This window comes from Mus caroli, unplaced genomic scaffold (assembly GCF_978045245.1).
Source record: "Mus caroli unplaced genomic scaffold, Mus_caroli_1 scaffold_1, whole genome shotgun sequence".
Classification (NCBI taxonomy): domain Eukaryota; kingdom Metazoa; phylum Chordata; class Mammalia; order Rodentia; family Muridae; genus Mus; species Mus caroli.
Window position 1 is genome coordinate 158,557,983 of NW_028227256.1, and position 281,608 is coordinate 158,839,590.

Genomic DNA, 281,608 nt, shown 5'->3' on the forward strand with positions numbered 1-281,608 from the left:
GGAAGGCTGAGGCAGGCAAATAAATCTGAGTTCAAGGCTAGCCTGGCCTACAGAGTGAGTTCCAGGACAGCCAGAGCTACACAGAGAAACCAAGAAAATAAAAAAAATTAAAAATGAGGTGGGAGACTAGCCCGTGAAAGTGCTCCAGGCCAGCCTGGGCTACAAAGCAAGAGCCTGTCTCAAGAACCAAAGCCTAGCCGGTATGGCTAGGTGGCATATACCTATAATCTGAGCTCTCAGGAAGCAGAGGTTCAGAACTTCCAGGTCATCTAGGTTCCAGGAATAAAACAAACCCAGCCAAACCAAAACAACAACAAACAAACAAACAAACACCCACTTGGAAAAAACCAAACCAAACCAAAGCCCAAACAAGCCCAACAGCCACCCAGTAATTGTTTATTGTGAGATGTAGAAGTAATCTGTTTGTTTATTTGTTTTAAATCGATGTTGGTGAGTTTACGGTGAAGAAAGGACAGTCTGGGCATGGGGCCCATGACTTTATTTCCTACACTTGGAAGACAGAGACAGATGGAACTCTTGTGAGTTCAAAGTCAGCCTGGTCTACAGAAGAATTTCTAGGATAGCCAAGGCTACATTAATAGAGAGACCCTGTCTCAAAAACAGAACAAAAAAAAAAAAAAAGAAAAGAAAAGAAAGGACAGAACAACAAATTCTCTGCTTTCACAGCCAAAGCAGGAAGCAGGAGAGTGGGGAGCATTTTATGGTGTTGACTTGAGGACAGTTTAATGTGAAAATTAGAATATAAATTTAATACTATATAGTATTAGAATTCCGTTTCTTTCGGTTCTCCAAAGTTTGGCTAAACCGAATTATGTCGAAGATGTGTGCATACACACCCCACAACACAGGGTACTGGGAGGGGTGGGATGCAAAACAGATGTAAGAGGAAGAGTCCAGAGCTTAAGAGAAACGCCATCACACACACACACACACACACACACACACACACAAGCGCGAGTGAGGCTGGGGAGAGGTAGCATATAAGAAAAAAGATGCTAGAGTCGAGGAAGAAAGAGTCCAGACCTCAGAAAGTGACAAGCTCAGAGGCAGCGCGAGACTCCATGGGAGTGAGCTTACGGGAACCGCCTGGCCTCTTGCCTGCCAGCACCGAAGGCACTGTGGCCACAGGCCAGGCGGGTGGCCGGGGAGGAGGTGGGACAAGTTTCTCCACTCGGGGCGCGACAGCGCTCGAGACACGGGCGGGGCGCGTCGCCCGCTCCCGGCAGGGCGTTGGGGCCGGTGACTCAGAGCTTTCCTCCCGGCCCCGCCCTCAGACGACCACGCCCCGCCTCGTTAGCCACGCCCCACCCCGTTGGTCCCGCCCCATGAGGAGGAGCCTCGCCTTCATCTCCGCCCCAGTCTCGGGGCGGGCCGGAGTCTGAGGAAGAGGAAGGGGACGAGGACAACGAGCGACGGGCGGCGGAGGACGCGGAGGAGGAAGGGGAGGCCGACCAACAAGATGGCCCCTGCTGCAGGAGCAGCCTCAGCAGCAGCAGGTGGGGGGCTGGAGGCGGCGCTGGCGGTGGCGGCTACGGCCGTGGTCCGGCGGCCTGGGACAGAGTCAGAGTCGATGGTGGCAGCGGCGGCGGCGGCGGCTGCCGCGACGGTGGCGACGGCCGCAGGGACTCGGAGCTGAGAGGAGCTGCTGCTCGGACCAGCGCGGTGAGCAAGTGGCGGTCGGCAGTGTGGGGAGCGGGGCTGCCGCGGCCGAGAACAATAGGCAGCGGCTGCGGGGATGGGGTTGTCCTCACCCGCCCTGCGCCTGGGACCGGCCCCAGGGCTTGTCAGTGGCCGGCGTCCTTTAGGCCTCAGGCCTCCGCGTGCCTCCCGGAGGGCCTGCCGGGGTAGGTAGGCCGAGGGGCGGTGCGGACGCCGCCCTGGACGCCGGGAAGGCTGGGGAGGCTGGGGCGGGAGGAGGGGGGTGGTCCGAGGCTGGCTGGTTCCGAGGTCCCTCGGAGGACAGCGGGCGGGCGGAGAGTTTGCTCGCAGGAAATGTTGTTTGGACCCCTGTCTGTGCGGTGGGGGAGGGAGTAGGCGCCTGTAAACAGCCGCCGCTCCTGCCTAGCTGCCAGGCGTGGCTGCTCCCTCCCCAGCCCCCTTCCTCCCTTGGCCAAGTGGGTTTTAGGGTGTCGGTTTCCCAGGAGTTCCTGGAGATAAACCCTATTGGCCAAGACGAAACCATGTGCAGGTGCCTTTTTCAAAAAGACTATAAGTGTACAACAACAAAAACACACAAAATGTGGTTGTTGGTAAAGGATGGAGTAGTAAGGGGTGGACCTTTCCTAACATGGTTCTAAACATCAGGTCTCTGTAAACACCACAGTACTCACATCCCAGGTCCGAGGGAGCGAGCCGAAACAAGGGCTCTTTTGAAGCAGCAATAATGTAACTCTTGACATCCCAGAATAGTCCGTGAAACTGGAAACAAAGCCACTTATTGGCAGCACTGAGACAGATTGTTAAGGTTTGAGCGGAACTTTTCTAACTAGCCATTTTGAATTGTGTACAGCAGAGGCGATATCATTAACCTCTTTGGTATCTGCTGGAAGCACTTAGGACAGAGAAGTGGTTCATCTGTCTCCCTTAGGATTTCATGTGTCTGTCTCATATTCTAATCATTTTTTTTTCCAATTTGTCCCAAAATTTGGAGAAGATCCTTTTTTCTCTGTTTGAAATTTCATATTTAAAGTCTACGTTCTAAGATTTCCAATACTTTTAGCCTGCCGTTATGCTTGCCTGTGAATCCTAGCACTCAGGAGGCTGAGGCAGAGTATCCTGATTTGACAAGACTAGTATCAAAAAACTAATTCAGCCAACAAAATGCCAGACAATAGAAACTTTTACTGATAGTTTTCAAAAACAAAAAACAGTTGTGGTTCTGTTTTAAGTGGCTAGGCTTAGGATGAGACACCTCATTTTATGTTAGTATGCTATACTGCAATAATATCTTTACACTTAAAAGTTAGATGTTTCTCCTAAATGTAATTTTTCAAGGCATTTACCACATACAATTTCAAATGGAGGGGGAAGAGGTAAATTTTATTCCATTTTCTACGTGTGTATGCAGAAAAATGTATTAAAAAGCTTGAAAGCATTCAAGAAGACTGCTTAATATTCACTTTCAGGATCTATCTAGGGGTCTTTGTGTTTCTTCCTTTCCTTTTATTGTTTTGGAGACGTGGTCTTGGTGTAGCCCAGGTTGGGCAGGAATTAACAGTCTTCCTGTCTTAGCATCCTGAATGTTGGGCTGAGTTAATATTAAAAGGAAGGTTGACTTGTACAAAGAAGTTGCTTGATAGCTTTTGCCAATTTCTAAGGTAATTTCCTAATGAAAATCTATCTCTGACTGTTAAAAGTATTGTTCAGTAATATGAAATTTAATTAGCAGTACTAGTTTCTAATTCTATTGAGGAGTTGATAGTGAATAATTATATAGAACGTAAAGTGAGTATAGTAGTATCATAGATTAATATCTGCAAACTTATTTTATGCCTAGTATAATATTGTCATGGATGCTTTGATCCTTTGAATCATGGAGAGACAATTTTTATATTATATATCTCCTGCTAATTTGGCTTTGGGGAGGGGAGATGGCCAAGAATTTCAGAACACTTTGTTTTTGTTTTTGAAGAACTCAGGTTGGTAGGTTTTCTTTTCCTAGTGAATTTTATTAGACACAAAGAATCATGTGTATTGATGTATCATGTATAATGATTCTGAAATTCATTTGTGGCCCTAAACATATTAGAAAAAGTACAAACTCATTTATGAGTTTGTAAATTTTAAGTTATAAAAAAACCTTCATTGCTTCATCAATGACTTGTTAATCTAATTTTTCTGAAAACAAAAGCCTTCAACTAAGAAACCAGGGAGAAATGGCACATGTCAGTGGGTAAGAGTGCTTGCTAAGTAGATATAAAGACTTAAGTTCGAATTCCCAGCGCTCCTGTAAAAACAAAACAAAACAAAACAGGGGGTGTGGCTGTGCCAGAGCTACACAGAGAAACCCTGTCTCGAAAAACCAAAAAAATAAAATAAAATAAAAATTACAGGGTTAAGGAGTATATGGCTATGGTAAAGTGCTTGCCTAGCATTCATGAGGGCCTGGGTTCTATCCCTAGCACATAAACCATTATCATCAACAACAAAAAACCAAAGCTGTGGCTAGTGACTCTTAGTACTGTAGAAGTAGAAGCAGGAGAATCACTGCAAGTTTGATGCTAATTTGGGATACAGAGTAAGGTCCAGATGAGTCTAGACTAGAATGAGGCCCTGCCTCAAGGAAACAAACAAAAAAACATATGTATGTATGTATGTGTGTGTGTGTATGTATGTGTGTCTGTGTATAGTGTTCGAGAGCATATTCCTTAAAACTGTTTATCTACTCCTTCTCCTCCTGTTGCATTGTTAATCCTTACTTCACATATACAGAATATAGAGTTAGAAACAGCTAAGTCAATAGCAAAAAGGTCACATACTTAGTAGATAAGAGTGTACTCATACCTACATCTTCTGACACAAAGTAGCTGCTTTACAGCTACTACGTGTGTCATTATTAAACCTAGAAGCATCATTCTGTATTGACAGTTTTCTTTTCCTGCTGTGAATGTTTTATAGAATTGTACTTGACCCCTATTTCTGTTACTTGTACACTGCCGAATACTTATATGGTCAAGAAGGTATAAATCTGAATCCTTAAAAAAATGCTTTTTTTTAAAAAGCAGGTTCAAATGCAATGACCTATGAACATTCATACTTTTTATCTTCAGTTTTTTATTTTATGTATATGAGTGTATGTGTGTATACCATTCTGATCCTGCAGAAGTCAGAAAAGTCTGTCAGATCCTCCGTATGGTTGTGAGCCACCATAAGGGTCCTGGGAACCAGACTTAGGTTCTCTGCAAGAGCAACAGGTGCTCTTAACCTCTAAGCCATCTCTTCAACCCCTAGAAATTGATACTTTTAGCAAGACAGATTTTTGGCATTGCTACAGTTTGCTATCTAATTACTAAATTGTGCCTTTGAATTACTTCATGAAAAATTTAAAACTAACTTTAATAATATTTAATGTTGTTAAAGCTAGGTCATATGATACTTGAGCTTCTTCATGATAAGTCCCCCCACCCCCCTTTATGCTATAGATAATTTAGAACTCTGCCATGTCTTCAAGAACTTAGGGGCTTAATATGGAACTTGATGGGATCTAATTAGTCTATTTTTCATATATCTATAAAGGGGTCAGTCTCTCACAAAGTGAAGAATAAACTGTTAAGTGATCCCTGTCTGGTGACTGTCTCAGGTCAGGATGTTCCTTGGCAGGGTTTTCTGACCTGGTTTAGCTTTGGCTCTGGCTATATTTATGCTCAGGGGTTAGATATTCTTCAGGATTGAGTTTAGAAAGATTTCTCAGATTGGCCTAAACCAGAAGATTTGGATTTTAAAAACAGTATGCTTCCTAGGATGTGGTTTAATACCTCCTGGTGAAGGCTGGAATCTCTTATTCTGTTTGGAGGTTAGAGTATAAGAATAGTGCTACCTGTCTCATGTCACCAGCACATGTATGTACCACATGCCACTGTGTCCTCAGGTTCTTGGGATTTGAACTCAGGTTCTCATGTTTGTATGGCACTGAGTCATTTCCTCAAGCCCCTAGTCTGTCTGTCTGCCTGCCCACCTATCTTTTTTAAAGATAAAGTATCTGTGTATCTCTATCTCTCTCCCTCTCCTGTATGTGTGTGTGTGTGTGTGTGTGTGTGTGTGTGTAAAATGCAGGTGTTCACAGAGTCCAGAAGAGGGTGTCATATCCTCTGGAATTGGAGTTGCCCAGTATGGATGAGTATTGGTAACTGAACTCAGATTATCTGGAAGAACAAGGAGCTGAGCCATCTCTGCAGCCCCTTCCATTGTTTCTTAATTCATACAGAAATCTTGAGATGTGAACAGAGGAGCCAGACTTGGTGGTATAGTCATAATCCTAGTACTGGAGAGCATGAGTCAGAAGGATGACAAGTTCGAGGTCAGTCTAAGGTATATAGATAGTGCTAGGCCAGTTTGGACCAAAGGAATTATTGAGCTTCTTTGAAAAAGGTCTTATTCATAATTATGTGAAATTTGACTACTTTTAGTGTAGTTCTAAAGTAGAAAAAAGTTATAAATTAAATGTGAGAGTAGAAGAACTATAATTAAGATATTTAACAAGGAGAGTAGTAAAATAAATTATCCACAACCACCACACATTATCCTAGAGCAGCAGCTAACTGCCTAGTACCTATAGACTCTTAAGAGTATCATTAAGGGCTGGTGAGATGGCTCAGTGGGTAAGGGCACCCGACTGCTCTTCCAAAGGTCCAGAGTTCAAATCCCAGCAACCACATGGTGGCTCACAACCATCCGTAACGAGATCTGGCTCCCTCTTCTGGAGTGTCTGAAGACAGCTACAGTGTACTTACATATAATCAATAAATAAATCTTTAAAAAAAAAAAAAAAAAAAAAAGAGAGACTTAAAAAAAAAAAAAAAAAAAAAAAAAAAAAAAAAAAAAAGAGTATCATTAAATGCCACATATCAGTCCTGATGATAAATTCACTGTGTAAATTTTAAAATATATTTGTAATTTTGAAAAATCATAAAATTGTAGGAATGTATAGTAGAGCAGACAGTAGTAGTTGGCTTTCTTTTGTTTTGTTTGAGGTAGTCTCCTGTAGTCAAGGCTGACTTCAAGCCTGCTTCGTAGCCTACTTCTCCTCCTACCTTCATCTGATCCACCTCCCAAGTCCTGGGATTTCAGGTGTGCTCTACCACACCTGGTGTTCTTCTAGTTCTGGAGTCCCAGGCTTTCGGCATGTAGGGCAAGTGTGCTAGCCACAGCCCCAACTTAAGTAGACAGAAACTGTTAGAACATAAACTTTCAAGTAAAAACTATCCAAGTGCTCTTTTCTTTTCCACTTATTTTGAAATGTTTTATGTGTCCACGTGCCTGTGGAGTCCCCAGGAAGCCATTGGATCCCCTGGAGCTGAAGTTAATGAAAACTGGGGTGTGGGTTTGGGACACTAAACCTGGGTTTTCTGCAAACCCTTAACCCCAGAATCACTCTAGATCCAGTGCTCACCCTCTAACTTACATTTTATCATTCCTATCCTTAAGCAGAAATGATAATATAATTTTTAAAGATTATTTAGAAGTTTAGATGACATAAGTATGTCTTTAGAACATACCTGACACCAAATCCCACTCCATAAATGTCATATTCTCTTCTTCACTCTGACAACAGAATAATTTTAGATATACTTATCTAGACTATTTGAGAAAGTTCTTTAAACATTAATGTTCAAACTACATTTTAAAAATCATTGTACAAGGGGCTGGAGAGATGGCTCAGTGAGTGGTTAAGAATACTGGGAGGCAGAGACAGGCAGATCTGGGTGAGGCCAGCCTGGTGAAATAGCATCAGGCCCTGTCTCAAAAATCAAATAAAATGCGTACTACTCTTGCAAAGGACATGAGTTCTCTGCACCCATATCGAATGACCTACAACTACCTGTAATTTAAACTCCAGGGGATCTGACACCCTCTTCTGATCTCTGCAGGCTCTGCACTCATATGTATGTACTCACACAGAGATACATATATACACAGTCTTTAAAAATTAAGTTTAAAAAAAGTCTTTGTATATAGTTTAGGATTAACTGGGTGAGTGATGGTCAGAAATGTTGTAATTTTTAATATTGCCATTGTCTTTTTTTCCCCCATTTTCAGTTTTTTATTTTTGTTGTTGGTTGGTTGGTTAGTTGGATTTTTGTTTTTGTTTTTGTCTTGAGACAGGGATTCTCTATGTAGCATTGGTGGTTCTGGCATTCACTCTGTAGACTGGGCTGGCCTCCAACTTACAGGGATCCACCTCCCTCTGCCTCTGCCTCTGCCTCTCTGCCTCTCTGCCTCTCTGCCTCTCTGCCTCTCTGCCTCTCTGCCTCTCTGCCTCTCTGCCTCTCTGCCTCTCTGCCTCTCTGCCTCTGCCTCTCTGCCTCTCTGCCTCTGCCTCTGCCTCTTGAGTGCTGGGATTAAAGGTGTTGAACCACCACTGCTGGCTTTTCTTTTTTGTTGTTGTTTTTCATGTGTAAGAACTACTTGCTTAGTGTCCTTGGAGGCTATTAAGAGAATGTCAGATCCTTTGGAGCTAGAGTTAGAGAAAGTTGTGACATCTCTCCAGCTCCCAGTCTTTGAGTTTTATTTTGGAATTTATTGTTTGATATCAGCTGTTATATGAAATTTGGGGGTGCTGGTGCAAGGTATGTGATGTCTGTGATGCGTGTACCCTACAGAATGTGTGGCCAGAAGAGGATGTTGGGTGTTTTTTGGATGTTCTTGAAAAAGAATCTCTCAGTGAACCCAACTGGCTGCTTTGTGCTGGTGAGCTGGCCAACAAGCAGGCTCCTAAGAGCCTCCAGTTTGTACTGGGAATTCTGGGCTTATAGGCAGGTGCAGGCAATGCTCAGTTTTCCTTTTTTTGGTTTTTGTTTTTTAATGTTGGAACTGGGGATTTAAACTCAAGTCCTCAGTGTCACAGCAAAATGTTCATTCATACCCACTAAACCATCTTTCCAGCACCTTGAACTTAAGCTCTTTAAGTAGATTTTAATTAATTATTTTTTTTTTTTGAGATAGGGTCTCACTGTGTAGCTCTGGCTGTCCTAGAACTCATTATGTAGACCATACTAGCCTCAAACTCAGAGAGATCCACCTGTTTTCGCTTGCCTACTGCTGAATGTTGTGAGGTGCGCCACTACACCTGAAATAGATTTTATTTGTAAAAATTATTTTATATTTTTATGTAAGTTCTGGTTAAATAAAATTTACAATTTAGTTTCTCAATTGCATCAGTATATTTCAGAGTATTGGTAGCCATAGCTAGCTAGCTAACACATGTTTTTAGTCTCAGCACTCCAGAGCATATGTCACAGCAGACATGTGAGTTCAAGACCAGTCTAGTCTACATGGAAAGTTCAGGCCAACTAGGACCACATAGTGAGACTCTTGTGTCCAAAACTGAAAGGCTAAGGATTTGGAAATGCTATTTTATTTTGTAGCTCTCCTATTGATAAAAGTCTGCTCACAGGGGCTAGAGAGATGGCTCAGTGGTTAAAAATGAGTACTGCTTTTTCAGAGGACCCCAGTTTGGATCCCAGGACCCGGATTGGTGCTCAGACCTGCCTGTAACTACAATTCCAGCGGCTCTGATATACCTTCTAGCCTCCTTGAGAACCTACACACATGTGTGATACATATAGAAAAATTTTAAAAATAAAAATGAATCTTCTAAAAAACCAACTTGCTCATAAGAGCATAAAAAACACCTTTTAAATCACTTTCTACCAGTAGAAATAAAATTTGATACATTTTGGTGTATGAAAGTCAATAATGCAGTGTTTAAATCTTCTTAAATACATATAAGAACAACTTTCAATGTCATAGAGCCTAGAATAGGTAATCCTTTATATGTATACACACACACAAATATACATTTATTTATTTTAAATGTCATTATAGTAACAAATTTAAAAAAAATCACACCAAAATTAACTAGACCCAAAGACTATAAAGCTCTGAATTTCTACACAGAGTGGCCTTTTAGAAAGGAAACTGGAACTTCCCATTGGATTTTATTCTTTAACTAGTGAATATATTTTATGTGCTTATCCACTAGCAAAGCAACAGAAAAATCCATGACAAAGAACTAGAAAAACAATTAGCTTTGTATCTTCTTTCATAATTCATACTCATTACCTATATTAATCCTTCCTCATTACTTAATATTTAGCCTTTCTTATTCTTTTTTCTACATGTTGTACTGTACCCACATATATATTTATTTACATATATAATTTAATAATATGTTAATATAATAATACATACAAAACATATTATTGGCTAGATTCTACATAAGGGAGAACATGAGTTATTTTTCTTTCTGAGATTATGTGGTCTTGTTTAATATTAAATATCCTAAGTCTATCCGTTTTCCTTCAGTTTTGGGAGAGTGTTGAGACAGGGTTTCTCTGTATAGCCCTGGCTGTCTTGGAACTCACTCTGTAGACCAGACTGGCCTCAAACTCAGAAGAGACCCATCTATCTCTTAGCCCTTGAAGTGCTGGAATTAAAGTTGTGCTTCACTGTCTGGCTTTTCCTGAAATTTTTGTGATTACATTTTTCTTTAGAGCTGAATGGTATCCCATTTATATTTATACCAAATTTTTATTGTCTGTTTTTGTGTTGGTAGACAACTAGGTTCATTCCAATTCTTTTTTTTTTTAAGATTTATTTATTTATGAGTACACACCAGAAGAGGGCATCAGATTCCATTACAGATGGTTGTGGGAATTGTGGTTGCTGGGAATTGAACTCAGCACCTGGAAGAGCAGTCAGTGCTCTTACCTCTCTCTCCAGTCATCTCTCCAGCCCTCATTCCAATTCTTTACTTTAGTAAATAGAGTAATACATATGGGGATGCAGCTATTTCTTTTATAGAATATAGAGTTTTCTGAGTATGTACCCAAGAGTGAAATAGCAGGTAGTCCTATTTTTAATTATTTGAGAAATTTCCAAGCTAATTTCCACAATGGCTGTATTAATATATACTTCCACCAACAGTGAATAATCAGCCCTTCCTCACCACAGCCTCTTCAATTGTGCCAAATGTATAGGTGACAGCCATTCTGATTGAGGTGAGGTCGTATATCAAAGTAGTTTTAATTTCCTTTTCCCTGATGGCTAGGGATTTTGAACTTTTTTGTTTGTTTGTTTGTTTGTTTGTTTGTTTGTTTTTCGAGACAGGGTTTCTCTGTGTAGCCCTGGCTGTCCTGGCACTCAATTTGTAGACCAGGATGGCCTCGAACTCAGAAATCCGCTTGCCTCTGCCTCCCGAGTGCTGGGATTAAAGGCGTGCACCACCATGCCCAGTTTTTGAACATTTTTAAAAATAGTTATTGGCTATTTGTATTTCTTTTCCTTTTTATTTTTTTAAGTGTCTATTCAGTTCATTTGCCTCTTTGTTGGCTGGCAATTTTGTTTCCTTGGTATTTAATTTTTGCAGTTCTTTGTAAATGCTGTATATTTAGTCCCTTGTCTAAAGTATAGCTGGTAAAGATTTTCTCCCATAGGCTAGTTTGCTGTGTCAGTTGTTGACTTTGCTGAATAAGAAACTTTGTTTTTGAGACTGCTTCCTTTGCAGCAAAGCTCTGCTGTTTTAGAGCTAGCTCTGTAGACCAAGGCCCAGTGATCCTCCTGCCTCTGCTTCCCAAATGCTGGAATTAAAGGTGTGTGCCTTGAAGCCTGGCAAATTTTGAGTTGAAATTTTTGTACAGGGTAAAAGAGGAGAATCTAATTTCATTCGTGTGAAGGCAGAAAACCCAGTGTTGCTAGCCCCATTTGTTGAACAGGCTCTTTTCCAGTGAATGATTTTTCCTCTTTTGTCTAAAATTAAGTGGGCATGGCTTTGTTGTTTTATTTCAGGGTAGTCTGTCATATTCCATTAATCTTCCTTTTTTCACATCCTCGCCAGGTTGTCTTTATGACTGACTACAGCCCTATAGCATAATTTGAAGTTAGTGTTAAGTTATAATGCCTTTAGTATTCTTGTTCCTTTTTACTTATTCATGGCCTTTTATGGTTCTATGTGTATTCTTGTATTGTTTTTTGCTAAACTTGTGAAATACATCAGAATTTTGATAGGTATTATATTAACTCTAAATTAATTTTGGTAGTATAGCCTTTCCACAATATTAATTCTGCCAAACCAGGAGCATGGAATGTCTTTCTGTTGTCTGGTATCTTCTGTAATTTTCTTTCTTAGTGTCTTGAAGTTTGTTTTGAGGGTTTTTTCATCTCTTTGGTTAAATATATTCCCAAATACTTAAATTAGGCATTTGTGTTTGCATGTGTTTAGTGGAACATTCGTGAAGTTCATAGGACAACTTAAACTCTCCTTCCTGTGGGTTCTAGGTTGAGCTCAGGTTGTCAAACTTGAAGATAAGTGCTTTTAATTTGATGAGCCATTGTGCTGGCTCTGGAACTCATTTGGAGCTCATGTTGGGTAGAGGATCACAAGTTTGAGGCCAGCACATTCTACAAAGCAAGTACCAGGCTACCTTGTACTACAGAGTAAGACCCTGTCTCAGAAAACAAGCTTGCAGCTAGAGCATTATTGGCAGTTAAGAGAACTGGCTGTTCTAGAATACCTGGGTTCAATTCTCAACATCCTCTTATAGGCTCACAACCCTCTGTAACTCTAGTTTCAGGGTCTCTGGTTCTAGGCACACACATGGTACACTTAGATACATGCAGGCAAAACCTTACATATAAAAATAACCAAATCCAATCTTGATGAGTGGCCATCCTGCCCACCATCCTCCTACAGCCATGTGGGACACCACAGTTGGGCTGCATCAATGAGTTACACAATGTTTGAAGGGAACAGTGTTGGAGATTCTGTCCATGGGAAGCCCTCAGTGGTGGACACATTTTTCACATGGCTTGAACAGATTTATCAGTCCTGACTGGACAGTTCTTCACAGTTATCTAGTGGGTTGTGGCACTGAGCCTGAGTTTTGACTACAAAGAGTTTACCTGTTACAGGATTGGTACTTTATGACCTATGCCTTGGGAACTTACCACCTAAACCTTTTCATAACATTCTTTTCTCGAAAAGTGTATCCTTCCTTGGACAGGATTTTGAGTAAAAGCCAGAAATAGACAGCATTTGTAGAGGAACAGAAAGAGTTAAAGAAAGAATTGGAGTTGTAGTAGTTGAATTTCATTTAAACAAAAAAAGTCCTTTCTATGTTTAAGAGTTGTTACATGCTGGGCAGTGGTGGCGCACGCCTTTAATCCCAGCACTTGGGAGGCAGAGGCAGGTGGATTTCTGAGTTCGAGGCCAGCCTGGTCTACAGAGTGAGTTCCAGGACAGCCAGGACTACACAGAGAAACCCTGTCTCAAAAAAACAAAAAACAAAAAAGAAGTAGCATGGTTCTGGAGAGAATAGTTAGCTATTAAAAGTCAACTAGGCAGGCAGGGAGATCAACCTGGTCTACAAAGTGAGTTCCTGGATAGTCAGGGCTACATAGAAAAATCTTGTCTTGAAAATAAAGAGTTGGGGCTGGAGAGATGGCTCAGTGGTTAAGAGCACTGACTGCTCTTCCAGAGGTCCTGAGTTCAATTTCCAGCAACCACATGGCAGCTTACAACCATCTGTAATGGGATCCGATGCCCTCTTCTGGTGTGTCTGAAGACAGCTACAGTATACTCATATAAATAAAATAAATAAATCTTAAAAAAAAAAAAAGAAAAGAAAGAGTTTATGTTGCTTTGCATAGGACTCAAGTTCAGTTTCTAGCATCTGTGTCTGGTATTTCATGGCCACCTGGAATTCCAGCACCCTCTTCTGGCCTCAGTATGCACTAGCAGCTCATGTGTACATACCCCAACAGATACACAAGACATAATTTAAAAATAAATTTCTTTAAAAATTAAAAAGGTGGCAACAGCTATCACAAAGAAAAACAATTTTAAGAATTCATGTTTTAGGGTTGGAGAGATGGCTCAGTGGTTTTAAGAGCACTAATGCTTTTCCAGAGATCCTGAGTTCAATTCCCAGCAACCACAAGATAGCTCACAACTATCTGTAATGGGATCTGATGCCTTCTTCTGGTGTGTCTGAAGAGAGCAATGTGTGTACTCATATACATAAAATAAATAAATAAATCTTTTAAAAAAGAATTCATGTTTTATTAAAAAGTGAAAATATTATGAATAAATTAAAATGCATAGTGAATGTGTATCAAAATAATACTCATTTTAGTAATTAGTTCTCAACTGGCTTAACATTAAATGTAGAGAACATAGCTTTTATGTGTTTGCATGTCTAGTATAGGTAAATTTTAATAGAGTATTAACATAAAGGACTTAAAATAACTTTGCAATTTTGATATAAGTGTAAATTCCTTTTAAGATGATGTTTTTTAGTCTGGCTGTTTCATTCTATCACTTCTGTGGTGACTGCTGTTATCTTTTTCATTGTGGCACATTTTACAGTATATATTACAAATTGAATCTATAAAAATATAAAGTTAGATGCTGCTGCTAGACACTTTCTTGGGTACCATTCTTCAGTTTCTGCTTGGGCACCTTCCTTAGGTTTTTACCCCTCATCACTGGGTTTCTTTCTTGTGTGACACTGTGTTGGACCTAAAAATGACTCCTTCTCTGAACACAGTAAAAGTAAGCCACTTAGTCAGCTGGAGGCAGAGACAGGCAGATGGCTCTGAGTTCGAGGCTAGCCTAGTTTACTTAGGGCAGTGATTTTCAACCTTCCTAATGTTGAAACTCTTTAATACAGTTCCTTATGTTGTGATGACCCCAAACATAAAATTATTTTCATTACTACTTCATAACTAATTTTGCTACTGTTAGGAATCATAGTGTAAGTATATGATATGCAGGATATCTAATATATGACCCCCTGGGAAAAGTCATTTGACACACACCAGCAAAGGAATCACCACTGCCAGGTTGAGAACTTTGGCCTAGGGAGTTCTGGGTAGCCAAGGCACATGTAGAGACCCTTTCTCAAAGACAAAAACTTCAGGGCTGGTAAGATGATGGCTCAGCCACTAAGAACACTGGCTACTCTTCCAGAGGTCCGGAGTTCAAGTCCTAGGAGCCACATGGTGGCTCAGGACTATCTATAAAGGGATTGATGCACACTTCTGGCATGTAGGTATACATGAAGACAGCATTCCTACATTAGAAACAAAAACCCATTTAAATTAGCCCCTTTAGCTTCCCCCCCTAGAGGGGATGATAAATGAAGCTCCAGTTTTTACCCTCTAACTCAGTAGCCTTTCTCTTTGTGTATGTCTTAGGGTGTGTGTGTGTGTGTGTGTGTGTGTGTGTTTGTGTTGTGTGCTATAAGGTTAGATAGAACTCAATCCAAGTATTTTATGAAGAGATATTTTTACAATTAAAATTGTTTTTCCTCAAAGGGGTGTCATTACTAAAACTTCTAGTCTTCAAATCTTAGACTATAATTTCCTCTGTAAATTACTGATGCCTCACTGGGAATTACAACACTTAAGTGTAATAATAAGCCTTTGTTTTTCTTTGTGTTATTGCTTACTTAGCGTCAGTTTTCAGGATAGTTATAAATTTTCTCTTCTCTGATGTGGTCCCTTCATGCTGGTTGCCATAGAAATATTCCAGAGAAGTGGCAAACTAGGTTAAGGTCAAGAATAATGATTCTTAAGAAGTTACCATGTGGGATAGAATGAGAAGTGATCCAAGAATTTTTTTTCTTTACATATAATAAAGTTTTGTTTGATTTGATAGTTTTCTCAAAGGCAGCCTAAACCTAACCTAAACTAGAACCTTAGTTTTAGTCCAATTCAACAGTTAGCCATTGGCTGAAAAAATGATGCTTGCCATCAAAGGTTTATTATCTATAAACAGGTATACTTCTGTCAGGAGAAGAACTTGCTTACAGCAGATACAGTGAGTTGTAGTTCCTGTTTTTCTCTGAATTAGGGACAAATAAAATAAACCTGTAATTTTATGCTAAGAGATGGTTGTGATGTACTTAACATTTCACAGCAGTATAATTTAGTGGTTCAGTACAGCTATTGCTGTGCTCATAGAAAAATCTGACCAGTGGACATTTTAAAATTATAAACATTTGAGAAACAAAGCTATAAAAAGACAGGCCTTTAATGATTTTAGCAGGTTTATTGATTGAAATTTTACAGAAAATATAGTTCACTTAAGTATAGAATTCACCTACTTTAATTTATAGAGCTATGCAACTGTCAGAATTATCTTCTTTTAGATTTCCTGTCACTTAACAAACATTTCCTAATATCAACCACTATTAACTACATAATAGGTTTAAAAGTAACCGCTTAGGAGTTTGGTCTCCTTGAGACATAGTCCTGCCATTTGCTTTGACTACCTCTTTGTTTGAAGCCTTTTAAATTTTAAAATTGGGTAATAACTGTATTGCAGCATTGATAACATTTCATCACAATGCCTAATCCTTAGGGGATACTTTTCAAGACCTCCAACAGATACCTTAGATCATAGGTAGAGCAGAGTACACAGTCTGTCCTATGTGGTTCATGCCCTGATCCCTCTTTTACATAACTGATTTTGTACCTTAGTGCCATTTATTGAGAGGTTACTCAACACAAATGAATACGTAATGAGTTCTAGGCCAGTGAGGGCTACATAGGTCAGACCCTGGGTTTTAGCATCAAGAGTTTATCATCTATACATAGCTATAATGATGCCTCAGAAGAAGAACTAACTTAATTTAGAACAGGTATTTGATCAATTTTAAGTTTGATCTTCCTGTGAATTAGGGATCTGACAACCAAGGTGGCTGTTAAAGTTAGCATATGCAGTATAAATCAGCAGTGGCTCAAAATATATTGAACAAGAATTCCAGAAATAAGTCATAAATTTTAAATTATACTCTATTCTGAGTAACATGATGAAGTCTTGTGCCATCTGAGAGATGAGTCATCCCTTTGTCCGAGAATCAGGATGTTGTTATTTTAATAATTGTATTTCATGTGTTTACTGTTGCTTAGCCCAAGTAGAAGAATGTTTATCACATTCATTAAACCATATATCCCATGGTGTGTGTGTGTTAAACATGATGTAAACAACAATATTTGATAAGCTTGAATATTTGAAAATGAAGTTAGAGAAAGAAACTTAAAAGAATGAAGTAGAAATTCTTGGATCAGTTTCTAGCATTAAGTCAGACTTCTCCAAAAACATGTGTGCTTTGTAGTTTATCATTCCTGAAATACAATGTTTAAGAGTGACTTAAGGAGTTTTTTAATTAACCTTAAATTTAATTAGGGAGAGGGAATACAAGTGGATATAGCTTATGAGTATGGATACATGTGCATTTGAACTTTGAGGCCACAAGAGGACTTAAGGTAGCCTGCTCTATCACTTGCTGCCTTATTATTTGAGGTAGGGTCTCTTGTTGAGCCTGGAGGGTTACCAGCAAGCATATCTCTGTCTCCACTTTATTTATGTGTGTGTGTGTATATATGAGCACACATGTGTAGAGTGTGTGTGTATGTATGTATATATATATAAGCACACATGTGTAGAGTTGCCCAGAGAGGCCAGAAGAGGATGTCAGGTCCCTTAAATTGGAATTACTGGTTGTTGTGAGCCTCCCTACTTGAGTACTGAGAATCAAATTCAGATCCTCTGGAAGAGCAGCAATAGCTCTTAACCACTGAACTATCTCCCAGGCACACCCTCAGAGCTTTTTGATTCATGTAATCCAGTATCTATTTTTATTTTTGTTTCCTGAACGTTTTAGGGTGTTTATAAACAATAACAAAAAACAAGCCTATTTCAATATCCTGACATGTCTCCTCTGTGCTTTCTTCCGGCAGTTTCAGATCTTACATAAGTCCATAATACATTTTTACTTGGTTCTTGTAACTGATGAGAAAGAGGGATATATTTTCATTCTTCATGTGGATGTTCAATTGTCTCAGCACCATTTGTTGAAAAGATTGTCCTTTCTTCCAGTGGTATTTTTAACATGTTTGTCAGAAGTCAATTGGCTGTAGATTGATGAAATCCTTCCACTCCTTACAACATAGCAAATACCCTGAGCTTAGGTCTTGTGTTATTTGATCTTAATTATTTAGAGTGACCACTCTCTTTTTAAATTAAAAAAATATTTTTATGTATGTGGGTGTTTTGCCTTCATTTATGACTGTGCCCCAGGTGCATGTCTGGTGCTGGTGGGGACCAAAAGAGGACGTTGAATTCCCTGGATCTAGAATTACAGCCTGTTGTGAGCTCCCATGTGGTTGTGGTCTTCTGGAAGAACAGCAGGTGCTCTCAGTAGTTTCTGCAGCCCCCCCCCTTTTTTTTTAAGCATGTAGAGTGCATGCCATGGTGCACTGAAAAGGCAAGAGAACAACTTGTAGAAATTCTCTCCTTCCACAGTGTGGGTTCCGGGGGCTGAACTCAGGTTCCCAAATCTTGGTAGTAAGCACCAGTACTTACTGAACCCTCTCACCAGTCTTTGTGTCATCTTTTAACCTTTCTTGTTGTCTACTATTGTCACAGGATATCTGATCACTTTGTGAACCCTGAGATTGTGTTATTTGCTGAAAATACCTGTTTGTAGTTGTGTGGCTCTGCCCTTAAGACACATGTCTAATCCCTTTGTCTGGAATACAGATACTCCCTTAGTATACGCCTTTAATTTCTCCCCCGCCCCCCAAATGAAGGTAAAGTTTGTTTGTAGAAGGAAGCACCCATATTTGAAAGTGATGTCTAATTGAGTAGCAGACAAAGTGATGAATCTGAAAGATTTGACAGAATAGGTTCTGCCCAAAAAAGGAAAGGGAAGCTACTTAAGAGAGAACAGTGCAGAGGGGCAGAGTGGAGTTTTACCAGGACAGCTGTACAGAGGCAGGTTTCAGAGAGAACAAGCTAGACACAAGTGAAGACAGAATGAGAAGGAATCAGAGTAGAACAAATGGCCAAAATTACTATGATGCCTATGATGCCAAGCAGAGCAATCCAGGAGAAGCTGGGAGAAACCAGAGTGAATCAATCAGCTTGGAGAGGAGTTTGATCCAGAACAGCCAAGTTGAACCATTCAGAGTTCAGAAAGAACTAGGGAAGGGATTTTACAGAATTAAATCTCAGAGGCTGAAAACATTCTAGGCCTAGATAAGATTATACAGAGTCTAGAAGCTTCCAGGACTAGGCCCAGGTTTAGCAGCTACAGTAAGCCTCTGAGACGACAATACAGGAAAATAAAGGATACTTTCACACCTCTGTATTTTGGTCTTTTTTTTCCCCCTGGCCTTTCACTAATCTATTTAGTCTCATAAATCACAAATCTGTGGTTATGCATTTTCTTTACCCTAATTTTTAGGAATTGTTTTTAATCATATGTTTTAACTTTCATTATAAATATTAGTACTTTAGTACATAATATCCCACACATCCTTTTCTGAATTTAGAATAGTTCCATCTTATACATATGCCATCCATGTATAGATGTGCTACAATTTATAGCCATCAGTTTAACTTTACGATTGTTGTTTAATCTATAGCAGAAGGAGATATATAGATATAAGACTTGCTTGCCACTGTAATCCTTAGCACTGGACATAGCAAAAAATAAAAGAGCTAAAATAAAAATGCCTCTTTTTAAAAAGGAAAAGAAAGAAAGACCAGGTCTCCTTGTATAATCTTGGCTGGCCTCAAACTTAGAGAGATTTACCTACCTCTTGCCTGTCTGGTGATGAGATTAAAGATGTTAGCCACCTTGCCAATATCTTTCCGTCCTATACACCTCCAACACTTCCTCCTACTTAACCACTTCTCCAACACATATCCTTTCCTTCTTTACATCTTGTTTTCTGAAGTCCAGTTCGTTAGTGCTTTCCTGCGTGCACATGGGTGTGGGTGGACAACCTAATAGAGGTCATGCTTGCAGAGAAAACTGACATGTCTCTCCCCACACACACACACACATACACACACACTTTGCAGCCATCATTTGCACTTGCCAATAGTGATAGAAGCACAGGAGCCCGTCTTCCATCCATGCTGTGTTGTTGACTTACTTGTTCTGCTGGTCAGTCTTGTACAGGTAACTACAGCTGCTGTGAGTTTATGAGTGTAGCACCCATGCTTTGACCAAAAGACAGTGTTTTACAGTACTCCTCTCTACCCTCTGGCTCTTAGGTTCTTTCCACTTACTCTTCCGCAGTGTACCTTAAGGCTTAAGGAGTTGATATAAATATTTACTTAGGGTTGCACCTGAAAGTCATTTATTCTGTCTAGCTATACTTTCTGAGGGGGAAAAAAAACTGATTTAGTTAAGAGACAGGAGAATTGTAAATAACAGCATATAAAATTCTCTCCATTTAATATATTGTATATTTACATGCATAAGGAAACAATGGGAAATGAGGTGTAATGAGAATTGGAAAGATAACTAATAGGGTAAGAAGGAGATTATTTTACTATAAACATTTTAAAAACATTTGACTGGCTTGTTACTTGGAAAAATTTTTTAAGAGTATTGATTGATGGCATACTTGCCTAGCATACACAGGTCCTAGGTTCTATCTCCAGTACCATACAGAGAAAAACTGTTGTTTGTTGTTAGGGTGGGACTTGTTACTGTCAGAATAGTTACTTCAAGACCATCCTGAATTATGTACACTGGTGGAGGAGGGAAGATTAAAAGAGTATTAATTTCCTCTCTTTAAACTAGAACTTAGGCCTGACAGTTCGATTTGTTAACACAAAATAGCTATGAGGCTTATCACTTTCTTTTTTTTTTAATTTTTAATATTTTTTATTACATATTTTCCTCAATTACATTTCCAATGCTATCCCAAAAGTGCCCCATACCCCCCCCACACTTCCCTACCCACCCATTCCCATTCTTTTGGCCCTGGCATTCCCCTATATTGGGGCATATAAAGTTTGCAAGTCCAATGGGCCTCTCTTTCCAGTGATGGCCGACTAGGCCATCTTTCGATACATATGCAGCTAGAGACAAGAGCTCCGGGGTTCTGGTTAGTACATCATGTTGTTCCAACAATAGGGTTGCAGATCCCTTTAGCTCCTTGGGTACTTTCTCTAGCTTCTCCATTGGGAGCCCTGTGATACATCCAATAGCTGACTGTGAGCATCCACTTCTGTGTTTGCTAGGCCCCGGCAGAGTCTCACAAGAGACAGCTATATTTGGGTCCTTTCAGCAAAATCTTGCTAGTGTATGCAATGGTGTCAGCGTTTAGAAGCTGATTATGGGATGGATCCCTGGATATGGCAGTCTCTAGATGGTCCATCCTTTCATCACAGCTCAAAACTTTGTCTCTGTAACTCCTTACCTGGGTGTTTTGTTCCCAATTCTAAGAAGGGGCATATTGTCCACACTTTGGTCTTCATTCTTCTTGAGTTTTATGCGTTTAGCAAATTGTATCTTATATCTTGGGTATCCTAAGTTTTGGGCTAATATCCACTTATCAGTGAATACATATTGTGTGAGTTCCTTTGTGATTGTGTTACCTCACTCAAGATGATGCCCTCCAGGTCCATCCATTTGGCTAGGAATTTCATAAATTCATTCTTTTTAATAGCTGAGTAGTACTCCATTGTGTAAATGTACCATAATTTCTGTATCCATTCCTCTGTTGAGGGGCATCTGGGTTCTTTCCAGCTTCTGGCTATTATAAATAAGGCTGCTATGAACATAGTGGAACATATGTCCTTCTTACCGGTTGGGACATCTTCTGGATATATGCCTAGAAGAGGTATTGCTGGATCCTCCGGTAGTACTATGTCCAATTTTCTGAGGAACTACCAGACTGATTTCCAGAGTGGTTGTACAAGCTTGCAATCCCACCAACAATGGAGGAGTGTTCCTCTTTCTCCACATCCTCGCCAGCATCTGCTGTCACCTGAATTTTTGATCTTAGCCATTCTGACTGGTGTGAGGTGGAATCTCAGGGTTGTTTTGATTTGCATTTCCCTGATGATTAAGGATGTTGAACATTTTTTCAGGTGCTTCTCTGCCATTCAGTATTCCTCAGGTGAGAAGGCTTATCACTTTCGAGAATACAAACTGGGGTGCTGGATCGCCAACTTTGTCTGTTATATAGCTTTTGAAATGAAGTTACAAGTCAAACTCCCTGTCTCTTTAATCTCCTCTGTGTCTATAATGATAAGGATAAGATGGTAAGAAGATTAAGATTTGAGCTACTATCTTGCTTAATCTCTCATAATTAATTCTCTCTCTCTCTGTCTCTGTGTCTGTCAGTCTGTCTGTCTTTAAGAGAATGGGGATCTAATTCCATCCTCCTACAGACTTTAAAGGTCACACCTTTATACAAGTTAATTCATTCTTCTGGGAAATATGTCCTCCTTTAAAATAGAAGATGGAACTGATTATTTTATCATAGCTTTGAGTTTATAAAAATGTACAAAGATATAATTTGTAACATTAAAATGATAAGGAAGGCTGGGTACTTCTTTTCAACAGTTTAATTGAAATTAAAAACAGATTATTCTAATTTTTTTTCCTTTTTCTGTTTTCCAGGTTATATTTCACACTATGTGCTGACTGTATCTACAGAAGATATTTAAAAAAAAAGATAAACTTTTTTCCAAGATTTTGATTCCAGTGGAATCTTTGCTTTAGATTTTTTTGTGTGTGTGTGTGCGTGTTAGTGAATTGTAACTCCAGAAGCAATGCCTGTACAAGCTCCACAATGGACGGATTTCCTTTCCTGCCCAATTTGCACTCAGACTTTCGACGAAACAATTCGAAAGCCCATCAGCTTGGGCTGTGGCCATACTGTCTGCAAAATGTGCCTGAATAAACTCCACCGTAAGGCTTGCCCATTTGACCAGACCACTATCAATACGGACATTGAGCTCCTTCCTGTGAACTCAGCATTACTGCAGCTAGTGGGTGCTCAGGTAATTTAATACTGGTTATTGTCTGTAATCGACTGATTTTAGTTATATGTGTCTTTGTGTGGGCATGCTTATTTTAATGTAGATATAGATGGTTGCGTACAGCAATATTTATAAATATGTATATACTTGGATTATTAGATTTGGATATTTCCTTACCTCATTAGCCAAGATAATCTTAAGGACATCATAGTCCCAATAGCAGCATACATGCCTTTTGTTTAAATATTGGTTTTTAATACAATATTTAATAAAAGGAACCAGAACTCTTGGGAGGGATGGTCAATTCAAGGGCTAGGATAGCAAGTCCTTAAAATGAGCATGGAGTGTCTTGTGCAAGTATTCTAACAAAGTGGGACTATGTCAAAAGCATACTAGAGCTGGTTGAAAGAGCTCCCAGTGGCCAGAGCTAGAAGGATTTGAGCAAAATAAATGGATATGTTACTGAATTATAACAGTAGGAAAAGAAGTCAAAGGCTCTATGTAGATAAAATGGAAATGGAGAACACAAAGATACAGCTATAGTTTTTAAGTTTTCATAGTTCTATTTTATTTCTTGCACCTCTGATTTTATTTTATTTAGGAAATTTAAAGTCATTGTCCTAGAGCCCATTATGTTTATGCCAGTCTTTGAACCCAGGTTTCTTCTAAGTTTGAGTCAGTTTGCATAGTCTATAGAGAAAGAAAGGCAAAGAGCACTGAGGGGAGTCATTACTTACTGATTTTTTTCCTTTCTTAGCTTTTAAAAGGTTTTATTTTCACTGGATATTGTGGTGTGTGCCTTTATTAACAGCACTGGGTAGAGGACAGGCAGACATTTCTTGAGTTCAGGCCAGCAGTGTTACAGTAGTGAGACCTTGTCTCAAAAAAGAAGAAAAAGAAGGGCATTTTTTTAAAATGTAACTGTGTACCCCATGTGTCCAGGTACCCTTGGAAGCCAGAAGAGGGTATTGGATGCCCTGAAATCAGAGTTAAAGGCAGTTGTGAGCTACCTGATATGGGTGCAGGGGAATTGAGCTTGTGTCTTCCAGAAGAGCAACAAGTGCTCTTAACTGCTGAGCCATCTCCCTAACCCTTAAGAAGTTATTAAATACATCTTAATGTATTTGGGAAGTGGATGCCCATGTAACAACCATTTTGATATAACTACAACAACTGTTATCTAAAGCAGAGACTGCATAGCATGTTCACAAGTACAGTGGTGTTTGAAAAATAGGGGAGGAAGCAGGAAATAAAACATGGTAAAAGATGATGAAGAAGGATGAAGAAGAGGAGGAAGAAGAAAAGGAGGAGAAGGAAGAAGAGGAGGAAGAGGAAGAGAAGGAGGAAGAAGAAGAACAACATCAACAACAACAGTTTTTTTCCCAACTGCATGTGCACAATTCAGGCATGATAAAGACTCAAGGAACAGCCATAACCAATAGAATTCTGAAATTAAATTTTAAATCATGTATTTTAAATTTAAAAAGGGAAGAAAACTAATCATACAAGAAGGAAGAATAAATTAGAGACTCTTCAGGTTTTCTGTAAGTGTAAAATTACCCCCCACCCCCAATCAGTGTGATTTTTCAATCAACAACTGCTGTATTAAACTCTGGAATTGTGGTTTTTACCTGTGTGATAATGTGCTGAATGATTCTTGTGGGCTTTTTGTTTTGTTTTGAGTGTGTTTTCTTTTTGATTACACCTCTTCTTACTATTATATTTTTGTTTGTTTATTGAATGATTGTTGGGGAGGAGGGCACAGAGAGGACAGAGACAAAGAATCACTTTCTCCTTCCACCATGTGGGTCCTGGAGATTGTGCTCAGGTCAGACTTGGTGAGTGGCAAGCACTCGACCTTTGGTCCATCTCGATGCCTCTCAAATTATATCTTTGAACTTTATCACTGAAAGTGATATCATCTGAAAAAATATTTAATCTCCAGCTTCACCACCTGTTCATTTAAGTACCACGTGTGTTCATTTCTTATGATTGAAGAGCAGTTATGATGGATAACCTACACCAAATACACATATTTATGTTAGAGAAATCCAGCAAATGCTTTTGCAGTCAGGTGAACTGGATTAATGTGACCAGAAATAAGTCATATTGATATGGAATCTTTAGCATGCTGTGATGAAAAGGGCATTTTTTTTTTCTCCCTGGACTTACTGTCAAAAATATCTAACTCCAGTCTCCTTGTGAGAAAAATGAGATCCCATCAAAAGTCAGTATACAACACGTATCCCCAGGAGTCCTTAAAACCTCCAGTCATCAAAACACAGAAAGAACCTTATAAAGAGTGATACACAGTCAAATATTCTGGATGAGCTTCTGGAACACGGGAAGGCTGTTAGGCAAAAGTAAGGCATTCTGAGTAAAATCAGAGTTTTTAACTATAATGCGCTAAATTATTATAGCCATATTGGCATATTAATATCAAAGAGAACATTATAATGAGAATGAGGTGTGGGATAGTAGGAATTCTCTGAACTGCCTTTGTCATTTTCTGTAAATTTAAAATGCTTCTGTGAAACTGCTTTTGTTCTGTTTGTTTGTTTGTTTTGTTTTGTTTTGTTTTTAACCAGGAAAAAATGATTATTCCTACCGCTAATCAGGAAAATAGAGATTTAGATAACAGCAGGGTTTGTTTTTGTTTCTGTTTTTTTTTTGTTTTGTTTTTTTGTTTTTGTTTTTTGATCTTCCCACAAGCCATTGTCTGAATGGTGGTCCCATGTGGTCATACAGGGCTCTTGCATGTGCTAGGGAGAGTGCAATCTGTCAGGCTCTGGAAAATATAAAATGGAAAATGCGTACAACTCTGTAGCTATAGTGGCTGCACTTACAGGTTATCAAACCAGATAGTTTTAACACATACATACAGGGGACGCCTGCAGAGGAATATCACTACAGTCTCTAAAAGCAACAAGTTAAAAATAGCCTAAACATCAGAACTGATTCACTGTGTTGTCTATACCAGAGAGTTATTAGACATTTACAGATATCACCACAAATATATTGCAAAAACAAAGATTTTTTTCTTTCCTTTTTTTTTTTTTTTTCAAGACAGGGTTTATCTGTGTAGCCCTGGCTGTCCTGGAACTCACTCTGTAGACCAGGCTGGCCTCGAACTCAGAAATCTGCCTGCCTCTGCCTCCCAAGTGCTGGGATTAAAGGCATGTGCCACCACCACCACCTGGCAAAGATTTTTTTTCTTAAAACAGGATCTTATGTATCCCAAGCTGGTCTCAAACTCACTGTGTAACCGAGAATGGCCTTGAACTCTTGATCCTTTTGGTTATGGGCTTGTGCCACCATGCCTGGCTTATGTGGTGCTAAGGATTAAATCTGTGTCTGTGCATATGAAGAAAATACTCTTATCAACTGAGCCATCCCAGCCCTCAGATCAGTTTTAATAGCCAATGACAGTTTGGGAGGCAGAGTCTGTATGTTTGAGGCCAGCATGGCCTACATAGTTCCAGAACAACCAGAATTACATAGTGAAACTTGTCTCAAAAACAAAACAAACAACTAAAAATTCCAGTGACAAAGTCTAGCATCCCAGTAATTTCTGTAAATTAGCACACACGATTGACTAGTCAAGGATATGTTACTATGTGTTCAGAAAATAGGAAGAATCCAGGGTAACTCACAATATCACCTCCAGAAGGCACTTAGCAAGAAACACATAGACAAAATGACATCCTTTCTACCAAACTATCTTAAGTTCATACTGATAATGTTTTCATTAGAACACCCTCCCACAGGGCATTGTGGTTGAGGAGAACATTTCCTAGGCTTCAACCTTTTATAAAAATATCTTTCCAGCCGGGCGTGGTGGCGCACGCCTTTAGTCCCAGCACTTGGGAGGCAGAGGCAGGCAGATTTCTGAGTTCGAGGCCAGCCTGGTCTACAAAGTGAGTTCCAGGACAGCCAGGACTATACAGAGAAACCCTGTCTCGAAAAACCAAAATATATATATATATCTTTCCAGGTGTAAATGTTTTAACTCAAACTACTCAATCTTGAGTTTACCTTTATATTTGAATAATACATTTGGCTCTGAAAACACAGGTTTTCCTTAGAAAATGCTGATTTGGATGACAATTTGAGGGTCTATTGGCTGTTCTATTTCTATGTTCAAGCTCCCTCTAGTGGCCCAAAATAATCCCTACCCCTTAAATTATTAAATTTCTTTCTCCTACTTTGTACCACACACAACACACACACACACACACATGCTTCTTGAAAAGCAAAGGCTTGCAAGCAATCTATTAAGTTTTACAGATTAGGACTGGAGAGTGCTTGCTGCTGAACTGATTTCCCAGCTCCCACACCAGGCAGCTCTTTTCACAGTCACCAGTAATTCCAGTTACAAAGGGCCCAGTGCCCCATCTGGCATGCATACTCACATGCAGTCACATACGCGAAAGGAAAAACAAAATTTAAGTCTTTAAAAAAATTAACTTGTTCATTTCTGTGTGTAATGCTTGTTTGTTCTTTAGCTTTAAAAGTTTAAATTACATACAGTTTAATCTAAGATACTTAGCTTTGGTATTGTGTACAATATCAAGTGTTTTTAGCTTTGCTTTTGCCAACTGCATGCCTCAGTTTGAGTAGTCTGCATTCTATTTCATCAGTGATTCTAACCTGATCCTGTATGCCATCTCTAAGATTAGGTTGGGTTGTCAAAGAATTAAGTGCATCTACCCTTAGCCTATCTTAAAACATTTCTCTTTTCCTTTTTTGGGGAATGGGGTAGGGTATTGTTTTGAGACCGGGTTTCTCTGCATAGTCTTGGCTGTCCTGGAACTCACTCTGTAGACCAGGCTGGCCTCGAACTCAGAGATTCTACTGCCTTTGCCTCCCAGCTGCTCGAGTTAAAGTTGTGTGATACCACACCCCAGTTCAAACTTTTCTTATATACATACACACTTTTATTATTAGTTAAACAGGGCTGGAGAAATGGCTTGGTGGTTAAGAGAACTTGCTACTTCTGCAGAGGACCCAGAGTTAGTTCTGAGCGCTCATATAAGTCACTTAAAACCTTCTACAGCCAGGCCGTGGTGGAGCACGCCTTTAATCCCAGCACTTGGGAGGCAGAGACAGGCAGATTTCTCAGGAGGCCTGCCTGGTCTACAGAGTTCATTCCAGGACAGCCGGGGCTATACAGAGAAAACCTGTCTAGAAACACCACCCCCCCCCCTCAAAAAAAAAATCCTTCTACAACTGTATTTCCTAGAGATCCTACACCGGCATCTGGCTTCCTTGGACACTATGCTAATAGTGCACTTTCCATGCATGGAGGCAAAACACTCATACAGATAAAATAAATCAATCTGTGTTGGAGAGATGGCTCTTTAAATTTTTAAGCATTTATGTAAGTGCCTCCAAATTCTAGAAGAGGGTGTGCAGTAACGTGCCTCCCCACCCCCCACTCTCGCGCCAGCCTCCTGCACACAGTTTGCATGCTTAGTATTAGCTTTTAATTTTTTAAAAAGATTTATTTTATTTATATGAGTACACCAGAAGATGGCATCAGATCCCATTGCAGATGGTTGTGAGCCACCATGTGGTTGCTGGGAATTGAATTCAGGACCTCTGGAAGAGCAGTCAGTGCTCTTAACTACTAAGCCATCGCTCCAGCCCCCAGCTGTTAAATTTTTATTCTTTAACTGTCTTTCAGAAGATGGGGTTGGGGTGTATATTGAGTGGATGAGAACAGAATAAGTTCTTTGCATTGACTCTGAACCAGATAGGAAGTAGCAAATTATATGTACAAGATATTGAAAATATTACTATTAATAACACAAAATGTAAAAGTTCTGGACTAGATAATCACAAGTCTAATGGGGAACTGTTTAAGAACTAGAAAATCTTTTTTTGTGACATAAAGTTGAAAATGCTGAGCCTTTGGTTCTTTAGAATCATAGTTGAGTGAGCAGCAGGTATGACAAATGTGTGGCTCCTACCTTCAACTAGACTTGTCCTCTGACCCAAACAGGAAAGCCCAGAAATAGTGCAGGAAGCCTTGGCCACGAAGGGCAGAAGCACATCAAAATTCCACAGATAGAACGGAGAAAACCTTTCCATGAAACATGACTCTCTTTTCTAATTCCACTCGTGACTAGCCTAAAATTTGGTTTCTTGTTTATATACCTCTGGCTGTTGCCACAATTCCATAACAACTTTTTTCTTAACTATTGTTTGCTCCTGCCAGCCTTGGTGGCACACATCCCTTTAGTCCTAGCACTATGTGAATTTATGACAGAACAACCTTAGTCTTCTAGGAAGTTCAAATATAAACCAGAGTGAGGTGGCAGGAGGGAGCAAATGGCAGAAAGAGGGGTGTTGTAAAATATTTTTACCACAAAGTATCCGAAATGATAATTTTCTTAATTAGCCTAGATTACTATTGCAAATTATAAGCTTATATCATCAGGGATTCACATTGTACTTAATAAACATATATGGCCAACACTAAAACATTTCATTGTGCTCGCATCGGCAGTACATATACTAAAACATTTCATTAATTTTGAAAAATCTACATTGAGGCACTACTTTCTACCCAATACCATGGTTCTATAAGAAAGGGAAAGCAGGGCATGGTGGCATACACCTGTAATCCAACCACGTGAAAGGCTGAGGCTCAAGGATCTTTGTGAGTTCCCAAGTTGTTTAGACCCTACCTCAAAATCAAAAAGTGGGTGATATGTGGTAAGTATATTAAATGGTATGTAAGCAGGTTACCTGTTGGAGCCCACATAAGTACCATGAGTTATATTCAAATAATGAAATCATAATTAGCAATAAAAATAAATGAAATATTGAGGACTAAGAAAGTAGCTCAGCTGGTCAAGCATTTTCCTTACAAGCATGGAATCTTTAATCCCCAGAATCCAGATAGAAGTGGGTATGGAAGCTAGAGATATGACCCCATGATTAAAAGCACTAACTGATCTCCCTGAGAACCCAAGTTTGAGTCCCAGCACCCACATGGCAGCTCACAACCTCCTGTAACTTACATGTGTGGTACACAGACATGTGCAGGCAAAACACCAATTCATATCAAATAAATATTACAAAGAGATGTGTGTTGGCATACTTATATTGTCAAGGCTGAGGATCCCTGGGATCTCCAAGATCCTAGGTTAGGCAAGCCAGCCTAGCCTACTTGGCAAGTTCTAGGCCAGTGAAAACCCTGTCTCTAGGTATGTGAAAAACAAGCACTGAAATTTTCCTCTAGTTTCTGTACATACCCACCAAAAAGAAAGAAGAAAGTATGGGTACATACCACACTTTTAATCCCTATACTTCAAATTTGAACAGCCAGCGGGGTCTGGCATCGTAAGTTCCAAGTCAGCCAGGGCTGCACAGTTGAGCGAGACCCTGTCTCGGGGCAATAAAGGGATAAGGTTCTTTTTTTGGGGGGCGGGGGGCAGAGTGATGAGGAAATTTTTCAATTTAGTTGCTATAGTTATTCAACTGTAAATTTACTAATACTGTAGATCATTGAATTATATATGCAATCTAGTTAATTATATAGTATTTGAATTCTTTTATAAGACTTTTATGGAAATAATAATGGATAATATATGCAAGTAAAAGTTTGAAAACATTTAGCAAATTTAGTAGTTTTTTTTTTTAAGCCACACCTCTTTTTTTTTTTTTTTTAAGATTTATTTATTTATTACATGTAAGTACACTGTAGCTGTCTTCACACACTCCAGAAGAGGGCGCCAGATCTCGTTACGGATGGTTGTGAGCCACCATGTGGTTGCTGGGATTTGAACTCTGGACCTTCGGAAGAGCAGTCGGGTGCTCTTACCCACTAAGCCATCTCACCAGCCCCCAAATTTAGTAGTTTTAATGTTGTAAGCACCCATACTATAAGTGGGTAAGTTGTACTCAGCAAAATGTTTAATATAAATAAATGGAACATTCAAATATTTCTTTTGTTCTCCAGATCCCTGAGCAACAGCCCATTACTTTGTGTAGTGGGGTTGAAGATACAAAGCATTATGAGGAAGCCAAGAAATGTGTAGAAGAATTAGCATTGTACCTGAAGCCACTCAGCAGTGCGAGAGGTAAATGTAGTTATAAAACCCATGCTAAACAAGCAGCTGTTTGCTAATTTGTTTGTTTTTTGAGACAGGATTTCACTGTGTAGCCCTGGTTGGCCCAGAACTCTATGTAGACCAGGCTGGCCTCATTCACAGAGATCTACCTGCCTCTTCTTTCAAGTGCTAGAATTAAAGGTGTGCCTCATTCATACTTGGCCAAATACCTGTTATAGATACTTGTATTACCAAAATAATTGAGCTACAAATGAATACAAATGTTTGAAACCTTTTTCTCTATCACGTCCCTTTCTCACTCTCTCTTCTCTTCCATTTCTACTTTTTCCCCTACTTAGTTTTCAGTGCTAGGCAAGTGTTCTACTACTATACAGTAGTAGATTTAAGATTTATATAGTACTACTATCTATGCAGCTAGTCCTAGTGAATGCTAATAGAATTTATTCATTATAAGCTGCACTGGCTGGTTTTGTGTCAACTTGACACAGACTGAGTTATCACAGAGAAAGGAGTTTCAGTTGGGGAAATGCCTCCATGAGATCCAGCTGTAAGGCATTTTCTCAATTAGTGATCAAGGCGGGAGGTCCCTTTGTGGGTGGTGCCATCTCTGGGCTGGTAGTCTTGGGTTCTATAAGAAAGCAAGCTGAGCAAGCCAGGGGAAGCAAGCCAGTAAGAAACACCCCTCCATAGCCTCTGCTTCATCTCCTGCTTCCTGACCTGCTTAAGTTCCAGTCCTGACTTTCTTTGGTGATAATAGCTATGTGGAAATGTAAACTGAATAAGCCCTTTCCTCCCCAACTTGCTTCTTGGTTATGATGTTTGTGCAGGAATAGAAACCCTGACTAAGACATAAGCCAAACCACATGCTCCATGCTAGATAATATTATAAACCACATCATATAAAGTAATACTAAATCCAGAGTTTGTGTGGTGTTGGAAATATGAATAGCTATAGAAATGAATACAACATGATTTAGAAGGACTTTCCTTTTTTTTTTGTTTTTTGTTTTTTGACAGTTTTGGTTTTGTTTTGTTTTTTTCCTTTGAAGACAGGGTTTCATTTAGCCCAGGTTGGCTTTAAAGTTGCTTTATGGCCAAGGATAGCTTTGAACTTCTGATCATCCTGTCTCTACAAGGTAGAGACGTTTGGGGAGTGTTGGGAATTAAGCCCAGGGGTTATGCATTCTAGCAGCTATATCCCCCCCGCTCTTATTTGATAAATTCTGATTCTTTGTCTAGTTTTAGTTGTATTTGTAGAAAACGATAAGAAAATGGAAGTTGTTGTTACCGTCCAGAAAAAGCCTGCTATTAACTATTAGTAAGATAAACCAGTAACAATATGCCAGATTAATTGCTGTTTTCTGTCAGTTTTTCTTCTATGATTAAAATGAGTAATAGTATTCTGAATGCCATAATGAGTGCTATCTATCTATATATGTTTGCTTTACTTTCTAAATGTTATTGTTATATGGTTTTATTTACCTAATTACTTGTTTGTTTATTTTGATGTTTTGAGACAAGGTTTCTCTGTGTTGCTCTGGCTACCCTGGAACTCACTCTGTAGACCAGGCTGGCCTTAAACTCAGAGATCTAGCTACCCTTGCCTCTCAAGTGCTAGGTGTGGATATCCAAACTGTTGGTTTATTATTTACTTTAAATATGCTAATGAGAACGAGAACTAGCCCACAAAGAAGCCACTCCAGAGGAAGTGCTCCTGGATCGTAAAATTGCACTGTAAACCTAGAAATAGCTTCCTTGTTCTCCCCTCCAGGTGTGGGTCTGAATAGCACTACTCAGAGTGTTCTGAGTCGCCCAATGCAGAGGAAACTTGTGACTCTGGTTCATTGCCAGCTAGTGGAAGAAGAAGGCAGGATCCGTGCTATGAGGGCTGCTCGATCTTTAGGTGAACGCACAGTTACAGAGCTCATTCTCCAGCACCAGAATCCTCAGCAACTCTCTTCTAATCTCTGGGCAGCAGTCAGAGCTAGGGGCTGCCAGTTCCTTGGACCAGGTATGTAATTAAAGTTTGTTGCTTTGGCTGCTTACTTACTCTTACTAGGTATTCTAAAAGTATAGAGTAAAAATCCGTAGAAATGTACAAACCCTCATCTTTTGTTAAATTCTGTTTCAAGCATTGTTCTACTTGACAATCCTGGCTTCATACTTTTTCAGAGAATTCACAGTCTTTTCTCTTAATAACAAAAGTTTATTCATTTTATTAGTCATTAAAAGTGTTTTTCTCTGTATTAATCACTTATCAACTTAATATAATATGACAGAATTGCCCACAAATATGGCTTTAAAATGTAATTATAAATATGTTATATTGTTTGGGGTTTTGTTGTTATTGTTGATTTGGTTTTGGTTTGTTTGTCTGTCTGTCTGTTTTTGAAACAGGGTTTTGTTGTGTAGCCCTGGCTATCCTGGAATTCAATCTGTACATCAGGCTGGCCTCTAGTTCAGAGTACTGGGATTAAAGATGTGCACTACCATGTCCGGTTCATTGTATTGCTTGTTAATGGCATAGTATCATGTTGCTCTTCAGACAATGTGTTTAGTTCATCTTTATTCACCATACATTTTGATTGTACTATTTTTCCTAGCGATGCAGGAGGAAGCTCTGAAGCTGGTCTTGCTGGCCTTGGAAGATGGTTCTGCATTGTCTCGGAAAGTGTTGGTTCTCTTTGTGGTGCAAAGACTGGAGCCACGTTTTCCTCAAGCCTCTAAAACCAGCATTGGGCATGTTGTTCAGCTCCTCTACAGAGCCTCCTGCTTCAAGGTATAAACCTAAACTCTAGATCAGCTTAAAACATGTCTAGTTAAGTTTGCCATGTCTCCAAACTTAAGCATTAAATTTGGACCTTAAAAAAATTGCCTGTACTTTTCAGGAAATACCAGCACTTTTTTTTTCTTAAAGAAGGCAAAGTGTATATGCTCTAGTTACATCCTGGGTTTGGTTTGTTCGGTTTTGGTTTTGACCTGTCTGTTTGCACTGGAGGGACTGAACCCAGAGCCTTGCACATGGTAGACAAGTACTATATTGCTGAAATACAGTCTCACCCTTTAAATTTATATGAAGAGATTACTCATCTTGTTATTCCCTCTGTCTTAGTAAGGATTTCTACTTAGTTAGGGTTTCTGTTACTGTGATAAAACACCATGACCAAAAGCAGTTTGGGGAAGAATTTATTTTGCATTCGCATTCATGTGCCACAGTCCATTATTGGCAGAGTTCAAGACAGGAACTGAAGCACTCCATAGAAGAGCGCTGCTCACTCAGACTGCTGTTTTAGCACCATGACCACCAGCCCAGGGTGACACTGCCCACAATGGGCTGGACCCTCCCATATCAGTTATTGATCAAGAGAATGTATCACAGGCTTGCTTGTGCACCAGTCTAGTGGAAGCATTTTCACACAAAACTAGCCAACATACTCACCAAGACTGTAAGCAAAATTAGCCCAGAGTCACTGAAGCAGTAATAAGATTTTTAAAAGTTTCTTCCTTATGCAATTGTACAGTCCTAGATTTCTTTTTTTGGTGGTGGTGGGAGGGGGGGTTGGCCATTTTTTTTTTTTTATTACGTATTTTCCTCAATTACATTTCCAATGCTATCCCAAAAGCCCCCCATACCCTCCCCCTACTTCCCATTTTTTGGCCCTGGTGTTCCCCTGTACTGGGGCATATAAAGTTTGCATGTCCAATGGGCCTCTCTTTCTAGTGATGGCCGACTAGGCCATCTTTTGATACATATGCAGCTAGAGTCAAGAGCTCCGGGGTACTGGTTAGTTCATCCTGTTGTTGCACCTACAGGGTTGCAGATCTCTTTAGCTCCTTGGATACTTTCTCTAGCTCCTCCATTGGGGGCCCTGTGATCCATCCAATAGCTGACTGTGAGCATCCACTTCTGTGTTTGCTAGGCCCCAGCCTAGTCTCACAAGAGACAGCTATATCAGGGTCCTTTCAAGCAAACTCTTGCTAGTGTAGGCAATGGTGTCATCGTTTGGAGGCTAATTATGGGATCACCATCTGGCTTCAATGTAAATGATAGTGCTGGACATACTCTTCATATGCCAGCTTGAATTAATCAGCACTGCCTCAGACATTGATACCCATCAGGTCTCTCTTACTGTTTATCTGCTTTACTTTCCTGTCTTCTTAAAATAAAATTTTCTTTCTTTTGATATATCCTATAATCAATACTTCTATTCCTGAAATCACTATAATTCTTCAACTAATACTGTACTGAACGGGGATTTCAGTTTTTTTGTATTGACTAGTAACCAAAATTACTCTCTCCAGTTCTGAGTTTTTCTAAATATAGTATTTCACATTTATTGTAATGGTTAGAAAGAATAAAGTAATTCCTCACTGAATATAATTTAGAATATTCAGAATATCTGTATGCTTTCCATGTTATATGTTCTCTACTAACAGAAACAGATACAAATTATAAGAAGTTCTCCTAGGTAGAGTCCTTTCCTAGTGTGTGACACCTGAGTGAGTTCCTAGTACCACAGTCAGCCAATAAAGCATAAGCAAGTTTTGTAATGGAACTTTGTTGTTACTGTTGTTGAGACAGACTCACTTTGTAATTTGGCTGGCCTAGATAACCATCTTTCTGCCTCAGTTATAGTTGTATGCCACAGTGTCTAGGATTAAAAATTTATTATTAAATTTTGCTTTATAAGTATAATAAATTATTATGTTATAAAATTTGATTTATTTTGTATAATGTGGGGGATCCGTGGTAGATGGGTATGCCTGTGTCACTGTGTATATATGGAGGTAAGAGGACAGCTTGTGGGTGTTGGTTCTCTCCTTTCACCATATGGATCCCAGGAATTGAACTTGAGTCAATCAGGTTTGGCAGCAGGTAACTTTACCCACTGACCCATATTGATGGCTCTAGAAAAAAATTTAAATTGTGATGTTAAGTCATTCACTAGTCACTTTGTTTAGTTATTACTTTATGTATATATGTGAGTATATGTCGTGAGTGTGTGTGTGATATTCTCTGAAGCTGAAGTTACAGGTGTTTATAAGCCCCCTGACAAGAATGCTGGGAACCTAACTTGGGTTCTCTAAAAGACTAGCTCCTGCTCTTAAGCTCTGAGCCATCTCTCAAGCCTCTAACCAATTGTGTGTGTGTGTGTGTGTGTGTGTGTGTGTACGTACATATGTGCACATCCATGCCATGGCACACATAGCAGATACAACACAATTTTGTAGACTTGGTTTTCTCCTTCCACTTTTATGTGGGTTGTGGGAATTGAATTTGGGTTGTCAGGCTTATGGAGCACATGTCTTTACCTGCTGAGCCATCTGCTTCCTGGGAGTTCTCCTCTGTGTATGCCTGCTATATATGGTACACATCAAACCAAGACACACAAAATAACTTCGATTTTTTTTTTAATCATAATTTTTTTGTCTATATGTGTTTATATAAAGTATGAGGCTTTTGTCAGTTACTAGATTTTTGTGTGTATGTGTCATTTTAGGTCACCAAACGCGATGAAGACTCTTCTTTGATGCAACTGAAAGAAGAATTTAGGACTTATGAAGCTCTGAGGCGAGAACATGACTCCCAGATAGTGCAAATTGCTATGGAAGCTGGCTTAAGGATTGCACCAGACCAGTGGTCCTCTTTGCTTTATGGGGATCAGTCTCACAAATCTCATATGCAGTCTATTATTGACAAGGTAGTGTCTTTATTGTCCCTTACTTCATAACTGATTTTGGAATCTTGATAATTATTATTTTGTAGTTATTTTATTTAACAAATGAATATTATCGTAAATAGTGTATGTCAGAGTTCTGTAAACGAGATTCAGTGTGGCCAGATGATATGTCATAGCTAGTCCTATCAGAATGACAATAGTGTTACAGTGCTTCAACCAGCGCTCTCATGGTCCTTCTCATCACCTCTCTTCCTTTATTGCCCAAAGAATCTTGAGGGCTTTGTGTTTCTTGGAACTGGAGTTACAGATACTTGCGAGCTACCATGTGGGTGCTGGGAATCAAACCGTATCTAGGAGAGCAGCCAGTGCTCTAAACCACTGAGCCATCTCTCCAGCCCCTAACCCTGCTTCCAAATGCCTTTTAATTTTATATAGGAGCTTTTAATGCATGATCTTCCAGATGTGTACCTTGTGGCTTTATGATTCTCACTCAGAATAATTTTACATAAAGTAAATATTACCTCTCATGATGAGTTTGATAAAATTTTCAGTAACCATGTTTTTATTTTATCACCTGTCTGTTTTGATATAAAGACCACTATAATAAATATCCCAAAACATGACAGTTTTTGAAAAACTGGTAGATTGAGAATTGAGAAATTAGTTTTATTTTGTTTTCTGCTTTTTACTGCTTATAACTCTTCCTTGAATACCTTCATACTAGTCATGGTTCTCTAGAGTAACAGAACTTATAGAATGAATATATATATAGGGGATTTACTAGAACAAGCTTTTTATTGTGTGAGTGTATGTCTCACTACATTTTTTTATTGTTTTATTTTTTTGGTTTTTTTTAATTGGTTATTTATTTACATTTCAAATGTTGTCCCCTTTCCTAGTCTCCCCTCTGAAATTCTCATTAAGTTTTAGAGAAATACTTAACCTTCAAGAATCCCAAACTAAATCAGAATATTTTAAAAATATTCTTTGACAAGTTCATCTTGATCATATCTATTTCAGCTGCACTTTCTCATTTTTCCTACTCAGAATGATACATTCTTCCTATCCTTCATAATCTCTTTGTTTTTCACAATAATCTTCCAAGTCCAGTTAGTGACATCAGCATACACACGAGCTTGGGGCCATCCACTGGAACAAGGTACCAGGGGTACGAGCATCCCTAAAGACACTTAACACTTTCTTTTCTGGAAACCATCAACTGCCAGTAACTTCTCAGCTAGGGGTGGAGCCTCATAGTCTGTCTCTCATAAGCTGGAATGATGGCTGGCTTGATCTTGTACAGGTAACTATAGCTGCTTTGAGTTCAGGAGGACAACTGTGTCATGTCTAGAAGACAGTTCACAGCACTTCTTCCCATTCTCCAGCTTTTACTTTTTTTTTTTTTTTTTAAGATTTCTTTATTTATTTTATGTAAGTACACTGTAGCTGTCTTTCGACACTCCAGAAGAAGGTGTCAAATCTCATTATGGATGGTTGTGAGCCACCATGTGGTTGCTGGGATTTGAACTCAGGACTTTTGGAAGAGCAGTCAGTGCTCTTAACCGCTGAGCCATCTCTCCAGCCCCAGCTTTTACATTCTTTACATCCCTTTTTTTGTATTGTTTGGTGGTGGTAGTGGTGATGTGATAAGATGCCCTACTTAAGTCTGACTATTCAACAGTCATTTATTCTCAGAACTTTTACAAGTTATGAGTCTGTAACTCCTGTCCACGAGTAAAGAAACATCTCAAAGCAGGGTTGAGAAAAGTATTGATCTATAAGCATAAACAAAAATATTGAGGCAGTTTGATGACATGTCCATCTAACAAAACAAGCAGATTCACCCATAGGGCCTGTAACCTACTTGGTCATTGGCTTTTAACAGGTTTAAAATGCCAGATATGAACACCAGATGTAGAAGAGCCCAGATCCCAGTTTTAAAAGCTTCTTGGTCACCCCAGTAACTTCCATGCTGCATTACCTTGATGAGCAGCTTTTGCCTGCCTGGGCAGGTCAGCTGATGGGCGGGACCATTATTGACTTATCTCCCCAGCACCCTGCATAGAGCCATATAGCACCATGAAAGCTAGTCAAGAGGGAGGAAGACTCCACATCTTTTTCCAGTTTGATCTCTCTGTGTCCTGCAATCAAATCATAATAGGATTTTTTTCAACTATACTAGACATTTGAAATTATTTAGACTTTAATATATGAAATTTAGTTTGTACAGTTTATAGATTTAGTGTTCTGATATTTGGTTTAAGAACGTGAACTCATTCAGTATGACTATTCAGTGGCATTATTCTTACTATTATCTGACATTATCTCTCTATTATACTTGTAAATTTCAGGGATATGGAAGGACTACCAAGAACCTAACTAATACAGTGATATGGGGAGAAAGACCTCCTATTTGACGAGTTTCATAACACACAGAACATAGTATTGTGCACAATGTACCAAACTGGATGGAAAGAAAGATCTTTAGATAGCAGGTGTTTCAGTCTGGCCACAGCAGAGGTTAGGTAGATAGATACAAAGTAAATTTAATAAACTACGAAAATGAAGGTGTAAATAAACTGGTTTAAAAGGGTTATTTGAACTTTTGGAAAATTAATGTTTACTTTTCTTTTAAGTTACAGACCCCTGCCTCATTTGCACAGAGTGTTCAGGAGCTAACAATTGCTCTCCAGCGGACTGGAGACCCAGCAAATTTGAACCGACTAAGACCCCATTTGGAGCTACTCGCAAACATTGACCCTAGTCCAGGTAAAGCTAGGAGAAGTTAGTGGACTGTTATGTGTCCCTCAGTACTGCTTGGTTCTTCAGTTATCTTTTGTTACGTTCCTCTGAAGTTTCCCAAAGTAGCTTTTTCAGCTTTGCTTTGGCTGCATTTCCATTATCCCATCTTCTCGTAATACTTGTTCTATTCAGTATTCTCTTTCTTAGCCTTTACTTCGGCATTTCTTTCTCACCCCTTCTTGACCTGAAAATATACCTAATGACCTGTTACTTGAACAGTAGTTCAGCCGCTATCCTCTCAGAGTTCACTCCTACTATGGAACTGAATCTACATACTGCTTACTATAGTTTCCTAGCCACATAGGCTTCTGAGTCCTCAAACTACTTGAAATGACTGTTTCCAACAGTCATTAATACTGTATACCTCTTCTTTGATACATAAAAACTTCTGCTTTGTTTTTATTTGCACCACTCCACCCCACCCCATCCACACAGTGCTGTCTGTGTCCTTGATTCTTAGCCTCAAGTAATACCTCTGTATAAAGTAGATTCCCCAAGACCTCTGCCAATGCTCCTGTCACAGCAGACCATTTCCCCAGTGCTTCCTGATACTCAGCATCATCTGTCTGTTTCAAAGTGAGTTCATCTTTGATGCCTGCTCTTCCAGCTATGTTTCTTTTGTCTTTTTTGCATGTTCTTTCACCTGTCCTACATACCTTTTGAGAAATGGGATTTATCTGTTTTTCTTTTGTAATTTCCTGTGACCCACTTCCTGTTTATTCCTAAATGATAGCTTTAGTCCTGTCCTCTGAGACTTAATGTTTTCAATTTTCTCTACTCTGATGCTGTCAGTTCAGGTTACCTATTACTTCAGAGTAAATCAAATTTCACATATGCCTTTTTAGTAATGTGTCATTGCTTATAGAATGACTCTGTCTTTCAGACCCTCTTAAAGTTTCATCACTCCATGTTTACAGATCTGGTCCCAAAATGGCTTAATCAAATCATACCTTTCCATGTGTGTGTGGGGAGGGGGTAGAAATTATTTTCCCCATTTTTATTAATTAGCATTCTGAATAATTAAAAAAATGCTTGCCACCATATTAGTGTATTTCCTACAGCTGGCTGGTAGATGCTTTTACATAACACTTTGACATGCTTTGTACAAACACTCTGTCCCTGGACAATGTCTCCAGTTCTATAGCACTGTCTTAAATTCACTCTGATCAGTCATTTGTCTCCACCATTCTAGTCAAACCTATTTTGTCAAGTTTACCAGTTCACCTCCCCACAACCTGTGTGTGTGTGTGTGTGTGTGTGTGTGTGTAAGCAATTTAAGAGAAAAGGGTTATTTCAGCTCATAGTACAGTCTATTATAGCAGGCAAGTCAAGGCAGCAAAAGCTTGAAGCAGCTTACATATCACATGCTTAATCAGGAAACAGAAAGGGATGAATGATACAGGTAAGTTAGATGTTTCTGTAAAAGTTAACATAATCTAGATTATCTGCCACAGGTGCATACCTAGAGACCTGTCTCTCTGCTGACTCTAGGGCCTTTTAAGTAAGCATCACTAATCATCACAGATGAAAAAGTATCTGAAAGCTACAAAACAATTAACTTGATTACACTAGTTTAGTATTGGATAAAACTCTGCATAAGATTATAGGTTTTGTTTAATTTTTAATTTTATAGATGCTCCTCCTCCAACATGGGAACAGCTAGAAAATGGACTGGTTGCTGTACGTACGGTAGTACATGGATTGGTTGATTATATCCAGAACCACAGCAAAAAAGGAGCAGATCAACAACAGGTAAGGGGTTACTATTTAAAATCTTCAGGTAAGCAACTTTGGGTATACCTAGAAACTGGCTACTGTAGGTAGAGATACAAAGCAAAAAAAAAAAAAAGTTATGACCATTTTAAGACTGACTATAGTGGCTGGAGAGAGGCTCCACGGTTAAGAGAACTGGCTGCTTTTTTTGAGAGAACCCAGTTCAAGTCCAAGCACCAACATAGTGTGGTTCACAACCTCCTGTAACTCCAGTTCCAAGGGAATCAGATGCCCTGTTCTGGCCTCTGGTAAACACCCATCCTTATAAAAGAATTTTTAAAATTTCTTTGCTTTAAAAAAAAAAAGATTCTGACTATAGATACTGTAAGTTTGCATAGGTAGCAGTTAGTGTTTTAATTTTTCTTAAGTAATTTTATGTTACATTTCAGCTTGATAATGTCACTTTTTGATACCAATGATGAATCACTAGTACTTTTCAAATATTTGTAGATTTTTTTTTCTGTGTTAGTATTTTAAAGAATTTCACTAATAATATTTATTATACTATGTGCCAAACCATCTTCTAATTTTAAAAAAAGTATTGTTTTCCACTTATTTGTGTATATACGTAGAGGTGAGAGCTTTATAGGTCCTGGAGGCTTGGCAGCGTCACTCACTAAACCATCTGGTTGGCCCAAATTTTGTGGTTTTTCTTAGGAGCCAGATTTATGTTATATGAACACTAACCAAATATTAGAAGAGTATACATTTCAAAAGTCTTTTTGGTTTTGTTTTTTGTAAGAGACAAGGTCTCACATAATCCTCTGGTAATCCTACTGAATGAGCATAAAGACCATTACCCAAATTTGTTGGTCAAATTATGCAAGCATTATTTTCTATCCGACAGGACTAGCTTCCTAAAGCATGGTTTGAGAAAATAGTATCAAACACAGGGAATTTTATTATTTGGGGTTTATATTAGCCCCAAAATTGCAAGGCTAGGGGGTTTTCAAGGATTTTGAGTTATGTAGGAACTTGGCAGAAAGAACATCTCATAGAGATCAAGGTCTAGGGTACTGACTCCTGCTGAGAGTTTCTGAGTATATCTGTCTAGTCTAGAAGACACTGTTGTGCTCTGGTCCTCCCTGACCTCTGGCTTCTACAGTCTTTCTGCCAGACCTCTCATCCATGAGAGTCTAAGCCTTGGTGAAAGTGTATGTGTGCATGTGAGAGATATGTCCTGTTTGTAACTGAGCATTCCACAGTCACCTGCACTGTGACCAAGTGTGAGTTTCTGTGTTATTCCTACCACTACCCTGAGAAACTTCTCTGATGTGGTCTATGTAGTGTGTGTGGATGTTTTATCTGCATGTACATACATATGCTTGGTTCTGTGGAGGCCAGAAGAAGGTGTCTTATTTCCTGGAACTGGAGTTCTAGATGGTTGTGAGCTGCCATGTAGGCCCTGGGAATTGAGTCCAGGTTTGGAAGAGCAGCCAGTGCTCTTAACCTTGAGCCCCTGTTAGAATTACTTTTACATTTTAATTTTGGACCTGGAAAGGTCTCTCAGTAGGCAGAAGTTTTTTGCAAGGTAGGCATTCTCTGTTCAATCCTAGAACCTAGGTAAAAGTCTAAGGAAAGAACCAACTCTACAAAATTGTCCTCTAACAACCTCCAAACTAATAATGAATAATTAAAATTTAATTTTGAACTCTGATTTTTCCCCCTCAATAGTATTGTTCTGAGTGGTTTAGATAAATGTGTGAATTAGCTTAAATTCTTCTGTGCTGTAAGAATCCTAAATGGAAAACATAAAATTTACATTTGTTACTGTATGTTTTGTTTTATGTCTGATGTTTTGATCTTGGCCTTAGCCTCCACAGCATAGCAAATACAAAACATACATGTGTCGAGATATGAAGCAAAGGGGAGGATGCCCTCGTGGTGCCAGCTGTACGTTTGCACATTCACAGGAAGAACTGGAAAAGTAAGTATGAAAACCATGAAACACAGACTTGGGAATAGGGAATGATTTGTTGGCTTTAAGAAACACAGTAAGAGGGGCTGGTGATGGAGAGATGGCTCAGTGATTAAGAGCACTGGCTGTTCTTCCAGAAATCCGAGTTCAATTCCCAGCAAGTGCATGGTGGCTCACAACCATCTGAATTGGGATCTGATGCCCTCTTCTGGTGTGTTGGGAGACAGAAATAGCAATAGCGTATTCACATACATAAAATAAATCTTTAAAGAAATATATAAAAGGAATAATTGAATTCAACACTTAGGAAATATTTATGAATTAGTACATTTCTTAAAAGGTTTTTTTTTTTAGTTTTCATTATATTGTTCTTATAAATGGGAAGCTATATTTTATCAACTAGATGACATTAGTTATTTCCACACACACACAAAAAGTTCTAGTTCTTTTTAACAATTTTAATTGCTTCTTACCAATTGTGTGCTGTATTTGTAGTTGAAACATTTGCTTTTCATACAGATTTCGCAAAATGAACAAACGTCTGGTTCCCAGAAGACCCTTGAGTGCCTCTTTGGGTCAACTTAATGAGGTGGGCCTGCCTTCAGCACCTATACTTTCCGATGAAAGTGCAGTGGACTTGTCCAACAGAAAACCTCCTGCACTCCCAAATGGAATTGCATCATCAGGGAGCACAGTGACACAACTGATTCCACGTGGGACAGACCCCAGCTTTGATTCTTCTCTGAAACCAGTAAAGCTAGACCACCTGAGCAGCAGTGCTCCAGGGTCCCCTCCTGACCTGTACGTCTTCAAGTTTCTTCCTTGTAAACTGAGTAGAGAGAAAGAAGAGTTTGCTTCTAGCCCCAGTGGCTCCTTGGTGTTATTGTTTGTTCTTCTGTTTTGAGTCAAAGTCTGTCCTTTAACTTATTACTTCATAGCCAAAGATGACTTTGAACATCCAGCTGCCTGCCTGCACCTCCAGGTACTGGAATGGCAGACCAGCAGCACCATGCCTAGTTATGTTGTGCTAGGGATTAAAACCACCAACTGAGCTACATCCTGGCCCAGAAAATAAAATGTTTGCCTTTGTTTTATTGGCTTTTACCTACTTTTTCTGCACTGATGATTTTTTTAAAGGAAGATTAATTCCTTTAAATTTGTAGAAGAGATTGACATTCAAATATATCGATTTTCCAAGTACTGGCCGTCTTTTTATATGAAACATTTAATGTATATTAAAAGTATATTTTAGAGACTTTAAACTTGTCTTGTATAATTTTGCTCCCTTAGGCTGGAATCTGCCCCTAAGAGTATTTCTGCCTTACCTGTGAATCCACATCCTGTACCTCCAAGGGGACCAACAGATCTGCCTCCCATGCCTGTCACCAAACCAATTCAGATGGTACCTCGAGGTTCTCAGCTATATCCAGCACAACAAGCAGATGTTTATTATCAGGATCCTCGAGGAAGTGCCCCAGCTTTTGAGACAGCACCTTACCAGCAGGGTACTGATCTTTCATTTATATTTATATTTATATATTTATATTTATTTCCTTATTCTGCGGTGAGTGATTATTTACACAGGAGCTTCCTTTAGATAAGAGAATATTTTTAATATTTGGAAGACTGTGGTTTTCATGATAAACTAAATTTCTTTGCCTGCTTAAAGTTGTATAATAAATGTATTTTAGTCACTCAAATTTATCATATGGATAAAAAAAGGATAAAATTTATTTATTTTATAGAAGGATTAACATTTATGGAGCAAATATACTGAGTAAGGCTAACCTAACTCTTTTCAAGAATGAAAAAAAAAAGAAAGTAGTGGATGCAAACTAAATTTACAGTATGATTTCCTTCCTTTTAATTATTGATATTGGCCTTGAAAAGGTGCTGCATACAAGTCTTTAGAGCAGTGGTTCTCGATCTGTTCATTGTGACCCCTCTAGAAAAGCTATTTCCAAAAACATTACAATTCGTGACAGTAGCAAATTAAATAGTTATGAAGTAGCAACAAAAATAATGTTCTGGTTGAGTCACCACACCATGAGGAACTGTATTAAAGGTTTGCAGCATTAGGAAGGTTGAGAAGCACTGCTTTAGGGGTTCTGTAGTATAGGGTCAGCTTAATAGTAAAGTGTGTGTGCTTAGACATGCCTTTGATCCCAGCACTCAGGAGGCAGAGGCAGAAGCCTCATCTACATAATTCCAGGATAGGCAGGACAACTTAGTAAGACTCTGTCTTACAATCAAATAAAGCAAAACAAAAGATTAAAGGGAATACTGATATTTATTTCAAACTAAAGTATTGAATCTCATCAAAATTAGAGGCTATTTTTGTTTTTTTTGTTGTTGCTGTTGTTTGTTTTTAATGGTAATAGATTAAAGTATCTTTTATTTCCTTCCCTCCCCCCCTTTAGGTTACATATGTCATCTCTGCATTCAAAAGTAGTTCATTTTTATTGTTTTGTTATTGTTATTTATTGGTTGGTTAGTTGGTTTTCTGAGACAGAGTTGCTTGCAATATATATTCCAGGCTTGCCTTGAACTCACTGTAGCTCAGACTGGCCTTGAATGAGGATGATCCTCCTGCCTCACCCTCCTGAGTGCTGAAATTGCAGGCATCTAGCATAAGAATAGATTTTGATGACTGATAGTGGTTATAAAAGAATCTGACTTGATTTTTTTTAATCTCTCAATATATATATATATATATATATATATATGTTTTTGTTCAGGCAGCCAATGTGTAGCTTTATACTCTGTGAGGAAGAGTTCAGTTACAAAAGCAAAAATCTTTGTAGCTATATTAAGCATGAAAAGATTTAGTGGAGAAATGGGTTCTTTCCATGTTGATGGAAATACTAGGGATGCAGACTTAAACTAAGTGTGTAGGAAATGTGTCCTAGAAAAGCACTACTTTGCTAGATGTAGAAAGCAGAGATAAAACCTTCTGCCTTAACTGGAGGTTTCTGGGAAATGTACTGCTAGAACTCTTGTCTCAAGAACTCTAGAGCCAGAGAAGTCACTAGATGTATAGAGCAAAGTGCTGAGCATTTCATGCAGTATACTTGAACACATTTCTAGCACTGCCTCCCCTTACCGTCTCCCATCCCTTTCTACACAAGTTGGAGGCTGATTGTTGTTATTTCTTTTTCTCCATCAAGTTCAGTTTTATGTTGCCCAGCTAATCTTGGGAGTGGGACCTGCTCTGGTCAGCCCACAGGGGTCACATCAGTAAGAGAAATTGACTCTTCCTCTCCCAACAGTTATCAAATGCTAATAGTTTCTCAGCTAGTGGTAGGATTGCATATTCCCATTTCCTCCTCTATGGTAGGATTTTTTTTTCCTGGCTGGAACTTGTGCATACTGTCATAATTGCTATGAAAAGTGGCTCTTTGGCATATCATATCTTCCAGCTCATAATAGTTTTGAAGTTGAAACTCTATAGTGGCCGGGCCTGGAAGAGTAAGTCTGTAATTCCAGCTACTGAGGAACCTGAGGCAGGAGGATCTCAAGTTCTGGGCATGCCTGGGCTACAGAGTGAGTTCAAGGATAGTAGTCTTCAGAAGACCCTATTTCAAAATGAACTATTTTAAAGGGGCTAAGAGGGGGCTGGCAAGATGGCCCAGTTGTTAAGAGCGCCAACTGCTCTTCCAAAGGTCCCGAGTTCAAATCCCAGAAACCACATGGGGCTCACAACCATCCATAATGAAATCTGATGCCCTCTTCTGTAGTATCTGAGGACAGCTACAGTGTACTTACATATAATAAATAAATAAATCTTTTAAAAGGGGGGGGCGCTCTAAGAATCTAGCCGAGTAGTAGAGTGCTTGTTTAGTATGCATGCAATCTTGGATATGAAAATCTACAGAGTTAAAACTAAAGTAGAACCTGAGTTTCAAGGATGCTTGTGAAATTTAATTTTTAATTTCCAGTAACTGCATTATATTAAGACAAACTAGAAGAAAGGATCAGTCTACTATTTTTGACTATATGTATATTGATCCTTTCCATTTATTTTCAATAATTATTTGTTAATTGGTAGAAAAAGAGGTTTTCCCTGGGATTGAATTTCAGGACCTTGCCAATTCCAGGCAAACACTGAGCCTCACTCCAGGCCCTAAGGAAAATATTTGCTTTCTAATTGTCACAAAGCTATTGTAACTATACAAGTAGTGCGAAAGTTTATCAGAATTAAGTAGATTATTAATACTAAAGTGTCTTAATGTTTTTGGGTTTGATTTTTGGTTTCTTTGTGTATCCTGGCTATTCTGGAACTTGCTATGTAGACCAGGCTTGCCTCAAACTCTGGTATTTGCCTGGCTCTGCCTCCTGAGTGCTGGGATTAAAGATGTATGCCACCATCGCCCAGCTGTGTTTTAATGTTTTAAAAGGAAAAAAAAGCTTCTATAGAAAAATAGAAGAGCTCATTATTGTTTTGGGTTCTTCTGTTGTATTGCACAGGTATGTACTATACTCCACCACCGTGTGTGTCCCGCTTTGTCCGACCTCCACCATCTGCTCCTGAACCTGGTCCTCCATACTTGGATCATTATTCACCCTACCTCCAAGATCGTGTCATAAACTCTCAGTATGGCACACAGCCACAACAGTACCCACCTATGTACCCAACTCACTACGATGGCCGCCGTGTATACCCTGCTCAGTCTTATACAAGAGAGGAGGTGTTCCGGGAAAGCCCTATACCCATTGACATTCCATCTGCAGCAGTGCCATCCTATGTACCTGAGTCCAGAGAGCGATACCAACAGGTAGAGGGCTACTACCCAGTGGCTCCTCATCCAGCTCAGATCAGACCTCCATACCCCAGGGTAAGCTGGATTTTTTTTTTTCTTACATAGATTTAATTTACTTTTTGTATATGTATGTGTAATTGGTGTGTGAGAGAGAGCATAGGTACATGTATACCACAGCACACTTAGGTCAGAGGAAAGCTCTTGAGGATAAGTTTACTTTCCACGCTGCTAGCTGGAATCTTTCTTGTTGCTACTGCTCAGAATATTCCAGGTAAACTTGTCTGTAAGCTTCCAGCATCTGTTTATTCCTCCCATCCCATAGCCATCCTGGGATTACATGTGTGCCCCATGGTTTCCAGAGATCAGCCTTGGGTTGTCAGGCTTGAAAGCAAGACAGTGCTTTTGCCTGTTGTGCCATCTTCTTGGTCCTGAAATTTGAAGTTATTTTAAAAAACAAAAATACAAGTCTAAACATTCTTCATTTGTATACTAAGACTTGATGAGTTAGTAAATTTGGAAGATCTTGAGAGAGTTTGGGTTGACCTTTTTTTTTTTTCTCTTTAATATTGATATTTCTAGATGTTATGATGGGTATATATTCTGAATTCTTTCTATTTATCTATCTATAAATAATATGGTTAATTAATGTGCTTTGGGATTCTTTGTCAATTTTAAATAATCTTCCAATTACCAGGATCCTCCTTATAGTCGGCTTCCTCCTCCCCAACCCCATCCTAGTCTGGATGAGCTACATCGAAGGCGGAAGGAAATAATGGCCCAGCTAGAGGAAAGAAAAGTCATCTCTCCACCTCCTTTTGCACCTTCACCAACATTGCCTCCTGCGTTCCATCCAGAGGAAGTAAGCATATTATTTTTAATGCTGCTTATAGTTTACCATTATCACTTTTTGTAGCCTGTTTAATAAATTATGAGAGCCAGGCAGAGGTAGCACACACCTTTAGTCCCAGGAAGCAGAGACAGGTAGATCTCTGAGTTTGAGGCCTGTCTGGTCTACAGAGTGAGTTCTAGAACAGCCAGAGCTACACAGAGAAACCCTGAGCGAGAGAAAGAAAGGAAGGAAGAATGAAAGAAGGAAATCTGTTCCCAAGAAGATGGTTATCAAATTTCAAAATTATGAGGCTATTTTCTGGTTTTCTCTGAGAGAGTTGTTGTTTTATTACACATTTAGATTCATAAGCCATTTAAAATTGAGTTATTAAATGAACTGTTAGAATCAAAATCCATTTTTCCTCGGCAGGGATGGCTCATTGGCCTTATACCAAGTACTGATTTGAGCATCCCTTTTTCAGTGTCCCACAGACAGCTTTCCTATAACTGGTTAATTAGTGTAGGTGTGGTGACCTGTGCTTCGATACTGAAGCAGAAGCAAGCCTTCACTGCATATAGAGCCCTGTCTCGAGAAAGTGATAGATAGCCAACTGTGATTCTGAAATCTCTCGTTTCATTGGTCTATTTGTCTTTATACCAGTACTGCATGCATTTATTTATTTATTTTTTCTTTCTTTCTTTCTTTCTTTCTTTCTTTCTTTCTTTCTTTCTTTCTTTCTTTTTGTGTGTCTTGGGGGGTGAGGCGTGGGCATATGTGGAGGTGAGAGGATGGCTGGTAGGATAGGAGTCGGTTGTTTGGTTTCAAGGATCCAAACTTAGGTTGTCAGATTTGCACAGCACATACTTCACTTGAGCTGTCTGACTGATCCCTCACTCAATAGAATGTTCTACTTAAGTCGGACTCGTTGGTATAGGTTCTCCTAGTATTCAATTCAAAAATAAATAAACATGTTGGGATCTGGGAGTTTAGTTCCTTAAATTTTTAAATAATTGAGACATAAATTAAGATGTATTTTTAATCTAGCAATGGAGAAACCAGTAGTGTGGTTTTTAAAAGGTAGAAAAGATACACAAATGGGTAGATGGTAAAAGTTAAAGGGAATGTTTGGTTTATGTACCATAGTGCTATAATTTTGACCATTACATTTATGTTTGTATAAAATAGTGCTAATAGATTTGTTTTGGTTTGGGGTTTTGTGAAACAGAATCTCACATTCTAGACTAGGTTTACCTTGAATTCACTCAAGCTGGCCTCAGATTCAGTGTCTCCTGCCTTAGCCTTCCAAGTGCTTGGATTACAGGTATGGACAACAGTGCTCAGCAAAATATTGCTTATAGCTATCATGAATGTTAGTTGTCTTCATTTTTTTCATTTCTGGCACTAGTATTTTTCACTGGTTAGTTTTTCGAGGGATTTACCAGTTATATTTGGTTTTAATTAGACAGCCTGAGCTGAGACTGTAGGTCACTTGGAAGAGTAATTGGGTAGCATGCACAAATCTCTAAGTTCAATCAATAATGCTTTGTAAATTGAGCAAGGAGGCAGGAGGATCAAAAGTTCTAGGTCAGCCTTGGCTACATAACAAGTTTGAGGCCAACCTGGGATACATGAAACCTTGTCTCATACTTTATTCATTAGTTATACATAATGAATCTTTTTGTTTGTTTGTTTGTTTGTTTGTTTTTTGTTTTTCGAGACAGGGTTTCTCTGAGTAGCCCTGGCTGTCCTGGAACTCACTTTGTAGACCAGGCTGGCCTCGAACTCAGAAATCCTCCTGCCTCTGCCTCCCAAGTGCTGGGATTAAAGGCGTGCACCACCACGCCCGGCTCTACATAATGAATCTAATTGGAGTATAGAGTTTGTTTTTTAAATCAAATGATATGTGTAAGAATATGTGTAACAGCTGGGCAATGGTGGTGCATGCCTTTAATCACAGCACTTGTGAGGCAGAGGCAGGTAGATGGATCTCTGAGTTCAAGGCCAGTCTGGTCTATAAACGGAATTCTAGAATAGCCAGGCATATACACAGAAACCCTGTCTTGAGGTGGGGGGAAGAAAATTATGAGTAAACAACATTGCCAACTGACTACATATGATAAACAATGAAAACTGGGAAGTGAAAGCTAGGTGTGGTGATACTCTTGAGCTACCATTTCAAGACACCATTTCAGAAATACAATAAAGTTGCTGGGCATTGGTGGTGCATGCTTTTAATCCCAGCACTTGGGAGGCAGAGGCAGGCAGATCTCTGAGTTTGAGGCCAGTCTGATCTACAGAGTGAGTTCCGGGACAGCCAGGGCTATACAGAGAAACCCTGTCTCGAAAAAAACCAAATAAAAAAAAAATACAATAAAGTGAAGATTATTATACACAATAAATAGTAACTTGTTTAATGTATGAAGGTAATCTAAACAGAAGTTCATAGTACCTCTGTCTCTTAGAGTGCTGGGATTAATGTTGTTCACCACCACACCTGGCAAGCTCTACATTTAAGCTTCCATTCTGATTATAAGCAGCCTATATATAGTTGCCCTAAATTCATACATTACAGGAATACGTGACATAGAAATAATACTTTCTTCAAATTCCCATTTTCTATAACAGCCAACAGTTTTGTTGTGTATTTCAACTTTTTTATGTGCATGAACACATTTGCTGGAGTGGGGTGGAGTTGTGGGTTGGTTTTGGTTTTGGGATATCTATGTTGAAGTGAATTTATTCTTTTTTGTAGCTGCATAATATATAACACTCAGGTAGAAGAACCTACTTGCTAGATATTAATATATTCTAAAAGTTAGCTGTTCTACATGAGCTAAGACTTTTAAAGTGTTTGGCATTATAAAAGTATATGAATATTACAATTTAACTAAAAATAATTGGCATTGGAATGAAATATTGTTATTGGATAACCACAGAACTTTAGTCAAGAAGATAAAAATGAGGCCTTTTATTCTTTTACTTAATTGAATCAACCTTGGGCCAGACTGTCTTTAGGACAGGGAATACTGCCGCTAAAGAAGCATCAGCAGAGTTGCTGCATCATTCCCTACCTCATAAAGCGCACGAGATGCAAAGATGCTCTCAGTTACTGTAGGTGTTACTAAAGCACATTGAGGGCCTAGCAAATGTACGTACAGCGTGATACAGATTTACTGAAGCGTTGACTTTTTTATCTAAGACAGCGGAGGAAATAGTGAGCAGACTTTTAAGATCCTAGCTTGATTCGCTGAAGGAAGGTGAAACCCAACCTATCTTTCTCGCTCCCTCCCTACTTCCCTCCCTTCCTTTTTTTTTTTAGCTGCCAATAACAAATATGAAGGCTAAAATAATCTTCACATTTTTCAGTCTATAAAACATGTTCTGAAACTTAATAATCAAATAACTATCACTATATTGTTTTAAGTTGGTATTCTAGACATTCCATACTTTTTCTGCTTTGTTAACTCATAGACCCATTTCCTATTTTCCCCCTCTATAGTTTTTGGATGAAGACTTGAAGGTAGCCGGAAAATACAAAGCAAATGATTATAGCCAATATTCTCCTTGGTCATGTGATACCATCGGCTCCTACATTGGAACCAAAGATGCAAAACCCAAAGATGTTGTGGCAGCGGGGAGTGTGGAAATGATGGTATGTGTAATGGCTAAGCATAATTAATACAAATCTAGATACATAAATTCTCATCTATTAAATTATAGGGACAGAGCCAGGCGTGGTGGCGCACGCCTTTAATCCCAACACTTGGGAGGCAGAGGCAGGCGGATTTCTGAGTTCGAAGCTAGCCTGGTCTACAAGTGAGTTCCAGGACAGCCAGGACTACACAGAGAAACCCTGTCTCGGAAAAAAAAAAAAAAAAAGAAGAAGAAGAAAAAAAATTATAGGGACAACTAATTGAGCTTTGCTTTTGTTTCATTTAAATATAAAGTATATTATTATCTTGACAAAGAAGAATTTTTATTATATATCATTTTAGGTAACAATTTCCCAACAATTAGTTGTTCAGAACCCAAGTTAAATTATTTTAAGTATTTAATCAAGATCCTAGATTTCAGGGCTGGAGAGATGGCTCAGTGTTTAAGAGAGCATATTGCTATTGCAGAGGAGTTGAGTTTTGTTCCCTGTTTCCGTGTTGGGCAGTTCACAACTACCTATAATTCTGGCTCCAGATGATCCAGTGCCTTCCTGGCTTCCATGGGCACCTACTCAGTGCATATACCCACACTGATGTACAAAGACACATCAGTAAAATAATGTGTCCAGCAGTGGTACTTCTAGACTTTAATCCCGGCACCTGGGTACCAAATACATTAAAACTCTTCTTACAAGTCATAAGTTTAAACAACCAACTTGGTTAATTTATTTGGTAAAGAAATCTAAAATCTTTTTTTTTTATGAGTATTTTTTATTATTTTAAATGAGAATATGATAGTTGTGTAGCTTCCAAGTTAAGGTTTATTAATGTTTCTGTATTTATATATCAGTACTTTACATATTAATTTTCCCCCATAGCATTAAAATTTTGCAAAAGTAGTTAACCTCACTAATCTCATTTTTCTCCTTCACTCCTCCCTGTCAGTAAGTAACCTCTTCCCTGAGTTTAGATGTTATTACTTAGATACCCACACACACACTGCCTTTTTCTTTTTCTTTTTCTTTTTTTAAGCAAAAAAACCCACTGGGTTTTCCTGTATTGTCCAGGATGACCTTGCATAAAGTATTCTTTTGTCTCACCCCATGGAGTAGCTGAGACTCTAGGCAAGTGCTACTGCACTCAGCTTCTGCTCTTTCCTTTTTGAGACAGCATCTCACTAAGTTTTGGGTTGGCTTTGAAATCACTCTGCATCGCACAGCTAATCTCAGGCTTATGGTGCTCTTGTCTTAGCCTTACTAATAGCTACAGCTATAGATTCGTGTTAACTGATCTTTTGCCATTATGTATAATTTTTCACTTCATTTTTTTAAAGATATTTTTTTAGATTTGCTTATATTTATATGTATGAGTGTTTTGCTCACATGTATATCAGTGTTTCACATATGTGTCTGGTGTCCTCAGAAGTTAGAGAGCATTAGATAGATATCCTGGAATTAGAGTTAGGGATGGTCATGAGCTACCATGAGGGTGCTGGGATTCAAACCTGGTCCTTTGCAAGAACAAGCTCTCTTAACTTCTGAGCTCTCTCTCTAGCCCCTGTGTAGAGTCTCCTTGTGCACATCCATGAAAGTTTTGCTTAGACATGTATTCCTGGCCAAATGGATGATAAGCTTGAACTATATATTTTTTTAAAAAGGCTGGATGTGGTGGTGCATACCTTTAATCTCAGCAGCACCGGGGTGTGGAGAGGGGTCACAGAGATGGTAAGTGACAGAGTGAGACTCTGTCTCGAAAGAAAGAAAGAAAGAAAGAAAGAAAGAAAGAAAGAAAGAAAGAAAGAAAGAAAGAAAGAAAGAGAGAGAAAAGAAAAGAAAAGAAAAAAGGAAGGAAGGAAGAAAGAAAGAAAGAAAGAAAGAAAGAAAGAAAGAAAGAAAGAAAGAAAGAAAGAAGAAAGAAAAGGAAGAAAGGAAGGAAGAAAAGAAAGAGAAAGAGGAAGGGAGGAAGGGAGGGAAGAGGGAGGGAGGGAGGACAGGACAGACAGACAGATTTGTGTAGGTTTTCATAGGTGATGTTTACCTAGCTGTTTCAAGACAAAACTAGTTCAAGTAGATGACAGTTCAGAGTAAGAAAGAGTAATTAAATGAAAAACAAACCTGCAAGGGGACTGGGAGTATGACAGAGCAAGGTCCTGGGCTCTGTTCCCAGCATCAAGTAAGGTAAAATTAAGTTGAAACAAAACTTTTGATGTGCTTCAATGGGCAAATGTGTGCTTCTACATCACAGGAAGTCTTTCAGCAGAATGAGTTGAAATAGAATAATAATGTAAGATGCTTTCAAAAGGGGTATCACACTGAAGTAACGTTACCAAAGAAATGTTAATTTCCTTAAATTAGGAAAAATAAAATAAAACTACTAACCTACTATAGATGCCATTAAAAGTTTTTCCAGATACATGAAAGAAGTCTTAACTCAGTGCCTCTCAAGCATTGACATATAGCTCAGTGGTAAAGTGCTTGCCTGACAAGTTAATGTTCATACATATTACTTAGGAATGGGTAGATTTATCATCTACTATCATCTGTCTGTAATTGTTGGTCATATAATTCTTTTTTTTTTTTTTTTAAGATTTATTTATTTATTATATGTAAGTACACCGTAGCTGTCTTCAGACACACCAGAAGAGGGAGTCAGATCTCATTACAGATGGTTGTGAGCCACCATGTGGTTGCTGGGATTTGAACTCTGGACCTTCGGAAGAGCAGTCGGGTGTTCTTACCCACTGAGCCATCTCACCAGCCCCATATAATTCTTACTGTGATCTAAAACCAATGTTTTATATGACATCCAAAGACAGCTAAAGACTTATTCTTACTAATAAGAACATCATACTCTTATTAATAACCCCTTTACAGAGCTGGTAGAAATTATGCTAAACATACTCTCATTTTTGCTTTTTGTTAGAATGTAGAAAGTAAAGGAATGAGAGACCAGAGGTTGGATCTTCAGAGAAGAGCAGTGGAAACGAGTGATGATGACCTCATCCCATTTGGAGACCGACCAACAGTATCTCGATTTGGTGCCATCTCTCGAACATCCAAAACACTGTATCAGGGTGCTGGCCCAATGCAAGCTATAGCACCTCAGGGAGCACCCACAAAATCTATTAACATTTCCGGTAAGAATCCTAGAGTAGTAATTATGATTCTCAATGTAATTCTATCAGTACTTTTAAGACTCTTAAACGCAATTATTAAACTTTTCCCTATAAGAAAGCAATTGCACTTCGGGCAATTTTAGGTGTATAAACTAAAATTAACTCTTTATATATTAAGACTGCTTGAGGGCTAAGGTGTAGCTCAGTTGATAGAGTGTATTCCTAATATATATGAAACCCTGGATTCAATACCCCAAACCACATAAACCAGATATGGCACATGCCAGTAATCCTAGCACTGGAGAGATGGAGGTAGGGAGATCAGAATGTTCAAGTGCAGCTTTGGGTGCATAGGGATTTCAAGGCTATTCTGGGCTAATGATCCTGTCTCAAGGGGTGAGGGGGGGATAGCTTGTGACTTTTATCTTAAATAACTTCATTGTTTATTAAAATAAGATTCTTGGAGTCTGAGGAGGTGACTGGCTGGATAAAGAAGATCTGAGTTTGGATCCCCAGTACCCACATAAAATGTAGGCGCGCACGTGTGTGTGTGTGTGTGTGTGTGTGTGTGTGTGTGTGTGATCCCAGTGCTTTGGGAAGATAATCTGACACCAACCCTCACCCCTAAATTCAAACACTTGTGCACACAGTGAAAAGAAAGTATGTAAACCCTGAAGGTTCAATGGGGAAGAAACAAATGCCTTGTCATTTTGGCAGACAGCTTTCTGCAGAGACAGATCCAGTGCGCCGCTGCCTTCTGGATGATAGTACCTTAGATGAATCAAACTGGTAAATGACATCATAAACCACAGTACTGTTCCTTTACAGATTACAGTGCATATGGAGCTCATGGTGGCTGGGGAGATTCTCCATACTCACCTCATGCAAACATACCTCCTCAGGGACACTTCATTGAGAGGTACAGCCATTCTTGTTCACTTGTTATAAATATTTGAAGCATTTCGCTTTCCTTGCTTTGTTTTCTAGTCAGTAGTGTTTTCACAAAATAAAACTTTATACAAAATTTACCTAATGGTTTCTTTATTTTTTACCAAAGGGAGAAAATGTCCATGGCAGAAGTGGCCAGTCATGGAAAACCCCTTCTATCTGCTGAAAGAGAACAATTACGGCTAGAGTTGCAGCAGCTGAACCATCAGATCCAGCAGACCCAGCTACGAGGACTAGAGGTACAGATCTACAGTTACGTTTTTCTTGTGTCAGGAATTTTGATGTAGAGTACTACTGTGTAGCCCACATGGCTTCAGACTCAGGATCCTCCTGTGTGGCCACATGGGTACTTACATCGAGCTTTCAGTGTTCAGCACTGCGCCCGTTTTGTGCTCTAGTTCTGAAGAGCTCCCAAGAATGTTAAGTTGGATATAATTTTCTTTCATCATGTATATGTATTTTGTGGGGTGGTATGTGCACATGAATACAGATGTTGTAGGATCTGCCTAGAGCTGGAATTATAGCAGTTGTTGTAGGCCTCCTGAGAACAAAACCCAGGGCATCAACAAGAGCGGTATCTGATCCTAACCATCAAAACACCTCTCCAATCTCCTTAAATAGTAAGTTTTGAGATACAGTAAAGCAGCACACAATTTTAAAGCCTTTGCCTAAATGTTAGTATAGATATCCATTCTTCAGAGAAGTCAGAGCTAGATTTAGTTCTTGGCTAATAGAAAAAGAATATTGTCTGAGAATAAATAGTACTGGAGGAAAAAGGAAAAAAATCCTGCCTCAAGAACATTGAGTTTTTATAGAAAAAAAATATAGGATTTACATCATGGAAAATAGCAATGAGAAAGAAAGATACACATTTATAATCGATTTCTCTTTGAAATAGGAAAAAAGATTAAATTATTTTTGGTGCTGGAAATATGTCTTACCATTCTTACAGAGGATACAAGTTTGGTTCCTGTTTTACAACTGCCTGTTACTCCTGGGGATCCAGCTCTCCTTCTGGCAGCCATAGGCATTTGCACTTCTGTGTAATGTGTGCGTCCCAACATTCACACACTCCATCTCTCTCTGTCTCTGTCTCTGTCTCTCTCTCTTGAAAATAAAACACATCTTTTAAAACTCTCCCTTAAAAATAAATACATCTTTTAAAATTAAAACCATGTTTCTCAAGTGCTATTAAAACAAAATGTGTTTATAGTTGGGTTGTTTTTACTGCAAACTTGTGGCTAGTTTAGTGGTAAAATACTTTGGGTAAAGTGTTTTCTATGTGGCATGAGGTGCGCTGAGTTATGTGTGTGCTTGGCTTTGTGCACTAGGCTGTTAGTAACCGGCTGGTGTTACAGAGGGAGGTGAACACCCTGGCAAGCCAGCCACAGCCCCCTCCACTGCCTCCAAAATGGCCTGCAATGATTTCAAGTGAGCAGCTCAGCTTGGAACTGCATCAGGTGGAAAGAGAAATTGGGAAGAGGACCCGGGAATTGAGTATGGTGAGTGCTGATGGTGGGGAAGGTGGAATGAACTCTGTGACTGTAGAGCTGATTCCAGGTACCTTGAGGAATAAGTAATGTTTAGAGTGATTCTAATAAAGATGAGTTGTCATCTGGTGGTATTATTATTTTAGGTGTGTCTTTTGTCAAAGACTTTGGGGAAAACAAGGGAATTAATTGGAAATTTTAAAGTTTCTGTTTAATGTACTCATTAGGGAAGCAGATGGGATGATTGATCTTTTGGACTCTGTAATATTAAGATATGTTTACACAATAAAATGTTACTTTTCATGGTCTTTTATAAAAGAGATATATAGTCTGTACACTATTCTCTGCACTGCTTTTTCATGCTAGTTTGCAGCATTTTCAAAAGTAAGTGAGAAAAGGTGGGTTGAACTGTTATACTTTAGTGTGTACTCTCTCATCTACCTGTTTTTTATTGTTAATTCTTAGTGAAGTAGGAATGACTTTTTATTTTTTTAATCCGTGTTGTGTGAATTTGGTCTAACCCATTACACCACAGATTACGGACTTTATTTCCTCTTCTTTTAAGGAGAACCAGTGTTCTGTAGACATGAAAAGCAAACTGGGTACAAGCAAGCAAGCAGAAAATGGCCAGCCCGAGCCACAAAACAAGATCCCCACTGAGGACCTTACGTTGACATTCAGGTAAAGAAAGGAACACTTCTATAGACTTTAACCATAGAGAGAGAAATAACTTTATTATCTGACTGTACACAAAGTATGAATGCTTTGATTCTTAAAAGATCTATTTTTTAAAATAAGAGAATATGAATATATTCATTGGTTTTTTTCAAGACAGGGTTTCTCTGTGAAGCCCTGGCTATCTTGGAACTTGCTCTGTAGACCTGGCTGACCTTTAATTCAAGGCATATATCACCACTGCTCAGCAGGAGAAAAGAATATATTTTTACTAAATCTAGAATTAAAATTTTACTTTAGGAGTTAGAGTAGGATATAGCTATGGGCACTGGAGAGGCTGAGGTAGGAAAAGAGGAATTTGAGGTTAGTCTGGGCTACAAAGTGAGACTATCAAAACACATGTATACACAAAACTTAGCACTTTACTGGGGCTCAATACATTTTCTGATTACATTTTCTTCTTCTCATTGTTTTAAGTGTGGTCTTATGCTTTTGACTTATAAAATATATAGCTCATTTATGGGGCTGGTGAGATGGCTCAGTGGGTAAGAGCACCCGACTGCTCTTCTGAAGGTCCAGAGTTCAAATCCCAGCAACCACATGGTGGCTCACAACCATCCGTAACGAGATCTGGCGCCCTCTTCTGGAGTTTCTGAATACAGCTACAGTGTACTTACATATAATGAATAAATAAATCTTTAAAAAATATATATATATGTATATAGCTCATTTAATCATTTAAAAATGATTAAAAGCCAACCTACTGCCCATTTTATTGTTACTGTTTTTGTTTCATTTTCATGCTGGCTATTGAGCTCAGACCCTCACAAATTAGCACATATTTTTTACCACTAAGCTGTATTCCAGGGTTATGTTCCCCCTTTCAGTTATGTACAAAACACTTAACCTTGCTAGTCTTGTAGGGTTAGATTAGGGTTTGTTGGTCTTTTGAGACAGGGTGGGATTAGGCCATCCCCAGTCACGTTTTTATTTGATCTCTCCCATAATACAGTAATTAATTCATTTGTATATCCTTATTTATTCTCTTTGGCATATTTGAAGATTTGAATCCTTAGTCCTGTGTTGATCTCTTCATTACCTAGAACAAGAATTTATAATATAACCTGACATAGTGGCACATGCCTTTATTCCTAGCACTTACTGTTTGAGTTTGAAGTCAGCCTGGTCTACGTTGTGAGTTTCAGGATAGCCAGGACTATGTAGAAATACCCTATCTCAAAAACAAAATCAAACAGAAAAAAATTCTAATTGTCCTGTTGCTGTCTTCTTGGGTTTTGGCTTGTTTGTTTGTTTGTTTGTTTGTTTGTTTGTTTGTTTGTTTGTTTTTTGAGACAGGGTTTCTCTGTGTAGCCCCGGCTGTCCTAGAACTCACTCTGTAGACCAGGCTGGCCTCGAACTCAGAAATCCGCCTGCCTCTGCCTCCCAAATGCTGGGATTAAAGGTGTGCGCCACCATGCCCAGTGGCTATTTTGAATTTATACCCTTGCCTAGGTTCAAAATAAACTTGGTAAATAGGAGGTTGGCACTTTTTCTTAAATGCCAGCCAGCAAATATTTTAAGCTACCGGTCTTTTGGGATGTTAGGGGCTGTGGGGGGAGGAGTCTCACCACCTGTCCCTGCCTCCCAAGTGCTTGTCTCTACCATGCCTGTTTGTTTTAACTCTTAGTTCAGTTTTCTAATATGTATATGCAGGCTGTGTTCTGGATATAACCTATACGTATAGAGTAGGAAGCTTGTCAGTTTTAGTTTATCAACTATATGCTACAATGTGGATGATGAGTTATAATCAATATTTGGAAGCTATTTATGTAGTTCTTTTTATTTTGGCTGTTTGAGACAGTCTCATTGTGTAGCTAGCCTTGGTTGGCCTGGAACCAAGCTAACCTAAAACTGATAAAGACCAGCTGCTTCTGCCCTCTGCTTGAACTAAAGGCATGTGCTCTACTCCAGCCTCATGTTTTTCTACAGTGCTAAATAATAAGCCCTATTGATTGGATTTTATTTAGAGTAATTGCTTTTCTCTTTCTATAAATTCCAACTGTTTTTTTCATGTAATTTACAGTGATGTACCAAATGGATCAGCCTTGACACAAGAGAATCTCAGCCTCCTATCAAACAAGACCAGCTCTCTGAACCTGTCAGAAGACTCTGAGGGAGGAGGAGATAACAATGATTCCCAGAGATCAGGAGTTGTTTCCAATTCTGCTCCCTAGAATATGGGCGCCTGCTTCTACCTTCTGCTCCTAATCAGTTCATGGGGCATAGGGATAGAAAAATGGATAACTTCTAAACTTTTTCTCTGAGTGGTCAGTGAAGTCCAGGAAAAGCACCGGAGGCAATGTGCACAAACACCACTACTAAACAAACCTGCACATAGTTCACATTGATGCATTTTTTTAATTTTAAGAAAAAAAAAATTAGCAGTATCTGCAAGCAATTCAGATTAAATTTGTTTTTGTTCTGTGAATGAACTTTATTTTAATAACTTTGGACGCCTTGGATCCGGGGCTTTAAAAAAAAAGAAGATATTATATATACACTCTGTTTGATTAATTGTATGATCTTAATGAAGTAGGTTTTTCTTGTATTTTGGTATTATTACATACCCAGTGTATAATTCCTCTTTCCCAGTCCTTTCCAACTCTCACAACCCTGTAAACTAAAATAGACAAAAAATGCACCGTTTCCAAGAATTCTGTGGTAATAGATTGGGTTATTAGAAACTGTGCAGCAAACTAATTTTATTAGAGCTATTCTTTACCCCCAGCCCTGTTTCTGGATCACTAGCTCTGTGGATAGATACTTGTTTTTTACAACATTAAAAGTTTATTTGAGTGGATATGGTTTTAGTTTCAACTTTTCAGAGATGTCAACATGCAGTTGATTGTTTGAGCCACATTTTGGTGTCAAGCATTCCTTGCATTCTCTCCATAAAATCTGAAAGCCTATTTAGTGTTTACAATGTTTAGTTAGATTTAAATGAAGATTATTTTATTTTAAGAATGAACTCTAAATTGGATATAATGTCTCATTTCTGTAATCCCTGGCCTCAAGATGTTGAGGCAGGAAAAAAACAGAATAAGAAGAAAAGAAATGAACTTCAACTTGTTAATAGTGAAAATAGGTATTTCCTGTTCTCCTATGTGGAACTCATGTTGGAAAATTCGAGCTGTGTTTACAAATTAAACTTGTATTGAAACCCTAGAATGGAAAAAGCAGGACAGTGAACCATATTCTAAAGCTGAGAGCCAGCTCAGCAGAAGAGCACCGGCTGCTCTCTCAGGTTCTTGCCAGCACCCGCAGGGTGGCTCCCAGTTCCACTTTCAGGGACCTGACACCCTTTTCTGGCCCTTGTGGACACCAGACACAATGAAGAAAAATTTTTAATTAAAATAAAACTTAACACTCGATATGAGCTTCAGTAAACAAGGACATATTATTTCAATGGAATTTTTGTTTTACTTTCAAAAGCTTTAAAGATTTGGCAGATAGAAACTGACTGAGTCTTCAGGGTAGTTCATGCTTTGGTCACTTGTCAGTAATCAGAATTACTAGCATAACTATAAATAAGTTGAAGTGAGTTTTTATAGACCTGGCTTTCTGACATTAAAAACGTTTATGAAAAAGTTGAAGAGTGAGGAAGAATTTTTATTTAGTTCTGCTGCACATATTCTAATGCTAACCACTGTTTGCTTAATTTACTAAGCCCCTCTAACATGAGTTCAGCGGGGCACTGTTTCGTAGAATCACTCCATCCCTCTGATTGCTTGACGTCAGTTTCCCTTTCTAGATGATACTACAAAACAAGAAAGCACTGGTTATGTAATAAGTTACTGCATTGCTTTGGTTGGGTAAAAGCAAACGTTTATATTTTTCTTATTTCTTATATCCTGAACTCTTAACTCTGCTGAGGTCCCAGTCACCTCAGTCTAAGCTCTGTGTCCATCATCTTGTTAATTGAAACAAGTGGGTGGGGGTGGGATAAGAGTGGGATGGGGTGGGAAGGGAAAAATAGTCCTGCCATTGCCTACCAGTAGGAAATCCAAACAGAACACTCATTTGAGTAGCGATTATTTAATTTGCCCAGTCAAGGCACCGTGTTTATATACTATTTCACATTGAATTTGATTATGCCCTACAGACCTGGCTGGTCAAGGATTTGATATACACATATTGGCTTGGGATTCGAGCTTTCTTTTTTATTTAAATAAAAATTTATATATATATTATATATATATACATATATACATGGCTATATCTGTATATATATTGGGTATATTTTAAAGATTTCTTCGCATGAGCGCAGCTGTTGCAATAAGATGACTGATTGGGAGGTAGAGGCACCGAATGACGGTGAGGCATTTCTCAGTTGATGCATACATTTTCCTTTTAATTTTAAATACACATTTGTACATTTGCTTTTTTTGGACTTTTTTTTTTAAGATAAAATGACTCTTACATTTATACTTTACTCATTATTTATTGAGATGAGGAGAGAAATGTTATGCCTGATAGGATTTTTACTTTTCTGCATATCTGTAAAACGCCACATTATTGGCCTCTTGCCTTCAGTAGACAGATTTGGGTGGGTCTTACCTCCTTTGGACATTTCAAGATAATTCCTAAGTCTTAGAAGCAGATGGGTTGTTGTTGTTGTTGTTGTTTTTAAAATTGGAATAACTAGGGGAAAATCTGCATATTGGTTTTCTTGGAGTTAAGAATAAAAGTAAATTTCCATTGTAGTGTGTATGAGACCCCCAAAATGTACTCTGCTGCGGTGCACTAGTATCCTTTTATGTGTATTTTTATTTAGGGAGAAAATTAGTCTTTTAAATGGTAGTATGAGTTCCCCAAGCCCCTCTCTATAGCCAGTCTGGGTTGGGTAGAAAATGAAAGACTATGCCTACAATTTGCTATGTAGTCATTTTCCCTTACCAATTTTTAGGTGGGGTTTTTGGGGGAGCAAGGGGGTAGGCAGTATTGTTTGTGCCCACTGGCAGGTTTAGGGATTCAATAAAAACTCTCATAACTTTGAGGGGTTTTTCTCCCCTTAACAAACTCAATGTTATGAGGCAACAATAAATTGAAGCATAACTTCATGACTCTTAACTGCTGTTTTTATTAAAATATGAAAACCATTGATTTTTATTTGTGTCTTTAGAGACATTAAAAAAAAATGAAGTCCATCAAATAGGAAGCAGAGCTTCTGCACCACCAGCCCTGCCCTTTTAAGACACTTAGCAGATAGCCCACACTGGTTCTGACTCAAGCCCCTGCGCCAGCCTTGTGAGTGAGCACTGGGAGAATGTCAGGCATGTGCCACCATGCTCAGCATGCTCAGCAGTGGGTATGGCTTTTCACTTAAATGGTTTCCTCTGAAGGTGATTACTTTTTACTGTATCCAAGAGCAAGAATCATCTCAGATGAACACAGACAATTCTGGAAGGGTTATGCAGCATTATATTCATACTTGTTCAGAAACAACGCCAGTATGTTAACTGTCGTGAACAAAAAGTACTTAGGCTCAGTCTGTTGTCAGTGAGTCTCTGGAACATGATGAAGGAGCTGAGAATGGGGTATCTAGACTCAGTTTCCTATTGATAGTCGGAGTCTGAATGTGACCAAAGAGCCATTCCTTACTACTTTTCTAGTTAAACAGAACTTGTACCATAGGTTTCTGGTAGTGATGTTCAAATGACATCAATGTTTAAGACACTATTATTAGTAATTACAAATATTCACCTACTCAGAATGTGTAAGAGCTTGTTTGGCACGTACGGCATTAATGTGGGTCATTCCTTCTCTCATCTTCCTTCCCTTGTGGTTTTCCCATGTATTTATTCTTTTGCCTAACAGCAGAAGATGGATACAATTCTCACGTGCTACTTGGATACATGATCCCATCAGACTCCCATGAGCTTGAGTGTGGGAGCTTGAAATTTAATTCCTAAGTTTCCCATGATTGTCTTTTTTCTTTTCTTCCTGACCCCTTGCCATTCTGCAGTTTCCCCTTGACTTACCCAATCTGTAACAGTGACAGTTTGCTGCTTCTAAACAGAGCATTCAAATGAATTCGCTTAGCCAATGACTTCTGTGAAGTTGCCTTTTCTAATGGCGTTATTACTCAGTGATGCACAGATGTGGTATTTGCCCTACTGGCAGGCAAGCAAAGGTCTGGCAAAGAATGATAACCTGCTATTTCTTTAAGGAGCGCCAAAGACTTGTGCTTTACTCTGTTTTGGTTTTAGGGGAAATAGTAGCCATTTTGATTATGAAATCTGGTAGTATTTGTAAGTTGATTGTACTGTGTAAATGTCTAAAGTTAACTGTTAAGGTTAGCTGGCCTTACAAAATGTAAAAGTAATGAAAATTTATCAGTTTCTCTAAACCAGTAAATATCATCCTTGACAATATTTGTTTAAGCCACTCACTCTCCCTTTGGGGGTTACCTTGATGCTCTACTCTCTTCTGTGCGTCTCTGTACTTTTACTTGTGCCTACAGGACAATGTACTTTGACTATGGTCAAGTCCTGGGTCTGGGGATTCTTCTTGAACTTGACGCTTGTGAGAAACAGTTAACTGTAGTTACTTAGTACCTGTTTGACTTATGTTCAGGGACAGCTTATTTTTACTAAATGGGATTCCTTTGCTATTGTTTTTATGTACAAATGGTGGTAGAATGAAATTTCAGTATATTTTTCATTTGGGCTTTTAAAGAATCAAGTAAAGAGTTCAATATGTAAAATCTTTGTGTAAAAACCATCCGTAATGATTTATTACATCCTAATTAGTTCTCAAGAGGAAGTAATGACCTTGCAAATTAACTGCAGTATTACACTATTGCCCTATAAAAGGCTCAAGTGTGTTAAACTCTTAATTGTTAATATATGCTTATAGTGTTGCAAAGGGTTACCATCCCTGAAAATAGAACTCAGATCAGACAGCCTCACTGACACAGCAAGCAGTCTGCTACTGACACCATTTTATCTGCCTGCTTGTTTTGCAGAAACATATCGAAGTCTACCTTGGACAGCTATGGCTTTTTTTTTTTTTTTAAATAGCTCAGCTTTTTAAAATTTCCTGCTGAAATGACTGGCTGGGAGTTTTTGGTAAATTGTGCTAACATTATTTTTAACGTTCTCAATCAGCTTTCCTGAGCCACTTCAAAGAGCTGGTTTTGTTTTGTTTTGTTTTTTTCAAAAGATACAGGAAATAACATTTGAGATTTTAAGATTCTATTTCTGTAATTGCTAAAGGTGTTTCCACAAGTAACAGATTTTAATTAATTAGTAATTCTAGTCACACTAATAAAGAATAGGAGGAAACTGCTACCCCCAGGAGCAAATGACACCTAATAAGTGTTCTCAGTAGGTAGGTTTCAATACTACACTGAATACGTGGGTAAAGAGCCCTTGGAATCCCATTGTGATAAAGGGACTTCCCTTAGCACTGGAATTGTTCTTAGAGCCTCTGGATCAGACAAACACTGAATTTCCCTGAACTTAACCTTGAGCATAATAACCTTCATTTTCACAAGAAAGTAAGGCATTGTAACCCAAGGTGGAAAACTTAAACTTTAAGACAATACTGTGTCAGAAAAATGTGTATTTAGAAGAGTGAAACCCTGTGGAGTCTGTTGTCCTAGTGTATATTATATTATATAGTAGATAAGGTGGCTTTTTTTTTTTTTTTATTGAAGACTCATTCTGGTTAGTTCTTCATTTGGTTTTGTGTTTTGTCTTTTAATGCTACATATGTAGACAGAGCTCACAAGTCTTTGGCTCCCATATTAGGTTGTACACTCAGAGTCATCTTATAACTGGAAACTGTCAGGTGGTCCCAGCTCCAGTGAACACAGGAAAGGTCAAGGAAAGGATGCAAGACTGGGTGGATAGTGCTCTGGGGTTTTGGTTTGGTTTTGGTCCTCCTTTTAAAAATTGTCATTTTTATAATTTATTGGTGTAGCCTCTCTCTGTTCATTGGCTGGCATTTCACAGTAATATCCAAACCACCCCATAAAATTGTATTCTTCTTACAAGCCTTTAAAGCTATGATTCCTGTTTAGCTAAGACAGTCCTGAGAGGTTTTGGGTTGGGTTTGGTTTGGTTTTGTTTTTTTCTTTGCCTCACTTTCCCCTTACCCTTTTTTATCCTTTGTCTTCCCAACTTTCTGGATGTAAAGGAAAAAAAAAAAAAAAACTTCACTGGTCTTAGGCCTCAGTAATGAGTCTGACTTTCCAGGAGTAATGCAGAAAGTGAACTAAGGGAATGAGCAAACTTCTCACCCACCTAACCGCTTTCCAGTTGTGAGGTTCCTCTTCGTGTGTGGTCTTTTCCCTTTTACCCCTGAAACCCTTTTCTGCCTATGGTCAGTTGGTCTCACGGCTCACACCAGTCTCCTGAGACATTCTGCACTCATTATCACCTTTTTGGGTGGATTTTTCTTAGTTTTTTTGTTTTGTTTTTAAAAAATAACTTTAACATTGATTCATATTTGCTTGGGATAGAGCTTATGTAATTTACCAATCGTATTGATTGTATGTGATTGTGCCCTGCAGAGGTATACTTAACATGAGTAATCTTAAGTTAGTAAAGGAGCTATGAGATTTGAGTCAGAATAGAGATGGCTTTATGGGTAGTGTGAAGTCCCTTCTCAGAATCAGTGCTACGGAAGACCCCGTTTGAAAGGTTTTCCTCCATTCCTGTGTTTTTCCATTGCCTCGGCTCCCTATTGTTTTCTGACATTTTCTCCCCACCTGCTCACAAGGTTTTTTAAATTGAGTCTTAAAATAAGAGATAACTTTTAACTGAATGAATTTTGTGAAATTTTACATTTTCCAAATGTTTTCAATTGAGGACAAAGGATGGGCTGGACTTGGCCAGCCTGTGACCAACTCCTTCCCATCTGGCCTGGCCAACAGTGAGATTTGCATTTAGAGGCATTATCTTCTGAAAGTTGTTTTTGTGTAGGAAAAAAAGAACCTTGCTTGAAATGGAACATTCCCTTTCTTTAATCTGTTTAATATTTCCGCTTTTAAACAGCTTTCAAAACAAATGAGGTGGGGAAAGAAGAACTAGGAGTGTGTTTAGGGCCGCCGACCTCTGGATGTGAACGAGTCCATGGACCATGTGTTGCATATTCTTGAGAAGGTTAAGGCCTTCTCTCTTGATTTTGTACTCTTTGTGTGCATGTTGTTTATATTAAAGACGGCACATTTTGTTAAATGCTATTTCCTTTATTACCTTGGAAACTGACTCAGCCTCTTGTTGCTCCTAATTAGGGTTTAAGGCTCTTGTAAGTTGCAGATAAAAGGATTCATTTTAACAAATAGAAGGAGGTGATTCACCTTTTGGATTGTAAATATATGAAAGTGTCTAAAGGTCTTTATCTGCTTTCTGTCAGCATTTATATTAAATGATAAATTAATGAGGAGGAACAGTGTGTAGTCTTTTTCTTGTCAATGAGTCTGCCATCTCGTTCTCGTCTTGGGATTGTTGATAAAAAAAAAAAAAAAAACTTCTAAAAGCTAATTTATGCAAGTAAGCACACTGGACGTCAGTTTTCCCTACCCAGAATTGTTGTAGACTTGAGTATGCTGCAATTGAGAGGCAGGCCTGGTTCAGAGGCTGCGAGACCCATAGTCAGTGAGCTGTCACATTATTTTATGACGTCTCATCAAGCCAAGAGCATCTTTCTGCCCAAACAAAATGGTCTTCCTTCCTCAAACAAAATACTTGTCTTTTTATTTACCAACTGGCTCCCAATTCTTCTGAAGTCTTTTAAATATAATATAAAATCATTAAATATAATCTAAAGTAACTTTATATTATCTCTTATAGACCATGCTCTAGTTAACATGAAGGGAGGTGATGGCTGAGTAGTTGAAAGTGCTGTTTTCTTTTGCAGGGGGGCCAGAATTTAGTTCCTAGCACCCCCATCAGGCAGCTCAGGACTACCGGTAACTCTAAATCCAGGGACCCAACCACTGCTTTCTGTCCTCAGGTACATAGACACACTTACGGTCTTAAAAGCGAGGTGAGTTACTACACAAGACATGAAGTAAACTCAAGTGTAGCAAGTTGTAACAGTAACATACTTTTATGTAATTAAGAATGTTTGGGGCTGGGCAGTAGTGGCGCACACCTTTAATCCCAGCACTTGGGAGGCACAGGTAGGTGGATTTCTGAGTTCGAGGCCATCCTGGACTACAGAGTGAGTTCCAGGACAGCCAAGGATACACAGAGAAACCCTGTCTCGAAAAACCAAAAAAAAAAAAAAAAAGATTGTTTGACTACATGTTGGATATTAAATGGTAAGACGGAGGGGATGTTCAATTCACAGTATATATAGGTCTGGATCCTATATACATGCTGTGCCTGTAGAGGCCAAAAAAGACATCAGGTTTCCTGAAATTTGAGTTACAGTAACTAGGGCTAGAACCAGGATCCTCTGGAAGAACAGCTTGAGCTCTTAACTGCTGAGCCATCCTTCCAGCCCCATATTTTTAAAAGATACATATATTAATCATAGTTGGAATTTATTCTAAAATACTTTCCAATGAAAATTGATAGGGATTGCCAGCAAAGGGTTATAACATTACCAATAATTACCAGTGGTGCCATGACTGACCTCAACAGAAGGAGTCATGGTAAGGGAGCTCAGAAGGTATAAGATAGTTAAGTGCTTGTAGCCATCCTTGAAAAATGATGACATCTAAAAAGGAAATTCCAAAACCAAGCCTGTCTGCCACTTAACCTAAGCTTGTCCTGCTTAGACTATAAGCAGGAACTGTCTGACCTGTTAGGCTGACACACGCTCACACTAAAGTGAATGTGTTATATGTGCATCAGTGTTTTGTCCCAGTGATCAGTGAATCTCAAATGATCAGCTAGTTAAATCATGCTTTCCAACCTGTTTGGCTATTAAGAGAAAAAATACCTACCTCCTTTTTTTGTTTTGAGCACCTAACCTTAAGAAAGGATAGATGGAAGAGTGGGAGGAAAAGTAGGAGCCAGAGGGGTCAAGGACAGCACAGAAACCTGATAGAATCTACTAACCTGAGCTCAGAGGGCCTCATAGAGACTGAACCAAGAGGCATGCAAGGAACTGACCCTCTCCACATCTGTAACATTTGTGTACCTTGCTCTTCATGTGGGACTCCTAGCAGCAGGAGCAGGAGCTGTCTCTGACTCTTGCCGCCTGCTTTTGGGACTCTTTCCCCTTACTGAGCTGCCTCAATAGAAGATGCACCTAGTTTTACAGCAACATGATCCGCCAAAGCTGGTTGATATCTGTGGGAGGCCTACCCTCTTCTGAAGAGAAGTGGGGTGGGGTGACTGGGTGGGAGGGAGTTAGAGGGAAAACTTTGGTCAGTATGTAAGTAAATCAAAATAAAACGGGCTGGTGAGATGGCTCAGTGGGTAAGAGCACCCGACTGCTCTTCCGAAGGTCAGGAGTTCAAATCCCAGCAACCACATGGTGGCTCACAACCATCTCGATTCCCTCTGACTCCCTCTTCTGGAGTGTCTGAGGATAGCTACACTGTACTTACATATAATAAATTAAAAAATAAAACACTGGGAAGAAAGAGGTTAGGCATGATGTCCTACCTTTAATCCCAGTACTTAGAGGCAGAGGCAGATGGACCTCTGAGCTCAAGGTCAAGACTGATCTACATAGCAAGTTCCAGGACAGCCCTGTCTCGCCTACATACACCCCCACACTCCAAAACAGTAGTCAGCAGGAGATGGAGATGGTGGCGGCCCATAAATGAAGCACCCTAGTGAACAAGAGTTGGAAGCCAACTTATATTTCATAGTAAATTCCAGGCCAGGCTGGGCTATACCATATCCCAAAACAAAAAGTGAATTTATCAACTACTAAACTTCCATATGCTTAACAAAACAGAAGACAAAAGTACTTTCTGCCATCAATGAGCTCTAATTATGGAACTTTGCACAGGCTTTTTAGATACCTTAATCTTGCTGGCTATGGTAGCTTCATTCCCAGAGGTTAGGAGACAGGGGCAGGCGAGTCTCAAGGCCAGCCTGGTATGAGGAGTTCAATGCCAGGCTAGTCAGGGGTGCATAGTGAGCCTTTGACTCAATAAGATGATGACATTAAACAGAATTATCAACGAATTGTCATCTTCAGAACAAGAAGCTGTGAGACTGGACAAGACTTAACTTCATTGTACAAGGCCCTAAGTTTGATCTCTAGCACCATCCCCAAAGAAAAGTGTGTGTGTGTGTGTGTATATTTAACTTTGTTTGGCTGGTGAAGTTCTCCCGAGGAAACCACAGTGAAGGTAAGACATGAGCGAGCTGAAGTATGGAGAGGGGACTAGGATGTTAGTCCTAAGCCGTCCTAGTAAGGGAAGATAGGGTATATGAATTCTGAGGGAAGGGACTGAGTTGAAATGGGGACCTTCATTACAACTTACTATAGACAGGCAGCTGAAGAGGTGTTGCTTGTAGCTTTCACTACCCCACTAAAGCTCCAGGAACAGGCCATGCTACCAGCCCCCACCCAGCTTCCCTTGAATCCATGGATAAAAGAGGAGGTAGGATCAGATGGCAAGGGCTGTAGACCATGCCAAAGTGTGGTGGCACTAGTCTCTAGTTCCAGGTTAGATCAAGTTCAAGGCCTGCCAGCTTCAGCTACACTGGCAAGTTCAAGGCCCTGAGTTACATGTGACCTGTCTCAAAACTAAAAATAAAATGGCCTTGTACTGATAGTAAAGAAAACATAAGCAGAAGGTAGTATGCAGGGAAGTACAAAAATCTAGATGTGTGCCTCTTTATTCACAATTATTGAAAAAATTACGCATGGCTCTCCCATGTGCATGGCGTTCACTGGAGCCCTTGGTAAGGTGCAGTCACTTTCAGCTGGTCTGGGGTGGGGCTTGGAGGCATATGATCCCAGATGATACCGCGTTCAGTGTGGCCAAAGAGCACACTTGCGTAAGACTCACCATAATAGGTAATTTAAGAAATAGATCTGATTTGTATCTGAGACATTTTAGTGAAGTGGTGAGATATAAGACATAACCAGAAGACACACATCTACCTGAAGACTTTAAGGGGAGAGGTGAGTGGCGTGATGCTTAGCTGGGTTCACATCAGAAGAAGCAGGGACATTAAGTGGAAGTCAGGGTTCCTGTGCAGCGTGAGCAGGTACAAAAGGAAGGAGTCTCAATGAGGCCTGCAGGAGTCTAGGTTGCTGTTTGTTTGTTTGTTTGTTTGGGGACTTGTTTTTTTTTTCTATTTGAAGATTATTGTATGTATGTGCACCATGTGTGTGCCTGGTGTCTGTAGAAGTCAATATTGAATCCCCTGGAACTGGAGTTAAGCATGGTTGTAGCCCACCATGTCGGTGGTGAGAATCAAACCTGGATTCCCCGCAAGAAAAATGGACCTAGCTGCTGAGCAGCTTTATATTTATCAGTTCAATACCAACACCAATACAGATGTCAAGCTAGACATGGACATGCTGAATCTGTTTAAAGTGAGGCTAGGTTTCCAATTGCAATCAGCTTACAAGAAATTAGGGCCTGAACCAGCCCAGTGGTTGAAGTAGGAGAGGGGTTGAGCAATAGACTGGTTCTGTGTGGTGACTTGAAGACAGGTGACAGAACTCCTTAGTCCCCTTCTGTTTGGTCATCCTTTTCATGGCATCAAAGCCCTTGCGGATAGTTGAAAGGAAAACCTATAGTGATTTTAGTCTGTCACACATACTCCTAACCTCCCAAGCCCTGTTAGGACCTAAAGGTGCTCTCTTGTACCTCTTTGTCTCTGTGTCATATGTCTAAACTAAACCTTTTACTCCCTGGATACTTAGGGTACACCTAGACTCAAGGCATGGCATGCCTGTTTCCACCATGGTGGAAGGGCCTCTGGTAGTTTGGGGTTTTATATTTTAATCTGTATTAGGCTTTTTTGTTTGTTTTTGTTTTTTTGTTTTTTTGTTTTTTTGTTTTTTTGAGACAGGGTTTCTTTGTGTAGTCCTGGCTGTCCTGGAACTCACTCTGTAGACCAGGCTGGCCTCAAACTCAGAAATCTGCCTGCCTCTGCCTCCCAAGTGCTGGGATTAAAGGTGTGCGCCATCGATGCCTGGAGGCTTTTGTTTTGTTGTTGTGGGTTTTGTTTGTTTGTTTTTGCATACACGTGTCATGTCTGAAGCACATGCATGCAGTACCCAGTGATGCTAGGAAAAAACATCATCACTTCTGGAAGTGAAGTTAGAGAGGGGAGCTGCTATGTGGGTGCTGGGAATTGAACCTGGGTACTCTGGAAGAGTTGTCAGTGGTCCTGCTGACATCTCTACTGCTGAGCCATTTCTGGCCTGGACTCTTTAACTGAGTTCTGATGGTTACCATGATACAGTCATTCCCATACCCTCATGCCCTCCTTGTCCCTTAAATGAACTTGTAAGGGTTTTCTAAAGCAAGGCTTGGAAGATGTGTGAAAGGCGAAGTAGTCTATAACTCAGCTGTGGTCATCACAGCACACACCTTCGTCCTACCTTTAGCCACGTTTCTTCCTGCTGCTTCCAGGTCAGACTGTCATCCCCGTGTCACTGGGAATTCTGCCACTCTCCCTGACTTTGCGCTCTGCTTTTCTTCTGTGGTTTTCTCTAACCTCCTACAACTTCTGAGCTAATTTACATGCAGTGAGCTTTTCCCCCAAGCCACTCTTGTACTACCTCCCAACCTTGATTAATATTTATTTCTTTATTTATGTGCCCTAGGCATGAAACAGCTTTGGCCATCAAGCCAGGCATTAATCTAGGATGAATAACTGCCATCCACTCTGCCCCTGACTGATACAAGAATACCACTACCATAGGTGTCTCTTTGCCCATTGCCAGGGGGTATTTCTGTCCTCAAGAATCAGTAATGCCTATTTTTTAAAAAGTCTCAATAATCTCTCCATTAAGGAAGTATCAACTGCTAAATCAGAAAAAAAAATCTGTACCTCTTCAAACATAAATGTTTATTGAGTCCTATCTCATTCGGAGCCCACAGCTGTGTGCACTGAGCATGTTCAATAAATATTTGCTCTTGTGGTTTGATTTCACTGAAACCCAAACTGAACTTTCTAGCTGTACTGAGGACCGGGGCAAATTCCAGTAAGATGCTTCAAGACCCTGGGAAAAGCAGCCAACATGATAATGCCGGGCTTGCTCTTGATAAGCTTCATCCCACCTTAATTACCACCCGAAGATGCTGTTATCACCCTAAGATCCTTCTTCGACAATCCAGAGGAGCTAGGCATGCCCTTGCTTTGAGGCTCTGTGTTTTGCCAAAGCTCTATGGAAAGGAGTTACTCAGTAACCACAGGAGGATCTGAGCTACCAAAGACAAGAACACCACAGCCTAGGGCATGAGGGCAGCAGGCAAAGGCCAGTTAATGACCTGCTCACAGTGATTTATGTAGACTGGAGGCTGCTGTAGAAAGGAATTAATGACCTGAAGGAGGTCCCAAAAATTAGAGGGGAAGTAAACGTTGATAGTCTTTCCTGTCAATGTCACTGGAAGACCCGATGTGTGCTTTCCAATCTTGTTTCCACTCAGAATGGAGAGAAGTGGTTCAACAGTTAAGTAGGGAAATTCTCTGACACGAGTATATCAGAAGGCAGGAAGATAATTCAGTGGGTCAGAGTGGCAACCTGAATTCATTCCAGGAACCTCATGAAAAGCCAATTGCAGTGGTACCCATCTGAAATGCCACAACTCCAGTAGTGAGACGAGGGGCAGAGACTGAGTTGCCCAGAGGCTTCAGGGCCAGCTAGTCCGGATTCTACTGCACAGTGAAACCATCAAAGGCGAAGGGGAGGACCAACTCTGTAAACGTCCTCGGGTCGTACACGTGCTGTGCTATGTACACAGCTGCACACATCACACACACACACACACAGAGAATGTTTTTAAAGTTTCATTTTTAGTGCTGATTAGTCAACCTGTGTCTTGCTTACTCTTACAGAGCACGCACTCCACCTCTGAACTACATCCCTGGCCCCTCATAAATAGTTTGCCTCCAGCTCTGGATATAACTAAAGTCTCAAAAAAAATTAGAACATTTTTCTTTTTTAAAGATTATTTACTTATTATATGTGAGTACACTGTAGCTGTCCTCAGACACCCCAGAAGAGGGCATCAGATCTCATTACGGATGGTTGTAAGCAACCATGTGGTTGCTGGGATTTGAACTCAGGACCTTCGGAAGAGCAGTTAGTACTCTTAACCGCTGAGCCATCTCTCCAGCCCTAGAACATTTTTCTTATATCTTATACAACTAATTAAATATTTTATGGAGTATGCAAAGGGGAGTACAGTCACAAATCAATTTGCCTGGAAATAGTCTCTTTTTTTTTTTTTCTTTCCTTTCTCAACACAATCTAAGATGAACCAAAAGAGAAGAGCTTTGGGATCATTCAAGCCAGTGAAAGCCAAGGGGAGCTGTATGTGTGAGAAGCTGAGGCCAGGCTGGTAGTGAGGACTCTAAGGAGGCCTGCTGCAGCACACGGTGTTGGGGAAAACAGCCAGGGGCAGTGCAGCTCAGCTCAGCAGGACTGTCTTTTGACCTTGTTGTCTTTCTGATGGCAATGTTGGATATCGTAGAGTAAGACAGGTGTTTGCTTCTTAGCCAAAAATCACAGTCAGGTGCTTTTCTTTCAGGAATGGAATCCCCATAGCATATCCCAAAAATGATGGGTTCCACAGCTGAGAGTCAGGAAATGCTTGGGCTGGTAACCTGCAGGCCTTTGGAACAGTTACAGCTTTATCATGCAACACGGAAACTGAGCTGCTAAAAAGAGCTGGCCACATGATATAGAAGCTATGTGGTGGGTGTGCTCATCTGGGATGCATATCAGACACATGTACACTAATACAATATCTGTAGCCAATGAGAAAGCCTCTAAGGTCATTTCTGGGACCTGGATTTTTGAGAGCATTATGAACAAACTTGAGACTATCCAGAGGAAAAGAACCAGGTGGTGGGAGAAGTTACAAGCTTCACATGGGGGAAAACAAAAGCAAAAGGATTTAGTAAGAGCTACATAGTAAGAAAGAACTTGTCTCAAAAACCAGGGTGGGAGGGGGAAAAAAAAAAAAACAAGCAGGTGCTGAGTTGTAGCCAGAGAACATGGACAATTCCTTAACAACACATAGAAGACCTGTAAAACAAGGCTGGAGAGGTGGTGCAGGGGTTCAGAGCTCAGGTCAAGACCTGTGAAACAGCTATCAAAGGAGGGGCTTGAACCTCATCTCCCCTAATTTTGTGATGGGGACAAGTACTCAAGCCAAGGAAACAGACGTTTGTTTTCCCCATCTGTAAGCGTGGCACAGCAACATCCCGGTAGAGCACATGAAGCAATGTCTGGAAGGCAGCCAGCATAGCTTCTGGGATATAGTGTTTTGAAATCACACTTCATCTTTGGGTATTTGGCTTATTGGATACAATCCAATAGCTAACAGCAAGATAATGGTGAAATTACAGACAATAGAACATTCTTAGCCAACCCAGATTATTTTGCTAGGCAGGCACCTAAACACTACTACTCTGCCAGCAGACACTGAAGTGGGCTTCCTCCATCTCCCCTCCCCACACCTGCTCGGGGATCAGGTGCTGCCACCCTCAGCCTGTACTAGGACCTCTCTTCCCACGCCTCCCTGTGACGCGGCATTGCCACCATTGTTGCTCATCAAGTCGAGACCTTTTGCCTAAGTGGCATATTGATGGGTTAAAAAAAAAATTAGAAAACTCAGACATGGTGGAATATATCATCCCAGCACTCAAAAGGCTAAGGCTGACAGGTTCTAAAGCCAAGCGTAGATTGAACCGTGTAAGAGACTGTCTCAAAAACAAATGGATATTGTGCTGGCCTCTTTTACGTCAACTTGTCACAAACTACTATTTTGCAAGAGGGAACCAAAATTCAGAAGATTGCCCTGTGGGATTTTCTTGACTGGTGGTTGATGTGGGAGGGGGCCCACCTCACTGTGGGCAGTAGCCACCCCTGGGCTGGTGGTTGCAGGTGTTCTAAGGTGGCAGGTGTAGCAAGCCTGTAAGCAGCATCCCTCTATGGCCTCTGCCTTAGTCTCTGCCTCCAGGTTCCTACTTTGAGTTCTCATACTGACTTCTGCGGAAAAAGGACTATGACTGGGACATGTGAGAGGAAATTAGTCCTTTCCTCCTCAAGTTGCTTTTATGGTGTTTTATCACAGCACTAGACCCTAACTAAGACAAACATCAACAAAAATAGAACCTGGGTAGTGATGGCACAGGCCTGTAATGCCAGCACTTAGGAGGTAGGGGCCGGCAGATTTCTGAGTTGGAGGCTAGCCTAGTCTACAAAGTGATTTTCTGGACAGCCAAAGCTACACAGAGAAACCCTATCGATGGGGGGGGGTGTTGAACCCAGTTGGTAGACTGCTTCCATAGCAGCAGGAAACCCTGGGGTAGAGGATAGCCTCAGCGCCCTATAAACTGGACATGGCAGAGGCAGTGAGATCAGCACTTCAAGAGCCTTGGTTATGCACCGAGGCCAACCTGAGACAGGACAGACCCTGTCTCAAGAAAATAGGGGTGCTTACGTGTTGTTGGGCCTTACACCCTTTTCTGCCCACCCATCTGCATCCTCCTTTTACAAAAGGCACAACACCATAATACTCTGCAGTCGCCTTCTTCCCACTTAGATGCTCTAGGGAATCCTTCCCTCAGTCACAGGGCTGTTGGTGGTGGCCGAGATTATACGTATGCAAGTGGACCTTAGCTTGGATTCCTAAAGTGGAATGGCAGCCCAGAGAGCAACTTCCCTATCAGGGAGTTCAGTCATTTGCATTCCCTAATGTACTGGCTGGTTTTATGTGTCAACTGGGGTTATCACAGAGAAAGGAGCTTCAGTTGGGGAAGTACCTTCATGAGATCCAGCTGTGGGGTCTTTTCTCAATTAGTGATCAAGGGGGAAAGGCCCCTTGTGGGTGGAACCATCTCTGGGCTGGCAGTCTTGGGTTCTATAAGAAAGCAGACTGAGCAAGCTAGGGGAAGCAAGCCAGTAAAGAACATCCCTCCATGGCCTCTACATCAGCTCCTGCTTTCTGACATGCTTGAGTTCCAGTCCTGACCTCCTTGGTGATGAACAACAGTATGGAGATGTAAGCTGAATAAACCCTTTCCTCCCCAACTTGCTTCTTGGTCAAGATGTTTGTGCAGGAATAGAAGCCCTGACTAAGATACCCAAAGTGAAGGTAGGAGTGCCTGCTTCCCCATGGCTTTAGCAACATGTGTAGTCTAGCACAAATCTCTCAACTCTTTCCTTTCTCTTTTGAAGACAAGATGGCCACAAATTCATTGTGCAGCCTAGGCAGGCCTCCCAACCCTCAAATCCTCACTTTTCTGAGTATACTACTCTCTCTCTCTCTCTCTCTCTCTCTCTCTCTCTCTCTCTCACACACACACACACACACACACACACACACACAGAGGGAGGTAGAGAGAGGAAGAGAGAGACACCATGAAAACCGACTAAATTAGCAGGTGAAAATGTCATTTCATAAAAAGGGGAAAACTAACTTTGCAGGTGAGGCTTTGCTGGCAGCAGTTTCAACCAAGTAATGAAGGCCAGATTTTCTCAAATTAACTGGCCTATGCACTCAAAAATACCAAGCCTGCTAGACAGAGCAAGCTGGAAGGTCAGGAAGATAACTGGAAGGTGATCCTTAGTGGCCACATAGAGGTGAGGAGAGAACCGAGTCAGCAGCGTTGTCCTCTGCCCTCACACATGCCGTTGCTAGGGTTACCTGTAATCACACGCATGTATCATACACACACAAACATCCCTAAGTGTTTGTTTGTTTGTTGTGTATGCCACAGTGCAGATGGAGGTCAGAGGACATTTGTGGGAGTCAGATTTCTTCTTCTACCACGTGTGTCCCAGGGACCAATCTCAGGTCATTGGGTTGGTAGCAGATGCCTTTACCCACTGAGGCGGCGTGCTGTCCCTATCCTCACTTTATGTATGTTGGTTACATACATGGCTGCTTTCTAACCCTGAGGAGAACCTCACCTGCATGCCTGCAGCTCAGATCATATCCCTCTATTGGCTAAACAGGCGATGTTTGTCTTTAGTCAAGAGTGATGATGGGCCTTTGAGCAACAAATTCTGGCATCCGTCCTTGAAATGTCCTGCTCAGTCAGGCAAGACCTTTGCAGTGACTTCAGACCCGATGAGTTCCTATCTAGATAGTGAAGCATTCCCCACAATTCCTCACACAGAATGCTGAACACAGAGCAATCCTAGTGAGGAAAACTGAGATAAAGGAGCCTCCTATCTCCACTTAGCTCGAATTTACTTAATCCCCCCAAGAACTACTAAAATATTAATAATAATATGTACAGACATAATTTGGCTTGTTTGTTCTTCAAGAAATATTTCGAGCCAGGAGTTGGTGGTAAATGCCTATAATCTCAGCAGTCTGGAGCAGAGGCAGGCAGATCTCTTGAGTTCAGTGCCAGCCTGATCTACAGAATGAGTTCCAGGACAGCCAGGGCTGCACAGAGAAACCCTGTCTCAAAAAGACCTTAAAAAAAAAAAAAAAAGGTGTTTTGGGTTGTGCAGAATTGCCACCATGAGAAAGGCCCTCCTGAATTGAACTGAAGAACTGAATGGACAAGAAGTTCTTAAGTGAAATGGTGGCAGACATGTCCAAGGGATGAATGGCGAATGATGAGTGTGGAGAGCAGAAGCAACACTGAGCAACAGAGCAACCTTGCAATGGTGGTCGCCAAGGAAACAGCATCATCAGGCAGAAGCCTTGGAGAGAGTCTAAACAATGGCTCTTCACCTTCAGCAGAGAAGTGCACCCCCCACACACACATTAGAACTGGATCATGGACATTTTCATAAGAAACGTTTTGTTTTGTTTTGTTTTTCGAGACAGGGTTTCTCTGTGAAGCCCTGGCTGTCCTGGAACTCACTTTGTAGACCAGGCTGGTCTCGAACTCAGAAATCTGCCTGCCTCTGCCTCCCAAGTGCTGGGATTAAAGGCGTGCGCCACCACTGCCCGGCAAGAAACTTATTTCTAAATAAACTTCTGTGATACTTCAATATTAAAAAAAGAAAAAATAGGGGGCTGGAGAGATGGCTCAGCAGGTAAGAGCACCCGACTGCTCTTCCAAAGGTCCTTAGTTCAAATCCCAGCAACCACATGGTGGCTCACAACCATCCGTAACAAGATCTGACTCCCTCTTCTGGTGTGTCTGAAGACAGCTACAGTGTACTTACATATAATAAATAAATAAATCTTAAAAAAAAAAAAAAAGGAAAGGAAAGGAAACGATTCAATAGTATGATTTCTTGCGCACAGTAGGAGAAGCAGATGCCGAGGCTCACACTTGTAATCCCAGCCCTTGGCAGGTAGAGACAGGGAGAGCAGATGTCCAAGGTCAGCCTTAGATACATAACAAACCTGAGGCTAGCCCATCAGAGGCAGGCAGGGAGCAGAACAAGCAGGTGTTCCCAGTCATCACCCTCCGAGTCTGCTCTCTCCTGACTTGAGGCACCAGGGCTTTTCCCCACAGAGCCCTCTTGAGTCGGGAACCCCCTCAGTGGATCTGAGTCCTCCATGTGCCCCCGTTTCCTTACAAAGAAGAGAGAAGACTGGAGGGCTGCAGGCAAGAAGAGGGGGCCACACCTTCCCTAGGCCTAACTGAACTTTAACTTGTCTACTAATTAAACAACACGGAGTTCTGTGCTTTGCTTAACCCTGGGAACTGGTCATCAGCCTTTGACCTCAGCCCTCCTCTCCTGATCAGCTCCCTCCCCCACCTGGCCTCTGGACCTCTCAGATTTAGGGGAAAGAACCAGTTTTCAGAGTGATTGTCTCAGTCAGCACCATCTCTGTAGGAGCATCGGCCATGTATTCCACGGGGGTAGGAAGTGGGGCTGCTGGTGAGAGGTAAGCAGTGGGCTTCCCTCTGTCAGCTCTGGCTGGGTTTTCTGACCTCTGAAGGACTCTCAAGGATGACCTCTGACATTTTTTAGATGACCAGGCCCTCTCCTTGGTAGTTAGTCAAAGACCTTTTGGAAGCCATCACTTCAGCTAAGCCACACCTGAGGTTCTTAGCTCCTTCAGGAGCCAAGGGTGCTTCCCTTGGGAAGAGATGGGCAAGCCAGAGCACACTTCCAGGGCAGCCTCCTAATCTGCTTTCTGCTCCTCTTCCTACTCAGCTGCCCCCCACCTGCCGCTGTGGCCTCCGACTACCTCCCAAAGCCTCCTTCCCCTTTCTCCCTCCTTGGTGTAGGTTGCTAAAAATTGAGAGGTGGCCTGACCATTATGGTTCCTGATTATGCACAGCAGAGCTTAGGGCCTCTCCAGCTGCTATTCACATTTCCAGATATGCCCAAGAACAAAATGGGAAAGACAAGACAACAGCCATGGCTCTCTCCCCCCCTCCTCACCCCTCACCTCCCTCTTTCTCCCCTCTCTCTCCTCTCTCCCCTCCCTTATCCCTCTCCCCTCTTGTCACTCTACCTGTTGGTATCAGACCACACAAAAATCCACGCATCCTTTGGTTGCCCTTACCCCCCAGTTAGACCATCTGCCACTGAGCAGCCTACCTGCCTGACTTTTTCTTCCAGAAGGGACTGGAAAGCCGCAATGCTTAGATACAGACTCCCTCCCCTCACCCAGGCACCCCAGAGCACCTGGAGGGAGAGCATTTACTTCTTGGTTATTACTTTATTGAGTATCCATATTCTCTTGCCAATCTCACTACTTCATGTTTTTAACTGAGGTATAATGTAGCCCAGGCTGCCCTCGTGCCTATTACCTTAGCCTCCCAAATGCTGAGATTAACCCTCAGCACACCTGGCTACTAGCTCAGTTGTTTAGGATGAGATACCAAGCTGGGCATGGTAGTGCATGCCTATAATCCCAGCGTTTGGGAGCTGGAGGGAGGAAAGTCGAAGTTTAAGGTCATCCTCAGCTACATAGTAAGAATGGGGCAGCCTGGGCTATCCCTGACACCCTCAAAGTGAGATTACCTTTACTTTTAGTGACCCTTGTTAGAAGCTATTAAAACATTTCAGGAGACAGAAAATAACGAGGGCAGAACTAAGGAGGGGGCAGTAGAGGTCAGAGGGTAAGGAAGGAGAATTCATTGAATCTGGGATCTGACTTAACCAGGAGGGGGAGGGGAGGGATCTGGATGACTTCTAGGTTTCTGGACTGGTGTCAGGATCCACTGGGTTGAAGGATAGAAGAGCAGGTGTGTGGGGGAGGTGACAGCTCAGCAAGTCACATCTCACTATGGAAGTCACCCGCCTTCCAGACCGAACTGTCCGGCCAATAGTAAGTCTGGCCGTCTGCGTGCAGGCTGGAGCTGCGGATCTGGGGCCTTCCGTACTCAGCTGCTCCGTTGCGTTCACGTTCTCTTACCCATCTTCGCCAAAGCCAGTCCTGCAAGATTCAGGCTAAAGTCCGTCCTTGTCTGGGGTTTCCTGCCCCCTTCAGGTGGCTCCCTTCACACTCTCGACTCTCTCTACTGGGCTCATGTGGGCGTTCCATTCATCAAAGGCAACGTTGCGTTCTTCTTTAGCCTAGCATGGACACACACACACACACACACACACACACACACACACACACACACACGTGTCCAGGCAAGGAGCCTAGGACTGGTTTTGTCCTAGATGGACAAGGATGCTTAGCTCAAACGTTAAGGCTGGAATCCTACACTTTCAGGAATAAGACTGTCGTGGTCAGTGGGGATGGGGAGTCATGGTTCTGTCCCTTGTAGGAAGCTTTGTCTCTTCTCTCTGCTCCTCATTGGTGCCTTGGGCTGTGCTGTCTGTCACGGAAACCCTGTGGATGACATCTGCATAGCGAAGCCCCGAGACATCCCCGTGAATCCCTTGTGCATTTACCGCTCCCCTGGGAAGAAGGCCACCGAGGAGGATGGCTCAGAGCAGAAGGTTCCAGAAGCCACCAACCGGCGGGTCTGGGAACTGTCCAAGGCCAATTCGCGATTTGCCACTAACTTCTACCAGCACCTGGCAGACTCCAAGAATGACAACGACAACATTTTCCTGTCACCCTTGAGCATCTCCACGGCTTTTGCTATGACCAAGCTGGGTGCCTGTAACGACACTCTCAAGCAGCTGATGGAGGTACAGTGTAAAGCCCTCTTCCTCTTTCCTTGTGGGGAGTGTCTCTTGGATCTCCTTATGTCGCACATCCGCTTGTCTAGGGGATCTCACTGTGGGTTATGATTTTCTTTGAATCAGTACTTCATGTGTTAGGATAATTTTTCTTTTTTTAATGATTTTTTTTATGTGCACTGGTGTTTTGCCTGCATGTGGAAGTGGGGTTAGAGACAGTTGTGAGCTGTCAATGTGGGTGCTGGGAATTGAAGCCTGGTCCTCCGGAAAGGCACCCAGTGATCTTAATTGCTCAGCCATCTCTCCAGTCCAGGATTCTTTTTCTTTCTTTCTTTCTTTCTTTCTTTCTTTCTTTCTTTCTTTCTTTCTTTCTTTCTTTCTTTCTTAAATAACTCTAGTTTTTTTAGAGTTTTGAGGTTTTTTTTTTTCTGTGTAGCCCAGGGTGACCCCAAACTTACTCTATATAGCTCTAGTTGGTCTTGAACTTGTGATGATCACCTGGCCTCAGCTTCATGAAGAGAAGAATTACAAGTGTTAGCTATCATGTGGCTAACTAGGCAAGGAGTTATTACCTGAATGTCTTCCTCATAAATGTTTCCTATTCTCTCCCATAAAAAATGGTTTTACTTATTATTATTTGAGAGGAGCACACACGGAGTCAGAGAACAACTTTCAGGGGTCAGTTTCCTTCTCCTCCTTCCTTATTGATGAAGGTCCCTCATTTCTGCACACCGCATGGTCCAGGCTGCCCTGCAAGCTTCCAGGAGACCTGTATTCCATATTGCTAAAGGGGTGTTGGGATTATAGATGCAAGCCTATATGTGGCTTTTTTTGTGGGTTCCAGGGACCAAGCACAGATTGTCAAGCTTGATAAGCAATGCTTTTATCTGCTAATTTATCTTGCTAGCTCATATTGTGTGCTATTCATAAACAGGAGAAGGCTGGGATTACCACTCCCTTTTCAGTCATAGTTTCTCTCTCTCTCCCTCCTCCTCTTCCTCCTTCATCCTCTTCTTCCTCTCTTCTTCCTCCTCCTCTTCCTCCCCCTCCTCCTCTTCTTCTTCCTCCTCCTCCTCCTTCTCTCTCTCTCTTTCTGTCATTCATTTTTGAGACAATGTCTCACAATGCTTCACTCACATTGTTCTTGAACTTGGGGTCCTCTTGCCTCTACTCCTCAAGTGCTGGGATTGCAGGTATGTACTATGTCCAGTTAATTGTATATTCGTTCATTTGGCCATTTGTATGTTTTTTATTTATTTATTTATTTATTTATTTATTTTGAGACAGGGTTTCTCTGTGTAGCCCTGGCTGTCCTGGAACTCATTTTGTAGCCCAGGCTGGCCTCGAACTCAGAAATTCACCTGCCTCTGTTTCCAAAGTGCTGGGATTAAAGGCGTGCGCCACCACCGCCCAGCTTTTTTTTTTTTTTTTAAATCCAGCACTATCTCTATGCTGGGGCCATCCATATGCTGGGTGAATATCCTAGGCCCTGCCCTGGTAGGGAAAGACAATTTGCCATCCAGTGAACTGAAGCAGATTGGCTCTTGGGGTCGATTCTAGGGCTCTATATCTCTATGTAGTGAGACCTGGATCCCAGGAAGCTGAGAAGCCTCAAAGAAACAGACTGTTTTGGAGCTATGGGCAGTAATGATCACTTCAGTACTGCCACCCGTTTTTGGCAGGTCAGGGAAGAAGAGGTTGGCCCTGGTATCACCCTAAACTGTGTCTGGAAACATGAGATCCTTACTCTGCCCTTGGCTTTCTTCAGGTCGGATCTCACTCTGGAAACAAAGATAAGTGGCAGGGAGGCAGAAGCCCCTGCAGCATGTCATACAGTGTCCTCAGAACCCAAGACATAGACGTCTGGGAGTTAGGAAGGTTTCCTTTCCTCTCCTCAAGAGGTCAGTTCCACTGAACACCACTCATGTGTTCAGACTCAGGCATGCGGCTCTATACTGCATCTGCTGTCCCCAGCACAGCACACAAGAGCCTGTCCTTGCTGCATTCTGTGTTCCTGAAGCTCTTGTGAATGAATGGCGGATGGCAGCACATTAGAACCCACCCCCCCCCCCCAGGCATTCGTACACACAGGCATCAGTCTCAAGCATCTCCTTATAGTCTGTCTCTGTTCCCTGAATGTGAGCTTAAACATGACCTTCCCTATAAAAACCAACGGGAGCTGGAGACGTGGCTCAGTGGTAGAGCACTTGGCCAGTAATATGCAGAACTCGGGGGTTACTCTCTATTGGTGCAAAATAAAACCAGAAAGAAAAACCCACCAGAGGCAGAACAACATTGCTAATCCACACACGTCCTCTGAGTCCCTTCTACATATCTTACAATTTATTATGTCAAATATAGAAAAATGGATATGATTTTCTTTCTCTAGAGCAAAGAGAAACTTATAGAGTTTTTAGTCACAGATAAAAGGAGACCCGGGAGAAGGCCAATTGGTAAAGTGCTTTGCCTTGCATGTACCAAGTCCTGAGTTTGAGCTCCAGAACCTATATACACAGGCATGGTGCACATGTGTTAGCTCCAGGGAGGTAGAGATAGGCAGATAGATCCCTTGCCGGCCAGCCATCTTACCCTAGTCAGCTAGCTCTAGACCAGTGAGAGTCCCTGACTTACAAAGTGGGAAGGTGGGTCTGGAGAGACAGCTCAGAGGTTAAAAGAGCTCCCCTCTCTTCCAGAGGACCCAGATTAGGTGCCCATCACCCACGTCTGGCAGCTTATAGCCTCTTGCAACCCCAGCTCCACAAAGTCCAGTGCCGTCTTCTGGCCCCTTGAGGCACTCACATCTATGAGGCACTCTTTCACCACCCCAAAATAAATACAGTATTTTAAAAAAGGAAAAGAAGAAGGTGGGTGGTACCTGAGTAACAATATTTGAGCTTGTCCTCTGACCTCTCTGAGCATGTGCACACATGCCCACGTGCTCATGGGCACACACACAAGCACAGAGTGCTTATCAGGACACCAGGAAAACTTCAGAGAATAAATAAAACCAAAAGGCCTTTTCCACCTGAGGAGTGAGCGCTAGGTCTATGGCAGCTTCTATGGCTCTGACTGGCATGTGTGTGGTTCCTAAGCCCCTTCTAATCCTGAGACTCTGATTCTGGGTTCATTTATTCCCTTCTGACACAATCTTTTCTTCTCTTAGCCCTTCTACAACCTGTATTCCAGAGCCCCCAAGAATGCTGACCCAAGCAAATGCTGTGAGAATGAGTGTTACAAGGAGATGCACTACCTTGGTTCCTTTAGATATCTGTAATTACCAAGAGGACGTCTCCCTTCACAGTGAGAAAGCACCCTGCATTGGTCTATAGTTCCTTAAAGATCCAGTGGCGTTCCTGTCTCTTGTTCCTTCCCAATTATGTTTCCTGTCTTTTATTCTTTTTTCTTGCATATTTGTTTTTAGAACATGAGCTGAGTGTCTATGCTGTGCCAGGCACTGTGCTGGAGTGAGCTAACAGCTGAGATGGCCCTTGGACCAGCACTGTATTCTGCACCCATGGTAACTGACTGTCCAACCACACCACCACCATTTTCTTTTTGTCATCTATAGGTTTTTAAATTTGATACCATCTCTGAGAAGACATCCGACCAGATCCACTTCTTCTTTGCCAAACTGAACTGCCGACTCTATCGAAAAGCCAACAAGTCCTCTGACTTGGTATCAGCCAACCGCCTTTTTGGAGACAAATCCCTCACCTTCAACGAGAGCTATCAAGATGTTAGTGAGGTTGTCTATGGAGCCAAGCTCCAGCCCCTGGACTTCAAGGTGAGTTGTAGGTGACAGAGTCCCTGCCACTCGCACTAAGAAGGGAGAGGAACAGGATCCAGAGGGACACGACACTGCTTGCCAATGGTTGGTGGAGGTTGAGGACAAATCAGAAGCCACGGAACACACCCTTGGTTAAGGCTTCACAGAGCCACGGTCCTCAAGCCTTCAGATATAGAGGCTACTCTTTAGATGTTGTACAAGGGATTACTTTTTCATTTCATCTACCAAGTTCAGCTATGTCATGGTCAAATAAAATAGGTGCATAATGCGTGTTCCATGCCCCCTCGGAGATTCAGGAAGCACACGAGCCTAGTAAGTGTTTTGAGGAAGTAATACAGCAAAGAAATTCCTTGATTTCTGTTGTAGTGACTGTTCTATTGCTGTGAAGAGCAAGAAAACTCCTCTAAAAGGAAGCATTTCATTGGGGGGCTTAATTACAATCTCAGAGCGTTAGTCATTTCCTTTCTGGCAGGAAGCCTGGTGGCAGGAAGCGTGGTGGCGGGAAGTGTGGTGGCGGGGAGCAGGGTGGCGGGAAGCAGGGTGGCGGACAGGCAGGCATGGGCTTCAGAACTTACTTCCTAATTCATAGGAGGACAGAGAAGTTGAGAGATGCTAGGACTGGCAAAGCCCATTCCCAGTTATGCATCTAATCCTCTTAATCCTTTTCAGAAATCCTTAATCAAAGGGGGATTAAGCGGGCACATTTATGAGCCTCTGGGGCTGTTTTCATTCAAATCTCCACAGCATCTTTCTGTCAGCATTTTCTTTTCTTTTCTTTCTACCCCATCCCCCATGTCCAAGCCCCCGGACAGGGTTTTACTATGTATCCCTGACTGACTTGGAACTCACTCTGTAGACCAGGCTGGCCTCCGACTCTCAGAGATATGCCTCCCGAGTGCTGGAATTAGAGGTGTGAGCCACCGCTAGCTGGTCAGAGTTGTCTACATTTCTTTGACTACAGGGCGCTGGCCCCTCCCATCCTCTTAACCTGATTTCCTCCCACAGACTGGAGATGATGCTTCTCTATGAGTTTAGGGTTTCCGGGGTCAGAGTAGGTACCATCATTACCTTCCGTCTGCCAGCCTGTCTGCCCCTTTCGTCTGCCCTGTGTCTCCTCCTCTTTCTTCTGCTGCTTATAACATTTATTGATGGGCTGGGCTCTGAGTGTGAGCCCTGTCATGACAAAGGATTAAGTGGATGAAAACAAAACAAAAGCTGGTGACATATCGGATGACTGAGGGCTCCTCGGTGTGGGTTAAAGCGATGGCTTCCTTTTTTTGGTTGTTTTGTTTGTTTGTTTGTTTGCTTTTCAAGACAGGGTTTCTCTGTGTAGCCCTGGCTGTCCTGGAACTCACTCTGTGAGGCCTCAAACTCAGAAATTCTCCTGCCTCTGCCTCCCAAGTGCTGGGATTAAAGGCATGCACCACCACTGCCTGGCAAAGTGATGGCTTCTTAACCCATCATGGGAAAAGAACAAGCAAATGGCGAGCAACAGAAATGCTGCATTGAGAACTTGACAGTCAGAGCTAATGAGTCGAATAGGTGGGTAGGATTATTTTCTGTTTTCCTTAGGAAAATCCGGAGCAATCCAGAGTGACCATCAACAACTGGGTAGCTAATAAGACTGAAGGCCGCATCAAAGATGTCATCCCACAAGGCGCCATTAACGAGCTCACTGCCCTAGTGCTGGTTAACACCATTTACTTCAAGGTATGTCAGCTGGTCCTGGAGAGATGACAGGGATTTCTTCTCACTATTACTCTATTAAGCATGTGTAGTCAAATCCCTCCTGAAATGGTCCATGCATGGTCTAGGCAACCATATAAATTTGCTGAAAGCCCAGAGGTCCAGAGGCTTAGTAGTGTCCCCAGGCTGGGGCAGACTATGTGAACGTACTAACTGAGCATTCTTCAAGATGTGGCAAATTTTCACACTTGTGTGACAATTTCTGCCATTCAATTAATGTTTTCTTTTCTTTTTTAAATTTCGAGACTGGGTATTATGTAGTCCTGGCTGTCCTGGAACTTGCTAAGTAGACCTGGCCTCGTGCTCACAGAGATTCACCTGCCTCTGTCTCCCCAGTGCTGGGATTAGAGGCAGGTCCGTTAATGTATTTAAAATCAGAAAATAAATGATTTTGCTGACAATCATCAGTGATGGAGTTCCCCACTGCCAAGAACAATTTCTATTGAACATGTCCCCTAGGGGTTCGGAAGCTCCCAGTGCTGGGCTACCCAGAATAAGAAGGGGCCTGGGACAGTACTATGTTATGGCTTGTTTTCCTCACAGAGCCCAGGGTTCTGAGGACTGCTTCAGTCTGATTTCAATTGAAACAGAGCAGGGGGAGGATATTGGAACAAACGCCATCAGCACTCTGGAGGACTGTCCCTTTAGAGCAGCAACTGTGACATGTTCTTTATCCTCAGACATGCGCTGTTTGCATTCCTCCTTTCTCCATGTGGCCTGGAGACTTAGCCAGCCATGGCTACTGTCAGTCACTGCCTCTTGGAGCCTCCCACTCCCCAGAACAGAGTAGACTGCATTTCCATAGTGTGTTGTTTGATACCCCTTACAGTTTATGCGGCAACTTGCTATTAATTAATATCCTAGATTGTCATACCACTGAGAGTGAGACCGTGGGCTGTTTGTGCCATATGATTTCTTTATTTTAAAGATTGGCTCCTCATTTCTAAGTGTATGAAGTCATGTGAATTACTGGGGAGTCACTGGGAACTTTCCTATGGCCTATTTCTGCATGTATAAAATGGTAATGAGGATTCACCTACTTTATAGGTATACCAAAAGGTTCGAGTAGGTAACACAAGTGAAATACTTAGGTGTTATACATGCTTAGAGCACACAGTTAACATTGTAAAGTCATTGGCTCTTTCTAGTACTTAACTTGTGGGTGAGAAACCACCTCTCAGAAGGGTTAACTGACTTATCTCAAAGAGCCAGAAAACCATAAGGAATGAGGTGGGAAGCCAGCCAGGAGCCATTCCCCTCCTGGCAGGACTTCCAGACAAATCTCAGGGATTGCTGTCTGAGTCTGGCCTCTTAACTCAGCAGGGACAGAGCACAGAGTTCTGGAGGTTGGCTCTGGCAAAGAGGCTGATAGAGAGCAGACAACACGAGACAGAATGAACTTGCAAAGGAGAGTGTAGGTTATTCTAAGGGTTAGACTCTCCTGACTTAAAAAAACAACCAAACAACAACAATAACAGCAGCAGCAGCAGCAGCAGCAACAACAACAACAACAACACAATACCAGGCTGGCAAGATGGCTCAGCTGGTAAAGGTGCTATCACCATACCTGGCAACCTGAGTCCCATCGTGGAGCCCACATGGTAGGAAGGAAGAACCGTTTCCTGAATGCTGATAAATTGTCCTTTGATGTCCACACACTCACAGTGGCACACCCCTCCTCTCAAATGTTAAAAAAAAAGGTAATATTGATGGAAATACAGAAATGTAAAAAAAAAAAAACACACACACACAGAATGAGACACACATAAATAACTGCACCACTCAGATATAGACATTAGCCTTTTAATGCTTATCTACTTTTTTCTAATAACTACATTTATATGTTGATGCAATTAGATAATATAGTTATGTCCCATATCAATAAGTATCCTGCTAGGATATTTTTGTTCTTGCTTTATGATTCTCCCACTTGACATCTTTCAGGGCCTGTGGAAGTCAAAGTTCAGCCCTGAGAACACAAGGAAGGAACTGTTCTATAAGGTTGATGGGCAGTCATGCCCAGTGCCTATGATGTACCAGGAAGGCAAATTCAAATACCGGCGCGTGGCAGAGGGCACCCAGGTGCTAGAGCTGCCCTTCAAGGGGGATGACATCACCATGGTGCTCATCCTGCCCAAGCCTGAGAAGAGCCTGGCCAAGGTGGAGCGGGAGCTCACCCCAGAGCTGCTGCAGGAGTGGCTCGATGAGCTGTCAGAGATGATGCTTGTGGTCCACATGCCCCGCTTCCGCACTGAGGATGGCTTCAGTCTGAAGGAGCAGCTGCAAGACATGGGCCTCATTGATCTCTTCAGCCCTGAGAAGTCCCAACTCCCAGGTTGGTATAGGAGAGATCTGCCTGCCTCCTTTCTACGCCAAGGTGGTTTAACCAAAAGTGAGAGAATCCAGAAAAGTCCAGGGAAGGGTGCTAAGTCAGGGCACCCGGACTCTGTGCTAAGCTCAGGGTGATCCCTTGCCCTTCCAAACCTCCCTGTGAAAGAGATTTTGCTCTTGTTTCCAGGAGTCCAACAAGTATGTCTGTCACCCCGAAATCTGTATCTAACAGGGGAGATCAAACCAGGTGGGGAAGAATTCAGAAAAGCATTGGAATTCAAAGAGACAGGCATTAAAAGCAATGCATATTGAGACCTGTAATTTCAGTACTGGGGGGTAGGGTAGAACACAGAGTGTTCCAGGACAGCCTTGGCTATAGAACAAGATCTTGTCCCAAAAGTAAATAAATTAGAGCCTAGAGAGACATTTCAGCAGTTAAGAGCTCTGTTTCAATTGAAATCAGACTGAAGCAGTCCTCATTGCAGAAGACTCAGGGTCAGTTTCCAGACTCCACAGTAGACAGCTCATGACCCCACAGGCACCTGCACTCATGTACACACACAAACACACACACACAGAGACACAGACACACACAGACAGACACACAGATACACACACACACACACAGACACACAGACACACACACACAATCTTGAATAAGATAAAAATGTGATAGTAAATTAAAATTAAAAACAAACCTTAGCTGGGCATGGAGGTGCACGCCTTTAATCCCAGAACTCGGGAGGCAGAGGCAGGCAGATTTCTGAGTTCGAGGCCAGCCTGGTCTACAAAGTAAGTTCCAGAACAGCCAGGGCTACACAGAGAAACCCTGTCTCAAAAAAACCAACCAGACAAAACAACAAAACAACAAAACCCCAAACAAACAAAACAAAACAACCCCCAGCACTTGAGAGGCAGAGGCAGGAAGATCTCTGAGTTCGATCAAGGTCAGCTTGATTTTTTTGGGGGGGTGGGGTGGGTTTCAAGACAGGGTTTCTCTGTGTAGCCCTGACTGTCCTAGAACTCACTCTGTAGACCAGCCTGGCCTCGAACTCAGAAATCCGCCTGCCTCTGCCTCCCAAGTGCTGGGATTAAAGGTGTGCGCCACCACTGCCTGGCATAAGGTCAGCTTGATTTACAGAGTAAGTTTCTGGATAGTCAAGGCTACACAGAGAAACCCTGTCTTGAAAAAAACAAAAACAAAAACAAAATAAGTAAGTAAATAATTAAATTTAAAAAATGAGCCTTAAAATACCTTTTTACCTTTTTATTTATTTTTCCTTTTTTTTCATTGAGACAAGGTCTTATGTAGCCCAGGTTAGCCTGGAATCCACTGTGTAGCTAAGTCTGGCTTTACCCTGATTGTGCTGTCTCCACCCTGAGAGCTGTTTAATCCCTTTTATCATGTACACATGGTGTACCACCACGCCTGGCAAGATCTTTTACTTATTAGTACATGTATTTATTTGTTGTTATGTATGGTATGTGGAGAGGAATGTGTAAGTGTGTGCATGGTGGGTCAGAGGATAACTCTCAGGGGTTCAAAGCCACATGGAGCCCCGGGATTAAACTCATGTACCCGATGAGCAATCTCATTGGCCCACAGAGCTGGGTTCAGTGGCACACAATTATAATCTCAGCCCTCCATGCTGGGGCAGGATGACAGTTTAAGGCCAGCTCAGGCTACACAAAGATCCTCGCTAAAAATGACTTAGACTTAGGTAATTAGATTTATCTTTATTGGGCTATCTTTAGCTTTGAGAGCCAAACCTCTTAAAAATGTTACCAGCCTGGAAAGACATATTTTTGCTAGATATAGTAAAGTTTTTCTTTTGAGAGCAGAGTCCCACCCTTCCACCTTCTCAAAAAGGTTGACATCAGATTAAGTCACAAGATCCAGGTCAACGAAGCCAAAATGCATCCGTTTTTAAGAGGTATCCATTGAGGGGGTGAGGGGCATTATTAGGGAGGCTCAGCAGTCTGCTTCTCAAGACACAGCCCCCTCCCCCCCTTCTTGTTCTTCCAGGGATCGTTGCTGGAGGCAGGGATGACCTCTATGTCTCCGACGCATTCCACAAAGCATTTCTTGAGGTGAGTTCAGTTCCTTCCACCCTCTGCCTTTTTTTGCATTTTATCAATCTGTGTTCCTGGAGTTTTTTGCTGCTCTTCTGGTGGAGACAGCAGGTCTATTAGCAGCAGAGGACTGTGGCAGAGGCAGCTCTGCAGTGTCCCTCTAGATCATGTACACATGGAGAAGCTTGTAGCCCCCGCCATGAGGTCGCCTCAGTATGGCACTTCAAAGAAACCCTCAAGCTTTGGCTGTTTGACCTTCTCTCCTGCTAGAGAGACATAGAGGGTAGCCCAAAGAAAAGGAGCCAGCAAAGGCCATGGAGAGGGAATTCTGAGATGTTTCAGGAATGTGAAAAGCATGGAGTAAGACTGAAACCGATTCTGGACAGAATGGGGAGGGACCCGTGCCTAAGTGAAGAAGGTGAAGAACAACTGAACATAAGACAGGGGGTTGCTAATGAGTATGGCTCACCTTAGCGTCAAGGGCGTTCTACAACAATCTTGATATATAGCATTTCAGGAAACTCAGGTGGGCACATGTTGATCTTCTTGGGAGATTAACTACACACAGTGGTATGCTGAGACTGAGAAATCCCAGGGAGGAAATGAGTACAGCATTGATGAGCCTGTCTTCCCCCAATTAAGGTGCACATAGAATTGTATGTTAGCCAAGTAGTGACAGGTTGTAGAAATTCTGGTTCTTAGGTACTGAAGTGTGGACCCTAAAGGTGGGGATCCTTAACCCTGGAGACTGAAGGATGGAGTCTGGGAATTTTTTTCTTTTTTCTTTTTGGTTTTTTTCGAGACAGGGTTTCTCTGTATAGCCCTGGCTGTCCTGGAACTCACTTTGTAGACCAGGCTGGCCTCAAATTCAGAAATCCGCCTGCCTCTGCCTCCCGAGTGCTGGGATTAAAGGTGTGCGCCACCACTGCCCAGGTAATTTTTTTCCTTTTTGTTGATTTGTGTGTTGAGGAAGGTTTTCTTCCTGTAGCCCTGACCATCTTGAAACTTGTTGGAGAATCTGTTTCTTAACACAGATCCTTGGGAGATTTTTACAAGTAGGTTTGAGGCCCAGTGGTGTAGGCTGTTCTTCGTGGAAGCTAAGACTGTGAGCAGAAGGACCAATGATAGACAAAGCTAACAGGACTTGTGTTTGCAAAGAAAGGCTGCAATTAGAGAGAAATATCCAGAGTATGGTGCCAGAGAACGAATTCTAGGATCCAAGCAAGCTTAGTGGCAACTTAAGGAAGCAGAAGGGTAAGGGACTTGCTGGATTGCAACTTCACATCACTTAAATTTAGTCTCAGAATGAGCATGCAATAGATGTGGGACACCAAAGGGAAGGAAAAAAAAAACCCCACATTAACCAGCCCCTCAAAACACAGAGATTGCAAGTACTTTATTAATAGTCAGGGACAGGAGGCCAAGGCAGGAGAATTGCCACAAGTTTCAGGCCAGCCTTGTCTATATAGAACGTTAAAGGATAGCAAGGTGTACACACACACACACAGAGGCCAGCCTGGTCTATACAGAACATTAAAGGCTAGCAAGGTGTACATGTACACACACACACACACACACACACACACACACACAGGAATCAGGATCTTAAATGGCAAGCTAGCCTCAGTACTAGAATGCACAGCAAGATCCTACCCCCGACAGGTCAGTATGTCAACAGTTGTCAATTTCTGAAGGCATCCCTTCAGATGTGCCATTGTTCAAATGCTGTTTTTTTCTGGTTATTACTCCAAAAAACCCCACCTCACTTAACTGGAGAGCTGTCTTTTCATAAGCCACGGGTTCTTGGTGGCTTTTGGGGGGTGGTAGTGATAGCTGGGATTTCTTTATGCTTTGAGAGTGAATTTAAAGTGCAGATCTCCAAGTTTGAGTCTGAGTTTTCTCTTCGCAGTTGGTTCAAAACAATGCACTGTTGCATTTGACAATGTCCAACCATGCTACCAGAATGTGACTTTTAGTTCAGGGATTACACTTGTGGCATTCTTGCAAGGTTTTGGATGAGCCCAGTGCATTGTACACACTGGAGGTTAAGAACGAGTAGATTTCTGGAGGGAACCATTTGTGTCCGAGTGTTAGCTACTAGAAACCAGCAGTGGGAGCGGCTGGGTCTGGGTGTGATTTATGTGCCTAGGGTACATGTGTGTAGGGTAGCTAATATTTGTTTCCTATGTGACCTGCAGGTAAATGAGGAAGGCAGTGAAGCAGCAGCGAGTACTTCTGTCGTGATTACTGGCCGGTCACTGAACCCCAATAGGGTGACCTTCAAGGCCAACAGGCCCTTCCTGGTTCTTATAAGGGAAGTTGCACTGAACACTATTATATTCATGGGGAGAGTGGCTAATCCTTGTGTGAACTAAGATATTCTTAATCTTTGCACCTTTTCCTACTTTGGTGTTTGTGAATAGAAGTAAAAATAAATACGAATGTCACCTCACAAGAATGGACTTTTCCACTTGAAGACGAGAGACTGGAGTACAGATGCTACTGGGGTACTCAGTAAAATGACATTTTCAATTTTTCTCTACCCAGTAACCACTTTCTGTACCCAGCAAGTGAAGGGGGAGCAGCCAGCCACGGTGGCACAAACCTGTATCTTAGTGCTTTTGAAGGTAGAAGCAGGACGGTCAGGAGTTAAGGCCAGGTGAGGCTGGGCTGTAGAGTGAAAGACTGTGTCTCAAGATGACTTCCTCTTCTCCCCAAAGTAGAAAAGAAAACCATAAAAACAAGACGTAAATATATTACTATTTCATCTTAGAGGATAGCAGGCATCTTGAAAGGGTAGAGGGACCTTAAATTCTCATTATTGCCCCCATACTAAAAACTAAAAAACAGACCCAAATCAATCTCCCTATAAAGACAGAGATTCAAATAAGAGTATTAAACGTTTTATTTCTCAAACCACTCACATGCATAATGTTCTTATACACAGTGTCAAAATAAAGAGAAATGCATTTTTATACAAACAATTTCAAGTATACATTAATAGACTTCTCAGATTACTAGCCAAGTTGCTAAGATTTCATTCACATTGTTCTTAAAGCTGTTCAACGAGAAAGCTTTTGCTAACTGCTTTAAATATGTTTATATAAACCCACATCTTAACTCTTCTTTGAATCTCCCCCTCCCTTGACCCCCGTGCCCTCCCCCCCCTCCCCGACACAATAGGGCTCCAGGGGCTTTAGGAGACATGCTGCCCGCCCAAGAACGATTGGCTTGTCCAAGGAAAGACACAATCTACAGGAGGAGAGTCAGGGTCCCCTGTCACACAGGGGGAACCAAGCCCAGTACTTAGATGTGACACAATTCTGGGTAATATTTTAGTGCCATTGTTTTCGCTTGATTTTTTTATTCAAAAAAAAAAAAAAAAAAAGAAGAAAGAAAAGAAAAAGGAACTTACCACAAAACACGATTTTTTAAGATATAATTTGGCAGCTAAAAAAATAATTCAGTGAAAATAAAATTTCCCCCAGAAAAAAAATTCCAAAATCAGGGTAGGTATTTTGAACTCTTATTTAGTGGTTCTTTTGCCCTTTGGCAGGGAGCACTTGGGGACAGCTTTAAAAACGTGTTATTTTGTGTTCACATTAAGATATTTGATTCTGGAGCAGCAGCTGCCTAGCATATGTAAGGCCCTGGGCTCAATCCCCAGCACTATGGGGTAAAGTACAAAGAAATGTGGTTAAACCCAACAAGGTCTGGCAACAGTTTTCCCTCAACTTCCCTCCTGAGTGATCCGGCTTCAGCCACACTCCTTAGGAACTAAAGTGCATACTTCTTGTTTTTGTTTTTTTGTTTTTTCAGTAAAGGGGAAGGGAGGGTTCACACGTGATGATTGAAGGAGGCTGGGGGGAGAACATCCTACTCCTATATATAGGTATTTATAGTTAAGGTCACAACAGAAAACAAGAGTCTTAGGAGACAAGATGCACATAGCCAGCCCCGCCTTCTCAGAGGTATGGGAGCGCTACCCTGCGGTACTTTCTCAGGCATCTTTACTATTAACAGCATAACTGCTGCAGATGTAAGACACAAATCTCAAGTGTTAGACTCTTTTCATAGGGAGAAAACAGACTGGGAGTTAACAATAATCTACCCCATTCCCACCCAGGACCAAGGTTTTAGAAAGTGATTGTCTCTTTCAGTACAGACTCTCCTTGAGGAACTAGTGGAGACTAGTGAGATACCTGCTGCTTTCAAATGCTATTGTGTCAGCTTCAGAAACAGGAGGAGGCTGCAGTTTGATTCCCACTGTCACTCAATAGCAGCTGAAGTGAAATCTTTTTGTGATTTCGTAATGTGACAACTATAACCCAAATCTCATTTTGTTTCCCTCTGTTTTACGGCGGCTTCTTGGGATGAACCCCCCGACGTTCTCAAAGAGAAGTTAATGCTACATTAGAAGCTGTGCGAAGAAGCAATGGGCTCAAGAGAAGAAGAGGGATCTTGTCCTGGGTGCTGGCCTCTCAGTCCAGTGTGATCTATTTTTCACAGTGACCAGTGGGAAGGCACAGTGCCAGGGACAGGTAGCCGGGAGTCAGCTGTCACCCGTTAAATAAGCACCAGAGAGAAGAGTTGGGTATCGTTCCTTCCTTCAGAATAGGTCTATCTGAAGGGAATCAAAGGTCTGCTGCATTGCTGTTCCTCTCTTGCCCTCACCTCCTCTGCCTTTCATAGGCAGTGCCTGAGTAGCCCACCCTAAACGACAGGCACCAGGAAATGTAAGCGCTCTGCCAATGCACTTTCCCTCCCTCACTTAGGGAGACTGAGGACCCTCGGTCCAGAGCACTGTTACTAAGACGTCTTAAAGGAAAAGGAAGCGACTGAGTCCTGAGTAATCGATCCATTAGAACATAAAACAGTGAGGAGGCCAAAGCTGTGAGCAGACCAGCAGGTGAAAACAGACCCTGGGAGTGCGGAGCGCACTTCCTTGGCCTATAGCTCTGATGGCACTTGCTTTCCTCAAGGACCAGGGGATGGAGCGAGGGGGTCACACTGGGATCAGACCAGCACTTGCTTAGCTGTTGCAGAAAGCTTTGGATCTGGAATGACAGTTCAGTGGCAGAGTGCTTACCCAGCATGCTCCAGATTCTTGGGCTCAACACCCAGTACTAAAAGGACAGAGCTATGGGGCAAAGGAGGGGGAATGAGTGAGTGAGTGAGTGAATGAGCAAGACAACACATTAGGGCAGAAGATGATCTGACTTTACATTTGTGGTAGAAATTTTTACTCTTGCTCAAAATATCAAATGCTGACGCTTACCTTTTCCCACCACTCCCCCACCTTTGTCTTTTGTCCCTTCAAAAAGCTGAAAGTCCAGTGTGGTATAATTTGCATAAACTGCATAAAATTTCACAGTACTCCACCATGTTCTCCAGCATGAACACCCCTTCTAGAAACCACCTTCCTATCCTACTTACGACCAGGAAGTCTTCAGCAAGCCATCCTAAGGCAGGGCGACAGTTCTCTCAGATGTTGTGCTTAGAGCTACGCAGGCCAAGGACTTATGCTACTTAGAATAAGTGTTCACATTCTGCTCAAATCAAGCTTTTCCTTTACCTACCTTTTCTTCCTGTCTACACCACCTACTTCCTTAGTGCAAACGATCAGTTGGAAAGCACACTTCCCCCAGCAGCTAGAAGCTTCGTGTAGTTCTTTCAAAGGTGGTTCCCTCCTCATTGCCACAGCAGGCAGTAAACTGTCATCTGTTACACAGATTTTCTACTCAGGGTGAGAATGGAAGCTGGGCAATTTCCTTTGGGAATGACTGGGTCGGGCCTTCTAACATCCTAGATGGGGAGGTGTTAAGGAGACTCACTTCACACCCTAGTCAGAAATATTTAAGCCTTAGAGTTCATTTCATTCAGAAAGCAACAGCTAAGAAGTCAAGAGTCACTTGATAAATCCTACCAGGCTTAGACAAATAATCAGAAGTGTCCTGGTCACTCTAGACAGGGCTATTCTTTTCTCCATAAGTGACAATACTACCTGTTTGTTTCACAAAGAATAGTAGCCCAAAGTCAGCTTGAGCGTGGCTTTGCGGGTCTGTTTTTAATCAGGACACTGAAGGGCTGCTCTATTTTAGCTATCAGAATTGAGCAGTTACCACTCAAATCTCACATGCAGAGGAAAAGGACTCTATAGAGAACAGGCTGGGAAACTGCTTTTGTGTACATATGCACACTTTATATTTGGCACGGAGGATACCGGATGGATCATAACATTTTTTCCAGACCTACTCTGAGAAGATGAGCCTGCACTCTGGCCCACTGTCAGCTTTTGCCAAGAGCAAGCAGTAAAGGTTACAGTGTCAAGGAAACTAGCTCCTGGCATTTCTCTCCCAGAGTCCCTTCGACTCCAAGGAGTTCTTTCTCTTTTCAACCAAACCAAACCAAACCTCAACCCTGCCCTCTAAAGCAAAGCCCAGACACCTTCATTTCACTTGGAGAGTGGGAGAAAGAGAACGAGATAATGCTAGTTTGAGGTTATCCTGTCCAAGACCACAAGTGAGTCCTCACTAAGTGAATTTCAGCCCTGGCTGTACATCAGAATCATCGGGCAGGTTTCTGTCGTTGCTCAGGTGACTGCACACAGGGTCTTGTGCATGCTAAACAGGAGTGCGATACCAAAGCAGCCACTGCACTCCCATGCTGTCCCTAGCCATCTTTCTGAAGCCCGGGTTGCACAGCAGACCAGTCAGATGGAAATGATGTCTGGAAGGGGTGTCACAAAGGCTCAGTGCTCATCCAAGCCAGAGGAAGAGGGGAAGACTGTTTCCGTCTACATTCATGAATTTGATATAACTCAAGAAAATTACCTGGGCACTCTTTATTTCTCCAAATATTAGTTTAACCAAATAGGTAACCACACTGACAATAAAGTACTATTAAGTAAGAATTAAATATGTGTTTTAAAGAATGATTTATACCAAGACAACAGGGTAGGCCTAGAATAAAACATCATACAAGCTGTAAGCAGGAGGGAGAGCTTTCCTAAGCACAACTTAAGTCCTGAGCCTGCCATGCTAGCACGGCCCGCAGACTGAGAACGACTCTCCGGTTTAGCAGTAAGCAGTTGTGGTGAACAGACTCACAGGTTTAACTCATCTTTCTCTCACACTGGGTTTACTCAGAAACTGCTCACAGTCACTTTTGTGGAGTGCTTCTCTCCCTATTGGGAATTTCACATTATCTGTATTTCCTATCTGCCCTACCGATAGTGTCACAAGGAAAGAAAACTGTACCCAGAAAACACTGCAAACACCTAAAGATCTGAAAATGGAGAATTCTAATTTTTATCTCTAACCAGAGAATTGCTGCGTTTAGACATTGTAGCCACACAGAGAAGTTGAATGAAAAGGTGAAGACATTCCAGGACATCTGTTAGTTGCTTCTCAGCTGTTACAAATGTTCCAAAGGTAGGAAAGCTGACTTTGCTCTGGGAACTAGCACCTCAAGTAGAAACCAGTTCTGACTAGGTGGCATTTTAAAAAGCACACCTCTTTTTGTTTCTGTTTTTCAAGACAGGGTTTCTCTGTGTAGCCCTGGCTGTCCTGGAACTCACTCTGTAGACCAGGTTGGCCTCAAACTCAGAAATCTGCCTGCCTCTGCCTCCCAAGTGCTGAGATTAAAGGCGTGTGCCACCACTGCCCGGGACATCTCTCTCTCTCTCTCTCTCTCTTTTTTTTTTTTTGGAGTAATTAGAAGCAAATAGATCATCCCAAGAATCCTTGTCATATATACCCATGTAAGATACTGACAGTAGGCTCATTATCAGGAACACATGGCTAATACTCCAGTCTCTACAAATAAACTGCCAACAGCAGCAATGAAAGAAGAGGAATGAAGTGAAACACGCCATTCAACAGAGTTTGGGAATCTGTAAGAACAAACACATGAGGAGGATGCTGAGGCACATGCTGGTAGTGTCAGCAAGCGAGAGGCCAAGGCAGGAACAGTGAGAGTTGAAGGCCCGCCTGAGCTACAAAGCAAGGCCTGAGGGTCTGCCTTGGGAACATCACAAAGAGACAGCAAAAATGGAGGGTGATTCAGGAGGATGGAGAGTTTGAGGCCAGCTTGGGCAACATAGGAAAACACAGCATATGTGCATGGGCAAGAACACACAACAAAGCCTACCTCTAACAGACAAGTGAAAGACTTTGGGCAACAACAATCAAACATTAACATCTGCATTATAGCCTCTGTATTTTGAGTCTAGCTTTCTTCTGCTTGCTATAGAAAGCTACACCCTATTTCTTCAGCAAAATGCCCAGAGGTAGAGGAGCTGAAATGTATAGAGAAAGGAATGGGGGTAGGCTGGCTGAGGAGCCAAGCCCCTGTGCCAGGGCTGCAGGGAAATCCTGAATATGCTCAGTATTTGCTGGGAGGTAGGATAGTCTACGCTGACCATCTGCCTTCATTAAACACCTTTTCCGTATAGGCACACAAACACCCAGTAACTCACAGCAATACTGCAATTCACAGCCACAGTGTGTTCATCCCAACAGCTGCTTTCAGGCTAATTGCTGTGTACTGATCCCTAGCCTTTCTCAGGTAGCTATAAGCATATTTTCTTTTGCCAGGGCCTTAAGCATATATTTCACTTGAATACTTACATCTGCTGCTCTTAAAAAACAAAACAAAACAAAAAAACCAGATGCGCTGTTAGATGTGTTATAACATCTTTATAAATAGAAAGTGCAAGAAATATTTTTTTCAGTCCAAATACAAAGTTAACAAAAGCTCTTAAAGCCTACTATGCTAAGAATTTAATTTTTACTACAACACAGCTAACAAAATGCTTCTAAGCTACCAAGATCATGGTGGGTGAGTAAATATATTTATAAACATACATTATGAAAAAGACATTAAGAAAATAGCTAAACTTCCCATAAAATTATTTGTGTGAACTATCTTCAGTATACCATTCTGTGTTTAATGCACATGCATATACAATTGAATTCTTTAGTGATATTTTTATTGAGCCATTTTTCCAAAAAGAAAACAGGCTCATTAAAGAACAACAACAAAACTCATTACCAGATTTAAAATCATTTTTGTAAAAATACTAGAAACTCCGTATAAATGCTAAATATGCCTGCCACCTAATAGCACTTCAGAGGTGGACTTTTGGTACACTTTTTGTGACCTCTTTAGTAATGTGGCTTCCAGAGGAAACACATTTAAGCTTTGTTCCCTGCATAGCATCTCTGCTTTGAGTGGTTCTTAACCACTACAGTTGGGCTTCTATGACTTATAGGAAACACGTCATTCTCAAATGTCATCAGCATCTGCTTCAAGATGAGGCTACAGGCAGAACTCTAACCCTCAGGTAGTGGCTACGTACTCCAGCTGGTGTGACTGTGTCGCTGAAAGGAAAGAGAAGATTGTCAATCTGTAGGACCCTCCTTTGCTCACCTGTTCCTTTCCTATGTAGCCATCCAATGACCACAGAGATTCCAGAGGCGTTCTCAGTGAGTACAGCATGCCAGTTATGACAGGTTATCACAGTAAAATTGTCACTTCCTGGGACTGTAATTTCAAAGTTATTTAAGAAAGACAGAGGTAAGTGGATTATATCAGGGTGGAAATGAATATTTAAAAAGTTTTAAATTAAGTTCTATTCCTTATATTCATTAAAAAGTCCCCTCTTCTTTACACGATAAAACCTAATTAATCTCCACTCCACCCCTGGCTCTCTAACTGCACTATGGGGTTTTCTGTTTTTCTTTTTCCTCTTTCCCCCCAGTTCCTAGCATTTTACACGGTCTTAAATTATGCCTTTGGTTCCTAGTACCCCTCTATTTCCCTAGGCCTCATTTAGCAGCAGAGATCACTGGACTCCATGAGAACTAGAAATGATGGGCTAGAAGCTATTTCTCTGGGAAGCTACTCACTTGGTATCTCAAACATTTTTTCTCTTATGAGTATTATTGGTTTGGGGGTACTTAGCAGAGTACAATTTATTCTCTACCATCTTCTTCTCAACGCAGGACTAGTTTAAGTTTTCTAGCCTAATTATCTTAAGTCAGCAGAGGTTTAAGTAAAGCATTATAAATCTGACAACCCCAGCTTCAAAAATCACCAACGATCTGTGACTCTGAATGAGAGAAGCTAATACACACAATTGGGCAACTGACTTTGCTGTAAGAAAAACAGTAAGAATGGGATCGGCCAATTAATTCATCTTTAAGCATAAAATTATACAAGAGGAGAAGTGGTGGGTAGAGATGGCATAAGACAAGTAGGCAGTAGGCAAAACTGACTGTGGTGAGCTGGAGATGTTGCTCAATGGTTAGAGCACTTGCCTGGCATGTAAGAGACAACAGTACAAGAACCTCTTATGGTCTTAATAATAGGCTAGCAAGCCACACAATAGCAATTCCTGAAATGATTTAGTAGCCATATATTTTCATATCATAGGAATTTCCCACCTATTTATAAACATAAATGCAGCTGTCTCCAATAAATCAAAATCTCAAACAGTAATACGTCTTTTATTTCCTACGAGTGTTTTTGGCTTAGCATGCATAGCTATTGTGGCTTCACAGCAACCACAGCAAAATCCCATAACAAAGTATAGAGTGGGAAAGGAACAAGTGCTTTAAAGTGTGTGGAACTTGAAAGAAGGCTGTAACTAATAAAGTGAGTCTCAGGCATTTGTCTCATTCTCCTTCTAGATCTTTTACTGTCACACAGCAGATGGAATAAATGGCTTCAATGGTATTAATAACTGACTGCAACCCTATAGGAGGAACAACAATATGAACTAACCAATACCTCCAGAGCTCGTGTCTCTAGCTGCATATGTAGCAGAAGATGGCCTAGTCGGCCATCACTGGGAAGAGAGGCCCCTTGGTCTTGCAAACTTTATATGCCCCAGTACAGGGGAATGCCAGGGCCAAGAAGTGGGAGTGGGTGGGTAGGGGAGCAGGGCAGGGGGAGGGATAAGGGAGGGGGAACTTTTGGGCTAGCATTTGAAATGTATATAAAGAAAATATCTAATTAAAAAAAAAAACAGTAGAGAGACAACCACCCTTGTCTGCTAATTGGCACAGGAAATAAGCAAAGTTGACTATGTGGGTCTCCTGAGTTTAGAAACCATTTAAAACAACAAGCTTAGTTGAATTTTTCTTAGAAGGGCTGTGGGAAATGGTCTAGAAACCTGAGAGCTACCTGGGTATTTTAATGAAAAACTTAGGGGTCTTTTGATTTTGTACAATAAGAAAAGTCAAACCAAACATGGGGAAAAATTTCCTAAATATTAGAGACAAAACAAACAAACAAACAGACAAACAAACAAACAAACAAACCAACCAAAACTGACTGCAAAAGGTTTAGGAGAAAATATCAGCCTAAAGTTACCTGTAAACAATTTAACAAGGTCTCCACTCTCCGTATGTCTTTCATAAAGGTTAGGTACTTCCTCTCCCCTAGGGTCTAGGCTCAGCGCTTACTAAAGTATGGCAGTGACCCCGTGATGACTGGAGGCCTGGCCTTTAAGAAGACTGGCATCTTCTGCCCAGCCTAAGCTGCCATGTTAAAAGTCCAACTACCTGCTGAGTGGCGGAGGCCCACATCTTTAATCCCAGAATTTGGGAGGCAGAGTGGGAGGCCAGGCTAGTCTACAGATCGAGTTTCAGGACAGCCAGGGCTACACAGAGAAACCCTTTCTCAAAAAACAAAAACAAGGGCTGGTGAGATGGCTCAGTGGGTAAGAGCACCCGACTGCTCTTCTGAAGGTCCAGAGTTCTAATCCCAGCAACCACATGGTGGCTCACAACCATCCGTAATGAGATCTGGCGCCCTCTTCTGGAGTGTCTGAAGACAGCTACAGTGTACTTACATGTAATAAATAAATAAATCTTAAAAAAAAAAAAAAAACCAAAAACCAAAAACCGAACAAAAAGAAGTCCAACTACCATGGAGAATCCTTGAAACTCAATGAAAAAGCCAGGCCCAGCTTTTCAGGTTCCTATACACCAGGCACACGTGACATCATCTTGAACCTTTCAGACCAGTTTAACCACCTCCTCAACTTCTTTTTTTTTTTTTTTTTTTTTTACTAAAAGTAGGAACATTAGTAGGTACTGTACAGGAAGTAAAAGCGCGATAGTGGAGGTAGCCTGGACTTTGGAACTGGATTGGTAAATATCTGACCTTCATCTTATGTACCCCTAGGCTCATCAGTTTTTTCATCTATAAAAGGTGCCATAGTTTTACTCACGAAAGGCACTAGAGGCTGTTCTGAGTATCAGGTGTTAGATCGCCTATGTAAAGACAAAGTGTGTCATTCTAAGATGATAACAATGATCTTAACAGACTGACATGAGGATAAGTTAATTAATAGAACTGTATCTTGTACATAAACATTCAAAAAATTGGCTGTTTTTAGTATTACTATTATTATCTTAGGCATATCTTGACATAAATGTAGTATGCTAGTAGAGCTCACAGTATAGTTAAGGACTTTGTTTTTTTTAGAACTTCTCTATAGTAAAAAGTGCAAGCTTTCTAAAAATTCATGTATCAGACTCTCATTAAGTAAAACCTACTTGACTCTCAAAATGGGAAGCCCTGTTGCACATGGTAGAGCTTGCCTTTAATCCCAACACTCAGGAGGCAAAGGCAGGCAGAAGTCTATGAGTTCCAGCTTGGTATATGTAGTGAGTTCTAGGACAGCCAGGGCTACCTGGAGAGAAAAACAAAAGAATGGGTAAGTCACAACTAATTAAAGCTTGTTTTGTCTGAAAAACTCCAAGCACATTGTCTGGTATCAAAAAGTACTTAATATTTCTTTAATGGAAGTCTCCTACATATAGTGAAGACAAGTAATTGCATATGTTTCCTTCCGTGAGATACTTCTGGCATTACAGACTAATCCACATCCTAAGAGTCAGGGCTTTAAATTATGCTCAATGTAAGACTACCTTAACTGGGTGGGACACTTGAGCCTCTTCCACAGGACCTACTGAGTAGACACAAAATATCAAGCATTAGAAAAGCTCCCTCCAGCTGGGCGTGGTGGCGCACGCCTTTAATCCCAGCACTTGGGAGGCAGAGGCAGGCGGATTTCTGAGTTTGAGGCCAGTCTGGTCTACAGAGTAAGTTCCAGGACAGCCATGGCTACACAGAGAAACCTTGTCTTGAAAAACCAAAACAAGAAAGAAAGAAAGAAAGAAAGAAAGAAAGAAAGAAAGAAAGAAAGAAAAGCTCCCTTCCACCCCCCACCACACTCTGCCTTCAATGTGGATTTCAGATAGTATTTGTCTTTCCAGCATTGTTGTGTATGTATCATTTGAGAAAAAAATGGTCTTCCAACACAACAAAAGTAGATGACCTGCACAGACATCTCTAAGGGTTTAAGGTCACTGTCCCTAGCAATAATTACTTTCTTTGTAATGCAACAAGCTCAGGTGTTCCAACTTATTGATACTTTGGCCTGTCCAGAGGAAGAAAGCCTACTTACTATCTAGGTAAAAACACAAGCCTGGGGAAAAGCACTATTTAAAAATCCTGATCTAAACACCAGGAAAAATTTGGAAAGCAAAGAAGCAAAGATATTGAGAATTAGTCGTAATGCTTGGTAAATGTCAATGCTTTCAACTGGCTCCTATTTAAATGACATCTATTAGCAAGAACTCAAAGAGAGTACAGCTGGATGTTCAGTTATCTGCAGCAATGTCTTCCAAGTGGCATGTCCCACCCAGGTCAATTAGAAAACCCATTATTACCAAGTGTAATGTGCTAAGTGTAATGAATAGCCTGAAACTTTATAATGAGGATTATCTATTCTTCATAGGCTACTATATCACATAAAACATAGTAATATCTTATTAGAAGGCAACTTTAAGAACAAAGAGGTGGCCAACCATGGAGACACATGCCTTTAGTCCCAGCACTTGGAAGGCAGAAAGATCTCTGAGTTCCAGGCCAGTCTAATCTACATAGGCAGTTCCAGGCCAGTCAGAGATATACATAGTGAGAGAGACCCTGTCACAAAATGTAACAACCAAACCAAACCCAAGTTGTGCATGGAGACTAATGACTCATCCCACTTTTATCTACAAGGATAGGGTTTATAACAACAAATCAAGCTCACCATACTGAATTAGCACAGTCTAGAAAACTTTGCCCAAATAAAACTCTGAAGGCCTTGTCTTATTTCCAAATGGGGAGAAGTCATATTTTCCTCTTGCAAGCATTTCTATGACCACAGTTAAAATTTTTTTAAAGATTCATTAATTTATTATATGTAAGTACACTGTAGCTATCTTTAGACACCCTAGAAGAGGGCCCCAGATCTCATTACTTATGGTTGTGAGCAACCATCATTACCATGTGGTTGCTGGGACTTGAACTAGGACCTTCAGAAGAGCAGTCAGTGCTCTTAACCGCTGAGCCATTTCTCGATCCCCACAACTAAAATTTTACATTTCTCTGCATCTTATATAAGACTAAGGATGAACAAAGCAAATATGTAATGGTTCTATATGTATTTTAACAAGTAAGGTAAGCCGGGCGTGGTGGCGCACGCCTTTAATCCCAGCACTTGGGAGGCAGAGGCAGGCGGATTTCTGAGTTCGAGGCCAGCCTGGTCTACAAAGTGAGTTCCAGGACAGCCAGAGCTATACAGAGAAACCCTGTCTCGAAAAAAAAAAACCAAAAAAAAAAAACACAAGTAAGGTAATAGCAGATATGCAAGAATGGGCCTAAGAAAAATTTGAAATCCAGATGTTTTATTATGTTTGAAAACCTACAGGAGAAAAAGATAGAAAGATTTTGGACTTTTTATTAGTCCACACAAGGACAGAGTGAATTTGCTTAATTAAAATTAAAATGAAGTATGGGTGTCTAATCTAGAAAAACAGTACATCTGATAAATAGAGACAGAGTCTCACATAGCCATGGCTACCCTCAACCTCTTATGTAGCCAGGGATAACTCTGACCTCCTGATCCTCACCTTCCCCTTCCCTCCCAAGTGCTGGGATTATAGGCAAGAGTTACCACAAGCAGTTATATCTATCTGGAACAGAGACTGTCCTTTAACTCTAGGGAGGTTATTACACAAATCAGTTAAAGCAAGATCAAAAAATGGCAAAACTTACTTATAAAAACATAAAACTTCGAACAGGGTAGCCAAATAAGAAATATCCTGTTACAAACAACTATTCTAAACTTAATCTACTTAAACCTTTTAGACAAGAACAAATCATAATCCTGATTCCTTTTGGTTTATAATTCATTCTAAATACCCTTTGGAATGACAATCAAGCACAAGAAACACCAAGAGGGCTTATGGGGATCTAGACAACAATGACACATTCTTAAGTACCAGATGCAGATAAGACCGTGAAATTAAAGCCTCTACCAAACTACGCTAAGGGCGAAATGTCAGGAGAAATCATCTGTAGTCAATCTTTGAAAGGACGCCAGAAGATGGCAAACCTCTGACCCCTTCCAGACATTAGGCTTTGCTGGCCACGGACTCAATTTTATTACAGTATAAAGAAACCATAAACGATACCTAAGTCCATAGGTGTTTGGACATACTGTTCTTCATATAAACCTTTGTATTTCACTTAAAGGCCATGGTTTGCTGAACCCTATTCTGACTCAATCCCTAGGGATCTGATTGGCTGAGAGCTACACTCAAACTCAATGATTTACCTGGCAACCGATTGCTGTTCCTTTCCTAACTCTCAGGTATGAAAATAATTTTAGTATCTGAAATTCTTTTTCATTGTGGCCTATGTAAAAAGCTCCACTTCCAAAGACTGCTCAGTAAAGACTCAATCAATATTCCTTGAATAAATAAGTATACTAATCAGATAAAGAACATATTTGGGAGAAAAAACCCAAACAAATGACCCCTTCTTGCTTATCCTCCAGGATTTCAAATCTTTCTGATTAAGTGCTTTTCTACTACAATTAAGTCTTTCCATTTTCCACTGCTTCTATTTCTTTCAATTAGACCTTCTTGTTAAACAAAAAACAATTTATACAGGTTAAAAAAAAAAAAGAAACCAGTGTGAGTTAGTAGTAAGACTCTGTCAAAGCTATTTCTTGGACAAAGGACTACTTAACCATTTAAAATGAAGTTACAAATATCACTCTTCCACCAGACAAATCCAGTGGAAGCTGGATTTCCACTATGAAGAAGATGGACAGTCTACCATACCATCTTTGGAAAACCATTTCATTGATGGGAAGAGAACTGGAAACAAATGAAAATGCAAAAATACAAGAACACTTTTCTTAACTGCTTTCTTTCTTCTTTGAACTTTATAGACTAATCAGTGTTATGTCATTAAGATTAGATTTAGTTCCTTAGTACAATGAAATGGAATGGGGCCGAGTGTGGTGGTATATTCCTGTAATCTCAGTACTTATGAGGTCAAAGCCCTACTGGGCTATATAGTGAGGACCAGGATGGCAAAGGGCTTGTATGTATGTATATGTGTAAGTGTGTGTGTGTGTATATATATATATATACATCAAGACCCTGTCTCAAATATCTAAAAACAAAACAAAACAAAAACAAACTATGGAGTCACTTGAAATTTATGTAAAATAAAATTCAACTCAGTTTAGAGGTAATTATGGTTCTGAGTAAAAAAGAGAAGAATTCATTAGGAAGAGCCTTTCTGCGTAAATACAGTGATACTGCCATGTGAATGCCATAGTTTATGTCAGTATCGGAATTCAGAGAGAATAAAAAGTCTATTTAGAGTGAAGACAGATACACACGTGGCCAACTCTCTGCTTTTGCTCAGAACACTGGATAGCTCCTCTGTTGCTAAGTGCCACTGTATGATAAGAGTCCTAATACTGCAATTTCATGGCATTACGTTACCTACTGATGATTTAGCTCTCATTGCTAATGTAGTTCCCCTCACAAGGTGACGTGTGCAAGTCAAGATTTGGTAGTAAGTATCAGCATCAGCCATAGTCCATTTAGTACAAGAGCATATGCCTTGTACGCACCAATAATCATTAATATACACAGTATACTACTAACCCTTATGACCCTACAGCGATGTTAGCAAAGAAGTAGGCCAGTGTCACAGTGGATCTGGATACGGATCCTGGATATTCAGAATGCTATCACTTCTAACTAAAACACGAGATTATTTTTGCAAACTTTAGTTTGTTTCAAAGGTAGCCTGGCTAGAAGTCTCATGAATTTCATGGCTCTGGCTAGGCCAATTAGAGGAGAGAACCAGCAAAGAAGATTGTGCTGATGTGGTCATAGGACCCAAAGCACTCTGTTCACAGTATTAGTACAGTAAAACCCTATTAGAAATGAGTGAAAATGGAAGGGAACCCACCAAGCATGCCTAACATTTCTACGTGAATTCGACAGTCTCTACCCATTCAAGGGGCTTGTGCCTGACCTTGGATCGAGTGTTGGTAAGTGCTCCAAGTTTCTTTTTACAGAAATGACTGCACTTTACCATTATAATTTGGTAATAGTTGAAAGCTCAGTTTTTCTCACATATCACCTAAAAAGCTATTAATGCAAAAAACAACTTTTAGCATATAACTTAACTTCTCAAAAGTAGGGTAGACTTATATTTTTGGTTGGCTTAAAAAAAAATCCATCTGAAGCAGCCTCTCCTGTATGTGTCAGCTACCTGCCTGATCAGTAATGATAACATCTGTCCACTGAAGGCCTCAAGTACAAACTAAAAAGTTTCCGTACAACTTCAGCTCTGTTTGGATGCCCCAGAGCACAGTAGTCCCTAAGGTGGCTCTAGGAGACAGTTTTCACTTTATCATGCTGTTGCCCAACTAAGTAGCAAGACACCTGCCTGTGATTATCAGAGAAGAGACACTACTCACCAGTGCTGCTTTTAAGGGCAGGCTCTTCAAGTGGAGTACCACATATTCCTTTAAAAGATGAATGTCTATACTTCTTCAGAAGAGAAAATCTTTCTCTAGTGATACAGTATATCTGATTCTCAGATTGTTCAAAGCCACCCTCCGCTTTCCAGTTTCTTATTAAAAAATGGCTTTCCCCCCACCTTTTCACATACCACAGAGTGCTCACAGGAAGGAGCACACAAGCTTCACATTCTCATAAATGGCTCACTAATGCAGGTAGGACCAGCCCAACTCCCAGATCTCTTAGAATCATCCACATCTCTGTACCAAAACAATTATACATTTAAATATTCTCTTAAAATTCCTCAAGCTAGAGACTTCTATTTGCATGGTAGAGTGCAGGCATTCATTTGCCTGTATCATTTAATATTTCTCCTCTCTCTCTGCATGCAAGATGGGCATATAAAGCTCTGTGTGTTTGGTAAATTCTTTCAGAGCTGGGTTAAGAATCTCAGAAAACTCAAGATCACTAAAAAAGCTCCTTGAAGTTTTAAAAATCTTAGGAATGATAGTATAACCACACCTGATAAGAATTGATCCCTAGATCATTTATTGCAACATGATTGTGCATGATGAAGTGCCCTGTAGTGTATTATTTAAAAACAACAACAACAACAAGAACAACAAAAAAACCCAAAAAACATAGCTCTTGGAGTCACCAGCACTTTGCTAACTGGTTTATGAATTATATATAGACTTGCATACCCAAGACCCAGACTTAAGTGAGGTTCTTCACTGGACTGAGAATATGAAGTATAAAACATGTTGAAGGAAATCAAACTGTGGTTGCAATAGGAACAATAGTGTTGAATCTCTCTTCAACTATTAACATTGCAGAAAAAAACTGTTTAAAAACCCCATATAAAAGTTATCAAATGTGGAGACCTGTGGACTTAAAAATACAATCCAAGCTCATTTCACTGGAAAGTGACATTTTGATATAAATATTGCTGTTATATGAAACTTAGGAGCTCAGGAGGATGAACTTTGGGTAGTCAGCCTAACAAGTTAAATCTCGTAACTAGAAACATTTCTGTAACACGGAAGGGTGTATGCAAGTACTGTGCTTTACAAACACCAAACAGGAGGCTGCAGGTGGGCTCCGTGCTGTGCAGTATCTGCAAAGCATACAAGTACCTCCTCCCCTGCTCCTTTCCCCAAGCTCTCATATGAGTGCCTATTGTCAACGCTTAGGGGCTCATTTTACTTCTCCAAGCCCCAAGTGCTTCAGGTGATTCTGCCTGCTGAATACTCCAAGGTAGCTAGCTACCTTGAACTGATCGCATGAAACAACTAGGCAAAGTATTAGATGCCTCACCAGGGTAACATCAATCTAACCTTTTAGACTATTAAGAACCACCAGTATTCATCTTTTTTCCCCTTTAAACATGGAAATGCATGCTCTGGCAGGGAAGAGGAAAGAAAGATTCCCCTCTCTCACCATTGTGACCACCTTCCTCTCTTCTGGCAGGCTGCTTCACTTGGCCAAAGCTCCTGCTGCGTTTGTTTAGATCTGGGATTTCACCCATCAAGATGATATGGACCTAAGTATGGTGTTCAATCATGACTGGTAGATAAATGAGTCATTGATCAGTTTGTTTAAAAACATCTTTTTTCTTATAAAGTTAACAAACCAAGGCTATTGATCCCTGAATTAGAAGCTGATTTGCTTGCGTATTTTCCAAAGTATGAGGTGAGAACGAGGAGAAGAGCCTTTAGTGCCTTCCGCATGTTGGTCTTCTAATTTGGCAAAACCATGGGAACATCTAGTTGAGTGACGTGGCATTTTGTGAATCTAAGTACCAATCCATGGTCCTGATAGGGGCTGGTTACAGCCCAAAGGGGAAGAGGGTTTGCCCCCTCCCCCTCGATGTTTCAATCTGGCCCAGTAGTAGAAACTGAGCCCTGGGCAGATTCTCCAGGAGCAACTATTTCTTCGTGTGAAGGTGACCCTTCTTCAGCTTGCCGGGAAGTGACAGTAGTCTCAGGAGAAATGCTATGAGGCCCTTCCAGGGGTAAACAACCAGGGTGGTTTTTTCGAAAGTGCTGATTCAAGATGGCCTGGAAGGGGAAACTTTTGCCACAAACGTGACAGTGAAAGGGCTTGTTGCCTGTGTGCTTGCGGATGTGATATTCCAGCTGGTCTTTCCGGGTATACTTTTTTCCACACATGCGGCAGACAAATGGTGTGATTCCCATATGCAGGCGCATGTGGCGGTCCAGACTTCCCTTTTGGTTGAAAGATTTGGCACAGTAGATGCAGGTGAGGCGGGGATTATACCGGAACCATCGTTCGGACACTTCTTGTTCTCGGAGATACTCCACATAGGCGCTTACTCCCATCATTGCTGACTCTTCTACCTGAGTCAGAAGAAAGAGAGTGAGTATTACATAATGTTAAATGTAGACGTGAAAAGCAACCCAATGTGCTTGTGCCCATTACTAAGAAGTACATGTTTCTGTGTCTGCGTGATGTAAGGAATACAGATCCAGGGCCTTGTGCAAGCTAGGCAAATGCTCTGAGCCTTGTTACATTCCTAGCCCATATTCACTTACTTGTAATGGAGAGCCAAGAGGAAAGTTAATACTACCAAAAAGTAAAGCTATTAACATAATAATGTAAAAAGAATTCTGAGAGTACTATTTCATTGCTATAAAAAGTACAGAGCGAAGTTCTGGCTGCATACTTACTAAGCCTCTGCGGGGGAGGTGCAAACATCAGGATTAGGAGTTCGAGATTACCTTTGGCTACATAGGGAGTTGAAGCTCAGCCTGGACTACATGAGACGTGCCTCAAAAAAACAAAACCGGGTTAAGAGCACTGACTGCTCTTCCAGAGGTCCTGAGTTCAATTCCCAGCAACCGCATGGTGGCTCATGGCCATCTGTAATGAGATCTGATGCCCTCTTCTGGTGTGTCCAAAGACAGCTACAGGTGTGTGTACTAACATAAAATAAATAAATAAATCTTTAAAAAACCAAAACCAAAACCAAAAGCCATTCCCCAAACATCTGCTTTAGTACTATCTTGCAATACCAGGAGAACAGGAGCCCAAGATACTATTCCTTGATTCTGTCCTCACAACTATATTCTAGACAACTGACTACAGAGTATATAGAACTTTCTGTGATGAAAATGTTCTGTAATTTTAACTACTTAATGTAGTAACCACATGGTTATTGGCATTTGTCATACATCTAAAGCAACTGAGGAAAAATTTTAATTTCAATTGCTTTTAAGTAATTAAAACAAAAATTCAAATGTGGCTTATGAAAGTATGGAATATGTACAGGTAAATATAATAAAATTTCATTTATGACACTATTACCATGTTAACCAGCAGTAGCAAGCTTTATAAATATATATAATCATAAGCAACAACTAGCACATCATTATCATTCTAAAAACTAAAAAAAAAAATTCTTTAAATTTTTATTATTTTATGTATATGGGTATTTTGCCTGCATGTATGTCTATGCATATGTGCCTAGTGTTATTGGAGACCCCTAGAACTGGAGTTACAAACAGTTGTGAGTCCCATGTGAATTCTAGGAATTGAACCTGGGTTCTCTGGAAGAGCAGTCAGCACTCTTAACCACAGGGCAACCTCTCTACTCCGTAAACACTAAAAAGCTTTAAGTGACTTCAGAGTAAACTGGCTGAAGACATGGAGTTTTTCCATCTGACAACAAGAAGGATAAGGACATATTCCTTTAAACAGTTAACTTACATAGTTTTGGATTGGGCTCTGGAAAGTGGCTCTGCCATTAAGTGTGCACAGCTTTCGCAGAGGGCCAGAATTTAGTTCCTAGCATTCATGTCTAGTTGCTCACAACTGACTGCAGCTCTAGTCTGATGCCTTTGGCTGCTATAGGCATCTACATATATGTGCATATACTTCCCCACCAGAAACACACGCACAATTTGGAAAATAATAAAGCTGGGCATAGTGGTGCATGTCTTTAATCCCGAAACTTGAGAGCAGAGCTCTGAAGTTCCAGGCCAGCCTGGTCTACACAGTGAGTAGAAGGCCACCAGGATTACTTAGTCAGATTAATAATAATAATAGTAATAATAATAAATAATAAAAAACTTTAAAAATATGTTTTGAAGTAACACTTTTAGTTCAAAATTCTATGTTAAATTCAGAAATTACTAATTTTCTTTTTTCCTTTTTTTTGGGGGGGGCCTGTTGACTACTAAAGTAATTGAGATCTTTTTTTTTTTGTTTGTTTGTTTTTTGTTTTTTGAGACAGGGTTTCTCTGTGTAGCACTCACTTTGTAGACCAGGCTGGCCTCGAACTCAGAAATCCGCCTGCCTCTGCCTCCCAAGTGTTGGGATTAAAGGCATGTGCCACCACCTCCCAGCGAGATCAATTTTTTTAAACAAAATCATGTAGGAAATAACTACAATTTTTGGCAGAAGCCAAGATATTAATACAAAGAATGTAAAATACTTAAGATTCACCTAGTTAACATTCCGTATGTTTTAGTTTCTAAAGCAATCTTTTGTCTCTTTCTCATGTGCAAGCTGAACAGTGCTTTTTGGCATTTCTTTTTTGTTGTTGTTGTTGTTTTTTCAGCATTTCTAAAAGAGGCAGTTCAACAGCACACCTAGAAACCAGTTTATGAAACGGAAGGTTGAACTGTACACTGAGGCTTACAGTTTTTTTAGACAGGATCTCACCATGTAGCCCAGACTGGCCTCAAACTCTTGGCAATCCTCCTGTCTCAATTTCCCAAGTGAGGAGTACCCACAGCATCTAGCTTTTCATTTGTTTCCTATAGGATTTCTTTTTAATTCCCTAGGTCATCAAAACAGAACTCACAGGAAGAAGAAGGCAGTACCTTCTAGAGAAATCCTAAGTGACTCAGGACAAAGCACAGAGAAATTTCTCTGAGGCTCCTAACAAGATTGTTCCTGCTTTGTGGCATTCTCGTGAGGTTAAAAATTGGTAATAATACCCTGAGATATATTTTTAAGAATCTGGACTGGACATGATGGCTCACATTTGTAACCTGTAATTCCAGCACTGAGGAAGACAAAAGAGGAGCACCGAAAGTTCAAGGTTAGCCAGGGATACAAGTGAGACCTTGTCTCAAAAAGCCAAAATCTTATTTTTAGCAACAGACTCTCACTAGCCAACTTCAAACATCCCTAGTTCAAGATATCCCCCTGCGGGGGCTGGTGAGATGGCTCAGCGGTTAAGAGCACTGACTGCTCTTCCGGAGGTCCTGAGTTCAAATCCCAGCAACCACATGGTGGCTCACAACCACCTGTAATGAGATCTGAAGACAGCTACAGTGAATTACATATAATAAATAAATAAAATCTTAAAAAAAAAAAAAGAAGTTACAGTTCAAGGCCAGCCTGGTCTACAGAGTGAGTTCCAGGACAGCCAAAGCTATTACAGAGAAACCCTGTCTCAGAAAACAAAAAACAAAAAACAAAAAAAAGGGGGGGTGGGGTGGGAGACTTATTAAAAAACAAAACAAAACAAAAAAAAGATATCCCCCTGCTTAGTCTCCTATGTGGCTGGCACTACAGCCACATTATCACCAAACTCAGGCATTTTGAAAAAAATTTTGAATGCATGGTATCATGTAATAATTAAGAGTGCTCTGGGTTCAAATATGAGTTCCACTTATTATCTATTCTTCGAATTCCAGACCATTCATTCATTTCCTTCAGAGACTGTGCTGAGCACTGAATGAACTGATATAGTTGAGCACTTTAGTTTGGTAACCGTTCATGATAATTAAGCATTACAAATTCATGTATTTGTGTGTATATATTAAATATTATAAACTCATATGTATATAGATGTACATATATTTTGCATCCAGTTTCCTTCCTGCCCTCAGGTGCCAAGTCAATTTTATTTATAGCCTGGAGGATACAATTTTCTAAAAAAAAAAAAACCTCGAAAAGTTTGAGGAAAACTTTTATCACACTAGTTCTATGCACACAAAAAATTATGCATTTTAATAACCACTGAACTATGATTACAAAAATCATGCACTGTGATTAGCCTCGTTTAAACTGACAGTGATAAAGATGCAACTGACGAGCAAACAAAGGAAGCACTGTAATTTTTGTAGTTTGTTTTGAACTTTGAAAACAGAAGAGGGCTGGTGTGGTGGCTCAGTCCAGGAAAACACTTGAAAAGTCAACTTTGGCCTTTAAATTCCAGCACTCAGGGGTTCTAGGACAGCCAGAACTACATAGAGACCCTGTTCTCAAAACAATGGCACCACCACATACTGCTGTCCCCCAAAAAGAAAAGTATGACAATCTTGAGTTCAATCCCGAGACCCACGTGGTGAATGGAGAGAAATGATTCCTACAAGTTGTCCTTTGCCCTCCATACACACTATGGCTATGCTGCACACACAGACACACGTGAGTGATACACACACATGAACACACACAAATCTAACTTTTTAAAATGTTATTTTAAAAAAATAAGTGAAAGAAGGCCATAAAATGGGTGCCGCCTCTGGGTTTTCCCTATCCCATCTGGCAATTTCCTATAATATATATCATACAAGGATATTCTGCACTGCCAAATAGCTATGTACTCAATCAGTACTTGCTTCAAAAAACATTTTAAGAATTAATTGTTTCACCAGCACTTGGAGGCAGGGGCAGTCAGATTTCTGAGTTCAAGGCCAGTCTGGTCTACAGAGAGAATTCCAGGTCAGCCAGGGCTGTGTCAAAAAATGAAGATCAAAACCAAAAGAAAAGCAAACACCACCAAAATGATTTCTTTTACTTTTTGTCAGTTTGATACATGACAGCCTAGGCTTAGAACTTGTATATAGCCTAGGCTGGGTTCAAATTTGAAGTGATCTTTCTACCTCAGTTTCCCAAGTGCTGAGATTACAGGGGTAAACTACCACACCTGAAAGTGTCTACACTTTCTAAAACAAGTGTCCCATGTACTTGCTAGAGACTTCGAAGTTCCCATCACTTCAATCTTTAATTGCTACCAGACACTCAAAGAACTAAAAAAAAAAAAGCACTACTGCTACTTAAAGATCTTCAAAGCTGAGACTTTTAATTTCCCCTTAAACTGGAAATTTCAAGAGCTACTAAATAACCTATTTAGCAGATATAACTTTTATAGTTTATGATCTCTGCAATGACAAAGTCAACCATTATTATTCTTAGAAGTTAAACTGACAGTGTCAGAGTGTAAGATTAGAAACAGTCTGCTCTTCTCAAGGAGACTTTAATTTAGTAAGAACCACAAAAATCAAATAAACGGGAAAGGAATAATTTATATGAATTAGTAGAAGTCAGGAGAAGCTAAGATGCCAGGGGCTTTCTTCAATGTACAGCGCTTGCTTTCTATTTCTCCCCTCCCCCTAGAGAGGAGAAATAATGCACAATGTGTAAACTGCTATATAGTGGTTAAAGAAAAAAACATCAAAGAACACTGCACTACTTAGAGTAGGGTAAACTTGGGAAGACTTGGGAATGGGCTTTAAGTGGACTCAGAAATGAGGAATCTGACTCAAAACAGAAAGAATCTGATGGAGTTATAGCGTGCACTGTGAAGTCTACAAATCAAAACAGACACTGAGTGCTCATGAGCAGTAGGAAAACTGAGCTGGAAAGCCTGAAACTTACTTGGAAAATTAGGCCAAGTATTTCTAACTTTCCAGTGGTAGAAAAAAGAAAATGATTTTTTTGTTTTGTTTTGGTTTTTGGTTTTTTTTTTTTTTTTTTTTTTTTTTTGGTTTTTGAGACAGGGTTTCTCTGTAGCCCTGGCTGTCCTTGAACTCAGAGATCCACCTGCCTCTGCCTCCTGAGTGCTGGGATCAAAGGTGTGCGCCACTATGCCCGGCAAGAAAATGATTTTAAGAAGTAACGTTGGAGCCGGGTGTGGTGGCGCACGCCTTTGATCCCAGCACTCGGGAGGTGGAGGCAGGTGGATTTCTGACTTCGAGGCCAGCCTGGTCTACAAAGTGAGTTCCAGGATAGCCAGGGCTATACAAAGAAACCCTGTCTTGAAAAACAACAACAACAAAAAACAAAACAAAACAAAAAAGAAGTAACTTTGGCAGTCTGTTTCAGATTCACCTTTTACAGTCAGAAAGTCAATTTTTTTTAAAGGGCTGTAGGTCAAGACCAAGGCTTTCTACATTCTTTTTTGAAGTGCTGGGCACTGAGCCTAGATCTCATGCCTTCAAAACAGGCACTCTACCACTGAGCTACAGCTTCAGTATTTGCAATCCATCAGATTCTTTTTCTCCTCTCTTTGGCTCATACTAATGTAAGTTAGCCACCGAGGTATTACTGCAGGTAGAGATTCTGCCTCCACGCATGACAACCTAAGCTGATACCTGGTGACCCACAAGATGGAAGAAGAGAACCAACTCCTCCCAAGTTGTCCTCTGATAGCCACATGCACTGGGGCATGGACAGGGACACAAGCACATCAAATCACTGCAATAAAATATATAAAATTTTGCCTTGCCAGATTTCTGAGTTCGAGGCCAGCCTGGTCTACAGAGTGAGTTTGAGGACAGCCAGGACTACACAGAGAAACCCTGTCTCAAAACAACAACAACAACAAAAAACAAACAAAAAAAGCCTTCCTTTGGTCTTCTGTGGCACAGGAAAATAACTGATAAATGGACTTACCATAATAAATTTTCTTACACATCAAAGTATGTAGATATACTTAGTCCTTATCTATTCTAGACAGTACTTTTAAAGGTTTTTGTTTACTTGTTTGTTTTTTTAGTATTAAGTTTATTGGGGCTCAGTGGCTTATAGCACTTGCTGTTCTTCCAGGGGGACCTGAGTGCAGTTCTCAACACCTACATTAGGTAGACTTCTTGGGTGTGTGTGTACACACATACACAAAAGAGAGAGAGGAGAGAAAGAGAGAGAATGTGTGTGGTGTGTATGGAAATCAGAGGACCTCTTACAGAAATCAGTTTTATCCTCTAGACATGTGGTCCTGGGTTATCAGGCTTAGCAGCAGATGCCTTTCCCTGAGGACCCACCTCACTAGCCTTAGATAGTTTTATTTTTATTCTATTTCTTTATAGACTATCTTTTGCTTTATCGACAGAAATACAATTTCCAATACAATCTCTATCCTAATTACAACTAAAAACTACATTTAAGCCAGGCATGGTGTTATATTCTTGCAATTCCAGCATTTGTGAGCCTTGAAGCAAAAAACAAAAAGATTTAACTTCTGGCAGAGTGGTGCAAAGCAGAAGCTCCTATTTGGGAGACTAAGGCAGGCAGATCTTTAACCTGAAGAATTTAAGAAGAGCCTGGATAACACACTCTCCTATCTCATATAGGGGAGGATGGACTTAGAGGTATGGCTCAGTAGTTAAAAGCATCTGTTGCTCTTCTAGAGGACCTGAGTTCTATCCACAGTATCCATAACCTCCTGGAATTCCTGGAGCTGTCTTAGGGTTGTTATTGTTGGGACAAATCACTATGGCCAAGGCAATGTATACAATAAAGCACTGAATTGAGGGCTTGCTTACAATTTCAGAGGGCTAGTCCAGGATCATCATGGTGGGGACTGTAGAGGCAGGCAGGCAGGCAGGGAGACATGGTGCTGGGAATTCACATCTGATCTGATCAGATCAGGCAGGAAGCAAACAGCCAGATAGCCTGGTTTGGCTTATGAAACTTCAAAGGCCACCCTCAGTAACACACTTCCTCCCACAAGGCCTACCTCCTAATCTTTCCACAACCAGGGACCACACATTCAAATAGATGCGCCTATGGAGGCCATTCTCACTCAAATCACTTCAGGCACCAAGGCCCTCTTCTAGCCTCTACAGGCACTTGGACCAATGTACAAAATTACACATGTACACCAATAATTAAAACTGAATCTCTTCCTGCCTGCCTTTAATTCTACTTAGAAGAAAAAAACAAAAAACAAACAAACAAACAAGAAAAACCCCACAGCTGGGGAGACAGCTCAGCCAGTAAAGTGCTTGCCATGCCATGCATATGTTAGGACTGTGCTTAATCCCCAGAACCTATGTGAAAGAGTGGCTGGTGGCAGTGAACTTTTTTTTTTTTTGGTTTCTCGAGACAGGGTTTCTCTGTGTAGTCCTGGCTGTCCTGGAACTCACTCTGTAGACCAGAACTGGCTGGTCTCGAACTCAGAAATCCATCTGCCTCTGCCTCCCGAGTGCTGGGATTAAAGGTGTGCACCACCACGCCTGGCTCGACAGTGAATATTTAATTCCAGCACTGTAAAGGCAGAGACAAACGGATCCCAGGCAACCTAGCTGAGTCTTTGAGTGTGAGGCCAGTTAGAGACCTTTCTCAAGAAAAATTCAGGTAAAAAGTACAACATCAGACATTCACTCCTCCTTTTCCTCCTCCTCCTCCCTGTTTTTTTTCTTTTTTCTAAGACAAGGTCTTCCTTTGTAGCCCTGGCTGTCCTGGAGCTCACTCTGTAGACCAGGCTGGTCTCAAACTCAAAGCCTGCCTCTGGCTCCTGAGTGCTGGGATAAAAGGCATGCACCTGGCGTGAGGTTTACTTCTAGCTGCCATGTATGCATGTACGCTATCCTCCACAAGGAATGACCTTCACACACAACACAGAGATTGTTTAAGTGTACTTATATTACACGGACACTAAGTCTAGCAGATGCCTATAAGCACTCATGCTTTTTGTGTGTTTGGGTAATTAATCTATAAGGTGGTTAAGATCTGTCCTAATCACTGCATCTATTTGCATAACTAGTTACCTTTGTGTGTTATACAAGATTTGAGAGATGGGGAAAAAAAGGCATTCTAATTACTTTCCCTCTTAGCTCTTAACATTTCCTCTACCACTCAATCAAAAAGCAAAACAAAAAGCAACAACAGCAGCCAAAATAGCAATGTGTACTGGAAGACATCTGTAATTCCAGCTCTAGAGAGGTCAGCCTGGGGGATGGAGACCATGCCTCAAAACAACGAAAACGCTGGGCGTGGTGGCGCACGCCTTTAATCCCAGCACTTGGGAGGCAGAGGCAGGCGGATTTCTGAGTTCAAGGCCAGCCTGGTCTACAGAGTGAGTTCCAGGACAGCCAGGGCTATACAGAGAAACCCTGTCTCGAAAAACCAAAAAAAAAAAAAAAAAAAACAACGAAAACACCAAAACAAAAACTTAGTTTGTAACAATACCTTATTGCTTTAGTATACCAATACACATAATAAATGCCCAGTGGTTTGGAATAACAAGACATTATAATAGAAGTTAAAAAGATTAGCTATTCACTTTATTATTATTTTCAAAGACAGAATCTTACTTAGCATGTAGCTTTTACTGGCCTGGAATTTGCTATATAGACCAGGCTGGCTTTGAAATGACAGAGATCCATTCACCTGCCTGTTCCCCAGTGCAGGCATTAAAGTCACACATTATTATGCCTGGCAAGCTATACAATCTTTACTACTTGTATTTTTTTTTTAAGGACTAAAGTGTCTAATTTATTGTGTTCTATATGGTTTACAGCTTTGAAAATCAATACTCAATGATTAGGATCTATAAAAGACAAAAAAAAAAAAAAGTCAACCAACCACTTACACTACCTAAGGAGAGTTGGGAAGTTTGTATGCAGAAGACATCATTCTTGTGAGTTTTGTTGTTGTTGTTGTTTTTTGAGACAAGGTTTCTCTGTGTAACCCTGGCTGTCCTGGAACTCACTTTGTAGACCAGGCTGGCCTACATAGTGAGTTCGAGGACAGCCAGGGCTACACAGAGAAATCCTGTCTCGAAAAAACCAAAAAACCAAAAAAAAAAAAAAAAAAAAAAAAAAAAGATGAGGTTCTCTTCTATAGCCCTGGCTAGCCTGGAATTCATTAAGTAGCTCAGGCTGGTTTCAATTTTGCAGTAATCCTGTCTCTATTTTCCAAGTGCTGGGATTACAGATTTGTACCACAACATCTAGCCTTTAGAACTTTGTAGTATGATGTAGTATGACTTAGGAAGCAAATAAAGAAAAAAATAGGAAGGAAATAAGAAAAAAATACAGAGCTGCAGAGATGTCTCAGGGTAAGAGCACTGGCTGCTCTTCTAAAGAACCTGGGTTTAATTTCCAGGACTTATATGGCAGCTTATGACTGTTAACTCCAGTTCCAGGTGATCTGATACCCTCATATAGACATAGAGACAAACATTAGAGCAAAACACCAATACACATAAAAAAGCAATAAATCATATATATATATATATATACGTAAACATACAGGTACACAAAGATAATATCCATACAAAATAATAAATACACATAAATGTGTAAGCTTATGTTTTTTATATTTGTTTAGATATTATATAAGCTAACTACTACTGCTACTACTACTACACCACACACACACACACACACACACACACACACACTCCCTACCTACCCCAAATGAAATTACTTTTAGTCCAGGTTCTAAATGACCCAAAGGTATAATGTTCAGGAGTTAATTTTACTGTCAGGTTTACAGATATAGCTCTATAATCAGGAAAAAGTTCCACATTAAAAAAAAAAAAAGACTTAATTTTATGTGTAGGAGTGCTTTGCCTGCCTACATGTACATATACAGAACACATGTGTGCCTAGTGTCTGCAGAGGTCAGGAGAAGACACTGAATCCCCTGGAACTGGAGTTATAGATGGTTGTGCACTGGGAACCAAACCAGGGTTTTCAGTAAGAACAGTTAAGTGCTCAAACTGCTGAGCAATCCACCCTCACTCTGTTGTTTTTTTTTCTTTCTACATCTCAAATCTAATTCTAGCGTGCTCCCAAGCAAGATTAAGAAACATTTAATATATATCAAATCCAGTATTTAACAGGGCCACTGTTGTTTCTCCTCCATCTTTCTTTCTTATTCATTTATTCACTGACAAGTTCTTCAACCACCACAGCAATCCTAAGCCCAAAGCTACATACCTGGGAGCTAAGTTGCTTAGGCTCATCCATTCTCCCAGGAGACTCACTTCTGGCTCTGTGTCTTTCTGTCATGGAAACAACACTGCCGGAGGGACTAAATCTGTTGGAAAAGGAGCATAAAGGGGACCAATAGACAAGTAGTGTCAAAGAACTTGAATGCTGTTTCTACTCTATCTTATCGCTGAGGAATGGAACTAAATCAAGCAGAAATATTTTCAAAGTGACAAAGCAAGTAGACCACATAGAAGATGAAAAGTCTGTAGTTGTGTTTTGCGTTTATGAGCCATGGTCTTGCTAGGAAGCCTTGGGTGGTCTGGCACTCACTACACTGGGTAGGCTCCAAGGCTACATGTGCATCAACTCATAGCAATCCTTCTGGTTCAACCTCCCAAGTGCTAAGATTCCAAGCATGTTCCATGATGCCTGGAAATTCTGGCTCTTTTATGTGACTACTGGGGTTTGGGCCATTCCTTCTCTTACGGTAAGTTCATAGTTCATATAAATTAAAGCTCTTTTTGTATTTAAGATATACATTCTAATATAGTTCTATTGCAGGAGAACAACAGCTACCCACACTGGGGATTAATATATTCTGTGCTGAAGGATATTTAGTCTATCAAGGTCACGTGGTGGAAAATATTCAAATGAACACCACCTAAGTGGCTAAAAAAAATCCTAAATGTCGACATTATCAGCTATAAAGTAAAGAAACAAGTTAAGTTGGCTTTAATTACTCCCAAGATCATTTTTTTCACTCATGTATGAGGGGCATGTGTGTAGAGGACAGATAACTTACTAGAGTTCATTCTTTCCTTCTACCATGTGCGGGCCAGGGGGTGACCTCAGATGGTCAGGCTTGATTCTAAGTGCCTTTACCCATTTCAATCTATTTTAATCAGGGAACAGAATAAGCCAGCCTATCTTCTTAGTGCTCGGTAGCCTAAGGCAGGAAGAATGCTTAAAAGAGTTTGAGGTTAGCCGGGCGTGGTGGCGCACGCCTTTAATCCCAGCACTTGGGAGACAGAGGCAGGTAGATTTCTGAGTTCGAGGTCAGCCTGGTCTACAGAGTGAGTTCCAGGACAGCCAGGGCTATACAGAGAAACCCTGTCTCGGAAAACCAAAAAAAAAAATGAAAGAGTTTGAGGTTAGCCTAAGCCAAAAGTAAGCTATAGATCATCTTGAATTACCTGTCTCAAAAAACAAAACCAACCAAACAAACAAACAAAAAACAAGAGCTGGGCGGTGGCGGCAAACTCATTTAATCCTAGCACTCAGGAGGCAGAAGCAATTAGATCTCTGTGAGTTGAGTTCCAGGCCAGCTTGTTCCAGGTCAGGCCATATAAAGAAACTTTGCCTTGAAAAACAAAAACAACCCCCACAAACAACAACAAAGTACAAATATGGCAACCTATGCCAGTAATCCCAGTACTCAGGAGGCTGAGGCAGGAGGACTGCCCTGAGTTCTAGAACAGCCTGAGCTACAGAAATCGTTTCAACAAACAAATAAATAAATAAAAAAGAAAGAACTCAAAACATTCCCAATCTAAACTAGTAACATTTTTCTTTCAGTTGACTAGATGAAAGCCAGTGCTATTTCCATGAAAGGGAGCTCCTCTAACAGACTCAGTATAGGAAGAAGAAACAGGCCTGGGGTGGGAGCAGCTTCAAAGGAAACATTACCAGGTGACACTTGAAAAACATTCAAAAGCTTTTCTCTAGAATTACTGTCATGTAGTTGCTCTAATTTGAAAATTATTGATGGTACCAAATTGTCTCTGTTGGTAAGGGCAAAGAGAAATACACAGTGCTATAAGGCAAGTCAGACTCCGCAAGGTTACATACCTGTGTGAGAAACAGCAATGTTACCAGACCCCTGACAACCAGCTCCCTGCCTAGTGCAGAGAGCCCTGGCAATTACTGATCCTAGAGTGGCTGCAGATGCTATTCTGATTCACTGAAGTGGCTAATTTTACCACAGTTCTCATAACATCGTCAATATTTCAGATCCGGGAGCCTCCTGTGCTGAAAATGCAAGTCTTCTGACATACTTCCAGTCTCCCAAAGTAAGCTGAATAAGAATATCAGGTAAAAAAGATGCCCTCTGTAACACAGAAAGCTTATTTAATGATGTCTGTACAATAGCTCTAAAAGGAGAAGCAAAACTTACCTGTCAACTTCACTGCTGGTTGGCCGAGCTACCTTGGTTCCTGAAGACCCTAAAGTATAACTTTCCTGTCCTATAGAACCATGGCCTGTGGTGTCAATCACCATGGCTGTGACTTCCTCTGCACTACTCCCATCTTCTCCAGAAGGCTGATTCTCTGGCCCAAGCCACTCTTCTAGATTTTCAGTTTTGATGTGCACTGCTCCAAGAACCCTAACTTCATCACCACTCCGGGCCCCCTGGTCTGCTAGTCCTGTTTCCACATACCACTGTCCTGCTCTGTTGATTCGAAGAATGGGCTCCCGGCCTTCTGCATCAGAACTCTGTTCAATTATCTGAGGACTGGTGGGCTCCTCCGGGGGACTGAGCTCTCGGATATCCAGCACGGCACTGACCTGCCCTCTCCAGTTTCCCTTTGAGGCATTATGCCGTGGACTAAGTGAGCGGTTTAGATTTGGTGTAGCCCTGTGAGACTCTGGAGGTCTCTCTTGATGCTTTGTCCTTGTTTGACTTAATTCTGCTTCAACCTCAGCCACATTAATTTTGAAGTGAATGCCCTCTAAGATCTGTGTACATTTGTCTATAATATGCTGCATCTGCAGAAAACTAGCAGCTGTTAGGTAGCTGATGATATCTGCTAGTTGCAGGCATATCCGCCCTGTGTAACAGAAAGAAAGGAGTTGCTCAAAAACAGTAGGGTTCTTGATGACAGAAATGGACACAGTACTCATTTCATTCAAGGACATGTGATCCCGGAAATAAGGGGAGCTGGCAGCCAGTACTACTTTGTGAGCCCGAAAAGCTTGTCCTTGCACATTGACCACAATATCACAGAGACGGCCTTGCATTCGTAGCTGGTTGAGATGGCTCAGAACAGAGTTGCTGAAGTCGGGGATCTCCAATTGTATGTTCCCACTTTTCTCCATGGTCATGCCTGAAAGCACAGGCAGACATTCAACCCTGCTGAAAGAGCAAAGCACAGTCTTGGTACTAGTTTGACTCCCTTTGTGCTTTCTAGTTCAAACATCCCTACAAATTGAAAATCTTTCCATGAGTGCCAGCTACACATACATAATTTTAGCGCTTGGAACACTGAAGAGGCAGGAGAATCATGAGTATGGGCTAAATAAGTGAAATCTTGTCTCAGGAAGAAAAAAAGAATTCTTCATATACAAAGAGAGATCTTCCTTATGTTTGGATGTATAAACAGAATTGCCAGCAGGTGTTTTGTTAGTAACAAGGCTGGCCTCAAACTCCTGATCCTACCTCCTAAGTGCTAGGATTACTGTAAGCTGCTGAGCCTGGTACAAGGTATTTTAGATTTCACAGTAAAATGTAATTAACATACAAAAAAGTGACTGCTACACTGCGAAAAATTCAAGCTATGCTTATATTTTATCAGTAGGCTATATAAAATAAAGACAGGAGTTCACTAAGAAGGGGCATCAAACACATACAGATTGGGTATAAAGTGACTAATATCCTGCATGAATGGCCGCTATTATCACTATTTTTCCCCCTGAGGCAGTGTCCCTCTATGTAGCTCTGGATGCCCTGTAACTTGCTCAGTAGACCAGACTAGCCTGGAACTTAGCGATCTACCTCCAGGAATGCTAGAATTAAGCCACCCACCAGATATTTGTTTGTTTTTGACAGGGTCTACAGAGCCCAGGCTATTCCTGGAACTCACTATGTAGACCATCTGGTTTCTAACTCAAAAAGATCTGACTGCTTCTGCTGAGATTAAAGAATGCTCCTGTTAGAGGTGTTTGACTACCATGCCCGATTAGGCCCATATTTTTAAGCTTACCAGTTTAAGCTCCCACTTTTTGAATACGGGACTCTGAGGTGATTCTGAGAAACATTCCACAGCCCTGTCAGCATTCAATTAACATGCAGAGAATTTGTGGCCTAGTTTCCAGAGTTAGCAAAAACTAAGTAAAACATTTTCTCCCCAACAAACTTGAAACTTGGGTTTCCATCCAAAGTGGTGATGCTACTTTGGGAAAGTTGGCTCCCCACAGCTGACAAAAATAAAGCCTGAAATTTCACACCACAAAGACTGCAATTGCATCAAATAGTCTTAATTAGTTGAGGGTAGTTCCAGTATACCACAAGGATTTAGGCTCACCGTGCATCCAATGTTTCTCTAAATTTATGAGACTACACAGCACACCAGGAAGTTGTCCGGACACGCTCACATTATCACCTCGCATTTACAATACACTTATTGAGTAAACAGGGAAGTGCAAACACGGCTTTCAAGAATCAACTTTAACCAATCTGACCTTTTTCCAAAGCGTTATTGTTTGTTTTGAAACTTTTAATCCATTAAGAGCCTCTGTCGATGCCATCACGAATTCAGATGTTTATTTTGGAGCCTACACCAGCGCCTTTTTTGTTTGCTCTTTCCAGCGATTCCCCAGTGAGGAGGAAGCCCCTGGAGTAAAGTCTTTCTCTTAGCGTCCGCACTGAAGGGGCGAGAGCTGTAAAAGGGAGAATCGGGAACGCTTGGGGTTGGCCAGTCGGGTACTGGGGAGGCCTCTATCAGTGTCAGGAAGCATGGGAAAAGGGGGACCTGGCTAAGCGAGGAGGTGGCACGGATGCCGGGAAGCTCGACAGGAGCAGAGCCCCGCGGCAAGGGAGTTGCGGGCGCACAGGTGAGGCGCGGGACCGGGAAGGGGGCGGCGCCCCGGGATCGGTCGAGGGCGGCGGAGGCTGCCGGGGTGGGGGTGTGTCTGGGTGTGGCCCCGGCGCGCGCGCGGGGTCCTGAGGGAGGGGCTCGCCAAGGGGGCGGGCCCGGGAGCTCCGCAGCCCCGAGCCAAAGGGGCGGAAGGTCGCCGAGTGCTGGGAGGGGAGGTGGGGCGGCGACTGAGCGCCGCAGGAGCTGGCTGCAACCGAGACGCGGCCCGGGAGCGTCGGGTATGAGCTAACGGGGCGGGGGTGCGGGGCCCGAGCCCAGTCAAGGAGCAGCACCTACCTCCGGGGGTGGAAATGGGCCGGAATGGGCCGGAACACCGTCCCGGAAGTGAAACCCCCCGCCCCCTCCTCCCCAGCGAGCGACGTGCCGGAAGGAAATCAGTCACCCTCACCCCGCCCCTCCCCCAGCGCTTTCCTTGCAGGCGCCCCCTCCCCTCAGCCTGTACTCCTCCCCGAGGCGGAGGGCGGGCCTATCGTGCCCGCGGCAACTCCGCCCTCCGGGCTCTCGGGGGCGTGGCCAGAGGGGAAATTTTGTGAGCCTGAAGAAGGTGGGGCTAGAGGAGGAGTCTGAGGGCGTGTGAGGGGCGGGGTTTAAGTGGACGCAGCGAGCAGCCGTGCGTCTTGACGTCACGAAGACCTTATATACTCGACTCAGCCGCCATCTCAGCCTTTCGGAGCTGTGCGGCGCGCTGAGCAGGTATGCGATCTCTTGAGTATGTTATGGCTTCGGGCCTTGGAGGCTGAAGCGCTGGAAGTTGGTGGGATTCCGGCCCAGGCCGGTGAGCTTAGTTCAGGGCACAAGCTGGAAACTTTTAGGAGGTTGGCTCTGCGTGTATTTGTGATATAAAATAGTATTGGGTTTTGGTCTGGACACCAGACAAAGACGACTCAGCATGCGTGTTCATGCTATGATGAAGGCTATGTTGGTAGGGACAACTGAGCTTGTTGATGAATACCAACGATTCTGATGGCAGAGCATGCTGAGTCACCTCGTGTACGGTCGACAGGGGTGGAATGCAAAGCCACGCGGTGTTTCACCATGGGATGGAGTCTTTTGCTAGAGACTGACACTAAGTAGGCCTTAGCCACTAACAAAGGGTAAGATTTCTCTTGGGAAGTACCTGGATTAGAGACTTAAATGTAATTGCTGGATATGTCCAACTCACAGTGCCTATGTGGACGGAGTTCTTTATAAGACTGGTCCATTTTGTGGGAGTAAAACTAAAAATTAACATTTTTCTTAGGAATGGCAATGTGGACCTCTGATGGAACATCTGGTGGGATCTCACAGTCAGGTAACTCAGTGGGGGGCATGACTAAAACATAATGACCATAAAGCCCATGATGGTATGAGAGTAGTGGACAGAAGGGATTTCTGAAAAACACTTTTCTGAGGCTTTAATTCAGCTAATGGAAAGGGTTTAGTTCAGTGAAGAAGGGGACTGACTGTTCGCATCTTTTATTTCCAGTTCTGTGGCAAAGGAGGATGAAGACTTAAAGAGGTGAGTACTGAATAGTAATGAGAAGTTAGGTTGAAAGGACAGTGCCACAATGATGACATCATATTTGCTACTCTTGACTGTTGGGATGACGATAGCTTTAAACCACCATGATTATAACTGAGGCACACAGAATAATGATTTGGGGGCTACTTACAGAGTAAGCAGTATTTACATAAAGACTTTCCCCCCCAGGACTCAACAGGAAGCTGGATAACAGAAAGAGAGCAATGTAAGCAGTTTTTTGTGTGCATGTGGTCCCATTACAAGGAATACTCAATGGCAAGTGAGCACTAAAGATCCCTCAACCCACACGTTGAATGTAGAGTTCCCTGAAAGCAATTGTAGAGGAGTGGGTGGGAGATCTGAAGTCAGGGCATTGCTTCTTCTAGGTATCTGAGGAGGATGGTTTTTGATATCTGTGGGAGCTAGTGGTCCAACACAGGGTTTATAATTGTCATTTAGGTCACATTTGGTGGACTCTGGTTCCCCCATCTTAAGTGCTGAGTCAGCGGCCTAACAGGGCAGCTTTAACTGTTTGTTTGTTGTAGGTGCTAGAATAGAAGACCAGAAAATGAAAGATATGAAAAAAAGGTAAGTGAAACTAAAGGAATTGTAGATGCTAAACAGGCTTGGCTTTGTTGTGCTCTGCCAAGTACTCTGGCCACGTGTTCCGTCCTGGTCATAGCTGAACACAGCCTGCATGATGACAAACAAATACTGACTACCTGAAGATTTTATTAGCTCTATCTGATGGTGGGCTTCTTTGGCATTTATTGTGGGGCAAACTCAAATCTGTTGACTGCATTCAAAAGCTCTTTAATTTTTTTTAGGTGGAGTTTAAGGCTGGATATACAGCTTGAAAAGTAAGTATTGAAAAACACTTGAATCTAGGTCAGTGCAAAGGGACATGCAGAGACTTTAAATCATCAAAACTCCATGCATTGTCTTATGGATGTTTAGATAGGTGTATTTTGGACAACACAGGGTTCTTGTAATGATGTTGATCAAATGTCTGAGCTGAAAATAACTTGTAGACAATTTTTAACCCTGAAGAACCCTGTGGCAGGCAACTAGGAATAGTTGAGTGATGTTAGCATATTTGTAAGGTATTTATTTTCTCTTAATTCTAGTTACTGTGATTGCATGCTTGTTCATTGGCTGGCTTGCTTGGGTAAGAAGCCATTGGGGGCCTTGAATTCCCTCCAGTCATTTGCAGAATTTCCTGTGTAACATTTAGCTTTTGAACATGTATGTGCTACCATCAGTACTAAATGGTGCCTTAAATTTTTTCAGGTACAAATGATGGTTTGAATAAAGAAAGGTAAGCATTGCAAATTTGGTATTTATTACTATATGAATTAAGGTACTGTTGGTGATGACCAATAAAGTTAAACAGATGGGAATCTCTCTGAATAAGATTGAAGATTGATCATTAAGCTGAAACAGTATTTAAGAACATCAGTAAATATACTTTACAAGTACATATTTCTAAACGGAGTATAATTTCTGCAGGTATGAACGCATGGGTCACTTCAAGTGAAGGCACTGCAAACACAATGGGTAAGTCTTTGAAATGTGCATTTATTTACTTTCAACCCTTTCCAAAAAAGCCGATACCATGATGATAACATAGTTCAGCAGACTTAACTCTGATGAACAATCATGTCTTTCGCTCCTATCTGATGTATCTGGCTGTAATGTTTTATCCCTTTTAAAGAGTTTTCCTTGAATAGTATTAGGAAATACAAGATAGCCGGGCGTGGTGGTGCACACCTTTAATCAAGCACTGGAGGCAGAGGCAGGCAGATTTCTGAGTTCGAGGATACAGAGAAACCCTGTCTGGAAAAACAACAAAAAAAAGGAAATACAAGATAGTCCCAAGTGATGAGGCCAAAGCCTGATGCAAAGGTCCCATGTGCTGTGCCACTGACTTAACCCAGTAGGACAGTTTTATTGAGAAATACAGTTCCCTAGGGTATGATTGCAACCATAGTCTCAGGCCTCTTGGCAAGAGAATTGATGTGAGCCCATGGAGACTAGTGAAGACAACTGAAAACTGAAAAGAAATAAAATGAAGATAAATAACTGCACTAATGAATTTTTTTTTAATTTTCAAACAGATCAGTCATTCTGGATTTCTGGTCCTTCTGAATTTTAAAGTAAGTCTCAGTCACCTTGTTTTGTACAGATTGTGATATAGCTTGTAACCAGTGATGTGATGATTCTGCCAAATGATACGAAGTGATATCACCTTTAAAACCGTTCCATTTCATTTCTGAGGTTACTATAGTAACATGTAAAGTTTAACTACTCTAAGCCAGAGAAGTAAGTCTTTGTTTTCTTAGGGCTGCGGTGACAAGTGGACATGCAGTGACTACCTTTTGTACCTTCCTGTTTCTGAGGTAAGAACTGAAAATGCTTAACCATGAACCTACTCCAGAATACATGATGATCTCACACAACTTGAACTCTCTCACTGATTACTTGATGATAGTAAAAGATCTGATGTTCTGTGTTTTACCAGTTACCATTTAAGTTAAAATTGTAGAGATGTGTCTAACAGCTACCTTCTGTTGTTGCAGGTGCCTGGATGGAGGTTCAAATAGAAGATAGTGTCAGATATACATTGTGTTGTCAAAATTTTACCATTAAAGTGCATTACAACATGAAATGTGAAGTGTGCATTTTATTCTGATGAGCACATTGTGGGGAGGTCACATTAGAGACATTAGCTTTAAATCTATTAGCTGCCCAGTGACTGGATGGATGGTATTGGTGTCAGTATAGTTTGTCTTTGTGCTTATAAGCACAAGAGCCATTTTTCTGTTTGACATTTAAATTAACAGGAACAGAGTTAACAGGTGACTGCTGAGTCTTACATCCTGAATGTCTAATCAGTTATATAGTCTTAAGTGGGGCATACCAGCCCTTTAAAGGTCTGGAGATGGCCTAGGGGCACAGGTATGAGGTAAAATTTGAGGTATAAACCTGTAAGGTAAAAGCCTAGACTTAAGTGTTGTCCCCATGCCTAGGGGACAACACCAGGCCTAACAGTATTCCTAATTAGAAGGAACACTGATACTAAGTTGGGTCTTAAGGATATTGTTCACTCTGTCTGGGCTTGGTTCCTGAGACTACTGAAAAACTACATCCCTTAATTTAACAGAAGTCCAGTTTGGGACGCAGTGCTGGGTTTGGTGGCCCCAAAGGGGAAGTTGAGGCTATTTTAGTTACTTTAGTCCTTTGGCTGTAGATAAGGACTGGTCAGGGATCCTTACGAGCATTGGTTCCAGGCAAAATGTGTAGGTATTTGGAGCTGCCACTTTAGAGTTCAGAGGAGGTATAAGCTTTAGTCCCTGGGAATGGGGGCAGTGTTTCAATGCTCAAGATCTGCAGTTGGCCTCATTTTCCTGATAGAGTGGTCTGAATCACTGGATGGAACACTTAAATAGCTTTTCTAGTTTCTCATTTGGGGATTTATATTATACAATACAGTCTCACTGAAATGGGGTTAAATCCCATCGCTTTCTGGGGTTGTGAGGATTTGAATTTTTCACATGCTAGTCGAATACCTTTCCTGTCATTTTGTATGGTAATGCATTTGTGAAGAGGTCAGGATGACCTATACAAATCTTTCACAATGTGGAATCCAGCTATCCAGTCATCTTGACTGCCTGGTCTCTTTGGAGGCAGGTTGCCTTGATGTAGGATTTCCATGTAGATCAAGCTGGTCTCAAACTCAGATCTGCCTAGGATTAAAGGTAGTGCTTACTAGGGCCAGTTGGGAGTTATTGGTCTGTTTTCTTGACACCCATGGTTCCTTAATTTCCAGAAGACAAAATCAGGGTTTCATTCACTGAATCTCTAGACAGTCATTCCCTTAGCTCAGATCTACCTGCCTCTGATCAAGTAGGGAGTCCTCTGCCTCCTTCCACTTAAGCACCCTTAGCACTGCCTCATTAGGCCTTTAGATTTTGTATGATACTGGTGATTGACCCACTGAGCTGTGGACATTCTGTACAAGTGTCCTTCCAGGTCTCATAGCTGCCTTGACATCCTCAGTGAGAGGAATCACCTAAGTCCTGCAGTGAGTTTGTGTGTGTGTAGGGAATGGGGGGGGGGGGGGGCAGAGAAGCCCTGAAGATGTTAAGGGGAGTGGTTCCCCTTTCAAAGAAGGGATAGATGTTAGGGGTGGGAGGGGGTGCTAATAAACTCATTTGAATGTTTACTACTAGAGTGACATTTTTAAGAAAGGATAATGGATTAGGTTTGTGACTGGAGGCTTTAAAACTTCAAGAACCCATGCCTTTAATCCCAGCACCAGGGAGGCAGAAGCAGCAGATCTCTAAAAGTTTGAGGCCATCTTGGTCTATAGGAAAGAGTTCAGGACATGCAGGGCTACATAGAGAAACTTGTGTAACCCTGTCTTGAAAAACCATAAACGAGCCAGGCAGTAGTGGCACATGCTAATCCCAGCACTTAGGAGGCAGAGGCAGGCAGATTTCTGAGTTCAAGGCCAGTCTGGTCTACAGAGTGAGTTCCAGGACAGTCAGGGCTACACAGAGAAACCCAGTGTCTCGAAAAACAAAAACCCCCAAAAAACCAAAAAACAAAACAAAAAACCATAAACAAGAGCCCATGCCAGGAAAACTGTCTTGAAAAACCGTAAGAAAGCAAATAGTTCTGTGCCAGGCCCAGTCTCCCAGCAACAGCAGGTCAGGATATAGAACTCTCAGCTATTTCTACAGCATGTCTGTGTTTGCCACCATGCTTACAGCTAAAACTATAAACCAGCACCAGCCAAATGCTTTATAAAGAGTTGCTTTGGTTGTGGCGTCTCCTCACAGCAATAGAACAGTGGTTAGGACAGCTGTATTTTCAGCCCTGCTTTACAGTATTTCAAATCACATACCTGCCACAAATGTAACCTCAACCTGGCAACAAGAGATCTGTGAGACAGCCAGGACAAGTGTCATTCACATTATATAAGCAGCTGGGGCAGCTAAGAGACATTTGTAGCTTGCTTAAGGTACAACACAATAGAATTCTGTTACTTGTAATGTTTTTTTTTTTTTTTTTGATTCTACTATACTACTTAGAACATTATATTGATGGCTGAAAGATTACCACACAGTTTAATTTATGGTTCTAGTGAGGCTAGACAAACTGAAACCTTGCTGCATTAACTGGCCAGTCTACAGAGGCAACCATGTTGTACTACCCTCATTCTAAATAACTTATCTGGGTTTAGAAACATGCTTGGAAAACAGGAAGACTAAATACTCAATAAAGAGATTTTTTTTAAGATTTATTTATTTTTATTATATATAAGTACACTGTAGCTGTCTTCAGACACTCCAGAAGAGGGAGTCAGATCTCGTTACGGATGGTTGTGAGCCACCATGTGGTTGCTGGGATTTGAACTCCGGACCTTCGGAAGAGCAGTCAGGTACTCTTACCCACTGAGCCATCTCACCAGCCCAAGAGATTTTTTTGTTTCATTTGACAATTTTCCAATTAAAAAACTTCCACAGAAAGTCCTAATGGTACACATGACCAAGTTACAACTGTGTAGCTTCTGTTTCTTACTCGGTAATGATTGCTTCTACACAGACACTTGGTTCTAAAGTCTGTGGCAGGTCTGGATCTTATTTTAAGTTTGGTGAAGCAAAGACAAAAGTTAAGAGCTCAAGTGTTTGGAAGGTGTGGCGGATGCACTCTCCTCTTCTGAGTCTGCTGGCCACAAGACGTGGATATGGTAAGGCTTCAGCTCTTCTGGAGACACGGAGTCTGGAGCATTGCTCATAAGGTCCTGTCCTCGGTAGGATTTAGGGAAGGCTATGACATCTCTGATGCTGGGTGCTCCCGTGACAAGACATACCAGTCTGTCTAACCCTGTGATGTAAAATACAAAGTGAACATGATGAGAAATGTATAGCTTTTAGCTCTGAAAATAACTTTTTTGGGGGGACGGGGTGGGGGTGTGTGTGTGTCAAGACAGGGTTTAGTCCTGGGTTGTCATGGAACTCACTGTGTAGACCAGGCTGGCCTTGAATGCAGAGATCCACTCTGCCTCCTGAATCCTGGGACTACAGGCCTGTGCCACCACCACTACTATTACTGATCTGATGGGCCTTTTTTTTTTTTTTTTTTTTCTTTTTTTGAGACTCTGCAGCTCTGGCTGGCCTAGAACTTTGAGAGATATCCCTGAAAGCTGGGATTAAAGACATGCACCACCACTACCAACCTTGGTCTTTATGTAAAAGATGTAGAGAATTTTTTCTTTCCCGGCCCTGGTTTCATACATTCTAGACAAATGCTCTACCACTGAGCTACATCCTTAGGCCTGTAGAGAATTTACATTAATTTTTGTTTGTTTGTTTGTTTTGTTTTTGCGATAGGATTTCATGTCATCTAGGCTGACCTGGAACTCTTCCAGACATTTGTACTATTTTTAGTGTGTGTGTGTGTGTGTGTGTGTGTGTGCAGGTTCCTACACAAGCTCCCCCAGCACTTGAATTACAATTATGAGCTGGTTGATATGGGTGTCTGAATTTAAATTCAGGTCATATCTGATGCACATAAGAAATGACTGTGGCAGCATGCACACACAGATTCAGGTTTGATGGGGATCCCAATGGGGAAGTGGCCATGAGCTCCCACCCCAAACCAAGAAGCTATCTGCAACTGACACTTGCTTGCAGAGGAAAAATAGTTTTCTCTAATTGAGTCTCTGGGTATATTAACCACACTTAATTGTAGGCCCCATGCCCAGCGGTAGATGGCAAACACAAAAGGAACCCAGTGGTAATTTTGTAGACTTTTGCTTTGTTTGGGCATTCTTTGTCTTGCTGGTCTTTTGCTTTTATGGCTTCTGAGTTTGTGTTTTTATGTTCTCTGTGTGTGTATTTACAGATTTTTCTTTTTATTTGTCCATTTGTCCCATCTAAGAAGAGGAAGGAAGGAAGGAAGGAAGGAAGGAAGGAAGGAAGGAAGGAAGGAAGGAAGGAAGGAAAGAAGGAATGGTGTGGAAGTGGGTAGGTAGGAAGGATCTGGCAGGAGTTGAGGGAGGAAAAGCTGGTCAGAATAAATTGTATGATTTCTTTTTTTTGAAAATATCTAAAAAACAATTTAATTAATATTTTATGTGCATTAGTTCTTGCCTGATTATACATCTGTGTGAGGATGTCAAATACTGTGGAACTGGAGTTATTGACAGTTATAAACTGCCATGTGGATATTGGAAATTGAGCCTGGGTTTTCTGGAAAAACAGCCAGTGCTCTTAACTGCTGAGCCCTATCTTTGGCCCCTAAATTTTTTTCCTCCAATTTAAAAATCAGGAGCAACACCACCACCACCATTCAGGCTCTCTGCAGGAATAACAGGCACTTGTTTTGTTGTTTTTTTGTTCTTAAGGGTGGGGCTGGTGTAGATCTCACAGTAGCCTTGGCTGACCTAGTAGAATTTGCTAAGTTGATCAGACTAGCCTTGGATGCACAGAAATCTACCTGCTTCTGCCTCCCAATCCCTTCCCCTTAAACTGAGAATCTGAATTTGAGACACAGTGCCATGGAATGGAATTTAGTGCACAAAAAAGACAGATTGTTTACCTAAGGCAATTCCTCCGTGTGGGGGTGCCCCATAGTCTAAAGCCTGAAGCAGATGGGAAAGCAATTTCACATCTTCCTGAAATGCAAAACACATTTTATTTATTTAAATAGAAACTGAAGGTCTTCTGTCATAATGTAACAGCAAGTACTAAGAAGAAAGTGAAGTTCAGGTTAAAAATTGACAGAACCTAACTAGTGATAATGCCTGGGGAGATGTTCTATAAAAACCTTAGGAGGGCTGAAGTTTAACGGAATAAGACTAGTCACTCCCCTGTATTCCAGCACTCTGGAGAAGGCAGGAGGATAATGAGTACCAGCCTAACCTAAGTTATAAAGCAGTAACACGAAAACCAAATACACACAAAGGCCTACCTATATCTTCCTCTTAATACTGGCCCTCACTGGAAATGACCTTTTAGGAGTGTAGTCTCAAGAGTCTTCCTTCAGCTCCTGCACTACAGGAGCCAGGGTTTTGTTAGTCCAAGCTGGTCTCAAATCCACAACCCTACCTCAGCCTCTTAAAAGGTGAGATTTCAGGCTTGTGCCACCATGTCTGGCTCTGAGCTTTGTGAATTGGGCATATACCTGCTGCCTCAGTTTCTCATCTTTAAAATGAGAATAATGAGTATCTACTTACAGAAATTACTGTAAATGATATGCCAGTGTATCTCTGGGCGTGGTTCTTTGTTTTTGAGTCAGGGTCTTGCTATGTAGCCCCAGGATACAGGCCTGGAACTCAAGGCAATTCTCCTATCTCACCTTTCTAACTGTTGGAATTACATGCATGAGTCACCACATTGGCTGTGTAGCAGATAGTCCCTGGCACCCAGTAAGCATTGATGAGTAACTATTATCATCATCTGCTCTTCCTAGTGCTACATAACACACGAAGAGAAGCTGACATTCTGTATCTAGTAAACTCTCCATTTAAAATAAATGTTTCATAAAACAAAGATGTGGGTAAAAGGGAAGGTTAGAAGGTATGCTATACCTTTAGCAATGTTTCCAGGATGTACCTCTGTAGCTGGGCATCATGGATTCGGACAGAACCACCTCCTATCTCATTGCCGTTTAAAACCAAGTCATAGTGTTGGCCACGAACCTACAGGATCACAGAACTTTTATGTTACAGAAAACTCCTGGCTTTCAAATCTATAGGATCAAGATACTGTACTTAAACACAATTTATTAACAGTAGGCTCAATTTTTATCTTTGGTTCTCCTGAGGAAATCTAGAAGTTCTTTGTATCTTCAGGATACTTCCTTTTATTTGGAAGAATAGGTCAGTACCTTTTCTGGCTCAGTATAGAGGAGGTGAATGTCACTGGAATTAGGAGCAGTAAATGGGTGATGGGCTGACTCCAGCTCTGTGGGACTCTCTTCCTTGGCAAGAAAGAGTGGAAAGTCAACCACCCAAAGAAAGGAGAACACTGCTGGGTCTCGGAGCACCGCTCCTCTCATCTCCAAAAGGTCTGCACACTCTAGCCGTAACTTTCCCAACAGAGAGCACTGCAAACAAAAGACACAAACATTAAGCTAGCTTCTTGTCAGAGTGGGCATCAGATGACACAACCTAAATTCTGAAGACTAGCCAATAAGTAGATAAGACTTTCTCAGGAGACGAAGATATGAGGATGATCTGACTGCCAGCTATGTAACCACGCATGACCATTAGCCTGGGCTGCCTGTGTGAGCACCTCAGACCCCAGGGACCAGGCAAACAGCTCCAGAACTTTACAGACCAAGCTTGGAGCCTGTTGGTCTACTTACTGATTTCTCTACATCCTGTCATCATGGGGATAAAATAGGTACTTCAACACTGAGTTATTTACTCACTAATTTATTTATTTTCTCCCAAAGCAAGGTTTCCCTGTGTAGCCTTGGCTGTCCTAGAACTCACTCTGTAGACCAGACTGGTCTTGAACTCAGAGATCCGCCTGCCTCTGCCTCCCAAGTGCTGGGATTAAAGGCGTGCGCCACCACCTGGTTCATTATTTATTGAGATGAGGTATTGCTTCCTTACCCAGGTTGTTCCTGAACTATTGAACTCAATCATGCCTCAACCCCCTGAGAAGCTGGGACCAAGCTACACATGGCTATGTCCGGAATAAAATTGTAAAGTTAGGTGAGACCAAGTACATGAGATATAGAACCCAGCACAGTATGGGGGCGTCAGTTCCTGAAGGGAACCCACGTAAAGGTCAGATGTGTCTGTGACTGGAGTGTTTGTGGGGCAGAGACAGTGGATCCCTGGAACCCACTGAGAGCTACTCTAACCCATCAGAACTCCAGGGCAATAAGAAACATTGCCTTAGAACATAAGGTAGAGATTGAGGAAGACTACGCAGTATTAACCTCTGGCCTTCACACAGGCACTCACACGTGTGCACACACTCATCGCACGCACACACAGAGTGGGAATGTAGGACATAGTACTGGCTTCGATCTTATCTCTCCACCCACTAGCTATGCTACTCTAAGGGGACTTAACCCCTGCACCTTACTTGTCTTTCCCCTTCCTCTCCCGACTCTCTCCTGAGACATGGTCTCAGCTATGTGACCTAGGTGGCCTTCCTCCTTCCTAGGCCTCTTGAATTCTGGGATTACAGGTACGAGCTGGCATGCCCAGTTCTATGAGTTTTAATATCCATGTTCCACTTGTAATGTTTTGTTTTTTTCACAAAGACCTTTCAAACTACATCTACTTTCCTGTCTATCCCCTGACCAAAGTGATTCTGTTAGTTCACAGCTGCACTTAGCACCTGTAACTGAAAAAGCCCTGCCTTGACTGTACCGGTTGAGGGTAGCAGCCCAGCAGCCAGCCCCTCCAGTGCTCTGAACTCTGTCCCTCCACAGGTTTAGGAATGCATTGTGTACAAAAGTTTGTAACTGCTAAATTTCTTTCTTTCGCAAACCTTCAAAAATATTTCTTTCGTAGTTGTATTGACTTCCTACTGACTCAGTTCTGTGTGAATAAAGCCAATGAGGTAACTAATGAAAAGACTCCAGTTTTAAAAGTTTCATTTTGTGTGTGTGAGAAAATGGGAGAGTCGGGGAGAGAGCCGGAGAGAGGAAGTCAGTTGCTTCTTGTCACGTGGGTTCCCAGGGATCAGACGCAGGTGAATCACCTGCAGTGAATCACCTCACTGCCCCAAGGCTCTAGTCTTGGTCTGCTTGGTTTGACTTTATTGAGACAGGATCTCACTATGTAGTGTAGGCTGGTCTCAAATTTGAGGTCTCCTGTGTTCCATACCACTGTGCACAGAATGACTCTAGTTCTTATACAGTGCACTCTAAAGTAGTGAAAGACATTTACACAGTGATTTATGCAGAGAGGCCCTGCTTTACGAAGTTAACAGTCCATTTGAAATATATAAATAAATATGACAAAAAGGCAGCTTTCAGCACAGGCCCGCACACTTTCAGCACAGGCCCACACACTTAGGCAATTTTACTTACTGCTTTCTCATGTTCCCCAGCAGTCAGTAACACCATGTCTTCTTCTTGTATCTCCAACGATCTGGCTAATTCCAGTCTTTCCTCGTCCATTATGAACTTAGCAAATGGTGAACTCCAGTTCTTCTTGGCATTCAGGAATATAGGTAGGACTTCCTGGATAAAGAAAAAGTCTTATAGATATTTTTTTCAAAAATGAGACAGATTTGTTTTCTTCACAGTACAAAGATTTCTTGTTCCAAGCAGAAGATAACTAACACGATTGTCTTAGTCAGGGTTCCCATTGCTGTGATGAAACATCATGACAAAATGAAGTTGGGGAGGGGAGGGTTTAGTTTGGCATACATTCCATGTTACTGTTACCATTGAAGGAAGTCAGAACAGGGACTCTTAGGGCAGGAACCTGGGGCAGGAGCTGATGTAGAAGCCATGGAGGGGTACTGTTTACTGGCTTGCTCCTCATGGCTTGCTCAGCCTGCTTTCTTGTAGAACCAAAGACTACTAGACCAGAAGTAGCCCCACTCACAATGTTCTGGGCAATCATTAATTGAGAAAATATCTTAAAGCTGGATCTCAAGGAGGCATTTCCTCAACCAAGGCTACTTCTTCTCTAATGACTGTAGCTTGTGTCAAGTTGACATAAAAGCAGCAAGTTCAATGATACCATCTCTTTTTCATCATGAATCCTTTCAAAGTGATATAAAATACAATTGTTAAAGTTAGTCCTGGGGTATAGGTCTGTAAGCCCAACTACTCAAAACACTACAAGGGGAGAATAGGAGGCTTGCACTTTCCTGAGACCTCCCTGAGCTACAGAGTGAGTTCAAGGCCAGCTCATACAACTTCTTGAGACCCCATCTAAAAAGAGGAAAAATAAAAGGAGGGCAGAGATATAACTGATCAGTGGTTCAGCACTTGCCTACTTGAGGGAGGCCCTAGAAACGTCTGTGACCTTTTCTTTGTTTTTACTTCTGGCAGACTGCAAGTGAATGGAATAAGAATGACCTGAGATGAGGCCAGTGAAGGTCCATGTTAAAGGTTTGTGGCCTCCCTCTGCATGTATCCCTATCATTCACACACACACACACACACACACACACACACACACACACACACATACACATCTATAGTAATAAGTACATACGTCTTTAAAAATGCAATAATTTGCCTTGGCTTTCTGAATGCTGGGTATAGACGTATGCCACTATGCCCAGTCTGAAAGAATATTTCTATAGAGAAAAACAGAAAGAAAAGATGACTCTTTAATATAACTTTATGAATAATTTTTCGGTCTTTTATTTTCTAAAAATGTGGTTTGACTTATTTTGAAAATTCCTTCCCTTTTTCTTTGTACCCTGTACTGATGATCGTACCTAGGGTCTTGTACTTGCTCAGCAAGCACTTCCCACTGAGCATCATCCCTGGTCAGTCTCAGTCTCTGTTTAAAAGGTTAAGACAGAGCTGGCTGGTGGCAGCACACAACATTAATCCCAGCACTTGGGAGGCAGAGGCAGGGTGTTCAAGTCCAGCCTGGTCTATAGAGTGAGTTTCAGGACAGCCAGGGCTACACAAAGAAACCCTGTCTTGAAAATCAATTTAAAAAATTAAAAAGGTGAGACAGGGTCTCTCTGTGACCTTCCTGCCACAGCATCCTGCCCCCGTGTTTCCTTCGTATTGAAATATCTTTAGCTCTCATTGAGCTTGAGCTGAGGCACGTGAGGGAAGTTTCATTTAAAAGGGAGTTGAGAGCTGGATGTTATGGTGCATCCTGTAACCCCACTGTTCAAGATGAAGGTTTGACAGTCAAGAGCTCAAGGAAGCCTTGGCTGCATCCTGCCTTAAAAAAGCAAAATAACAAACAAAAATTCAAAAGGACTTAAATATTAATTTCTTTGTACCATAAACTTAAGCACCTCTGCCTGTTTCTGTCATCTCATTCTGTTCCTGTTATAAATGATACTGTGATGAGCATAACATGTCCTTATATTAGGACGCGTCATCTAAAGCATATCACAGAAGATGCTGACACTAAGAGCAAGACTTTTCATTCTATTTTCTGGTTTTTGTTCTATGAGACAGAATCTCAGTAATGCAAGCTGCCCTTGGACTCCTGAGCCTCCTATCTCCATGTAAGTGCTGGGATTACAGGAGTGTGCCATCATGCCCGGCTGCCATGATTCTGGGAAAATGGCCAAGGCAGTTTACATGTTCAGCGACATAAGAATTCCCAGAACCTGTTCCTCATTTTAGTGACATCATCCTCTAAGACCAGAACACAAAAATGTGTTGGTCAAGGTGTACTCATAGTTGTAAAAACAGACACAGGATGAAGGACTGGTAAGGCCTTTCACCCTTGCCATGCCACTGCCAAACCCTGACCACCAATAAAGAAATTCATTTATTTAATTCTTTGTTTTTGTTTGTTTTTGTTTTTTTTGTTTTTGTTCTTTTTGAGACAGGGTTTCTCTGTGTAGCCTTGGCTGTCCTGGGAACTCACTCTGTAGACCAGGCTGGCCTCGAACTCAGATATCCGCCTGCCTCTGCCTCCTCTGCTGGGATTAAAGGCGTGAGTCACCATGCCCGGTGCATTTATTTAATTCTTAAAACTGGATTAAATTCTTCTGTTCATGTAAAAACAGTATGGTTGAACTTGCAGTATGAAAGTAAGTTCGGGGCTGGTGAGATGGCTCAGTGGTTAAGAGTGCCGACTGCTCTTCCAAAGGTCCAGAGTTCAAATCCCAGCAACCACATGGTGGCTCACAACCATCCATAATGAAATCTGATGCCCTATTCTGGAGTGTCTGAAGACAGCTACAGTGTAACTTACATATAATAAATAAATAAAATTTAAAAAAAAAAAAAAAAAGAAAGTAAGTTCAACTGTCTAAATTGAAGTCTTTCAGTAAAAACAGATGAACATCAAAAATATGATCTGAAATATTGATTCTCAAACCTAAGAGCTCACTAGTTAAGGGCAGTTCCCATCATCCTACATGGCAGCTCACTATCACCTCTAACTCTAGCTCCAGTGCATCTAGTGCCTCTCTGGGTCCACGGGGACCAAGCATGCACTTGATACATATACACAAACATACACACACACACAAACACACACACACACACACACACACACACACACACACACACACACAAAACACTAACACACAGAGCATAAAAATAAGTCTAAAAAAGTCAAAACCAAACCAAAACTGGAGTCCCTGCAATTAATAGAATACAGAACAAAACCCTGTTCCTTACCTGACTGAAATGGTGAACTGCAAACTTCCTAATGAACTCAAGGTCTTCCTTCCTTAAGTATTTCTGATGAAAGAAATCAAGGTAAACCCATCAAAATGGCGCCCAGCTTTATGGACAGGTTCACAATGTCAAGTAAGATATAGATATATTTGTGGTTTTTTCCAGTGAAGAGTGTGGAATTTAATAAAAATATGATTTCTTCTTCATTAATGACACATGTTCTAAGGCAATGCTGTAGCTTGTAGACTGTACACAGTCTCACTGCAGACTACCATGACTGTCACCAGATGACTGTCATGCAATGCGCAGGATACAGACAAAGTGTGGTCTCCCTTCCCCCCAGCTTGGAACCTGCCTGCTCTAGGGTGGAGCTACCGGCTCATTCGTCCTGCCACGCCCACTGCTGGAACCTGACTCTGCTGCCTGAAGGCACACACGTGTTTGTCCTGCTACTGGACCCTGAGTTACCTGGCGGGAAATTGGGTTCCCTCCCCCTTCCTTTATAAACTGAGTGTTTGGAAATATTAAATTGAGCCTCGATCAGAATCTGTTTGTCCTGGCTCCATTGTTTCTTCCGCCCCGTCTAGATTCCTCTCTTTGCAGGGAACTGCCATTCTCAGTGAACCGTTCGTGTTGTGGACCGCGGGCGGGCCGCAACAGTTGGCGCCAGAACTGGGACCTGAAGAATGGCAGAGAGATGCTAAGAGAAACGATTGCTGTGTGGAGCTCCACAAGAAAGGAAAGAATCTTCGTATCGGAGGAGGAGCATCGGAGCAACGGACAGGTACACATGCTAGCGCTAGCCCAAAAAAATTTCAGTTTTGAAAGTGTTGCGGGGATGCAGTAGGATACGAAGCAAGTTTGAAGCAGTGCTAACCCAACACTGGTTCTGCTTGGGTTCAGCAGTTCGTAAATCGGAACTAGATACGGAGACAGGCGGTGTGCCGCAGTTTTTTTTAGAAAAAAAACTGCTTAGGTGGAGGAAAGAAGGGTTCAAAATCATGATCAGGCCGTTGTGTTTAGTTTTCAGGAGTTGCTTAAGGATAAAGGAAATTCATACCGGAGAAGGTATGGGCTAAGCTGAGACAGCGTTAAGCCCGAGCGCTGGTTCACTTAGGTTCAGCAGTGAAGCTTAAGAGGAGCTAGGCACAGGCGGTAGGCCGTGGCTAGAAAAAAGCTACATTGTTAGGTGTGAGAAAGGAAAGGGTTTATTAAAAGGAAATTAATACAGGCGGATTGCCCCAGTTATAAAAACTGCATCATGAGGGAGGAAATTGTCCCAAATAGCAGGAGTACTCTGCCCCATTTTGTGTCTTGTTTATGTCTGGTGCACCAATCTGTTCTCGTGTTCAATTCATGTATGTTCGTGTCCAGTCTGTATGAATGAATGTTCTATGTTTTATGTTGGATAATAAAAATGGTATAAAAATCTTTATCTGCAAGGCCGAGAGCTGCCACGTGTTTCAGCCAAAAACCAGACACGTGGCAGGAGGGCCCCTGATTGGAAAAAAATGTTCGTTTTAAGAAAAAGCAGCGAGTGCACAGCCTCTTAGTTTCGAATCTGATAAATGGTTCATAATTAATGTGTTTGACAATGGTAAAGTGCTTTTTTATTCTATGATTGTAGCTACAAAGATTAATATTCTCTGATTGGTCTAAAATTAACTGCTTCATTTGGTTCTTTATTAAAAATGTGCTCTGCATGTTTTCGCATTCAGCTCATAAGTTGTTGGTTAAAATTAATAATTGTTACATTGCTACAGATGGTTAATGTTAAATTTGATAACTCAAGTTTAGAGTCCTTCCGACACGTGGCCTAAGGCAGCCCTAGAGGCTGAGTCTCTTAAGATATTTCTAGTTTAGATAATGATTAATGTGGTTCCTATCCTAAATAGTAAAATTTAAGATAAGATATAAAGCAATGCCTCTTTATTAAAGCGTTAAAGCTTGCTTTAATAGGTATTCATAGGTATTAATTGATATCCAAACTTCGTAATATGATAGTAATGCTTCTAATATTGATTTTAACAGTGATAAATTGTTTTAAACATAGGTTTTGCTTTCCCAAAGTTGTAGGTATTATCCTAACCTTGCACAAAAACTTAAAAATTATGGTTAAAACTGCCATTGTTCCATTGACTGCAGCTTGCAGTTTGATTGCAAATTTAAGATTAATGCTCAAATTAAAAAGTATTTTACCTTTGAGTCAATACAGGGCTCTGGGCAGTCCCAGAGCGGCTTGTGGCCTTTTCTTTTGTTTTGCGAACAATGCCTAGGAGGGTTTTTCCCTGTGTTCAAGAAAATTTCCTTTTAACAGTGTTACAGATCTATTCAGATGTTTAAAATAATGCTTAAATTCAAAGATTTTTGCTTCTAGTAAACTGGTAATCACTAGAAAATTTTGCCTCTATGTATGGCTAATATAGCTTTACATTATGTAAGAAAAATGTTTATTGTTTCTGCTTCTTTACAAGAAGCCAAAAGTTTTAATCTTTCAGTATATATTGTTTCCTAAGTGGAAAGTATTTTATTAACTAATGCTTCTCAAGGGAAGTTTACCTTAAATCCTTGCTCTCACCCAAAAGATTCAGAGACAGTATCCTTTTGTTATTTGGTGTTTTGATTTGCTGCAAAAGGTTTTACAAAAAATAAAGAAAGCTTTTATAATTGTTGTTAATTGGTAATTAAAAATTAGTTGTGCCGAAGACAATTCTTTGGCCAGAAAAAACATTATTGTAAAGTCATTTTTCTCATCCTCCCAGCCGATCGTTGGCCACGTGGGCCCAACTAGCTGCTGTGGAGCGGAGTTTTAAGACACACAGTTGCCCCTATTCCAGCACAAATAATCTGGTTGTGTGCTGTAGATGGTGTTTTAAAATGCTGAACAATCAAACCTTAATTTATATATTGATAGTCAATGCTATATCTCTGAGCTCATAATTACTTAAAATTGTTCGTCCCTCTGATACTATTAATTCTCAAATTTACAATTGCTTATACATATTTCTAGTTAATAAATAAATAAATTATGCACGTGTGACTCTTAATAACTTTTCTAGCTTTCTAGTTACAACCGTTCCTTAAGAAAAATGATTGAAAGTGCAATCAGTCACTGCCCCTTTACAGCCAAATATTTAAAATGTTTTGTCCAAAAAGTTATTAATTCAAAAGGTTAGATATTGTAAAATTTTGAACTTTGGCCTCTTAAAGGACAAAAGAGAGAAATTGTATCCCCATATATACTGTTTAGTGCATTTCCATGCACACTATTTAAAACATACCTTTATTTTCAAAATTTGAGATTAAAATGTCAAATTTAATAAATGCTTTTTAGTATCTTAAAAGGGTCTACTTATTGGCTTATAGATTGATCCTAAAACAGCTACCTTATTAGGAAAGGGAAAAACAGGTTCTCTCCACAGAACTCTACAGAAGCATATTGGTAATTCGTGTGCTGAGCTGACAGGTAAGTTAACTCAGTGTCCTGATTAAAAGGACTAAAAGATTAAATTCATGTTTTAGATCCATCCTTGCTTGTCATTTTTCCAGTTTAGACTAGCTTCTAGCCTTTTAACTTTATGGCAATAGTACATCAGAGACTGTATATTCAGACTTAGTAAAATTAGTCATTTAATAAAGTCATAATGATTTTTCACTCTTCTTCAGTGTGACCAGCCATTCTAACTCAATCTTAGACTGGTCTAATATTCAGTTCAATTATTAGAGATTCCTATATTCTAAATTACCTAGCAAAGTTAATTCAGAGCATTTGCCCCAAGGTCACCAAAGGCTCATCTTGCCTTTACCTTATTTGTCCTAAACTTTTTGCAAACTGACATTAAAGGTCAGTCTGCAGCGAAACGCCACTGGCACCCAGTTACTTCTAATTCTTATGCATTGGCAAAATGAAAGGACCCCTTGACTAATAAATGGAAGGGTCCAGATCCAGTCCTAATTTGGGGAAGAGGGTCGGTTTGTGTTTTTTCACGAGATGAAGATGAAGCACGGTGGCTACCAGAGAGATTAATTCGTCAGGTAAACACAGATTCTGTCTCTCCTCGTAAGTATTCACCTTGAGGACTAAAATTTCCTCTTGAGCTGGGAGTGGAAGCTCTCAAAAAACACTGTTTCCTCTGAGCCAATTCCCCTACAAAAGGCCGGAGATAAACTTTAGCTTTACAATTTGCATCTAAATAAAGTACCTTGACTTCTCCAAACACAAAATTTACATTACTACACTCTAACTGTTTAGTATTCTTCCTTCTCTCAAGCAGGTCAATCTACATTCTCCGGTTCTCCGCCCCGCCCCTAAGAGCAAACAGGTGTTTCTGCTAATCTCAGCATGTGGCCTTTCAGTCTAAGATAAGATTTAGATTTACCAGGAGAGCTAGGGAAGTAGAAATTTCATATATATTTACAAAGATTAGTTCTTATTTTGATAGATATAGGCTTAGTCCCTTAACTGGCCTCTGGCTTTTCACCCTTGCTGTTACTGCAAGGTGTCCTTAGTTCCTCAGGCTACTGGGAATAACAGAGATGAAGAGAAAAGACTTTTAGCTCCTATTTTAACCAAAATTAACGGTGTTAATACTGACATAATTCTTGTCTAGGCCTTGCTAAATCTGAGGTTGACAAGTCTCACATAGAGGCCTCGCAATAACTCAGAATTGCGATACTGATTCATAATCATATGAATACGGTATGGGTACCGCTTGGCGCAGGAGATCACTGCGGAGGGAAGGTCCAATTTGACCGTTTCTGAGTTCCCTGTGCGACACACCTGATTTAAAAAGAGGTTGGTATCTGACTCCAGATAAAAACCAAAATACTTACGGCTCTGCCTCCCCTCCCCAAAAGATACCAAGAGCCACAGATGTGAGTTGTTACAATACTCACGGGAGGATCAGGTTAATGTCCACCCAAGTCAAGGTTAAGGCCCACTCATCTACGGATGAGAAAATCTTTTGATCACCTCTGTTAAGCATTGCCTATTTAAACTTAATTAACAGGGGGGAGAGAGATTGGAGACCTTGCTGTCGTAAGAGCAGGCCCTTCACTGCCTCCCACCCAAAAAATAAAAAAGCCAATTGGCCTTGTACTAGGAGCCAGCCAGTCTTAATCGCTTCTCACTGTTTCCCCTGCCTGTCACCCAAAATTGTGGTTAATTATCAGTTCAGTGTTATTCTAAAATTGTTTAGCTAAACTCAGCCAGGGTTCCAACGCCCTACTTAAAAGGCAAACAGGTAGCTACCTATTCAGCACTAATTAGCATTATAAAGTCAGAGCCTACAGCCTCAGCCAGATACAGTTTACCATTAGAATAGTTAAGAAATCCCACGGAAATAGGTTTTTCTTTAGCCCTAGGAACTTAGGCAGAACTATTGAACATAGATAATTTTTCTGCCACAGGCCACCCCTTTTTTATTTTTATTTTTGTTATCTAATGGGGGGAAATGTGGTCTCCCTTCCCCCCAGCTTGGAACCTGCCTGCTCTAGGGTGGAGCTACCGGCTCATTCGTCCTGCCACGCCCACTGCTGGAACCTGACTCTGCTGCCTGAAGGCACACACGTGTTTGTCCTGCTACTGGACCCTGAGTTACCTGGCGGGAAATTGGGTTCCCTCCCCCTTCCTTTATAAACTGAGTGTTTGGAAATATTAAATTGAGCCTCGATCAGAATCTGTTTGTCCTGGCTCCATTGTTTCTTCTGCCCCGTCTAGATTCCTCTCTTTGCAGGGAACTGCCATTCTCAGTGAACCGTTCGTGTTGTGGACCGCGGGCGGGCCGCAACAACAAAGGAGGGTGGGCTCTACAATTTTCAGATCAAGAGGATCCAAGAGCTTGATTATTGCTGGTTTCTTTAAATATATGTTTTCTAAATCACCTGAATTATTGACTGACTTTCTTCCTTATTTAGAGACGGGGTCACACCATGCAGCTCAGGCTCACCTGCAACTGATTATGTGGACCTCACGTTCACAGGGAGCTGCCTGCCTTTAGCCCTGATGAAAGCACACGGCCCCACATCCACCACTACAAATATATTCAGCTGCTTAGGTATCCACATGGGTGTAGTCTTCCTGAGGTATAGTCTTTCTTTTTTATTATAAATTTTAAGTTAACAAGTATGTTTACTCAGCAACAATGATACATTTTAGAGTTATAACAGTGGGGGGAAAAAAAGCAAATTATTTAGTGTTTTAAATTCCTGGCATCTCTTTCAAAATGGTAATTTTAGGACTAGGTTGTTGTCACACACTTGTTGTCAGCACTTGGGAGGTTAAGACAGGAGAACTATAAGTTCAAGAACTATAAGCTCAACGATAAGTCCTGGGCTACATGAGAATCTGTCTAATTAATAGAAATAAATTAAAAACCCACAGTATTTTATCATTATTTATATAATAATTTTAGAGATACTAATAAGACTTTCTACAAAAACCACTTTTTTTTTTCTTGAGACAGTGTCTTACTGTGTAACTCTGACTGGCCTAGAACTCATCTTGCAAACTAGACTGGTCGGGCAGTGGTGACACACACCTTTTAATCCCAGTATTTGGGAGGCAGAGGCAGGTGGATTTCTGAGTTTGAGGTCAGCTTGGTCTACAGAGTGAGTTCCAGGACAGCCAGGGCTGGACAGACAGAGAAGCCCTGTCTCGAAAAAAACAAAACAAAACAAAAAAGTGAACCAGACTGGCCTTGAATTCACATAAATTCACCTGCCTCTGCCTCTCAAGTGCTGTGATCATAGGTGTGTCCCACCATGCCGGACTGAAAAAGATTGTCATATTATCCTTTCTCAAGTGTTCATGTGCCAGTATTCGATATATTTTCTTCCAAACTATACATTCTAGAGAGAACAGAGAATTGTGCTTCACTTACTGCTCCGTCATGAACACATATTGCTTTGACAGTTCCTTGAGGCTTAGCCAGTGCATCCTGAAGGAATCTGATCTCTGTGTTCCTGAACACATCACTGACATCCACAATCTAGAAAATGGAAAACAAAAAGGAATGACTAAACAAAGTCATTTTTACTTCAAAACATTTTTACAAATGACTATTTTTTTTGCTTCTTTATATTTTCCTGTGTATGTGGTGGTATATTACAGTTGCACTGTTGTATATACATAGGCACATGCATGGGTGCACATGCACACATGTACATACAGAGGCTGGAGGCTGATGTCAGGGATCATGCTCCAGTGCTCTTCCAGTGTATCTATAGAGACAGGGTCTCTCAATCAAACCCAGAGCTCTCGATATAGCCAATCTTGCTAGCCCACTTGCTCTGTCGACACCCTTAGGGGCTGGCATTGCAGGCAGGTCTCATGAATACCCAGCATTTACATGGACTCTGGGGATCTGAGCTCAGGTTCTTTATGCTTGTGCGGCAAATACTTACCCACCGAGTCATTCCTCTATTCCACAGGTAAGATTTTTAAAAATTTTATATACTTATTATGGTGAGAGGGATATATGCTTATGGTGTGTGTAGATGTGAGTGAAACAATGCTTTGTGAAGGTCAGAGGACACGTTGTGAAGTGAGTTCTCTCTTTTCATCTTTACACGGGCTCCAGGGACTGAACTCAGGTCATCACAGAAGGAAAGTGTGTGTGTGTGTGTGTGTGCACATGAGTGTGTGTTGTGGGGTGGGGGTGTGCAGAGACCAGAGAACAATTTGAAGGAGGTAAGCTCTCTCTTCTACCTTGTGGAACCTTGGGATCAAAGTCAGGCCATCAGGTTTGCCAGCAATCACCTCTTATCTCCTCAGGATTTTTTTCTTTTCGTTTTTCGAGACAGGGTTTCTCTGTATAGACTTGGCTGTCCTGGAACTCACTTTGTAGACCAGGCTGGCCTCAAACTCAGAAATCTGCCTGCCTCTGCCTCCCAAGTGCTGGGATTAAAGGCGTGGGCCACCATGCCTGGCTAGAAATAGGATTTTAATGAAGCAACTAGGGCTCCTTGGAGAAGTGGTTCAGTGGGTTAACGTGCTGGCTAGGCAAGCATGATGACCTGAGTTCAAATCCCCAGCACCCATGTAATGCTGTAAACCAACCATTGGGCAGAGACAAGGGGATTTTTGGAGCTTGCTCTATAAAGAAAAAAGAACTACATCCTAGTAGTTCATCATTGAAAAAATGTATTCCTAGAGGGTTACTGCCGGTGTAGCATTGGCCTAAGATACTGCTATGGTAGACCCAGGATTGACTCTAAGCAGTCGAAACCAGTAGTCTGCATTATAAATAAGCAAACGAGGAATGGTTGTATATAAGAAGAATGTAACCTATGGTAATGGTAGTAACAGTTGTGCATGACTTTAATGCCAGCACTCGGGAGGCAGGGGCAGGCAGATCTCTGAGTTTGAGGACAGCCTGGTCTACAGAGTGAGTTCCAGCACAACCAGGGCTACACAGAGAAAAACCAAAAACGAAAAACCTTGAAAAACCAAAAGACAAAAGCTGAACAAAAAAAAATAATAATAAAACAAAACAAAAGGAATGTACTTATGATCTTGTGTGGATAGTTTTTCTTTCTAAGAACTGAGCTAGGTGTGGTAGTTCATGCCAGTATTCTCAGTACCTGACAGGCAAATCCAGGAGAATCACTGTGAGTTTGAAACCTACTTGGGCTACAGAGTAGAACCCTGATTTAAAACAAAAGCAGAGGAATTACTCTGCACAGCCCAGGCAGAATTCAATGTAAAGACTTTGTCGTAAGAAATGAGACTCAGAGCTGGCACCAGCGTTACAGAGATCAAAGGATTGTACTCTATAAGGACAAGTGATGGAGACTTGGCAATAAAACTGCTGCATAAAAATTCTGCTTTTGCTATTTCAGACACTGATAATCTGAATGTGTTCATGTATTTAGGCTTTTTACAGACCAAGGAAAATTTGTAACTCAATCATTTCCCTTCCGAGAGCCATAATGACATAGAAAAACTGAAACTGAAAATTAGTTTTATTTTTAATTTCAAATAACTATTCATGTCCATAAAGTCAGAAACTGGTAAGTTCTATAATAAAACATTGGAGTAAAAATCGTGTTCTTAATTCTTTCTTTTCTCTCTTTCTGCCTCTCTCTTTCTTTTTTTCCTCTGTGTGTGTATGTGTGTGTATGTGTGTGCATGTGTATGTGTGTGTGTATGTGTGTGTTTGTGCGCGCGCACGTTTTCAGAGGGCAGCTTTTAGGAGTCAGTTCTCTCTCTCCACCATGTGGGTTCTGGGGAGTAAATGTTAGGCTTGACATAAACAAGTCTTAATTTTCCTCTTTTTTTGTTTGGTTTTGGTTTTGGTTTCTAGAGACAGGGTTTCTCTGTACAGCTGTAGCTGTCCTGGAACTCAATCTGTAGACCAGGCTGACTTGAACTCAGAGATCCACTGCCTCTGCCTCCGGAGTCCTGGGACTAAAGGCGTGCGCCACCTCCAGCGGATGCCTTAGTCTTGCTCTTACTGAGTTTGACAGCACACACTTGTAACCCATCACCTGTGAGGCTGAGACCCAAGGATCTCAAGTTTGAAGCTGGCAGCTTCAGCTGCATAGCAAGCTTCAGGGACCCCCATCTTAAAACACACACACACACACACACACACACACACACACACACACACGACTGGCTTTTAGAAATGGAACTTGAAAGAATAAGTAGTGCAATGCTAACATGCTATCACCATCATCACCACCACCATCACCATCACCACCATCATCATTTGCTGTAGTCTGGAAACAACCAAGGTAAAAAGATAAAGGAACATTGAAAATATTATTCAACCAGTATGTAACACTTGTAAATTTCTTCAAAATGCCTGAAAAGCTGGCTAAACTACCTGGGAGCAGTCCTAGGAACAAGAAAAAAGTACCTTCATCCCAAAGCGAGTATCTGGCTTATCAGTTCCATAGGTGGCCAGGGCCTCAGCAAAAGTCATGGAAGGGAAAGGAGTCACGAGAGGGTCTTTATCACCAGGCCAGGAATACTGCAGCAAACCCTCAACTAAACGCTGAATGCCAGTCTGCTCTACAAAGGACATCTCTATGTCAATCTGAAACCAAAACAACATGGAAACTAACATCAACAGTCACAATATACATTCTTGGCTTTTAGTTACCATACAAATAACTCTGCCCAGAAACAATACATGGCTAAGGATACAAATATTATTATACTTTGCTTTTATGTTGATGACTGCTATTGCCTAACATATACAACTTATTTATGTTATAATTATCTTGTGGCTGAAGGCTCAGAGAAGTAAGTAAATTGCTTGCATACTACAATCAGTAAGTAGTTAGACTACATCTGATCCTGGTCTTTATGATTCCAAACTTGTGATTTTTCATTTAAGCACATTGATTAATGTTACCCTAACAAAGCCAAATAAGGGTTTTGATAAATCTGTAGATTAAATAAATGTATTCAATATCAGTATATAAACTTATTTTTTTTAAAGTTAGCATTGTCCTTTAAAAAATATTTTGTGGGCTGGTGAGATGGCTCAGAGGGTAAGAGCACCCGACTGCTCTTCCGAAGGTCCTGAGTTCAAATCCCAGCAACCACATGGTGGCTCACAACCATCTATAAGGAGATCTGACTCCCTTTTCTGGAGTGTCTGAAGACAGCTACAGTGTACTTACATAGAATAAATAATAAATAAATATTTAAAACAAAACAAAACAAAACAAAAAAACAAAAAATATTTTGTATGTATGAGTGTTTTGCTTGCATGTACACATACACACTTGGTGCTCATGAAGGCCAGAAGGGGGTGTCTGGTGCCCTGTGACTGAAGTTACACTGGTTGTAAGCTGCAATGTGGGTGATAGGAACGGACACTAGACCCCCTGGAAGACCAGCCAGTGCTCTTAACTGCTGAGCCATCTCTTCAGCCCCCCACTCTGGCCTGATTTTGGAGTAATGATTCTTCTATCAACTTTATTTTTTGTCGTTTTTATTTATTTGTCTGTTTGCTTTTTGAGTCAATGTTTCTCTGTGTAGCCCTGGCTGTCCTGGAACTCGCTTTGTAGACTAGGTGACCTTAAACTCAGACATCCACCTGCCTCTGCCTTCTGAGTGCTGGGATTAAAGACGTGCACCACCACGGCCAGCTTTAATTTTATGTTTTATTTGTTACTCTGTTCATGTATGTACTCTGTGGGTGTGGGTACAAGTGTTCCACAGCACACGTATGGAGGTCACAAGATGACTGGAGTCAGTTCTCGCCTTCACCTTATATGAGTTCTGGGACCCAAACTCAAGCTTCAGGATTGTGCACAAGTGCCTTTACCTGCTGAGCCATGTCAGCGTCAGCGGTCCCTGGAACACTGACTTTTGATGAATAAGATCTGTTCTAAGGACTTTCTCATATCATAAACTGAGGATATCTGGCACACCTTAGTTGAAGACCATACACCTTATGAAAAGGACTAATGGAATAGATTAAAACTACTTTGAGATTCCATTTCTCCCCAGGCAGAGATGGTCCAGTGGTCAAGAGCACTTTCTGCTCTTGCAGAAGACCAGGGTTCGTTCGTTTTCTGGCCCCAACATGGCACACAGCCACCTCAAACTCCAGTTCTAGAGTTTCCATGAGCATCAGGCATGCACATGCAGGCAAAATATTCATACATATAACATAAAATCTTGCAGGCCATGGTGTTAGTACTCAGGAGACAGAGGCAGGCAGACAGATCTTGAGGAGTGTGAGGCCAGCCTGGTCTAATACTTAGGGAGTTTAAGGCCAGCCAAGGCTACATAGAGAGAACCAGACATTGACCCAATTGCCCCACCCCTGCAAATAAAAACATCTTAAAAAAATAAAAAAATATAAAAGTACACAAACGATAATAAGTGCTTGGCAGAGACAGGAGGCAGAGACCAAGAACCCTTCCTCACTGCCAGTGAGACTCTAAACTGGTGTGGTGATTATGGAAATCAGTACTGAGGTTTTTCAAATAACTGAAAAGAACTACTATATGATCTGGCTTTGTCACCCTTGGGTAAATACTCCAAAGCTCAAGTCTTTTTTTTTTTTTTTTTTTAAAGTTTATTTATGTATGTGAGTACACTGTAGCTGTCTTCAGACACACCAGAAAAGGGCATCGGATCCCATTACAGATGGTTGTGAGCCACCATGTGGTTGCTGGGAATTGAGCTCAGGACCTCTGGAAGAACAGCCAGTGTTCTTAACCGCTCAGCCATCTCTCCAGCCCCAAAGCTCAAGTCTTAGCACAAAGATCCTCACTCCTCTATGTTGATTGTCGTGCCATTCACAGCAGCCAAGGAACAGAAACAGCCTAGACAGTTATTAATCTGTGAACGGCTAAAGAAAATGTGTTATATATACACAATGAAATTCTATTAAGCCATAAAGAGAAATAAGATCATGACATTTGTAGGAAAGTGGAACTGGAAATTATGTTCGGTGATATATCCCAGATGTAGAGAGGCAAGTACCCCATGCTTTCTCTCATATGGTAGATTCTAGATTTTAATTTTTATATGTGCATATACATGTTTAGGCATAGGTCAGGGAACTGTAAGAGGGGAAAGAAGAGACCTCAAGGGAAAGGAATAAAAAGGTAGGGTGCCTGTGATATAAAAGCAGAAGGAGGGCGGTGGGAGGAAGCAGACCTGTGCAGAGGCAGGGAGATGGAAAGGAGTGACGGCAGCGGCTGAACAAAAATGAAGTGTGTCTGAAAATGAGACTCGGAGACCCACTGCCTTTTAAGTTCATTTCTAAGACCTTGTAAAGTTACTGTCCCGGTACTGAAACATCCTGGGATAGCAACATGAGTTTGTAAGAGCCAGTAATATAATACATAGGTACCTGAGTAAACTCAGGCTGTCTATCCGGTCTTGAGCCTTCATCTCGGTAACACCGGGCGACCTGAAAATACCTGTAATAGAAAACTACAATTAACCTAGTCTTTATTTTAAATGACCAAACAATTTTCTCCAGTGTTGGCAGTACAGGCTATGAAACACATTAATAATGATCCTTAAGAGAAACTTTACTTTTTCATTTTATTTGTGGTGCTAAGGCTCAACCCCAGGCCCTTGTGCTTGCTAGGCAAGGACTCTGCTATAAAGCTGTTCCCAGCCTCAGAAACTTTATTATGCTCAAATCTAGTCAGAAATATAGGTGACCCATGAGAGCTAGTGTTTTACAGATGGCTTTCCAAGTATAGCACCTTTGGATACTTATATGTTAGATGGGCATGCAAACCAGTCCACATTTCTTTACTGTGTACTTTTCCAAGCTAAAACATTGCTGCAGGAATGCTCGGAGCCTCCTTGTGCCATGCCAGCTCTCACCTTCCCCTTCAGAAACGAAGCTCTCTCTGCCTCTGCAAGTCTAACATACAACACTCTCTTCTTTTTAAAATTCATCTTAAAAATTAATGAAATTGAGCCTGGAGAGATGGCTCAGCAGTTAAGGGCACTGACTGCTCTTCCAGATGTCCCGAGTTCAATTCCCAGCAATCACATGGTGGCTTATAACCATCTGTAATGGGATCTGATGCCCCCTTCTGGTGTGTCTGAAGACAGTTACAGTGTGCTCATACACATTGAATAAATAAATATTATCCCATTTTTTTTATTAGTCTTATTCACTTGAGAGCAGAACCTTATTTTTTTATTTTTTGGTTTTTTCTCTGTATAGCCCTGGCTGTCCTGGAACTCACTTTGTAGACCAGGCTGGCCTCGAACTCAAGAAATCCGCCTGCCTCTGCCTCCCGAGTGCTGGGATTAAAGGCATGCACCACCACGCCCAGCTCCAGAATCTTATTTTTAATGCTCTGCAAGAACTACTAGCTTTGTGCCCAATGCCACCTAATAGATCTTAAATAAACAATGACTTTTATAATTTCTAGGGGATGAGCAATATCAAAACACACATAAAAAATTTAATTTAACCTCTTTAAATCAGACAACTTTAAAATTGTTTTACTATTATCGAGTGAGGGGTAGGTGTGGAGGCCAGAGGACCACACTGAGTTAGTTTCCTCTTTCTACCTGTGTGTGGGTTCCAGGGATTGGACTCACATCTCCAGCCTTGCATGGCAAGAGCGTTTACCCACAGGGCCATCTCCCTAGTCCTGGATCAGATAAGTTTGGTCCTTACTCCCCCTTGGTCTCTCCTCTTCCTTTTTTTGAAGAGTAACAGCATTACCAAAACCCAAGAAAGCCTGCTTACCTGTCCAAACCTCCAACCATCAGAAGTTGCTTAAATTGCTGAGGACTTTGAGGGAGGGAATAAAACTTTCCAGGTTCCCTGGATGGTACTAAAAACTCCTTGGCACCCTTTTAAAGAGAGAGAGGTGGCAGAGGAGGAGAAAGAGACATTATTGAAAAATAAACACCCCCCCAAACCCCCACAAAACAACAACAACAACAACAACAAAACCCAAAACCCAAGTCAGGTATGGCAAATGCCTGCAATTCCAGCGGCACTCAGGAGGCTGAGGCAGAGGAATAGTCAGTTCACGGGCACTGACCCACATAGCAAGGCTGTTTCCATAAAACAAACCCAAAATCCTGAAATACAATTAACAATAAGACAACTCAAGGGGTAAGTGATGAGTACAAGTTAATGCTTAAGTACTCCAAGGAACTCACAGAGTTCCCACTGACGGACAGCTCTTGCTCATCTTACAGTCCCTACAACAATTAGCATACAATAACCTTTATTTAGAGACAGAGTCTTACTATGAAGCTCTGGCTGGACTGAAACTCTCGGAGATGCACCTGCCCCTGTCTCTTGAGTACTGGAATTTAGACATGGGCCATGCTCAGAAATGATTTACATTTTTCACGTTTGTGTGTGTGAAGAGGAGGAGTACATGCTAGAAGAGGCCACCAGAACCTTGGAAGCTGGAGGTAGAGGCTGCTGAGAGCTATTTGACTTGGGTGCTAAAACCTGAATAAGGTTCTCTGAAAAGAGTTAACTGCTGAGCTATCTCTGTAGCTCCTAAACTAAGACTTCAATACTGCTTGTATATAACAGTTATTAAATGTGTGTGTAAACAAAGTCTCAATTTTATTATTAGCACAACAAAGTTTATACATTATTTGCTATGCAGGTCATTCTTTGTTTGTTTGTTTGTTTGTTTTTTGAGACAGGGTTTCTCTGTGTAGCCCTGGCTGTCCTAGAACTCACTCTGTAGACCAGGCTGGCCTCAAACTCAGAAATCCACCTGCCTCTGCCTCCCAAGTGCTGGGATTAAAGGCATGCGCCACCACCACTCAGCTATGCAGGTCATTTTTAACTGCTTTTCTACATTAAACTGTAGGGATTTTTGTTTTGAGGCCCTCAAACATGCTACACAAACACCGTGCCACTGAGCTATGTATGTAGTCCTTAAACTGTTTTTTTTTTAAGTCTACAGATTGAATAAAGAGTTATTAAATATCAGGGCTTTTTTTTTTTTAAAGTCTCAGTTCTCTTTTTAACAGGATCTTATTATGTTGAAAAAGCTAGTCTGAAAGTTGTAATCCTCCTGCCTTAGCTTCCCAAATACTGGTCTTATAGGCATGCATCGCCTCGCCTGGTTCTTTTCTTTTTTCTTATTAATATAGCATTTGTTTTCCTTGGGTCAAGCCCCAAGCCAACCACATTTTGCTGATTTCCTGAGAAAGTCCAGGAAAAAACAATAGAATCCATAGGGAAGAGGCACAGTGGAAAGATCCTTCCCGGGCAGAGGATGAGGCTGATCCACCCTCAGGCAACAGGCCCCTCGGATGAGCTGCGGCTCTGGAGTGGCTCCTGTGGTATGCAATGAGTCTCCCAGAGTGGCAATCCCACCCTTTGAGCCAGCCCCTAACCATGGCAGTCCTAGCCCCAATGAACAATGCGGCAGTGACAAAACTCCTGGATAGGTGCTATCTAGAAAGCTAGGGACAAATGAGGTGAGGGAGTGTGGAGCCACCATAAGCTAAAGTGTTCTCCGTCAGTGTCCCTGGTCATTCTATCCCCTTTGCAGGTGGTGGTCAGCTTGACAGCTCAGAGAGAGGGTGGAAGGTAATTTGGAGCAGGTTTAGGTTTAGGGTTTTAGGATGGAAGGATTATTGCAGGACAGGTACTCCTAGCACACACAGAAAGAGATGCCGAATCTGCCTCTTTGAAATTTTTATATTTTTTTAGTTGATACAATTCTTTTCTATTTTTAAAGATTTCATTTCCATTTTTTGGTTGTGAGCCTTAGCTTTTAATAGCTGAGTTATCTCTCCAGCCAAGGATTTTCTTTTAATTATGGGTATATGTTTCTGTCAGTATGTGGGGATGTGTACATGAATGCAGTGTTTACAGGCCAGAAAAAGGTCTGATTCCCTGGAGCTCAAGTTTTAGCACACACTTTTAACCGCTGAGTCATCCCTTCAGTCCAGTTCAGACAGGTTTTTTTGTTTGTTTGTTTTTTGAGAGAGTGTTTCTCTGTGTAGCCCTGGCTGTCCTGGAACTCACTCTGTAGACCAGGCTGGCCTCTGCCTCCCAAGTGCCGGGATTAAAGGCATGCGCCACCACTGCCCAGCAAGACAGTTCTTAATGAACAAGGTTTTAATAAAACATTCATTAATGATTTGCATCTAGAAAACTCATGGAAAAGAAACTTATGCAGAATAAAAACATTCAAAATGTTAACTCCCATAATTTTCTCAATTCTTAAAATAAGATCCTGAGGTAGTAATAAAAGTAAATTAAAATGGGCCAAGTGACTATAAAAGCAAAGCGATTGCTTGTATAAGGAAGAGGATATCAATAGTAAAATGGTAAGTAATATACATACTCCAGGGGTCCTCTTAAACAAGGTTGGGGTTTCTATATCCACAAACCCTAAAAAGAGAGAAAAATTAGTTAGCAATTAGGAATTTGCCAAGTATTTCAAGAGTGAAACACAAGTCAGAGGCTCCCTTTAATTAGGAAGACACCCGAGGTAAGAAAGACAAACATACCAAGAAAGGTAAGACTTTTACAAACTGTAACTCTGCTCACAAAGCTGATATTCATGACAGGAAACGATCTGGAATATCTGATGGATTCCTGTCTACTGCAACGCTCTGCTGTTAGAAATGCTCTGCCGACATAGCAAGGATGAAATGAGAGCAAGCACCCAGGAGGGCTCTGCTTGACTCATGGGAAATTTCAGACCTCCCATCAAATGCTGTGTAAGAATGATAAATAATTATGCTAATTTGGCTAGGCATCATAGTCTACACCTGTAACCCCAGAATTCAAGAAGGGCAGGAGCGGGTGCTGGGGAGGAAACTTATGACACAGAGACAACCAAAGACTGTCCTCATTAGTGAAATAACTACTAGTAAAAATACTAAGTACTGTAATAGACATTATTACCTTTAAAAGAATGTGTCTGTGACCCAGTCATCACAGTGATTGATCATACACTTTGGGAACATGTGACCCAATGATGCAGGGAGTATACAATAAAACAGAACATGCAGGCTTCCCTTACCATGCAGATTACAAAGATATTCCCGCATTTTCATGACCATCTGCGACCTCAGCCGCAAGTTGTACTGCATCTGGAAGCTGCGCAGATCTAAGTAGCGATACTGCAAACGGAGCGCCTCTGTTTTCTACACAAATGAAGATTTTTATGTGTAGATATTTTTGAACATTAAAAAGGTACTTAACTTTAATTTTCTTAATTTGCATTTACTTATTAGTAGTGGTGAGGTGTGTGTAGGTGTGTGTCTGTGTACATGAGTGTAGATGCCCTTGGGCCCTGGAGCTAGAGGTATCCTCAGGAGCTGGAGTTACAGGCAATTGTGAGTTGCCTGGTACACATGATGGAAACAAACTCAGGTCCTTCCTAAGAGCTGAGCTTAATCTCTCCAGCTCAGCTTTGCATATTTTCAAGGCTGTAAATCCTTGTATTCATCTTTGTGCTTAGAACTTAAGAAAAAAGTCCTTTAATGTGGGTAGCTCAATTCTTTTACACCAGAAATAGAAATAGTAAGAAAAGTCTATAACTTCTTTTTCTGAATGTCTACCTTAGCAAATTATTTTCTTGTCCATAATAAGGTCAATGTTGTAATTATATTGATTTTTGCAATCAATGAACTTAAATATAGGCCTTAGTGGTCGTGTAATTAAGAATCTAATAGAGCAGGGGAATCACTCAGTTGGAGTTTGCTTCCACTTCTGTTGCTTAGTAACATACGCTGACGAAAGCAATTTAAGGGAGGAAGGGTGAATTTGGCTCCCAATTCTAGGTTACAGCCCATCACTGCAGGAAAGGCAAGACAGCAGGATCATCACACCCCCAGTCAAGAGCAGAGAGCAAGGACTGAATGCTGCCCGCCAGTGCTTAGCTTACTCCTCCTCACTCAGGCCAGAGCCCAGGCCATGGAATGTTGTCACCTACATTCAGGGCTTGCTTTCTCATATCCATTAATTCAATTAAGAAAATTCCCGGGGGCTGGTGAGATGGCTCAGTGGGTAAGAGCACCCGACTGCTCTTCCAAAGGTCCAGAGTTCAAATCCCGGCAACCACATGGTGGCTCACAACCATCCGTAACGAGATCTGGCGCCCTCTTCTGGAGTGTCTGAAGACAGCTACAGTGTACTTACATATAATAAATAAATAAATCTTTAAAAAAAAAAGAAAATTCCTCTCACCAGGCGGTGACGGTACACACCTTTAGTCTCAGCACTTGGGAGGCAGAGGCTGGTCTCTGTGAGTTTGAGACCAGCCTGGTCTACAGACTGAGTTCCAGGACAGCCAAGGCTATACACAGAGAGACCCTATCTGGAAATCAAACCAAACCATAGCCAAGCAAACCAAACTGAACAAAATCAAACCAAAACCAAACACTTCCAACCCCACGAGAAAGCATGCTCAGAGGCCAATCTAATCTAGACAACCCTCACTGAGGCTCCTCTCCCACGTGACTCTCGGTTGGGTCAGGCTGACTGAAAACCAACCATCACAGTTAGTAAACTTGTCCTGTGAGCACAGCCACCTGAGTTCAATCCTCAGGACCGAGGTGGAAAGTTGGTGTGGCCACACACTGCGATTCTAGCACAAGCAGGCGCAGTCAGGCAGATCCTTGGGGCTTTCTGGCCACCCAGAGCCACCCAGACTGTTGTATTTGGTGAGTTCCAGGACAGTGAGAGACCCTGATTCCAATAAAAGGTGGCCAGTGCCCAAGGAATCACCTTCAAGGTTTTCCTCTGGCTTCCACAAGCACACATGTGTGCACATGAGCACACACAAACACCTTCGTAGATTAAAAATTAGGTATATATTCCAGGCATAGTGGTGCACTCCTTTAATCCCAACACGTGGGAGGCAGAGGCTGGCAGAACTTTTGAGTTTGAGGCTAGCCTGGTCTACAGAGTAAATTCCAGGACAATCAGAGCTACATAGTGAGATTCTATCTCATTACTGTTAGAAGTTTCAACTTAATAGGAAAAAGATTACCCTATGCAACTCTGCCATTTCCAATATAAATTTCCTTTCAACACTTTAAACAATAGCAATGGAAAAACTTGAACAATAGAATATTTCAAATCTTAAAGACAGAATCACATTTCAACCTGTTTGCACCTTAAGAACATAATTAGCTGTCAGTACTGTAGAATTTTAAAAATACTCATTTTATAGAAGGTAAACTTTTACTTTAAACATCCTGGTACCTCTGGATACTGGATTTTGTTAACAAGACACTCTCACCTTCACAAAGTCTTTAATTTCAAAGGGCAGCTTTTTGCAGGCATTCAGGAGCTCAGCTGTTTTAACTTTGATTTCAATCTCACCTGTCGGCATTTTCTTAGAAGAAAAAGAAAGAGCTATTTTAGAAAGTCATTTTTCAGGACAGGTATTCGATACACATTTGTAAAACACATGTATTTGTATACATGTGCAAAATGGGTCAAGCTATATTGTAGATTATGAATAATAAAAATCTATATAATCTTTACATTATTGTTCCTATATCAGCAAATATCGTTATGTATTTGTCAAGGTTGACAGACATTCTTTTGTGCACGCTTAAGTGGGTGTGGTGATTTGTGGACCTGAGGAACTCAATGCTGTGTCCATAGGGACTCGGTCTATGTTGTTAGTCTATGCGCAGACACTGAAGATGTACAAAGGGAAGGTTGCAGTCCCCGACTACTAACCGGATTCTCTTGTCCTGGGGGACGGGAGATTACTGTCCCAGATACTCTCACCACAGACTCCACAGGGGCTTCACACAAAATCCTCCTCACAGATGCGGCTGACTGCAAAATAAGGGGTGGAGGGAAGTTCCAAAACTAAATGATCTTACTGAAATCTTCAGTAAGTCTACAGTTTAGAAAAATGATATTCACAGCTTATGTGCTGTATTGATGTTATTACAGGAGTTAGTAAATCCTACTGTTATTTTAGCTCTATACAATACAGCCAGGAAGACCACCAAGGATCCTCCCTCCCTCCTTTCTTCTGATAGACCTCTCTATAGAGTCCACACTGGCCATAAACTCTCAGCCTTCCTGCCTCAGCTTCTCTCCCTCCTTTCTTCTGATAGACCTCTCTATAGAGTCCACACTGGCCATGAACTCTCAGCCTTCCTGCCTCAGCTTCTCGAGTACTGGGATTGTATGTATGCACTACCATGACCACTGGCTATTTTTAATTTTAATTAATTAATTAATTATTTTTTTTTTTTTTTTGAGACAGGGTTTCTCTGTATAGCCTTGGCTGTCCTGTAACTCACTTTGTAGACCAGGCTGGCCTCAAACTCAGAAATCCACCTGCCTCTGCCTCCCAAGTGCTGGAATCAAAGGCGTGCGCCACCACTGCCTGGCTAATTAATTTATTTTTGAAACAGGGTTTCACTATCTAGGTCTGGCTGCCCTGGAACTATGCAGACTCTGTGCCTCAAACTCAGAGATCCACCTGCTTCCGCCTGAGTGCTGGGATTAAAGGCACTTGCCATTATGCCTAGCTTATCAGCTACCTTTTATTTTTGAGACAGATTCTAAATTGCCAGGCTGGCTTCATTTTGTGTGTGTGCGTATGTGCATACTTATCTGTGCACATGCCACAGTCTGCATGTGGAGGTGAGAGGTCAGCTTGTGGAATTGATTCTCTCCTTCCACCACATGGGTCCCAGGGTTGTCAGCTTGGTGGCAAGAACCTTTATCTACTGTGCCACTACCAAAGTCCTAATCACACCTCTCCCTTTGGTATACTTTCATGTATATGTGTGTGTATATACATATATCTATGTATGTATATGCACACACACACACACACACACACACACAAATGAGATAAGGTCTCATGTAGCCCAGGCTGGCCTTGACTGGCTCTAATGCTGAAGCTGATCTTGAGTTCTTGATATTCTTGCATCTGCTATCTACCTCTCACTGATGTGATTATAGGTGTGTGCTTCCATGTCTGTCTTATATTTTCTTTGAAAGATTATTCTTAGGTTGTTTTTTTTATAAATTTCATCTTCACATTCTGGGTCCTTTATTGATTTCTTTAGTAACTGATTTATTTATTACATTTATTTTGTAGGTGTGTGCACACACAGGCAACTCACATGAGTGTACCATGTGTACCAATATGGAGGTCAGATGACAACTTGTGGGAGCTGTCTTTCTCCTTGTACCGTATCGGTTTTGAACTCAGGTGTGGCAGGCACCTTTAGTGTATCCTCTGGCTCCACAACCCTTTTGTGTAGTTCTTTACACATTACAGAAATTAGCTCTTTGTCTCTGGTATTAGCTGTTTGCTAGATTTACAGATGGCTGTGAGCTTCCATGTGAGTGCTGGGACTTTATCCCTGGTCCTTAACAACAGCAGCAAGCACTCTTAACTGCTCTAGCCATCTCTCTAGTTCTTTAGTTTATCATGCATTAATGTTGTATATAGTAGTCTTCATTTTTATTCATAGCTAATTCCTGAATGATCAAACTACTTAGCTTATACTACCATCTTACCAAAGAAGCTTTTAGATAATGGTAGGAAATCTTGTGTTACCTCATCCTGGGGAATGAGAATCTGAACAAGGCCATGGCAATCTCTTAGGACTAAGAAGGTGTTCTGCCTGGATTAAAAAAAAAAAGAATATTTTAGGATATAGTCTCTCAGCTCAAAATTTAAAGATAAAAATCAGTAATAAAAATTCATGTAAAATGTTTCCATTATTATGATTATGTACTTTTATAAGCGGCATTCATGCAATTATCTTATGCCCTTTTCTTTCTTCCTTTCCTTTCCTTTTTTTTTAAGAAAAGGTCTGGCCTTGTTGTCCGGGTTGTCCATGAACCTGAACCTGGCATCTTGTTCAGCTTCTTTAGTAGCTGAGATTATAGGCATGCATTGCCACAGCTGGACAAACTGTTCTTTTCAACTTGGATTTCTATTAATTATTCATATAGCTGCTAATTTGCTATATGTGACTCATTAATGACAAAGTAGATTTAAATTTTTCTTTCATTTTTTGAGACAAGTTTTCACTGTTTAGTTGTGGCTGGCCTAGAATTCATGCCTCAAACTCACAGAGATCTGTTTGTCTCAGCCATGTCAGTGCTGGGATTAAAGATATGCACCACCACTGGGCGTGGTGGCGCACGCCTTTAATCCCAGCACTTGGGAGGCAGAGGCAGGTGGATTTCTGAGTTCGAGGCCAGCCTGTGAGTTCCAGGACAGCCAGGGCTACACAGAGAAACCCTGTTTCGAAAATCCAAAAAAAAAAAAAAAAAAAAAAAAAAAAAGATGGGCACCACCGTGCCTGGCGAGATTTAAAGTTTTTCAATGTGGTTGTTGCCAACATTTCTTTTTAAGTGTCAGGAAGCACGCAATCACTTGTTTACAGAGAAATTCCTAAAGGAGCCTCTCAGACCTGTGCTCCAGGCTCTTAAAGCACCATCAGTAGCCGGTTGAGAAAGCAGCAAAGGTCTTTATTGAACTAGAAATTGGAATCACGACAAAGAAAAGCCTGAAAACGACTTATCTTTAAAGCTTCATTCTAATTTCGAGTACGTGTCTGTGTGTGGTATGTACATGTGAATGTAGGGTTCCTGGAAGGCCCGCGGCATGAAATGCCCGTGGAGCTGGAGTTACAGGTAGCTATGAGTTTGATACAGATGCTGGGAACCCAATTCTGGGTTCACCCTTAGCTCCTGAGCCATCTCTCCAGCCTCTGAAAACGTTTCTTGATCTTGCCTGCCACTTAGAGAAGGAATTTCTCATAAAAGGAAATTGAAGACTATGGGTTTTGTCAACTAAGGGGACAAAACAGTCGTAAGAGTTGATAGGTTCTGCGGGAGGGTTGCCTTTCTTCCTCCTTGTAGAAGATGATGAACTATCGTTCTCATTTGCTACAGCATCTTATAGGAACTGAATGCACTAAAGCCAAATAAGTCATGGGATTATGGCTGTAATACATGGTCTGGAATCATCTTTAAGTATACCCTGTGTGCAAACAATGATTTACTAATTATGACAGTTAGGGCTGCCTGACTTAATTTTTGCTGCAAAGGACACCAGCTACATCGTACTGGGGCCACCGTTCTCAAAAGCAGTTGGCTATGAAGTCTCTTCCCTGAGGGACCTAATGTTCCAAGCAGGAATCTGGGCAGGACAGCTTTAGTCAACTTAAGAGTATGGTTTTACTTCTATAGAATAACTAACAATTATAATAACTGATAAATGTAGACACATGTCTTTAATCTCAGCATGCAGGTGGCAGAGGCAGGTAGACTTCTGTGGGTTCTAGGCCAGCCTGATTGATACAGTGAATTTTAGGCCAAACACTGTAAGACTCTGTCTTCAAACAAAACAAAAGGTGGTGTAGAATGGAGTATGTGGAGTCCTTGCAGAGGAAAAGTCTAAATTATAAGGTTTCAACCCGAATCAGTGAGCTACATTAATCAGCTCAACATAAAAAAGAGTAAATCCAGGGCTGGAGAGTTAAGAGCACTGACTGCTCTTCCAGAGGTCCTGAGTTCAATTCTCAGCAACTACATGATGGCTCACAACCATCTGTAATGGGATCTGCTGCCCTCTTCTGGTGTGTCTGAAGACAATGACAGTTTACTCGTATACATAAAATAAAATAAATCTTAAAAATAAAAAAGAGCAAAGCTGTGTGGGGCTGACTGGGAGCAAGCCCTACTTTACTTCTATTTGCTTATCCTTTCCTATGTCCGTAATCACAAGAATGGAAGACATTCTATCAGTAAGCTACTATTATTTAAGAAAATAAAAATATTTTTCAGGCTGGAGAGATGGCTTGGAGGTTAAGAGCACTGACTGCTCTTCCAAAGGTCCTGAGTTCAAATCCCAGCAACCACGTGGTGGTTCACAACCACCTGTAATGAGATCTGATGTCCTCTTCTGGTGAGACTGAAGACAGCTACAGAGTAGTTAAATATAATAAATAAATAATAAATAAATAAATATTAAAAAAATATTTTTCACTGGCTTAAGTCCTCACAAGAAAATTTTATTAATTTTGTAAACTTTTCTTTCACATAGTATAATCCAAAGATAATATTTTAGAGAATTAGAAACATTTGATTGGGCATATTCCTCCCTAAATAGAAAGAGATAATATACATTTTCTCCTTTATTTTAAAAAAGATTTATTGGGGGCTGGTGAGATGGCTCAGTGGGTAAGAGCACCCAACTGCTCTTCCGAAGGTCTGGAGTTCAAATCCCAGCAACCACATGGTGGCTCACAACCATCCCTAATGAGATCTGACTCCCTCTTCTGGAGTGTCTGAAGACAGCTACAGTGTACTTACATATAATAAATAAATAAATAAATAAATAAATCTTAAAAAAAAAAAAGATTTATTTATTATATGTAAATACACTATAGCTGTCTTGAGACACACCAGCAGAGGGTGTCAGATCTCATTAGGGATGGTTGTGAGCCACCATGTGGTTGCTGTGATTTGAACTCAGGACCTTTGGAAGAACAGTCAGTGCTCTTAACTGCTGAGCCATCTCTCCAGCCCCTCCAGCCCTCTTCTTTATTTCAAATAGTTTATTTATAAAGGGAAAACCAGGGCTGGAAAGGTGGCTCAGAGACTTAGAGTGCTTCTTGCTCTTCTAGAGATCCCAGCTTTAATTGCCAGCATCCAGATGGCAGCTCACAACTGTCCGTAACTCTAGTTTCATGGAATTAGACACCCTTTTCAGGCCTCCATGGGCATCAGATATGCATACAACCAAACATACATACAGGTAAACTACCCATAGACATAAAATAAACATAAATACCAAGGGAAAGAGAGGCGACCACCAATGTGCGTTCTCTAGGCCTTTTGGAAAGCAAAGAGGTATTCCTGTGTGACTCTACAAGGATGATACTGCAGACATTAAGGGAAAGAATACAGTTTAAAAAAAAAAAATGCTCCAAGAACGTTACTATGGCAAACCTGTAAGAGTCTACACTGTCACTCAGCACAGTGTTGACAGTTATATACAAGCAGTTTAAGAACAAGATTCTTGCTGGGCGTGGTGGCGCATGTCTTTAATCCCAGCACTTGGGAGGCAGAGGCAGGTGGATTTCTGAGTTCCAGGACAGACAAGGCTATACAGAGAAACCCTGTCTTGAAAAAAAAAAAAACCAAAAAAAAAAAAAAAAGAACAAGATTCTTATCAAGACAATTAATGTTTGCATCCAGCATGCTGAACACTCTAAGAGCCAAGGTAGCTTCTTTCATGTGACAAACATCAACCCGCATTTTGAACTTCTTTAGAGAGTTAATATGCTGGTATGCTTCAGAACAGAAGAGGGGAGCAATAAGAAACACAGCAATGAATGGGCTTTGAGCCTAAGGGATGGCTGCTCCCGTTTTAAGCTTTTTTGACTTACATTTTGAATGAAGTAAACTTGTTCTCCTACGCTTCTGCAGCTTCACAGCTGCCTCACAGAATCCTAGTCTATTCCCACTTACTGCTTCTGAGAGCTTTGTAAACTCAGCTCAGGATTCTTTCAGTCTTCCGGTGGGTCATGTTTTATTATTATTCCCTTTAACCGATATTAGTACTTACTGGGAATAACGCTATTAAGACTGTTTCAAAACAAAACAGAACGGAAAAGGCAGTGACTTCCGAGAAATTACAAAAGTGGCAAATACTCTCTGCATGGATAAAAACTAGCGAAGGTTGGAATTGTTTGGGAAAACGACCTCTATGTATTCCTGAACCATTTTGTTCAGTTTACCTGCGGTACTGAATCCATCCACACAGAGTGACTTCTTGGCCTAAGTGGGACGAACGCAACTCTCCGCATGTGTTGGTCCGAGCAACAAAGCTACTGAATTCTTTAAGAAGAGAAGGAAAAATCACTTTAAAAAGGCATTAGTAAGAATTTCTTTAAAAATACTCTCCATGATATATCAGCTCTTTCAGGTGAATGGGTGAGGTTAATAAAAATTTTAAATTTGTGTGTGTGTGTTTAATGTGTGCGTACCCACAGGTATGTGGACTCACATGGCACGGTGCCCCTGTGGAAGTCAGAGGACAACTTGTCGGATTCTGTTCTCTTCTTCCATTCACAATGTGAGTTTTGGGAGTCAACTCTGGTACTCAGGCTTAGCAGGAAGTGCCTGAAGCCACTGAGCCATCTTGCAGGCCTGATGTGGTTTATAAAATAGCCTAGATTATACAATATCCCTATTGTGTTTACCTGCACAAGTGTCAAGGTCCAAGCAAATAACTGCCCCAAAGGAAAATTTTGCCTTCTGTTTAGAAATCTAAACCTTGTACATGACCTAGCACTTGAAGGGCCATAAAATGGTAGCTGTCCATTTTGCTAAGCGACATATAATTTTAGAAATTACCTGCTTGACAGTGCAGTTAGTATTTAACTTTAGTACAAGTATAGTTTATAACAATCATTTGTACATCAATAAACTATTAAAAGTGTGGAAAAGATTTTAATCAAATTATTAGTTTTTCTATTAATGGTATACACTACACAGACTATCTACCTTTTTAATAATCGGGGGTGGGGGAACCTTGATTATAACTAATCAAGAGAATGAATGACCTGGTGTTAAAATATAGTTAGGATCGGGGAAACAAGCTGTCAAAAACAGGCGGAAGCTCGTAGCTGCCTTCACCTGGAATTCTTTGTGAACTCAACGCCAGATTTCTGGAAAAAGAACCCCAGATTGGCCGCATGGTCTTCCCGATGGGTCTGGATAAACCCCTGCATAGACGACTTAACCAAGAACCAAGATACATGTTGAAGTCCCGGGATCCGGAAAGACAATCACGAATCCCACGCTGCAGGTGTGGTGGTGCTCAAAACTCGGTTTTCGGAATTCCAGGGAACCCTTAAAATTCTAGTTCCCACGCAAATGCATCCAGACCCTGCTCCGCAGAACGTTCAAGTATCTACAAAGTAGATTGACCTGCAAGGTCTCTAGAACCCTTGGGTGAGTGGGTAGGGGAAAACCTTTGCTTCCTTCAGTGCATCAGTTCCCACTTTAATTAAACAAGGCTGAGCCCCGAAGATGCCAAAAGAGCCTCAACAGCAGCGCTAGCGTCAGAGCGCCCCAGCCGGAAGGCCGGCCACCAGGCGCGCGTCCTCCCTTTATTCCCACGTTCCTCGAAGGTGACCAGGGCATAAGCAGAAACATAAGGAGGTACAGCCTCGTGTTTCAACTTTCCCAAACCTGGCGGCCCATTTTGGATTTTCCTGAAAGGTGAAGGCGAGCAAATCCAAACAGCTCTGAGGTTCAAACCCAGACACAAACCACATCCACAAGCCAGTCCCTCGGACGCCCGGCGAGCGCCAAAGTTACGCAAGGATTTTGGCCAATCAGGACGAGGGCGCCTCCGCCATGTTTATTGTGGGCGGAAGTATGCGGGAAAGTTTCGCACCGGTTGGAAAACGGAAGAGCAACGCGGCGCAATAGGGAATTGGGAATTTGAGGCTATTGATTGAAGCCGCCAAGCCTTGCCCTCAGTTAAAATGGCGGCTTCAGTTGCTTTCAGTTACGTGAAATGGGAGGGCCACAGGCGAGACTTTCCGCGTCGGCCGCAGGGCAAGTCGGGAAATGATTTTAAACTGGAGGGCGTGGCGTGTGTGGAAAAGCGCCTTGACGAGCGGAACTTTCAAGTCTACCTTTGATCCCGGGGTCTTTGGGAACTCCCTATCTTTCGTGGGCCGGCGCCAGCTTCCGAAGAGCGAGGATCACAGAGCCGGGCTGCTTGGGAAGCTGAGCTGTCGTCTCTCCCGGGGGAAGTCGCAGGTCTTGCTCGCGCCTGAGGGAAGCTAGGTTCACTCCAGGGCTCCTGATGTCTCTTCTGAACTCACCGGGGATTGCTTCGGTTCTCTCTTAAGCAGTCATTTTGGCCACTTTCTTCTTAAAAAACCAAAACCTTTCGTCTCGACGTAGTCTTGGAGCCAGACTTGAAGGATGATTCGTGAATCCGGAGTGGATGACAGTGTCTTTACGACATAGTTTTGGTAAGAGCTTTTGGGTCCTCGACTGACCGTGTACTGCATTTCTTTCTGTTGTGTGACTGTTGTCTTTGCAGTGCTTTTGTGTATTTACGATGGGTGCAAACGGAAGCGTTAGTCAATGTGAGCGTTAGTATGGGAGCAGTGGGTTGACTTTTGTGGCAATATTGCAGTGACTAACTCAGGGACTTTCTTCATGGACTAGCCACAGAAAAACTACTGAGTTTTAGTTGTGTGTTAGGAACTGAGTACAAGAGAATTTGATGAGAGATCTAGTTCTGTGGATACTAGAAAGCGGCTGATAGGGACCCTTTGCCACAGGCATAAGAGTCAAAGGAGGTGAAGACTTGAGAAATCCGTAGAACCTTTCCCTCCAGTCACCTGGCAACATAGCAGCGTACTTACTAATAGGGTCGTTTGAGGAGTGAACAGTAGTACCAGATGTGTCCCAGTACTAGGGAGGCTGAGGCAAGAGAATTGCCCTGAGTTCTAGGCCAACCTGGGCTACACAGAGAGACTGTCACTCGATATAAACAAAACATCCCCAAACAAAAGAATATTTGTTAAAGGCTTAATCTTTGTTAAGTGCTTACAAACATGCCTGAAAAGTAATATATACTTAGCAGTTATTGTACTAGTTAGCCTACTTTAAAGAAAAATTGTGTATAAACAGAACTGATGAAGACTCCTATCTAAATAGCAAACAAGTGGGGAGAAGAATGGGAGGAGGTGGTGGCAGCGGGAAGATGCTGCCTTTTGAAGTAAAGTTCAATTGATGGAAGATTTTTAACAGAGGGGTTCGGTTAAGTGGGACCTGCATGGCTGTTATGGACAAGAACAATTTGTAAAGTCAAAAATAATAAAGACTAGGAGTTCTCCTGCCAAACCCAATACTGCTCTGATGAGAAGGCCAAGGGTGTCTCTAAAGATAGAGATGTCTTCCAGAAGTTGGCCTGGGACCTCCACAGGCATAAGAGTCAAAGGAGCTTTTCCTGGTAGCAGCAGCCCCAGTTCTTGGTTCCTCCTGACCCACATTGAAGGTCCCTCTGTAAGTCCTGGAAGCAGGCAGGACAGGAGGTGGGACTCTTAATCCAAACCACCTGAAAGCAACGAGAAAGGACAAGACAGGGAGGGCCATTACTCTAAATCCACTGAGGTGCACGTTAGTGGGAGACTCACCAGGAGTGTGGCCAAGGCTCACATCATGGGAATACTTTATGCCTGTGGGAAAATGAAGAAATGCTTATTTAAATGTTGCATCCCTGTCTGTGGTGCTTTTTATTTGATTTGATTTGATTTTTTAAGACTTCTGTGTGTGTCCGTGTACTGTGGTGTGCGGCGTGGGTGCAGTGGTCAGAGGACAAGTTGCAGGAGTCAGTTCTCTCCTACTGTACGGATTCCAGGATTTGAACTCAGGTTGTCTAACTTGAGTTTTGAGAATCCAGATAAAGCTAAGAAGGTGCCAAAGCAGGAGGAGTTAATGACAAGAGATGACTGCCACCCTCCTGTGGCACACTACTCCTGCGGAGGAGAAATGGCCACGCCCCCTGAGGTGTGTGTGTGTGAGTGTGAGTGAGAGAGAGAGAGAGAGAGAGAGAGAGCGCTTGCTTTCCAGGAACCACTCCATTGTCAGTTCCATCAAATCCATTGACAGTTAGTGGAGGCATTTCCTCTGCAGGTTATGTTCTGGTTACAGGATGTTGCTGGTCTGGGGTTGTGTCTATAAAGATGCCTTCCAGTTTTCAGACTAGAAATCTCATATCTTTCTGGCTACTGGGATTGTATTTTTTTTTTTAATTGTTATATGTAAGTACACTGTAGCTGTCTTCAGACACACCAGAAGAGGATGCCAGATCTCATTACGGATGGTTGTGAGCCACCATGTGGTGCTGGGATTTGAACTCAGGACCTTTGGAAGAGCAATCAGTGCTCTTAACCGCCGAGCCATCTCACCAACCCTGGCGACTGGGATTGTTAAATGGCAAAGCCAGCAGGGGTGAGCAGTGCCCCAGCCCAGGAGCATGGTTTTCTTTTTCCCTGGGGATCTGAGGCCAGTGTAGTGACTGGTCATTCTGTTGCTATTGCTTTGCAGCCTCCTTCATGAAAGGGGTGTTTGAGAACAGGACCAGGAAGTGGGAGGAAAGTGGACCTAGAGCCCACAAAGATGCTCTGGATTAGACTCTGGAGACCAGCATCAGAGTGCAGACCTAACTTTATTGTTTATTACATAAGTTTATTTAGCTAATTACGGTTCATTTATGTATTCAGGAGCAAATTGGGATGCAACCTGCATTAAGCCAAATCTGACTACCCTGTCCATGAGCGTGTCTGTGAGTCTGTAGAGGAGGGGCCAGTCCTTCCACCCCCCATCCCCATGGAGATTTCTGTGAAGACAGGGGAAGTAGCCACTGTCCTGGCCTGGGGTCCTTTGTGTTGTCTCTCCTGTGTGCAGGGGTGGTGTCAGATCATACACTGTGTACAGGAGATCTGGACTCTTTAAGGAGTTTCAGAAGCTTGTGGTGCCTCACCCCCCTTCCCATTTCTTCCTCCACCAGGTTTATCTCCACATCTCCTACGGGGGGGGGGGGGGGCTGTGATGTAACAGCCTTTGCTCCCTTGTTAGAGTCTTCCAACCTCCAGGGACCCTGGAAGAGAGCTATCCACCCACCATATCAGTTGTCATAAATGGTCTGTCTTTCCATGTATTCACTTAAAGCCATTTCATGTCTTTCTTCAGTTTTAGAATTTGGTAAAGCCATATTAGAGACAGCTCTTTAAGGTTATTGTGGAGCCCCTGCTGTGCTCAGCCTTCATGGTGGTCTCGAAAGTCTCCTTTGTAATGTGCATATTACATTATTTGACTTATTCTAGAGTTCATACTGAAAGGTTTCTTGTATTGATATTTCTCTTCACAGTAAGAGAATAGTGGCTAAGACAAGAAAGGAGGATGATGTAGAAAAGGTGGGGAGTAGAAAGGAGAGAGAGCAAGAATGTGCATGTAAGAGAACAATGTGCATGAATTATCTTTTTATATATATATATTTTTTTCTTCTTGTTCCGGCCTCTCTATCTCCGGCCCAAAGATTTATTTATTTATTGTATGTAAGTAAATGGTAGCTGTTTTCAGACACACCAGAAGAGGGCGTTAGATCTCATTACGGATGGTTGTGAGCCACCATCAGGACCTCTGGAAGAGCAGTCAGTGCTCTTAACTGCTGAGCCGTCTCTCCAGTCCCCTGACATTTTAGTGATTAGAGTTCTAGTTACTTTTTTTTTTTTTTTTTTTAAATGCAGACCATGGATTCCTGTGATTTCCGAGGACTGACTTCTAGACGAAGGACCTCAAATCTTAAGAACTACTTTGTAGGTGCCACCCCTCTTCAGAAACGACTGGAATTGGTCAGGAGGCAGAATTCAGATTTTCCCAGTCCATCTCGAAGGAAAATTCCCCAGTGTTCACAGTTGCAGGTATAGTTTGTGTTATTTTTAACAAAATCTCAATCATTTGATTTATCAGTGAAGACTGGGGAGCCAGATGCTGGGGTGAAAGCCTGCTAGCTCAGAGAGGCAGAGAAAGCACCCAGCTGACCCTTCCTCCACAGCCAGTGTCCCAAAAGCAACCAATTCTCGATGCTGTCTCAAAGATCCCTCAAACGCATTGTCTCTCCCTTCTATTTCCTGTGTCTCTGTCTTCCAACTTCCTTGTACTCTCTGTGGTTCTTTCTGATGCTCACTCCCTGTCACCTCGATGTTTGTTCTGCCTCTTGACCTATGGTTAACTCTATTTTAATCCTGTTTACAATAACCAGCAAGCTCTTGGATCAAAGGTATGTGCTAGGTCTGAGCCATTTCATAACTAGAAACAGTTTGTCCTAATAAACAAGGCAATCTCAGGGTTCACAGTGTGATTAGATATCCTGCAACACCTTCAAGCTAGTCAGTGATGGAGAATATATAAACAAGAATATATCAACTTATATAACTAATACGTTTAGTATCTTAATCTCTCAGTTAATAGATAAATGAGGAATAGCTAAGTAAATAATTTAACTTTAACCAAAATATCTTTTGTTCTAGTTTCCTTTAATCCACATCATCTACTGCTGAACTATGTTCCCAATCTGGGAGACTTTATTTATTTCCTTATTCATTCCTTCTTTCTCCTGAGAACTGCGATGACATGTGTGCACCCATGTGATTTCCATGTGTATAGTGTTTTGCCTGCATGTATGTATGTATACCACATGTGTGCCTAAGGAGCTCAGATGAGGAATTCCCTAGAATTGGTGTGACATGATTGTGAACCATCACGTGAATGCTGAGATCCAGACCCTGGTCCTCTGCCGTTTCTCCACACCCTACAAGATATTTTACATAAAGATAGAAATGTCTAGTTTGGTGCTTTTTATCTTTATAATTTTCCTGTAGATTTAATAAGAAAAAGTATGCAACCATTTCACTGACTGCTGTAGCTATAACAAATATTGTTCTCAAATCACACACACACACACACACACACACACACACACACACACACCTTTGTTCTAAATGATAGCAGGAGCTGTGAGACCGTGTCAGAAAATGTGGACTTTAGAAGTTCCTCAGGAGGAAGCCAGGAGCTTTTCGACAGTACTTTTATGCTGTTCTTAACCCTTTAGCTAATGAATAAATGAGGGCTAGTACAGTTAATTCATTTTAATACTGTTATGGAGCCAATACAAGTAAAGCTTGCTTGGTTTTTTTTGTTTGTTTGTTTGTTTGTTTGTTTTTGTTTTTCTGTTTGTTTACTTTTACTTTCGTTTCTTTGAGACAGAATGTTCCTATACAAGCCTGCTAGCTTAGAACTCACTGTGTAGACTGGGCCAGTTGGGCCTTGCACTTGTGGGCGGTCTCTGTCTGCCTCAGGAGAGCTGGGGTTACAGTCGTATATCACCATGCCTGGCTCACATTTGTCTTTTAAATTAATTTTTTAAGTGAACATACAAAATGACTGGTTTCCCTGTGGCATGTTCACATGTGTGTCATACTTCCTTGTTTTCTCTGCGACCTGATCCTGTCCCTCCCAAATGGTTTTCCTTTCTGCTTTCACCTTATTACCCTACTTTATGATCTCTTCCTTCTGCTCACGCTCCCTTTCTGTTTTCATGACCACATACACATATACACACATCTAAGTTCTGAATATTAGAGAAAACATAGGTACTTGTCTGGCTTACTTGACCTAACATCTAAGAGTATCCATTTTCTTGAAAATGTCATGGTTTCAAGTTTTTTTTTACAGCTTAAGAAAAATTCTATTGTATATTCCTATCATCCTCCTTCCCTCCCTCCCTCCCTCCCTCCCTCCCTCCCTCCCTCCCTCCCTCCCTCCCTTTCCCTTTCCCTCTCTCTCTCTTTCTCTCTCTTTCTTTTTCTTTTTTTTTTTTTTGAGACAAGGTCTCTTTTTAGAGCATTGGCTGTCTTGGAACTCACTGTGTAGACCAGACTGGCCTTGAACTCACAGAAATCCACCAGCTGCTGCCTCCTGAGTGCTGGGATTAAAAGTGGGCCCATTTTCTTTATTTGATATGCACGAGTTGAGCATGTATCTTATCTTTATGGTGTGTTTCAGAGTCCTGTGGATAGTGTTTGTCTTAGTCAGGGTTTCTATTCCTGCACAAACATCATGACCAAGAAGCAAGTTGGGGAGGAAAGGGTTTTATTTGGCTTACACTTCCATACTGCTGTTCATCACCAAAGGAAGTCAGGACTGGAACTCAAGCAGGTCAGGAAGCAGGAGCTGATGCAGAGGCCTTGGAGGGATGTTCTTTACTGGCTTGCCTCCCCTGGCTTGCTCAGCCTACTCTCTTATAGAACCCAAGACTACCAGCCCAGGGATGGTCCCACCCACAAGGGGCCTTTCCCCCTTGATCACTAATTGAGAAAATGCCTTACAGTTGGATCTCATGGAGGCATTTCCTCAACTGAAGCTCCTTTCTCTGTGATAACTCCAGCTGTGTCAAGTTGACACAAAAATAGCCAGTACAATTGACCCCTTGTCAACTTGACACACAAACACATCACTAGTAAGCCTCAACCCTTACATTCTTATTCATCCCCAAGATCTAAATAACTTTAAAAGTCCCACAGTCTTTACATATTCTTAAAATTTCAATCTCTTTAAAATATCCATCTCTTTTAAAATCCAAAGTCTTTTTACAATTAAAAGTCTCTTAACTGTGGGCTCCACTAAAACAGTTTCTTCCTTCAAGAGGGAAAATATCAGGGCACAGTCACAAAGCAAAAATCAATCTTCAACCGTCCAACGTCTGGGATCCAACTCACGATCTTCTGGGCTCCTCCAAGGGCTTGGGTCACTTCTCCAGCCATGCACTTTGTAGCACACAAGTTGTCCTCTGGGCTCCAGATGCCTGTACTCCACTGCTGCTGCTGCTCTTGGTGGTCATCTCATGGTACTGGCATCTCCAAAATACTGCATGAACCCCCTTCAGTCCTGGGCCTTCAATTGCAACTGAGGCTGCACCTTCACCAATGGCCTTCCATGGCCTCTCGCAGTGCTGAGCCTCAGCCGCTCTGTGCAACTACTTCATGCCTTCAAAACCAGTACCACCTGTGTGACCCTTACACATTACCAAGTCCCGCTGCAGCAGGAGTACAACCTTGGCTATCTCTGGAACACAGCCTCTTTGTGCTTTCAGAAAATACTTCCCAGAAGATGTCACCTCAATGATGCTGGTCTCTTCTTAATCACCGCTAATTTCTTAGCTCCAGCTAACCTGCATCAATAGTCCCAGTAATACAAAGTTTTTGCTTTAGTAGTTCTGGTATCTTGTTAATCACAGCTGATTCTTCAGCCCCAGCTAACCAGAACTACAAAATCTTCACAATAAAAACAGCAATGCCCCTGAAGAGAATCTTTAATTTTCCCTCTGAAATTTCACAAACCAGGCCTCCATCTTCTGCACTGTTCTCAGCATTATCTTCCAAGCTCCTACACAACATCTGACAGAGCTCTTAACAACGAATGGATCGTCAAGCCCAAAGTTCCAAAGTCCTTCCACAGTCCTTCCCAAAACATGGTCAGGTTGTCACAGGAATACCCCACTCCTGGTACCAATTTGTCTTAGTCAGGGTTTCTATTCCTGCACAAACATCATGACCAAGAAGCAAGTTGGGGAGGAAAGGGTTTATTTGGCTTACACTTCCATACTGCTGTTCATCACCAAAGGAAGTCAGGACTGGAACTCAAGCAGGTCAGGAAGCAGGAGCTGATGCAGAGGCCTTGGAGGGATGTTCTTTACTGGCTTGCCTCCCCTGGCTTGCTCAGTCTACTCTCTTATAGAACCCAAGACTACCAGCCCAGGGATGGTCCCACCCACAAGGGGCCTTTCCCCCTTGATCACTAATTGAGAAAATGCCTTACAGTTGGATCTCATGGAGGCATTTCCTCAACTGAAGCTCCTTTCTCTGTGATAACTCCAGCTGTGTCAAGTTGACACAAAAATAGCCAGTACAGTGTTCTAAGGAACCTCCACATGGAGTTTGTAGTGTACATGGCTTTACATCTCTACCCAAGTGCTCTGTTGTTGATGACACTTGTGACTCTAACAGAGGGCATACAAAAATCCATTTAATTGGGGCTGGCTTACAGGTTCAGGGGTTCAGTCCATTATCATCAAGACGGGAGCATGGCAGTGTCCAGGCAGGCATGGTGCAGGAGGAGCTGAGCGTTCTGCATCTTCATCTGAAGGCTGCTAGCAGACTCCTCCCACAGGGTTAGGAGAAGAGTCTTAAAGCTCAGGCCCACAGTGACATGCTTCCTCTAATAGGGCCACACCTCCAAATAGTGCCACTCCCTGGGCCAAGCATATTCAAACCACCACAGCTTTGTTGCATAAAATGAACTTGTTAAATATTTTTTAAATTACTTAAGGCTAATCAAGCTAGATCCTTTAGAAATACTTTTGTGTGTGTAGTACAAACCCAGGGCTGTGCCCCTGCTAGGCAACCACTCCGCTATTACCCACTTATACCCAGCACCACTATTTGCAGGGTATATGTAAAGGAAAATAGAAATGTTTGTCTATGAGATGTCTGCTGAAATCCCGTGAAATGCCATTATGTTCTGTTCTAACAGCTAGAGTAAATGAAATAGATAAAACCCTGTCCCCAGCAAGCTTCTACTCTGATTGGAAAGGGAGACAAGAAAAGTAAGACACATATATTCAGATCATAGTAAGTGCTATGAAGAAAAATAAAAGGTTAGGAGATAGTGACAGACTTGAAGTGATACGTTTTCTTTAGAATGGCCTCTTAGAGAAGAACTAAGAACAGATCTGAATAAAACAGAGAACTGTCTTGTGTGAACATCCGAGGCAGAAAAGCTTCCTACATGGGAATTGGGGGCAAAGGCAGAGGACCTTTTAATGACCTGTAAATTCCATTTGAGATTAGTGTTAGGAACACAAGGTCATGTACCAAGTTGTAGATTTATATTGAATATGTAAATTGTTATGATTAAATTCTTAGCTATGCTTTTTACTTTTAAAACCTTTGTCTTGATTTTTTTGTTTGTTTTAGGAAGATATCGATCCTCAGAAGGTTGCATTTCTCCTCCACAAACAGTGGACTATATATAGTTTAACTCCCCTGTATAAATTCTCCTATTCTAATCTCAAAGACTATTCTAGACTTCTAAGTGCATTTATTGCTGCCGAAAAGCAAAAAGGACTAGCTGTGGAAGTGGGAGAAGACCTCAACATCAAAGTGATTTTCTCCACTCTACTTGGAGTGAAAGGGACACAAAGGGACCCTGAAGCATTTCTTGTCCAGGTATAGTGGTGTATATCCCTTTGTTTCCTAAAATCTGTTTTGTTGGTTTGGAATGGAAATTATAGTATTTTCTTATCTTTTTTTTTAACTTAAAAACATTTTTATTACATTTATATATTTGTTTATTTAAATATGTGTGTGGGTGTGCATGTATGTGTCTGTGTGCCACAGTGCCCTTGTAGAATTTGGAGAACTTACTAGAATTGGCTCTCTCTAACATAGGATCCTGGAGATCAAAGTCATGTTGTTAGGCATGGCACCAAATGCTTTAATTTGCTGAGTCATCTCACTGGCCTAAACCTTGTGGGGTTTTGTTTTGTTTTGTTTTGTTTTGTTTTTTTACAATTTGTTTGTTTTTTCTCAAGACAGGATTTCTCTGTGTAGCTCTGGCTATTCTGGAACTTATTCTGTAGATCAGACTGACCTCACATTCACAGAGATCTGCTTGCCTCTGCCTCCCAAGTGATTAAAAGCATGCACCACCAACACCCAGCTCTTATTTTATATTGTAATAATTAGATAAGGTCAACTTAATTTTTATTTCCTACATGTGTAGGAGTGTGTGTGTGTGTGTGTGTGTGTGTGTAATATGGTGTTGATTTTAGAAAACACACAGAAGTATGAATGTGCTGACAAGATGGCTCAGCAGGTCAGGGCACTTGGGCAAGCCTAGTAGTCTGAATTTGATGCCTGGAACCAAAGGTGGAAAGAAAGAACTGATTCCACAGAGATGTTTTCTGAGGTGACACTCCACTCTGGCACCTGTGCCTCCCAATCATACACTCACATACACACAATAATAATTTCTTTTTTTTTTTTTTAAAGATTTATTTATTTATTATATGTAAGTACACTGTAGCTGTCTTCAGACACTCCAGAAGAGGGCGCCAGATCTCGTTGCGGATGGTTGTGAGCCACCATGTGGTTTCTGGGATTTGAACTCTGGACCTTCGGAAGAGCAGTCGGGTGCTCTTACCCACTGAGCCATCTCACCAGCCCAATAATTTCTTAAAAGTCAGAATTTAATACTTTTTTAAAAAAAGATTTATTTATTTACTTTATGTTTGTGAGTATACTGTTGCTCTCTTCAGAAGAGGTGTCGGATCCCATTATAGATGATTGTGACCTACCATGTGGTTGCTGGGAATTAAACTCAGGACCTCTGGAAGAGCATTCAGTATTCTTAACCACTGAACCATCTCTCCAGCCCCAGAATTGAAGATTGTGATATATCTATTTGTTTATCTGAATCAGTGTAGTCTTTAAATTGGGATCTCACTGTCCAAACTTTGCATTCCAGCATTTCGACTAATCAGTGTTGTAGATAATACTCATAATCCAGAATTCTACATTCTTGTAGTTATAGTTATATGTTCTAGCTTATTTCCTATTGTGATAAAACAGTGACCAAAGCAACTTGGGGAGGAAAGAGTTTGTAAATTGGCTTATACTTCCATGTTATAGTCCATGAGGGAAGCCACGACAGGAACTCTAGCGGAGACCAGAAGGAACACTACTTATAGGCATTCTCCCTGAGGCTTGTTCAATTTGCTTTCTTACATCCAGGCTTACCTGCCCATAGTAAGAGGGCTCTCCCACATCAGTCAGTGATCAAGAAAATGTCCCACAGACCTGTCTGTGAGGGCAGTCAGGTATAGAAATTCCTCAATTGATGGTCTCTCTTCCTGGATGACTGTAGCTGTGTTAAGGTAACTAAAAACTAACCAATACATGATAATTTGGTGGATATTTTTTAGGTTTTAGTTCCTAGAAGCAGAATTTCAGTAAAATCTTGGGCACTATATCATTCCATATGCTTCGTGATGCTATATGTTACTCTCAGGAATGCAGGTTTTCTGTATTTCTTCTGATAAGTAGTACATAAAGGTACTACTTAAGTCTATCTTCCAATTGGTTAAGAGATGAGCTTTTGTGTTTTGAGATAGGGTCTGTGTAGCTCTGACTGGCTGACCTGGAGCTTGCTCTGTTGACTCATTGAGATCCTCCTAACTGCTTCTTGAGTGTAGATGTGAGTGTATGCTGCCACGTCCTGCCATATTAACCAATCTTTTGTCCCCTTGTTTTATTTTCTTCTTTCTTTTCTTGATACAGGGTCTTATTGTGTAGCCCTGGATGGCCTAGAACTCACAGAGATCTGTCTTCTCTGCTTTTCAGTTGGTTGGATTAAAAACTTGAATGACTGTGCCCAGTTCAGATTAGTTCATCTTAATCTTTGAAAAAGGAAATTAAATTCTCAAGCTGTAGAAAAAGACTGGATTCATTTGTACAACTTAGAGGTCAGCAAACTAATATGTAGGTTGGTGTTCTCTTTCTCTCCTCCCTCCCCCAAAGACAGTCTTGCTGTCTGATTGTCTGCCCTGGCTGACTTGATGATACTCAGACTTGGGGATGATCCTGCTTCAACTTTTTCTTTATTTTTATAAATAAAAATTTTATTGGAACACAGGCTATCATTTGGTTCAGTATGGCCACCTTTGGACCTTGATCTAGGTTGAGGGAAGATTTACATTTTACATATAATAGCAAAGATGAAAGTATTAGGCTTTTAAATGTTTTTTTTTTTTAAATTAGATTTTATATTTTAGATTTCATTTTCTTTTATATGTGTTTTGCCTGTATGTATGTACGTCTTCCTATATGTGTGATTGGTGTCCTTGGAGGTCAGAAGAGGGAATCAGATTATCTGGAACTGGAGTTATGGATGGTTCTGAACCATCATATGGGTGCTGGGAATTGAACCCACATCCTCTGAAAGAGCCACAAGTGCTCATCACTGCTGAGCCATCTTTTCAGCCCTGGATGTTTTTTGTTTTGTTTTGTTTTGTTTTAAATATATGAAGCTGTTAACTAAAAAAATCAAAGATCTGTAATATGAGAGTATACTAATGGTATACTCCAGGTCAAAGATGAGCTAGTCAGACTTTTTTCTAACCTAGAGCCTTCTATACATATACTCTGTGCTTTGTCACTGAGTTAGATTCTTAGGCCCTTGTCATTATCCTTTTTCTGAAGTGAGCATGTTCACTTTGGATGTTCTCAAAGAAGAGAAGCTGTGAGTGTCTGTCCCAGGAGGAATAGTTTGAAGACACCAGAGATGTTCAAGTTAACAGTGTATGTATTACAGGTCAGCAGGTGTCAGAAGGGCTTTCCTATAGAAGGAGATTAGATCTTATTAGTCTTGCATGTTTATGATAAATAAGGAGATGCAGTGGATGGGAACTGTGTGTAACATACGGAAGAACATTTTAAAGTGATAAAAAGAGTTTCTGTGGGAAATATTCCTCTTCAGTGGCAAAATGCAGGCAAGATCTTGGAGATCTTTAGTCATCCTTTCTAAAGTTGAGTTTTTTTCTTCTCCATGATACTGTATACTGAATGTGCCATTACTTTTATTTATTTATTTATTTATTTTTGGTTTTTCGAGACAGGGTTTCTCTGTATAGCCCTGGCTGTCCTGGCACTCACTTTGTAGACCAGGCTGGCCTCGAACTCAGAAATCCACCTGCCTCCGCCTCCCGAGTGCTGGGATTAAAGGCGTGCGCCACCACGCCCGGCGTGCCATTACTTTTAATGAAGTGAAGTTGGAGTTTATTAAGGATTAGTTTTAATACATACTTAGTTATAGATATTAGGGAAATCGAGGTATAAGAAAAGGATAGTCTTTAAAAATAAACAAACAAAAAAAAGCTGGACATGGTTGGTGGCTTACACATGTAAGCCAACACTTTATTTTGGGCGTTTGTTTTGTGTTCTTTTTTTAAATATGCTTTTATTAGCATATTAATTATTCGTTATAGTGGATTTCATACATGTATATGATATATTTTGATCAATATCTCCAGTGCCCCTCCCACTCTTGCTGATCTCCCCCTCATCCAACTAGTTCCTCTTATGCGTTCCTGGCTGTATTTTTGGTGAGGTTTAATTAGGGCTGTTTACAGGAGCATGGGTGAGGGGTTACTTACAGTCATATAGGCAACTTAAAAAAAATGTCTCCTTCAGTAGTCACTAACTGCCTGTATATCCTCAGGGATGGATGGGAGTTTCTTCCTCTTTCAAGTGAGAATGGTGATGAACCCAATCTTCTGCAGGAATTAATTGCAGAGAGTTGAAGAGTACAATTGTCAGGTCACGACAGAAGACAGTATCCCATAACACCTCCACCTCTTCCTCTGGCTCTCTTCTTTACATCTACTCTTCCATGAATGCTATTTCCTAAGCATGAGAGGGAAGAATATAGATCTGTTTAACCACCATGTAGCTCTCAGCACTGGCCAGTTGTAGGTTTCTGTGGTAACTGTGGCTCACAGCAAAAAGTAAAGTTCCCTGACCAAAGCTGACAGCAGTATTCTCCCATGAGCACAACATAGTATTTTTAGAAAGCAAATTGAAAGGGACCTTATGTCCACTTAGCAATAAAACAGCAGTACCTTGCCCACTAGAACCTAGGGTTTTAGTTCTAGGCGTGAACTTTTTCCTGTATAGCAGGCCTCAAATCTAATAAGAAAATGGTCATACTACATTTATCTGTCTGTCTGTCCGCCCGTCCATCCATCCCTCCGTCTGTTATTTGAGGTGGTATCTCATAGACTAGGCTAGCTTCAAACTTGCTATGCACTAAGGTTCACCTTGGACTCCTTGCCTTCCTGATTCAGCCTGGAATTTCGAGAATGTGCCACCATGCTTGGCTTTTTAATATACTCATTAATTTTGAGAAGATAAAATTTAGAAGTAAATGGTCTTTCAAATTTAATGAACATGTTTTTATTTTTCCTTGTAGATTCTCTCAAAATCTCAGTCATCACGCAAACACAGAGAAGATAAAGTGCTGTGGACTGGTTGGTTCTGTTGTGTGTTTGGAGAGAGTCTTCAGGAGAGTGTCTCAGAAGACTTCACCTGTCTACCCTTATTCCTTGCAAATGGAGCGGAGTCCAATACATCTTTAATCAGAGACTGGTTTCAGAAAACCTTTGACTGTTGCTTCAGTCCTTTAGCAATCAGTGCGTTTAATCTTTCCTGGATGGCTGCTATGTGGACAGCATGTAAAATGGACCGTTATGTGGCTACTACTGAATTTCTTTGGTCTGTGCCGTGTAGCCCACAGAGCTTAGATATTTCTTATGCAATACACCCAGAAGATGCAAAAGCTTTATGGGAAAGTGTCCACAAAACCCCTGGGGAGGTTACCCAGGAGGAAGTTGACTTATTTATGAACTGCCTTTATTCACATTTCCATAGGCATTTCAAAATTCACTTAGCAGCCACAAGATTGGTTCGTGTCTCAACATCTGTAGCTTCAGCACACACTGATGGGAAAATAAAGGTTAGTTTAAACAGATCAAATTATATTTTTTTCTTGTCATGTTTCCAAATGTTTGGTAAATATATATATTGGTTTTTCGAGACAGGGTTTCTCTGTGTAGCCCTGGCTGTCCTGGAACTCACTCTGTAGACCAAGCTAGCCTCGAACTCAGAAATCTGCCTGCCTCTGCCTCCCAAGTGCTGGGATTAAAGGTGTGTGCCACCACTGCCTGGCTTGGTAATTATATTTTTACATGGAGAAATATACTTGAATGCATAGTAGTTCAAGACGAGAGAAAGACTTACTTTATGCTTTATATGGCTTTAGCCACTTAGAGCTGGTCTTAAAGTGGAAGGCCACTGTGTATTGTGCACTGTAGAGCTGAGTAATATGAATTACCTCCTAGCAACTCAAATTTTCAAAATTGCCAAATTTTGAAGTAATTATTAGAATAATAGCATTGTGTGTGTGTGTGTGTGTGTTGGGGTGGTGGTAAAATTATACCCAGCAACAGAATAAAATGTCATTTTTGCCCACAAGTACCTTTCTGTTGCCACTAGAAAGGAAAACAGTCATGGTTTTTATGTTCTATAAAGAAACAAATAGTTGGCTCCTCAGACATATATTATTTTAATTTTTGTTTATGAATGTGGGTGTTTTGCCTGCATGTATGTCCATGCACCATGTCTGTCCTATGTCTGGTGTCCATGGAGGCCAGAAGAGGGAACCTTTGGATTCAGTGAACCTAGAGTTTGGCTATGAGATGTCATTTGGGCACTGGGAATTGAACCTGGTTCCTCTGGAAGAGTAGTCAGTGCTCTTAGCCACTAAGCCATCTCTCTAGTCCCCTTACGTTATAATTAAATACACATCCCTATACATATAATCCAGTGAATGCTTATCATTTTGCCATTGTTAAGACTCTTAAAGGAGATTAATTCTACTTTTTCTGTTTCTAAAATTTTCTATGTATTTGTCCTTTTCTGTGCAGTGCCCCACACACACTAGGCAAGTTCTCGGCCACTGAGCTATGCTTTTTCTGTCCTATTTGTACATACTTATGGGCATAGTATGACTCAAGAAAGGCCAAATTACAGTAACTAGTATTTCCATCTCTCTCTCCCCCCCTTTCTTTTTGTATTGAAGTCTTCAGATTCAGATAATAAATTGTAGACTCTAGTCACAATTGTGCTATAAAAGCATTAGAATTAATTTCTCTTATCTAGTTGTATTTTATTACCCATTATGTAACCTCTTTCTATCTCTTAGCTGTTGGTGACCTTTATTTTCTTCTGTGAGATTTGTTTTGTTTTGAGGAAGGGTCTCATGTAGCTCAGGTTAGCCTTGAACTCATTGTGTAGCTGAAGATGATGTTGAATTGCCTCCCCTCCAGAGTAGTGAGATAATAGGTGTGCACCGTTGCTCATGGAGAGTGATGGTCTTAGGTTTCACAAATGAGTGAGCATATGCCATAGCTGTCTTTCTATGCCTAGTGGATATTAATTCTAATTTTTAGAACAACACTGTATTTTTAATCTATGTTTTATTTTAAAAGGAGAAAATCAAGGTCAGAATAAATTAAATGATACATTCAAGATAGCTCATAAAGAAAAGGCTGTAAGGCACTGGCACGGTGGCTCAGTGGACAAGGGCACTTGCTGCCAAGCAGGATGGCCTGATTTGATCCCTGGATCCCACATGGTGGAAGAAGAGAACTAACTCCTGAAAGTTATCCTCTGACTTCCATACATGTGCTGTGGCATGCACATACATACATGCATAAAGACACAAAGTAAATAATTTTTTATAAAAAGAAAAGGAGTCAATATTTGAGCTTTTTATGTCTTAGGTTCCATGAGTACCGTATAAAACATATTTTCAAACTGGAGGTCAAAATGAAATAATAGGCTGGAGCATACTTTTGATGGGAAGCACTAAGCATTAAAAACAAAAGGCCCTTGGGAGGTAGAAGCAGGAGGATCAATAGTCCAAACTCATCCCTGGCCAACATAGAGAGTTTAAAGCCAGCATGGGCTACTCAAAATCTTGTCTCAAAAAACCAAGAACTGGAGAGAGGGATGGCTTATGATTAATAGCACTTACTCCTTTTGCAGGGAACCTGAGAGTCTAGTTCCTAGTTCCCATACCGGGCAGGTCAGAATACCTGTAACATCAGTTCCAGAGGATCAACACCCTCTTCTGGCCTTGTAAATTTTCATTTAAACAGGCTCAGCTGGTTGAGAACTGTAATGCTCTTGCAGGGGATCTGACTTGGGGTTCCAGCACCTACATCAGGCAGTTCAAGTTCACTACTCTCTGTAACTCTAGCTCCAAGTGATCATATGTCTCTGGCCTCTTTGGGCACCCACATTCATATACCTACACACACAACTGCATAATTAAAAATAAATGAAGTAAAATCAATAAAAACCATGGTAAAACCCCACAAATATCAAATTGCTTGTCTCCTAATACTGTCTTAATTTTAAATTCACATTTTTTTTCTTTTACAGATTCTATGTCATAAATACCTTATTGGTGTGTTGGCATATATGACAGAACTGGCAATTTTTCAAATTGAATGAATTTTTGTATGGACTAAGTGATGCATTATAAACTGTTTTGATCATTTGCTGAACTGCGATGCCAAGTGGGACAGTGGAAGAAATGGAGCACTTGTCTCAGGGTGCCTCTGGAGTTGCCCAGATGGATATAGAACATAGTGGTAGTGGGTGAGCCGCGTTCATGGGCTTGTGTACCCAGCATATCACTGTGGCTGTGTCATGTTATAAAAGATGCTGAATTGTTAATATAAAAGGATCCAATTTAGTCAAATAAACTTACCTAAAATCTGGTGTTTCCAATTGAGGTTATTTATTCTGTGGGACTTGCCTCTGAGGTTCCTTCTTGAGTTCCTTGATTTTTCACCTCTAGATTTCCCTCAGCTTGGTTTTTTTGATTCTCTTTCCACTTTCATGTCTTGAATTGTTTTATTAACTTCTTTCTACTGTTTGTGTTTTTCATAGAGTTAAGAATTTATTAATTCCCTTTTTTAAAGACCTCTACCATATTCATAAGTGATATCTTAAGGTCTTTTGTCTTGTGTTTCAGCTATGTTGTAATTCTCAGGGCCTACTGTGGTAGGTTGCTGGGCTCTAGTGGAGACATTGTGTCCTGGCTGTTACTGATTATATTTTTATGATGGCATCTGGGTTTGGGAAGAGTGTAATACATGATGTTGATATTCATAATGCTGGTCTTGTCTTTGTTGGGTGGATGTTTTGCTCCTAAGTTTCTGTTGCCCTTTCTGGTTCTTAAGAGAGTGGTGGCTGTGTGGGGCATGGTAGGAAAATCTGGGATCCTGATAGCTGTGGCCACTGGGAGCTCCAGGTAATGAATACACAATATACCCTAACTTATGGGACCCAATGAAGGTGGTTCTAAGACAAGTTTATAGTACTGAGTGCATATATTAAAAAGGTTTTTTTTTGGGGGGGGGGTGGATCTCACACTAGCAACTTAACAACACACCTGAAAACTCTAGAACAATAAGAAGTAGTGTTCGACCCAAAAGGAGTAGACAGCAAGAAATAATCAAACTCAGGACTGAAATCAACAAAATAGAAACAAGACAATATAAATAATCAATGAAACAAAGAGATGGTTCTTGAGAAAAATCAGTAAGATTGACAAATCCCTATCCAAATTAACTAAAAGGCAAAGAGAGAAAAAAAATCCAAATTGACAAAATTAGAAATGAGAAGGGGCACTGAGGAACCCAGAGTTATAAGGACACACTTTAAAAACATCTCCTCTGTGCTCACTTCAGCAGCACATATACTAAAATTGGAACGATACAGAGAAGATTAGCATGGCCTCTGCCCAAGGATGACACACAAACTCCTGAAACGTTCCATATTTAAAAAATAAAAAGTCTCCTCAGCAAACTGTCAAGTCTCAAAGAAACATAACCTCCTTGCTAGATACCACTTATGAGCTCACAGCAGCGTGTGCAGGGCCTCATCTCAATCCTGAGAATGGGTCCTTTTTTCCGGAAAATTCAGACTTACAGAAACATTCTTTTATTTTGTTTTGAGATGGGCCTTTAAGAGATATTCTGGATTTTATTCCTGATATTATTGTAGGCTATGTTTCAGATAACATTAGTGGTAGTCTGGCATAAAAAAAAAAAAAAAAAAGAAAGAGTGGGACTTTGGTAAAATGATATGTAATATCAGTTCTATTATTAAGTATATAGGCAGACTTCCTGGGTATTTTTATGTAGGTGACTGTATTAAGTGGGTTTGGACTAGATAATTAGTTCTTTCAATCTAAAACTAAGACTCCTACACACAAGGAAATACATTTACAGATTGGGGTATATAAGATACATAGTGAAAAGTCTTAATTATATCACTGTTAGGATGAAGCACTTTAACTTTATATACAAGTAATATAAGATACAAAACCAAAAATCCACGTAAGTACCAAATAGCAGTAACTGGGACTGGAGAGTTGGCTTAGAGGTAAAGGCACTTGCTGCTAAGCCTGATGAACTGAGTCTGATTCCTGGAATCCATAGGATGGAAGGAGAGGACCAACTCCAGCAAGTTGTCCTCTGGTGCTGTGGTGTACTCCACACCACCCCCTTACACACACACACACACACACACACACACACACACACACACACACACACACACACACAGTTTAAAAAATCCAACACAAAAACTTTAAAAATTAAAACATTTTTATGGTAAATACTACCTTTATTTTAAAAAGTTATACATGCTAGAAAAAAGCATAAATGATACATGTAAACAATTGTTTACCAAATACTTATTTTTTTCCTTGAAAAAGGTGCAAATGATGTTTAAATGTAAACACAAAAGGTGCCAGGGGAGAGGAAGAAGGTAAAGGTTATTCCTTTTGGTTGTGGCTAAAGTCTCATTCAAAGATTTTCCTGCAAAATACACTGAAAGAAAAAAAAATCAGTCTGTGACTATAATGGGGGAGAACCTTAGGCACTAAAATATTCATTTATTTCCTTAAAATGTTTAACTTTTCATCAGAAAGTGCAACTTAAGAGACAGAGTAACAGTGGCCTTCTGAGATGAAGAGTGACACTCAGCGTAAGGAGCCCAGCTCTGTCCACACACTTCACTGGCATGGTGTTCCTAAACACGTACTCTAACATGAAGATCAGTCCTTTGGTGTACTACGTAAGGGTCACCTCAGAGTCACCAGGCCAGAACATCCAGTGTAAATCCAGTGAAAATCAGAATTCACTGCTGGAGAAAGTCCACTGCTCCTTGGTGGCCAAGAGGAGACAGGAAAGAAAGCTACAGGTGGTGACAGTCGGCACAACTCTCCCACAGCCACACTGGCCTTCACTGGAATTCTCAAGATGACAACCAGTGAGCCTCACATTGCTTTCATAAGAGGCTCTGGGCAGAGACCTAGATACATGTGGCAGAAACTGAAAATATCACAGGAGAAAAAAGGGAACTGGGGTAAGAAGAAAGTTGAGCTAGCCAGATGTAAATGCCCACCAGTGAATGCAAAGTGTAGCATCTGAGTCCCGCTTTTATAGATTTAATAGTCCTTCCTAATGTTCCTGTTTAGTGAGATGTCTTCTTACTCAGTTTTTCTTTTACATTTAAAAGAAATTTCATTTTTAATTACTTATATTTGATGGGTGGATGTGTGTTTGTATGTATATGAATGCGTAGGAATGAGGGTACCTACAGAGGACAAAAGTGAGCCCTGGATAAGCAAGCTCAGCAGTTTTTAACCTGTGGGTGTGGGGGGCGTGGGTGGGGGGGGGTCAAAGGGCCCTTTACATATCAGATATACTGTAATCAGATGTTTACATCATGATTCATAACAGCAGCAAAATTACTGTTATGAAGTAGCAACAAAAATAATTTTATGGTTGGGGGTCAGCACAACATGAGGAACTATATTAAAGGGGTGCAGCATCAGGAAGGTTGAGAACCACTCTTGTTCATGGAATTACACACAGTTGTGAGCTGCCAGATATAAGTGCTGGGAACTGAACTCGGGTCCTCTGCAGAAGCAGCATGCACTCTCACTGAACCAGCTTTACATTTGGAGTGCTCTACTATTTAGTGCAAAATGGTAACGAGCGCATATACTAGCGTTTTACCTTCATCACTGGCAGTCTCTGCAGATGTATAGATAGTGTCTAAAAGGAATAACATCAGGTCACACATAGCTCTTCTGCCCTTACCAGGATTTTTAAAACCAATCCAAAACCTACAAAGCAAAGAAAATTTTGCAGCTTGGAATTTTTGCCTTTTTTCCCCCTCCTTTTTTTTTTCATGGTAGGAAGGATAAGTAAAAAAAAAAAAAAAATTAAAAACAACACAACAATAACAACAACAAAAGCCCAAAGGACCCAAACCAACAAAACAAAAACAAAAATTCCCATCAAAACTCCATGATAAATTAAAGCCAAAAATAAATATTCTTCTGCACAGAGCGGAAAGGCAGTGTGCAAAGGTGGCATTTTGCAGGTGAGTTCCGTCCTTAGACTGGTATTTCTGAATGTTGAGGCACCGCAAAGAATAAAATTTGTTCTATTGTTTTCTCGAGCTGTACAAAGCTTCGAAGTCAAGACTCTTCCAAATATAAAGGAGCATATGCAAGATTTTTTCCTGTGTTCACCATATATGGGATTCACAATGTGTCATTTTAATAACTCCTACACCACCTCCTAGCCGACGGTAATTCATCCCTCCGTATAACCTGCAAAGAGAAAAACAAAGGCATTTTTTTTTAACTGGAAAAAGCACTGCTCCTTCTAAATGCAGACATCAGTCTCAGCATTCTGACCTTCATGTAACTTCCACAGTCAGAAGCAAATGGAAGACAGGCAAGTGCAGGAAGAAGTCAGACTGACTGAGAAGCTCAGGTGAGTGAGGCTGGCCACCCTTTTACACTACAGCTTCGCACCTAGCCTGGCCTCTAAAACACAAAACATTATGTTCCACATTCTTGTGTCTAATTTTATGCCTGGCTATCTATTTTCCCAGACATATTTTCTCCTTGCCTAAAGCTTTCTAAATTATGAATTGTCTTATTCCTCTTGCTCTGATCTTCCTAACCCACAGTTATGGAGATGCTGGTATTATAGGTATGCACCACTGTACTTGCCTTAATTGTTTTTATTTGATTTTTCTATTTGACTTTTCAGCTGTTCTCACTCCAGCCCTGGTTGCTTCAAAATCATGGCAATCTTCCTGCTTCAGCTTCTAAAGGGCTGGGGTTTTGGTATGAGCACCAAACCAAGCTGCTCAATTTCTCCTTCTGTTCCTCTCCCCTCTGCCTCCCCATCTCCCTCTCTCCTTTCCTTTCGTTTTGTGTATCTGTATACTGTGTTCAGGTGCACATTTGAGCGGAGACAGAGGTCATCTTAGATGTCATTCTTCAGATGACATCCATTGGGTTTGGTTTTGAGGCTGTGTTGTGGTGGCCTGGGACTCATTGAGGAGGCTTGCTGACTGGTCAGGGAGCCCAGCGGTCTGCTTTGTCTCTGCCTCCCCAGCTTTGCTCCTGCAGATGCATAGCACCATGACTGGCTGTTTATGTGGGCTCTGTGGATTCAAATCAAGTCTTCATGCTTGCAGAAGCAAGCACTTTACCACCTGCTCTTTCTTCCCAGCCCTTCAGTTCATTTTTATTCCTGTGTCTATATAGTATCATTCATATAGTATCATCTATATAGCAACATTTAGTTTGTGATATGTGAACAAGATCATCTTCTAAGTTAAAGACTTTCAGGGTGAAAATACTAGCTCCTCATTCAGCAATGGATAAAATTGATTTGGGATATGCACCAGGTATGGTAATACATACCTATAATTACCAAACATGGAAGAATGAGACAGCTTAAAACTAGTCTTGACCTACATAGTTGTAGGCCAACTTGGGCTATAGAGGGCTTCTTTCTTAAAAAGCAAAACAACCAACCAAAAACCAACCAACCAAAACAATAACAATAGAAACAACCATCACCACCACCACCACCACCACCACCACCACCACCACCACCACCACCACCACCCAGTATGGTGACCCATGCTTGTAATCCCAGCACTCAGGAGACTGAGTAGGAGGACTGCTGTGAGTTCGAGGGCAGCCTGGGGCTGCAGAGTAAATTCAAGGTTAGTTTGGCCTATGGTGAAACCCTACTTCAAAAAGCCAAAAACAAAAACAAAACTATTAAGTTTGGGCTGGGCATAGAACACCCACCTTTAACCCAGCACTCAGGAGGCAGAGGCAGGTGGATCTCTTGAGTTTGAGGCCAGTTAAGTGTACACAGTGAGTTCCAGGACAGCCAGGGCTACACAGAGAAACCCTGTCGCAAAAACTGAAACAAAACAAACAAAAAACTCAAACCAATGAAAAGGGTTTTTAGATATAGATGTACATATATAGCACAGATTACGTTATATAATCTATAGATGATTCTTAGGACTTCATGAATATTATTCAGCACACATTATTAGTTTTAATGACAGTCACTGGTAAAAGTCCATACACAGCTTACAGTGAGTATGAGACAGAAGTGGTTGTAGCTATTTCTTTAATGACGCTTACTCTAAATTCCTACCCACCCACCCCCCAAAAAAAGCCTGTATAAAGAAGTAAACATTCCACGAGTGGGAGGCTTTTCTTTGTGCAAACCTGCTCTTCTCTGTCCTTTATCGATAACATTTAGCAATGTAGTAAGGCTTTCGTGGCCACTCTAGAGACAGGCCTCCCTGTCTTCCTCAGCCCTCCTTCGTTTGCTATCACGTAGCACTTCCACCGAGTATGTTACTACTGCCAACACTGGAACAGCCCGGAATCTATCTTCACTTTTGTTTCCTCAGGAACCAGAACACTCAGGAAATTGGATAAAAATGGTCATGAAAAACATAATGTTGGGCAAAAAACCCACCATGTTAACTGACTTTAGTATTGTGACTCCTCAGCTATACACAGACTCCTACGACAGTTATTTCAGTCTCAGTAAGAGATGGGTAGGGAGTGCTTGCCTAGCATCTGATGCCCTGGATCTTGGGATGTGCAGTGTTAGGGGTTGAGCCCAGGCTCTCATCTAGCTAGGAATGTACTCTACCATTGTACCCAAGCCTGTACCTAAGGATTTATAAACAACATAAAATTAAATCTATAAAATGAAGTTTAAAATAGTTAACCTCTCAAAAATAAGATGTAGCTTCCTATCTAAAAATGAACTTTAAAATAGGGCATATTTCAAACCAGAAGAATCTATAGCAATACACTTTTTAAAGGAGGAGTAGGTTTCAAAATAGTGTTTTGAAAGTAACTATATTTTACCCCCTACAAAGAAGGCTTCTCACAACAAAACAAAACAAAACAAAACAAAACAAAACAAAACAAAACAAAAAACAGTCTGTATACCCAGACTGAGAACTGAAGGTCCTGGCTCTGAGTTAATAACGTCCCTAGCTTATTAATGCACACCTTTATTTTCTTGGTGCATTGGTTTCCCCAGCAGGGTATGGCAGGAAGAAAGGATATTCTTCACTGTTTTCCTCACCTCTACTTATATAACATGAGATGGTTAAGCCGGGCATGGTGACGCATGCCTTTAATCCCAGCACTCGGGAGGCAGAGGCAGGCAGATTTCTGAGTTCAAGGCTAGCCTGGTCTACAGAGTGAGTTCCAGGACAGCCAGGGCTACACAGAGAAACCCTGTCTCAAAAAAAAAAAAAAAAAAAAAAAAAAAAAAAGACGGTTATTAGAAGAACTTAGGAATACTTGTATCAGATACTTTAGAACAACCAAGTTAAAATGTATCATCATATCTGGGTTACTTCAGTTCCCTTCAGGACACCACGTGAGGATGTCAGTAAGTTGGCTATCCCACTTTTGGTGGTCAGGATCTTTCTCAAGCCCATGACTTCACGTTAGAAATGAGAAGACTTGAAAAGTCTAAAGGTTACCTCCACGTATTGGCATCTGGGTCAAAAACTTCAATGGTCTTCAAGTATGTTGTGCCATCAAAGCCCCCCACTGCCATAAGCTGTCCGTTAACCACGGCCAGGCCGACCTGTGGGAGCAAAGCACAGTGGCTGCTGAGAGCCGAGAAAGCCGCGGGGAATTCACAGTCTCTAGGGAGACTCTCAGATCGCTTAGATTCCACTTTACATGACGCCAGGGAGAAAAGGGAGCAGTACTCCATGAACGATGGGAACCATCAGGTCAGGCCTTTTATTAATATATGCGCCTAAGAAGAGTCAGGTGCATCTGTAAAGTATAGAGAACTACTCACTTGGCACAAACAAGAACCTCCAACCTGCTCTCACTTCTGGTTTGCCCACTCTAATCCACTTTCTAAATTGCTACTAAAATATTATTAAAAACATGAACATAAACATATCACTCCTGTTCAGAAACTTCTAAGCCTCCATTCTGCCTAAGACAGGTTTTAGGTCTGTAATGTTACTCAAGCTTTTAGAAATCTGGCTACCATGTTTGGCCTTGCCTCCTACATTTCCCCCTCTCCTAATGAACTCTGCTCTCGGAATGCTGGACTAACTGTTAGTCTCCGAATCAGTATGTAGGGCTGAGTAACTCATGTGCATTAAGCCCATTCTCCCACGTGCTTCTGTCACATACAGCACTCCACAGCACATCCTTACTGTAGACACTGTAAACATTTCAGTCTCCTTCACCAGACTGAGAGCTCCATGACAAGAATTCTATAGACATTTGCCTTCTAAGTGAGTGAAGATGGAATCAAGCAGACAGTGGGAATCACAGGGATAGATCTGAAAGCCTGTCAGTTCCCAGGAATAAATGGAGACACACAACACACGACTCTTCCACTTGATGGCGCCTTTCTGTGCCTCGATGCAAAAACCAGAATTTGCTCCTTTTTATCTTCAGATTAGGGAGTCTCTAGGTGCAGTCTGCTTCTCTTTCCTTTGAGTATGTGTCCTACACTGATGGACTCCTGCCACAATCAATGCTTAATGGGTTAGCATTCATTGAGACAAACATTCCCAAAGGTGAATTTTATGTTCCATTTGGACATCTCTTTAGTGACCAGACATTCATTTGTGTTGAGACCATGACAACAGGTCAGCCAGACGTGGCCTACATTATAGATGGGGCAGACCCAAACCACCTTTGGAAGACTCGTAGAAGGGCCAGGTATGTTTTACTGTTTGTATCAGTATACGACGTCTACTTGAAAAAATTAGCTAGGAATACCATACAGGAATAGTTAGTGCTATTATACGTAAGTTAGATAGGGGATGATATAGGAAAGATACCGTCCAGAGAAGTGGCTGGTAAAAGGTAAATAAAAAAAAAAATAGCGTATACAATTACATATATGAATGGATAGAAAATATTTAGTTACTGGAGCTAAAAGCAATCAAAAGAAATACAAGCTTTTTGGGTTTTTGTTTTTTCTGTTTTGCCTAAAAGCGTCTTGACAGCTGAGACACTGGAAATACAGCACATGGATAGCAGCCCTTCACAGTGCAGTGTCCTAGTGCAGCTTACAGCTTAGAGAATTCCTTTTATACACCCCCCTCAGTGCTTGCTTGCAAAGCTCAAAGCTCCCAGTAGCTGGCACTTACCCCACTCCTGCGGGATGTCATGGCCACCACGGGAGACCACTGGTTAGTTCTGGGGTTGTATCTCTCAGCACTGCTAAGCTCTGTAGTGTCATCTCTCCCTCCCACTGCATAGATCATGTCCTGGTACACCGCACAACCTAGGTGTTTCCTTCGGGTCCCCATAGGCGCTATGGTGTGCCATCTGTTTTCCTGAGGATTGTAGCGCTCCACTGCAGTGAAAACAAAGATCAGTAAGTGAGAACAAACCTGCTTCCTTCCTCAGCCACTCCAATTGCCATGACACCTATTTTCAGTAAATAATCTGATCAGGAACCAGTTTTTTTTGTTTTTTTGTTTTTTTTTTTTATTAGATATTTTCTTCATTTACATTTCAAATGCTATCCCAAAAGTCCCCTATACCCTACCCCCGCCCTGCTCCCCTACCCACCCACTCCCACTTCTTGGCCCAGGCGTTCCCTATACTGGGGCATATAAAGTTTGCTAGACCAAGGGGCCTCTCTTCCCATTGATGGCCGACTAGGCCATCTTTCGATACATATGCAGCTAGAGACATGATCTCCAGGGGGTACTGGTTAATTCATATTGTTGTTCCACCTATAGGGTTGCAGACCCCTTCAGCTCTTGGGTACTTTTTCTAGCTCCTACATTGGGGACCCTGTAGGAACCAGTTTCTTACAGTCATCTTCTAAGGAACAGGCATGTGTTAATTTCTAGTTGTGGCTATATAACTAATTATATGCACTTTCCTTATCGTCTAGTAGGGTGGAACTTGATTATGACTTAAAAGAATGGTTTAGTATTAAAATTTTATTGTTATAGTTAGACAGCTTTTATACTTTTATTTTTCTCATATAATTTATTTGATTATTTATTCATGTTTTGTTCTTTTTTTAGATGGAGTCTTGCTCTGTGGTGCCAGCCTAGAACTCACTATGTAGCCCAGCCTCAAACTCATGATCAATCCTTCTGTCCTTGTCTCCCAAGTACTGGGATTAGTGGCAGGCTCTCCCAGGCTGTTTGCCTAGTGTCTTCTGAGCCACTGAAGATACATAACAATGAATCTCATGGTGTGCCACTGACAATATCTGTAGATAAAAACAGCTATTATGTCTAGACCAGTGATTCTCAACCTGTGGATCATGACTCCTTTGGTGGGGTGTGTGTGTGTGTGTGTGTGTGTGTCACACACCAGCTATTTACATTGAGATTCATAACAGTTATGAAGTAGTAATTAATTTTATGGTTGGGGGGGTCACCACAATACGAGGAATTGTATTAAAGGATTGCTGCATTAGGAAGTTTGAGAACCACTGGTCTAGATAGAAAAGGCAGAGAAGCTTGTAGCTCTAAGGTTTTACTTATTCTTATATTAAAAGAATTCTTTTTCTACTGAGGAGAGGTGGTGATTATGGGAGGTAGGGAACTCACTCTATTTAGAAAGTAGAGTTTTGCTTTGTTTTTTAAACTGTGGCTCTATTTGTTTGTTTACTTATTTACTTATCTATCTTATTTGCCCTCATGTGTGTATGCACGACGTGCATGCCTGATGTCTTCAGTAGAACCCTGGGGCTGTAAGTCACCATGTGGGTGCTAGGAGCTGAACAAGAAGCGTTCTCAACCAAGTGTTCTTAGCCACTAAGTCGTCTCTGTAGCCCCAGACTTTTTAAAAATTCGCTATAAGTTTCTGGAAGTTTATAAAGTATGTAGAGAAAGAAAACTTTGGGGAACATATTAGAAGTTATGAGTTATATTTTCCTAGAGAGAAAACTAAAACGTTTTCTTTAAAAAGATAAAGAATTCATTTATGAGTATATAAGCAGCAGAAATTAGATTTGGTGGGTGTACTGGCTAGTTGTGTGTCAACTTGACAGCTGGACTTATCACAGAGAAAGGAGCTTCAGTTGAGGAAATGCCTTCATGAGATCCAACTGTAAGGCATTTTCTCAATTAGTGATCAAGGGGAAAAGACCCCTTGTGGGTTGGACCATCTCTGGGCTGGTAGTCTTGGGTTCTATAAGAGAGCCGGCTGAGCAAGTCAGGGGAAGCAAGCCAGTAAGGAACATCCCTCCATGGCTTCTGCATCAGATCCTGCTTCCTGCCCTGCTTGAGTTCCAGTCCTGACTTCCTTGGTGATGAACAGCAGTATGGAAGTGTAAGCCGAATAAACCCTTTCCTCCCCAACTTGCTTCTTGGTCATGATGTTTGTGCAGGAATAGAAACCCTGACTAAGACAAATTGGTACCATCATAGTGGGGTATTCCTGTGACAACCTGACCATGTTTTGGGGAGACTGTGGAAGGACTTTGGAACTTTGGGCTTGAAGATCCATTCATTGTTAAGAGCTCTGTCAGATGTTGTGTAGGAGCTTGGAAGATAATGTTGAGAACAGTGCAGAAGATGGAGGCCTGGCTTGTGAAATTCCAGAGAGGAAATTAAAGACTCTTTTCAGGGCCACTGCTGTTTTGATTGTGAAGATTCTGTAGTTCTGGTTAGCTGGGGCTGAAGAATCAGCTGTGATTAACAAGATACCACAACTACTAAAGCAAAAACTTTGCATTACTGGGACTATGGATGCTGGTTAGCTGGAGCTAAGAAATTAGCAGTGATTAAGAAGAGACCCGTGCCGGGTGTGGTGGTACACACGTTTAATCCCAGCACTTGGGAGGCAGAGGCAGGCGATTTCTGAGTTCGAGGCCAGCCTAGTCTACAAAGTGAGTTCCAGGACAGCCAGGGCTACAGAGAAACCCTGTCTCGAACCGCGCCCCCCCCCCCCCCGCCCCCCAATAAAAGAAGAGACTAGCATCATTGAGGTGACATCTTCTGGGAAGTGTTTTTTGAGAGCACAGAGGTTGTGTTCCAGAGATAACCAAGGTTGTACCTCGTGCTACAGTGGGACTTGGTAATGTGTAAGAGTCACCCAGGTGGTACTGGTTTTGAAGGCATGAAGGGGTCATGCAGAGCAACTGAGGCTCGGCACTGTGAGAGGCCATGGAAGGCCATTGGTGAAGATGCAGCCTCAGTTGCAATTACGGCCCAGGACTGAAGGGGTCATGCAGTGTTTTGGAGATGCCAGTACCATGAGATGACCACCAAGAACAGCAACAGCAGTGGAGTACAAGTAACTGGGGCCTAGAAGACAAGGTGTGTGCTACAAAGGGCATGGCTGGAGAAGTGACCCAAGCCCTTGGAGGAGCCCAGAAGATCGTGAGTTGGATCCCAGACATTGGATGGTTGGAGTGATTTTTGCTTTTGATTGTGACTGTGCCCTGATATTTTCCCTCTTGAAGGAAGAAACTATTTTAGTGGAGCCCACAGTTAAGAGACTTTTAATTGTAAAAAGACTTTGGATTTTAAAAGAGATGGTTATTTTAAAGAGATTGAAATTTTAAGAATATGTAAAGACTGTGGGATATTTAAAGTTATTTAGACCTTGGGGATGAATAAGAAGGTAAGGGTTGAGGCTTACTAGTGATGTGTTTGTGTGTCAAGTTGACAAGGGGTCAAGTGTACTGGCTAGTTTTGTGTCAACTTGACAGCTGGAGTTATCACAGAGAAAGGAGCTTCAGTTGAGGAAATGCCTCCATGAGATCCAACTGTAAGGCATTTTCTCAATTAGTGATCAAGGGGGAAAGGCCCCTTGTGGGTGGGACCATCTCTGGGCTGGTAGTCTTGGTTCTATAAGAGAGCAGGCTGAGCAAGCCAGGGGAAGCAAGCCAGTAAGGAACATCCCTCCATGGCCTCTGCATCAGCTCTTGCTTCCTGCCCTGCTTGAGTTCCAGTCCTGACTTCCTTGGTGATGAACAGCAATATGGAAGTGTAAGCCGAATAAACCCTTTCCTCCCCAACTTGCTTTTTGGTCATGATGTTTGTGCAGGAATAGAAACCCTGACTAAGACAGTGGGTTACTAAGAAGACAAATGAAGTTGAGACTGGATGGGGAGGTGGGGGTGGATCTGAGAGGAGTGGGAGGATGAATACAATAAAATATATTGCATGAAATTCTTCAAGAATTAATAAAGATGTTATATTGAAAGTTATAGAATAACCTGAGCATTTAATATTTAGTATAGAGGGATTCCCCCCAGGAAAATGTGTTGCATTTGGAACTCAGACTGCTGTTGAGAGACTGACCTGTGTTGAGTGGAGACGTTCCGTCAGAGCCACCGACAGCGTATAAGAACCCTCCCAACACGGCCACAGCCACCCCTAGCCTTCTAGTGCTCATTGAAGCCACCCGGGTCCACTTGTTCTCCTTTGGATCATACCTGCAGGGAGGGAAACATATTCCTACTGCCCAAGCAGTGTCTACACATCTGAAACCACAAGAGATAAAATGGGCACACACATCTGCCATAGCTTAAGAAAAAGTATACACACACACACACACACACACACACAAAGTCACACACATACAGTCATACACATCTACTATTCGGTTTTATTAAAAGCCACAAATTTGTCATTTGTGACAATAGGATGAATGTGGGGGGATATTTTGTTAAGTGAAATAAGTCAGACACATGAAGAAAAATACCATTTGATCTTGAAGATGGAATCTAAAATGAGTCTAATTTATAGAAGCAAACAGTAGAGGATTCCACTCTCAGTGGGCTGGGTGATGGGTTGGCAGGATCACAGAGATGCTGGTCAAAAATACTTTAAGGAAATCTAAAGTACATTGCGGTGAGTAGTTATTACGTCATGCATCTGAAAATTTGGTGAAAAGTGTTTTCACCAAAACTCTCTAAGTACGTAGGGTAATAGTCAGCTAATTAGTTTGCCTTAGCCATTCTACATGGTTTAAATAGTTAAATACATCATGTTCACCACAAATGTATTTTTATCAATTAAAGAGTAGATGGGGGTGTGCTATAGACTAGTAGACGAAGAGAACCAATTCCACAGAGTCACCTTCTGATATCTCCCCCCTGCCCCCCCATTATAAGCTCTAGGCCATTTAGGGCTACATAAAACTGCAAAAAGAACTCTGAATGCCCATTAAAAATTGAATTGAAAATTACTTTGATTAAAAAGACATCACCTCTCAACTATATTGAGGCAAGAGACACCATCCTGTCCACCCACAGCATAGAGAAAACCTCCAAGGACTGCCACACCAACGCTTGTCCTGCAGGTGCTTGTAGGGGCCACATCGCTGCTCCATTGGTTTGTTTTTGGGTCATATCTGCAAAGAACACCAAGAGTATGTATTACATGGTGGAGCTTGACTGTGCTTATATTTCAAACATAAGCATATATTTCTATTTAAGGACTGTTTCTTTTTCTCCAACATAGGCTGATTAACAATCAAAGCATATGAATGGGGATTGAACTGAGGGACCGTGTGCTGGTAACTGTGCTGTTACAGACCTAGTTTATCTTTTACAATTTATTTTTAGTGTTTATTTTGAATATATTTTTCCCTTTATAAAAATCAGAATGCTGCAGAATCCCACATCAGTTCCAGTTTCTTCCCATTTGGATTTGGCATACATCCCTTAAACCTTTGCAATAAAATGTTATTCACATTTGCATTTATTTTAATGCAAAAATGTTTTATTTACATAAATAATACTACACAGTATGCAGTTTTCTCCTTTGATGTATTTTTGAGATCTCATTTTGTTAATATCATTGTAGATTTTTTCTTTGAACTATTTTGTTATATTGCAATGTACAATGCACTGTTTGATCTTATTTTCTAATGATAACATATATATATATATATATATATATATATACATATACATATACATACACACACACACACACACACACATATATATATATATATATGTATGTATATGCATATCTTTGTGTATGTGCTTATGAGTACAGTATCCATGGTGGCCAGGAGAGGGTGTTGGAGCTACTGAACCTGGAGTTAGAGACAGTTGTGAGGGTGAGAGTTCTCAGCATGGGTGCAGGAAACTGAACTCAGTTCCTCGGGAAGGGCAAGGGTGTTCTTAACCCCCGAGCCACATCCTTCCAGTCCCTTAACCGTATTCTTATGGATACATTCTTAGGTTGTTTCTGATACTTTGGTAATTAGAAACAGGAATTATAAGACTGAGCACACAGCTCAACAGTAGAGTGCTTATCTGGCATGTGCAGGACCCCTTAACCACTGAAAAGCCAAAAAGCAAAAGATAACCAAGTTGCCCCCTTTGTAGCTATATTCATTTTTTTTTTTTTAGATTTATTTATTTATTATACATAAGCACACTGTAGCTGTCTTCAGACACTCCAGAAGAGGGTGCCAGATCTCATTACGGATGGTTGTGAGCCACCATGTGGTTGCTGAGATTTGAACTCTGGACCTTCCGAAGAGCAGTCGGGTGCTCTTACCCACTGAGCCAGCTATATTCATTTTTACTTTAAAATTTTTCATTACTTTTTTTTCCTCCTGGTTTTTTCCTGTTTTTCTAGATTTTTGTTGCTCTTTATAGCTTCTTGACTTAAAAGCACATTTTTCTTTCTTTTTCCTCTTTGAGACAGGGTCTCACTATGTAGTTTGGAATTGCCTCAAACTTGTGACCCTTGGCTCTCCTGCTTCAGCCTCCCACGTGCTAGGATCACAGATATGTGCACCCCACCCACCTCTCTTACTTTCTCTTTTCTCTTTTTCAAATGCGTCTAATATATTGTTCGTTCATACGCTTGCCTCTATGTATCACCTTGGCTACACTTTAGATATTTTGATATATATTGACCTAATTGTTTAGCTACAAATATTTAGTCATTGTGCTCTGATTTATTTAGCACACTGACTTACATCAAGGCACCATTCTCCCTGCCGTTCCTCCCTCCACAATCTATAGAGCCAACCCTTCTGTTTTGATTGTCTGGTTTTGTTTTTTACCTATGCCATATCTGGAACCAATGTCCAGAACTGAATATACAACTTTCTACATATATGCTATGGAACTATGACAATCACTACAGATCAGCATGGCTTAATAAAAGAGATTGTGTGGCAACAAGAAACTTAAAAGAAAAAAATTCTCTCACTGTAACTTCCAGTGTGCCAGGTACCTCAACAATTGTATAGAACAGTATGCCCAAGCATACTTAAAATACTCATGAAGGGAGCTGGAGAGATAGCTCAATGGTTAAGAGCACTGACTACTCTTCTGAAGGTCCTGAGTTCAAATCCCAGCAACCACATAGTGGTTCACAACCATCTGTAATGGGATCTGACACCCTCTTCGGGTGCATTTGAAGACATCTACAGTGTACTTAGATACAATAATAAATAAATCTTTAGGCTGAAGTGAGTAACCTTCATTCCCAGCAACCACATGATGGCTCACAACCATCTATATAGCTAGAGTATACCCATAATACATTAAATAAATAAATAAACAAACAGATAAATCTATCTTTAAAAAATAACTTATGAAAGAGCAGAGGAACAAGTAACTCATCCGTGGTCAGAGAAGGTTTTACACAGGAAGTAACATTTGAAGTCTTGTAAGCCTTAAAGGGTCACAGATATTCCAGGGTGGGAAGAACAGCATGCATACATGCAGGGGCAGGAGGAGGAAAGAAGACAGTATGCCCAAGGAGCTGCAGGCAGTTTGCTGTATCTGCAGTAGCAGGTTTAGAAAATGACTGTGTCCAGTGGGGAAGAGACCAGAAAACTTGGTAAAGATCAGATCATAAAGGTCTTCATGCTAAGGAGGAGTCTAGACTATTAATTGCTGTCACAGATAACCACTAAATTAGTAAGTCACATGGTTTTTAATTAGTACCTCAAACAAAATCATAGGGACAATAGGGATTTTTTTCACATTAACCTTACCTTTCAACACTATTGAGATATGAGGATCCATCATGGCCGCCTACTGCATATAACAGGTCATCAAGAACACTGACCCCGACTCCACATCGCCTTTTGCTCATTGAAGCTACCATTCGCCACTCATTGGTCTGGGGGTCATAGCGTTCAACACTGGAAATGGCATCTCCACTGCACCAACCACCAACTACAAAACAACAGAAATGGTTAAGAGAATGCCTATCCTCAGGCAGATTGCTAACCACTATGACTCCATGCTCTGACTAACCAAGCGCATGCAGAAGCAGGTCAAGGACAAGTGACAATCACCAAAAGTCAGCAACAGCCCCTGAGCTGTACCTGGATCTTGGATCCCAGTCTCCAGAACTATGAGAACATGCATTTCTTTTGTCTGAACTACCCAGTCTACAGTATTCTGTTATGGCACCCTGGGTAGGCTATTACAGTGAGTAAGATTTAGAATAACTGCCAAGCCAAGTTCCATCATCCTTTCCTAAATGACCACTGGGGGAAAATATGTGGTAATGGCAGATAATGCTAAATTTGTTTTTCTTTCAAATCATGTCCACTTCAATGTAAGTAAGAGTGACTCTAAAGCTTAGAAAAACAAAAAACAACCAAGGTTATTTTAAGCTTAAAATACTTTGAAACTACTAGTTTCTACATGGTGTTAAATGACTCCTGAGCCACATTAAAAGCAGACTATTAATAATTTTCCAGACAGACCTAATGTTCGCTTTCTTTATTTCAAATCTCAGGGTAACATAATGTTACTTTATTATTGCGTCATTTGAATCAGAAGAGTCACCAGATACTAGCGCACAGCAAATGTGTGTGCAGTAATTTGCTTAAGTGTGAATTCCATAATTGGGCATATGCAAGGAATCTCAATATCAGAGAAAACCCCTGAAATTCTGGAACGGCCCCAGGCTGGGGCACCAGCAGCAGGAAGGCAGTGTCAGGGTGTTTTGAGCTCGCCAACGTCAAAAGAGCCAGCAAAGTCTCTAACGTAAGACAATGCTTCCGGCAACGCCATGTGATTCTGACGTGGCTCGCTATAGCGTATATAGGCTTACATAACCTATATAGTGATTTACTAACTATATAGATCCATGCATGCCACAAACACACATTGTGTGATGTTTTAGATGAGATTTTCAGAGCACTGTTTTGAAGACTAGCACTGCTGAGTTACTATGTGACTCTTATGATAGCAAGCATCATAGCTATCTAAATAATTATTCAAATATTAAGAAGATATTTGGTTTAATCACAGCATACTAAAATTCAAGCCTATATAGGATATGTGGGATATGATACCTAAAATTCTAGTGCTAGGGGGCTGAAGTGGGATGATGAGTTTAAGGCCAGCCTACACTACATAGAAAATTCTAGGATAGCTTGGGTTATATGAAATTCTGTCTCAAAAAAAATAAAGCAAACCAACAACAAAAAAACCAAAAGACACAAAAACAAACAAAACAAAAACCTAAATAAAACAAGTAAGAAAGGTTGAAACCTGCGAAGAGTACTTCTCCGCATCGGATAGGTTTCCGTGGTCTTGTCCTTGGCCCTTGCATTAGTGGTCGTTCTTGAGGCAACAGGAGGTAGTTTTTAGCCTCATCTACCAAGTCTCTGTAGAAAAGAAATGTTATACTTATTCCAAATGGCTGAAAAACATTGCAAGTCCCTGTATGGTGTTAGAAAACAAACATTGGCAAAAGGAAACAAGCCCACATCAAACCAAATCCTTGATGCTAGTCAGTACAAAAACTGGCACAAACATGAAATCCATGACACAAATCACACTGTAAATTCTGAGTTGATTGGCATTTCTACCCTAACCTCATATTGGAGTGCAAATTTTATGCTCAACAATCTTAGAGTAGATAATCTTAACCTCCACCGCCAGAGTTCTAACTTGATTGCTGGCTTGCACAGTCACTATTTTCTAATGAGTTTTATTAGGTTCTACAATATCAGGAAAGGACCACATCAGAACGGGCTGAAGGTATCTGGGCCAAATAATACATGAATACTTCTGGATACTAAAGGTACTACTAACTATCTAGTATCATATGAATGGCTTAATGTAACTAGATTACTGACATGAACAAAGTGTTTTCCAATGTTCCTTTTAAGAGACTAACCTAGAGATTATACATGGTACAGTACTTTGTATATGAATCGTTTTGGTGAGTCAGTGCCTGATTAGCGTTATATTACACAGTTATACTTCAACTGCAAATGTGCACTCAACTGCTCTAACGTCTCACTATGTATACTACACTGAATAATTTACTCATACATGATTGGTGCTAGGCATAACCTCAAAATGAATTTTTCTTCTAATTTATTTGCCCTACTAACAACATAAACAGAAAACAAGGCAGAAATAGAAAGAATAGTCAATCAAGAGATTTTTCTGGTTCCCCAAACTTGAAAGACTGATTTCCTCCCAGTCAGCTTCTACTCCACCAAGGGTGCCTAGCTGGCCCTGCAGCACAGATAACACTTAGCATCCAACACAAATTAACTGCAACAATACTGATACCTTCTGGTTTCTGTTTTAAGCTCTTAATATATACACTTATGTAATTAATAGTCCTGTCAAATAGGTACTGATTTTATCTCCACTGTACAGATGAAGGAGGGGGAGCACAGTAAGCACTTGCCAATTGCTGAGGGGAGCGGAGGGGAGGTACCAAGGAGTCAACTTTGTTCAAAAGGGACTTCACAAGTACTTTCCCTTCCATGTCAGAATCATCAATATAATCTGATTTGTGCTTAATTAGAGGAGGGGCAGCCCTGTACTGTTTCTTCATATTTCAGCCTGTATAATTTACACATTTTCCCTTTTGGTATTCACATAGTTAGAAGAACTGATTGCTAGTGGTCCATTCTGTCCTGTTTTTCACCAATTTAGAAGGGTTTTTGTTTTGTTTTTATTTAACATTTATTTATGTGTGTGATATTTGAGTGTGACAGTGTGGATCTGCAGGAGTCAGTTTCCTTCTACTGTGTAGGTTTTTGGATTGAACAGAAGCTGCCAGGCATGGTGGCAAGCTACTTCATCCACTGAGCCATCTTGCTAACACTCCCTATCTGAACATGTACTTTTTCACATTTAAAAGACAAACATAATCTCAAATGTTGCATTTCTCATTAATGGCAATCTTGAAGTCACAGAAGATAATGCAATGAATTTATATCCCTACCTATATACTAGAATGTGGGATAATTCCAATTTTTTTATTGTCAAGGGGAGGCACAAAGAACAGTGTAATTGAGTAGTTCTGGGTACTGACTAAAACTGACTCTTTAACTTATATATTTTACTTACAGTATATGTGGACTACACTTAGTTGAATGGAAGGTCACTAAAATGCCAAAAGGTTTCAGATTTGAAAACAAATCTTAGTTGGGCAGGGGTGGCATTCACCTTTAATCTCAGCAAGAAACAAGTAAATCAGTCAAGTTTTATTCTTACGCAATGCTCAGATAGGGTTCATTCAGCTCTATCAACGCCTTCCTACAGCTTCTGTAGGAGGGGCAGGGCTTTTAACTCTGGCTAAAATCTTCAAAGTAAAACTATGCTATTCCCCAGTGAGACATTGTGTATCAACGAGAAAGGCTCAAGGACAGACACATAGCATTATTTAATTTATTTTAAGAAAAATAATAGTAGAAGATTGACTCTGCTGAGGGAAACTTGCATCAAAACTTAGAAATCTACTTTAAGCCATTTCTACTCTACTATCCACCACACATTAAAAAATAACCAGGAAAACTAATAGAACAAAATACTGGGAATTCAGCCCTCTCTTTCTTCTCTTGACCCTAGCCCACAAGAAAACCCTGGTTTTGGCATAAGAAATACAGTATTTTAGAAGCAATACCAGTAAGCAGAGTAGCAGAACTCAGGAATGCTTAGTTGCTGGTCTTTCTCACCCTCTCATACCTGCATTCTTCATCACTTTTAATGAGGGGGTCAGAGCCTACGGTGCCCACCAGGAACTTGGGACTAAGCAAAGGCAGGCGAACATGTTGCAGCACCTACAAGATAATAAATACAGTCAAGGTCTGAGCTCCCATTACAGTTTGTTGGGAGAGTAATGATTCATGCTTCCTGACTTGTGGAGCCAAGTATTTTGGGATCTAACTGAACATAATAAGTAAAGAAAGGTGGAAAGCATAAAGAGTAAATCTAAAACATATTCTATTGATTCCGTAATATAGACTAGTTACAAAACTAAAGCATGCTCCTATCACTTTAAAATGGTACTTTGAGCTTATGACAACATTATGAGCTCTTCTATAATTGGACTCAAGTTCATTAACTAGTATATCCTGTTAGACTGCTAAAGAATACACTTTCCAGGGCTAGAGAGATGGCTTGGCAGTTCAAAGTGCTTGGTCACGCAGAGGACCTGGTCATAACTCCCAGCATCCACATGACAGCTCACAACTGTCTCTAACTCCAATCCCAGGAAATCCAAAGCCCTATTCTGACCTTTGTGGGCACCAGGCACACATGTGATGTACATACATACATGCAGGCAAAAACATTCATACATAGAAAATAATAAGATAAATATAAACAAAATACTTCCCCCTTATCTTCAATTTTGCTTTTTCTGTTGTCAGTTATTGGTCATCAACTTTAGTCAGACAATAATAAATGAAAATTGCCAGAAATAAAAATAAGTTTTAAGTAATGTTCACTACAGTATAGTACTATAAATACTCTGCTTATAATTAATTACTATTAATCGTTATTGGAACTAAATTATAAATAAAACTTTATCACAGAATATATATATACATATTCATTCAGTGTGTGTATATATATATATATATATATATATATATATATATATATATACTGAAAAAAACATAGTACATGAAGGATTTGAAAGTTTTAGGCATCTCTTAAGTGTCTTGGAATGCATCTCCTCTGGATAAGGAGACAATTTACAGTCATGACCAGAATGATCTGAAACACGTCACTTAGTAACCACTAGACCTCAGTTCATCCATCCACTTCCTGTTCAAAGTGTAGTTGGACTTCCAAGCTATGGGAGCGGATGCACTCTTGTTTTCTTCTGTGATCTTATATAATTTCTGAATTGTGTAACAGTTCAAACAGAATAAGTTCACAACAATAAGCAATCACATGTAAGCCAGAGGCTTATAGGGAGAGTCATGACCTGTTTTGTTTCTGCAAGACAGTGCCTAATTTTTCTTCTAGTAGAAAGCAATCTCTTAGAGAAGCACTTCGCCTCTTACCTGGGGTAACTGAGGCCGTCTTTCCTGAATACTGTATTTGACCCAGGCCATCACTGCATTGAACACTTGTTCTTCACTCCGAACGTTGAGCTCATCACTAGATATTATATCAATGAGTTGGTTGGCCGGAAGTAACATGAATTCTTCACTCTCCATTACCTGCTCAGATTTAGGTAACAAAAAAGGAAACAAACCTATAAGCACAATTTTTGCCTCTAGATGGTTGTTTTTTTGTTTTTGTCACAGGGCAACATTATGTACCACAATGGAGTTGGTGCTTAAAACAAGGAAAAAGACCAGTACCAAAGGGGAGCCAAGAATAGAAAATACACAAACAGCTCCCAAACTATTCATTATTTAGTTTACATGTCGTTCCCTTTAATAAATTAATGAATAAAATAAAATTCATGTTCAAAATAAGTTGAATAACCAAAGTAAATTTCAGCATAATAAGAGACATTTGCAATACCAGGAAGAGCTTCCAGAAGAAGGGTAGCTGAAACATCTTGGTCTCAGCTCCCAAGAAGAATGAAGATGCATCAATTCTGCTGTTTTAAATATTAAAAAGTTTCAAATATTTAAAAAGCTGAATCTGCCAATGTCTTCCTTTATGGCTTTTAGGTTATATCCCACTTAAAAGGACTAGACCACAGCTTACTGACAGTGTTGAATTAAATTTTAATCTCAGCTAACCTCAAAGAATAGCGATCCATAGAAAGCATTGCCTGTTCAATATTAAACACAGAACTCCAACATATGTTCTTAAAATCTTCTACTCTCTAGTATGTGTAATATAAATTCCAGAGAATGCTGAGTTTAAAAGTGGGTGTAAGGAGTAATTTTGAAGCCAGGTGGTGGTGGCACATGCCTTTAATCCCAGCACTCGGGAGGAAGAGGTGGGCGAATCTTTATGAGTTTGAAACCACCAAAAAAAAAAAAAAAAAAAGAAAGAAAAAAAGTAATTTTGATTGAGTCTATAAACTTCCCCATGGTATTCACAGCAGCAATGTATCCATGTGACCACAGCCTCACCGCCTCACCGCCTCACCGCAAGGGTATATGATTACATTTAAGGATCTCTGTAACCTGAAAGTGGTTCTTTGATCAGATATGGTGCATGTGTTCAGAATCCTAGCATTTAAGAGGCTAAGGGTCAATAGTGTTGAGTTCAAGGCCAGCCTGGGCTAAAAAGTAAGACACTGTCTCAAGAAACAAAGCTGGAGGAAAAAAGTACTTTAGTGTAGTTTTATTTTGTCTTTCTGTTATTCTGAACAAACAAGTAGACTTTCAGATATTGAAGGATAATTTGAATTTCTCTACCTGTGTGCATTGTCTAGTCTTTTGCTACTCAAGCGTAGGATCTACTGGTACTCTTGATGTATTAAGTACATTAACCTTTTGATAGTGATACAAATTACAAATATTTCCCTCAACTTATATTTGGTTTTTGTCTTAGATTACAGAAAAGTTCTGTATGTGATCAAATAAATAGATTTGAATGATTAGCCTTTCTAGATTTGTCACTTAGAAATGCTTCTTCATTTCAAGGCCATAAAGGAATCGTTTAATGTTACTGTCTCATGTCATATTGATTAAGTGAAAAATAGTGAATTTAATGAAAATTCTTTTGATACTATCTAAACTTGTATTTTTAAAAAAACTATTAATTTACCAAGTAGTCTGGTGCATAACTTACCCTATTAAATACTCCATCTAATGAGGAGGGAAATGCTGTAGGAAATCACTCCTGTGGGGCACAAGTCCTATCATGCCTAAATAAACCATGTTTTGGCTTAATTATCAGCTCTTCATGAAGATGATTAGAAAAAAAATCAGCTTTTGCTGGTAGCTGTAAAATTGGTCCTTAAAACTCGCTAACAGGCTTAGAATTTATAGCAACCTACTTATTTGATACAAGGCAAGTATTAGGAAAACATAATCCATGTGATTCTCTTAAATTAAAAAGCATCTCCTGCTCCTCCTCCTCTTCTCCCTCCTCCTCCTGCTCCTCCTCCTCCTCCTGCTCCTCCAGTGACATGTGTGTGCATGCTGACATGAGTGTGGAGGTCTGGGGACAATGTTCTGGGGATGGAACTCAGCTTTATCAACTGAACTACCTCACTGGTCCCTACTGTTTTTTTTTTTACCAAATAAATTATAAATATATTCAAACCACTTAGTACAGCTTGTGTATGTGTGTTGTGTGTATCTGTGCAAGTTGCATGTGTGCATCTGTGGTACACTTTCCCCATGCATGTTTGTGTAGAGGCCAAAGGTCAATGTTGGGTTTCTTCTTCTATCATCCTTTACCTTTTTTTTTTTTTTTTTTTTTGGAAGACAGACAAGATTTTTTTACTGACCATGAACCTGCTGGCTGGTCAGCAAGCCCCAGGCGGGATCTTTCTGTCTTTGCTGGGGTTACAGATGCCTCCTGCCATGCCAGGGTCCTGTCATTGGTTGGCAGGAGCTGAACTCAGATCTCTGTGCTTGAATGACAAGTACTTTACTCAGTAAGCTATCTCCCTAGCCCATGACTCACCTCTTGAAAGTTATGTTGGGTGAACTTGTCTGCAATCCTTAGCAACTCACGGCAAGAATGTGTGTCAGCAAAAGCCCGAATGCCCAGACAATTAGAAGGATCTAATTGTCTCTTTAAGAATTCACAGCAGGCTTCCTGTATTTCTGCCAGCTGGAGGAGGCAAGCAGCAGGCAAGAGGGTCTGAACATTGCCCTCTTCCACAGTTATCTGGGAGGTATATGCAAAGTCAATCAGTAGCTCCATGGCCCTCTCATCTATGTCTCGGATCACTACTTCGGTCTGCCGGCTTTCTGCCAGCTCTCCTGTAAACATTGCTCGGAAGTAGGGGCTGCAGGCTGAGAGGATGACGCGGTGGGCATATATCTTCTTAGCGCCCACAACTAGCACCACATCACATAGCTCCCGGTGCTTTCTCAGAAGGTTGATCACTTCCAAGGTTTGCCGAGGGTGCTTGTCTGAAATATAGGGCATGCGAGCAGGTTGGGGAACCCCTTCTGGCAGCTTGTTGGGGTCTCCAAGGGTGCAGCGGCTTGTTACATCCATTCCAGTCTCTCCTGGTCGAATGTTGGTACACCTAGAGGAATGAGAGGATGAAGAGATGGAAATGTTATTACTTCTCTTCTTGCTGTAAGGCGTTCAGAAGCGGTAAGAAAACATGAAGTTACTGGGAGGTTCTGGGAGGGCTCCTGGAGCTTTGTGGCCTGATTTATAGGGATGGAAATTTCTTTATTGAATGTTGGGAATTCTGGCTCCATGTCCAAATAGAGGAAGGCCTTGTGTGGAGGAGATGCTGCCCCAGTTTTGAGTTGTGTCTAGTCAGCCCATCTGTGAGCACAGTCCTATCTGACTTTGAGCTCCTTTACCCTCTTACCTCTTGTGGCATCAGGACTTGGTTTCTTCCGTGGGGCGCTGTCATTGAAAGTTCTTTCTCATATGAACCCATGATCTTAAACGTCAGAGTTTATTCCCAAATATCATGTTCTTTTTGAAGAAAGTTTAGATTTAATTTTATAGCAAAAGTGGTAGTGAATGATAGAGGTCCATGTGGGGAAACAATGCAAGGACCACTGGCAATGCAAAACTCAGCGTCATCTCAAGAGCTAAATTCTGGGGCCAAACTGGGATGTCAGCTGGGAACACTTGTTCTTTTGCTGGATTACCTACATTTTCTTCTTTGGTCCTAAGTGGAGGAATGAAGCTATAAATCTGGATGATTAAGGTACCTTAACAACCTTGATACCAACTGCATGAGGATGAATGACACTGGCTCTTTGAAGTTCAATAGCTGCTGATTGGTCCTATCTTTTATGATTCCAATGTGCTTTAGTTTTTCAATACAAGGTTTCTCTGTGTAGAGCTATCCTAGAACTCACTCTGTAGATCATCTGGCCTAGAGCTCAGAGATCACCTGCCTCTGCTTCTCAAGTGCTAAGATTAAAGGTATGTACCACTGCCAGCTTGTTTTTCATGTTTTAAAATGAGTTTGCTCTTCTGTATTTGTTTACTAACTCTGTGTGTGTTTAAAAAGGACATGCATGGTATGTACTCATTAATTAGTGGATATTAGCCAAAAAAGTACAGAATACCTAAGATACAACCCACTGAACTCAAGGTTAACAAGTAGAAGGGCCCAAGTGAGGATGCTTCAATCCCACTTGGGAGGAAGAAGAAAATTATCACAGGAGGCAGGGGGAGGGAGGGACTTGGGTGAGAGAGGGGAGAGGGAAGAGAAAAGGGGAACATGATTAGATATGTGGATGGGGAGACAGGAGAGAGGCCCTGAGGGCCAGCAGAAAGAATAGAAACAGGCAACCTCAGGGGGTGAAAGATGGGGGACCCTCCAGAATGCACCAGAGACCTGGGAGCTGAGAGACTCTCAGGACTCAAAGAGAGGAACCTTAGATGAAATGCCCAACAGTGGGGAGAGGGGACTCATAGAGTCTACCTCCAGTAGAAAGACAGGACATCAAGTGGAGGGATGGGATGGGGTTGCCATCCCACAGTCAAAAATTCTAACCCAGAACTGTTCCTGTCTAAAAGAACTACAGGGACAAAAATGGAGAAAAGACTGAGGGAAAAGCAGTCCAGTGACTGGCCCCACTAGGAATCCAGCTCAAGGGGAGGCTCCAAGGCCTGACATGCTATGGTGTGCTTACAGCATGGCTGTCCTCTGAGAAGCCCAACAAGCAAGCAGCTGATTGAGATAGACACAGATACTTAAACCCAACCACTGGACTGAAGTCAGGGACCCTTGTGGTTGAATTAGGGAAAGGCTGGAAGAAGCTGAAAAGGAGGGCAATTCCATAGGAAGAAGAGCAGTCTCAACTAACCTGGACCCCTGATATCTCTCAAGACAATGAGCCACCACCAAGGCAGCATACATCAGCTGGTCTGATGCCCCTGACAGATATACAGCAGAGGATTACTTGGTCTGGCCTCAGTGGGAGAAGACACTCCTAACCCTAGAGAGACATGAGCCCAGGGAGTAGGAAGGCCATGGGTTGGAGGTGGGGGGAGACATTCTCTTGGAGATGAGGTGGGGGAGAATGGGATGAGGAACTGTGGGAGGATGGAATGGGAGGGGGATAATGACTGGACTATAAAATAATAAAAGGAATAATAGTAATAATAGGACTGTTCTCAAACTTATAAAATTCTATCAGGTAATTTTAAAAAATAAGTTCTGAATATAAAATAAATAAAATTTAAAATTCACGAGTAGCATTTAAAATTGTTCTCTCTACAAAAAAAAACCAAACACTTCTCCCAACAAGACTAATTAGACCTATAAAACTGTTTAAAAACTTTAATTATATTTATTTCATTTTTAATTCTTTACACTTATTTGTTCAGTGTGTGTGTATTTGTGTATGCATGCATGTGTGGATGAACATATATGCAATGACATATGTATGGAGGTCAGAGAGCAACTTGTGGGAGGTGGTTCTCTCAACATGTGGGTCCTTGGAATTAAACTCAGATCATCAGGCTTGGCAGCAAGTGCCTTTATGCACTGAGCCATTCAGTTCTTCTGGGCCCAAACTAAAACAAATACACACACAGACACAGACAGACACACAGACACACTTTTTTAAAACACAAAGTCTCTCTACATAGCCCTGGATGTCCTGGAACTCAACTATGTAGACCAGGCTGATCTCTAACTCACAAAGATCTGCCCGTCTCTCCCTCCAATTGCTGGGATTAGAGGCAATGCAATACCTTGCCCAGCCCCAAATTTTAATTCTTAAGTTTAGTTTGATTCAAATATTGATACTTGTGACTTTCCTAAAGTAGCTGGTGTTTATTTCTCCTTCGGCATGAAGTCTGTAACACAGAGTTTATGCTACATGAATAGACAGGAAGAAAAGAAGATAGCTAACAACCTCCAAAATTAAACTTACATTTAATACTCAATTTCTTGGATTCTAACTTTGAAGGGATGATGTATTACCCCAATGACTTGTAATTCACTTTAAGAAGTCTTATCAGCCAGGCATGGCAAGGAATGCTTGTAATCCTCGGACTTAAGAGGCTGAGTCACGTGGGCCAAGGACAGTTTTGGCTACACAGCAAACTCTTGTCTCAAAGATAGTTTTATTTAATCTAATAAAGTATGTGTCCAAAATATACAGTCAATTATAATGGTTCTAAAGAACTTAAAAAATCCACACACACCCCAAACCACAAGGTCAAAAGCACATGGTTTGTGAAGAACAGCATGGTGCCCTGATGCTGGGTAACTGCTGAGAGCCAAAGAGGATTCAGAGGATTCTGCAATCTCTAAATGAAAGGAAAACTTAAAATCAAACTTTGGCTAATAATGAAAAGTAAATGTTAAATTCATGCTGGGTTGTCTCTGGTAAGAAAGGCTCTGAGTAACTTTCGGCTGGCACTTACACTTGTAATGCTATTAAATCAACATATCTTATGAACAGGGCGATGGTAAAGAAACTGGCGCGGCTTGCTGGTCAGAGGTGAGAGAACCAACTGAGGATCCGAGCGCAGTCACAGAGAGAAATGAATGAACAGTGAGAAACATAAAATCCCTTCCCTGCTAAATCTGAGTCGAGAAACTCTTAGTATTACATTCTACTGTATCTTAAGATTTCTCTTCTCTCCTCATCAAGTCTAATGTTTGAGTACTAAGGCTATTCTGCTATAAATTTCCTATTTCTCTAAATGTTCCAGCTATAGTCAATCATTTTAGCCATTCTGTCTGTCTTGAAACTGGGTTTCTACATCTAAGACTGGTCTGGAAGTCACTCTATAACTCAGACGGCCTGGAACTCATGATATAGTCCAAGATGGCCTTGAACTCCTTCCTGGTAATCCTCCTGTTCCAACCTCCCAAGTACAGGACAGCCTGGCTTACAGTTTCTTTAATTCTAAAATGGGTATCCACTTCACAAAGATAGATAAGATGGTATACATAAAAACTTTCCATTTAGTATTTGCTACATACTTGCAGTTTTAAATTAGAAATATTACTGTAATATAACCATGTAAAAATTTGTAAAATAAGTTAGTTATATTTATTCATATTAAAAATTAACTAGCTGGGTGTGGTGATTTGAATAAAATGGCCACCACAGGCCTACAGGAAGTAGCACTATTAGAGGAGGTGTGGCCTTGTTGGAGTAGGTGTGATCTTTAGAGAACCCACTGGACGTGGGTTTTGAGGTCTCATATGCTCAAGGCAGGCCCAGTGTAGCAATGTCTCTTCCTGCTGCCTGCTGCCCCAGATATTCTCAGTTACCTCTCCAGCACCATGTCTGTCTGTGTGCCACCATGCAGATTAATGGTGGACAATTTGCCTAGGATATGCAATGTTCTGGGTTTAATTCCCCAGCAATGCCTTCCTCCCTAATGAAATTATATAAAAAGTTGAGCATCATGAGCAGGCCTATAATCCTAGCACAGGGAACATGGAGGGAAGAAGATCAGAACTTCAGGTCTTATCTCAAAAAATACCAACCTCCCTCAAAAAAAAAAAAAAAAGACTCAAATTTTCAAAAAAATACTTAATGTTATTTTAGATGTCTATGTGTGTGTGAACCATGTACGTGTGGGTACTCATGAAATCCATAACGACATCAGATCCTCTGGAACTGGAGTTACAGGTGGTTGATCTCCCCAAATGTGGGTTCTAAGAATGGAACCACTCTTAAAAGCTTCTAGACTAACATCAGATTAGATTGCTTTGGGTGCAGGAACTCTAAATATAACAAGCCTTATTTAAAAGCACCACATGTCAGATCAGTTTGACTCAGCCAGGCTTTACTATGAGAGAAAAAAATGTGTTGGTCCACAGGCATTCTTTACTTTATCCATAATCTTCTGAAAGTTTAATTTTACATCAGCTATTTGGAGATCTGGATTTTTCTATAACAAGAGTGTTATACACAGGATTAGATTTAATTGTAAAATGCAGAGTGCCTCACAAGCAGCTAAAAAACAAACCAACAGACAAGAAAAGAGTTACATCCATTCTGTTTAGTCATGAGTGTGGGTACAAAGAGCAGGGGAAGGAGACCTTTTTAAAAAGTTATTCTGCAACTTGTTGGTATTGGTTCTGGTCAAGTAAATATGTGCTAGGGTGGGTGACAGCTGGAACTTGGGAACTGTACTTGTATATAAATAACCACTGTTGAAGTCTGTAAGCTGCTATTTCCTGTATATTAAGTGTGTGTGGTCCAAGCTGTAACTCAAGGGCATCTGCCATGTTCTTCTGCCTCTGAGGACACTGAACACACAGTGCACATACAAGCAAAATACCTATATGCATAAAAATAAACATAAATCAGTCTTAAAAAGAAGCAGACAAGCTCGAGGCTACAAAAATTATTTTTCTTTAGGACTAAAAAAGCAAAAACAAAACCAACAAAAGCCCATCCCAAATCCCACAACCTAAGTGGAGTGGTTTAAATATTTCAACATTTGAAATAAAATGCATCATAGACTCATCTAGACTAATATCCTTCTTCTACAGATAAAGAAGCCACGTTGATTATTAGTGACTTTCTCAAAACCCTGATTCTTTCTGAAGAGGTCTTCTGCTGCTTTGGAATAAGTCATAGTTTCCTCCTGGAGTCAGTACAAGAAGGGCAAAGTTTGTAGGGCTATTTTGCAATTCAAAATAAAGGTATTGTTATTTGTTATACAGACTTCGGTACTACTCTCTTTAAAAGCCCAGGAAACTGTACCAAATACAGCTTGTTTTGATTCAGTCATGGAGACCTTCCCTAGTAAAATATGGAAAGTCAAGTAATGTGGAGAAAGAGGCCTACAAAATGGATTTTAAACTCAGCATAACAAACTGAACTTAAGCTTCCCTTTTCCAGCTAAAAGAAAGTGGAATGATGTGAGATGACTTTTTTAATTTTAGGGTTTTTTTTTTTTTACCATTAGTGTTATCTGTGTGCAGGATCACACAGACACACACACACACACACCACTTGTAATTGGAAATCAGGGATAACGTCCTGAAGCTGGTTTTCTCCTTCCACAGTGGATTCTGGGGACTAAACTTAGACCATCAGGCTTGAGTGTCAAGTGTATACCTGCTACACCATCTTGCCAGCCCCCACCTTTCAGTATTATCTCTTAGTTTCTGAAACATAGTTAAGGTTTTATTATCTTTAAAAAGGTTATTTCAGTTAATATATGAGAAACAATTTTCATCTTATGACCTAGAAATGGGGGTGTGAGCCTGGTAGATAAACAGTAGTTTAAATAACTGGCGAATAATTAGAATTTCACAATCATTATATTGTGAACACACAATGAGAATCTATGCCTATCAATTATACAATACGCAAAGCTTTTTGCTGTGAATTGAAGAAAATTCAAATGTGCATCAAGAAGCAACTGAAGAACTTAATTATTTAGAGTGGAAATGCATGAATAACCAGGAAGAGGGCAACAAGCTGGGGTTGGTAGGTGTGTGCTGTGTTCCAGCACTTAGAAGGCTGAGTAGCAAACTGAGCTTAAGGCTAACTCAGTGACACAGTAGATCTGATTTCAAAACAAACAACCTGAACCAAGCAAGCAAAAACTCCAAACCAAAAACATTCAACAGCCATCAACAAAACAAACATAACCCCAGCAAGAAGGGGAAAGGGAAGGAATAAACCCAGATAAAAATGTGGCCCAGACAAAAGCGCTTCAGTTAATAAACTATTATTGTAGTATTTGTTTTCTGGGGGTAAGGCAAATGCTCTACTATGAACTACATTTAAAACAAAGTACCTTTTGGAGGTGATGGACTTATGTATGTGGTGATGGCAACACGGTGTGGTGGCTGAAATCTCGACGCACCTAGGAGACAAGCCATCAGACCCATCTGTGAACGATTATCTAGACTAGGTTAACTAAGGTGGGAAGATCCCTCTTAAAGGTGGGCACTGTCAGTCCCTGGGCTGGAGTCCTAAAGAAAGCTGAGGGTCAGTGTTCCTCACTCTATGTCTGATTGAATGCAATGTGACCAGTGTTCTCAAGTTCTTTCCAGGACTCCCCTGACTTGGTGATAAACTTAACCTCAACTATGAGCCTGTCTTCCAAGGGATTTTATCATAAAGAAAGAAACTAATACAGTAGGTGTATCCATATGCCCAAACCCATCAAAATGTATACATTAAATATGTGGAGTGTTTGTATGTTATATATCAATAAATCTTTATTGAAGTAATTGTTTCATATCACCCATAGAGGTTTGGATGTGATAAATATTTAATTACTTTAAAGATTTGTTTTGCTACATAATAAGGGACATTACATTGGGGTTTCCCATAATTTAGTGAATTAGATCACTGCATTTCTTTTCTGACACTACATGCATTTAGCTGTTCTTTGGTATTCTAAAGGTATTATGCTTCTTAGGAAGGGGGCAGGGGACAGAGATGGCTCAGTAGTTACGAGCACGGATTGCTCTTCCAGAGGCTCTGAGTAATGTTCCCAGTGCTCACGCTATAAAGCTCACGACTCCCAGCAACTCCAGCTCCAGGAAAGTCAGACCGCTGGCTTCTGAGGGCACCCTCATTAGTACACACACCCACACACAAATACTTAATTTAAAAAGGTAGAGACAGGTAACGTGAGCATTCTGTTCACTGGGGTCAGCCCTATTTAAGTCTCTTCCAGACACCAATTATCTGTGACTATACTGAGATAGTCTATCATCTGGTCTGAGAAAGATAGTCTGCCTATCAATTTCCTTCCCACAAAGCTACGGTGCTGCTACAGTTATAGTTTAATAAAGCACAGAGGGTCACAAGAGTCCCCTGGAAGGAGAGGAAACAAACAGGACATTCTAGGGAGCAGAAACTGCAATCCATGACAAAGTCACACTGCTGAAAACATAGACCATGGTCCTTCCCTCTCCAATAGCAGCTTATTGTTAAAATTATGTTACTTTTAATCTCAATCTTAATATTTTTGGTTGGCCTCAGTCCATAGGTGATTCAATACAAGCTGTTCATAATTTCCAACGTCCGGTAGAAGCAACATTGTTTATGCCTGACAGCTTAAAATTTGATACTTAAAGCTGAGTAGTTAAAGGAGAATCTTGATGCACCAGAGTCGGGGCAATGTGGTGAGGAGGAGTTGGGGGTAGGCTACCCTCTTAGAGGGGAGATGGGGGGAGGGGGAGGACCTCTTCAAGGGGGGACAGGGAGAGGGCAGTATTTGGGATGTAAATAAATAAACAATTTAATAATTAAAAAAGGTAACAATGCAACATAGGAGTAGATTCAGAATTTAAAACCTGTTCTCCTGAAAACAAATCCAATTTTAATTTTAATTATATAGTACCCTAATACTCCAAGGCCAGACATGGTGTGCCTCCACATGGCTATATTCTAGGTTGAATCGAGTCAAGTGATTCTCAAGATCCCAGACAGTTTGCAATTTATAATATCTTATGGAGTCATGTTATTATAATATATCAACACTTTTCTATCTGTATATAGTATATGTCATTAATAATTTATATTATCTCTTCTTTTATCAATATCTAGAAAATGTGTTTTTTTTTATGTTTTCTGTTTCAGGTGGACTGAAACATCATATAGTCTCTGTGCCCTAATATCAAAAATATCTGGTTAATAAGCAGAGACTTTAAAATAGGTCCTTATGATTTTTTAAATTTCATTTTTACATGTTATAATATCTCCCTTTTGTTTCTAATTATACTAATTTGGGTCTTCTATTTGCTTCTTTTATTAATTTAGTTTATTAATTAAGATTGGTTTGTCAATCTTTCTAGAATATAAAATGATTCCTAATGATACTTTGCTATACCCATGGATTAGTCCCTAGTCCAATTATCATCAGAGAGGCTTCACACAGCACTTAATAGAAACAGATGCAGAGATCCATAGCCAAACATCAGCCAGAGCTTTAGCTCTGCAGAAACCTGTGGAAAAGGAGAAAGATTGCAGGAGCCATAAGGGCAAGGACACCACAAGAACATGCCCACAGAATCATCTCACTGACACATAGGTACCACGTGTGCGCCTAGTGCCTGCAGAGACCAGAAGGACTCAGAGCCCTGCTGGAACTGAAGAAAAAGAAAGTTCTGAGCTGCCATGTGGTTACCGAGAGCCAAACCCCGGACCTAAAGAAAAGCAGCCAGTGCTCGTAACCACTGAGTATCCCTAGTAGTTCTCAACTGTCTTGTGTGTAGGAGATGATGGAAGAATAAACAACATGGGTAACATTGGTACAAAGCAAGCTTCTAAAAGAAAAAACAAAATCAACGTTTAAGAAGGAAGACTAACTAGAAAATTCCCATATCACTGATATTAAGTGTTGAAATCAAAGTGTTACCGTTCCAATTTTAATTATGTAAAATTAAGATTAAATTAATTAAATAAAATAGTATTGTAGAACAATTAAGTATATTTTTATTTCATCTAGGCATAATGTGGATAAGCTAATTTTTGCATAACTACTTTGTTCTATTAAAAGTATAGCATTAAGTACGGTGTGGTAGTGCACATCTGTAATTGCAGCACCGGAGAGGATAAGGGTGGAGTCTGAGGTACATAGCAAGGTCCAATCAACAGAATATAGAACCCTTGCCACAGTCTTTCTATCTATCACAGCATTGTATGCATCGACACATACACTTTGTGTTCTGAGTACTGCATTAACAGCACTTTTTTCTACAGTCTAAGTAAATGCTTTTCAAATTTAGAAAGTAATGCTTATGTTTGTTTTAATTTTTGAATTTAATTTTTTACTGTGTAGCCCAGACTGACCTCCACCTTATAATCCTCTTGCTTTAGCCTTTTATTACTGAGATCAAAGGCGTGGACCAAACTCCTGAATGAAGTCATTCTCCTAAGTCCTAGTCCCGAAATCTCTACTCTGGATAATCATCTTTGGGGGAATTAATCTAACATAATAGTTTCATCACCTACAAACAAATGTCTAAAGGACTCCTACTTCCTACCTGGGTAATGTCTCACTATCACTAAAACCAAATTCCTTGATTCTCCTTCTCTCCAGATTAACAGAGAACATTTTCATTCTTCCAGTTGCTCCATCCAAAACTCCTAGAGTCTCTTCCTATCACCCTCAAACCCAACCATCAGCAAACCCCACAGTTTCCGTCCTTCTTACTGGCCCAGCTTTCATGACAAGGCTGGCTATCCCCAACCTTTTCTCAACTAGATTATTACAGCATCTTCATGAATGATGGTCTTGATTCTCCTTCTGCAGATTTATGTTCCCTTCACCAAACAGCAATCAAAGGTTGCTTTGGGAAGGTAAATCCCAGATTTAGAGCCACCTCTGTACTCAAAATCCTTTTTAAAGATGCTCAACAGAGAGGAGACAAAGCTTAGCAAGCTTGCTGGAACCTCTCCCCACTGAGATTTTGACCCTGTCTCCTAATTTCCCCTTGGTATCCAGCCACAGAATTTCTTGCTGGTTTGGGGACAAGTCAAGGCTTCTTTTGCTTTAGACCTTTATTCATTCTTCCTGAAAATTCTTTCCCCCAAAATATGTAGTGCTCATTCCCTCATTCCTCTCATACATTTGCTTACCAGCTTATCAGACCATCCTATATGAAAATTTCATATTTTTATTTCTCAGAACCGTTCACCTTGCTTAATGTTTCTTCATAACTACATAATATATTGGCCCAGTCCTGCAATGAAAATAAAAGCTCTTAGCGAGCAAGTGCTTCTGCCTCGTCTGCACTCGGCTACACCCCATCACACGGATCACGGGTCCACTAAGGAGCTGTTAAGAAATGAACGTTTCTTGTCAAAATAAAGCATATCCTCCAAACATTCTCATCCAGCGCTCACACAAGAGCCAGGCTTGTAATTAGGTAAATACTAGTAAAAACTACATTCTTCACTCACTAGGGTGGAAAAATTACCGAACCTGTCTTGTCTTAGTTAACTGGTTTCTGTTGCTGTGATGAAACACCATAACCTAAGTGACTTGGGAAGGAAAAGGTTTAATTGGCTTACACTTCCACATTGTACTCCATCATTGAAGGAAGCCAGGACAGGGACTCAAACAGGGCAAGAACTTGGAGATAGGAGCTGATGCAGAGGCCATGGAAGGGTACTGAATGGGGACAAGTGTGCTCACTTCATAAAGACTGATGATGTTGAAATCTGTCTGTATTAGGTTCTCTGATTCCAAATACAGAGCATTATTGTCACAGGCTGTCTTGGACAACGGGGCCAAATACTTTAAATAGAAGTTATTTTGGAAATCTGTTCTGGGCCTATCTATTATCCTTAGGAGAAAAGAACCAAACATATAGCTACATGACTTTATTATCCTGTTCTTCTAGAACAGGAGGCCATGAGAACAGGGGGTCACTGGTAGGCTGAGATATCACTTTTAAATATTCCGGAAAGTTGTATTTAATTCTACAAGTGTTTCGCTCTAGAAATTCGATTTAGTTTTATAGAGTAGATCTGATTCTCCTATTTCTACTATTTATTTTTGTAAATGTATTTAAAAATCTAATATCCTTCTTTATCTCATTTTCTCCAAAGGGTTTTATGAAAGAAAGCATTTTTTCCCTGTATATTTTATGTTTTCTTAGGTACCTGTGATGAGAAATTAGAAGAGACCTGGAAATAGATCATGTCGATACCTTGCTCATTTATGTTTATGGCTTCTTTGTCTGGTGGGATAAATGTTCTAAACATCTGAGCAGTAAGGTGGTCCACTGGAGAGTAATAAGGTATGGAATTAAAACACAGAAGAAATGGGTCTTAGGCAGATGGAAGAATTTCCTTTGGAGATTAATTTGCATATCACTTGTGGGCAGTCAAAAGGAGAGGTAACAGATCATGAGAGGAATGGATAAGGACTGAAATATTTGCTGTGTAGAATGATGAAGCAATGACAAAGGATTTACAGAACTATTGTTGGATAACAGTGTCAGCTAACTCACATTATATATCACGAACATAGTAGCACAGACTCTCTGTGGCTGGTTTTATTTGACAATACTCACTACCCTAGATCAGAGAATATAAATTCCTGGATTAATCTAGAGTTGGGAAAAACATCAGAGTTAAATATTCCCAAGACCCGAACAAAACACCCATGGGAGGAGTTACAGAGATAAAGTTTGGAGCTGAGACAAAAGGATGGACCATCTAGAGACTGCCATATCCAGGGATCCATCCCATAATCAGCCTCCAAACGCTGACACCATTGCATACACTAGCAAGATTTTGCTGAAAGGACCCAGATAGAGCTGTCTCTTGTGAGACTATGCCGGGGCCTAGCAAACACATAAGTGGATGCTCACAGTCAGCTATTGGATGGATTACAGGGCCCCCAATGGAGGAGCTAGAGAAAGTACCCAAGGAGCTAAAGGGATCTGCAACCCTATTGTTGGAACAACATTATGAACTAACCAGTACCCCGGAGCTCTTGACTCTAGCTGCATATGTATCAAAAGATGGCCTAGTCGGCCATCACTGGAAAGAGAGGCCCATTGGTCATGCAAACTTTATATGCCCCAGTACAGGGGAACGCCAGGGCCAAAAAGTGGGAGTCTGTGGGTAGGAGAGTGTGTGTGTGGGGGGGTAGGGTATGGGGGACTTTTGGGATAGCATTGGAAATGTAAATGAGGAAAATACCTAATAAAAATATTAAAAAAAATATTCCCAAGACCCACGACTATACTAACAACAGTATCAATTAAGTAATCATTTTCTGAAATAAATTACAATAAAAATGTTAGAAAACAATACCTTTTCACTCTAAAACATGTATAATGTTTTAAGTTTATAAGTGGAATGTTTTCTGAGATTCATATACCTCTCCTTCTATATTTTTGCCTAACAGTGTAAGGCTCTGGGTTCAATCCTCAATACTTCATTTTCTCTTTTTTGAATTTGGAAATCAACAACCTGTATTTTAAGATATGACACTCACTCACAGTTATAAATACACTTGAAAAACACATCTGGATAGAGATTTGAATAAACAAATTCTCAGAGCATAAATAAATAAATATCTCACAGTGCTGGTTTTGCACAACAGGACACCTTCTAAATAGATTTCCTATCTAATTCTAGGAAGCCTGGCTTCCTGTTTTAAAATGGGTTGTTTTTATTATGTTTAATTAGGCCCACTGGTATACTGTGGGTGTTATGTGCACATGGGTGCAGGTGCCTGCAGAGGCCATGCCATCAGATTCTCTTGGTGCTGGAGTTACAAGTGGCTGCGAGCTGCTTGATATGGGTATTGGGAACCAAACTTGGGTTTTCTACAGAGCAGTCCTCTCCACACAGAGCAGTATGTAACTGCTAAGCCACCTCTCCAGCCCCGGCCTGTTTTTAAAATTAGAACTAGGTTGTGAATTTTTTTAACTCCAAGACATCTTATCATTGCTTACTGGATAAAAGTAGCCATGCAAGCAAACTGCCCTCCCTGTAAGTCAGGAAAGAAAACAGCTCTAGAGGACCCTCAATACTTTGTCCTAATACTTCATTAGAAGAAACCTGGGTAACAGGATTCTCCAAATGAGAATAAGACTACGAAATGAAGCACAATATCCAACTTTCTTGTGTTCCAGAAAGGGAAGAAGATTTTCTGTGAGCAAGATATTGTACAGTGTGTGCATGCCACACTGGGACCAGTTTAATCAAGTAAATCTGTCTGCTCCTATTTTTAAGCATGCATTTCAGACTTGCTAGAGTAAACATGAACTGCAGGTATAGACCTATTTGTTTAGAATGTTTCCTTGTTTTCCCTTTAAGCCCCACTTAACCCCATGGTACCCAGTATTCCATCCTTGCTGCTGCTCCTCTCTATTCCCTCATGCAGACCCACAGCGTCAAGAACCTCTGCATATTGGTTGACTCATGATTTAGTACCTTCCCGCATAAATCTCTTTTCTCTTCATTTATCAGCCAGCTATCTCTACTTGGCTCCTTCTAAGACACAAACTCCTAACATGTCCAGGACCCTGTTCATTTATCTGTGTATTTTATCCCAGCAGGGCAGCACTCAACTGTCTAAGCTGAAACCTTTGGAGTTGGTGCGGGTGGATTCTCCCAACATAGATCTACCCCAGGTAATCTTTCAGATAAACTACCAGAACTCTTTCATGTTCGTTTCTTTACTATTATTTTCACCTTTTCCCTACCTAGCCACCATGTGTCTAAAAATCAGCCCAAAGTGGATCTGTAGGCTAGAAGTGGCTCAGTAATAAAATGAAGTGTGGATTTCAATAATTTTTGTTTGTCCTTCTTCCTTCACATACCGGATACTTAAGTTTAGGATGCACTTCCCTTGCATATAACCCAGAACTTAAGTCTTATTATCTCCCTCCCCACAAGCTTCTCCTTCTTCATTTCTCTCTCATTACAGTGCCCTTCATTACCCCCCGCCCAACCTCCATCCTCACCATTTGTACCCCACCCCTTTGCCTGGAATGCTGGGATTGAACCAAGGACCTCACATATGCAAGACACATGCTGTTCCTACTGAGCTGAGCTACATCTCCAGTTCTAACACCCTTCTTTTTAAAATTTAGAAATTCACTTGTGTGTGTGTGTGTGTGTGTGTGTGTGTGTGTGTGGTGTCACCGTGCATATGTGCAAGTCAGAGGATAAGTTTTGGGGGTTGGTTCTTGCCTTCTACCTATGGAAGGCTCTCTAGTTCCTGCCTTGCTGTATAAACTACCAGGATTCCCGTCTGCTTATCACCTCAGTAGGAGTCTGCAGTTAAAGGTGTGTGTCACAGCATCTAGCTTTTTAAGTGGGTTCTGAGGATGAAATCAAGACATCAGGTAGTACAGAGTAAGGACTTTTACCCACTGACCATCTTGCCTGTCCCCAATCCCTTCTTTAGGGTTCTTGGGGCAGCCAGATGGCTTAGCATGTGCCATCCAACCTGGCTCACTGGAAAAAGTTCTCTTGTGTAAGTGCAGAAACTTGAGTTTGATCCTGGGAACCCATGTGGAAGTGGAAGAAGTACATGCTATGCTTATACATTAGAGCAAAGACTACTTACATGGATGTTCACTACAGAACTTACTTAAAGGGTGCGTAGGAATGTGTATGAAATATATATAAAAGAGGTTTATATGTACTGGTCACCAAAAAGAAATAGAAACAAGGTCTTGCTGTATAGCCCAGGTTAGCCTCGAACTCAGAGTCTTCATGCTTTAGCTCCTGAGTGTAGGAATTACATGGAATGTGTCATCATAGTAGCTCACAAGTTGATTTGTAAAGCAGCAAAGAATTATAATAATGTGTGTGATATGTTGATTTAAACAAACAAACAACCTAAATTCTTCCTTTCAGAACTATTCAGAATCCAAGTGCATCTCTAGCAAGTGCCAGAAAGCAAGCTCTTTGAGTCTGTTTTGTAAGTCCTGTACATTGGCTCCTACAAAGATAATAAAGGCCAAACTATTTCATGATTATAGTCTTGATTTCCACCATTTTGTTTGTTTGCTCTGCAGCTAAAAGGGGAGGAAACTCAGGTTTTTGTTGTTTATTTGCTTGTTTTTTGAGGCAGCATCTCATTAGCACAAGCTTCAAATCTGCTATATAGTTGAGTCATTTTATAATCATGGGCCACCCAAACTGGTTTATTTAGAGCTTTGGATTAAACAGGGTTTACCTATCACCTATTACATGACAGGTAAGAATTCTGCCAACCGAGCCAATATTTCAGCCCCAATATTATATAATTATATATTATATTGTATTATATGTAACTATTATTTTCTAGTATATATATGTGTGTGTGTGTGTGTGTGTGTGTGTGTGAGAGAGAGAGAGAGAGAGAGAGAGAGAGGGAGAGAGAGAGAACATACTGTACATATGCTTGTACATGAATTGCAAGGCCTTAAAAATAATGCAGAAGAAACTGTGTATGCCTTTGGAAAAAACCACTGGGACCTGGGATCAATCCTGGGAGACTTAGTTTTCACAGCTTTTGTTGTTGTTTTGAGACAAGATCTTGTCTAGCTCAGGCTAGTCTGTTCTATAGCACAGGATGGACCTTGACTTTCTGACCCTTCTATCCCCACTTCTCACATGCTGAGATGACAGGCATGCAGTGCTATACCCAACTTTGAATATGCTTTGTATATTTTAAATGTAATGACATATACATATAAATACACACAGGCAAATACATAAAACTTTTGCTAATAAAATACCAGTTGATTTTATAAAACTGTTAATTATGCATTACAACAACTTAAATATTTATATCTATCATTTCTTTGTTCAGCCCCCTTATATCCCCCATCCTCTTGCTTTTCATAGTCAATATTCTATCTTCTATTTATCTGAAATCAGTTTTGTTTAGTTTCTACATTTGAGTATATGTACTTTTGTCTGTTTTTTAAACTTTTTATTCATTCTTTGTGCCTTTCACGTCATGTACACTTTTGGGTTTTTTGTTTTTTGTTTTTTTGTTTTTTTCGAGACAGGGTTTCTCCCTGGCTGTCCTGGAACTCACTCTGTAGACCAGGCTGGCCTCGAACTCAGAAATCCGCCTGCCTCTGCCTCCCAAGTGCTGGGATTAAAGGCGTGCGCCACCACGCCCGGCCACATCATGTACATTTTATTCATCTCCTGTTCCTTTGTATCTGTCTCTGCCTCTGCAAACTACCCTCCCCCAAACAAAGCTTCATGGAAGCTGCCGTGTGTCCCGCAGTACACCCTTCTGTCCACACATCTTTACTTGTAAATGTTCACTGCAATGAGTCATTGGTCTGCTTTGAAGCATTTGACTTCTGCTAAACCATCACTACTAAATCCTCAGTGTCAGGGAGCTCCTACAGCTTTGGATCTGCAGGACCAACCCTTTCACATGCTCAAGCAGTTCATAGATGAGGTAGACTTTGGGGTAAGCTAACTCAAAGCCTTGGATCTGGGCCTGGGTGATCGCTGAGTTGGTCAGCCCACCAGCTCTCCTGCACCTGTGCCACCAGGGCCAGATCTCCAGCACTGTCCTAGCTCACCCAATGCTGCAGCTGGTGAGGAGCAGGGTCAGCTCTCCTGCTCTCACGCCCTCAGGGCTGGCTCTCCTGAGTCTCCCCCCGACCCCCACCAGGCCCAGCTCTACTGTGCTGCCCAGTCAAGGTGCAAGGCCCAGTCTCCTGAGGTGCTGCAGCAGACAAGGGGCAGGGTCAGCTCTCTTGCTTTCACACCTTCAGGACTGGCTCCCCCTTGTCTAGGCCATGACTTGTAGGGCCTGCTCCCCCAAGTGCTGCAGTCAGTGCAGAGCGAGCTCTCCTGCTCTCATGACCTGAGGTCCAGCTCTCCCTACCCCAGCAGGGGATGAGGGGCAGGGGGGCAGAGAGCATCATACCTGTTCCCATGCCATTTACCTCATGAGTGGTGGAGCTGGGTCTCCCTTGATCATAACCTCAGGGCTGGCTCACCTGCCCCAGAGTCAGTCTGTGTCCATTCTCTACCACACACACCACTACCACTAGGGCCAACTCTACTATGCTGCCCAGATGAGGTGCAGAACTTGCTGTCCTGAGTGGAACAGCCAGTGAGGGGCAGGGCCCAGCTTTGTCTTTTTATATATCTGGCTTATTTTACTTAACATAATACTTAACATACTTTGATCTAGGTTGCTGTAACTTATCTAGGTCGCTGCATATTCTTTTTTTTTAATGACTACATATTGGTGTGTGTGTGTGCTCTTCTACTTCCTCTATTCAATGGATACTTCAGGTGATTATATATCATGTCTGTGTGCTGCAATAAACACAGTAGGACAGGAATCTCTCTGATACAATGATGTCATGTCCTTTGGATGGACACACGCACGCGCGCACGTACACACACACACACATACACACACATCTAAATGGGATAGCTGGCCAAGTGATAGACTTTGTTTTGTTTTTAGGGACTTGCATAGTATTTTCCATAATGGGTAAACAAACAAACAACCCTTGTATTAAAAGATGACTGGGTTAATTACTTTAATTTGATCATTACACATTATACACATATATCAAATTATCACGCCTTATTGCATAAATACATACAATTAAAAATAATGTTAAGGAGTTGGAGAGATGGCTCAACAGCTAAGAACACTGGCTACTCTTCTGAAGGTCCTGGGTTTAATCCCAGACCCACACGGCAGCTCACATTGTCTGAAACTCCAGTTCCAAGGCATACATCACCCTCATACAGACAAAAATGCAGATAAAACACCAATGCACATAATAATAATAATAATATCATTTCAAAAAAGAAAACAAGTGAATCTCTCTTTTAACAAGCATTAATATTACGAAAGAATACCTTTAATGAGAGCTTTCAATCTTTTCTTGTCCATAGAGTCTGTCCCCCAGCCAGAGGAAAGAGCCCGCAGGAGCTGCTCATTCAGACAATTATTCAGTAGTCATTAGGTGCCGTGAGGTTATGGTGTGGGGCATTCGGTTCTATGGGTGAACTTACAATCTGTGAGCGAGAATGAGCACGCAGCCAAAAAATCACAATACAGACTTGCTTTCACTCCAAGTCTCTTTAAAGGCAGCACTGCCGTGGAAAGGTTACTTCCTGAGTCTTAGCAGCAGAAGGAATGGATCGGGGAAACGTGACCATAGCCTAATGTAGGCAGCATTCAGTCAAAGTAGGACCAAAGAATAATGGGTAGGCTGACCACTGGCCAAGTCTGATAATAAAAAACTGTAACTCAACAACTGATGGCACTAGAATTATCAACATCATTTTAAAAAGCTGACAGCATTATGTAATAAAGAAAAGGAGCTCCTGGCATTGAGTGAGTCTGTGTATATTTTATATAGAAATTTCTAATACACTAAAAACATTGCCACAGTCTGGTTTTCCTTCATAAAATCCCAGTACCGAGAAGGGGAATTGGGCACAAAGTCTCTCTCCAACCAAAAAGCTATTTGCAACTGATAACTGCTGAGAGAAGAAAATTCAGGTTTCACTAAGTATATCAACCACAGTCCAGGCTAGGCCCAATGCTCAGGAGGGGCTAGCTAACATAAAACATACTCCATGGTGGTGGTGGTGGTGTGCACACACACACACACACACACACACACACACACACACACACACATACTCATGCGGTTAAGAGGGAAAACAACAGGAACTTGCATGGGTAGGGAGTAGGGAGGACTTGGAAGGAGCTGGGGGAAGGGAAAGAATATGGTCAAACTACATTATACGAAACTTTTTTTAAAATAAAATTTAATTTAAAAATATTAAGTTATTATTTTAGCAATTACATAAGATTTATTTACATTTATGGCAACTGAGGATCAGACAAAAAACAGTGGTTTTTATAATCATGCTAGAAAAAGAAGTGGTGAAGCACTTAATATATGTGTGGCTAGTTTGTATGTTATAATCTAATATTTTCTTACTATAGGGTAAGACGTAAGATAACAGAATGTGTCACCTCTATGTTGCCCTTCATTTGGACATCTTAAAGCATTCATGAGCACTTCCTAATGCTGTATCATGGACACACACAGCAGCAAAGTGAACAGGACAAGAGAAAGCACAACAGTTCAAAGCCACTTGATGTATCAATAACAAATCTGAAAAGGACATAGATTCTCACTCTTTACTTGAACTTCATCTTGAGATCTTGCTGCCGCTGCCTATAAGGTGCTGGGATTTACAGGTTTGCATGGCCACGCCAAGCCTTTCTCCTAGTCCTAAATCCTGTCCTTATGATGGGACGCCTCTTTTCTATGAGGGTCTCTGTGTTATCTTTGATGTTAAGTGACATGTGACAAAATAAGTTTGTAACCATAATACAAGTCTAAACAATGAATAAATAGAACCGACTTGTCTCAATAAAGATTCTAGTACAATTTCTTAGACAGATTGAGAAAAGGCATTAGTAAATTCTGGAGGAAGGCAGACTGGCACTACATACTTTTCTATTTTTCTACATCCATTTTAGTCTTTAAGCTTTACTGTAATGCAGCTATTTTAGTAAGCATATTGATGAACTCCAGTAAAATAATCAAACCATAACTGGGAATGCAGTACAGCATCTTACAAATACAACTTTTCCTTGGCAACAGAATCCTCTATATTGTACAGGGTATTATATTTATAGTAAGCTCACAAAGTTTCACACTTAATGGTTATGGGTAACAAAAAACTACTATGCAGAAAGGCAGATTTAAATATTAAGAACCAGAAAATCCAAACTCTTTAGAAATCTAACGCCTACATTCCAATATAAAGCTGTAGGGTATGGTGGTGCACACTTTTTAATTCAGCACTTGAGAGATACTGGCAGGTGGATCTCGGATTTTGAGGACACTATGGTCTACACAGCACGTTCCAAGACAGCTAGGACTGCATAACAGTTCTTGTTTCAAAGCAAACAAACGAGCAAAGAAACCCAAAAATCCCTAAACAATACAAAACAACACAACCAAATAAACGAAGTTGCTATTTTCTGACATTACTAGTTTCGATTTCCTTGAAACAAGAACGATTAATTCCAAGCAGGATTTGTTAAGGTTTGTGAATAAATAATTGTAAACGACGCACTGTTAGTAGAAGCTTAATTTCAATCACTGAAATCAATGTTTCATATTCTTAAAAAGGCTTACCTGCGCATTGGCTTTCCTTCCCTGCACCATGAAAAGTATCCTTCACCGTGTTCTAAAGCCGTACCTTCAACAAGAGAGAAGTAGTAGCTTACTAAAAACTGTTCGAGTTCTCCAGCAACTTGTATAATCACTTCACTCATTTCGTCTGTAATCAGGAATCTTACATCCTAATGTAATCTTTGCATAGATGCGCAATCATAATGTAACGCCTTTAAGATGACTATCACTAACTAAAGATGCTAGGGTGACAGATTATATGTGAATGTAAGGGTGACTGGGAAAGCAGTCAGGATCAAAATAGTCATGATCGCTAGTTGGTGTTTTCTGCTCAAGAGGCACTTGGGGAGTTTTTTGATTTTTTAACTTCACCATCAAGTATATTTGCAGAGTAATCACTTGATACCAGCAGCAGTACTAATTTAGTGACTCGGATAGGAAAAGTATTGTTTTAGTACTGGATCTGAAGGTTGTTAACTTATTCTGAAGTGACAAGCAGGCCGGAGGCGGTTGCCTTTAAAAACAACTCCACTTCCGACCAGCCCAGCCCGGGCAGCTTGAACAAGGGCAGGGAAAGTAGTTCTAGACTACAACTCTCCCAAGCTCTCGTCTTAGTCGCCGAAATACTGTTCACCGCCAGGATCTTGCTGGCTTCCAGAGAGAAAATGGGAGGCAGAGTGCTCGCTCCCTTAGAATTCCAAGTGAAGCTGTCCAGGATGCGGAGTCCTAGCGTCCCCAGCAAGCATTGCACAGGCTTGCCCTGGCTTCAAGATACCTCAGGCAGCCAGCAACAGCGCAGCCTGGAGCCCTGAAAGGCCCGACCGAGGAACCCTACCGTCCCTTAGAGGCACGACTGACAGGCAGCCTAGAAAGCACTGCCCTGACCCCGCCGGGCAGTTCGGCAAGTTGAGCTCATAGATCTGCAAAGCGAGACCTGGGGCTCTGCTCTCCATCCCGTGCTCTAGAGCTCTGACTTACTGGCTTTGACACTTTTCTCTCTGCGGCACCCTCTCTGCCTTCTCCGCCCTCTCTGCCTCCACCTCTGGAGCCGCTAGCGCAGGCAGGATGCGGCTCCCGCAGCGATTTCCTTTCCCTACACCCGCCCCGATCCAGAAACAGGAAGCGGTCCGATGGCTAAATCCTTCCCACGGAACTGCACGTGTACGGGCAAGTGGTTCCGTCATGGCTCCGGAAGTAGCTGTGCCTTTCGCTGAGCGTTTCCCAAGACTGGTACCATTAGTCGATCTGACTTTTACAATATACTTAGAGCAACCAAATAAAATATGTATGAGGTGAGGGTTTCATTTTTGAGTATATAAGTAAAAGTCTGTTGCTGATGTATTGAAAACTATACAAGGCTATTATTAACCAAAATTTCTTTAGCTGAACTTTATTTGATATCTATAGACTGTGCAGTTGTTTTTGATAGGAAATATACCTCATATTAATAAACTTGTAGTGGGGATGATTGGTCTTTAAATTCAATTTCTAATTCTAGTTCTATGATACACTTTGTCAATTGGCCAAGTTTTTTCTTCATATGTACCAGTGATATACAAGTAAATAATATATGTAAATATATTAAAAATATATGTAAATAATATATGGATACCCCATTTATTATCAAATACTTAGCATATAACATTGTGTATTAGTTTATCAGTTCTAATATCTCTCCTATTGAAGGATTTATTACCATTTTTCCAAATGATGGTACCATTATGTTTCAGATAGTGCCATTCCAGTTGGTACCAAAGCGTTATGTAACTTACAAAAGGGTAAGGGTATCTTCGGAGCATAGCCTGTAAGAGTTAGAGCCACAACTTGATGCTGTGTACAATGGTTCTAGATTCTGGCCGCAATTATATTGTGTCTTCCTCCAGAAAGGTTCAAGGATTCTCGTTGGTCCATATTATTGGTACTTTCAACTTTAATTTTTGCCAATCTGATGGGTATAAAATAGTTTAGATGTACGTTTTTCTGATCCATTGGAATGGCATCTTATATGTGCACCTCTCAGGTTTCTTTTGTGTAGATTGTCTAAAAGTCATCTGCAAAGTGACTCAGATTCTTCCAAAATATGAGTCACGATTTTAATTCTTTATAGCTATACAGTTCAATAACAAGGGAGTTATAAAAACATTAAGGAATGCTAGTAACTAAAATGGCTTTTAAGCCTATAGCCAGGGTGAAAGTAATATTTCCTATTCTTAACCCATTTATTCTTTCTTAACCTACTACCCACTGTAAGCTGGCTTGTGCTTCAACTGCTCTATTTCTTTTTAAAGGGGAGGAATTCAATGTGAATTAGCTCTTCATATTTATGCCAAGACTTAACAAAGTATACATTAAAATAAACATATGAAAAACCTGGCATTTCCAATTATTATAGAACTCCTACAATCCCATAGGCGTCCTCTTAGGGATCCTAAATTTCTAGTTGAAAATATACTTAGAACTGGTTTTATAATGTGTGAGTCTGGGGCAATAAACGATACTCGAGGGGCCAATGAGCTTAACTTTTAGACATTTAATGAGAAATAGTGTCCTGTTTGTCATGTATAAAGGACATAGAATCCAAGGCTTAGTTGTAAACAAGACCCATGAGACTCTTGGTTTTGTCAAATCTTCATTTCTGAGGAAATAGACATTATAAAATTAAAACACAAATTATGTGGTTGCTTAATTACAATATCAGTATATCTGAAAGTGATGTACAGGATTTGCATTAAGAAAATATGTAGCAGGGAATCCATATCTGGTCTCAGTGATCGGGGAAAATATGGTTGGCAGCACTTAAGATATTCCTTGGTGTTCTTTGTCCCTGGTAATTGGTACCTTATGCATGTAGCCATCTCCTTTTTTGCCATTGTGATTATTATAATGTTTTAAAAGGATGGGGTGTGGTTCTTCAACATGATGTTGTTTGGACGTTCCAGTCACCAGATTGAGATCAACAAACTTCTTTCCTTTATAAAGTATATAGTCGTAGCTATTTTGTTATCACAACACATAGATTTCTATGATGGAGAAACAGAAGATCTTTGTCCTGGTGCTAACTTCATGATCTCAAGCAAATGCTTTATTTTAACTTCAGTTTTCTTTCTTTCTCTTTCTTTCTTTCTTTCTTTCTTTCTTTCTTTCTTTCTTTCTTTCTTTCTTTCTTTCTTTCTTTCTTTCTTTTTTTTTCGAGACAGGGTTTCTCTGTGTAGCCCTGGCTGTCCTGGAACTCACTTTGTAGACCAGACTAGCCTCGAACTCAGAAATCCACCTGCCTCTGCCTCCTGAGTGCTGGGATTAAAGGTGTGTGCCACCACTCCCGGCCTAACTTCAGTTTTCTTACCTATATGTTGATATTTCACTCCTTGCAACTTTCTGAGTCAAGAATTATTTGTAGAGGTGGGGGAAGATAACTCAGTTTTTAAAATGTTCATCTTGTATGTGTGGAGCCCTGGTTTCAATCCCCAGCAAACTCCTGTCGGAAGTTCTGAGGTTGTGTTGTGTAACAGAACTTTCCCTGGGAAGATGTAACACACATTATCTAATTACCCTAGATAGGGAACTCGTAACAGACCATAGTATGGGTACCACCCAAAGTCTAACGTGGTGAACCAATGAATTTTATTGGGATTACTTTCAGGAATTTTATTGGGATTACTTTCAGGAATATGGGTAAGGGGTTACTCACAGGAGCAGAAATGACAGCTGCACCACCAAAATCTACACCATTGTGTAGTACATGAGTGACAGCTCACAAATTTGGGAACCTAGAACACACTGCACAACCTGTTTGGAGAGTATCCTTTCCTAGATGCCTCAGTTAATCTGAACCTTTTCCAGGCAGCTGGTCTGGTTTGGAGCACTTCTTTGAAGATTTTCTCTCCTGAGAGTCTTCTTTGCAACTTAGCTTGTCTAAGTCTCCTTGGCAGCTGGACTCATCTAAGGGTCTTCATTGCAGTTCTGTGTTCAGTCTGAGCTTTTTTTCCCTTCCTCTGGCAGTGAGGGCCCTAGTGAATCTAGCCAGTTTCAGGGACTTCCTTAAGCTATTTTGAGTTGTTTGCCTTCCTGCTCAAGGAGCTTCTTTACAGGATAGGATGTTTCAGACCTGGAGGAAACTGTTACACAACAGGTTGTAATGAAACTTTAGAGGCCTCAAATTGACATACTAAGGGTTGGGTCATTATACCCTACAACATTAAATGTGTTTGAAATATATATAATGAAAGTGCACAAGCCAGGCAGTGGTGGTACATGCCTTTAATCCCAGCACTTGGGAGGCAGAGGCAGGCAGATTTCTGAGTTGGAGGCCAGCCTGGTCTACAGAGTGAGTACCAGGACAGCCAGGGCTATACAGAGAAACCCTGTCTTGAAAACCAAAAAAGAGGAAAAAAGAAAAAGAAAAATAAAGTGCACAAATAGAATAAAAAAGATGGTTGCATTTCTTGAGTAGAGAAACACCTCCTTGACCATAACTGATTTTTTAAAGGGCTTGGAGAGTAGGGAGATGGATCAGTGGGTAAAGTGTTCATGGTACAAGCATGAAGATTTCAGTTACTGGAATGGATACTTATTCTAGATATGAATTTACCTTTTCTGGATGTAATGCTGCTGCCAAAGCTCCCAACCATGACCATGCAGAGTGCTTTATCCATCCTCATAATGTTCCACCTAGAATTACTTCTTACCAAGGACTTCACTTTACAAAGAAGTGTACCAGTGAACTCGTTTAATTCACTGTTGTTACCTTGTACTCCACAACCCTGAAGCAACTGGCATGACAGGATGATGGAATGGCCTTTGAAAACCACACTTATGTTGTGATTTTTAAGGGAAGTTAGACTTTTGTCTGCTTTTTTTTTTTTTTAATTTGGCCTATTCTAAGCCAAGGGACCAGTGTATAGTATTGTCCTGGTAACTGTCAGCCTTTCTTATGCTGTCTATTGGAATGCTGGGTGTGAACAAAGCAGGTTGTTCCCAGGTTCTCTAGGAAAGCTGAAAGCCAGGGCAGCATATTATTTTGTCTTTAATTAGCTAAACACCTAAGTCCTTCATGCCATGGGTCTCTGAGAACTCCAGATAGAACTCCACAATGAAGATCCGATGAACCCTCAAAGCAAAATCTCAAACAAGAATCTATCAGGTGTGCACAGATCTCCTGAGTGATGGTCTCTTGGTTGCTAGCATCAGGTTGACTAAGAAAATTTCCTTCAGTTGAATTTGTAGATAGTACACTTATTTTACCAGTGTGGTGGTTTGAATATGCTTGGCCTAGGGAATGGCACTATTAGGAGGTGTGTGGCCTTGTTAGAGGAAGTGTGTCACTGTGGGGATGAGCTTTGAGACCCTCCTTCTAGCTGCCTGGGGGACAGTCTTTTCCTGTTGGCCTTCAGAGCAAGATGTAGAACTCTCACCTCCTCCAGCACCATGCCTGCCTGGATGCTGCCATGCTTCCTGCCATGATGATAGTGGACTGAACCTCAGAACTTGCAAGCTATCCCCAATTAAATACTGTCCTTTATAAGAATTGCCTTATTGCCTCAGGTGACAGCAGATGCTGGCGAGGATGTGGAGAAAGAGGAACACTCCTCCATTGTTGGTGGGATTGCAAGCTTGTACAACCACTCTGGAAGTCAGTCTGGCGGTTCCTTAGAAAATTGGACATAGAACTACCGGAGATCCAGCAATACCTCTCCTGGGCATATATCCAGAAGATGTTCCAACCGGTAAGAAGGACACATGCTCCACTATGTTCATAGCAGCCTTATTTATAATAGCCAGAAGCTGGAAAGAACCCAGATGGCTCTCAACAGAGGAATGGATACAGAAAATGTGGTACATTTACACAATGGAGTACTACTCAGCTATTAAAAAGAATGAATTTATGAAATTCCTAGCCAAATGGATGGACCTGGAGGGCATCATCCTGAGTGAGGTAACACAGTCACAAAGGAACTCACATGATATGTACTCACTGATAAGTGGATATTAGCCCAAAACTTAGGATACCCAAGATATATAATACAATCTGCTAAACACATGAAACTCAAGAAGAATGAAGACCAAAGTGGGGTCACTGTACCCCTTCTTAGAATTGGGAACAGAACATCCATGGAAGGAGTTACAGAAACAAAGATTGGAGCTGTGACGAAAGGATGGACCATCTAGAGACTGCCATACCCAGGGATCCATCCCATAATCAGCTTCCAAACGCTGACACCATTGCATACACTAACAAGATTTTGCTGAAAGGACCCTGATATAGCTGTCTCTTGTGAGACTATGCCGGGGCCTAGCAAACACAGAAGTGGATGCTCACAGTCAGCTAGTGGATGGATCACAGGGCTCCCAATGGAGGAGCTGGAGAAAGTACCCAAGGAGCTAAAGGGACCTGCAACCCTATAGGTGGTACAACATTATGAACTAACCAGTACCCCGGAGCTCTTGACTCTAGCTGCATATGTATCAAAAGATGGCCTAGTCGGCCATCACTAGAAAGAGAGGCCCATTCGACACACAAACTTTATATGCCCCAGTACAGGGGAACGCCAGGGCCAAAAAAAAAAAAAAATGGGAACGGGTAGGTAGGGAAATGGGGGAGAGGGGGGAGGGTATGGGGGACTTTTGGGATAGCATTGGAAATGTAATTGAGGAAAATACGTAATAAAATATATTAAAAAAAAAGAATTGCCTTGAGCTGGGCAGTGGTGGTGCACACCTTTAATCTCAGCACTTGGGAGGCAGAGGCAGGTGGATTTCTGAGTTTGAGGCCAGCCTGGTCTACAGAGTGAGTTCCAGGACAGCTAGGGCTACACAGAGAAACCTGTCTCAAAAAACAAAACAAAACAAAAACAGAATTGCCTTGGTCACAGTGTCTCTTCAGAGATGGAAACCCTAAGACAACCAGCACTAATCCAAGGCCTAGATGACTCTCAAGTGCATGGAACCTCCCTCTGCCACAAAAGCATGGCAGAGGTGAATGGTCAGTTTGTTTTAGTGACTCCCAATTTGTTTCTGATTTTTGAGCTTTGTGTTCCTGGGCTCCCAACTTAACCCCCCAAAATGGTCTCGGTGCCTCATCTGGCTGTCTGTACTCCTTTGCTCACTGGCTTCTCAGTCTTCTTTCTGATAGATTAAATGATTATAGCTATATTAGTCCCTACCTTTCACCTATCAAATAGACAAGTGTCTGGACTTGGGCAACTTGCTTTGCTGACATAACTGTGGGGAAAGGTGTGTGTGTGTGTGTGTGTGTGTGTGTGTGTGTGTGTGCGCGTGTGCAAAAATGGTAAAAAAAATTTTGGAGAGAGACTTAGCAACTTCTAGCAAAATTATATATGCTTTCCTTTTGATCTCATTCATGATTCTGTTACACCATGGAATTAGTTGCAGAAAAAAAAAAAAGAAAATGTGACTGTGAAAAGAAAGTGAGAATCAAAGGCTAGGCACAAAGTTATTCACTGTAGGACTCTAAGAAATAGCAAAATTAGCAGAACAGCAAATGAGCAGCCTCTCACTCGGGGACTGATTAAATAAACTGTGGGATATCCCTATAATGGCCATGTGCCATAACATAAGAAATGAGAAAGATCTATTAATACTCTTCAGGTGTATTGTAAAAACCAAACACCTCCATGCTCAGTTAATCTCATTTTGGAGCCTGGGGTGAGGGAACCTATCATGGTGGGAGCAAGTGCCAGCGTGACACTTCTCACCTCATGACTTAGAAACAATCAGCAAGTCTGAGCAGGCAGAATATTCCCTTCAGGAGTATGACCCCATGACCTAATCATCCCCATTATAATTAGTAAACTCAGCCCCATAGCAGCATCTCCAAGCATCTAGTTGGTCTATTAAGAGCCACTACTGAGCTTATCAGTGATTCTGGCTCTCAACGTGGCCTTGCTATTTTGGTAAAGGGACCACCATGCAGAATGTGGTTGTCTCATTCGTCTTCTGCTTGCATAGTACACTAGCCCTGGAATACTTAATTCTTTGAGTCTTTAAATGCTTCCTTCTACTACTATAGCAACCCTGGCACCTACCTCTACTCCACTGACAAACCATCACTTTCTCAGACTTACAGAAGCAATCCTAGTGGAACGTTTGCATAGTGGTTAGATCCCACCTCCCAAGGGGATGCCTCCAGAGTAATTAAACTCTCCAATTCAATTTTCTATTTTTCCCCTCTTAATCCAGCACCCATGCAATGTATAATCTTCTAGATCCTTGGCTTCTCTGGGAAGCAATCTTTATTATGAACTGAATTGTGTCCCCGCAACTCAACAATCTCTCTGTTGACATCTTAGGTTTGAGTACCTCAGGATGAGGTTTGGAGGCAGGCCCTGACGTAGCATGACTGCTGTCCTGACTTACAGAGGGATTCTGAACAAAGACATAGGCATAGAGGTGATATGCAGACACTAGAAGATGATGGCCATCTAGGCACATTTCCTCAGAGCCTTTAGCCTGCTAGCACTTTTTTTCCTGCTACTTGCTATTAATTCTTTTACTTTGGCTTGCTACATTTAAATAAACTCACTTATTGAAAACTCAGAATTTTTTTAATTTATTTATTGTGGATCATTTTCCTGTATGGAACAAAGTATCAATAGAATGTTGCCTGAGGTCTGATTTTTCAGAGGATTCACTAGATAACATGAGAGTTTCCCAATACCATTTTCCCCATCCCTGACTGTATAATTGGAACAGACATACTTCTGCATTTGGTGTGATCCTCCCATTGATTCCTTGGACATCAGGCTAAGAATGATCATAGTTGGGAAGGCAAAGTGGAATTCCTTCCCATAGCACAGAAGTAAAACTAAAGCAATATTGCATCCACAGGAGGGGAGAAATGATAGAATTTTGTGTCACTTAAAGACCCAATGGATACACGGGTCCTGTAGTCTCATCTCACCTGCTGGGTTTACTATCCAGACCCGACAGTAGGAAGATGGATCCTGGAAGATGTACATGCACCATGCAAACTCATCCATGCAGGTAGCTCTTATGGCAAAGAGGTACTCTGTTGTAGGATATTAGCATAATCTCAGGAGCATGGCATGCTGCTATCATCGGAGAGCTATTTCTTCACTGGAGAAAGATCAGAACAGTTTATTTGAAATGGTCAAACACAATTCTTTACAGCCTTACAACTCCTGACACAACATAATTTGAATAGATCTGAACCAGTTAGAAATTCCGTAAAGTATCACACTGATCCATTCTGTCACTGACATAGCACTAATAAGGCCCCCCAAAAGTAAGATGTGGATGATATATTGGTGTATGTATGCTTCAGAAGGTAAGTTAAACCTGTGGGTATTCAGAGGACCTCCCTACATCTATATAATTTTAGGGTTGGGCTGTCTGGAGCATGTTAAGTCATCCCATTTATAGGACAGGGCAACGTTTGTACCTCCCACAATACCTGGTATGCCTTTTCATCTAGGAAGCTGCTTCCATTCGTTGGTGGGTGACCCAAAGGCTTAAAACTTTGTTTTCATTCAACATGGAACATGAAGAGAGTTTTGTTGAGGTACCATATGATCCAAGACATCCTTCTGCATTGGAAATGCCAGGGGCGAGAGCTGTGGAGATGGCCCATGGTGTAAAGTGTGTGTGCATTGCAAGATCCTCTTTTCAGATCCCTACTACCCTCAGAAAAAGCCAGACATGGTGGTGTTTACCTACAGTTTCAACACTGGGAGACACAGAGAGAAGAATCCTGAAGGCTTGCTAGGCAGCAGTCTAGTCACCCATTGATCTCTAGCTTCAGTGAGAGATGCTGTCTCAAGAAATATGGCAACCACTAGTTCAAACCTCCAAAGCACAATTTTCACCCCCCTCTTTATTCTAACTATATTTTCCTTACCCCTCTGGGTCTTTCTTTAAGCTTCCCAACTTCCACCATGCAATAGTTTGCCAAACTGTTTGCTAAACTCCATTGCTCAAATTCCAGCTTTTAAATTTTCCTAAAAATTAAAAAATTTACTTTCTCTGTGTAAGTGTTTTTCCCACAAGTGTGTCTGTGTACCATGTGTGTGCAGTGCCTCTGAGGCCAGAAGAGGGTGTCAGATCACCTGAGACTGGGGTCTCACATGGTTGTGAGCTGCCATGTGGGCAATGGGAACAAACCCAGGACTTCTGAAATCAATGCTCTTAACTGCTGAACCTTTGCTCCGTCCTTGAGTTCATTGGCTTTCTCAAACTCTAATTCAAAAGAGCATGACTTCCTTGCTTCTCTTCATCTCCCCAGCAGCTTTCCTGTCCTGTTGTTTTTCTCTTAAACTCTAATAAAGCTATCCTTGAGCTAAAAGAAAAAGAAAAAAAAAAAGGAGATGGGGTGCAATGGAGGAAGACATCTTTTTGTTTTTGTTTTTTCCTAGACAGGGTTTCTCTGTATAGCCCTGGCTGTCCTGGAACTCACTTTGTAGACCAGGCTGTCCTCAAACTCAGAAATCTGCCTGCCTCTGCCTCCCAAGTGCTGAAATTAAAGGCGTGCGCCACCACGCCCGGCTGGAGGAAGACATCTTACACTAAGCTCTGGCCTCCCTCCATTTGAACAGGGATGAATACATACATCACACACACACACACACACACACACACACACACACACACTAGTAATGATAAGGAGATTTCTGTGGAAAATTTGTCATAGTCTAATGGATAACATATTATAGACCCTTTTATTAGTTAGCACAGTATGTTATATTGGGAGTATCTTTCTTGAACCAGCTCATCAGACTGGCTAAGTTGCCAAGAAAGGCAACTTAAGGGAAGAAAAAATATTTTGGTTCCTGGTTTTCAAGGTTTCTGTTTATCTTATCGACCTGCAAGGCAGGTGGTCACAGCAGTCAAGAAGCAGAGAGACAGACAGGAAGGGGTTATGAACAACATAAACACTTCCAGGGACCCCTCTCCCAGTGACCTACTTCCTTAATATCTGTTCCATTTCCTGTTTCACACACCTCCATCAGTGACCTACTTCCTTCATCTCTGTTCCATTTCCTCTTTCACACACCTCTATCAATGACATCAGATGATGAGTCTTTTGAGGGTCAGAGCCCCAACCATCAGTCGGTTTGTATTGTTTTGTATTCTACCAGCCTCGGACCAAGTCTTCAACATCTGGGCTTTTTGGGTAACACTACATGGGAGTGAGTCTGCTGTACCCGGCCAATCATACTTGAGCCACGAATCTCCATCCTTCATAATCCATTTCTAACCCTATCTGCATAAATGCACCAAACTGTTGCTATTGACATGAGCTCAACCAGAGACCAGGGTCCAGTTGCTTTACGTTTTCCAAATAAATCTATTAGTTTTGGTCTCTTATATAGTACTGGCATTCAGAACATTAAAAACAATCTTTGAGAAACTGGGGCTGGAGAGATCGCTCAGCATATACTGCATTGGAAGAAGATCTGAGTTGTGCCCCAACACCTATGCAAGGCTGGTCACAACTGCCAGTAACTCCAGTTCCAAGGGATCCGACGCCCTCTTCTGGCCTCCGATGGTATCTGCACTCATCTGCACATGCCCCACCCCTCACCCCCAGACACAGACACATAATTTAAAATAAAAATATATCTTAAAAAAATCTATTTAGAGCCCACTGTACATCTGTAATCCTAGGTGACCAAAGCAAGATTACTGCCCCTTCGATGCCCAGCTAGGTTTTCATAGTGAGTTCTAGGCATAGTCTGAGCTAGATAACAAGAGCCTGTTTCAAAAACCAAAACCAGGGCTGGCAAAGTGACTCATCAGGTAAAAAGGGCACCTGCTGCAGAGCCTGATGACCTGAGTTTGACCCCTGTCACCACCATGGTGGAGAGAACCTGCTCTGCAGGCTATCCTGTGACAGTCACATGTTCTGGCTGGAGGGTGCCCCCTGCTCCAATAAATGTGTAAAAAGCCAATTCGATGCAAACAGCCACAGTGAACAACTCTGGCGTTTACTTAGCTCCACTTAAAGCTTTTAAGAAGTATTTAGCCGAGTGTGGTGGCGCACGCCTTTAATCCCAGCACTTGGGAAGCAGAGGCAGGCGGATTTCTGAGTTCGAGAGGCCAGCCTAGTCTACAGAGTGAGTTCCAGGACAGCCAGAGCTATATAGAGAAACCCTATCTCGAAAAACTAAAACAAAACAAAACAAAACAAAACAAAAAAAAGAAACAAAAAACAAACAAAAAAGAAGTAGTTATACTTCCAAATTCCTTGTATCCTCTAAAAAATAAATTAAATAAAATTGCATAGGATTACATATTATGTCATTTTTTATCCATATATTAAAAACAAACAGACCTCCCTCAGAAAAAGACTACAGTGAAAGCAGAACATATTAAAATGATGTGTTCAGACCTAAGGCTTCTCACCACCAGCTTCTGTAGGAAACAGCCTTCAGTCTAACAGATCTGCTACATGGTGGCTGTAGAAATAAGCTTGTAGCCCACAGAGCATCTGGCTTAGGTCTCTGTCTAAACTGTCACATTCTAAAATTCTGGCCACTACATCTTTGTTGAATAAAAGCAAAACAAAACAAAACAAAACACCCTTCACATTTAAAATTTAAGATGTCAGCCAGGTGGTGGTGCCACATGTCTTTAATCTCAGCACTTGAGAGGCAGAGGCAGATGGATTTCTGTGAGTTTGAAGCCAGCCTGGTCTACAGAGAAAGTTCCAGGACAGCCAAGGCTATACAGATCATCGTGAAGAACAAACCAAAAATAAATCTGAGATTTCATCTTTTTTACATTGTAGAACTTCGGCTTGGTGGTGGTTGATATTTTGCTTGGGCCTTAAGTCATGCATTTATTTTTATTTTTACTTTATTTTGTTTGTTTTGGGGACTGTCTATCACTGTGTAGCCCTGGCTAGCCTCAAACTCAGAAAAGATCTGTCTTTGCCTTTGCTTCCCCAGTGCTGGGATTAAAGTTCTATGCTACCATGCTCTGAAAACATTTATTTTAGTTTCTAGAGACATGATTGAGTCCATTGAGTATCCTGCCTTTTATTTTACTTATTTTACATTTTTTATGATTTACTTTTGTGTATGTGCCTGCATGTGTACATGTATATTTGCGTAAGGAGACCAGAGAGTGTAGGTTCCCTGAAGCTGGAGCCTGAGGCAGTTGTAAGTTGCCTGCTGTGGTGCTGGACTCAAACTGTAAGAATATGTGCTCTTAACCACGAAGCCGTTTCTCCAGGCTTCAAACGTTGATTTTTAAGTGGGTATTCATCTTCAATGCAAATGCTGAGCCCATCAGGAATATGGCCTCCTTGTTAACGATTTCATTCTAGAAACAAGTGATAGTTCCCTTTGACTTCAGAACAAAACTTCCTGGTTTTCTCTTTGCCAAACCACGGGAACACGTATATTGCTAAACAACTAAGGTGGTACTTCTCTGCTGATTTTTCTCCGGTTTTCCCCTCGTCCTGCCCAACCTCAGAGCTGTTTTGGACTTTACATTTCGAATAAAAAAAAAATTTAGCACATATAATTCCTTAGTTCCTTTTGCCCCTATCTAGTTGTCAGGGGGCAGTCTAGGTGACACAAAGTTTAACTGTATGAGTTCCCCCAAACAACTAGAAAGCCAAGCAGGACGTTTCATCGCATTTTTTTAAATATAGAATTCACCCTCATGCTTTCAACACAAAAAAATTTCACTTGAAGGCAAACGAGAAGAACATCAAGGAACTAGCACAGTTCATTTTTCATTAAAGTTTTAAAGTAGTTAAATTCAGACGTATGACAGAAATTTTTACATAATAAAACGCCTTCATACTACCATCAGAGCATTGATTTTGCGTTACTCGAAGAATATCTCTAGCTTTTCCACTCTAATGTCCTTCGCTTTGACATCCCTGACCTTCCCGCCCAGTCAGAACCTGGGCGCTGAGTGAGGCGCGGCTGCGCAAAGTGCGCCGTCGCCATGGTAACCGCGGAAGCCTGGGCCCTGAGTGAGGTGAGTAGGAGTCCTGGAGCTGAGGTCCTGGGTGGGCGATGGGGTGTGATGGGGCGGAATAGACCCGCATCATCACTACGGGATCCTGGCGTCAGGGGCTGCCGTGGTGGGCGTCATCCAAGGTATGCTCAGCCTTTGTGTGTCCGGTGGGCTTTGCTCATCCTTCCGCGGCTTTGATCATCCTGCCGCAGCAAAAGGGCAGGCAGAAAGTCGAGGGCGATTCCAGGGAAGGGAGAACTCTCAAGCCCCTCGGGGAACCGCCATGCTCTTTCCACGTGACCCGGTTAGCTCAGAAACGCTGGCACTCCGGGTGAGGGTCCCCAAGCCTTCCCTCTGCGTTGAATCCTGGGTGATTAGAGCTGACTTTGCCGAGTGAGGATCCGGCCCCTCTGTGAACTGGGACTTAAAAATTCTTAAGAACCATTTATTATCTTTTTTTTTTTTTCCTTTTTGAAGAAATAATTCAACTGGCTAAAAAGCCTTTGGGGTCGACTCCACTACAACTTCGGGAAGCTTCATCTGCGTCATTGCTCTTTGTTTATAGGATTCGGATATCATCACCATTAAGCCGCCTCCTACCCTGTTACTGAAGTGTCACCCCTCTAGGAAAGCCCTTCTGGGACCTTCTACTCCCAGTTTGCTGTCGCTGCCCTTCCTCTCTATCAGCTCAGCCTATCGCTCTTGCATCCTTTGCTCTTGCATCCTTTATCTCTGCCATTGCTGATCAGATTGTGGGTTGGCAACCAGGCCTATGTAATTTTCTATTTTTGGTACTTTGCAACCTCTAAATGTTCCCGTTGTGTAGTCGGGAAGTTTCTAGACCTTCCGTAACCATTTAGTAAGTCAGAGCAGGTTATATCCTCATTTCAGAAAACTCAAATAAATAAAGAGAATTAAATCACTGACATGCTGCCTTCATAGGCCCAGGCTCCTCCCACCTCTCTATGCTTGTGCAGGCTATGAAGCTTATGTTTCATAGTATTATGTATGTGGGCATAGAAAACATAATTTGCTTTGTGTCCTTTTTTTTTAAAGATTTATTTATTTTATTTATATGAGTTCACTGTTGCTGTCTTCAGACACACCATAAGAGGGCGTCAGATCCTATTGCAGATGGTTGTAAGCCACCATGTGGTTGCTGGGAATTGAACTCAGGACCTTTGGAAAACCAGTCAATGCTCCTAACCACTGAGTCATCTCTCCAGCCCTGTTTTGTGTCCTTAAGAAGAGGATTGGAAAGCTATGACCTGGGGGTTGCTAACCAGCTCTCCATTTTACAAATATTTTAGCCACAGACATACCCATTTATTTGTGTGACACCTGCAATTACTCACTCCCCTGCTACAGAGGCTCCCTGTAATCATGTGATAAACAGTAGGCCTCCACAAGCCTACAAGTGTGCCATTTGGAATACACTGATTTCCTGAGGCATTCATTAGTCTTAGCCTCTGCAGTCCTGTGTCAGCATCTTCTCTTTATCCCTCCTGTTTTAAGTTTCTTCCCCCTCCTCTTTCCTTCCTTGTTGCTTCCTAATTCATCAAGTTTGTTACTACATCGAAATCTAAAATGGCCTCACTTCTTCCCTTTGTTTCTTGCCCCTACCCATAAGCACCATGATTGGAGGGAACCTTGGACTGGAAGAAACTGGGACTCAGTAGGCACTGACTTGGGTGAGTGAGTGTTTACAGCCCTTGCTCTCGCTAGTCTGAACTTTCGCATTACTGGTACAATCGGCCATTCTTTTGTGCCTCTCTCTCCTCTCTGATTTGTCAAACACATATCTAGGCTTTTTGGTTCAATTATATTGAAACCATCCTGTTTCCAGCCTACTCCTAACTGTCCAGCACATTTTGGTAACCATTCCGAGCCTTGTGAACAGTCTGGCTTTGCTTCTCCTTCCTCCCATCCCCCCTCCTTCCTCTCCCTCCTCCTTTTCTCCCTCCTCTTATTTCTCCTCTTTCTCTTCTTCCTCCTCGTCCTCTTCTTCCTTCCTCCTTCTTTTTTGAGACATAATAAAGAGGATAAATCAGTGGCATCCTGCCTTCAGAGGTCCAGTCTCATCTCCCCTCTCTCTGCCTGCACAGCCTGTGAAACTTGTACTTCATATCATTATGTATATAGGCAAAGAAAATATAATTTGTTTTGTCTCAAGAATAGGACCAGGAAGCTATGGCCTCTGGGTCTTTATCTGTTTGCAAATATTTCATTTGCAAAAGGAAAAGTCCCAGATTAGCCTTGATTTAGCAATCCTTATGCCCACCCTCTGAAGCTCAGGGATTACAGGTGCGGTCCACCAAAGCCTGCTGTCTCCTGTCTTTAAAGAATGTGTTTCTTAGTTACTTTTCTATTACTACACCAAGTCACCATGAGCCAGGAAAACTAGTAGGAGAAAGAACTTATTTGGAGCTTAGTTTCAGAGTGCATGTCTACCAGGGAACATCGTGGCAGGCAGGCAGGCAGACACAGAGCAGTAGCTGAGATCTCACATTCAAACATGAAACAAAGAGTAGCATGGGTTTTTGAAATCTCAAAGCCCCAGTGACACACCTCTTCCCTTAATAAAGCTACACTTCTTGATCCTTCCCAAACAGTACTACCAAGTATTCAAATATATAAGCTTGTGGGGGACCTTCTCTTTGTTTTTGTGTTTGTTTTTAATTTTTTCTTTTTTATGGATATTTTCTTTATTTACATGTCAAATGTTATCCCCTTTCCTGGTTCTCCTCCTTCCGGGAAACCCCCAGTCCCATCCTCCTCCCCCTGCTTCTAGGAGGGAGTTCCTCCACCCACCCACCCACCCACCCACCCACCCACCCACTCTCGATTCCCCTACACTGGAGCATCTATTGAGCCTTCATAGTGAAAGACCCACAACGTGAGGACTCCCCCATGTTCTGACTCAGGAGAGGTGACACCCCAAGTCACTCATGAGAAACGGTCTTGATGCAAACCGCAAGAGGACTTTTATTCCAGGTGCGCTCTGGGACCTACAATCGTACACCACTGTGGGCCCCGAGTAGCAGGGAGAGGGGGTATTTAAAGGAAGAAAGCACAACTCATGGGGGTGGGGAGGGTGTTGTTGGAAAATGCCAAAAATACCAGTTAAGAGTCCCGAGGAAGTGGGAGTCAAGACAGTTTCTATGAGTCTCTAACAATAGCACATTTGCATAGTGGGTTCCAGGAGCAGTCAGGGTGGGTCAGGGTGACTTTCTTTGAACAAACACTCCCCGAACCAAGGAAGCAGGGGGTGGAGGAATGTCGCTATCTGTTTTATGATTAGCATGCCTTGGAGCATTGAGTCACAAAGGTCACATTCTCAAGCCTGGGTCTAAAGGCCTAGTTTTTATGTTTTTATGTTATACTTTTTCAATAGGACCAAGGACCTCTCCTCCCATTGATGCATGACAAGGCCATCCTCTCTACATATGCAGCTGGAGCTGTAGGTCCCTCTATGTGTTCTCCTTTGTTGGTGGCTTACTCCCTGGGAGCTCTGGTGGGTCTTGCTGGTTGATATTGTTGTTCTTCCTATGGGGTTGAAAACCCCTTCAGCTTCTTGGGTACTTTTCTCTAACTCCTCTGTTGGGGACCCCGTGCTCAGTCCAATGGTTGGCTGCAAGCATCCGCCTCTGTATTTGTGAGGCTCTGGCAGGGCCTCTCAGGAGACAGCCATATCAGGCTCCTTTCAGCATGCACTTCTGGCATCCACAATAATGTCTGGGTTTGGTGACTGTATATGTGATGAATCTCCAGGTGGGGCAGTCTCTGAATGGCCTTTCCTTTAATTTCTGCCCTACATTTTATCTCCATATTTGCTCTTGTGAGTATTTTGTTCTTCTAAAAAAGACCAAAGCACCCACACTTTGGTCTTCCTTCTTCTTGAACTTAGTGGTTCAAGAAGGTGGTATGTGAATTCTATCTTGGTTATTTGGAGCTTTTGGGTTAATATCCACTTATCAGTGAATACATACCATGTGTGTCCTTTTGCCATTGGGTTACCTCACTCAGGATGATATTTTCTAGATCTATCCATTTGCCTAAGAATTTCATGAATTCATAATTTTTAATAGCTGAGTAGTACTCCATTGTGTAAATGTACCACATTTTCTGTATCTTGAAGGACATCTGGGTTCTTTCCAGCACCTTGCCATTATAAATAAGGCTGCTATGAACATAGTGGAGCATGTGTCCTTATTACATGTTGGAACATCTTCTAGGTATATGCCCAGGAGTGGTATAGCTGGGTCCTCAGGTAGTACTATGTCCAATTTTCTGAGGAGCCACTGGACTGATTTCCAGAGTGGTTGTACCTGCTTACAATCTCACCAACAATGGAGGAGTGTTCCTCTTCCTCCATTCTCGCCAGCATCTGCTGTCACCTGCGTTTTTGATTCTTACTGGTGTGAGGTGGAATCTCAGGGTTGTTTTGATTTGTATTTCCCTGATGACTAAGTATATTGAACATTTCTTTAGGTGCTTCTCCGCCATTTGATATTCCTCAGTTGAAAATTCTTTGTTTAGCTCTATACCCCATTTTTAAATAAGGTTATTTGATTCTTGGGAGTCTAACTTCTTATGTTCTTTGTATATATTGGATATTAGCCTTCTATCGGATGTAGGATTGGTAAAGATCTTTTCCCAATCTGTCAGCTGACTTTTTGTCCTATTGACAGTGTCCTTTGCCTTACAGAAGCTTTGCAATTTTATGAGGTCCTATTTGTTGATTTTTGATTTTAGAGCATAAGCCATTGGTGTTCTGTTCAGGAATTTTTCCCCTGTGTCCATGTGTTTGAGACTCTTCCCCACTTTCTCCTCTATAAGTTTCAGTGTTTTATGTGGAGGTCCTTGATCCACTTGGATTTGAGCTTTGTACAAGGACATAATAATGGGTTGGTTTGCATTTTTCTGCATTCTGACTGCCAGTTGAACCAGCACCATTTGTTAAAAATGCTGTCTTTTTTCCACTGGATGGTTTTAGCTCCTTTGTCAAATATCAAGTGATCATATGTGTATGGGTTCATTTCTGGGTCTTTGATTCTATTCCATTGATCTTCCTGCCTGTCTCTGAACCAATACCATGCAGTTTCTAATCACTATTGCTCTGTAATATTGCTTGAGGTCAGGGATGGTGATTCCCCCAGAAGTTCTTTTATTGTTGAGAATAGTTTCCTCTATCCTGGGTTTTTTGTTATTCCAAATGAATTTGCAAATTGCTCTTTCTAACTCTATGAAGAATTGATTTGGAATTTTGATGGGGATTGAGCTGAGTGGACATTCTCATTCAAATCACCATTGAGTGCAACTGTATCTACTTACGTGCTTAGAAAGTCATTTTAACTTTGTTCTAACTTGACAAAGACATTCCCTGGTCTCTATGTACCACTGAATTTGAATTTGCCTTTTCAACAAAATATTGCTGAGTCGATTGTTATTTAATGCTAAGTAACAAATTAGCCAAGCTTGGTATGTTTCAAACCACACATAGATTATCTCATAGTTTCTGTGAAGGAAGCATCATACCATTAGCATACCATTCTTGCTGCTGCCGTGTCTCTTCATTAGAAGCAAGTCACTAAGTGGAGCCTGTGCTGAAGGTGATGGAATTAACAAAGGCTTGGGCATCCGGAGGCAAGGTAGGGTGTTGTGAGCCAGAGCAGAAGCACTGTGTCAGGTGGTGTGGTGTTGTGGTGTCACGTGGTTTAGTGCTGTAGTTCATTCCATTCAATGCTGTCTATAGTTTTTTTTTCTTTTAAAAATAGTTGTTTATATGTGTGTGTGTGAGCCTGCATAAGTTTTTATATATATATCTCGGGTGCATGCAGGAGCCAGGGGCCACCAATGTTTTAGGTTCTGGGAACTGGAATTATAGGTAGTTGTGAGCTGCCGTGTGTGCGCTGAGAACCAAACCTGGGGCCTCTGCAATCACAGTGAGCAATCCTGATATCTGAGTCACTCCTTCTGTCCCTGAGCCTGGTTTTCCCCTTAAGGATTTTGCTGTTATGAGTACATAGTGATGTCATACCATTTGATGTGTGAAGGCAGGGACCACAGTGCTCTTCCCTGAGTCATTCCTTATTTGATATGTATTCCATCAGAGTGAGCACTGGTAAGACTTCCTTAATTGGCTGTAGTTTTGTCCTTTCTAAAATCCCATAGAATTTTTTATGTTAAGGTACGCACTACATGTCACTTTTTATTACATATATTTTGTTTATCTTATATTTTCTTCTATGGAGCATATTGTTGAAGGCAGAAGATAAAGTTGTTAGTTTTTTAGGTACAGTAGCTCACATCTGTCATCTCAGCACCAGAGGTGTGGAGGCAGAAGGATCACTGTACATTCAAGGCCAGTCTGGTCTACATAGCAAGTTTCAGGTCAGCCAGGGCTACCTAGCAAAATTCATTCTCAAAACAAAAACAAAAAAATATGTTTGTAATTTATATAAACATTTAAATAACACACTAATAACTCTTTAATAAACGATAAGTGAACAAATTGTTTGAATGGGTTCTGTTTAAAAACTAGTGCCTAATTTTTAAAGTCTTCATAATTTAGATCCAATGATCTAACTATATTTCTTAATTCTCCCTACCAAGAGTCATTTTTGGGCAGAGAAATTCTCTTTTGATTCTTTCCTAATAGATTTAGTTCACTTTGATCTCGTCTGTTCCTATTGAGTATACTATGCATATTATATATTTAATATTTTATCATATACTGAGGCCGTGTGTTTACTCATTGTAGATCTTGATCGAATGGCTATAATTGTCTTCAAGTACATATATTTATTTCATTCATATTGTCAGTGTTTGGACTGAAGATAAATAAGTTGCGCACTGTGGTGGTGCATGCCACTTTTAATCTCAGCACTTGGGAAACAGAGGCAGGTGGATCTCAGTGAGGTCAGAGGGAGAAGAAGGTGGATCTTGGTGAGTTCAAAACCAGCTGGCTTATACAGCAAGTCAGGCCAGCCAGAACTACATAGTGAGGCCCCATCTCAAAACAATAAACAAGTGTCAGAAGCCATCTAGGACAGGCTAAGTCCACCAGGTGGCCCTCCTGGAGGTGGCCCAACAGTTTTGCATTGTTTGTGATTGGTGAGCTCTATGAGGCAAGGTCCCAAAGAGACTTCATCTCAGGATTGCTTCTTGCAGCTGATATGCCTTTCCTGTCATTATTAAATTAATATAATGATCCCTGGGCATTAGCCCACTCTACTGCACAGATTTCCTTCAGATCAACATAAAGATGAACATTCGTGAATTATTGATTTTATAGAATTCCTGATTTGATTCAAATAATCTTAGGAAGATAATCTTAAGAAATGGTTTTAGTTGATTTACTAGAAAGACCCAGTACAGTTAGAAACAAGAATCGACTGTGCCCCCTCCTCATAATAGTAAGTAAAGGCTGCACCATAAGAAGTACAATGAGCTTTCAAAACTGCACTAGAAGGAAAATAGGCTTGAAACAAATTTATGTTCAAGGAAAAACATTCAGGTCTGAGGATAAAGCCTCAGATGTGCACTATAATAAGACAAGTCCCTGAGAAACTGTTGCTTTGAACTTATAATGAGTATACAGAATGAAACACTGCTTTGAATTTAATAACATCCATTTGTAACTCCCATTTTGTGTAACATTTTATCTATGAGGTAATTTTCTAAAGAACTTTTGTCTAAGAAGGTATAAAAAGGTCAGAGGGAAGAAATAAAGATGGTGTAATATGGTATGGTGTGATGGCTTAGGGGGCTCTACCCCATCTATCCATCCATCCATCCATCATCCATCCAAATGTATATATGTATATGTCTGTTTGTTTATATGTACGTGTGTGTGTGTGTGTGTGTGTGTGTGTGTGTGTGTGTGCATCCACAAGTATGCATGCTTGAATACTTATGGAGTTGAGATAGTTGGCCCTGCCAGACTGTGGGTGTATGAATGTTCGTGTGTCTGTGCAGATTTGCCTGGGTAAAGGATCTTAATTCTTTTCCTTTCCTTCCTCTCTGGTTCACAAAGAGTTAACCATTAACCAGTCCAGCCAGTGAAAGGCTTTTGGCTGCCGAGCCAGAAAAGGGAGCATTAACAATAAATCCTTTACCTTCCCCATTAAGCAGAAGTTGATAATTCCTCTGAAGTCATCGGCATCTGGCCCCAATATAACTAAGAATCAAAGAGAGTAATTATTAATACTAAGCAACCTTTATATCCAAAAAAAAAACCCCAAAAAAGAAAACCCCACCACCCACCACCACCAAAAAACCCAAGTCCCTGCATCCCACACCCCCTGCACACATCTTCCCAACCCAGGGCAGGCTCCCAGCAAACAAGTAAACAAATAACCACTAATATGTTTGAATTACCTTTTTCTTTTCTTTGATGCTAGGTATTATTTTGGAGTTAATGGAGCCAGAAGAAACTCTAGAATCAGAGAGTTCAGAGAAGTCACTCTTTTCCTCCCAGCAAGAGTATGAAGAGTCGCAAGGAGCAGAAGAAACAGGCGCTGAGAACCCCCTTCTGCAGCCCACTCTCACTGGGGACGTGGAAGGTTTGCAGACGATTTTTGAGGACCCTGAACATCCTCACCATGAGCACGCTGTGCAGCTGCTTTTGGAAGAAGACATTGTTGGGAGAAATCTGTTGTATGCAGCTTGCATGGCTGGCAAAAGTGACGTAATTAAAGCCTTGGCAAAGTATGGGGTGAATCTGAATGAGGCGACTGCTAGAGGTATTCCATCATCTTTCGGGATCACTGTGACCACCTAAAGACGCTCCTCACCGTCTTTATGAGTGGATGACTCAGATGTGCTTGCTTTATACTTTACACAACCTTTTCAAAAAATTTTAATTATTTTAAATTAAAACAGTTAAACTCATTGTCATCAAGGTCAAACTTACCTGACAGCTGTGTTTATGCCCGGAATTATAGGTTGGTTATAATGTTAGAAAAGACTAGTGTAGTTCCCTCTGCTGAAAGATTAAGTAAGCAGGGGTTGGGATGTAGCTCAATTGGTACAACTTGTACAAGGCCCTGGGTTTGAGCCCCAGCGCTGCCTAAGGCAGGTGTGGTACTACACGCCTATAATTACAGTACCAAGTCGGGAAAGGCAAGGGGATCCGAAGTTCAAGGTCATTGGCTAAGCTACTCAAGGAGTTGGGGCCAGCCTGGACTACATGAGAACTGTCTCCAAAAAAAATTTTTTTAAGCAAGCAAAATGTGAGCATGTTAATACATGTAGGAAGATCATTTGAAAGAAATTCATGATTTAGGGAGATAGGAATATAATAAATCTTTTAAAAGGCTATCAAAAATTATAGGTTTTAAAATTACTGAGTGGCTTTCAGTCAACATTTTATTTTTGAAACTTTATTTATTTATTTATTTATTTATTTATTTATTTATTTATTTATAGGTAAGATTTATGTAGCTCTGGCTGTTCTGAAACTCACGATATAGACCAGATCACCTTGGATTCTTTATCAACTGGCTGTCCTGGAACTCACTCTGTAGACCAGGCTGGCCTCGAACTCAGAAATCCGCCTGCCTCTGCCTCCCGAGTGCTGGGATTAAAGGCGTGTGCCACCATGCCCGGCTCTTTATTAACATTGTATTATCCCTTCTGGTCACGATGATTTACAAGTTGATCTCAGGTAGGCCCAGGTCTGTGGCACTGAGGTGGGTAGGGAGCTAGGAGGTTTTTAGAGCAAGTAGAGATGTCTTGTGTCTTCTTTTTTTCCTAGCTCAGCCAGAGATTAGCACATGGGTATTTCTTTTCTTCATAAACTCTTATAGAAACATATCCAGGTTTTTTAAATTAGATATTTTATTTACATTTCAAATGTTATCCCCTCTTCTAGTTTTCTCTCTGAAAATCCCCTATGCCCTCTCCCCTTAACCCCCACTCCCAACCCACCCACTCCCACTTCCTGGCCCTGGCATTCCCCTATACTGGTGCATAGAACCTTCATAGGACCATCCTCTGCTACATATGCAACTAGAGTCCCACCATGTGTTTTCTTTGATTAGTGGTTTAGCTCCAGGGAGCTCTGGGGATACTGGTTAGTTCATATTGTTGTTTGTCCTATAGGGCTGCAAACCCCTTCGGCTCCTTGGGTACTTTCTCTAGCTCCTTCATTGGGGACCCTGTGCTTCATCCAATGGGTGACTGTGAGCGTCCACTTCTGTATTAGTCAGGCACTGGCAGAGCCTCACAGGAGACAGCTATATCAGGCTCCTGTCAGCAAAATCTTGTTGGCATCTGCAATAGTGTCTGAGTTTGGTGGTGGTTTATGGGATGGATCCCCAGGTGGGGCGGTCTCTGGATGGTCCTTCCGTCAGTCTCTGCTCTGAACTTTGTCTCTGTAACATATCCAGATTTTAATCTTACTTTGGCTACATACAACCAGTGTGACCTTGGGAAAGGTTTGGACTCGCTGACCTTCACTTTCTGTTATACACTGTAATGAGGCTAATACCTTCCTCCTAGGGCTATTGTAATAATTAAATGAAGGACACACAAAGTCCTGGCATAACAGTTTCGACACAGAAATTCTTACTCAGTTCTTTTTGTCTTTCTGGATGTTTAAGGGAGCTATATAAGTACCTATAATTCTTAGGAGTGTATGAAATGAATTACATTTATATCGATTCAGCATTTCTTGAAATTTCTCATACCAAAAGCATGTCTCAGTCACCCTTGATACCAGGTCTAATCCAAATGGCCCAGGCTTGTGGTCAGAGATAAGAATTTAGCAGCATCGCCTCTGCCAGCAGTGGTGTGTGTGTGTGTGCACATGTGTGAGCATGAGTGCATGTGTTTTCTCACTGTTTTGGGGCCATTTGGGAATTTGCCACAAATTTAAAGTTACAATCTATTTTCTTGTACATGCCACTAGTTGTCACACTTTTTCTCCTTTGAGTGACCTGGGAGCAAAGGACCCACTCACACTTTCCCTCAGCCAGGATCTAGAATTTTAATCCTTTCCCTGTTAATGTATAGGTGTCTTGAATCTGCAACTTCTAGGTGACAAACCAGAGGCTACCTAAAGCCAGAGTTTTCCTGGAAGCATTGAGAAAGCAAGGTTGCGTTCTTGACAAGTGTGGGCCAGGTAGACACTGGACATGAGTCAGGTGAACCCCCAGGTCACCCTCTCTGTGCATGTTTCCAATGTGAGGAACTTCCTGGTTGTGCCTTGGGCAAGGTATGGGACTTGTGGAAGGCACACGATAAGCCCCACTCTTAAGGTGTTCTGGTAAGGGCTGCTAGAATCTTTGGTGTTAAAACCCCACTTTAGATCATTTTTAATTGCTTTCTTGAACCCAGGACCTCGTACATTTGTCAAGAGCTATGAAATAGAGCTGTGCCCTTGGCCCTGGCTCCCCAGTTTAACAGAGGCATCTCCAAACAATAAAACGATGATCTTTGATTTTTCTAAAACTCATTGTGAAAAACTCTTGACAATGCATGTTTCCGCCTCTACATTTACATCTCAGGAAGTCTAAGAAATGACTTTCTAATGTGGTAAGTCATACTTCAGCTTTAAATCAAAAGATTAATTTCCAAATGAAAGCATACACAGCTATAATGATTTTGATAACTGTGTTAACAATAAAGGTTGGGTAATTAGAGTTCGATGAAAATTTTTTTAAATCATAGGCTGATTGTTCCAAAGTGCAGCTTGCTGTCATACTTAGCAGATGTGGAGGGGCTCAGGAGTCAGGCTGCCCGTGTTGGTTGGTATCTTGCATCCATCATTACTGGGTGTGTTTCTTAGCGTCTTTGAGTTTTAGTTTCCTTTCCTGTAAGATGAGGATTATAATAATTCTGATGCTAGAAGGTTTGCAAAATTCAATGAGTTTACTAGGTAGAACACTGAGTGCCTGGCTCTTGTTAATCATTCAGTACTTGATAGTGTTTATGATCTGCAGCATAAAAGAGTCTGGAATAGCATACAGATGTACCTTGACTTATGATGAAGAGGTGACCCTGTAGACCCATTATAAAGAACTGTAAGTGGAAGCATACACTTAACATAGCTCGCCTGCTCATCACAGCTTAGCAATGCTGTAAAGCAGAGAGCAGTTTATTCCTGTGGTTACATGGGTGCCTGGGAGCTGTTGCCCATTATTGCCGTTCATCATCATGACAGAGTATTGGAACATATATTCCTAGCCTTGGGAAAGACTGAGCATCAAAGTTTCAAGTGTATTTGAAAACTCCTGTCAAGCCACCCCAAGGCAGTTTGACCTGGCCATTTTTACTCTTTGTTAGGGTACACGCTCTTACACTGCGCTGCAGCCTGGGGCCGTCTGGAAACTTTGAAGGCCCTGGTGGAACTGGATGTTGACATAGAGGCTTTGAACTTCCGGGGAGAGAAAGCTCGGGATGTTGCTGCTCGTTATTCTCAGGTTGAATGTGTTAATTTTCTGGACTGGGCAGGTAAGGAGCACACACGGTATGAAGATGATTGAGGCCATGGAATGATATGAGTGACATTTCTGCCTTCCAGCTAGATGATGTATTTTCTATTGTCAATAGTATATAAAGATTGCCTTCATTTTTTCTTTTTTCTTTTACTTTGCTATTAACCATAAAACATTCCACTTCATTGTAATTCTCTCTCTCTCCCTCCCTCTCTTTCTCTTTTTCTCTCTGTATGTGTATATATGTATGTATCTTGTTGATTTATCAATTTCTAACAATTTAAGCAACAAATTTCTATCGGACTCTACATACAATATATGTTCAAGGTTGTTTTCTGAAAGACCCAAGCAAAGTACACTATTCCTTACATGTTTAAATATTACTATATTTCAGCAATATATTTGATCCTCCAGAAAGAAAATTTGTTATTGAAAATTAAAAATATTTTCCTAGGAGAAGTTAGCCTATGGTATTAATAGCCTGAATCATAATTACCCGATAGCATGGCAGGACTTCTGAGCCCCGTCATTTTTCTCTCAGCTTGGCTGCTGGTTGCATGGGTACTTTATTTATGAAAGTTCATTGAGGTGAATGAACACTTAAAAGTTTTTATGTCTTTTATGAATATTGTATTTCGACAGAATCCAAGAAAACATATGTGCTACCTTGAATTTTGTTAACATTTTGCTCTCGTTCCCCAGATCTGCAGAATATAGCCTGAGGAGACTTTAGGAATATGTAATGAGTAACTTGCTGTGTGTGCTTATAGAATTTAAAATTAAACCATTTTGTATGGCTGTCTGCTCATTGCTGTGCTTAGCAGGCTTTTATGGAATGCCCACCACTGAGCATGCTAATATTATTGTAGGCATGGCATCCAACAATGGTTGTTTCTTCCTTCTGGACATTTTTTTTTTAGGAGAAGCAAGCATCTAGAAATCAGTTGGTAATTATCCAACAGTATCAGAAAGATGTGACTATGAAGAGAAAGGGTGAAGGTAATAATTGGCAAGAAAGCAGTTCATGCCCTAGGATAGTCAGAGAAAGGACGAAAGCTTATTGGGGTTCACCTGGGCCTTGCACAATGAACAGGATTTGAATACACAGTAGCAGAGCAAAGAGCACAAGGAAAACATTAAGTCTGAGAATGAAAGGAACGTGTTAGGGAACAGTGACAAGATCCTCTCACTGGAACCTATGCCAGAGCTTCCGTAAGGAAGGAAAGGTAAGCACAGGCTCTCTGGAGGATGCCTGGGTTTGAATACTATATAAGTTTGAGCAGAGGACTTCAATTCTTTGTACCCTGGTTTCCTTTTCTGACAAAAGGGGCCAATAATAACTCCTTCCTCTTGAGACTTGTGAAAACTAAACGATACAGTACAAAGCACACGGCAACTACCTGTTATGTGGTCAGACTGAAAAAAAAATACTGTTGCTATAATTACCACTAGATTACACCCTGAAGTTCCAGTTAAGGTGTTCTCAGTTTATTCTGGGAGCCACGTTAGAAAGAGTGGATTCTTTTTCAGTTGAGCGGAAACCCAGAGCTCATCTGAGAATTTTTCTGTAATGATTGTGGCAAAAAAAAAAAGAAAGAAAAAAGCAAGCCCCCAAAGAAACCTTTGTGTCCCCAGACAGTCCCTGCAATAGATTTCTTTTACACTCTCCGCACTTGACCAAGCTACATCTGCACGAGCTTCGGGGTGGCAGCGTTCCTCTGCTCCTCTTCTCCCTTACTCTTCTTCTTCCTTAATTTACGTTGTTGCTTAGCTTTCTTAACAGAAGAGTGGTGAGACACGTGCTTCAGGAACTTGGTCATCATTGATGTTGTGGCCAGTAGTCTGCAGAGGATTTGTTCAATGTCATGGATGGATGGGCTCAGGTCTAGGCCGTTAGCTTGTTTCTCTAAGGAAGCTTGCTTTTTCAGCTGAAAGAGCAAAACAAATGACTACGTTTACATTCTGGATAAGCACGCAGATCCAACCACCACTAAGATGTACACATCACATATTTATGCAAAAAAAAAGGGAGGTTACTATAGATGGCTCAAGTACAGAAGAGATGCTCTTTAATGAACAACACAAGACTAGACTGGATCACCGTCATCACGGCCAAACATTGGTTAGCATTGTCTAAGGTTAGAGAGCATTTTCCTTTAGGATGTGGAGAAATTCAGTCAGGATGGACAGATGATGTCGTCCCTGCTGGCTAGCTCTCACAGTATTAGAGAGTGCCGCCCTGGTCCTCCTGAACCCGGTGAACCAGTCATGAACTTAACAGCACTTGTGATCGTCTGTACACGGTCTGTACAAGATCCAGTCAGTTTTCTGTTAGCATGGAGCGGGAAGGGGTTCATAAACCCTTACCCCTAAAAGGAGTAGTTTTGCACAGTTGACCATTTCAGGGGAAGGGGAAGTTAATTTTCTTTAAGTGTATGGTTCCTGGCAGGTTAACTGAATAAAAGCTCTCAGCCATACCGGGAGCACAAAATGGGCCCTTAAGACTGAAGTTAGCGGTTGTGGGTAGAGCTCAGTGAGTTGTAGAGAACTTGTCTACTATGTAGGAGGCCTTGGGTTTGAGTTCCAGAACCAAAGAAAGAAAGAAAGAAAAAAAGAAAGAAAGAAAGAAAGAAAAGAAAAATATTCCCCTTACTGAGCAACATCACTGTATAGTAAGTACATATTTAAAAAAAAAAAAACAAGAAAACATCTATATATCTGATGGTCAAGGAGATGTGTTTGCTCATGTGTTTAGTGGAGTTCTTTTTTTTGTTGTTGTTGTTGGTTTTTTTTTTTTGGTTTCTTGAGACAGGGTTTCTCTGTGTTGCCCTGGCTGTCCTGGGACTCACTCTGTAGATCAGGCTGGCCTTGAACTCAGAAATCCACCTGCCTCTGCCTCCCAAGTGCTGGGATTAAAGGCGTGCGCCACCACTGCCCGGCTAGTGGAGTTCTTAATTGTCTCAAATTATAGCACAGTCTATTGGCAAAATTTGGAATTAAGTGCCCTGTTTCCCACCAAGTCCTAACATCTAAAAATCAGTTTACAGCCTGCTTGGAAAGCTCATGCTACCTGTTGTAGTGAGCTCTCTTTGATAGACTCACAGGTTCTCCAGGAAACCCCTCGTTTCAGATCATTTTATGGGAAGGCTGAGAAAGAGCACTTAACTTACCTCACTCCTGTAAGCCTGCCTACTGCATCTGAATGTTTTATTGTGCTTTGTAACTTGAAGTAGGAGTTGAGATGATTTTAAGGACCGTGTGACTAAACATTCCTCTGTGGCACTCTTAGCCTTGTGCACGTCCTGTCCTGCTAGGTAATGGTGGTGGGGTGGGTGGGGAGCAGGGGAGATGGACAGCTTTAAAGATCTGGATAACCTTGGGCTGTCTACTCTTTGAGATTCTATAAATCCTATTTGCATCACAAATTCACCTTTTTTTGGTGTCTTGTCCATTTCATCCATAGGTAATGCACAGATAAAGCAAACAGGATTAAGCAGAGAGCTTGCGCTAAGATGTAAGTGAGGTGTAAGGAGCTCTGTAAGAGGTCCATGTTAGCAAAGTTGCAGCAGAGTTTGTCCAGAGGGTAAGGCAGGCAGCTGGATGGGGGAACCTTAACTTTCAGGTAGTGCACTTCCTCTGGAAAAATCTCCCATCCAACCTTTGTCCACGTTGTTCCGTCACAAATGGAGAAACTCTCTCTGAAGAAGCAGAAGAACAGAAGGGGAGAAAGCACAGACAGTCTTTGGGTAGACATTTTTTTTTTTTGTCTTAACTGAGAAGAAAATCTTGAGCTAAAAAATTGGTCAGACAGAGTAAAAGATGCCTCAAGCACTAAAGAGGCGTTCCTGTCAAAGCCTTTCAGTTAGTCCTGTTAGTCAGCCCCTCATAGCCAGCAAAATACACAGAGATGGTCATTGTTACATCGTCAGTCATAGTGACTCAGGTGATTTCAGTGACATCATTTAAAAATGCACTGGGATGAACAGGTGTACCCAGCTAATCACCCAGGTTTCTTGAAAATGAACTATTTGCTATTTGGCCAGAGTGTGTTTAACAGTAGGTATGCAGTCATAATAATGAACCCTCAAGGGAAAAAAATCCTAAACAAAACAAACCCCCAAAGGTAGTGGTGTCTTGGAGTGGGCCCAATGGAAAGATTGGCTGTTTTGGACCCTGCCATCCAAAAAGCAGACTCTGGCAGAAAACTTGGATACTTAAATGACATTTCCAAGCAAAGTGTTGAAGGTATAGTTGATCTTTTTCTTGCTGTCTATAGTGAAATGGGAAAGGAAAGAGATCCATTAAGGGAAAGTGCTTTATCATGTCTAATGTAATTTGGGACCAATCTACAATTTCCAGCATTCAGTTGTTCTAAGAATCTGGTAAGCCCTTCCATTTATTTCAGGTTTTTATTTCTCTGCAAAGTGCACTTTTAAGCAGATCTTCTGGGCTGTATGTGTAAGCATGTGTGTCTGAAAGCTCAAGAAGAGAAAAGCATGGGACAGTCTGCCTCCTGGAGCTATTTCTCTGTGGTTACTCTCTTCTCCAGAGTGAACCTTTTGACAGATGTGGTTGAAGGGATCCGGTGGTACGCCGTACATTTCTCTGCTTCTTCAAACATCCTATCACAGTTCTAGGAGCACACTGGGTGTGCTGAAGTGATGTGTCCCCGAGTGTTGGGAAACCCGGCTATTTTAAGGTGGTAGTCTACCATGTCCAGAGAGCCCCTCTGAGCTCAGCACAAAACGGAGGACTCCCTTTTCCAGCAGGGCTTCCCCTTCTCTGCCTGACCTTGTCTGGGGAGTCTGACCCCACCATCCTCTACCTGAGGAAGGTCATGTAGTCCTTGGCAAACCTATAAGTTCACCTTCCTCTTTTCCCATTAAGAATCTGCCCAGTAAGTGCCTGGGACTCCTGTAATGCCTCTCCATGCAAATGATCATTGGAGAAGGCCCTTCTCCCCACCCCACCCCACACCCCCACTCTCATTTGGGATGCTGCCGGCCCCAGCCACTCCAGGCCAGTGTGGAGTGGTGCCTGGATACCCTGAGGGGAGGAAGTGGAACTCCGAACCACACCTGAATGCTGATTTTCTGAGTTCCTCAGACATGGACAGGGAACCTTCTACACAAAACTTGTCAAGTTCTGGCTGTGTGATGAGCTCCACAAGCCAACGGGCTTGCCCTTTTTGTCTTATTTTGTGTTTTTCTGTCCTGTCCTTTCAGATGCAAGGCTGATTCTGAAAAAAATTATTACAAAGTCCTCCCTCATCATTACTGACCCAGAAAAGGGACCGGGGAAACTCTTCAAGGAAGACAAGGTACTGTGCTGTGATGATTTCCTGTCCGGACATTCAGAGGTCGATGGTACTCCTTTCTCCTTTCTTTCCTTCTCCCTCCCTTCTTCAGTAAGCTTCTGAAAAGAGAGGAAATGATAAAAAGTAAATGATGTTGCTGTTCAAAATATCACACCCGGCCACGTAGTTGAATGTCAGAATTGTGTGGAGTGAAAATTTGGAAAAACAAACAAAACCCAAGCCTGCAAAGATCTTTATAAAGCCAATCCTCTCAAAGCATATTGTCAGATACCTATTTTAGCAGTAAAACTACAAAGAGAGAAAGATGGGACATGGACCTGTCTCTAGGGCAGGTTCTGAGAGAGGAGGCGGGATCAGCTGTTAACTTTCTATTCTTCTGTTGGAGTATTGTACTCCTCTGATATTCGATTCTCTATTTTGCTTCACACCTTAAAACATACATGATACATTTTAGTATGTATCCATTTGTGTATACTTCATAAATATGCATAGTATACTTTAGTATATATGCATATCTATAAATTTCATGTACAAATCTTCCATAATGAAAAGTTAAAAAAATTGTAAAGTTAAAAAAAATTGATTGAATATACATTAAAATTGTGCCTATTAAGCTGGACATAGTGGCATATGACTGTGTTCCAGCATTTGGGAAGCTGAGTCAGGAGGATTACCTTTAGTTCTAGGCAAGTTTGGCTATACGCTGAGAACCAGTTCAGCCAGGGCTATATAACATGACCCTGTGTTTAAAAACTACATATGTTCCAGGTATTAGATAAATGGGTTGACTTTAAATTTTTCTCTGTATTGCTGGGTAGGATCGCTGAGAATTTATTCTGATGTTATTTGATGAAATACAGTTAGCTACTGCTTAAAGGGCACCAGCAAATCTCACTAAGGTATACATTGGCCTAGTATCTTCATATAGGACTTTACAAAATTTCTTGTGAAAGAAAATACAGAAGGCATTCAATTAGAGCAGGCACTCGAGCTGTTGGATCTGCAGTTTTCAGGATTCTCACCATGAAGGAATGGGTGCCTTGTCACGTGATTCTAGAAAAGCCTTTAAATATCATTTAAAAAATGTAATAGGCACACACCATTAATTAGAAGAAAATAAAAACATCTAGAACAAACTTAACACCCCTTTCACTTTTGGTCTTATTAGATTTAAAGTTCTGATAACAGTACTAAGATCTTATCATCTTTCCCCTTTTACTTTTATAAATACAGATACAGGTTTGTCAGGGAGATCTTTTTACTATAAAAGTGGGCTCCTACTGTATCAGTTACTATTATTATTAACTTGGGTTTTCCCTCTCCTGGTATCTCGTGGACAGGTCCATAAATCTGTTTTGTTTTTTTTTTTTTTTTTTGACATACATCTGTATCTATGGCTTATTACTCAGCACTATGGAAAGAACACATCAGCAGGTTGTTAATTTGGGTTCATTATTATAAACCTTACCAAACATATTTTTCTTTTCTTCTTTAAAAAGTTTTTGGTTGACACATTCTGTCTGTATGTATAAGGCACATATGAGAACTGTCTTTAAGCAGACATCAGGAATGTGCTGCCACTGTGTGATCAGATGGGGATTGTTTTCTGGAATTTCCTCCTCTGGACACAATTAAGAGGAAGAAAATACCATTCTTATTGAGTCTCCTGTAGCTCATACAACCCACCATTTTTCTAAAGCTTTATTTGTTTTTTTTTGTGTGTGTGCATGAGTGTCAACATGTGTGTGTGTGTGTGTACCATGTGTGTGCAGTACCTGTAGAGGCCAGAAGAGGACATAGGATCTCCTGGAAGTTAACAGATGGTTGTGAACTGCCTTGTGAGTTCTAGGAACTAAACAGTGAGTTCTCTACAAGAACAGCAAGTGCTCTGAACTGCTGAGCCACCTCTCCAGACCTACTCTCCACTTATTCCTTTCCAACTTTTGCAAACACTTCTCTCATCAAGAGGGCTAAATAAAAACAGAGAATCAGGGAGGAAGGATAGACTGGTTTAAGACTCCTTGAGTCTCAATGGTGAGTCTCTGACCTCTCCTTCTACCACTGTTAAATAGTTCAGTAGCCAGAAGCCGTATGCGATTTCAAATTTAGTTATCTAAAATTAAATATAATTTAAAATTTAGTTCTTCAGTCACATTAGCCAGACTCCAAGTACTTGAGAGCTAAATGTACATACCTAAGGGTTACTGTGTTAGATGAGCTTCTGTTGGATAGTGTAGCCTTAGAGACACTCCAGTTTGTAAAAACAAAGTGACATTTACTTATTTTGTGTGTGTGTGTGTGTGTGCGCGCGCGCGTGTGTGCGTGCACATATGCACATGTGTGACTGTCTTGGCATTCACGTGTGTTGAGGTCAGAGGACAGCTTGGGTGAATCTGTTCTCCCCTTACACCCTGTGGGCTCCAGGTATCAAGCTCAGGTTGTCAGCTTTGATGAGAGCACCTTTAGCCACTAAGCTTTCCCTCTGAGCCTAGAGATTCTACAATCTTATTTTTCAGTCAATAAGTGGAAGTAAATTCACAATCTCTGTCCCCAGAGCACCATCCTCAATGCGTGTCGTCTGAAAAACGAGTGGTTGGAAAGCCATCCAGAGGCTTCCATTAGTGAGATTTTTGAGCAGAAACAACAATTGGAAGATATCGTCTCCCCCATCCTAGCAAAAATGTCTACACCACGTAAGTTTTGTGCTCGAATGTCAGGAAATATAATAGTTTAGTTCAGTGTTGTTGTTGTTGTTGTTTTTCTGATACACTTCATAGTTTTTCTGATACACTTCATACATTTTTAACTATCTTCACTTCACAAATAATAACTGAATTCTTTTCATAAGAGATGTAATTTCTTTTTAAGGGTTTATTTATTTTATTTTATGAGCATTTTTTCCTGCATGCACGTATGTTCACCCTCATGCATGCCAGACGCCCTGAGAAGTCAGAGGGTGTCAGAGTCCTCAGAACAGGAATTACAGATGGTTGGGAGGCATCATGTGTGCTGAGCACTGATCCCAGGCCCTGTGCAAGGGCATCCAGTCCTCTTAGCTTCTGAATAATCTCCCAGGCCTGCCTGCCTTTGAGGTTTTTTGAAATTGCTTCTTGCTACGTGGCTCCAGTTCCTATGAATACATGGATTACAGGTACCACCTTGACTGGCTTTTATGCCATTGATTTTGACCAGAGATTGTCACCCAGGAAAGGATATACTTCTGAGAGACAGGGTTGAAGAGTCTGGAAAAGATTTTCAGTATTATAATTTTGGTTTTGGTTGGGGGAAACTACTGTGGAAATAATATCCTGAGACCAGAAGTGCACACATCATAATCTCATGGGCAGTTATACCTAAGATTTTCAAAATGGCAGCCTTATTTACTGTCATACTATTTGCATGAAATTTATCTCTTAAAGGCTCCAATCAGTGTGTTTCAGCACATGCACAAAGTTGTATAATTGTCAACATTTCTAATTTTGGGTCATTTTGCTGCCTCATAAAGAGACCTTACACTTATCAACAGGCACTTTCTACTCCCCCTCCCCCAAGCCCTGGCAATCATTACTTTACTTTCTATCCTTACAGGTTGGTTGGTTGGTTGGTTTGAGTCAGGTCTTGGTATGTAGTCCTATATGGACTGGGTGGGGCTTGTTATGTAGGCCAAGCTGGCCTCAGATTTGCTGTGATCCTCCTGCTTCAGCCTGTTGAATTTACCAGGATTACAGATGTGAGATATCCTGCCTGGCTTGGCTCTGGCTTCTCTGAACTCTTCACAAATAAAATCATAACGTACACATTGCCCTTTGTGACTGGGTTCTATCCCTCGGTATAATGCTTATTTTGTTCTTTTATTCTGGAGTATATATTGCCACTTAATACAGATGGATAACATTCCATTGTATGGATACAAGTTTAATCCATTCATCAGCCAGAGTACATCTTTGTTTTCACTCTTGGGCTGGTATGCACAGTGCTGATATGAGCGGTCATGCATATGGCTGTGTGCTTGCATTTTTTTCTGTGATATGTAAACAGGAGAGGGATTGCTGTGTAGTAGGTAACTCTGTGTCTAGCCTTCTGAGAAACTGCTAAAGCTGTTTCCCATCTTCCATTTTCATCAGTGCCATCGGAAGATCCCAATTTCTCCAAGCCTTTATTGATGTTTATAATTGCCTTTTAAGTATCTTAGACATGCTCAGTGGATGTGAAGTGACATCATGCTCTGATTTGAATTTCCCTGATCACTAACAATCATAAGCACCTTTTTATGGGTTTATGGGTCATCTGTATAATTACTCTGGAGAGCTACTCATTTTGATTATTTAAAAATTTAAATTTGAACTGTCTTCTACATATCTCGTTACAAAACTATATATTCTATTTAAATCTATTATCAGAAATGTGGTGCTGAGATGGGCATGGTGCCAAGTGCCTGCAATCTCAGCACTGGGAAGGCCGAGGAGGCAGGAGGACCATGAATTTGAGGTTGCCTTAGGCTATTTGAGATCCATTGCTGACAACACGCTTCATTTCCATGTTCCCTGAGAGGTGAAGGGAGAATGGGTTTGAGCTGAGACAGGGAAGACAAAGAAGCCAATCATCGCAGAGACCATGTCTTAAATGCTCAAAGAGACTTCATGGAAATTTCCAGACTTTTCCAGAAACCTACTTCGATAGGCTAGAATAATAAAGATAAAGGGGCAAGTTGGCTAACTGCCCTTGTCTGCTAGGGTGTTCCTTGAGCAAACAAATGGCTCTAACTGGAATTATTCCCACACTATGAATGAAGGAAGAAATTAGCCTTCCGTGGGAAGCACATCCAAATTGCAGCTACACATAAGAGTGGTGTTACAATTCTAATCTCCAGGCTGGAGAGATGGCTCAGTGGTTAAGAGCACTGACTGCTCTTCTGAAGGGCCTGAGTTCAATTCCCAGCAACCACATGGTGGCTCACAACCATCTGTAATGAAGGCTGACACCCTCTTCTGGAGTGTCTGAAGACAGCCACAGTGTAGTTACATATAATAAATAAATCTTAAAAAGAAAATAATTCTAACCTCCAGCCCCTACACAAATGTGGGTGACACTTGTCTGTGTCATGGCTCAGTTAATGAGCAGCTTTGCCATAGCACTAAGCCAACAAAACTCTGTCCACTTAGAGTAGTGTGTGTGGTGTTGTGAGGTAACAGAGCCCATTATTTTGCAGACAGCTTTGCAGTCCTTTTTTGGCTACTAATCTATGTGTCTGAGATGGCACTGTCTGTTTGCATGAGTCTCCCTTCATTTTCTTGGCTAGATCTTTGGTTAGCTGTCAGTGTCATTGCTGAGATGAAGATAATACTGGCAGTGGAGATACATTGCCTAACTGAAGGTTACCATGATGTAGCCTATGTTTTCACTGGGTTTTATAGCTTTTGTTCTTACATTTTTGTCCTGTGATATATTTTGTGTTACTTTTTTTGAATATGGTGTGGCATGGGGTTCAACTTCACTTTGTGTGTGTGTGTTATTTATTACCTACACTTTTTATGTTAGTCAGGAGGGGTCCTAAGAGGCTGAGACAATTAGGCTAATATAGGTAGTATGAGAGGTCAACCCTTGTCATCTATGTAACTAATGTCTACTGATGAGATAGGTGGCACCCTCCTGGGTACCTTGAGGTGGCCCCTCAAGCAGCTCCTCATGTAGATTATGAATAAAGCATATATACCCAGAAAAGGTAAACTAAGTTTAGAGAGGCTCAAAGGAAAAAAGAGAGAGCATGAAGGGGGGGGGGGTGGGATTGTCACCAGAGCTTGAGCATTTCAGAGTGAAAGCACAGGCTACTGGTGAGAGGTCCAAAATGAGGGACGAATGGAGGAAGTGAAGGGCTCCCGTTTTGCTGACTGTAGTTGTCCTGTCAAGGCAGGGTAGGAAACAAGGCTGCAAAGTTAGCTTGTGATCATTTTATTAAAGCTACTGAAAAATAGTCTGATAGCTTTAAGCTTTACTTTATGGGCAGTGGGACACCATTACAGAGCTTTTAGGTCTGGAGAGAGCTAAGTCAGTAAAATGCTTGCCTCACAAACTTGAGGACCTGAGTTTGATCCCTAGAAGCCACTCACGTTGATGAGGGAGATGCCCTATGCTTGTAATTCCAGTGTTGGGGTGGTGGTGGAGGAGGCTGGCACAGTTAGTACCTGGGGCTAACTGGCAGGCCAGCCTTGTTACATCAGCGAGCCCAGGCCAATGAGAGAGTGTCTCAGAAAACACTGGTGGGCATGTCCTGAAGCAGGACACTTGAGGTTGTCCTCCAACTTCCAAAGGCATGTGGATTCGCATGCTCAGCACACTCAGGTTTACCTGTACACAGCCCTCCACCCACACACCTACGTAAGGTGTTTGGTGTTGTGTGCCTATAATCCAAGAACTTGGAAGGCTGTAGCAAGAGGATCGTGAGTTTGAGGCTAGCCCGGGTTGCATAGCAAGACCCTGTCTCAGACACACAGAGAAACAAACCTTTAAGGCAGTAGAGAAGTGGGCTTAAGCAGGGGAGAACAGTCTGGCTTTCTGTCTGAAATGGTTTGGAGGGAGAGCAAAGTAGTCAAAGTCAAGCCCTGCAGTCCAGAAGCGAGATGATTAGACTTTAATACTGATTAGATAGTCCATTCCCACCCATCCCATCCCCACCACTGAGCTGTCCCAGTAGCCCTCACTCACTCCGCCTCACCTCTGCAGAGGAATTGCCTCTCTCCTCAGGTCCCTTACATTCCAGCCTTCGAGGCTTCTTCATATCATAAGATGCTATGCTGGCTCTAGATGACACCTCTGAAATGATCCTTAACTTCACATCAAAGAAACGAAGACGGGAGATTCAGCATCTTGATGGGAGTCCTCTTTGCAGTGGTCCAATACGTACCAGGAGTATTGAGCTATCCTCTTGGCTTTGCATACTATAGGAAAGTCAGAGGCTGTCAGGGTTTAATTAATGGCTGACTCAGGCCAGGATATACTGTTGTATTCTATGCCCATTGTTTAAAAAACTGGCTATATCGTGTTTCATATCTCAAGCTAATCAAATGTCATTTAAAAATCTGCTTCTTTCAGGCCAAGTGAAGAGTGCCAAATCGATAACCTAAGCCGTGGTCACCAGAGAAGTCAAGGATGTGCCTTCTACAGATGCCACATGGTGTAGAAGGCTACATTTCAGTATTAAATACGACAAACCCGTTCCTTGTTCCTGCCAAGTTCAAGAAATAGACCCAGGGTTTTGCAGAAATGTCTGGGTACAAATTCAGTTACCTGACTTTGTGTTAGACTTGTTCATAAGACTCACACCTGGCTCAGGGGCTGGGCCTCTGCTCCTCCAAGCTGGGCTCCTCCTGAGTCCTCCAAGCTGAACTCCCTTCTGAGTCCTCTAAGCTGGGCTCCTCCTGAGTCCTCCAAAGCTCAGTCCTCCTGAGTCCTCCAAGCTCAGTCCTCCTGAGTCCTCCAAGCATTCAAGCACACAGAGAAGCTAATAGTTTTCTGTTTAACTGAGGCAAGAAATTTCCACTTGACTAGGGGATTCTGTTTTTAAAAGATGCATTAAGCCATTTGTAAAAGAAAAGCAGGTGTTCCCTCTCTTTCAAAAAGCAAATACTAAGAATTGAAGTCCCCCCTCCCCGAGAGGTGGGGTCCTCTGGTTTTAGCTGTCTGAATTAAAATTCACCTGGAAGGTGGGATATAGTTTCTGTGGAAAGCCCACAAATCTGTGGTTTCCCCTCTCAGGGTTTGATAATACACGGTAACTGCCACTGTGCTGCGTCCCACCAGTCTCTTTTACATTGCCTGTGTTTTAAAGGCCATGGCTACAGAAAGGGTCCTCAGAAAGTACTCTTGGTAGTCAAATCAAGCAGGACCCTGAACTTCCTGTTACTTTCCAACTTTCTGGGGGAAGTTTTTTTTTTTATAGAAAATAGATAACATGTATACTTAAAATAGGAGAGAATCATTTTATCACTTTCTCCTCATTGTCTTGCTATGCAAACTATTTTTCACTTTAGAGGAGAAAGAAAACAGGGGAGCCATTCAGTCATACTTGTCAGGTGATGTTCTCTTGGTCATGCTATTGAGGTCATCTTGTTTTTAAATGTTTCCCCAAGTGTCCACTTGTGAGATCTTTTCTCTATAGGAGCGATTGCCATTCAGCAGAAACACGAACACTAGCCAGTCTCTGCGGCACCCAGAGTATTTGCTGCTCGTGGTAGGCAGAGATCTGTGCTTGGCCCTTTTAGGACAATCTTTCAAGACACTTGGTGCACATGAGCACTGAGATCATTAGGAAGCGCCTTGGTGCCATTGGGGAGGGGGGTGGGGAATGGTGTTGCCATTTTTATTCTAAGCCACATTTTCTGAGCCTTGATCATGACCACAACAGTGGTCTCTGGGTCTCTGCTCCTGGTAACTAGGAGGGGAGTCTTTAAACTGATTTCTATTCCCAGGTGAGACAAGCATTTTTAACCATCTACTAGAACAATTTCTCTCTCCCTCTTTGCCTCACACTCTTTGTCCTCAGATGTTTTATATAAAAGCCTTTGATACACTTGCTAACACAGTATTTGCGCAGTTTCTTGAACTGGCACCTTTATACCAACTTTCTCATAATCCCCTTTTCTAATGAATGCCCCATCAGCGTCCCCTCTTCTTGACCCTCATTGTCAGATCCTCTCAGGATTCCATTCGGATTCTTGGTAGGACAATGGTGGTTCTTCACCCTATGACTCTCCCCATCTTCAATATTACAAAGATCTAACCTTTCCTTCTTTGGGACATTTACAGTGCCAGAAGCCTCATTCCGTGTCCTGTGTAACTTAGCCTCATTCCGTGTCCTGTGTAATTACTCACATGCTTCTCTCTCCATGTGGATGAATATGGGTCTTTATGAAAGGAAGACATTTTTGTGGAAAATCCTTTATTTTCAACAATTTTGTTAACATCCTTTATGAAAGGAGGCCCCTTTTTTGTTGGGGGCCTTCCTCATACGTAAAGAGCTTGTAAAATAGTAAGTCGGTGAGTAGAAGTTGAATTGACGCACTTAGTACTACCTTACTCTCAGTACCTAGAATTGCTTAGTCCTACCTTGTACTCATAGAACTCACTCCCTCTTCATTCATTTACAAAGTTGGACTACCATTATAGAAATGCTCCCAACCTTAGCTTATGCCTTGCCTATGTCAGTGTACCACAGACAAGCCATACGCACAGCAAACATTGTGGCTCTCTGTCTGCCCGCTCCCAACTATGTAGCTCTGAATGTCATGGACCTGGTGGCCCCATGGCATCCTTGTATCTTATTTCAGAGACTCCCTTGATGTGGGGTCTGAATACTTACATCTGTGTATGCGTAACTTCTGTTTTGCGAGAGATGATATTAATTATTACCTATTGTTGCACTGACTTAGAGGTAGATCAATAGGAGATTTAGATGCCCTTATGCTGTGAGTTTGATGTGATTTCATTTGCTGCATGGTGCTTTCTGACCTTGCATAGACTAATGACTTTTTTAAAAGCACACACTTAACAGTTCAGGAACGCCTCCACAGTATTTGAAAGGGAGGCAATTTAATGTTATGATCAGTTCTAGTTGGTAGTTCTTTTAGGTTTTGTGTTTCATTGGTCATAAAAATGTAAAAATATAAAGGTATGGTATTAATGTAACATTAAAATAGCAACTGCTGCCTGTTATCACTGTCATGTAACAAAAGATATTTTAACTCCAAAAAGTAGGGCTATGTGGTGACAGTGTGATCTGAATAAATAAAGCTTCATTACAGAATTTTATGTTATACGTTCTCTTCTCATTTTGCCTCGTATGATAGAACTTTTATCATATGCCAGAACTGACCTAGTGTCTAACTTTTCACGCTCTAGATGTCAAACTGATGTTTGTTTTAACATTAAACATTGTAAAAGGGCGCAGGTTCGAATCTCCGGCGCTCCGCGCTGTGGCTCACTGCGGCTCCCCAACGTCCGGTCCGCTCTCGCGAAGGCCCAGCTCCCGGCGCCGCGCCGCCGCCGGCCGCCGGCCGCGCGACCTCCATCCTTGGCCCATGGCCAAGCGGCGTGCGGCTGAGCCGCTCACGTTCCGCGTGCCTTGGAAGCGGCTCCTGCCCAGCGACTTCCCCGAGGAGTCGCCTCTCTGGGTCCCACCGGCTCAGCCCCTCAAGCGCCAGGGGGACGCGGGGACCAGGGCGGAGCCTGCGTCCTCGCTCCACAAGCGACGCGGCGGCGGGGACCGCATACAGGAGCTGCAGGGCTGCAACCTGGAGCCCGACGGCCACCTCCTGGCGAGCAGGAGGAACACCGGGTCAGCCCGACCGCGGGCGGTAGAGAGCGCAAGTAGCAGCAGACCGGGTGCACAGCCAGAAGGAAGAGTTTGGGCAGTATAATGCATTCCAGTATCGGAGGAGCCCTCTGCCGCCTGTTGATCTGGCAGCTCTTGAAGATGTGAGTGCAAACAGCCTGACAGTTTGAGGACAAGAATGAAGGAGTTGAGATTGACATGGAGTACTGACAGAAGGTTCTGAAGAAATGGGATCACTGAATTTGAGGAGACCTAAAGAAAAAGTTCTTTTCCATACTTGACATGATCCTTTTTTCAAACCTGAAAAATGAGGAAGGGGTTTGGGATAAATAACTAATGGCTGCTGAATCTCCTAATGGAGAGCTGTCCAGGGTGTGGTGCAGCTGCAGGCAAAATACTTTGTTGTCTGCATTTTTAATGAAAAAAAGTTTTGTTCACGCTCTTGACTTTGAAGATGCTTATGTTGGAAAAGGAGGTTTTGACAGTTTCAGAGGAAGCACTCAGGTCTTCCGAACTTGTTCTGTCAGATGTTTCCTATTTGTGGTGCATGGAATGAATACGTTTATACAGCTGAGACTAAAAAATTCTTGCTAGTACATCTTATTGGATCCCCTTGGTTGAACAAATAGGAGACGAGTATCGATGCAAAATTAAAATGTGAGATTGTTTCTGAAAGCTAACCTTGTTTTAAAAGAGTGTAAATTTAAACTAGTGAGAACTTCCATTTGGGTAGCTTGTTTTACCTTTTGCTATTTGCTGTTTATTAAAACAGTACAGGCAATGAATCTAGCCAAACAACGGATAGAGAACAGTAGGAAGCAGATGCCTGACCCTCCTCCTTTTTCTGAGGTGAAAGAAATGATCTGGTCAGCTTACTGATTTTGTTTTGAGGACATTTTAAAAATTACTTTAGACCTGTAGTTCTCAACACTGATAGCACTTTAACCATTTCTGCTCCAGCCCTGGTCCTAGAGAGATGTCATTCAATTATTTGAAGGTGACTTCACACAAAGGGTTTTTTGTTTTGTTTTGCACCAATTCTGTACTCCTGTATTGTGCAGATGGGGCCAGAACCACTAGACTAGCAGCTTTTCCAGTTTAAGGAGATCAGTAGTGTGAGCTGAAGCAATGCCTCTTCATTAGTTTTGTCTGTATCTTGTGATGTTATTTGATTGGTCATTCCTAAGTTATTGTGTTACAGTTTTGTTTTTAATAAAGTACACTTTTTATGTTTGGAGAAAAAAGCATTGTAAACGGCTCACAGTTACTCTAGTGTTCATCTAATATGCAGTAGGTTATGTTGTACAGGCAAGCCTAACCTCCCATTTCAGACACTCCTCCTCTTACTGTGTGGTCCCATCATTTGTAATGTAGCAATGCGAGTTTCTGGTCTCTCTTGAATCCAGGGAGCCCATGACTATAGTTGACAATGGTTCCATGTCTTTTCCAATGCTAGGTTGATTTGGCTTCTGCCTCAGTCTCTTAAGATACTGCCCTAGAAGCCAGTCTGTGGGGAGACAAATAAGGAAAGGAACTGAGGCTCGAGCCTGCAGCTCTGACTGTGCTCTGTTCATCCAGCCATTGCCCAGATCATGAAGGAGACATCTTGGAAATGGATTCTCCAATCAAGCCCCTGTTAGAAGCTATGTGGAGTGGAGACACACTTTCTCTGCCAAGTCCTACCAAAATCATGAACTTCTGAGATAAATTTTTTGTTTTAAGCAGCACAGTTTTGTATTTATTTTTACACAAAAAATATAACATATGCATGTTAGAACTCAGAAACATGAAGTGGCACAACAGAGCTCAGAATATGTGGCTTTGTTCTGTAACTGGCTGGTGGGTCAAAGCTGTGAGGGTCTAGCGGGGAATATGAGTAACATGGCTGCCAGCCTCAGGTACAGCCGAGCAGAAGTCTTTCATTTCAGATCCTCTAAGAGGTTACTAGTGGCAAAATGAGAGCCCAGGCTGGCCTCGAACTCGTGATCCTCCTGCCTCTGCCTCCTTCAGCAAATCCTACCGGCGTGTGCCACCACTATCGGCCTGGAAAGAGAGGTCCATTGGACACACAAACTTTATATGCCCCAGTACAGGGGAACGCCAGGGCCAAAAAAAAAAAAAATGGGAATGGGTGGGTAGGGAAGTGGGGGGGAGGGTATGGGGGACTTTTGGGATAGCATTGGAAATGTAATTGAGGAAAATATGTAATAAAAAAATATTGAAAAAAAAAAGAGGTTACTAGTGGGAGGACAGAAGTGTCCCTGCAAGCTAGAGAGAAAGGCTCTTTCTTGTTAGGTGGTCCCAGGAAGTATTCCATAATGTTTAAGTAATAAACCCAGTGATTCAGTGATTATGCTCCAGCTTTGCCCCAGTGTTGCCTAGCCTTTCCTGAGCTGTGAAAGGAAGAAAGGAGCTGAGCTGGAGAAGGGAACACAACAGCTTTCAAGTAAAAATGGAAAGAAACATAAATGTGCCACTAGTTAGAAATTGAAGTATCTCTTCATTTCCCAGCCTTTGTAGATGACACAAGTTATTATTAATCAAGAAATGACTTCCGGGAAAAGATAAAACCAGGAACAGACCATGGGAGTATCTGTTAGGAAATCAGAAACATTTAAAATGGCGCTCATTGAAGAAGCCCTGGGACTTTCAGATATTTGGGTATTTTTCATGTGGCTGGATCGATGGTTTCTGCGTGTTCTAGGGAGGCCATCACTGTTGCACCCTGATGCAACACAACTGCCACATCTCCTTTTCCCAGAATAAGGAACGGTTTGATACACCTTTCTTAGGTCTAATGTCCACTCTTGACCAAATCAGCATACTGGGAGATGGCCAATTACGAAGAACTCACCTGCCTTACATGCCTGTCTCAGTCACATAGTATAGTCTACCATCAGAAGACAGGATTTGGGCAAAGCACACATCGGCCTCTCAGTTCCCTGAGGCTATCAATAGTTCCTTCTCCTGGCTTTGCTCAAAATAGTGAAGCAAATCCATTATGGCTTTAACAGAAGATCTCCACAGGAGAGGTTGTAATGAAGACTAGCCTGGCCATCCCTGCACTTCAGTTAGGCACTGCCTCTGGCTTTCAGTACCGCATCTAAGCCAGAACTGAGTATAAATTTTGTCCAGGTTTTCTGAGGTATGTGGACTTGGAGAACCTGAATCTTGAAACTTAAAACTACAAGAGTTGTACTCACAAGGTTTGGTGGCACCAAGAAAGGACAACAGTGGGACAGGAGCAGAACACAGCAGGGAAAAGTGATGGAAGGCAGTGGCGTGAAGTCAATGTGACAACTGGGAGTCGAATGCGAAAGCACAGGTCAAAGAAAGCCTTGTGAGCTAGGTCTCATGGGAGGTAAACTGAGGCAGCAGAGTGAACGTTCTCTCTGGTTTAAAAGAACTGCACATCTATACAAATGAAGGCGTGGACTGGATTTCAGAGGCATATATATAATTGTTGATTGAAATTCAGTCTCTAGGACCTGAGACATGCTTTGGAGTTTAACACATACACGATGCAGAAGATGACAGAGTCCATCAGCTTCTTGCTGTGATGTTCTCCTCTGTGCTCTATGGCAGTACACTACAAATTGGTGATTCGTGTTCACTGAAGAAACTGTATTTGTTTCTAGTAATTAGACTGGAGCCCCTGTCCCCAGTCACATGCTAGGCATCAAGAATTAATTGATGACTATGTCCTGAGGAGAAGTGGGTGACATTCTACCTTCAAGCAAAGAACTAAAATTCCATAGTGAGCTGAATGGAGGAAAATGATAACTTTAAGTATTGAAAGGGACTAAGAATGAGAATGAGAATACGAATAAGGGATAGCTCACCGGTTAAGTGCACTGACTGGTCTTCCGAAGGTCCTGAGTTCAAATCTCAGCAAGTACATGGTGGCTCACAACCATCTCATAATGAGATCTGACACCCTCATCTGGAGTGTCTGAAGATAGCTATAATGTGCTTACATATAATAAATAAATAAAATCTTTAAAAAATAAAATCTTAAAAATAAGAATAAATAAGAGGAAGAAGAAATGGAAAATCAGGAACCAGGAAAGAAGTCTAAAGGGTAATGAGTGGGTGTACTGGCTGGTTTTGTGTGTTAACTTGACACAAACTGGAGTTATCACAGAGGAAGGAGCCTCCCTTGAGGAAATGCTGCATGAGACCCAGATGTAAGGCATTTTCTCAATTAGTGATCAAGGGTGTGTGTGTGGAGGCATTGTGGGTGGTGCCATCCCTGGGCTGGTGTCTTGGGTTCTACAATAAAGCAAGCTGAGCAAGCCAGGGGAAGCAAGCCAGCAAATAACATCCCTCCATGGCCTCTGTATCAGCTCCTGCTTCCCGACCTGCTTGAGTTCAAGTTCTGACTTCCTTTGGTGATGAACAGGAGTGTGGAAGTGTAAGCTGAATAAACCCTTTCCTCCCCAACTTGTTTCTTGGTCATGATATTTGTGCAGGAATAGAAACCTTGACTAAGAGGGTGGGTAAGACACAGAACTTGAAAGCAAAAGGAAGGGGTGTGGAAGGCTGGTGGAAGGCACAAATGTGAGCAACTATCATAATATACATATGTAAGATGTTACAGTGAAACGTATTATTTTGTATGCCAACTAAAACTTAATTAAAAAAAAAAAGATTCAGTGTTAAGGGAGTTAGGGCTGAACTGGATAGAACTGGCACAAGAAAG

At 41.3% G+C, this 281,608-nt stretch overlaps 8 protein-coding genes, 1 long non-coding RNA gene, 11 other non-coding genes and 1 pseudogene across 27 annotated transcripts; 16 read left to right on the top strand and 5 right to left on the bottom strand.

Moving 5' to 3' along the window:
• The first annotated feature begins 1,398 nt into the window (after positions 1–1,398).
• Rc3h1 (ring finger and CCCH-type domains 1) lies at positions 1,399–67,713 on the top strand. Its single transcript, XM_021155458.2, has 20 exons — positions 1,399–1,683; positions 22,176–22,558; positions 30,507–30,627; positions 32,390–32,629; positions 33,222–33,397; positions 36,120–36,320; positions 38,936–39,068; positions 40,735–40,853; positions 42,689–42,801; positions 43,312–43,593; positions 44,083–44,297; positions 47,260–47,627; positions 48,247–48,411; positions 51,881–52,033; positions 54,957–55,170; positions 55,978–56,068; positions 56,207–56,336; positions 57,429–57,599; positions 58,153–58,268; positions 60,346–67,713. Exons 2-20 carry the CDS (start codon positions 22,328–22,330, stop codon positions 60,494–60,496), a joined length of 3,390 nt encoding a protein of 1,129 aa, XP_021011117.1. The 5' UTR covers positions 1,399–1,683; positions 22,176–22,327; the 3' UTR covers positions 60,497–67,713.
• Positions 67,714–73,018: 5,305 nt separating this feature from the next.
• Positions 73,019–73,156, bottom strand: LOC115032454 (small nucleolar RNA SNORA48). Its single transcript, XR_003838131.1, has one exon. It is a non-coding gene; the product is annotated as a small nucleolar RNA SNORA48 (small nucleolar RNA).
• A 6,946-nt stretch (positions 73,157–80,102) lies between these two features.
• Positions 80,103–94,927, top strand: Serpinc1 (serpin family C member 1). Its single transcript, XM_021176895.2, has 7 exons — positions 80,103–80,244; positions 82,088–82,457; positions 86,017–86,232; positions 87,808–87,945; positions 89,926–90,316; positions 92,339–92,403; positions 94,584–94,927. The coding sequence occupies exons 1-7, from the start codon at positions 80,204–80,206 to the stop codon at positions 94,758–94,760; spliced, it is 1,398 nt and encodes a 465-aa protein (XP_021032554.1). The 5' UTR covers positions 80,103–80,203; the 3' UTR covers positions 94,761–94,927.
• A 617-nt stretch (positions 94,928–95,544) lies between these two features.
• Zbtb37 (zinc finger and BTB domain containing 37) lies at positions 95,545–128,437 on the bottom strand. Of its 4 annotated transcripts, none has more exons than XR_015048050.1 (6): positions 128,359–128,437; positions 127,667–127,864; positions 125,382–126,338; positions 123,215–123,314; positions 111,729–112,648; positions 95,545–101,768 (listed from the first exon to the last, which is right to left on the bottom strand). XR_015048050.1 is itself a non-coding variant. In XM_029477927.2 (5 exons), the coding sequence occupies exons 3-5, from the start codon at positions 126,308–126,310 to the stop codon at positions 112,163–112,165; spliced, it is 1,515 nt and encodes a 504-aa protein (XP_029333787.1). In that variant the 5' UTR covers positions 126,311–126,338; positions 127,667–127,864; positions 128,359–128,437; the 3' UTR covers positions 107,057–112,162. The 4 variants fall into 4 exon arrangements, 1 of the variants encoding a protein (XP_029333787.1); XR_003836758.2 differs by having other exon boundaries at positions 95,545–105,091; XR_015048049.1 differs by having other exon boundaries at positions 95,545–105,091; positions 125,382–126,341.
• A 323-nt stretch (positions 128,438–128,760) lies between these two features.
• LOC110297540 (uncharacterized) lies at positions 128,761–132,251 on the top strand. Of its 2 annotated transcripts, none has more exons than XR_002378302.3 (11): positions 128,761–128,775; positions 129,323–129,373; positions 129,548–129,580; positions 129,773–129,809; positions 130,129–130,171; positions 130,411–130,443; positions 130,874–130,901; positions 131,093–131,140; positions 131,701–131,739; positions 131,926–131,982; positions 132,163–132,251. It is a non-coding gene; the product is annotated as an uncharacterized LOC110297540 (long non-coding RNA). The 2 variants fall into 2 exon arrangements; XR_002378298.3 differs by lacking the exon at positions 128,761–128,775 and adding an exon at positions 130,711–130,751 and having other exon boundaries at positions 129,321–129,373.
• On the top strand, positions 128,976–129,055 carry LOC115032423 (small nucleolar RNA SNORD74). Its single transcript, XR_003838102.1, has one exon. It is a non-coding gene; the product is annotated as a small nucleolar RNA SNORD74 (small nucleolar RNA).
• LOC115032527 (small nucleolar RNA SNORD75) lies at positions 129,415–129,476 on the top strand. The gene has a single exon (XR_003838182.1). It is a non-coding gene; the product is annotated as a small nucleolar RNA SNORD75 (small nucleolar RNA).
• Positions 129,623–129,705, top strand: LOC115032406 (small nucleolar RNA SNORD24). The gene has a single exon (XR_003838079.1). It is a non-coding gene; the product is annotated as a small nucleolar RNA SNORD24 (small nucleolar RNA).
• On the top strand, positions 130,276–130,335 carry LOC115032424 (small nucleolar RNA SNORD44). Its single transcript, XR_003838103.1, has one exon. It is a non-coding gene; the product is annotated as a small nucleolar RNA SNORD44 (small nucleolar RNA).
• LOC115032525 (small nucleolar RNA SNORD78) lies at positions 130,570–130,635 on the top strand. Its single transcript, XR_003838181.1, has one exon. It is a non-coding gene; the product is annotated as a small nucleolar RNA SNORD78 (small nucleolar RNA).
• LOC115032410 (small nucleolar RNA SNORD79) lies at positions 130,945–131,028 on the top strand. The gene has a single exon (XR_003838085.1). It is a non-coding gene; the product is annotated as a small nucleolar RNA SNORD79 (small nucleolar RNA).
• LOC115032425 (small nucleolar RNA snR60/Z15/Z230/Z193/J17) lies at positions 131,191–131,271 on the top strand. Its single transcript, XR_003838104.1, has one exon. It is a non-coding gene; the product is annotated as a small nucleolar RNA snR60/Z15/Z230/Z193/J17 (small nucleolar RNA).
• Positions 131,786–131,863, top strand: LOC115032421 (small nucleolar RNA SNORD47). Its single transcript, XR_003838101.1, has one exon. It is a non-coding gene; the product is annotated as a small nucleolar RNA SNORD47 (small nucleolar RNA).
• On the top strand, positions 132,018–132,093 carry LOC115032409 (small nucleolar RNA SNORD81). The gene has a single exon (XR_003838084.1). It is a non-coding gene; the product is annotated as a small nucleolar RNA SNORD81 (small nucleolar RNA).
• A 2,645-nt stretch (positions 132,252–134,896) lies between the features above and the next one.
• On the bottom strand, positions 134,897–171,671 carry Dars2 (aspartyl-tRNA synthetase 2, mitochondrial). The gene is made up of 17 exons (XM_085842477.1): positions 171,004–171,671; positions 170,103–170,202; positions 165,902–165,968; positions 164,050–164,151; positions 163,601–163,696; positions 161,375–161,498; positions 160,691–160,737; positions 158,104–158,210; positions 156,733–156,802; positions 153,769–153,948; positions 150,787–150,894; positions 143,906–143,968; positions 140,651–140,803; positions 138,482–138,700; positions 138,183–138,293; positions 137,192–137,267; positions 134,897–135,475 (listed from the first exon to the last, which is right to left on the bottom strand). The coding sequence occupies exons 1-17, from the start codon at positions 171,125–171,127 to the stop codon at positions 135,261–135,263; spliced, it is 1,962 nt and encodes a 653-aa protein (XP_085698603.1). The 5' UTR covers positions 171,128–171,671; the 3' UTR covers positions 134,897–135,260.
• Positions 171,672–171,941: 270 nt separating this feature from the next.
• On the top strand, positions 171,942–189,361 carry Cenpl (centromere protein L). Its single transcript, XM_021163163.2, has 5 exons — positions 171,942–172,358; positions 175,647–175,820; positions 180,933–181,184; positions 185,986–186,528; positions 189,021–189,361. The coding sequence occupies exons 2-5, from the start codon at positions 175,650–175,652 to the stop codon at positions 189,090–189,092; spliced, it is 1,038 nt and encodes a 345-aa protein (XP_021018822.1). The 5' UTR covers positions 171,942–172,358; positions 175,647–175,649; the 3' UTR covers positions 189,093–189,361.
• A 962-nt stretch (positions 189,362–190,323) lies between these two features.
• LOC115032575 (U6 spliceosomal RNA) lies at positions 190,324–190,430 on the top strand. The gene has a single exon (XR_003838220.1). It is a non-coding gene; the product is annotated as a U6 spliceosomal RNA (small nuclear RNA).
• Positions 190,431–191,303: 873 nt separating this feature from the next.
• On the bottom strand, positions 191,304–235,970 carry Klhl20 (kelch like family member 20). Its single transcript, XM_021161449.3, has 12 exons — positions 235,851–235,970; positions 234,876–234,939; positions 213,782–214,355; positions 211,243–211,401; positions 209,915–210,009; positions 207,473–207,588; positions 205,957–206,140; positions 203,194–203,337; positions 202,284–202,417; positions 198,153–198,361; positions 196,506–196,612; positions 191,304–193,278 (listed from the first exon to the last, which is right to left on the bottom strand). Exons 2-12 carry the CDS (start codon positions 234,881–234,883, stop codon positions 193,194–193,196), a joined length of 1,815 nt encoding a protein of 604 aa, XP_021017108.1. The 5' UTR covers positions 234,884–234,939; positions 235,851–235,970; the 3' UTR covers positions 191,304–193,193.
• Positions 235,971–248,768: 12,798 nt separating this feature from the next.
• Ankrd45 (ankyrin repeat domain 45) lies at positions 248,769–276,508 on the top strand. Of its 4 annotated transcripts, none has more exons than XM_029483226.2 (7): positions 248,797–248,840; positions 250,450–250,510; positions 257,225–257,566; positions 261,111–261,278; positions 266,488–266,582; positions 269,134–269,272; positions 273,669–276,508. In XM_029483226.2, exons 1-7 carry the CDS (start codon positions 248,808–248,810, stop codon positions 273,698–273,700), a joined length of 870 nt encoding a protein of 289 aa, XP_029339086.1. In that variant the 5' UTR covers positions 248,797–248,807; the 3' UTR covers positions 273,701–276,508. The 4 variants fall into 4 exon arrangements, with proteins under 4 accessions (XP_029339093.1, XP_029339086.1, XP_021032354.1 ...); XM_029483227.2 differs by lacking the exon at positions 248,797–248,840 and adding an exon at positions 248,947–248,962; XM_029483233.2 differs by lacking the exon at positions 250,450–250,510 and having other exon boundaries at positions 248,769–248,840.
• On the bottom strand, positions 262,609–265,016 carry Tex50 (testis expressed 50). The gene is made up of 2 exons (XM_021176708.3): positions 264,693–265,016; positions 262,609–263,190 (listed from the first exon to the last, which is right to left on the bottom strand). The coding sequence occupies exons 1-2, from the start codon at positions 265,014–265,016 to the stop codon at positions 262,945–262,947; spliced, it is 570 nt and encodes a 189-aa protein (XP_021032367.1). The 3' UTR covers positions 262,609–262,944.
• Positions 276,509–276,652: 144 nt separating the features above from the next.
• On the top strand, positions 276,653–278,013 carry LOC110304790 (uncharacterized protein C9orf40 homolog pseudogene; annotated as a pseudogene).
• The last annotated feature ends 3,595 nt before the right edge of the window (positions 278,014–281,608 follow it).

Excerpts from the sequence above, each read along its gene's own strand:
- Klhl20 (XM_021161449.3), bottom strand. Across the intron at positions 206,141-207,472 it reads CGGAGAAGTACTCTTCGCAG|TTGGTGGTTGGTGCAGTGGA; the intron begins GTTTCAACCTTT and ends GTTGTTTTGTAG. Across the intron at positions 193,279-196,505 it reads CCAGATGCCAATACGTGGAG|GTTATACGGAGGGATGAATT; the intron begins GTAACCTTTAGA and ends TTCTCTTTGCAG.
- Rc3h1 (XM_021155458.2), top strand. The coding sequence starts at position 22,328 with ATGCCTGTACAAGCTCCACAATGGACGGATTTCCTTTCCTGCCCAATT. Across the intron at positions 22,559-30,506 it reads TGCAGCTAGTGGGTGCTCAG|ATCCCTGAGCAACAGCCCAT; the intron begins GTAATTTAATAC and ends TTTGTTCTCCAG. Across the intron at positions 39,069-40,734 it reads AAACATTGACCCTAGTCCAG|ATGCTCCTCCTCCAACATGG; the intron begins GTAAAGCTAGGA and ends TTAATTTTATAG.
- Ankrd45 (XM_029483226.2), top strand. The coding sequence starts at position 248,808 with ATGGTAACCGCGGAAGCCTGGGCCCTGAGTGAG. Across the intron at positions 248,841-250,449 it reads AAGCCTGGGCCCTGAGTGAG|CACCATGATTGGAGGGAACC; the intron begins GTGAGTAGGAGT and ends CCTACCCATAAG. Across the intron at positions 250,511-257,224 it reads CTCAGTAGGCACTGACTTGG|GTATTATTTTGGAGTTAATG; the intron begins GTGAGTGAGTGT and ends CTTTGATGCTAG.
- Tex50 (XM_021176708.3), bottom strand. The coding sequence starts at position 265,016 with ATGTCTACCCAAAGACTGTCTGTGCTTTCTCCCCTTCTGTTCTTCTGC. Across the intron at positions 263,191-264,692 it reads GGACAAGACACCAAAAAAAG|CTGAAAAAGCAAGCTTCCTT; the intron begins GTGAATTTGTGA and ends TTGCTCTTTCAG.
- Zbtb37 (XM_029477927.2), bottom strand. The coding sequence starts at position 126,310 with ATGACCATGGAGAAAAGTGGGAACATACAATTGGAGATCCCCGACTTC. Across the intron at positions 123,315-125,381 it reads ACCAGCAGTGAAGTTGACAG|ATTTAGTCCCTCCGGCAGTG; the intron begins GTAAGTTTTGCT and ends CTTTTCCAACAG. Across the intron at positions 112,649-123,214 it reads CTAAGCAACTTAGCTCCCAG|GTAGAAGAGTCAGCAATGAT; the intron begins GTATGTAGCTTT and ends CTTCTGACTCAG.
- Cenpl (XM_021163163.2), top strand. The coding sequence starts at position 175,650 with ATGGATTCCTGTGATTTCCGAGGACTGACTTCTAGACGAAGGACCTCA. Across the intron at positions 175,821-180,932 it reads CCCAGTGTTCACAGTTGCAG|GAAGATATCGATCCTCAGAA; the intron begins GTATAGTTTGTG and ends TGTTTGTTTTAG. Across the intron at positions 181,185-185,985 it reads CTGAAGCATTTCTTGTCCAG|ATTCTCTCAAAATCTCAGTC; the intron begins GTATAGTGGTGT and ends TTTTCCTTGTAG.
- Dars2 (XM_085842477.1), bottom strand. The coding sequence starts at position 171,127 with ATGTATCTTGGTTCTTGGTTAAGTCGTCTATGCAGGGGTTTATCCAGA. Across the intron at positions 164,152-165,901 it reads TTCTCATTCCCCAGGATGAG|TCAGCCGCATCTGTGAGGAG; the intron begins GTAACACAAGAT and ends CTTATTTTGCAG. Across the intron at positions 140,804-143,905 it reads CAGTTCACCATTTCAGTCAG|GAAGTCCTACCTATATTCCT; the intron begins GTAAGGAACAGG and ends TTCTTTATCCAG.
- Serpinc1 (XM_021176895.2), top strand. The coding sequence starts at position 80,204 with ATGTATTCCACGGGGGTAGGAAGTGGGGCTGCTGGTGAGAG. Across the intron at positions 86,233-87,807 it reads TCCAGCCCCTGGACTTCAAG|GAAAATCCGGAGCAATCCAG; the intron begins GTGAGTTGTAGG and ends TGTTTTCCTTAG. Across the intron at positions 87,946-89,925 it reads TTAACACCATTTACTTCAAG|GGCCTGTGGAAGTCAAAGTT; the intron begins GTATGTCAGCTG and ends GACATCTTTCAG.